The 288358-nt window shown below is 37.9% G+C and overlaps 4 protein-coding genes across 4 annotated transcripts; 3 read left to right on the forward strand and 1 right to left on the reverse strand.

The window, feature by feature from the left end:
- Positions 1-15567: 15567 nt before the first annotated feature.
- On the forward strand, positions 15568-77173 carry pclob (piccolo presynaptic cytomatrix protein b). Its single transcript, XM_088006297.1, has 37 exons — positions 15568-16625; positions 16831-17670; positions 19138-19953; positions 20153-21004; positions 21134-22042; positions 23421-24410; positions 24587-25408; positions 25628-26452; positions 26602-27705; positions 28090-29031; positions 29113-29919; positions 37291-37737; positions 37865-38017; positions 39662-46430; positions 46917-48478; positions 48574-48839; positions 49196-50018; positions 51082-52123; positions 55434-55460; positions 56637-56725; positions 56837-56912; positions 57000-57125; positions 59418-59526; positions 59745-59815; positions 59904-60139; positions 60616-60663; positions 60771-60901; positions 63194-63220; positions 63669-63762; positions 64503-64574; positions 65529-65835; positions 65991-66185; positions 74909-75050; positions 75157-75215; positions 75781-75918; positions 76658-76803; positions 76992-77173. Exons 1-37 carry the CDS (start codon positions 15780-15782, stop codon positions 77133-77135), a joined length of 23052 nt encoding a protein of 7683 aa, XP_087862423.1. The 5' UTR covers positions 15568-15779; the 3' UTR covers positions 77136-77173.
- Positions 77174-82247: 5074 nt separating this feature from the next.
- Positions 82248-156950, forward strand: cacna2d1 (calcium voltage-gated channel auxiliary subunit alpha2delta 1). The gene is made up of 39 exons (XM_088006728.1): positions 82248-83682; positions 92658-92739; positions 92955-93071; positions 108560-108619; positions 109738-109773; positions 110658-110787; positions 116633-116764; positions 117950-118019; positions 118862-118912; positions 119132-119231; positions 125486-125644; positions 126146-126250; positions 128643-128721; positions 129049-129098; positions 129199-129288; positions 129383-129457; positions 129547-129627; positions 130433-130507; positions 131679-131738; positions 134371-134427; positions 134593-134664; positions 136286-136347; positions 136521-136597; positions 141077-141182; positions 141277-141368; positions 142418-142499; positions 143062-143124; positions 144448-144551; positions 145051-145140; positions 145239-145306; positions 145413-145451; positions 145556-145627; positions 146547-146699; positions 146794-146846; positions 147217-147272; positions 150491-150620; positions 151690-151802; positions 152327-152409; positions 154906-156950. The coding sequence occupies exons 1-39, from the start codon at positions 83594-83596 to the stop codon at positions 155011-155013; spliced, it is 3321 nt and encodes a 1106-aa protein (XP_087862854.1). The 5' UTR covers positions 82248-83593; the 3' UTR covers positions 155014-156950.
- Positions 156951-167094: 10144 nt separating this feature from the next.
- Positions 167095-190901, forward strand: hgfb (hepatocyte growth factor b). Its single transcript, XM_014969454.2, has 18 exons — positions 167095-167306; positions 168438-168597; positions 168863-168975; positions 169553-169667; positions 171785-171933; positions 174723-174843; positions 175593-175711; positions 178976-179141; positions 179255-179388; positions 181225-181318; positions 183426-183556; positions 184339-184368; positions 184820-184934; positions 185532-185606; positions 185687-185836; positions 185932-186038; positions 186842-186984; positions 187496-190901. The coding sequence occupies exons 1-18, from the start codon at positions 167249-167251 to the stop codon at positions 187673-187675; spliced, it is 2160 nt and encodes a 719-aa protein (XP_014824940.2). The 5' UTR covers positions 167095-167248; the 3' UTR covers positions 187676-190901.
- Positions 190902-221167: 30266 nt separating this feature from the next.
- On the reverse strand, positions 221168-226248 carry lrrc4.2 (leucine rich repeat containing 4.2). The gene has a single exon (XM_088006298.1). The coding sequence runs from the start codon at positions 225985-225987 to the stop codon at positions 223987-223989; it is 2001 nt and encodes a 666-aa protein (XP_087862424.1). The 5' UTR covers positions 225988-226248; the 3' UTR covers positions 221168-223986.
- Positions 226249-288358: the final 62110 nt, after the last annotated feature.

Consider the following 288358-nt stretch of genomic DNA (forward strand, 5'->3'; position numbering starts at 1 on the left):
AACCTTTTAACCAACCTACACAGAGATTAAGACATCAAAGGTCATTCCATTACCAGGCTTTATCATGTTTCGGCGGCTGTGTAAAGATCACTCCTTTTAACTCAGCTCTAAATAAACACCCCTCTCAGATCTGTTTATGTCAGCAGCTTTTGCACCAGAACAGTTTATTATAAGAGAAAATGACACAGAAGGAAGGTGAAGTTAGAGGTGGTGGAAGAAGAACGAAAAGAAACTGATCTCTAAAAGCTTGCAGCAGTTCATACTCGACTGTAACATCACTGCATATTTCATTGCAACAAAGTAAGAATAGTGATTTAGTATAGATAATCATCTAACTAACTCATTCTCCTATGATTTAATTTCTTTCCTGGATTGCTTTGCACCTTAATCCGCTCAATAGAACTTAATCAATAGGCTTGTTGCACTTTGTTGTGCTCAGTTAAGCATGTGAAACAGCAAGGTCTAACAGGAGGACGCTGCAACCCACAACACAACTGTCAGGATTCTGGCGTGATTTTGAATGAGTCTCACACTCAGAAAGGATCACCTGGAGGGCATTTCTGACTCTAAGCAGCCTGCACACCTGTCAGTAATCACCTCATCAAGACTTTGGGGGCTTAAAGGAGTGTAGGACTCTTTGCTGGATAATTAACCTCACCAGTATTTTCTAGCATTCTAGTGTTTTGAGTTTAGCTTTTTTTTATTTCTATGTGAACATACACAACTACTTGTGCAAGCATTTATATTTCAACTTTTTTTTGAAAAAGATTGATCCTTACATACCTTGAATCATTTGATCCTCGTTTGTTGTGCTTCCAATTTCTTCCAAGCAGTTCCAGCGCCCTAAGTCCTTCAAAAGCTGATATCAGTGATCTAGTATTTTCTCCTAAGATTAAGAATTTCAACACCTATTTTTCTTTAGTTTGCTTTTGTAAAAATGTCCATGCCATACTGAATAAGCTACCTATTTTTTTTTTTTTTTTTACATTTTATGTGAGGCTGCTCTGAGGTAGCATCTCTTCCTTAACCCACAGTGGAGGAGCACTTGACTCATTTCAAGATCCCCCTCATATTAACAATTTTTTCCATTGTCATCAAAAATTGGGACAAGCCAGACATCCAACTCCTACGACAGAAAGAACAGCACTCTCGTCCATCCTTGGAGTGACCTAAAACTAACTGAACAGCTACCTTGCTAAAACTCGGCCATCATCCAAGCCTGGATATGGGGGCTTTGACCACACATCCAGGGAAATCTGCTGAAACTGGACCTTGAGTAAAATCCTATGTTTTTTTTTTTTTACAACAGCCGCTGTCTAAATCGACAAGTCGTAATGTGGCACTGAAATGTTATGTACAAATGGTCTGGATATGTCCTCACATTCAGACAAATGGAAGAGTTGATTGTCATAACGTAGGATAAGTATTAGAAAAAACAAAGAGAAGGCAAAATGTGGTTTCTAATGCTAACCATATTCAAGGGGTAAAGGGTTTTCTTCAAGGTGCTACAGAGATTATGGTAAATTAGGATGGCATTGATACAAAACAGGGTATGTTTGGGTTTTCTGAAACAACATGAACATCGAAACACAGCAGACAAGCAGCTGTGTGTCAACATGTGCAGTGAGCTATCTTGCTGACACAGCTGTCTCGGAGGTACAATATTTTCCCTTGGCACCCTCCATGTTAGATAATCAGCAGCAGGGGAGGTGACAGTGACCCCCTATGTACGTGTCTGTTTAATCAGCTGTTGTCCATGATAAATGTTTCTTCTTTTTTCTTAACAACTGACACACTACTCCTTTATGAGAGAGCGGAAAAAAAAACAAAAAACAACTCATTCATGCTCAATAATTCACTGAAATGTATGCATATTTGCATCTTTGCCATTCCTAAGAGAACCTGTGCATGTATAAAAGATGCCTACCCCTCATCCTGTGATGTTTTCCACAGCTCTTATGCCTCACAAGGCACAAAAGGCTTTAGAGAGAGGACATGGGCGGAAGAGTGAGATAGATGGGAGGTGTAGATCATCTGGCTTTTTCCTACCACTGAGAGCCAAGGGAAAACAGGAAACCAAGAATAAGCCAGTGAGAAGGAAAAAGTGTGAAGTGCATGAAGAAGTGAAGAAAGAGGAGAGGAACAGGGCTGTGAGAAAAGAGGAACATGCTCGCAGGAAGGTGTCTGATGAGGAGCATTGTGTCTTATCACCTTGGGGCTTTGCTTAGCCTTTCTAGGGACTTGTAAATTTAGAATTACATTTCTGCCCATCTAAATTATGTGATCTCAAAATCTGTCAAAGAAAAGAATGTGTCTTGAAATGGGATAAATAATAAAGACTGCTTAACATCTTTCGTGTTTGCATGCTTTAATTATTTAACATTTTTAACATTTTTTTTTTAAAACAAACATGCCATAGTACAAAAGAAATACAACAAGTGTGTCTATTTGCACACACTAAAGCATTTTATGATCAGTGACAGTGATACTTGGGTCATTAATCTGTACGCATGAGTGTGACAAGGTAGATGAAGCATCATTAACTCGGATGTAATCACTAGTGCATCTGCAGGGGTTGTCCATTGCTCTAATCCCTCCCTTTATCCCTTATGGTTGTTACATCACACTAACCCTTGCACTCTCTCAGCCCTGACAGCTGGCCAGCGTTGTTTAGCAACCAACAGGACATGTTTAAAAAAACACTTACTCTATGATTTAGTAAAAAGCAGGGAATCTAGAAATATACCAGCGGTATACTAATATAATTTGCAAGGATCACAGGATTAAAAATTAGGACTCTGTGTTCTGTTTTTTTTTTTTTTTTCATACCTATACATATTTATATCACTTTGACATTTTTATCAATATGTCTACACAAACCTCAGCATATTTCATTAAACTTTTATATAATAGATAAACAAAATGAACCATCTACTGCCTGTTTGTATTTGGCCCCATTTACTCTGATACTCCAAAATAACAAAATCCAATGCAACCAACTGTCTTCAAAAATGGGGAGATATTTATCATAGGTTAAAGTCACGAAATTATATCCGAAGCTGTAAACATTGTATGGAGCACTGTCCATCATCTGAAACATTTAAGACTATAGCACAACAGCAAACATATCAAGATATTGCCATGCACCTAAACTGACAGGCTGGGCAAGGAGAACATCAATCCGGTCTGAGGCTGCAAAAATCAAAGTCAAATCAAACGCAAAGCAACAAGAAAACTAGACTGAGTCAAGCTGACTGAGCATTTTTTCTTACAGTGTATCTACAGTCCTTACAACTTCCTGATTTTCTATCATATAAAATCCCAATGAAATCCTTTGGAGTTCATGGTTGTAATATGACAAAAACAAAATTCAAACAGTATCAATACTAAAGCAAGTAAGTGCATAAGCTTTTTTAAAACCTGTTGAAGTGTAACAACAAAAACCTCTTGCTATCCAAACCAGGAGACCCCAAACAATGTGCACAAACATACTTAAGTTTATTACATCAAAGCAGCATTTTATCTGAATATGCAATGGAATTTTTTAGATATTTTTTGTCAGCAAATGGGGAAGGAAATAGCGTAATGAACAAAACAAATACGGTTATTAGCCAAGTACAAGAATGTCCTTTGGAAAGACTTGTTTTAAAAATCAAGGACACAAAAACCCAAAACAGATCATAGACTGAGAATCTATTAATTAACCTTTCTAGCATTAACCTCTTACAAAAGAGAATGCTAATTTTTAGGAAATTAAACATTACTGAAGACAAAACACTGCAAATTTCCAACTGCAACACAGAGATAATAAATGAAGAAAAGAAGAGGGAGCTAAAGAATTTCCCCAATATGGAATTAGGCATGCGACTGAAAACCGAGAGATACTGCTGAAGGTTGCGCAGTGCCAACACATGTTGAAACTGAAGACAGAATTATGCGCAGAGAAAGCAAGGATTTAAATGAGTGATCTCATTAAAAGTCTTAAGCAGATTGCTCACCCTTTGTGGGATTTGTAAAAAGATTGGAAATGTCCTCTAGGTTTAACACAGCATAAGTGAATAAAGTGTATGTGTCTCAAATATATGCAACTCACTGTATCATTATATTATTGCCAATCATCAGTGTCATTACAAATTCACTCTAACTAGTGAACATGTATCAGTGGTTCGCAGGCACGTTGCTTACTAATGTTTCCATATTTGCAAGTTGAACGTGTGTATTTGGTTATTTATTTGATTTTTTTTTCTGCTGCTGTGTCTCGACAACTTCAGCTTCATTTGCTGCACTTGACTTAAATCACAAAAGACATTACTGAATCCCTTTGTAATAATACTATCATGAATCTAGTTTGGCAAAAAGAAAACATTGGCCACATGAAAGGGTGTGCTCTACTACATCCAGATGTTGTAGCCAGTACACAGAGCAAGAGATTGTCTAACTGCCAAAAGAAGGTAATGCAGCTCAAGTAATAAAAAACACACATTACACTGACTAAGACTTGGAAACCTGCCAGAGAGACTGACACATAATGTTTTTAAAGCAGACATAAAAAGTGTTCTTGCACAAGTGTTGCTTAGCCATTTTTACTTAGAATTCACACAAACAGAAGTCAGGAGCTGCAAAAACTTGACAGATGAATCACAACATAGACTGTTCCACAATTTTACAAGACCTATTTTTTTCTTGTTGAAGACATCAGTGAGCCATAACACAGCGCTGTGTGTGTGCATTACAGCAGCAGCCAGCTAGGTCCCTGTGCTTGTTGGTGAATATTTGATGAGAGAATGGATCCTCTCCTAGAGCAGGTTGAGTACAGTGTGCATACTCAATTGCACACATGATCACTCCCAGGTACAGACATGCAGCTCTGTGCAGGTGTGCCCATAAGCAGACCAGACAGTTTCCTTTGCTGTTGAACTGAGACACCAGGAAGATGCCAGTGAAGGTGATATTGGAGTATACGACATTACTCCCTGATGAAAAGCACACCAGAAAGAGATGCTTGTCATTATTCTGTGAGCCCCATCTTGGAAATCTCACACTCACACGCACACACACACACACACACACACACACACACACACACACACAAGAGTTTATGTCCCTATGGAGGTCATTTTTCACTATTTTAAAAGCAGCTTTCCAGAGGCGGAACAAGAGAGTCAAAGACAAAGTTGTTCTAAAATAAACTGGTTTCATTACACATTTTCTTTGTTTAGGAAACAGACATATTTCTCAGTCTGCTTCCTATTTCCAATAATTAGAAGAAATATTTTATGAGACGCTGAAAAAAAAAACATGTTTAAAGGCTTTAATAAATGTTTCTCTCTTTTTTAGCAGTCAAAACAATCTGATGAAGTTCATAGGATTGCTAAATGTTAATTTAACTCATACATTTTTATGAAAAGCATTTAAATCAACCTTAATTTAATCTCAGGCTACAATTTGTTCAATACCAAAATAATTCAATAATTAATTGGTTAGTTAATGCATTTTCAAAAGGTTGAACCTGTACATCTAGAAAGACTTGCACCTCCATGTATTCTGACCATAAGTTATATCTGACACTGTAAACCCCTGCGGCTTTTGGGAATGCAAGACCCAGTCTTCTTTTACACCTCTTCAATTATATACACCCTGCTGTCTAGACATTATCACTGCACCACAAACATTCCTATGTCAAATTAGCATGCATTATGCTAATTTGCATAATGCATGCAAATTAGCATAATTTGCATGCTAATTATGCATGCATAATTCAATGGCAATTGGTAAGCCATTGAATTGGCTTACCAATTCAATGGTAAGCCAATGAATTGGCTTACCATTCATTGGCTAGGTAAGCCAATGAATGCATTTGGGATGTTTCAGTTTTCCTACTTATGTGTGGCTGAAATTTGCACTTGTTTTTATGTGGTTTTGGGAACACCAATTCTGCAAATAAGTAAGTTACAGTGGTCTCAGTACACGTCCCTTTTATCGGAAAATACAAAATAAATGAAGGACCAAAAGAGATAGTAGAAACTAAGTTCTCAGTCCAAGCATTTGTCAATAATAAAGGTTTCTATCAGTATTAAAGAGGATACATTTTTGGTCTTTCAACATACAGGAGGCATAAATGAATCAGTTGTTCTTGCCTGTGTGATTATAACTGCCCTTCAGTTACTTCCCTCAATCGTTCTAAAATTTAATTGTTAAGTGTCATCACTCCTAGTCAGACTAGATGTGTTTATGTATTACACCATCTCATTTTCATTCCCTCTCATCCTTTTTTTCCCTCTTTGCCACGGTCTCTGATCTGCTGCGATATCCAGTTCACTGATTTGAAGGATTTGTGGGCATGAACGCTGTTATCCTCTGAGTTTTTCTCATGGCAAGTGGTGGGGGAGGGACCAGTGGGGAGAAAAAACGAGATAAAAACTGAAAGAGGAGCTGATAATGCTCTTGTTGATGCTGTTTCTTTAAGAGTATTTTTAGCATGGGAGATAGCAGCGGTCACTCATCAGCCAAAAAAGGACTGGGTGGCTTCAGAGACTTGTGCAGTGCTCCAGAATGATGCTCAGTGAGGAAGAGACACCACGTTTCTCCTGAAAACGTTGTACAGTTCACTGACGGTTATCCATGAAGAAACCTTGCAAACAGATTTCTAAAAGGTAGACTGGAAAAACTTAAATGTATTTCTACTTTGAATTTTTCTGTAAATAATTAGACTTCACAAAAAAAAAAGCAAACCTTAAATAGTTAATCCTTTTGGGATTATGTACATATATAATGTTAATGTGATCTTACTGTAAAGTGCTTTGACTGGTCAAAATGATTGGAGAAGCACTATGTAAGTTCAGTCCATTTAAACTTCCACCTCAATTGCAACTCTTCTGCAGCTTCCTGCAGGAATTCGTTCACTACTCCATCTACGCTTTGGTTCCACCTAGAGTATTGTTAGACCATAGTTTCCCTTCTTGCGGTACATATGTAAAATTAATGACACCGACAAAGCATGAGTGATCAGGTTACTGTATAGATTACCTGGTAGCCCTGCAAAAACTCAAGCACTAAAACCTAGAGGGGACAGTGAAACATCTCCATGCAGGCTGTGTCCCCAAATCGTTCTGGTTCTTCTCCCGAGAAAACCATGCCGGGGAAAAACTGCTTTGCCTTCCTCAAGGGTCAACGTCAGAGGTGTGTGTGTGTGTGTGTGTGTTTTAATGCTTTTGTGAGTAATTTGTTGTTGTTTTTAAATTCAATCTTATCCAACAGTTGAAGCCTTTTTATCTCTGCTGATTCCCCAGAATGTCTGTGTAATTAAAATGAGAGTGAGATAAATACTACTCTTCAGTTTTCTTCATTTCAGTTTGCTTACTTTAGAGAGAGCCAGGTGGAGAAATGGAAAAAGAGACACAGAAAGGTTCAGGCGTGCAAGTTTCATACGGAGTCCAGCTTTGCAAAGAGTATTAAAATGTTTCATAGTACATCCTTTAATGACATACAATTGAATGAACCTGGTGGGTATATTGTCATCCTGTTATGGAGAAATGTGAGTTTTGGTCCCTCCTTTAACTAGGTTTAGATGAACATCCAACATGAATGTAAAATGTGATTTACAAACAGAGTTCTTGCAGAAGCATAAGATAGATTACTCTTCTGAACCGTGGAAAAGAAAGTTTAGTTCTACATGAGCCAAAAGACTTTGGGGTTAACTCCACCTCAGACTTCCCCACTGTGTGAATGCGTTTGCATGGCTCCATCACCTTTCTGCCCTCTGTCACTCTCTATGAGTGTCAAGCTTCAATCACTTATCTGGTAAGGTTTCTCTACATGGTGATCAGCTTCAGTGTAACTTTGTCTTTTTTTTGTTGTTGTTGTTGTTTTTTTTTGGGGGGGTAAGGGAGGGGGGGAGACCAAAGAGAACTGGGATTTGCTTCATTTTAAAATAATAAGGGACAATACTATTTGTGCAGAGTCGTCATGCTTCTGGTAACATTCTTATACAGTTGGGATTAACACCTTAATCCCAAATGTAAATTCAGAGTTGGTGCAGTTTATTTATATAGTTCCAATTTACAACCCCAATTCCAGTGAAGTTGGGACGTTGTGTAAAACATAAATAAAACACAACACGATGATTTGCAAATCCTTTTTAACCTATATTTCATGGAATTCACGACAGACAATATATGTAGTGCTTAAATGGATAAATATTAATGTTTTATTTTCCAAATATTAACTTAGTTGGATTTTGATGCCTGTAACACATGGCAAAAATTTTGGAAAGACCCATATTTACCACTGTGTTACATCACATGTCATATTAACAACACTTTAAAGGCATTTGAGAACTGAGGACAATAATTGCTGAAGATTTGTATTGGAATTACTTTCCATTCTTGCTTGATGTACAACTTCAGATGCTCAACAGTCCAGGGTTACCCTTGTTATATTTTGCACTTCATAATGTTCTACACATTTTCAGTGGAAAACAGGTCTGGACAATGGGCGGGCAAGTCTAATATCTGCACACTTTCACCACAAAGCCACACTTGTTGTAACAGTGTCAGCATTAATAATCCCTTCACAGATCTGTGAGTTACCTGCCATGAGAACTAACACATCCCCATACCATCACAGATTTTGGCTTTTGAACTTTGCGTTCATAAAAATCCAGAGTCCTTTTCATCTTTGATACAGAGGGCACGACGTCCATGATTTCCAAAAATAAATTGAAATGTGGACTCAACTGATCACAGGACATTTTTGCCCTTTACATCAGTCCATTTCAGATGAGATCAGGTCCACAAAAGCTGATGATATTTGTAGGTGTTGCTGATATACAGTATGACTTTTGCTTTGTATGGTAGAGTTTTTACTCCATTGTCAATGTAGTAATGAACTGTGTTCACTGACACAGTTTTCTGAAGTGCTCCTGAGCCCAAGTAGTAATATCCATTAAGGAATGATGTTGGTTTTAATAATGAGGGATTGGAGGCCCCTCATTATTACTAACTTGCGCTTACTTCCAAATATTTCTCCAGATTCCCTGCAATTGTACCTTGACAAACAATCCTAAACTGTTGGAATATTTGCTCACACAGCTGTTCACAAAGTGGTGAACTTCACTCGTCCTTGCTAGTGAGCGTCCCGAGGCTTTTCAAGGGTGCTTCCTTTATATCCAGTCATGACACTTATCTGTTTCCAATAAACCTGTTCACCTGTAGAATGTTCTAAACAAGTGTTTTTGAGCATTCCTCAACTTTCCTAGTCTTTGGTTGATGCTGTTTCAACTTTTTTGCAACCTGTTGCAGGCATCAAATTCCAAATGATTGAATATTTGCAAAATCACAATAAGGTTTTCCTTTTGGACATAAAATATCTAGTCTTTGTAGTGTATTCAGTTGAATACAGGTTGAAATGGATTTGCAAATCGTCGTATTATGTTCTTTATTTAAAACACAACATCCTAACCATTGGAATTTGGGTTCTTCAAAAGCATACCATTCTAAGCAACATTCTACTACAATCCAATATTTTAGTCAGATTCAGATTACATTACATCAAATCCAGTTCACCTTGATTTGATGTAATCAAATGTAATATTCGGATGATCATTTACTGCCACTTGGTAAAAAAAAAATAGCAAAGCAAAGCAGATGACTTACAGTAATTCTTCATGCTATAAGGATGTGGAGACAAGAAAATAAAAGTGCCAATTAAACTAGATAAAAGCAGTCTGAGTGTGAGGAAAAAGCTGCTGCAATTGGTTCAAGGTTGAGAGGGCAAAAAAGAAACATGAAATAAAACACAGAATTAAAGATCCGAATACTTTTAATAGAGAAAGAGGGAAGTTACGTATATAGATAGAAGCCATAGTTTTTATCATTGGCTCTGTTAACAAGATGAAGAATCACTGAGCCAGAAGTGCTTTCAATATAAAAAAAGAACAAATAGGGTACACAGTTAGTTATTAGCATAGTAGCTGTGTTATTGGTTCTGTCCATAAAAGACACACAGTCAAAAAATGTAGCATTTATTCAAGGGTACTTTATAGCGATTTATCTTCAAGTTAATAGCAGCAATAATTATAAATAATACAGACTTAGCAATAATAAAGAGAGCAGAATAAGCAAAAATGGTCAGCAAAACCTGGAGCTTACTAGATATACAGCAGCACAATAGCGAAGACAATATTATTCAAGCCTCTCTGACTATAAATTTTATTAAAAAAGCCTTTTTTTAAACTGAGACCTGAAAGTAGAGAGCGTATCTTTCTCACAGAGAAAAAAATGGGAAACTTTATCACAGGGAAAGGGCTTAATATCTAAAACTCAGCATCACATTCAATGTTTGCAAAACTTCAAGAACTACAAGTAAACTTGTAACATCAGAGCTAAAATTACAGTTGGGCGTATATAAGACAATAGATTTCTTTACAAAATAATCTATTTTGTAAGAAGAATTTAAATTGTATTTTGCCTTTAACTTGGACCACATACAGCTTTTGTGTTATATTACAGGCTTATTGTTATGTTGCCCCTACATCAATGCAAATTAAAAGAAATATTTTTCAGCTCTGGACGTTTCTGCTGTCTCTAAACATATCAGTTTCTTAAAGTAACTGATATCTGAAAGTTTTTTTACCAAGATTTTTATTTTAATGATATTATTTTTCTGCTTTACATTGTATACGTATTGTAAAGTGAGCTAAAATTAATGTTTTGCTCCACTCATGCACAAATAGCTAAAGTAAAATGTGTATCAACAGTTTTAGTAAAGATATTTGCTATCAAACGGCATGCACAATCAGAAGGAAGATTACAGACGGTAAATATTATATTTATTTGAAAAGAACCTGGTGACCTGTTTTGTGCTGTAAGATTCTAACCAATAAATTGCTGACTGAAACAATTTCTCATTCGAAAGCTTATGAATGAGCTTATGAACAATGTATTTGTTGACAAGTTTGCCTAAGCATTATATCTCACCAGAACTTGGCTCAGTCGTGACAAGAAAATCATGAGAAATAAAAAGATTATTATTCCTTGGCATATTAAAAAACAACTATATTTGTTGAATGAAGTACGGTAGTCAGAAATAACGTAAAATTAGTTGTTTGGTAAATTTAGAGACCGTGTTTGAGCCCATAGAAAATATGCTTAGATGGAGACTGTACTGATGAATGTTTCCTGTTTGTGTGCGTGAATGTGCATGTGTTGCAGTAAAGCCAAATCTGGTACTTTCCAAAGAGAGACCGTAGCGTTTCTGCTGCTCACGCATCACTGATGACGTAACTCTTCCACACGCCCACACAACACTTGTTCTGTATTATACCCACACATCTCACTCATGCTTTTCACAGACTGACATGGTATTCAGCTCTCTGTTCCACGCTGTTGAATATACTGAATAACACTGAATTGTCTTCTGTTATTACAATCCAGTCGATTCTGTGGATTGATTTTTTTATTGCTTAAGCATGGTCAGTTTTATAACGGACATTTAGAACTCCTTCTAACCTTATTGTGAAAATTATTAACAAAGACATTGATGACAACCCAAAAGGATAAACACTGCATGGCATGGACCTTGAAATAATGCTGTGGACATTCATTGCAATAATCTAATACAGTATAGAAACTCATATTATACTTTTGAAATTACTGTAGAACATAGAACTTTTTTTTAAAGGTCTTGTCAGCTCTAGTGGTCTAATGAACAGTTGTTAGACAGCAAAGCAGGTTGTGAGAAAGGAGGAAGACATGCAGTAAAGGTCAATATGCAGGAACTCGAACGCTGCGTCGAGGACTAAGGCCTCTACACATGGTTTGCACTGTAACCCATTAAATTTGGTTCTACAAACAAAATGGTAAAACTTAAGAATTAAATTAGTTACAAATGCAAATGTTTGCTTGGGAACTGGAAGAGACATGAATGCATACTAGTTTTTGGTATTAGTATGATATAAATGGAGGAAACTATTGACTGCTGTAAAATGACATGAATCAAAAGACAAACAGAGATAATGTGGAGGTGCAAGCTTCTATGGATTATGTGTCTTATTGATGGACTGAAAGAGAAAGACAATCTTCTTGCACCTGAAAAACTACTTGTTTCATACCACAAATTGCCAAGTGTTTTGAGTGCATTACAAAAATCTTGGCCAGTTCATCCGTTAGTGATTTGCAGTTTTGCACAGATGCTTTCCTCTAACAGGAAAAATGTATACAAAGGAAAACAGGTGGTCTGCAATCAGTGCATAATTATAAAGTATATGCACATTAAAAAAAAGGAATATCCAAGGACAAACAAAGATGATAGACTGAATACTAGATTATGATAGGTGGTCTGCAATCAGTGCATAATTAAAAAGTACATGCACATTTAAATAAATTGGAAAACTTTGAAAAAGTGCCATATTTTTCTCATTTCAGAAAGTGAAACTGAAATATTAGATTCATTAAAAGGAGAAACATATTTCAAGTCCTTACTTCTTATAATTTTGAAGTAAGAGCTGATGAAACCAACAATTCGGTTTCTCAGAAAATTTGAATATTATTATGATCAATAAAATAAGATATTTTAAACAGAAATATCAGTCTATTTATATACTCAATACTATTCTGAAATTAATGACCACATATACATATATATATATATATATATATATATATATATATATATATATATATATATATATATATATATATATAACAAGAAGTTCTCATTTAACCATTCTTGACTAGACTATATGTGGATTGTATTGTACTCGCTCACTGAGTGAGTACAAGATCGCTACAAACATGGCTTTGAAAACTACTCTGGAAAACAGTGCATCATATCTTTTAGTTTTAACCTCCTGATTAAAACAGGACCAAATCTACCCTTTAATAAACCACAAAAAACGGGTTTCAAAATGACTTTAATGTTTCTGATGTTGCTCTCATGGCTCGACATTATCCCTCAAAGACTCACGAACACCATGATATTTTAAAATGTGTCCACAGCCACAAAAAAAAAAAAAAAAAAATAAGTAAATAAATCCGAACCACATCACCTTCAGCTTTTCACTATTGATCAAACGTGACTCTGCGGGAATAAATCGCCTGTCCCTTTTAATTCTGATTTCCGTGCGTGATATATATTGTGATCACCTGTCAGATGCGGCGCCTGCGCACTAGAGCGGGAGGCGGAGTGGGGCTCTGTTTGCTCTCAATCTGCTGCTGCCCTGTGCCCTCCATCCCTCTTGCTTAGACGGGCTGACACTGAGCGGGAGTTATCCGACGAGGACTGAGGAGGATGGCGAAGCAGATCCGCTACCGATGAAGGTACGCCTTCACTGGGCCAGGCTCAGAACGGCACCGCGTTTTAGTATTTGACATTGTGACCGTGGAAGGTGAAGGATGCTTGGCTGCAGGATGGGAGGGAATGAGAGGGTGATGGTGGACGGGGTAGGGGAGAGGGGGAGGGCTGGGGGGGACACGGCGCGGATACCAGATGGTGTGTTGTGAAATTAAAACGATGACAAGGGATTCGCTTGGTTGTTTTAAACTGGCTTAAAATGTCCCCACATAGTAGGACCATTTAGATTATTTGTCGATTTGAACAGGTGTCTGATCGTTGACATAAATAAACATTACGTGGTAACGTGTTTTTCTCACTCTTGGACCTGTCGTGGATGTATTCTCGTTCAGAAAGGTCTTGTGTCAGTCATGCTGTGTTCTCCACACAGATCATCTGCTGTGATAACATCAGATCCGACTATGGGTGCTCGTGGGCAGAGCAAAGCAGTCATAACGTTATGCTAAAAGCAGATATAATCACTCACTTAGAGAGGTCGTTTCCCCGCACGGACCTGCACCCCCTTTAAGCTTTGCATTTTTAGTGAAGTGGGTGTTTAGAAAGAAGAATTTACTAAGATGCATGATTTGGTGGCTCCCTACCCGGATGTGCCTGCAGTTTCTTCATAGAGAGAGAGAGAGAGAGAGAGAGAGAGAGAGAGAGAGAGAGAGAGTCTCTTAGATTTCCCCGTATTTACCTGTGTTGTTGCTATAAAACATATCCTGCAAAAGATTTCTCTCTCTTGGACTAACATCACTGGGGTGATGCGATTCTTTCATTGTGGACGGGGATTAACAGCCCAATCTGAATATGTGCTGGCTGCAGCAGCAGAGCCAGTTGTAGCGGGTTGAGGATCTCCTTCGTCGCTGCACGTTGGACTGCTTTATTACATTGCAGGAAAGAGATCACGCGTGATCATCGGAGCGGCTCGAACACTGTCCGTGGTGCTGAAAGCAGCAGAAGATAGAGTGAATCGAGAGGATCAAAGTGGACATTTATTAGGAATGGTTTTATTTTATTTTTTTTTTCTTTTTCTTTTTATGAAGAAATCCTATTTGAAGCATGGAAAGCACATTTTGTTCATTTGATATAATTGTATTTATATCAAAAAGGAGAAAATATTTATTCAGTTCAAATGTTCTTTTTCAAGGCGTCAAACACATTATGACCATTGACAAGCCACTGATTTTCTCATCACAATGGCACCTGTTAGTAGGTGGAATACAGTCAGTCAGTAAAAAGAATCTAGAAGCAGGACATTTGGTTTATCCTTAAAAAAATTAAACCAACTTCACAAGAACCCAATTGTGATGATAAAATGACTGGGGTAAAGCATCTTCAAAACTGCACCTCTATTGGGATTTTCCTTGTCTGCAGGGGTCGGTACTTATTAAAAATCAGCTCACTGACGCATATGGGAAGTGCAGGCTGGCCCATGTGGTCTGATCCAGTAGATATTGCTGAGGGAGTGAAGTATGCTGATAGAAAAGTGATACATTTAAGTACCTGTAGGGTATTTGGGTAAACCAGGCCTGGCAGATAAGGGCAGTCATAATGTTTTGTCTGAATGATGTAGCGCACTGTTTATTGTGATTGCCCAAGAAAACAAAAATCCACAATATTTAAGTAATTTGTTAATTATATGTTCCAATCACATATAGTTTGGCTATATGTCCCAGCCTTCCAGATCACTCAGGCCTTATGGTCCTGACATTCTCTGTGTCCCCAGAGCCAGAATCAAACATGGAGAAGCAGCATTCTGCTTTTGTGCACCACCAATCTGGAACAAATTTCCAGAAAACTGCAAAACAGCCGAAACACAAAGTTCCTTTAAATCAGGGCTAAAAACCCACCTGTTGAGCTTTGCTATCAACCCATAATCACTGGAGCATTGATCAGCATATTTGATGTCTTTTGACGATTTTAACGATGGTACTTGACAAAACGCAATGTTTGTCATTGGTTCTTCAACTGGTGACTGTTTTATGTTTTTATGAGCTTTTACTTTTGTAATTTTATGATGCAAAGCACTTTGAACTGTCTTGTTGCTGAAATGCATTGTACAAAAAATAGATTGTCATACTGAATTTAAATTGGCTCAAAAAGCATCAGATGTGTGCGCGGTTCAAAATTCCGTAAGCTCTTTGTAATCTCTCCCCCTATCTTGCTCGTTGTTATTTCACACTTCATTTCTCCTTTTCTGTTGTGCATTTAGGAAGTCTGATGTAGACGCTGAGCCAGAGGAGAGCCCTGGAAGCAGCAGCAGCAGCAGTAGCAGCAGCAGCAGAAGGGCTGTAGATGCCCTCTCCTCAGGTGCGGCTCCAGCCCAGGCCTCTGCTGGAGAGCCGGGTGAAAGAGGGGACAGCTCCTGCTCTGACTCTGACAGCCTTATAGACTCTAGTTCCAGTGAGGAGGAGGAGGAGGACAAAGTAGAAGAAGCAGACCCAGCCATGTTCTCCTCCAAATTTCTCAGTGGGGCGAATCCCCTGAATGCTATGTCTTCTGCTGTGAATAAGTTTGGCTTGTTCGGAGATGATGGGGAAGGGGATAAAAAGTCACCTCCTCAACAGGGGAGGAAAGCTTCAGGAGAACCACAACCCGGACCTGGCCCTGGAAAGAACACGCAACAAGAACAGGCACCCCAAAAATCCAACCAGGGTCCTCTTATGCAAAAATCCCAGCCTCTCCCTAAACAGGGATCACCACAGCTACGTGGCAATGGACAGACAGCTCCACCAACAAACAAACCTGCAGGACAACAAACTAAAGATCCACCCCAGCAGAGTTCACCAAAGCCTGGAGTTCAACATCAGGTTCCAGAAAAGGATGGAGCACAACCAGTATCTTCAAAACAGGTTCCACCCAAGTTGAAAGAACAACAGGACCCTGCTAAGACTAGTGTACAAAATCAAGAACTTTTAAAGGCTGGGGTACAGGGTCCCACAAAGACTGGGCCAGAGATAGTAAGCCAACAACAGCAGTCATCACCAAAAACTAGACAACAACAGCACTCACCTAAGGTAGGACAACAGCAGAAAGGGGGCAAAAATCAGATATCCGATAGACAACATGACATTAAGTGCCCAGGCACACCTGAAGTGACACCTGTTGGATCTCCGTCATTGGGAGCAACGAAAGCCAAACCTCAGTCAAAAGCAGTTTCTAAACCTCTTTGCCCAGTGTGTAACACAACAGAACTTAATATCCATACCAAGGAATCACCTAACTACAAAACCTGCACACAGTGTAAAACTGAGGTGTGCAGCTTATGTGGCTTCAGTCCTCCAGACACTGATGTAAGTAGTGGCTTCATTATACACACACACACACACACACACACACACACACACCCACACACACACACACACATATATATATATATATATATATATATATATATATATATATATATATATATATATATATTTTTTTTTTTTTTTTTTTTTTTTTACGTTCAAGTACTAATGTAGCTGTATCTTTATGTTTTTAACTATTATGTAGGGGCATGAGTGGCTTTGCCTAAACTGCCAAATACAAAGAGCTCAAGGAACTTCAGAGCCACCAGGACCTCCTAAGAAAAGGCTGTCTGCTCCTCAAAACCAGAAACCACCACCTGGTGAACCTACAAAAAAGGACATTTCAGCACCAGGTTCATCACCGAAACTACAGTCTAAACCAACAAAAGTGCCAGCTAGCGATGAACCTCCTAAAGGACCAGAAAATCCAAAACCAGGTGCCAGTTTAGGTCAAGCTCAGAGAATGACACCAGAGACTCAGCGAGCATCAGGATCTCCAAAAATGCATCCGAGTGGTCAACCTGGCCAAACGCAAGGCAGGGTCTCTCCAGCTCCACAGCAGGCATCTGGAGGTTTATTTGGCTTTAGTAGTGGTGCAAAAAGTGAATCTGCAAAACCAGATGAGTCCGTAACTGGGAAGATGTTTGGTTTTGGTTCCTCTCTTTTTAGTTCTGCATCTACCTTAATTGGCTCAGCTGTTCAGGATGAACCCAAAATCACACCACCAGTTTCTCCAAAAATGCAGCTCACAAAGGACAGTAAGGCAGCTTCTGGCCAAAAGTTAGAAATAGAAAAAAAGCAGCAACAACCTCAGGAGAAAAAGACTCAGTCAGCAGTCCAGAAAGCAGGAAAATCCTCTGCAGAGGCTCCAAAGGCAGCGACAGCCTCCCTCAATCCTATCGACAAGGGCCAATCCATTTGTCCGATTTGTAAGATGGTGCTTAATGTTGGCTCAAAGGATCCTCCCAACTTCAACAGCTGCACAGAATGCAAAAGCACTGTCTGCAATCAGTGTGGATTCAACCCCATGCCAAATATAAAAGAGGTAAGACTTGTAATATTCATTGGATAAATCTGGAAAGAAAAATAATTGATAGTATAACAAATAATTAACATTTTCACGTAGGCTCTTTTCTAGACAACTTCATCGCTTCGTGGGCAAAGTTATTTCTTACAGAGATAAAGCAGTTTTTCAATCAAGAAGTATCGCTTATTCTTATACAACCCTGTGTCTTGTAGAAAATATTTTGTCTGTGCTGCATTTGTTTTTGGAGAGAGACTAAAGCTAATACATACAGAATTCAGAGAATATTTTACCATAATTTAAAACAACAGGTGATTGTCCTTGCCAATAAACAATGTTGACTGCAAATTAGCTTACCTTTCCATGTCAAAGCACACTCTGCATATATGCAAACAGACAGATTTTGGGAATACAGAATGGATAAACAGAATGGCAAGTTTGGTGCTACCTGAAGCACATAGAACCCGACACTGGACGCTGTAACTCAATGCACAGTAACTATCTAGCTTACCAAGGACAATCCAGGGCTACATGATCTTATTGTTTAAGAGCATGGATAAAGTAGTTCTTGAATAGAACTGAAATAAAAAATGATATGAAAAAAAAATGCAACCCTTGAGCAATATACACAATTAACATTTTTAGTACCAGTTGTAAAGGTTTGTAGGGGGATTTGTTGTTTGTATTTATTAATTTAAAATAAATAATTATTTTCTAATGTAGCAAAACCTCACACAAAAATATTTTGTAAAATCCAAACATTGGTTTCAGTGCATTTATTCGTGGTTGAGACACACAGAGAGAGGGAAATTTGAATTTTGTTCTTTGTACTTCTCTCCTCATCTTTAAGAGTCCATCTCCTAGGTTATTTTCTCTTTACCTCACCCAATAGGTTTTCAGTAGAGTTTAGTTTTAGAGGCTGTGATTGCCATTAAAGAAGGCAGATGTTGTTTCTACTGAAACATTGCTGTATTCATTTGGAAAGACTAGAAAAAATTTCATTTTTTTCTATTAGAGATCACCAGACTTTTATTTAAAATCCCACGGCATTACAAAAACGTCATGATTCCATTGCGTGTAACAAGGTTCCCAATGTATTTGCTAAGGTTTTACACATCCTTACCATGGTTCTCAACCATCATAAATCATATCATGTTGAACAAGAGTTAAAACTGATGAAGTTTCACTTTATGAAGCAAATTGATTATTGTGTTATTTTAACCTGTTTTAATCCACTTTTACAATAAAGTATTTTTTCTGAAATGAAATACATTTCAAAAGGTAACTTCTACCACATAGTTTATTTCTTAATTATCTTTGTATGAGAAAGTGATCATAAATTCAGTGTTATCGTTGTTTATGTCATTACAGTCCTTTCATTCAATAATATTGGGATTTCTGTGTGGAATTTTGTTTAAAATGTAATAGCCTAAACTTATGCTAGATGCAGTTCATTCATATCTGACTTTCTTTCTTGTTTTCTTAAAGGAAAAGGAGTGGCTTTGTCTGAATTGCCAGGTGAAACGAGCTGCTGCAGGAACTGAACCACAGAAAGAAACGCTCTTGGCTGATTCATTTAAAAAGACAACTGCAACATCACCTGGACCTGAAAGGACTTCTGCTCCCGGTTCTCCTCAGAAAAAAGAATCAACAGTAGCAGCAAAACAAGTCAAGACTGAAGGACCAGTAAGCCAAAGGCAAGATGTACAAGCTCCTGGACAAAAGACACCTCAGCAGAGCCAAAGGATAGATCCTCAGAAACAAACCGGCCAGACCATCAAGCCTCCACAAAAAACTGGAAGTGCCACAACGCAAGAGTCTGGAGGCCTCTTTGGTTTTAGTGCTCCTAAAAGTCAAAGTGATGCAGCAAAACCTGCGGAATCAGTGACTGGGAAAATGTTTGGTTTTGGTACCTCCATCTTTAGCTCTGCTTCAACTTTGATTACTTCAGCTGTCCAAGATGATCCCAAAACTACAGCACCTGTTTCTCCGAAGTTGTCCCCTGCAAAGGATCCCAAATCTCTCACAGTCAAAAAGCAAGAGCAGGAGAAAAAGCCACAGCAGGTACAACAAACCCCAGGTCCCACACCAGTGCAGCCAAAAGCAGATAAACTTCCCTCAGAACTGCCAAAGAAAGAATCAGCCTCACCACTTATTTCCAGAATATCTGATTCCACCTGTCCTCTCTGTAAAGTAAAACTGAATGTGGGCACCAAGGACCCTCCAAACTACAGCACCTGCACAGAGTGCAAAATCGTTGTCTGTAACCAATGCGGATTTAATCCCACACCAAATGTAAAGGAGGTAAGATCTGGAGTTTAAGAAGCAAGAAAACATTTGCTAAAAAAAATATTTTTGTTTTTTTAGCTCTACCTGTTTTTTAATAAATATTTATTAAAAGAGGATTCTAAGCTATATAAACATATAATTACAAACTACAATCCTTTGCTCTGTTTTCTAGAAAAATCGATCTGAATATCTAATTATGTTTGTTCTATTGTAGATCAAAGAGTGGTTATGTCTCAACTGCCAGGTGCAAAGAGCACTTGGAGCATCTGAGCCTCCAGGAACACCTGTGATGAAATTACGAGCCTCTCCAAACAAAACACCTGCATCTGCTGATGCTATGAGGAAAGAAACACCCTTACAAGAGAAAGAAATTTCACTACCTGCTAATTCTAAGGAATTAGGCTCCCCGCAGCACAAATCACAAAAATCAGTTGAGCAATCAGCAAAAGCCGAAGTCAAGAAAGGACCCGAATTAAGAAAACAGGTCATACCAGAAGCCAGTCAAAAAATTCTGGAACAAGACCAAAAGACAGGTTACAATAAGCCATCAGACCAGACAAGTCAAACTGAACAAAAAAAGAGTGGTATTACATCAACAAAAGAGGAAGATGGGAGGTCCTTAAAATCTGGTGGTTCCAAGCCTCAACCAGAAGCTGGAAAACCTACTGAGTCACTTGGAGGAAAAATGTTTGGCTTTGGTTCTTCAATGTTGAGTTCTGCTTCCAATTTTATAACCTCTGCAGTACAAGATGAATCAAAAACACCACCAGTTTCTCCCAAACTTCCAGCAGCAAAGGGAACCAAATCAATTCCAGTTCAGAAATCTGACTCAGAGAAGAAACCAGAGCAAGTTCAGCAAACTAGTCACTCTCCATTGCTGCAAGCCAAAGTAAATAAAGATGTAATATCTTCAGATAGTCAAAAGACTGACCACTCTACCTGTCCTCTATGTAAGACTGAACTCAATATTGCTTCCAAAGATCCTCCCAACTACAAAAAATGCACAGATTGCAAGACCACTGTGTGCAACCAGTGTGGATTTAACCCAATGCCAAATGTGTCAGAGGTAAGAAAAGTAATATTTTGTAAATGTGTTTATGTCTTAAAAACAAATGTGGTCTGGGATTCACTCAACATCTTGTATATATATAACATCTTACTTAAGTCCTTTTGGTTTATGTTTTTCTCCCTCCAGGTCAAAGAATGGCTATGTTTGAACTGCCAGATGCAAAGAGCTCTCAGTGCCTCTGATGTCACCGGACCTTCCATAAAACCAGAGACTGAAACAAACAAAGGTTCATCATTAACTGTACGTCAGAAAATCCCACCTCCTAAACAAGAGGAAAGTCTAAAGAAGGAATTGTCTGACAAAAAGATAGAAGCCCCACTAACTGATTCATCTAAAAAGGAGAGGAGCTCCACACCTGCTTCTCCTCAGAGAACACAGCATGCAGTTGTACCACCTGCTGCTAAAGAACCAGAAGTGAAAATACAGCCTAGCCCAAGCACTGGTCAATCACCTCCGACTGACCAAAGAGTAACAAGTACCCAGAGACAGACTGGCCAGGAAAGTGAGTGTGACCCAAAATACATGAAGGTGAAACCAGAGGAATCAGAAAAAACAACGCTCTCAAAAGATACTAAAACAGTATCTGAGGCCTCAAAAACAACCGAATCCTTGGGTGGAAAGATGTTTGGATTTGGTTCATCTATTTTCAGCTCGGCATCAAATCTGATATCGGCTGCTGAATCACGAACTACACCACCTGGTTCTCGTAAGATGTCTGCACCACCCCAACTCTCTGGCAAGATGTCTGTCTCACCAAAGATTTCACCAAAAAGTACACCTACAGTTTCTCCCAAAATGTCACCAGCTAGAGAGCCAAAGGTTCTTTCTGCAAAACCAGGGGAATCTCAGCTGAAGAAAGAAGACAAAGCTCTATCAGTCTCTCCAAGATGTTCAGATGGAGGGCCAACTATCTGTCCACTGTGTAAGGGTGAGATGAACATCGGCTCCAAGCAGACTCCAAATTACAATACCTGCACTGAATGCAAGACCACAGTTTGTAACCAATGTGGATTTAACCCCATGCCCATGGGTGAGGTAAGTACTGAAGCAAAGCTTCTCCTGTGAGAAATAAAGTTAATCAGGTCAATTTGTTTTATGTACTTCAGATCTTTTCACTTGTACTCTTATTTTTCTTCATTATGTAGACAAACTGGCTTTTATTAGAATTTTAATAGAGATGTGTCGATCAGGTTTTTTCCTGCGGATTCCGATCACCCATGAGGGCCGATCACCAATACCGATCACATAATTATCATTTTTTAATCATAAGCACTACCGGTTACATTATGTGGAAAAAGGAACCATGAATTCACCTTAATTTAGAGACAAAAGCTTGTTTTTAATAACTTTTTCCAAGAAAAAACAAAACAGGCATTGTGCAAGTTGTACTGCTATCGGTAATACTATCTTTAACAGACTGAAAACATATGAAGGCTCTGAAGAGGCTAAATAATGCAGAGTCAAAATAAAACCTCTCAACATTGCCAAAAAATTCAAGCATAAAACTTTACATTCAAAGGCAAATACAGGTTCAATTACAATAAACAATCCTGAGTTACTGAATGAAAACGTCCTGTTAGCATGGCGGCTAGCTGATTACTGCTAGCTCTGAGTGGCTGTTTCTGACTGAGCGGAGTAATTATGCAGATCAGGGAGGAGATTGATTATTTTTTCAGAGATCATCTGTCTCATGTTAGGTCAGCGAAAGTTTTAATATGTATGTAAAATTTATTTTTTTAAGTTAGATGTTGCAGCTTTAAGCAAAGGTTCGGTGTGAGTCACTACCAGGTGGAGCAGAAGCGGCGCTCCGTCTGTGAAATATTGTAGCGTAGCAGCGGTTCAACAGCGAGAGCAGAACCAGCGTCTTACATCGCAGCTCGAAGACTTAAATCATTTTGCAGGTTATTTGTTTATCTTTCTGACCGTCATGCTAATCCGGGTGAGTGTTTGTAGCTGTGCGCTGCTTTACCTGCTATCTGGTCGCTCCATATGTCTTTTTTTTTTTACTGCAGTGAGCCTCGATATAACCAAACTCCATCAACTATGGCATTGTTTTTATGCCATATTAGATTCGTCGTGTTGATGCATTTTGACATGCTTCACCCCACGTGCTTCAATTTTCCGCGCATCATGCAAACTTCTCCATTCTCTCAGAGCGTTATAGTTCCACATCGCTTAGGATTTGTTGCTGCGCGTTTGCGCAGTGTGAAGGAAAGAGAAGACCAGCTGCACAGGCAGGCTGCGAAATGAGATGCAGGTGATCGGTTTGTGTGATCGGCAATCGGCGATCACCGATCATACATTTTTCACGGAAATCGGCCGATTATGATCGGTGGCCGATCGATCGGCACACCTCTAAATTTTTATGTTTGTTCTTAAATCAACACCTAATTTTGTTTTTACTGTATTTCAGGTAAAAGAATGGCTGTGTCTTACATGTCAGGTGAAGAGAACAGTTGGACCAAATGAACCTCCAGGCCCTCCTGCTTTAAAGTCCCAAACCTCACCCAGTAAATTTCCTCCATCCACTGATGTTCAGATGAAAGATGCCTCCAAACTCACTTCTTCTCCAAAAAAGGATGGTCTCGATGTTGTGGAGCAATCTAGAGAACCTTCAGGGAGAGTTTCACCACAGAGAAAACAGTCAGTGCCATTAAGCAAACCTCCATCTAGTGATGCTTCTCTAAAACAAGTTAGCCCAGCACTAGATCAGAAAACACCTCAAGAAAAACTAAAAGCTGAAGAAAAGAAACCATCAGATCTGGCAAACCAACACGAACACAGACGGAGTAGCACTACTCCAGCAAAACAGCAAGAGTCTGGAGGCTTCTTTGGCTTTGTTGAATCTAAACCTCAGCCAGAAGGAGCAAAGGCTGCTGAGTCAGTGGGTGGGAAGATGTTAGGCTTCAGTTCATCCATCTTTAGTTCTGCTTCTACCTTAATAACCTCAGCGGTGAAGGACCAGCTCAATACAACACCACCAGTTTCTCCCAAGATGTCTCCTTCAAAAGAAGCAAAATCACCTACAGCTCCAAAAGTAGAACAGGAGAAAATGTCACAACAGCAACAGCAGTCAGAGAATCAGCCAACTGCAGAACCAAAATCAAATGAGATCAAGCCTTCTGCTTCCCAAAAGCTTGAGCAGCAGAAGAAAGCAGAGACATCATTGCAGACAAAGACCCTTCCATCAGTACAGGCTAAAGTGGAGAAAACCCCATCAGAGGTTTTGAAATCTGAAGCAGGTACCCATGCAAGTGTCAAACTGGAACAGTCCACCTGTCCACTGTGTAAGATCAAACTCAACATAGGCTCTAAGGATCCACCCAATTATAATACATGCACACAGTGCAAGAACACAGTGTGTAACCAGTGTGGATTTCACCCAATGCCAAGCAAAACTGCGGTAAGAGAATAGGAAAAAATAAAGTATATCACATTGTTATTCTGTATAGACTGTTAAAGACCAACCTATTTTAGAAGTGTAATTTTCTTGATTTGATGTTTCAAAAATCGATAAATATATAAACAACTCACAACCTAAGAGTTGTTCTTATTAACTTGATTTCTTTCTGATTTTAGGTTGAGTGGTTGTGTCTCACCTGTCAGATGGAACGGGCCCTGGAAGTGACAGACCCTCCAGGAGTTACTTCTCTCAAGCCTCAGGCAAAATCCCAAGCAGGCATCACCAGCCCAGCTGAGCCTGAAAAGAAACTCTCCTCTGCACCACAGTCACCTCAGAGGAAATTATCTTCACCCGCACAGCCCCCTGAGACAGCTGACAAGCAAGTGGTTAATAAACAGGCTAGCCCAGTTCCTTCTAAGAAAACCCTACAAGAACAGCAGCAAACATCAGGCCCAAGCAAATCACCAGGCCAGACAAGGCAAGCTGAACAGAAGCAGAGCAATGTGACAGGGGTGCCACAGAAAGATTCAGGTAGCTTCTTTGGATTAGGCAAGGGTAAAACTCAGCCTAATGTGGACAAACCAGTGGAGTCCGTCTCTGGAAAAATGCTTGGCTTTGGTTCATCCATTTTCAGCTCTGCATCTACCTTAATAACTTCAGCTGTTCAAGATCAACCTAAGACCACTCCACCAGTGTCTCCCAAGTTATCCCCTGCAAAAGAAGTCAAATCCCATGCTGCCCAAAAGAAGGAGCAGCCAGAACCACAGCAGCCTAAGGGACCTGCTCTGGTGCAAGTCAAAGATGACAAGGCTCAGCCAGAAACTTCTAAGATTATAGAAGCTTCCAAAGGTGCCATCAAACCAAACATTAACTGTGTGCTCTGTAAGGCTGAACTTAACACCGGGTCCAAGGATCCACCTAACTACAATACCTGCACCGAATGCAAGAACACAGTTTGTAATCAGTGCGGATTTGACCCCATGCCAAACCAGTTAGAGGTAAGAGATCTTGCTTTCCCATTGTTGCAACCCTTGATACTGACTCTTCGAAGAACACTGAATAATAAATGTCTCTAGGACATAGAACTTTCCTAGAGAAATGCTGGTAATACTGAATTGTATTGACATATTTGAACATGTATTTATTGATACTATGTGTTACTTAATAGATACAAGCATTTTTTTCTTTAACATAATGTAACATTGTTTTTCTGACAGGTGAAAGAATGGTTGTGTTTGACTTGCCAGATGCAAAGAGCTCTGGCAGCAGCCGACTCAGTACAGCCTCCTCTGAAGAAAGTTCAGGGATCACCGAGCCAAGTTTCCTCACCTGGTACTGTCAAAAAAGATGTGACCAATGAAAGGAAACACAGTATTCCTAAAGAAGGAGCTGACGTTATTGACAAAACACAAGGTGCGCCTCAAAAGAAAGACATATTGCAAACTTCTGCCTCATTGGCATCAAAAGATGAAACAGCTTCAGCCTCAGATCTAGCAAAAGATGAGAAAACCAATTTACTTTCTACTGAGGGTACTCTAAAGTATTTGGTTCCTCAAAGTGAAGAGGTAGGGACTGTTGTTTCTGATGTCAAACAACCAATGCCTACACAAGGTCCTCCTGTTGCCGCAGACAAGAAGACAACTCCACTACCTCAAGACACATTTGAAAATGAGGAGAAATGTGAAACTATAAAGACAACAGCTGGACAACTTTTCAAATCCATGGAGGATGTAAAACAATACCAAGCCAAAGAACCTCAAAGAAAAGGTTCAGTAGTAGAGGTCAAAGAAGATGATGAGCAGAAAACACATGTCAAAAAGATAATAGACAAACCTCACGAGGCTAAAGTTACTCCAACAGGGCAGAAAGAAGATGGTAAAGGCCAGATGGAATTGACAAAACAGGCTCAAGTTGCTTGTCCACTCTGCAAAGTGGAGCTTAACATTGACTCCAAGAACCCCCCCAACTTCAACACCTGCACTGACTGCAAAACCACTGTTTGCAACAAATGTGGATTTAGTCCAATGCCAAATATCTCTAAGGTAAATGAATACTAACTCACTCAAGTTTTTTTTTTAATTGACGATCTGTTCAACTATTTATGTGAAACAGTTTTTATTTGTTCAAAGCAACATAACACATATCAGATTTTCCTTACAAATAACTCTTGGTTCTACTTTTGCGTTTGCAGGCAAAGGAATGGTTGTGTCTCAACTGCCAGATGCAGAGAGCTCTTGGAGCTTCTGAACCCCCAGGCCTCCCAATGATGAAAACACAACCTTCACCAAGCAAAGATATTCCTGCCCATAAACAGAAGAAAGAAACCCCAACTGCTAATATTTCCAAGCAAGAGATTTCTGAGCCAGTCACAGACACTGCTAACATTATTAAGGCCAGAGAAACAGAACTCCTTCCTGTTAGTGAACCAACAAAGGAGGTCTCTTGTGCATCTGCTTCAGTCCCTGATGAAAGTGGTCCACCAACTGCCACAAATGTAGATGTTTTACCACCCTCACAAAAGCCATGTTCAGATGTGCCGAAAGTACAAGCAGACACACCACAGCAACAAACTCAGAAAGTTCCTTCTTCTACTAAGCCTGCTATTCCAACAGATCAAGCAAAAGGAGGTCCACCTACAGACAAGCCTACTTCTACACCACAGCAGAAGGGAGCAAAACAACCCACAACACATCCTAAGAAACCTGAGAGCTCTCCTCCTAAGACTGCATCGCCATCAGTTCAGGCTGCAAAACCAGAGTCAGGTAGCTTCTTTGGCTTTGGAGGCCCTAAAACACAGCCTTCAACAGAAAAACCTGCAGACTCAGTTACTGGAAAGATGTTTGGCTTTGGCTCGTCTTTCTTAAGTTCTGCGTCCAATCTGATTACTTCAGCTGTTCAAGATGAACCTAAAACTACGCCGCCTTCTCCTCGTAAGATGTCCGCCACAGATAGAGTCTCTCCAAAGCCTACACCACCCGCTTCTCCTAAAACATTACCAGTAAGGGATGCTAAGGTAACTTCTGTGCAGAAGACTGAGGACAAGAATTCTGAGAAACCACAGCAGACTAAAATTATTGCAACAGAACCAGCCAAAGTGACAAAATCACCATCAGATAACTCTAAAGTACCACTAAATGGGCAAGATGCTTCTAAGACTGATCTGTCAGTGTGCCCACTTTGTAAGATCAAGCTAAATTTTGACTCCAAAGATCTTAAAAACTACAACACTTGCACAGAGTGCAAGACTACAGTGTGCAACCAGTGTGGATTTGATGCAGTCTCAAATATATCAGAGGTAAGCATCGTCTTCACAAACGTCACATTTGCAATTATTTGCTTCAGCATAGAGACATATTACATTTGTATCCTAGCAGTGGAAATGATTAGCTTAATCAAGCATTTGACTGTTATCAGTTCTGTCATAGTTTGGATTTGAAAATACTTACGGGTAAAACAAGTCATAAAACAAAAAAGTGATTCTCAAATATTTTGTTTCTATAGGAGATGCTAGGACCTCATGTGAACTGTCTGAATTAACTATTTTAATAACAAACACATAATACCTATTTTCCATTCTCTGGATTATTGTCTTATAAAGAAATTCTGTGACTAAATGACGGTCACCCTTTGTTGTATGTTGAGTTTACAACATTTCTTTGTTTGATTTAATTTGTTTCAGACAAAGGAATGGCTTTGTCTAAATTGCCAGATGCAGAGGGCATTGAAAGCCTCGGAGTCAACTGTAGCTCCCGTGGCAAAACAGACACCAAGCGAAATTCCACGGTCTTCTCCTGTTGTACAGAAGGAAACAGTTACACCAATCAAACATATCCAAAAAGATTCCATGGAAGCTGCAACCCCATTGCCAACTGCTGCTCCACCTCAGCAAGATTCTGTGAAAAAGGTGCCAGTGGTTTCAGGTTCTGACCAGCAAAAACCAAATGAAAAGCTACAACAAATGAAGATTACTCAAAGTACCAAACCAGAAGTAAAGAAAGATGTTGGAAAACAAGATATTGGAAAAGTACAGCAACAGCCTGCAAAGCTACCCACACAGCCAACCAAAATGGCTCCACCAGTTCAGCCTACTAAACAAGAATCTGGGGGGTTCTTTGGATTTGGTGCACCTAAAGCACCTAAGGCACCAGTGGCAGCAGCGAAATCTGCTGAATCAGTGACTGGGAAGATGTTTGGCTTTGGTTCATCTTTTCTTAGTTCTGCATCTACACTAATACAATCAGCTGTTCAAGATGAACCTAAAACCACACCACCTACTCCAAGGAAGATGTCCACTACTGCTCCTACCTCACCTAAAGTCACACCACCAGTTTCTCCAAAGATACCCCCTGTCAAAGATACAAAAATGCCTGCTATACAGAAATCAGAGCCAGTTCAGCAAGACAAGCCTACTCCACCAATTTTGCAAGACAAGCCGGCTTCACCACCACACCTGGACAAGACTACTCCACCACCTCAGCAAGACAAGCCTGCTCCCCCACTACAACAGGACAAGCCTGCTCCACCACCTTTGCAAGACAAGCCTGCTCCACCCCCTCAAAAAGACAAGCCTGCTCCACCCCCTCAACAGGACAAGCCTGTTCCACCCCCTCAAAAAGACAAGGCTGCTACACTCCCTCAAAAAGACAAGCCTGCTCCACCACCTTTGCAAGACAAGCCGGCTCCACCACCACACCTGGACAAGACTACTCCACCACCTCAGCAAGACAAGCCTGCTCCCCCACTACAACAGGACAAGCCTGCTCCACCACCTTTGCAAGACAAGCCTGCTCCACCCCCTCAAAAAGACAAGCCTGCTCCACCCCCTCAACAGGACAAGCCTGTTCCACCCCCTCAAAAAGACAAGCCTGCTCCACCACCTTTGCAAGACAGGCCTGCTCCACCACCTTTGCAAGACAAGCCTGCTCCACCCCCTCAAAAAGACAAGGCTGCTCCACTCCCTCAAAAAGACAAGCCTGCTCCACCACCTTTGCAAGACAAGCCTGCTCCACCCCCTCAACAGGACAAGCCTGTTCCACCCCCTCAAAAAGACAAGGCTGCTCCACTCCCCCAAAAAGACAAGCCTGCTCCACCACCTTTGCAAGACAAGCCTGTTCCACCCCCTCAAAAAGACAAGGCTGCTCCACCACCTTTGCAAGAGAAGCCTGCTCCACCACCTTTGCAAGACAAGCCTGCTCCACCCCCTCAAAAAGACAAGCCTGCTCCACCCCCTCAAAAAGACAAGCCTACGCCACCATCTTTGCAAGACCAGCCTGCTCCATCTCCTCCACATACCAGACATACTCCATCACTTCAAGAAAAAATAGAAGATTCACCACTGTCCACAGAGGTGAACAAGGTTCTTCCTACACCAACTGTGTCCACCTGTCCTCTTTGTAAGGCTGAACTGAATGTGGGATCAACAGATAGTCCAAATTACAACACCTGCACTGAATGCAAAAACACTGTCTGCAATTTCTGTGGATTTAATCCTATGCCCCATACTGCAAATGTAAGTCAAAATAATGTCATTTTTGCATGCCAATTTTTTCTCTTGATGATACAAAAGTTTTCGTTTTCACTTTCTTTCATTCAAATAACCTTAAATCATTTTTTGTATGACCAGAGTTCCAGGTTATTTACATCTTGATCAAATAATTATTAAATTAATTTAAGCAATGGCAAACAATGCCATCAGAATTAAATTCAGCATCCAGTATACTGAGCAGTGACAATCTTGCAGTCTAAAATATGCATTTTAGACTGCAAGATTAAGTAATTTTGTTATAGGGTCAGTGCTGCCATATGTGTTGTAGATACATAAGTTATGTAGCAGTATTGATAAATGTGACATATGCGAGCTGCTGCACTTACGATTTTCATAAGGCTTTGACTTTAATCGGAATCCTAGTTGGATGTATGATATTCTCTCCTCGACTTTGAATTAAGGATCTCATTTAACAAAAAAAAAAGAACACAATCAAGACAACATGCTGCATGTAGGCTGTTTTGGTGCTTTCTCTCTTGACTGGACAGGTCAGATTTGTTGCGTAACTGGCTTGTCAACAGACTGGCAGTACTGAAAAGTATTAAAGTGATGATTGATGGTTGCGCAACAGCATTAGTGAGATGGGATCTGGTGTAATAGGAAACCAGGGACGAGGGAAACTCCAAACTCTGTCAGAGATTTGAAATAGCAAATCCCTGTGATATGCAAATAAGTGGGTATGAAATGGATTAAGCTCATCACAATACAATACGTCATAGAATCTGATGTTTCTTGTCAGTCAGTCTGCCCCCTCTGATGTCAATGGCTTCTGGTAATTCAGCTGTTTCTTCTTCATTGTTTGTGGGTGGCAATGACACAAGTGTGCTGGCTTTTACACCTTAATCACAGGCGGGTTAAGGTTGATGGATTCACGAGTGTCAATGCCTTCTACTTATTCTTATGGAATATTTTTTTGAATGCCATCTTGAATAGTTAATCCCTTAAGATGTCACTAAGTCATCTCCCACACCCTAAGAGACAGAATTCAAGAAACTAGGTAATACAAGGTTTGTATGCTGCTCTCTGTTTTTTTCTGTATGGAGCTTGCCTGTTCTCCCTGTATAGTTGTGGAATCTCTCCGGGTACTAAGGCCTCCGCCCTCAGTCCAATGTTAGGTTGTTCATTTCCTCTAAATTGTCCTTGGATAAGCATGCATGTATGCAGGCATGGTTGTTTGTTCAGGGTGTAACCTGCCTCTCACCCAATCACTGCTGGAGATAAGAATCAGCCCCTTTGAAAAATAAATGGGAGGATGTTGCCTTGTTTTTATGGAGTTAGATAACATATGCAAGCAGATGTTTACCTTCATCACAGGTTGTTGTAAAGAAAACATATAGAACTTGCAGATGTGTATCTCAACAGAGGAGGCACTAAAAATAGAAACTGATCTTCTAAGGGCAGGAGAGAATTTCCTGTTTCTTGCATTTGTACAGTGCAGATGCATCCCTTTTAGCGAAGCAGAATTAGCCTAACCCCATGACAGCTGGACAGAAAGAATAAGCATACTCTCTTCTACTGGCCTTTTTTATTCTTGTCAGTTTTCTGTCATAACATTTTTTTTGTGGGCTACTTCAATTTGAAAAGGACTTATAACATTTGAAAGAGGAGGAGTCTGCTTCTGGCATCTTGAGTGCAAAGAGAAAGTCTGTCCATTTCTCCATGTTGCCTGTGTTGCTTCAGCTGATGTCATTAAAAGCCTTAGAGTGACTGTTGTCTGATAAGTAGGACACACGTGTATCATGGTTTGTCAACTAAAGCTTTTTACGTGACAGATGAGACAGTTTGAATGGCAGTTTGCTTGTCTATGCATGTTGAGTTTAGATGGATTTTTTTGGTTGATATATATATTTTTTTTTGCAACACTACTGGGCTGGGAAAAAAAGGCAGAAAATATTATTGCATGGTGGTTTGATGGTTTATCTTTGTAAAAAGATAAGAAATAAAAAGCTGAAGTATCTTTTTATATCATATTTACTTAGATTCTCAAAGTTACAGAAAGAATATTATCAGGGTTATAAGTTGAGAGGACTGATATACCAACATTTATATAAATGTGTAACAAGTAAGAAAAGGAGCGCATATATTTTTTGGCATTGCTGTCTACAGCTAAGGATTTGGCCTGGCATATTTTAATTATAGAATGGCTTGAAATGAAATGTCATTTTAGCTGCCAGTTTTACTTGTGCAAAGATCATGTGGGAAAAGCTTTGGGTTTATCTCAAGCTACTGTGTTCAAACATAACAGCAGTTGCAAAGGATCTCTAAGGACATTTTTAATCTCTTCAGCAACTGGACAAAGCATGGCATAACCTGTACATGTAGTCCACCAATGAAAAAAAAAAAACATAACAAAGATACAAGTAAAAACAAGAGCATGTCTTCCATTATATATAGCAGATCAGCATTAAGAAGAGATAGGAAAGAAAACAAAATCTTAAAACGGACTTTGAAATGTAATGATTCATGTGATGATTGTAAATTACCAACAAATTACCATTCACCATGCCAAATTACTATGCATGTTGGTAATTTGTAGTTATTATTAACGGCAAACTATGAAAAAAAAAAACACATGGAACAAAAAGTTATTTGGTTTTAACCTTAAAGTGGAAAATATTACATATAAATATTTTTTATGGTTAAGAACCAACATGAAAATATAAATGTGTTAAAATAACAGTAAAAATACTTTTTAAAGATACTTCTGTACTTCTTGAAGGTCTATATATTTTATCACCAGAACATATAAACATTAACTATAAATGGAAATGAAACAAAAAAAATAACTAATTATGGAAAAATTAGGGAAAAAGGCCAATTTTTTATTGCATTTAAGCTCAATGTCAAATACATTCATTCAAATTGTTTGAATGGATATGCTTAGATGCTGAACCCTGTGAACATCCTGCTTCTTTCTCATGATCATTTGTGGCTTTCCCTCCTTGTTGACAGTGTCTATGACATTTGTCAGGTCAGCGGTCTTTCCCATGATTGTGCAACTTATAGCGACAATTCAGAAATAGTTTAGAGGAGCAGGAAAACTTTGCAGGTGTTTTGAGTAAATTAGCTGATTAGGGTATGACACAGATTTTTTTTTTATACTTAACTTTCCCCAATATTCTAATCTTAATCAAAACTTTTGTTTTTATATTGGTTTATGGTTAAACTAACCCCACTAATAAGTTTTCCTAGCACTAAGTTTTGTTTTTCAGTAACAGAGTTGATTCAGTACAGGTGCATGTCGTGTAATGTGTGAAAAATTATCAAGCATAATTTACTTGCAATGCTGTTACAGTTTTAGCATAGTCTCCATAAACAGTACACCAATGCTATTCTAAAGTTGTAATTTCTTTGTGTTGCAAAAATATATAATTTAAATTTTAACGCATCATATTCAATATTCTCACTTTCTTTAGAGTGTTTTTATTTCAAAGGTAGTTTTTGTTATTATATTGTTCATCCCTCAAGCTGCAGTCACTCACCTAAGCAAAATCAGTGTTGCTATTTTGAAAGATGTTGTGGCTTTAAGCTAAGTTTGCTGATGCACCAGTTGTCAGAGTGGAAAAATGCAGTGGATGCATTTCCTTGTTTGCAAAATGAAGCTCTCTGCTTATTACAGATTAGTAGGTCAACATTCTTTGTTATCCCAGGGCTTAATATATAAAGAGTGAAGCCCTGTGGGGCTGCTGAAAGCCCAACATATTTGCAGCCTTTCCTCTACCCAAAGGTATGTGCCAGAAAATCAATAGGAACCTCTCTGGCTCAATTAAAAACAACATGACAACAATGGAGACTAAGAAATTATGCCATTAGATGGAAATGACAAAAAACACTTTTTTGTGTGTGATTCTAGTTAAATCTTGTTTTGCTTTGAAAAATACGAAGTTTAAAGCTAGCTTAGACCGATATGTCATTGTTTTACTTAACATTCTGATTAACTATTTATTAGACTTGATCCAAATAATATGATAATATAATGATATTGGTAACATTTTCTTTATATACAAACAGAAGCTGATGCCTACAAATTGTGTTTCAGAAGATTTCCTAACCTCGATCTTTGTGATGGTCAGACAATTCACCTAAAAGGCATATCACACTGCAGCTTGTGAGAGCAGCGGTTCCCATGGCTCTCTGCAAGGAGCTCCTGCTCTCTCTCTCCTCATAAAACAGATTTAATCAGACAAAAGGGCAATGGTAAGTTTCCAATAACCATATTTGTGATTCATGTCTCTTAAAACAAGTGGCTAATTGGCAGGCACTGTGGCAGGAAAGATTAAGTTAACAATAATAATAATAATAATAATAATAATAATAATAATAATAATTAAGAATAATGATAAAAGGAGTATATTTTGCAATTGGCCAAAAAACATAGTTTTCAGTATTGGTATTTTCTATAAAATGAAGTTAAAAAAAAAAAAAACAATGCAATTTTACTTCCTAGGACATGGTAATGGAAGAAAGAAATCAGAGTGTTGCAGCAATGTTGACCTGTTTTAGTTTGTTGAGCTTTTACCCAATTCAAGGTTTGATTCCTGACCTTAGAATGTTTGCAGCATATCTCCAACCTCCCTTTCTGTCGGGTTAGTCTAAATAAAGGCACCCAGTGCAAAAGAATCTTTAAGTTATGCTTTAGTTTACTTAAGTTTACTTTAGTTTTCATGCCATACAATTAATATTTTTCGAAGCACATGGTTTAGTTTCAGCAGTATTCTCAAGATTATACCTGCCATCAGTATATTTACATGTAAGCACAAGTTGCCACTACTGATTTGACACAGTAGTTCTTGTTTTCAGAAGTAAAATTAATCTCAACTTGCTTGCTGATTTGCATACTTAGGCGAAAGCTAGTTTTTACTTGCTCGCTATAACTGCACCACGTATGCATGACAGAGCAGGTGAAAGAGAAACTGAAATGTGTGAAGATTTTACTGAAAATAGACGTGATGGGGTACATGTCGTTGACTTACAAAGACAGTGTTTCTGTGTAGTAATTTAACTTGCTCTGTAATGTATTTATGCAATTTAAGCTGATGTGCTCTGTATAAACCACATGAATAGCAGTTTAAAAAATGTAAATGAAAAGAAGCAGTCTTAAAAGTAATGTATGTAAAATCACGTTTCACTGACAAGACAGCCAAACATCTTGGAGACTAAGCATGCATGAGTTCATAATCAAATTGAAATCATTTACTAGTTTACTGAGTTATAAGCACCATACACTGTCCTGATGATGTACTCCTCCTGCCATAGTAAACATAATTATCATACTGCTGAGTGAACCGCAAGTGACTGGGCAACAGCATATTTGTTTCAATCAACCTGAATGCATCAACGTCGGCTTTCCTCCAAGTCAAACTGTGTTCTGCATTAGATTAGTTCAGACTTTATTTATCAAAGACTGAAGAGAAAATTATCTTCAATGTAACTGAAAATAATTCTTAGTGAATTTGATTTGTAGCCTTGCATGTAATCATGCTTTTCTTGTGTTACAAAATATCTGAGGTGACAGTACTGAGTATGACAAACAGAATGTGAAACATTAGTGTCATTTCTGTTACTACAGCATCATCATTCAAACTCCTAAAGACACATGTTCAAATTCACATTTCTCTACAGTGTTAAACAGAATATGTGTGTATTGTAATCTCCCCCCTTCCTGTATCAGAACAACTCTTGCCGGCTCTGCAGAGGCAGGCGCATTGCTGTGATTTGATCTGCTAGGTTGCCAGTACAGACGTTTTGCTTTGCCTGTTGACAGCTTTTATGTTCATTATTTGCTGATTGATAACACACAGAGGGACCAAAAACATGTCATTATGCCAAATGTAATTTATCTGAAAATGCGATTAGCTCTTCTGCAAGGTAAGCATTCCTGTTGCTGTGCTACTTGTTATGTGCAGTCCCATCTCATAGCAGTTATCTTACCACCACAGGCTGCTAGTGGAAGTGATAGTTTGATGAGAATACACTGGATTTTCGACTATGATTGTGTGAACTGACAACTGATGATTAGCTTCAATGCAATATGATTAATCAGTATAACATGCTGTAATTTATCTAAGATTTCCAAAAACAGAAAATAAATCCATAGTCATAAGACAAGAATAAATTATTTTCTGTTTCTAGAGCAAGACAGTTTGATTTAAAATCCAGCTATGGCATGACATAGTGTTGTTTATATATATATATATATATATATATATATATATATATATATATATATATATATATATATATATATATATATATATATATATATATATATATATTTTCTGAGGCAATTTTAACTTTTGTAACTGATTCTTTGATCTTCACGGTGTGAATGTACATATAAATGGGTGAATGACTGAAAGTAGTGTGAAGTGCTTTGGAGTCCTCTAGCTTGATAAAGCTTTGTGTAGCACATTTTCCAAAATGTAATGAAATACTTAATTTTTTTATTGTGACTTAAACATTTAACTGGTAAGATGTTACAAATGTGTCTGCTACAGAAGAACTTTTGCTTGCTGACAGGTTTTTTTTTTTATCATTATTTCATCCATCCATTCATTATCTCTACCCGCTTAGCCATGTACGGTCATTGGGGTGGGGCTGGAGGCTGGAGGTGGGGGAGTTATAAAGATTTTTCCAGTGATTACCTAGAAGTATTTCAATAACTTTTGACATATTATTCTGAAATACAGTTGAATCATTTGTATTTTTAATGTGTTTTACTTTGTTCATTTTTATTACATATATTTCAAAATTTATGCTCCATTTAAATTGTTTTATCGTACGAGAGATGCTTGCCTTATTTCTAACCTGAAACAAACCTCTAAGCTGACTGAACATATTTTCAAATATAAATCACAGGTGTGTAAATAATTTTGTCTTAACTGTAAGGTTTTTGAACATTATCTGTGGCACAACAACCTAATTTTATTAGACTTAATTTCATGGCAAAATTATTTTGAAAACACTTGGTGGAAGAAATTGAATGTGTGCATAGGTTAAAAGCATAATAGGTTTAAATCCACATGTGTAATAGTTTTATACAGGTAAATTCCATGGAATTGTCATAGTATGAATTAGTTTGGTATGTTAGCTTGTATTCAACATTGTGTCTATGCTCTTGTATTTCTCAAAGTAAAATGTTTATTGATGCATTTGGCTATTGCTTTGTCTTTGAAAATATTCCAAATACAATCTTTAAATCAAATTCTTCAGTTACTGCTAACGTCTTTAATTGTAATACATTTCTCTTGTGTTTTATTTGCTTCTCAATATTTCTAAAGTGTGTTGTAACAGTTCTGTGTGGTCTGTTTTTTTTTTTTTTTGTTTTTTTTACAGAAGGAATGGTTGTGCTTGAGCTGCCAAACTCAAAGAGCTTTGTCGGGACAACTCGGAGATTCAGAACAAATGTCTCAACCTACATATGGGCCTCCAAAACCAGAAATCCAGGCAACATCAACTTCTGACATGGCAGCGTCCAAAACCTCACCCGTCAAAATTGAGCTCACAACTGAAGTCACGGCACCAAAACCTGTACCTGCCCCTACTGAGGGAGTACAAATAGTTTCAGTTACAACACTGAAGGAAGAACCTGCCAAGATAAAAAACTTAGCTCCTGTTCCTTCCATAGAAAAAGAACTGGAGAGAAAACAGTTAGTAACCATGACAGATGTTTCATCTGTTGCCTCAGATAAACAGTCTTTTGAAGATTCCATTCAAGAACCTGTCGTAGCAAAGCCTGATGTGTCAAGCACCAAAACTTCTGACATGGAAACTGTTAAAGAGGTAACAATGTTTGAAGTTGTTCCAGAGAAAAAATCCTAAGCCAGAGCTCCCTGTATCAGGGAGTCTAATTACAGAGGTGCAGACCAATGATCATATGAATCTGATGGACACAACTTCTTCTTTGCAGGAGAAACTGCAACCATGTTTACAAGAACAGGAAAAGGCAGTGGAATCTGGACAAATGATAGCAGCTTACAGCAAGGAACCGGAAGATAAGATGATTGAAAAGATTATTGACATCTCAACTCAAGTTTCACAGCCACTCCCTACAGCGAGACTGGTAAGAACAGTAATCAAATATATATTTTTTAAAATATTTCCGTTATTTATACCAAGAAGATTAATTTAATTGAGATCTTCCTCAGCACTTTCTCCTTTTTACATCACCCTTACAAACAAGGTTTGAAATTGAGGAACTACTTGAAGACACCATATTTTTTAGATGAATACATGTTTCCGGACAAAACTGACACTGGCCGCTTTCAGTTGTATTTTCTCTAAAAAGAGCTAATGAAAAAAAAAATTCATTTGTCCTTACATGTTAATTTTGTTTGTGTGAGTTGTGAAAACAATCACAGTTCAAAGTTTTAAGTAAGGCCTCAAGTGGTGCTGACATACAGTCCTGTGGTCAATAGTTTTCTTTGATATTTGGCAAATATATAGAATAATTTTGTTGGAATATCAAGTCAGAGAAAAATCAAGGAAAATCTCAAAGAACCTTAGCTTTTTTAAACAATATACATAAAAGCTGTCAACAATATATATATATATATATATATATATATATATCATAAACTTTTAAAGTTTTGCTTTATTTGAGATGATTACTTTTTGTTGTCATTATTGAGTTTTGGAATAGAAAAGGCATCAGAATTTGTGTGTTTATGTTTGCCTGTTAATTTACTGAGACTATAAATCCACATTGCACAATCAGTGATGAAAAACTTCGTACTGGTATTATGATGACGTGTAAGAAATTTGGACTAACAGCAAGCAGCTTATTCAAATTATAAAAGTGAATTTAAAAATGTCACTAAAAATTTTTTAGGCCATAAATAGTGCAACCCCAATAGCAATGAAGTTGGAATTGTGTGGAAAACATAAATAAAAACGGAATATAATGATTTGCAAATTGAATTCACTACAAAGACACAATATTTAATGTTCAAAGGATACAATATGTTGTTTTTTTGCAAATATTCATTTTGAATTTGATGTCTGCAATACGTTTCAAAAAAGTTAGGACACGGTCAACCAAAGACGGAAAGTAGATGAAAATGTTGTTTATAACATTCCACAGGTGAACAAATTAACTTGAAATAGGTTTATTGAAAAGCTCAGCTTTTCACAAGCAAGAATGGGGCAAGGTTCACCACTTTGTGAACAACTACATGCACAAATAGTCCAACAGATTAAGAACAATATTTTTTCAACGTACGATTGCAATAAATTTAGGGATTTTGTCATCTACAGTTCAAAATATCAAAAATTTCTGAAAATCTGGAGAAATCTCTGCAATCTAAAGTTGAAAACCAACATTGCATGCCTGTGACCTTTGATCTCTCTGGTGTACCACTGCATTAAAAACTGACATCATTATGGAACAGACTACCACATGAAAACCATGGCCAGTGAACATAGTTCATCAGTACATCTACAAGAAGTTAAAAGTCTTATGCAAAGGCAAAGCCTATATATCAACAACACTCAGAAACACCAAAGGGTTTTCTGGACCTGAGCTCATCTAAGATGGACTGTGTGTGTCCATGTGTGTTCGTGCATTTGCGTGTACCTACCTACATGTGTATTTGTGTATGTACGAACAAGTATTATTCACTTTTTGTTCAACGATAGACCATTTTTTTATTTTAGTATTACTTAGACATCGATTAATATTAATTGAACATTTCTTTTGTCATTTTAGGCCTCAGCTGAAACCAAAGAGGAGTCAGAAGAAAAGAGAAGAGATCTCCCTCAAACCAAGCAAGCAGCAAATACACTCAGTTTTGGAAAAGAAGAGTATGATGATGATCAACCCCAGATTTTACCTGTCCTTCAAGAACAGCCAGAGACAAAGATTTATGATACAGCGAAGAATGATTCAAGTATAGATCACTCTATGCCAGAAAAAGAGGAAGTTAAACCAGAGAGAAGGCGTTTAAGTTTCCAACCAATAGAGAGCAGTGAAAGTGAAGTTACACCTTCCTCATCCCCTAAAATTGGAAGGAGGATCTTAAAGGTTAGCACTGTTTCATCTAGCAGTGAGGACAAAACTGAAGGTGCTGATTCTTCCGTAGAAGATGATGAGTTCATCCGCAATCAGATTTTGGGTATGGGAGATGAGAAAGACATGTCCATATCAGAAGATGAGAAAGAAAGTAACTTAGAAAATGTGGAAGCTTTCCAGAATAGTACACTTGACAATGCTTCTATCAAAGATACATCTGTATTTAACAAGGGTGAATCAGATATCAATACCCAGACTGAATTACCCATTAAAAATGATGCTGCAATTTCTCAAAATATTCCCGAATCATTTCCAAAGACTCAGTTCAAGAAAGCTATTCCTGTATTGAGGCAGAGGCAAAGCACTGATGAAGAAATAGAGAGCATCACAGAATCCTTGTCAAAGGGTTCATCCAGTATTCAAGCATCAAGCATGACTCCAGGGTCTTCACCTACATCAGTTTCATCTTTGGAAGAGGACAGTGATAGCAGTCCAAGCCACAAGAAAGGTAGTGGGCAACGACACCATCGGAAAAGTAGACAGAGGCACCCCACTCAGCCTCTTCCTACTATTGAAAACTCCTCTGATGAAGAAAAGGCAAAGACACATGACAAACCATTGTCTTCACCCAGTGATGTGTCCTCTACAGAAGATTTAAGGCAGGTCACTGTCATCAACGAAGGCCATAAAACATTTGCCTCAGAGTACTCTGCCAGTAAAGAATCTGAACCAGAGATTAAGAGAGCTGTACAAAGAGGACGTAAACCTTCACCAACAGTAATACCTTACACCCCTTCTGATCAATTTGAAGAAAAAGACACAGCAGCAAAATCATTAAAGAGTGCTGAAGAAGCATATGAGGAAATTATTCAGAAAACAAAAACTATTCCAGGAGAAAGTCCCCCTGATATTGAACCCCTTTATGGAGGACTGGCAATAGAGGACTATCTTTATGAATCTTTAGTAGAGGAACCAGAAATTAAGATAAGTGAAACTCAAGAAGAACCTCAATTTGACACTGCGTCTCAATCTCTTAAAAAGCTCAGGTCCCCTGAAGAAGTTTATGAGGAGATGATGCAAAAAAAAAGGGAACTGATGATGATAGAGCAAGAATTTCAACAAGCCTGGACAGCAATGGATTCTTCCTCATTGGAGGCTTTGGTCCATGAGCTTCCTGCAGAGGCTGAAACCTGTGTGGTGACTATATCTGCTGAAGATGACATACCCACTGAAGATACTCAGATCACTGAACAAAAATATACACCTCCCTCAGATCTCGATACTTTAAGTGAACTACCAGTAAAGAGGAAAAAACGTCCAGCACCCCCACGCCCATCTGAGCCCCCTAGGCGCACTGAGGTAACAGTTGTTGCCAGTACTCCCAGTGGATCCATAACTTTTGTCAGGCCTATGGTTCCTCAAGATCCTGCACTCAGAAAGGCACTGTTTCCAATACCAGACCTTAAGATTACTCAGTGCTCATCTGGTGAAGAAGAGGATGATAGTCTTGCAGATGAGTATGCCATAGGTATTTCATCTGACATTACCCCCAGTGATGACTCTGAAACAAAAGAAGATCAGTCCATAAGTCCACCTTTGTCCGAAACCAACGACATGGAGCCTATATGTGTTGTTTGTGAAATTCCAGAGCCAAAGCCCATTCCAACTCCAATATCTGCCCCAGAACTAACAACTACACCTTCTCCTGTTTCACCAGTTTCACCCCCAACTTCACCAGCTTCTCCAGATTCTAGTTTGGCCTCAAATGTGTCATCATCATCTTCATTTCAGGCTCGAACACCACTTTCATCTGACTCAACTCCACTGTCCACACCAACCCCTCCAACTTCAATAAAAGACCATTCAGTTGAAGAAACCTTATTGCCATTGTCTACCACATTTGAAGAAGCACCATCAAGTGAAACATTAATTCCTTATTCTGATTTAGCCACTGTTGTAGTTACAATTCCAGATTTGGTATCTGATCCATCCAAAATTCAAGCAACACAGGCCGTTCAAAGAAAGCCTTCTACAACTAAGACCCCAGCTCCACCCTCGTTTGAGACTTCATCTGCAGTAACTTCTAAGGTCCAAATGCCAGACTTAGTTTCCGCTCCATCACAAGTACCAGTTAAAGTTCCACCTGTTCTACAAGTTTCAGCACCAAGTCCAGCACCTATTGTTGTCTCAGCTCAGCCTTTAGCCCAAATCACAGCTGCACCTATTGCTACCACAACTTCAGCTTCAACAAGTGATCTCTCATCATCAATCTCCGTGGTATCATGCCTCGAGCCCGTCATAGTCCAGATGCCAGATTTGGTTTCAACTAATGCTCCAATTATTTTACAAACACCACAACCAATCTCAGCTCTCGTAACTACCCCAGCTCAAGCTCAAGCCAAAGTAGTACATTCAGTCCCAGTACAATCATCTGTACCATTAATGAAAACAGTGGTAGTCCCAGCAAAGGTTCAGCCTGAGCAGGGAACTATATCATCTCCAGCATTAACTACTGTTGTCAAAAAGAAAGTTCCTCCTCCTCCCCCTCCTCGATCTACATCAGTTTCATTACCTGATACCACCTCTGAGATGCCCCTTATAAAGACAGCCATGTCATCTGCATCAGCTATTGCCCCCACAGTCACTGCCCAACCAATGCAATCTGTAGTTGTAGATATACAGCCAAGAATGGACATTGCACAATCAGGTAATGCACCTGTTCCTCAAGTAGTGACTCCAACTAGACAAGGGCATGTAGTTATCATTGTACCAAGCATGGAAAAAATATCTCTACTTGAACAAACCAAACAGGATAGAGATGATGCAGAGTCAAATGTTGCTTCTCGTGCATATGGTAGTCAACAAACTACAAATGATACACTGTGTACAGACACTTCAACTGTGAAAGTGCTTTCAGCTCCACTACTTCAACCTAAACCTACACATGGAGCAAAAGTGGTATCAAGTGGAGAAGTAACTCCTGTAACAGACCCAACCTCGTCACATCCAGCCCTTTTACCCAAATCACTTGGAAGCTCTGTTCCCACTTTAGTCACAAGCACTATAGCAACAGTTGCCCCTGTTTCTGTAACAGTGTCCAGTCCTTGTCATCTCTCTAAGCCTCCCCCACCCATACCACCCAAGCCTATATCAATTCCAGCTGGACTAGTTTTTACCCACAAGCCAGGAGAGAATATCAGACCTCCTCCTGTGGCACCCAAAGCAGCAACGCTGCCTAGAATGAAGGAACCTCCAAAAGCCCTGTCTCTTAGCCTTGCAAGACCTTCGGAGTCTAAACTGGGTACAACATCTCCCAAGTCACCTGTGTCCCCTAGGCATGCGAAATGTTTACAGACATATGTGGTGATCACTCTACCATCCGAGCCTGGCTCTCCAACTGATACAATAACAGTTCAAGCACCTGTTAGGCGAAGATCCATCCCATCTTCTGCAGTGTCAGACATTCAAACAACAGTACCAGAGAAGAAGACACCCACTGAAATTATTTCAGCACAGGCTACAGTTAGGAGGGCATCTGTGCCCACTATTAAGCATCCACCTCCAATTATTAAAGCAGTCAATGTGGAAGCAGAGCAAATAGAAACCTTTGAGGTGGTGACTGGCAAAGTACAAGCAGGGGAATTCTCTGCGCCCCCTGCTGTGCACCCAATTTTTTCTGTTGCTGATGTGATTACAGTGTCATCAGATCAGAAATCCTGCATCATGGCACATGCTGTAGCACCTACAATCAAGAAGCCATATATGTCACAACAAGACTCAATGACTCAACCCCATGTAACTTCTGAACCAACATCAGAATTATTTCCAAGACGTTATCTGAGAGATCAATCTATAGTAAATGAGCAATCTGAACCATATGTGTCTCAGTATCCATGTGCAGTTACAGAAGTGGGAACAGTATTTGCAGCAAGTTTATCTGAAGAGCCAATTATTCAATCAACCAAACCAATTGCAACTGTGCAACCAGGGTGTCTTGGGGAAGCTGTTTTTGTGCCAGAGCCATTGAAAACACATGTAGAAGTAGTTGTCCATGGGACACCGCCTACAGTACACTCTATAAATTATGATCAGCAAGTTTTATCTCAAATAGATGTGCAAAGTATAGAGCATATGGAACAAGACATGGATAAATGTGCCACAGAGGCAGTTCTGATTAGATCAGCAATACAAGATGAGAGTTATGAATTTGTAGCTGAAGAACCAGATACAGCGATTGAAGTTGTTGTTCACTATAAAGATGAAAACATACCTGGGGTTTTTGAAGAAGCATTCTCCTTATCGGAGCTCTCATCAACTCAACAAACTGATCAATCTTCAGAAAATATGGTTGTGGTGAGAGATCAGCTATTTACACACCAGCTAAATCTTGATGCTAAAGAAACTACAAAGTTTGAATACCCCACAGAAGTTGTCACAACTGACCCTGGTTTTAGGTTGCCTGAGGTTGCTGTAGTATCTCCTGTACCTCATCCTCTCACTGTTGCCACTGTTGTGACACCAACATCTAAAGTGTCTGAGTTAATGCAACCTACAGTTGCTGAAACTGTAGCTATTACAAGCATGGGGTCAACAGTGTCACATCATATGAAAGGAATTCAACAAGTTTCAACACAGAGAGATATTAGTCATACTCCCCAGCAGAGTGAAACAAGTCCAGCCACAATTATGTCATATCCTGTGGCATCAATGGAAGAAATGCCATTGCAATCTAGACATGAAAGACAAACAAGATTCCCACCAAAACATAAAGATGAAATGATTTGTTACATGCCTTCATCGGAGATACAACACCATGTACTTGAAGAATTCCCAGTCATAACAAATGATGAGACTACTTACAGAAGGAGATCATCTATCTCATCCATAGTACAACCACCATACACCACTAGTGATTCATTTACTTATCCTGCAGAGCTTGAAATGCCTGCTCAAGTAGCTAAAGCAGAGTCACTTGCTGCTGCTAGACAAGAATCCATAACCATGCAACAACCACATCAGTTTGCACAAATAATTACCATGCCAGCTGAAAAGGACTTTCCAGTGGTTGGCTATGAAGCTCAAGTATCTTACAGGAGGGAATCAATTCCATTATCAGAACAGCAACCAGAAGTCTCGACTCATCCATGTGAATATGATCGTTTACTGGACACAATTACTCAAGATGTACACACGCATATAAGCCCAGTATCCTCTGTACCAGAGATTCCACTAAGTGTATCTGTGGCTCCAGTCACCATCACCAAAATTCAACAGGAGTCAATTGAGAGCCAAGAGATAAGAGGACCAGAAAAGGTAGTCTCCAGTATGAGTCACATGTATTCCTCTTCAATTTCCACCTCAGGTCAGCCTCCTGAAAGCCTGTCTAGTCGGGTCACCCAAGTGGTCACCACTGAAGTGCAACGGACTACTGTTTCTGTTGTCCATGAAAGACTTCAACAAGTTCCTCCACAAAGCATAGCCATCACTATACAACCAGACATAGCGAAAGTCCAACCTCTCCCTAAACAAAATGGCAGGATTATTTATCCTGGTGATGTTATTGATTTACGCTCTATCAGGACAGGCATAAAAATGACAGAGCAAGGCATGGATCTGACGCCACCCGAGTCTTGCCGACAGTCTGTTTCAAGTGACTCAAGTGGACGTCATAGTACGGCAGTGCAGCCTGAGATTGTAAATCTTAGTGCTGAGCTTATCCCTGCAACAACACTGTCTGTTGTCACTGACAGCATCACAATAGTCACATGCACAGCAACCATTGCCTCATACAATACCACTCCAGCAGAGAAACCCCTTGATTTACAGGGTCGTGTTGCATCACTGCCGTTACCACTCACCACATCCACATACAAGCCATTTGAACCACTTGCACAAATTGTCTACAAACCTGTAAAGACCCCACCTGTATTCACTGATGTAGTGTCTATGACTCAAGACATACCCATGAATCTTTCCATTGAAGCTCTTGTCTCCTCTGGAGGAAAACAGTCATTGACTTCAGCACCAACAATTATCAGCAATGTAGGTCCTATTGTATCTCTTGAGGCTACGGGAGCCATGGACTTGTCAAACTATAAACCAGTGAGGGCAATGGTGGCATTGTCTGATACAGACCAAGGAGTGGTGACCTCTATTGTAGAGGATGATGGGGTTCCAATGGACCTTACTGCTGGCAGGAGGAGCATCTGCTGTGATGTAATTTACAAGCTGCCATTTACCGGAAGCTGCAGAACACAAGCTCCTGTAACAACTCAACCTGACAACCATGCTGGCTTCAAAGATCACGCAGGACTGTATAGCATTAAAGGTACTAATGGGATAAAAGCATCATTATCTGAGACTAATCTAACAAGCACACGACTGTCCTTCTATGATCTCAAAAATGACTACTTCAATGGCTCTTCTGACACAGCTGTTGACCTAACTGCTGCTAAGCTTTCAGCTGGTAAGCAAATCTTTCTATATATATATTTTTTGTATTCTATTAACTTGGCTTGCATGCATTTAGGACTGCACTCTTATTCTTCTTATAGGCAATACATTTTTATTTAAAGCCTTAATTTTCTCTTTAACATACAGCATACTGCACTCACTTTATGCTTCCAGTTTTGTGATGTTTAGCACTTAAGTTAATAAATAATGTTTTAATTGCCTGATTTGTTTTCTAACATGCATGGCATTTTCAAATAATCCCAACAATTTGTTTTGTTTTTCTTTTCTTCACACAGATGCATGTGTTTGCCTGCGTGTACTCCCTCAATACTTTGGTTTTGCATCCTGCTAACCAAACTATCTCCATAAATGCATGTGTTCTTTTTGGAACTCTTTCTAATTCTAATTGCATGGTCCTTAGAAAATAAGTTAGTTTTTTACTCGTAAAATTTCTAATGCTGTTTACTGAAAGAAATTTATATATTTTGAATTGTGACAGGCGAGGCACTAGACTTCACAAGCAAAGCAACCAGTGTCTACTCTGCGATGATTACTTCACCATACTCCCAGGTTCCTGCTGCTGGGTTTGGTGTAAATAGTGCTTTAAGAACCTCAGATGGAATAGTTTATTCCTCCGTTGCAGCACCAGTTCCATCCACATATGCAATTACAACTCAACCAGGTTCCATCTTCAGCACTACTTTTACCCCTATATCAACCGTGCAGGATCAGTCCTTACTGCATTCCTATGGATTTGTTCCAACAGAGTCAGGGCAGTTTGTTCCCTTTGAGGCAGAGCTATCTAAAGAGTTCTTCCCTACAGCCTTGGCTGACATAATAACCGGCTACCCCGAAATGTACTCAGACACCACCCTGGAAGCAATTGCTGCTTCTTTAGATGCTCTAGCTTCTTCACCAATATTCCCTGGCTTAGACAACACCAAAATGGCCCAGTATCAGATGGAGAGGGAGTTTCTAGAGTTAGAGAAGCTTAAGCAGCTATGTCTTGCTGAGGAGCTGGAATGGGAAAGACAAGAAATCCAGCGTTACAGAGAACAGGAGCAACTTATGGTGCAAAGAGAACTTGAAGAACTTCAAGCACTGAAACAGCAGCTTCTTCTTCAGCAAGAAGAGGAACATCATGCACACATGGTGGCCCAACAGGAGACCTATGCTCAACAGAAAGAACAGTTGCAGCAAATCCAACAACTCCAACTCCAACTCCAGAGGCAACTTGATGAGCACTACAGCAGTACTGGTATGACAGGAAACCTTTTAGAAGCTAAATATGCAGGGGTAGGGGACAGTGGTCAGTACTGGCCTGTAAAAGACGAGTCTACGCTTCCATCTACATTAACACAAACAGAACAACACCATGAGCAGCTTAACATAGTAAAACTTCCAGCTGACCAGGATCTAGGGAAAAAAATCCTTGACAGCGGTGTACAAACAGATGATGAAGACTCTGCAGAAAAGCAACAAATGGGAAGAAAAAAGAAAACAAAGAGAAACATTGATAGCTCAGCTCAGTCTGATGATGACGATCAAGATGAGTGGGATGCCCCCACCAAAGTTCGACGTCGTTCTCGAAAGCATAGCAGTGAAGGGAAACATGGCTCTAAGGTGTCTAGCATTGCCATCCAGACAGTAGCGGAAATTTCTGTGCAGACTGACCACTCTGGAACCATCAAGAAACCCAATGTCCAAATGGACACTAAGGTAGAAATCATCAAGCACATATCAGCTCCAGAAAACTTTCACAGAGGTGGCAGTCTGAGCTGTCAGACAGACACAGACAGAAGGAACTCACCTGTTGAGGTTGGATATAGCACACAACTAACGGCAGATGTCCCCTCTAAAGCTAAAGTTCTCTACAGCCAAGTCTCTCCATTATCTCCAGAAAAGTCCTATGGAGGACAAAGAATGCTAACTGCTGACCCAACTAGATTTTCCTCTGGCCCTCGAAGTTTAAAGGCTGGCCAGAAGTCTCTGTCAGATCCTAAATCTCTTAGTCCTTCAACAGAAGACAGAATTGGAGGATACTATACAGAAGGCTATTCTGTAAGTCTATTAAAGTTGTTTTGCAAATAAGTGGGAAAACTATTCAAAATAGATATTTTCTTATATACTATATATTATCTATTTCTGTGTTGTAGGTCAGAGGTTCTTCTTCTAGCAGTGGTAAGAAAGTAAAGCGAACCCTACCAGACCCCCCTCCTGAGGACGACACGTTGGCGGGAAGATCTGGATATAGCACCAACTCTGCTCGTCGCCGTCTTGCTCGCAGCACAACAATGGCCCGAGCAAAGATTCTGCAAGATATAGACAAGGAACTTGATCTGGTGGAGAGGGAATCCTCTAAACTACGCAAGAAACAAGCTGAGCTTGATGAAGAGGAAAAGGAGATTGATGCCAAGTTGCGGTGAGTTGCTGCACGTGTATACACTGAAACAAATAACCAAGTTCTACAGACTGGGTAGTTTCAGATTTTGTTAGAAAAATAATTAAAGCAACAATCAGCAGATAAATAATTACAGAGATACCATTTAGTTAATCTGTATTAAGTTATTTGTCTTATGTTCATGTGCATGATTCCTTTTTTACCTTAATAGCTTATGGGCTAAAAGACTACCTTGACAACACTCAATGAGACCTCTCCACTCTTACACATAGTAACAGGTACAAATGTGTGAGAAAATGGAACATTGTTTGGCTATTTAAAGTGTGCTCTGATAACTGTTGGTGTTTGGAATCTCAAACATTTTTCCATTGATCTAGGTATCTGGAGATGGGTATAAACCGTCGAAAGGAGGCCTTGTTAAAGGAAAGAGAAAAGAGAGAAAGGGCATATCTCCAGGGGGTGGCGGAGGAAAGAGACTACATGTCAGACAGTGAGGTTGGCAACATAAGAGAAACTCGAGGGGAAGGCCTGGAGAGACCACGGACCGCTCCTCAGTCAGAATTTGATCAATTCATCCCCCCCCAAACTGAGGCTGATTCCCAATACAACACCCTTACAAGTCCCTATTCTCAATATGGTCAGTACGTTCCTCAGACCCAAACCACAAGCCATTACACCCAGCAGAATTTGTATCAGCAGCAGTCCCTATACCATCAACAGGTGTCTCCTTACCAAACACTAACGCTCTCCCATGCTCAAGCTCAGCCTAGCAGCTACCAACATGCTTTGCTTTTGCAACAAGGAAAGCAGCGTCAGACCACCTTGTCTGAGTTAGAGCCCAAAATTACCACCAACTATGAGGTGATACGCAACCAACCTCTGCTCATTGTTCCATCTTCTACAGAAAGTGGCTATGGGGTTGCTCACATAGGTGGCAAGTATGGCAACTTAGATTTGAGGTTAGAGGAAAGAAGTATGGCCTCTAGTCCCATGTCAAGTATTTCTGCTGATTCCTTCTATGCTGATATTGACCATCACAATGCCCGGAACTATGTGCTTATAGAGGACATAGGAGAGCTTACCAAGGCTTCAACAGGACTTGGCAGTTCTGCCATGGGTTCTGGATTTAGCCTGCCTGATAAAGAGCTATCAAAAGCAGACAGACTACTCAGGGCAGCTGAAGCCAGGCGTACAGCAGAGGTAAATATTTTATTATTGTGTCATTTCGTGTTACATCCCATCTTTATCTTTTTAGATGTTTATGTTTGATTATTTAGCTTTTTTGATCATTTGGATTTGCATTTCAACATTGACGATTGCAAATTAACTATGTGTGACAAGATTTCCCGTATTACATCTTCAGTTATTTTTCTTATTTTATCATCATCTTATTATTGTAAAAGTGAACTCAAATTATTATTTAAATGTAGGTAAAATGTATTTGACCTTCTAACTTTACCAGAAATTTTACTCCACCTTGTAAATATATTAAAAATACTTTAACTGACCCACTGTGTGTTATGTTAGGAAAAGAACATTTAGTAAGACAAGCCTACAAAAAGCATTACCTAATTGTAAAGTGGAAATGAAACAACAAAAGGTTAACATTTTTTACAACAACTTTTGTCAGGTCCCTACTAGACCAGCTGTAGAAATATATATAGTGTTTTTTGTTTTTTTTTAACCAAGGACTTCAAACTTGTCAGGTTGAAAGGCAATCAACTTGAATCAAAATCAAATTTTAAGTCATTAGATCTAAACCTTTTTTGTTGATTTGGCTGTTTGTTTAGGCATGCTGTACAGTCTCTAAATGGTTGTCTTCCAGAAGAGCTCTGTATTTATCTATATCCATCTTAACTCTCACCAGCTTTCTTTACAAGAAAAGCAACCTCGCCATTCCACTGCCAAATGTTACATACTGCCCCACTTTTTTTTTAAAAATTTTTCCAAAAAGTGAAAAACTGTCATTTTCCAACCACTTCATGGCTTATCAAATAACATTCCTCATGGAATGCATTAAAATTTATGGTTGTGACATGACAACATGTGGAAAAAGTACAAGGGGTAACAGAGATTTGCAAGGCACTATATGGTTATGGCAACATTATAAGAACTTTTGACGTAATTGAAGAAACTTCATTGATAAATGTTTTATTTGTACTTAACATTTGTCAATTCATTGACAGATCATATGTAATATATATATAAAAAGTGGTTGAAATATGTTCACACTAATATTCATTTCCTTATTTCTATACATCAGGTAGCTGAATTTTTGGGCTCATCGCGCTATGGAAAAGGAGAAGATGACTCTATGGAGGAGCCCTATGAACTGAAGTTGCTGAAGCAGCAAATCAAGCAAGAGTTTAGACGGGGAACTGAAGGGCTAGAACATTTAACAGGCCTTGGTCTTTCCCAGTATCTCTCGAGTGATAGCAGTTTTCGCCACTTCCCTAAAGGAGAGAAATATAGCATTGGAAGACTCACTCTTGAAAAGCAGGCTGCAAAGAACCTTCCCGCAGCTATGCTTTACCAGAAACAGATGAAGAACAAAAAGGCATTGCTCGACTCAAAGGCCATCACAAAATTTTCCCCAATTCAGGAGAGTAGGGACCTTGAGCCTGAATTTGGTAGCTACATGGGATCTGGAACTTCTTCTGTGTCCAGTCTAGCAGCTAGGGCTAGGTTACTTCAGGATGAAATTACGTTTGGGTTAAGGAAAAATTTGTCTGAGCAGCAAAAATATTTGGGGTCTTCTTTAGGAGCCAACCTTTCAGGTTCTCTTAACCTTGGCCAGTCCCTTAGCTTAGGGTCCACTATCAGAGGCAACATTCAGGAGGATGGCACATATCCAAGTGGCACTCGATCCCGTCCCTCTTCTCGACCCTCTTCCCGACCATCGTCTATATATGGCTTAGATCTGTCTATCAAAAGGGATCTCTCTAGTTCCTCACTCAGACTAAAGACAGAGGGGGAGGTCCTGGACGCAGCATTTGCTCCTGGAGTCTCCAGAGCAAAACCTACTAGTTTGCCTATCAGCCAAAGCCGGGGCCGTATCCCCATTGTGGCTCAGAACTCTGAGGAAGAAAGTCCTCTGAGCCCAGTGGGGCAGCCTATGGGTATGGCTAGAGCTTCTGCTGGTCCTCTGCCTCCCATTTCTGCTGACTCTAGGGATCAATTTGGGTCTAGCCATTCCTTGCCAGAAGTACAACAGCATATGAGGGAGGAATCTCGGACACGTGGCTACGATAGAGATATCGCATTCATCATGGATGATCTGCAAGGTGCCATGTCTGACAGTGAAGGTAAATGGAGTCTGAGACTGTTGCAGCAGTTCAACTGTGCGGACCTGCTTGTAATGCATGCTAATGCCGAGTGGTTTTACTGACTTTATGCGTAAACCGTCTCTTTTACAACTATCAGTGCTTCAATTAATTGTTTGTGATACTTTCCTATATTTTTCTTTGACTTGGTAAATTTAAAGTTTGCATGTTTTTTCTTTGTTTTTGTTTCTTTTATATAACTAACTCAAAAGTACATTAAACTCTCAACCTGAGTTTATGTATGTTACCATTCAATTCTGTCCAGTTTTGGTGTGATTTCATTTGCATGTTTTAAGTTCTTCACTGGTAAATTTTCCCCCAAACTCTCAAAACACAGAAATTTTAATAACTATACATGTTTTCTGTGTTAAAACCATCTTGTTTTTATGAGAGCTTAAGACTTATGAATAGTACTACAAATACATACTATACAAAATATGTTTTGAATGTTTGGTAAACAAGTCAGGTCACTACCACTTTAATGTTAAATGTAGCAGAGCAACATTTATAGTACTTTTGAATCTTAAACAATAAGTTAAGATGGAAAGTCAAACTGTTTTAACACAAATTTAGTTTAGCAGTTTCTAGTATTATTCTGTATAAATGTGATATATGCTGCAGCATATGTTAAATATTGCAAATAAATAGCACAAATATTATATTATCCATGACATATGCATGTACAATCTAACATGTAATTGCCGTGTTGTATGCAATTTGCCTCACCTATAAATCATGAATGCCTACAATATTTAAGCAGAAATTCTAGTCTGAGTTTACTTTAGTCATGGAGCTGCTTCCACAATAATCTGGAATATATCTGCAACAAATTAGTCTTCAGAACAAAATGGTCTGAACTTGGTCATCACTTCTTAGTAACTATTACATAAGTCTTCAGTGTGGCAAAATCATTTTGATATTTATATAATCTTGCCATTTTTAATGTGGTAAAATAACTCTGGCTAGTAATGTTTAATACTTCCTTCTCATTCAATGACAGAAACAGTGCAAAGTAATCTGATACACAGACTGGCTTGTACATTTGTAATAATAACTGCCTCTATGGAAAAAGCAGTAACTATTTTTACTATAGATTTTTGTGTGATTTAGTCATGTGTGTCTCATTTGTGTTGGTGTGTATATAATCTTGGATTATTTTTTTTCTGTATTTTGCATCCTTGCATGTTGTGTATTGCGTGTTTTCCATTTCCATGTTAATAAAATTTATATTTTTGGCTTGTTGTTTGTTGTGGATGTCTCGTTGAGGTGTGAGATGTCCATTTACTCTAGTGATTGAAAGCAAATATTGAAATGGACTATTCATTTCAATAAATGTGTAATTGGTAGTGTTCAAATTTATCTTATTAAAACAACTGACAAGAAGCATTATAAATAATAGTGAGTTTAGATAACTTTCTGTATTATGTAAAGTCATGAGTATTTACATTCATACACAAATGTTACAGAAACCTAAGTGGTTCACCATAAACACTTTTTAAAGACGGTAGTACTTACCATGGAATTATATTAAAGTGTATATCTGCCTTTATTACAGTGCTAAGTGAGTCCATGCTGGTTTTAAGCAGAGGTGATGCCAGAATCTTTCATGAAAGTGGTAGAGTATCCTACAGCAACTGAGAGACCAGTTATTATATTTTTAAATAACAATAAATATTACAAAAGCTCTTTGTTTGAATGCCCAAAAAATATATTTTGTACATGTTTCTGCCTGGAATCATCCTTCAGGCAAGCAATATCACGTAGTGTCTTGGAAAAGTATTTTTTTACATTTTGTCATGATTTTATCATAGAATTCACCACAGAGTAGCACAATAGTTGAGAAAGAATTGAAGTGTGGGAGAAATGACCGTTTTCAATATTTATTTTATTTTTTTACAAAGAAACATCTGAAAAGTGTGGCACACATTTATATTCAACTGCCTTTAGTCTAATACGACAAAATAAAACACCACCAAGGCCATTTTTAGGTAGATCATGAGCAGTATAGTCTGATGCTGGTTAGAAAGGGGAGACAGAGAGACTTATGCAGAGTGTCAATTATGCCAGAACTGCCACTGACTGCAAACCTACCAAAACATGTATGTCCACCTAAACATATTGTGGCTGCTTCCTTCCTCCCAGCAGCTGTAAGTCTATAACCACCACTCCTCCCAACAAACTCAGTAAGTTCTTTACATGGTTGCTGTTATTTTCAGTTTAAAATATTCTTGTAAGTAATCTGTAATTGTTGCACACAAGTACACAAAGCAGTTTGTATTTATTTATTTATTTATTATCTTTTTTACCCTGTTGCACATTTCTTAGTATCTAAATGTGATATATTTGTAACTGAGTAATTTAAAAAAGAATGGCAATTATACAAGAAGTCAACTCTGAAGGAACTGAAAAGAAACACTGTGGAAGGACAAACTGTTGTCTAAAAGTTAGGAACTCCACAAATCTGCCCTTACTAAAGAGTGTCAAGGAAAAATCTTTTGTTGAGAAAAAGTCACAACAAATCCAGCTTAAGATTTTCAACAGTTCGATATACAAGGGTATTTCAGGAGGGTTTGCTTTACTTGCTTATCACTCTGATCAGATGAGACCAAAATTGAAAGTTTTGGCTATATATGCCAGAAAACAAACACTGCACATCACCCTGAACATACCATGCCCGAAGTGAAAGATGTTGGTAGCATCACGTTGTGGGAATGTTTTTTTTTTTTTTTTTTTTTTTTTCACCAGAATAGTAAAGTCAGATTAGATGGATGGAGCAAAACTGGGCAATCCAGGAAAAAATAATTAAATCTACGGGCTTTAGAAGACCTGGGAAATTGCAGAAATTCAAATTCCAACAACACAACAACCCTAAGCAAAGATTTTTAATATGCACAACGTAAGACATACAGCTGACTTACCTTTGGTATTACATCTTAACTCCATGGACTAAATACAAGTACAAATGCATGCCACACTTTCTATTTTTATTTATTTCTTTTTTTTTAGTGACAATTGTTCTTTTCACTTAAGACTCATTTAAAATCCCTTCTTCCTAGAATACAATGAAATTTGTGGATGAAACATGACAAAATGTAGAGAATTTCAAGGGGCTTCAATACTTTGACAAGACACTGTAGTAGGAGAAATTTCAAGCATGTGTCTTCCTGGTTAATGCTTTCAGTGTATGTGATTCCCTATACTCTCAGTATAAAACCTTAGCAAACATTTGTGAGATAAGAAAGCATATTTTGAGAAAAAATTCTGAAAAAAAACATATAACTTTGTACCCCAGCCGGAGGCCCAAACTGGAATATAGAAGGTGAGACAGCATTTTAATTTCATGTAGTTGCATAGAGAATTGTGACTTCATGCTGCACATCATAACTCTGAATGGTCCACTTCTCTGGCTGATTCTGTAAACATACCAGACTCATGCTGGAATGAACCACCCTCTCACTAGTATATAGTGCATATCATTTAGCATACCCGTAGTATCTGACATGTTAGTTTTATTTTGGAATGAACCATGGTGAATTAAGATTTTTTTTCAGGAATGTCTGCTCTGTGGTTCTGTAACCATTCTGACTCATTTCTAGTATTCATGCTCATGCACAAAAAAAGGCAAAATCATGCGTATATATGTTCACCAGTGTCCACAAGAACTATGTTGAAAGTGCTACCCACTGCTTTTTTCTCCAAGACATACAGCAGTTCATTTGCAGTCATCATTATTGGTGCACCTTATTTGTAGAATTGAATCTATGATCATATCCTGTTTAACCAACCTATATTTATTTTTCTACACATATAATTAAGATTTTTCTGAATTGCAAAATCTTGATTGTAAAACCTGCAAAATCTCCCAATAATTCCTTAAGCTTAAGATGTATTAGGCTTCTGTTGGATGGGTTTTGGGGAGATTTAGAGAGAATTCCCCTCAGAGAGTTTGTCAGGATTATGTCAACATAGTACTGAAATGTCATAGTTACACGGATTTACATTCTAAACCCAGCACTTTGAATAAAATGTATCAAATCATCAAATGCTTCCATTAGAAACGGTTTGTGTTTTAGAAAATATTCATCTATTAATTGATTTAAAAAAAATCAGTCTTGGACAAGCTATTGATTGAAATATCAGTTTTCAAAAATAAGAATATTGAGATCAGAGGTATTGCAAGGCATAATAAACGTGTTGTTAAAAACAGATTTCCCTTATATATTGTTTGATGAACATTTTGTATTGAATAAGAGAGTTTTTACAGTTACTTTCCTTTTACTTATCTAGAGGATACATATCTGAGATCTTAATGCATTTTAGCAAATGAGGCGTTCAAACAATTTATTTAAAATTGGAAAAAAGAAAAGAAAAAAAAAGATTGCTGGGTTAAGATTCATCCAGCTATAGGGGAATTTGTCATCAGCTGTGAAGTTGATTGCCATTAGCTGTGAATTTGATTGTGTAATATTTTGAACAATTTTCTCTCCTTGTTCAGCCTACCACTTGAGGAGAGAGGACACAGATTGGTTTGATAAGCCAAGAGAAGGGCAGCCTCAGAGTGGATACATGTCAGACAGGAGACAGGTGCGGCCTCAGCATCAGTTTCCTATGTAAAATTCTCCAGAATTGTTTGAGAAGTCTTGTAATACTTTTTTTTTCTTTTTTTTCAATAAAATTCTTAAATTATTTCTTTAGATGAAATTGGTTCCTTACACCTTCCCTCACACTCGTGTGAAGCTTAAGAGAGACATGACAGACACCAGCGTCTCAGGTAAAGCACAAACACATGGACACTGTGAAATGGTCAATGGGTTTTATGCTTCAGATTTTTATGATTACAATCTATTTTCTGCCTCAGGCAATGGACTTGGGGTCCGAGTCGTGGGTGGCAAGGAGATTCCAGGCAGTCGTGGTGAGATTGGAACCTACATTGCTAAGGTTATTCCTGGAGGCATGGCGGAACAAACAGGGAAAATTGTAGAGGGTAAGTGGATAATGAAAAGGAATCTTAAGGCAAGAGTAGGTCAACATTAAGATAAGGGAAATTATAGAGCTTACCAATGCATGACAACGTCATCGGAGTCAAGTATTGCCCAAGTTATGCATGCAAACTGTAGGAAGTTACCTAAACCCTCCAAAGAAGCGTAAATAATGTTTAACTGTTTCAGTTTAACAGTTTGCCTTAACATTCATTAACTGTACATATTTATTTAGTTTAGAGTTGTGAATGCATTTCTCTGAAATCTGATGATTATATTTTTCAGCAGGCAAAGTAGAGTAAAAGAGTTAGTACATGTGTAAGACAATTATCCTTAATGTATGTGGTGCACTTTGTAAAATTGCATATTCATAACTTAAATGTTCTAATTTGAATTATTTAGCCTGCCATGAGAGAAAAAAATGGGGGTTCAATTTTTATAATCATCACTCTGTCACAGTTTTAAAAGAAATAGTGAATTAGCAAGCTAAACATTTAGCGTATAAGCTACGTATTTATTTTACAAATTAAATATTTAGATTGGTGCTAAATATTTAACATACAAATTCACTGCTGTCATAGGAGAGGCACATAAAGATTATGTGTCTTTCTGTGGCAGGCTGTGCATTGGGAGCTGGGCCTTCAGAGGGACTTTACCAATGTACAATGTAGTAAAGCTACTCTTATATCTATTTTTCCAAAAATTTTATTAAAGTCAACATTACCAGTACTGTCCCTGAACACAGAAAACAACAAAATTAACCCACACTTTTTTCACAACAATGGCAGACCTATGTGTTCTGTCTGTGCAGCTCCACCTCTTCAGATTATCTGGTGTCTTAAAGTATCATCTTAGTAAATAAGCATAATTTGCATGTGCCAGATCATATGTGCACCTCTGTGCTTATTATATAAATTATGAACTTATAAAAACACTTAAGGAGTGGTAATCAGGATATATATATTGTTAATGGAAAATTATTCCTTATTTTCAAAGATCTTTAATGTCAGGAGGTAAAACAACTGCTATGTAACCTGGTTCTATTGTGGATAATTGATATTTGCCTTATCTAACACATATTGTCTGAAATGTAAGATGTAACTCTTTTTGTAATGGAAATTAGTTTTTATTTTTCGTTTTGTTTATTATTATAATATTACCATTTAAATTTAAAACACCATTTCTACTGTGGACTCGATTCTGTTTCCATTAGGCATACTTCTTGGGTTGACTTGATAGATATTTTCACTCATCTCTAGCTTTGTTGTTGCTCGGTTTGTCATGAGAAAGTCTGCCATGTCTAATTAAAATGTGGAAAACTCCTCCCCCACATTAGTGGGCTGTGTTAGTCATTAAACTATATTTAGCTTCAGAAATACACAAAGGGCAGCACTGAGAAATACTCACACTGTAAATGAACCTGTAAATTGCTACTTCATTTGTTCTTAAAATCCCTATACATTACAATAATTGATTTTCTGAAGATGACAAATCAAACAGGGGTAACAGTGAAGATTAACTGCCATGTAAAGTGAGTAACAATGTCATATAGGTCCAGTGCCAAATTTTGGAGAGAAAACCTGGCTATTAGTATTGGTGGGAATAGTGACAATGCTATGATTCATTAACATATTTTTTCATACAGATAAAATGACAATAGCATATTTCCTCTCAACAGGACAGAGTAATTGTGTTTCTTTTAAACTGGCTATGTTACTTACAGTTAGTGATGTGATTCACATGGATTTTATTATCTTGGTCTCTTTTAGGTTCAAATGTGTATTGTTTCTAAATACTAATTTCATAACGGTAAATGGACTGAATTTATATAGCGCTTTTCCAATTATTTTGAGTCATATTCACCCATTTGCACTCACACCATTTATACATGTATAGGCAGTTTGGGGTTAAGTGTCATCGACGTGTGGCAGGAGGAAGCTGGAATCAAACCAACAATCTTCCGATCACAAGACGATTACTCTACCCTGAGAGCCACAGTCGCTCTGTAATTCCACTGCATGTAACTGTAATTTATTTTTTAAATAAAAATTAAATGATAAAAAAAAAAAAAAAAAAGTAAGACTACTAAACTTTATTTTTTCACATCTGTCCTCTGATTCTAAAATGTTGCATAAAGGACACAAATGTCAATTTTTTTGGTAGATTGCAGTGAAAACGGAACTTTCTGGACCAAAATATTGTTAATTTATACATTGGGAAATAAAGCCTGAATGAATAAAAAGTCTGGAAAGTGAAAAGCATGCTTTTGTTTTTAACCTGACTTCATCTTGTTGCAGGGATGCAGGTGTTGGAATGGAATGGAGTTCCGCTAACAGGGAAGACTTATGAAGAAGTGCAGTGCATTATGGGCAAGGCTGGTGCAGAGGCGGAGCTCTGTGTGAGACTGTGAGTAACATCTGTCAATGTTTATCTCCCAGTCTCTCAGGTACTCTCACATATTTTGTTGCAATAAGGCAACATAGCACCTTTGATCAGAATCCCTCCACCCCTCTGTTCATCTTATTTATTCATCACCTCTTCATCTGTCAGATTTTTAATGTGTGACTTATTGCTTCTAAGGCACGCAATTTATAATTCCATAATTTATTCTCTCTGAATCCAAGCAGTGACCTTAATATGCTGTCTGACCCTGAGCACCCACAGGCCCTGGATCACCATATCCAACTCAAGGCTGGTACGCATTAAAGATTTATTGATATGTCTGAATATGTTCACCTAAGCTACATGAATACAGCATGGAGTATGGTGCATATTTCTCTCAGCAGGAGGTCAGCGATCTCCTGGTGTGGATCCTAAACAGTTAGCTGCAGAGCTCCAAAAGGTATCCCAACAGCAAACTCCTGACATAGCAGGAACAGGGCCTGGGGGCTTCGGAGTCCTGTCTGCGTTGGAACGCTCGGCCCTCCTCCACTCGGGCCCTGGGTCAGCAGCCTCCAGTGGGGTTCCAAGCCCTGGGCAACCGGGATCCCCTGCCATCAACAAGAAACAACGCCACAAGGTAGCTCACAACCTAAAAGGCTGCTCATAGCAGCAGTTAAATAACCGAAAGTGGCACACACCAAAGAACTGCCACCTTTGGCTGAAATGACTGCCAATGAGTGCAAGCCTGATGTTCGCTATATCTGGAAATGTGTCTTTCACATTCTTTAGAGAGCTGCTTTATAAAGCCTCATTCGAAGGTTTGTGAGCATGAACAGACAGCTTAAGGTCACACCACAGGCATCTCAATCAGATTTAAGTTCAGACTAACGCCAATACCTCTCTTACAGCTTTTTAGGTCAAATATGAGGCAAGCCGATTTGTTTTGGTATGGTTAACATTGGTTGCTGCTTTTAAATATTTCTTATTGTTGAGCATTGAGTCTGGTGAGGTGGTGATGACTTTCCTTTATAGGCCAAGTCAAAATGTGTGTGTTTGTTTACTAAATCACAAGCAAGTAACCTTATTATTCCCTATTTCTTTTGTGTTTTTTAGCCAACAGAGGTGATGAAAGCACCTCATCCCATTACTGGAGAAATTCAGGTAGGAAATTTAGATTTTTATTTAGGTCAGCAATCTAAGATCAAACAAACAAAGGAATACTGATCCGCCAGTGTGATCCACTCATTTCCCTCTGCTTTGCCCAACAGCTCCAGATTAACTATGACAGAAATCTGGGAAACTTGATCGTACATGTTCTGCAGGCAAGAAACTTGGCCCCCCGAGACAATGACGGTTACTCTGACCCTTTTGTGAAGGTCTACCTTTTACCAGGGAGAGGGTGAGCTCTAAAAAGGGCTTCAGTTTGGACTGAGGTCTTGTCTGTGTTTGCCTATTTGATTTCAAGTCTGTCTTATTTTCTCTTCCCCCAGTTTTTTATGACTTTGTAAGTGTTCTGTATAACACTGACTAACCCCTTGAGTTTGTCTGGGAGAAGGACATGATGATATGAGGCAGTCTTTTGCCCTGCATTATTGATTATTTGGATTTTATATTTTACAGAATTACCCAAAATATTATATTTAGATCTTTGCCAGAACAGCTATTATAGGTGCTTGCATCAGCATTTGTATCCCTTGAACTTTTTAACATTTTGTCTTTTTACAACCACAAACATCTCAATGTATTTTATTAGGAATTTATGTAATAGAGCTTTGCAAAGTTGCAAATAATTATGGATTTAAAGAAAAATATATAGTGACAATGCCACTTTAAAGATTCTGATGAAAATTAAGCTGTACAATCATATGGGATTTTAATGTGTAATATTTAATATCAGGATAAATCTTCTATGTTCATTCAAAACAATACTGAAGAAATGGCTAAGGGGGTAAGTCTACAGAAATCTAAAGGTCAGGTGGGATACTGGCCTCCTGACTTAAACTCATGGGTGTCTCAATGTCCTGTGTTGCATTGTGTTTAAGATTCAAAGGATTGTGCCATGTAGGTTGTTGTATGCTGACATGACGTCATTATTCTGGTGAGAAAAGTCATACAGACATAGCTGTATAGAAACTTGAAGTTGCTGGTTTTGGATCTGCCTGCAGTTTTACCAATAGCACATTAAGTGAACAAAGTAATTCAGTCCGTGTTGGCTACTCCTCCAAATATTGAATTAACATTAACAGTTTGGCACTTTTCTCTTCCCAGTGTAAGGTGGTTGCTTACAAAGAGCAATTTCCGGAAAGTGTCATAGTCCAACTGGCATCAAAGGCACATGTTAGCAATTGGGTAAAACTTAATATCTCAACTCAGTGCACCCCTCCAGGAAGCAAATGTGTTCACAATAGCTGAAAGCCCAGACCATAGGCCCAGACCCTCTGTATGAATAAATAAATATGTCTGGAAAAGTGGCTAGCTTTTACTAGGCTAGTCTGAAACTAATATCGCTGCAGGCACACGCGCAGTGCTGTTCTAAATTTAGCATTTTGACGTAATTTAAGATCAGCGCCATTATGTGTGACAGGGACGTGTCATGATTGAAAAGAAAAAAAAAATAAATAAATAAATTTTCTGCCCACATTAACAATAACATATTACTGCTTCCGTTGTTTCTAATGCTTCACGAAATAATCCATTCCACTTGACTGTTAGGAAAATACTCATCACTAAAACAGCACTCTGGATTTTCCTGGTTACCTACAGCGCCTCACTGCACTGCAAGTCCAGTGCCAACAAGGTTATCGCTTGTGCAGGCGGCTGAAAACTGGAAAAGGTGAAGTCAGTCACATATACAATTCAGTCACAATGTCTAGCCTCTGTCATGAGGTAATAGAAATTTCTGGTTTATTTGTGCTAGTGGTTCAGTTGAAGGAGCTGCGATTGAACTGCAGACGTGACTAAGGCATATTTTTTATCTTTGCTGGAAAGAAATTGAACATTTATGTGTTAGTTACTATTGTGTGTTGATCTGTCACATAAAATCTTAATACAATGCATCATTTCTAACTGTTACATGGCTTGTTGAAAAGTTCAAAGGTGCCAAAACTGTCTCTCCTAATTAATCTAATTTGACTTAGTCATTACTTTTTTTCTACTTTTTTTTTTTTTTTACATTAATATTTCCACAGTTTCTATCTTACATCTGTTCCTCTCTCTTCCCAGGAGAGTGTGAATAACAAGAAAGAATCAATAAGGCTTTTAGCTGCTGTCTAACAATATCTGTTCTTAGATAATGGCCCCATCAGGTCTGTTTATGAGTTTAAGCTCTCTCTTGACCTACAGGCAACATAAGTTAAAAAGGAGAGCTCATTTAAAACACTTTTGCTCCTCGACCTCTTTGGGTTGAGGAGCATTTTAAAATCCATTTGTCTGACATAAGCAGAACAGAGCACATTCAGGGTACTTCACTGGCAATATTCATTCATCGTCAGGGTTTTTCGACTCTTTTCTAACATATATCATTTGGACACAAAACAAGTGATGCATAATGCAGCAAATATTGATTGCCTCAGCTCTCTATCCTTTACTGCTTTTTCTTTGTGCACTCTGGGCTTCTCTGACTGTTATTCGTATTTTTTGCCTTTCTTGTTTGTGATATCTGCCCTCCTCTTCCTCTTCTGGACTCCCTCAGCCAAGTCATGGTTGTCCAGAATGCAAGGTAGTGTGGTGCTGATCTTTTCTTTTCAGTTGATATATTTTGTTCTTTTGGGAATGTTTTCTAGTGGTTTTCCATCCTTCTGTTGTGGCCTCTGTTGTTTGTCCAGTTATATTCTTTATTTCACTCTGTTTGACAACACTCATACCACTGCATTCTCCGTCAACTTCATGCTTCTAGCTTTCAAAACTCCTAAATTCTTATCTTTGACATTTTTCTTCCATAAAAGCATCTCAGTCTAAATAAACAACGCTTAAATAACAACTCTGTTTGTTTATGAAGTCACACTGAGTATTGACCATTGCACCAGCATTTACAAATCTAATTCATAATTCAAGTATATTGGTTCTAGTAAATATATGCCAGGGACCGAGCTGGGAAATGTATTAGCTCGTTATTCATTTTAACTGAATTCTGATTACTTTTATTGCTGTATATCATGAATCATCAGTGCTGATAACAAGAGAAGGACCAAGTATGCACAGAAAACAACAAATCCAGAATGGAACCAGACTGTCATCTACAAGAACATCCATTTGGAGCAGGTACTCTGCACACTTACATATAATTTGTTAAGTGTACACTCATGAACATCCTATGAGACTTTGCTGTTAGACTGTCGTCCACTGTGAGCAAAGGTGATGTCTAAGCCTATTATAAATCAAATGATTCAGTACATGTGGCTTTGCTTCGGGGATGCTTTCAGTATCCCAATAAAGCCTCTTGCTAGTACCCTTAGAAGATTAGTTGAGTACAGAAATGTCAGCTACACAATTTCAACAGCCCAGCAATGTTCATCAAGGAATAATGTTCTCCCTGGGGGAGAACAGGGATCCCTGGGCCCAGGGATTGTAGCCTGGGCCCAGATTGCCCAGGCTACAATCTGGGCAAGATTGTAGCCCAGGAGAGCTGTGGCTACAATCCAGGAGCTTGATATTCTCACCATGTGAATATGTGTGAATGGAAATGACTGATTTCATTGTAAAGATTCTTTGAGAACCATTTTAGGGTTGAAAAGTGCTATATAAGCCAGATGTCATTTCCTTGTTTGCACATAATGCATGTTGGAAGATATGCAACGTGACACCCACCTTCTTTGCTGAATAAATTTACTTCTGTCGAGTTTGCAATACCTGACGGTTTTGACAAGATTTCTTAAAAAGACAAAGAAATATAAATACCATATAAATACCATTATAAACACATGTTTTTTCATGTCACCTAATTGCATAATAAGCACATCTCAGTCTGTGACCATCTGTTCTCTTTTCTTCTCCCTATCTAGTTAAAGAAAAAGACATTGGAAGTAACAGTGTGGGACTATGACAGATCCTCCTCCAATGACTTTCTTGGAGAAGTAAGTGCTGCTTCACATTTAATGTTTCTCTCACACAAGGTTTCTGTTTTCCAGATTTCTTTTCTTGATAGATTTTCTTTTCATATATCGTTAGTATATCTGTTAGTATCTCTCTTTCTAGATAGATAGATAGATAGATAGATAGATAGATAGATAGATAGATAGATAGATAGATAGATAGATAGATAGATAGATAGATAGATAGATAGATAGATAGATAGATAGATAGATAGATAGATAGATAGATAGATAGATAGATAGATAGATAGTGAAGATTTGTTCCAAGCAGAGACTAAGTCTGAGTGCAAGGAGAAAGGAGAAGTTTTAAGTACAAGCAATACAATTCTTGAGAAGAGAGACATGAAGTCCTCCTTTCAAAATAAAAATGTAAGCAAAAGTATTAAACATTTTGACAACAAGAGACATGAAATCTTGCTTTTGGACTGGAAATGTGTGCTCTTTGATTATGGCACAAAAATTCCTCCACAAGGAAATTGTCAGAAAACATTAGGGAGCAGACAGGATCATGTACTGTAGATCAAAACACACCAGAGAGTGTAGGGGAAAGCTAAGGGATTAAGTAATAAAACAAAATCCAAAGTTAGGACATCTCACTGAGCACTGAATCCATTATCCGGAAATGAGAAATGTGGACATTTTTTTTCCTCATTTTTTTAATGTCTCCAGATGTTGTAAAATGGGGACAAGAAAAATGCCTTTACATTTTGGAAGCCATGTGCCATGTTCCTTTAATTTCACAATGATGTGCCATTTTGTGTTGATCTGTCAAATAACACCCCAATGAAAACATTGACATTTACGGGAAAATACGAAAAGATTTAGGTATGCATATTTCACAAAGAACTGTGTTGTAGTATTATTTTGGCATCTAGTGTACATGTCTATCTGTTCTTTTTAATTGTAATATTGTGTGTGGACTTGACTGCGTTTCAGGTTCTGATTGACTTGTCAAACACAGCTCAACTGGACAACACTCCCCGCTGGCTGCCTTTGAAAGAGCAGAGTGAAAGCATCGAACAGAGCAGAAGTCACCATGCTTCCCAAGCTCCACCAGGGTCTGGGTCAGCACAGGGTCATGGTCAGGGACATTTCACAGGTCAGGGTCATATGTCAGGATCTGGACAGGGACATGGAATGGGACAAAGTCAAGGACCAGGACAGGGAGATCTGAGTCATGATTCACCTAAGAACTCTGTGATCAAGAGCAGAAGCCATGGAATCTTCCCCGACCCAGCCAAAGGTAAAATACATCAATTTCACATATGCATTTTAAATATCTAAATGATTTGCATAAAACACTGAAATATGTATCACTGCCTTGATTAGACTTTATTTGGTTTAAAAACGGTGGCATGGTACAAGCAGATCTGCCAAAGTAAAATTTTCATCCTCCAGACATGCAAATGTTACCTTTGGAAAAGTCCCACAGCAGCCCAGGCAGCTCCAAGTCTTCCTCTGATGGCCAACTGCGCTCGCATGGCCCATCCCGAAGTCAAAGCAAGAGTAGTGTCACTCAAGCCCACCTTGAGGATGCTGGGATAGCCATTGCTGCCGCAGAGGCTGCCGTGCAGCAGTCCCGTCTGCAACCAAGTAAATCCTTCCCTTCCCCATGACACAACTCCCATGACATGCTTCCTTTTTATCCATGCATGCAAGTTCTGTTGAGACTGTTTAATTAAACCTGAATTGTTCTGCATTAACCTCCTTAACATTTACCTTTGGACTCTGGTTGGGTCATATTTTCTTTCTGGGCACAAATTGTTTGATTGGTGATGGTAGTCAAAAATGAATTTCTGTCAGAAAATAAATCTTTTAAAAGTAACTAATATACTATGAGAATAAACAAAATCAGGAGCTATTTTAAAGCAGAAAAATTAAGTACAACATTAATATCAAAAACAAGACAGATAGGACACCTTATATTTTGATAGTAATTTTTAGAATAATGTAAAAAAGTCACTTACAAGATCACAATTGATTACAGAGGACACATTGCAGTAAAGACACATTTAATTGTAATATGGGCCTCAAATTATCTCAAAGAATACCTCCCCCCTAACTACTCAGTGTTTGGAAGTAGTGTGCATGTGTTAATCCCAAGATTATGGTTTCTCATTACCACACTTGTTTGGAGATATTCTGAATGTAGAAACCAAATTGGGATGGCATCCCCTAATATTTCTTTTTTTTTTTCATATCTTAAAGTAAGTAAAACTACTTCTATAATGAACTCAATGTTTTTAATCTGTGGGATTTCCTGAACTCAACCTAAACTTCAATTCCTTTCTAAGATAAGTCTGCCTATTTTTGGAGCTTTTTAAGCATGCAGCTACAGACTCCCTTGCAACTCTTTTGTGGCTACTAAATACTTTGTTGTGTCACAATACTGCTCTATATGTGCATGTCTGACATGAATGAACCCCAGAAAAAAAAGAAAAAAAAAAAAAAGAAATCACAAAAGACACGCACACAAACACACGCACGAATGGAACACCATCTTCCAACCCCATCCAGTCCTATCCTATTCCCGCACTTTAAACAAACGGGACACAAATGTGAGACTGACCCAAGTCATACCAAGAAACACCGAGAGGTTTCAAAAGCCGTCTGGAGTCTCACTCTACACTCACCGGCCAGTGAGAGTAAAGCTTTCGGCTAACCCATGAGAGCAGCTGAACTATCGAGGGAAGGTGAGGCAACATGAAATAAATGTACTGTCTAAATACTCTGATAAACATAACCAACCATAAAGTCATAAAGTAAATCTGTTAAAGTAAAACTAAAATGGGGAGAAGTAAAATATATTTACCAAAAAATCAAACTATGGGAATGACGCACTAGTTTTAAAAATAATCTTTTAACGACCATTAAAATGTGCTTTCAGATTAAGATTTATCTGCTTTGTTTTGGTGAAAATACATGTGTTCAAAATAATAGCAGCTCAATATCACTAACCACGTAAGTTTTGAAATAAATTATGTTTCTACATTGAAAATAGTTTACATGTGGATGTAGTAGCACAGTAGAAAAACAACAGGCCCAGCACTCATTACAGTGACACTGCTCATCCTGTGTGACTGGATTATAGTGAAATAAACATGTGTAGGCAACAGGCTTAGCCAGACATCCCTTATACTGGGGGATCACAGTGTGATCTTAGGTCAGAAGTAATATATATATATATAGTCCCTCCAGTGCAATCTGGCTCTGCCCTGCTGTCTCCTCTAGGTGGAACATTAATTTCTCTTGCTACCTAACAGATATGTTAAGGACATTTCCTGTTTAGATGCCTGAACCACCTCAAATGACTCTTTTCAATGTAAGGAAGCAGTGCCTTTAGTCTAAGCGCCCACCTGGATGACAGAGCTCCTCATCCTATGTGTCAGGATGAGGAGCTCCACAGAGGAAGCTAATTCCAGCCGAGAAAGTCTGAAGTAGATGGACGAGTAAATCAAGAGCTTCGCTTTATGGCTCCTTCTGCACCACAACAGACCAGAGCTATCCAGCCACTGCTCCTTCTTACCGTCTCTCAGGAGCAAGACACCAAGATAATTAACTTTCTCTGCTTAAGGTAAAGACTGAAGCCTCCTGTGACGTCCGTCAGTTATTGTGTTTTGTCCTGAGGCGGAGCAGAAGGGGCGGGACCAGGATTCGCCAGGCCCAGCGCGTCCTCGGGATATAAGCAGCCTGCTTCAGCGCGTGAGAGAGAGAGGACAGGAGCTGAAGCTGGCTTGGAGCTGAGCCGGCTTCTCCACCCAGCTTGATTCTACAGAGGGCTTATCCGTGGAGCAATGCCACCGACCACAGGGGGGGAGCACCCGCTTGTCTATGCTGGTCCTGTTTATTTGCTTGGATTGTACAATAAAGACTGTATTCTTTTATTGAAGGCCGTGTCTCTCTGGCTTTTTGTTGCGGCTCACGAGCCGGGTCGTAACAAAATGGGGGCTTGTCGTTAGTTGAACCTGGTTGCGTTTGGATAATTTGTTGTTTTTGGTTAAGATTTGGTTTCTGGATTTTTATTTATTTATTTATTTTTTTTTGTGGTTGTTGGATGGCGTAGTTTGTTTTGTTTGTTTTCTCCGGGTGTGGCGTTTCGTTTATTTTTTTTCTGTAATCAGTGGGTTGAGTGTTCATCGTGTACACCTGTTTGCAGCTTTGGTCCCCTGATAGGCGATAGAGGTGTAGCTCCTTTGGGCTTCATCTGGTCGTTGTCTTTGTAGTGTCGCTTCTAGGTGGTTAGTGTTAACTGTTTACAGTTATCTCGGGAGCACGTCCGTGGGATTCTAGGCAGGGAATCTGTATAGATTTCCTTTCTGGCCCGCTGGTTTAAGGTGCGTAACAACCCGCCGCCGAAAAGCGTGAAGACTAGGGATCAGCTGTTAGGTAAGTTTTTGTATATAGGCAAGAATAGTGGGGTTCTCAGTCTGCCTTTTGGGTACACGACTTGGCACTTTTCCCTGGTTACTGTTTGCGTTTCGTTATAAATGATCATGACTTCTCTCTCTGAATTTTTTGATTCTCCCTCAGAGGAGTTTTTGGAAGGTTGCTCAAAAGAGCAATTATTTGAGATTGGAAAACATTACGGGGTGGAAATTGATGGCCGACGGTCTAAAGAGAATGTGAAGTCCATTTTGGTCGCAAATTTAGTTGAAAAGGACATTTTGCACAGCTCAGTTGGTGAGATTACAGCTAAACCTACTGTTTTACCTCCTGGTTTGACATTTGAGCAGCATAGGGAATTGCTGTTGTTACAGTTTGAACACGATAAGTTCAAAATGAAAGTACAACTGGAAGCAGAGCACACTAGATTGGAGATCGAACGGACACGGCTAGATTTGGCTAAACAGAGTGTTGCGTCTGGAGTCTCTCGTTCTTCTTCCGTTGCTTCTGAGGCAGTTGATATGGAGTTTGATGTCATTGGGAATTTACGTTTATTGCCTAAATTTAATGAACTTGATCCAGATTCTTTTTTCGTCATTTTTGAGCGTGTGGCTGAGGCGCGCAGCTGGTCTGATTCTGCACGTGTGCTGTTGTTGCAGTGTGTGCTTGTGGGGCGTGCTCAAGAAGTTTTTTCTACGTTGTCTGACTCTGATTGCCATGACTATGCTAAGGTGAAAGCTGCTGTTTTAAAAACTTATGAGTTGGTGCCTGAGGCATATAGGCAGAGGTTTCGGAGTTGCAGAAAAAACTCTGAGCAGAGTTACCTGGAATTTGCCAGAGATATTAAAATGCATTTTATGCGGTGGTGCGCGGCAGCAGAAGTTAAAACCTTTGAGCAGCTATGTGAACTTGTTGTTTTGGAACAACTTAAAAACTCAGTTCCTGAGGTGGTTGCTACTTATATTTGTGAACAGAAAGCTCAGACGGCAGCTGCAGCCGCGGCGCTCGCGGATGATTACGTTTTGACCCATAAATCCCAGTTTCCGACAGCAAGTGGTTTCAGGGGGGACATTGGGCGAAGCGATAGTTCTCGCCGTCCTGCTGGTTTGCGTAAGGTGGAAGTTAAACCTCCTGGTTCTTTTGACAGTAATGATCGTTGTAACTACTGCCATAAGCGTGGTCATTGGAAGGCGGATTGCCATCTATTTAAGTCTAGAACTCCAACATTTCAGTCTAGACCAGAGGGGGCGGGTTTAGCGGCGCCTGTGTTTACAGGTGTAGAGAAACGAAAGGAATCGCCGCTCGTAGAGCCTGTGGAATCATATTTACCATTTATAAGAGATGGTTATGTATCATTGGCAAAAGGTGAAAAGAAAATACCTGTGAAAGTACTTAGAGACACTGGTGCGTTTAATTCTTTTATTCAGGCGGATGTATTGCCTCTCCCTGAGCACACAGAGACGGACAACTGTATTCCGGTGAGGGATATGGGTTTGAATATTTTGTTGGTTCCTCTCCACAGGGTGTTTTTGGAGTGCCAGCTTTTTTGTGGAGAGGCTTTGTTGGCGGTGCGACCTGCGTTACCTATTGACGGGGTCTCGGTCATTTTGGGTAATGATCTAGCGGGTTCCAGCATGTGGACAGATGAATCACCCACACCCTCAGTCGGCAGTGAGCCGGAGTCTCAGAAGTTGGATCGACAAGAGGAGAATGAGCGTGAATTGTCGAACGTTTTCACTGCTTGTGCTGTGACTCGAGCTATGTCGCGCTCTCAAGTGAACGGTGACAAGGACGCACAAGAGGAAAATAAAGATTACAAGTTCTTTTTGCCTCTTGCTGATTTTCCATTTCCTGTCACTAGTACTGATTTGATAACTGACCAACGTGCAGATTCCTCATTAAAAGAATTATTTCAACAGGTTCGTCCGGAGGGGGCTGTGTCAGACCACGAAGGTGCGTATTTTCTTCGAAACTCTGTGCTAATGAGAAGATGGGTGCCACATTTTGGTTCTGTGGAACATGCGGTGTTTCAAGTGGTAGTTCCCTCTAAATATCGTGAGGCACTGTTGAAAGTAGCACATGATGATTCTGGACATGCTGGTGTAAAAAAAACATATGACCGAGTCCTTAGACATTTTTTTGGCCTCGTTTGAAGAGGGATATTTCCTCCTATGTTAGGACATGTCATGTCTGTCAGCTAACTGCAAAGCCTAACCAACCTTTGAAACCCACGCCTTTATTACCCATCCCTGTTGCAACAGAACCGTTTGAGCACCTAATCATTGATTGTGTGGGTCCCTTGCCAAGGTCACGATCTGGGGCTTGCTATTTGTTAACTGTTATGTGCCAAAGTACTCGATATCCGGCTGCTTACCCGTTACGCACAATAACAGCAAAATCTGTGGTGCGTGCTCTTTCTCAGTTCATCTCTGTATTTGGCATTCCTCAGACTATTCAGTCGGATCAAGGCACAAATTTCTCTTCACGTCTTTTTGGCCAGGTGCTAAAACAGCTTCGTGTTAAACACAACAGATCTACGGCTTACCATGCAGAAAGTCAAGGAGCGTTGGAGCGTTTTCATCAAACTTTAAAGTCATTGCTCCGTGCTTATTGTATAGAACTGGGGAAGGATTGGGAGGATGGGTTACCATGGTTGATGTTGGCTGCTCGGGAGGTTACTCAGGAGAGCATAGGCTTTAGCCCAAATGAGTTGGTGTTTGGACACACCGTTAAGGGTCCCTTAGCAGCTGTGGCAGCGGAGTGGAAAGAACCAGAACCACCCCAAAATCTCATTGACTATGTGAACGGCTTTAGGCATAGACTGTATGCAGCGCGGAATTTGGCTAAAGAAAAGTTGTCTGCTAGCCAACATAAAATGAAATCTTTGTTTGATCGTCGAGCAGTGGAACGCTCGTTTTTGCCCGGGGATCAGGTTTTGGCACTGTGTCCCATTATTTCATCTCCTTTTCAAGCTAAGTTTTCCGGCCCGTATACAGTGTTAAAGCGGCTCTCTGATCAGAACTACCTCATTGCAACGCCTGAGCGCAGAAAAACCACGCAGTTGTGCCACGTGAATTTGCTAAAACCATACTATGCGCGAGATCAGGTAAAAAAATCTCCCGAGGACATACACCCAGTTTGTGCGGTTAATGAGGTTTGTATGGCCACTTGTTCTAACGAGGAGACTGGTACCTTGGACAGCGCCATGACGCACGGGCGTCTTTCCAACTCGGAGTCGCTGCAGAAATTGGATGTGTTGTTATCACATCTTTCTGAACATCATTCAAAACAGTTGAGTGAGCTAATTTATAGCTTCCCGGGTTTGTTTTCTGATACTCCTGGGCGTACAACTTGGTTGGAACATGATATTGATGTGGGTCAGGCGAGTCCCATAAAACAACATTTTTATCGGGTAAACATGGAGAAACGAAAATGTCTTGATGCAGAAGTGAAATATATGTTGGATAATGGGATAGCTGAGCCATCTTCGTCTAGTTGGGCATCTCCTTGCATTTTGGTTCCTAAGCCAGATAATACATTCCGTTTTTGTTCAGACTATAGAAAATTAAATGCTGTCACAAAGCCCGATTCATTTCCACTTCCTAGAATGGATGATTGTGTGGATCAAGTTGGTTCGGCTAAATTCGTTAGCAGATTTGACTTGCTTAAAGGTTACTGGCAAGTTCCTCTGACAAAACGTGCACAGGAGTTAGCTGCGTTTGTTACTCCTTCTGGGTTGTATTCATACACAGTTATGCCGTTTGGACTTCGGAATGCACCCGCTACTTTTCAACGATTAATGAATTATGTGGTGGGAGATATGCCAGGTTGCGCGGTGTATTTAGATGACGTAGTGGTTTATTCTGATACTTGGGAACAACACATGGAGCGCATTCACGACTTGTTTACTCGCTTGTCGGTGGCAGGACTTACAATTAATCTTGCTAAGTGTGAGTTTGCGAAAGCAACCGTGACATACCTCGGCCATGTAGTTGGGCAGGGTCAAGTGCGCCCAGTCGCAGCCAAGGTGCAAGCAGTACAGAACTTTCCTGTTCCTGTTACAAAAAAGGATCTCATGCGTTTTCTTGGTCTGGTTGGTTATTATCGTTGTTTCTGTAAAGACTTTTCTTCGGTAGTAGCCCCATTAACCAGCTTGCTTTCTAAGGATGCCAAGTTTGACTGGTCTCCTTCTTGTCAGCATGCGTTTGAGCAGGTAAAGCAGCTTCTCTGTTGTGCTCCGGTTTTGGCTGCCCCACGCTTGAATGCTCCTTTTCAGCTCCATGTGGATGCCAGTTATGTGGGTGCAGGTGCAGTTTTGACACAAATGGATGACCAGGGCAATTGCAAGCCAGTCAGTTATTTTTCAAAAAAATTTAACAAACATCAATTAAATTACTCTGTGATCGAAAAGGAGACACTTGCTTTAATCCTGGCTTTGCAGCACTTTGATGTTTACTTGGGGGGTGGTGCTCCTATTGTTGTATATACGGATCATAATCCGCTTACATTTTTGACGACGCTAAAATGTCCTAATCAACGTTTGGTTCGTTGGTTGCTCTTTTTGCAGTCTTTTTCTTTGGATATACGGTACATAAAAGGACGAGATAATGTAGTTGCTGATGCGCTTTCTCGTGCCCCTGTATTGTAAACGACAATGCATCTTAGATCTGGATGATTTTTATTTATTTATTTATTTTTTTTTTTTACTTGGGATTCCCTTGTGGGAACCCATGTTTTGTGGGTGGGGGTGTGACGTCCGTCAGTTATTGTGTTTTGTCCTGAGGCGGAGCAGAAGGGGCGGGACCAGGATTCGCCAGGCCCAGCGCGTCCTCGGGATATAAGCAGCCTGCTTCAGCGCGTGAGAGAGAGAGGACAGGAGCTGAAGCTGGCTTGGAGCTGAGCCGGCTTCTCCACCCAGCTTGATTCTACAGAGGGCTTATCCGTGGAGCAATGCCACCGACCACAGGGGGGGAGCACCCGCTTGTCTATGCTGGTCCTGTTTATTTGCTTGGATTGTACAATAAAGACTGTATTCTTTTATTGAAGGCCGTGTCTCTCTGGCTTTTTGTTGCGGCTCACGAGCCGGGTCGTAACACCTCCTCCAATAGAGAACAATCCTTTCTGTTTCCTCACACAGCTCCCCGACTCACCTCTTCCTGTTTAATTTCGGGGTAGGAAAAACTCAAGTCCTTCTCAGGTTTCAGAGCTGAAACCGCATGTGGAGGTGTCTCCAACTCTAGTTGGCAACACTCAACTTCAAAGTCCAGTTCTAGTTTCTTTACTGTGAGTGAAATGACATTCAACATCCCAGCGGCCAGTTTGCCATAGGATACCCTACCAATGCCAGAGCCCACGACAACTTAGCTCCCAGATTCACAGGCCAGTAAACACATGACCACATATTAGTTCAGCGAGTCACAGGAAATCTAAATCTTTAACTTTTTCACTTTGCACAAAAAAGGTTAAAAGATTGTAAAGACTGAGACACTGCTAACTTCTGTAACAACCCATTATTCAGTGCTGTTCTCTTTCTGTAAGGTGATTACAAATTTGATAGCTTTTTTCATATTTTAGTTTGTAATAGCTTGCGTTGTGATCATTATTAATCTGTATATTTGGAAAAAAAAAACATGCAATTTTGAGGTATACTCATTTTTAAACACACTGCTATTATTTTCAACACAATTGTATTTGCTTTCTGTAAACTGGCCTCACTTAACAATCCAGTCATTTAAACTGCTCTTCAGCGTAAAGATGGGGAGTGTAAGTTAGTGGTTATGGTATTACATGTGGTGTTTCATCTTTCTGACATGCTTGCAAATGTGAAGCTTTGTGTAGATATACAGGCAGAGTGACAAACAAATCCACTGACTGACTATTGGATAGACTGATGGGTTGAATCTCATTGTCACATTGTATTTTGTCACTCACAGGACCGGGACACCGACTAGGTGACGTCTCAGGGTCAGTGGTGCTGTCTGCCCCAAGCCTTGTTGGAGATGCCTACGGTGGTATGGATGGGGATGAAGGGGTGGGCATTGGAGTGGACAGTGCCATTTTTCAAGTCCCACGGATGTAAGATCTTTTTTGTATTGCATTTTTAGCATTCTATGCATCCAGCAATAATTTTCACAGCCTAACAAATGCTGCTTTTGGGTAAAATTGTGTTCTTTCTCTGCAGTGGTAAGACTATTCCTAACGGTACCGACAAAAACCAACAAATCACTCCAGAAAATGAAGGCAAGCTTATTTTTTTAAATTTTTTGGTTGTAGGTCTCCCCCTGCTGGGTAATTTTATATGACCACTTTCAAAGTCTTATTAAACCCTGTTTGAACAGTGTTTTGGTAACATGTTCTGTTAAGTGGTCATTGTTTGTTTACTGCATTAATTCTACATAATGACTAAATGCATGTCTTGAAATAGTGGAAGGGGAGTGGATGTCACACTATCCTGTCCATTATCATAACTATATCTACTCTTCATGTAGCTCATATGTCACAATAGTCCCCTCCCCCATCTCCAGTTTCCTCTTGTAACAAAAGCCTAGGGTCATGTAAGGCTGTAAGCTGGTTATTGTTACACAGATGAGGGTCAAGAAGTCATTACGATGGAGTCTGGCAAGCTCATGTCTCTAAATTCCATTTATCATGTTTTCTAAAGCCAGACCAAAACTAAAATCTGATATTAAAATGTGTAAATAAAATTCTGTCTCTGGAATTCCAATTGTATCAACCTGCTCTCAGGTAGTAAATGAAGGTATCAAAATGCGCAAATTGCAAACATTTATTTTTCTTTTATTGTCAGGTGGTAAAACTCAAGTAATTGGGGAAATTAAGGTTGCTCTTAAGAAGGAGGTGAAGACGGAGGGAGACCAGCTGGTCCTAGAAATCCTTCAATGCAGAAATATCACTTATAAGTTCAAAAGCCCGGACCATCTGCCAGGTTGGAAAAATATATGTATATATATTTTATTTTATTTTTGCCATCTAAAATAATGCACGTATGTACCTGTATGTTTATGTGATTACATAGGGGTGTATGTATAATGCCTTGTAAAAATATGAATGCCTTTTTCACATTTTGTTTTGTCCTCCATCCACAAATTATTTTCTATGAGGATGTTCAAGTTTGGACCAATGGAAAATCTGTGGGAACACTTAAAAACCAATCAGTACAGAAGCTCTTAGTTCAATCACTCTGATCTCAAACTATTTTGTAAAGACAGTTGGGCAGACGTTTTAGTTTCTAGAAAACAGAGCCTCCAAAAAAAAAAAAAGAAAAGAAAAAGAAAGAAAATACTGCAATGTATTCAGTGCATTGTGCAGTTCACATTTTCAGTTGAGCAAGACTTTGAAAATACATTTTGTGTTCCTTTCACATCACAGTTATGCACTGCTTTGTGTTGATTAATCGCATAAAATCCCAATCAAATTTGTCTCCTAACTTGACAAAATCTGAAAAGTTGAAAAGGTAGGAATGATTTTGCAAGGCACGTTAAGTATCTATGACTTTATGTGTGTTTTGCTGTGCTACACTGCATTACATTTCAGTGTTAAATTATGCTACATTTAGTGACATTGTCTTACATTTTGCATGCCATATTATGTGATGTTCTTTTAAGGTTGAGTTGAATTCACGCTTATTTATATTGTATTAACATTTATTTTAAACCTCCCTCCAGACCTATATGTCAAGTTGTATGTGGTGAATGTAGCCACTCAGAAAAGGATCATCAAGAAAAAGACCAGAGTTTGTCGACATGACCGAGAGCCTTCCTTTAATGAGACCTTCAGATTTCCCCTCAACCCAACGGGACATTCAATACAGGTAGCAAGGACAAACTGTGAATCCTAAAAATGGCATGTGAAGAAAAATCTTTTAAATTTTTGTGCACAGTTTAAGTTGACGTTTTTGCCTACAACATGCTATGTCCAGTTTAATATACAATCAAACACATGCAACTTTATTGTGCCCAATAAGATGAGAAATGTGTTTTATTTTTAATGTACTTTCAGCTTTTCTTGGTGTCCAACGGTGGGAAGTTTGTGAAGAAGACTCTGATAGGAGAAGCCTACATCTGGCTTGATAAGGTGGACATGAGGAAGAGAGTGGTCAGCTGGCACAAACTGTTCGTCAGCTCTAACCTGACCAACCCTTGAGTGCAAAACAGTAGTTTGAAAGAAATAACAAGCAAAAAGGAAGGAAGAAGGCAAAAGAGTACGATAACAGAAACATTAAATAAATGATGTAATGAGTTTATAGATCTTTAGATGAAGGGAACTATGTGACGATAACATTGCATGTCTTGTCAGTCCAACACTGCCAGCGCACGTTTCCCTCTTCTAATATCAGTTTTCTTTAGACTTTCCTTGGATGCAAACATGCAAAGGCAGTTACTGATTGATATTTCCCTGCAATATGGCTTAAAGACAGTTATGTTTTTGATAACATAGTTCAGCTGTGTGATCCATAATAATAATTTTGATATTGCACGAGAGGACTTCACCAACTAACTTAAGAAAAAGTTTGAAAATTTAAATTAATTTAAAAAAAAAATGTATGTAATTGTTATGAAACTTTACAGACAACAGTGGTGTGGGACGCATAATTATTTTTTAATGACAGAACTTCTAATCTATGTCGGAAAAAAATATGAGACTGTTGAACTTTTGCTGTGGGATAAAGATTAATTGTACAGCACTTCTAACATTTCTGTTATCCCACATGCAGACCACAGAGCATATCAAAGAATTGTACAGTGTGATATATATTAAAACCTTAAAATTAGCATATACAGAATATAACTAAATGCAACACAGAGTATAAGAGTTATTCTCTTGTTGTCAGATTATATTATCAGACAATATCAAGAAAAGTTCTCGGTTGAGGCAGTGGGTGGTGCACTGACAATCCAGTAATCTAATGTAAAAGCAGTCCTCATAACATTTAGGTGAATATGGACCTTTGTGAGCTCAAGGTAGGCCATATTGTCACACTGATGCACCTCTGTGTTGAACAGGCCTCCAATCATGGGTCAAGTCAACATCAACGGATAAATTACTATACCACAAGCATCATATTTAGGGGGGAGACTATAAGAAAGAATAGCATCTTGCACATGCTGTGTTGAATGTAACAAATGTTACAACTGTTCGGAATGACAGACGTTTACACATCTGTGTCATTTGTGCAACATTTTACTCTTAGTTTGCTGCAGTTTTCTTTCCTCTACGTAGGTCTCTTCATGTTATCACTGTTGCTATGGACATGTAAATTATCGAAAATGTGTCAAATCCACATGTAAATCTAAAAGCTCTCTGTGTGTCTGCGTGTTAGCAAAGCCCTTCTATTTTAGCTTTATCTGGAAATAATTTCAAAATGTAGATACAAAAAAATGTCAAATACTCCTCTGTGTCTCTGGCTATAAAACACACAAAAAACGTTTTGTCTCAGTGACTACTGTTAAACACAGTGGACCAGCATCTTTCACTGCCTGTGATCAGATTATTTTCTCAGGCATGATCAGGGTCAGAGGAACACGTAGAGCCAAGTCTCAGTACTCATGTGTATGCAGGGGACCCATGTATGTACGTTCTTGTTCATATTTTAATATTTTGCAACCGCATCAATAAAATCAGAAAAGAAGATAAAGAAAAAAATGTGAGAAAAAAATTAAAAGAGAAGTACTGTCAGTGTGCTTAATTGTAAAGCAGGGCTGATACAACTTTCCACCAAGAAACACACAAAGAGCAAGATGTCAAGATGTCACTCATACATTAAGGTATAGTGCAGAAGATACCATACTCAAAATGGTAAAATATTTGTTGTGCCATCCACTACTTATTTCCTTTATATGTATTAAAGGGGGGGTATTATGTAAAATAATTTTTTAGTTTTATATAATGTTATGTTATTCCCTCATCAAAACATCCTTGGAGTGTTGCTTTGATTCTTTCACGCATGTTTGAGAAATCCTTGAATGTACCGTGGCAGCCATTCGGGGGTAACTATATACTTGCTCATACAAAATGTCGCTTATTTACCCAAAGCTCCACCTTGAAGCTGCAACCACATTATGCTGTTAGCAGCATGATGAAAGACCCCTGAACCCACGCACCTTTGCAACTCTGCTCCACCAGACTAGCAGCAGCAGCAATTAGAAAACCCTTGGCAGAACTGCACATCTGCTGAGCTCATCATACAAACTATTTCTCAACCCAGCGCTCCTAAGACTGCTTGGCTTCCATGATGATGAAAACAGCATCATGGAAGAGCATTGTTAAGTTGACATGCTGAAGGTGGAGTGTTGGAAAGAGTACCAGAAGACACAATGACCAATTGCGAGGCGTCAAATTGAAAAGTCAAAATTCTTATTTTTGATATCATTTTCACCACTGACTGTAACATAGTTACTTGATTGTGCTATAAAATGGCACTACGTGCCTGAAAAATACATAATACCGCCCCTTTAAATATATTTCTATAATTACTGATTTTTGTATTTTTTATTTTTTTTGTTACATTTTTCCAAGAACCATTAGTTCTTTTAAGGTAATTCTATGCAACATGTATTTGAATGCATTTGTGTTAAATTCTGTGAACATATCGTCTATAAATGTCTTGTAGAAAAGTAACTATGATTTGTACATTTGGTGAGAGAAAAATACTAAATATCTTTATTTTGTACTTATTTTAGTATATATCGATGCTAACTACAGTTAACATCTACATGGAGCTTGTGCACTTTATTACAATGTTTGTTTGTTTGTTTTTTTTGTCTCGTTTTAATTGTCAGGACATTCCGAATTACATGGTTTGTGTCTCTGCACTAACAATTAAATGAGTCACAGTGTATGTGGTGGCAGGAACTATTGTTGTGTACATTTTGTATCTATGTGGCAAAAGATAAACATATAAACATGTAGAGGTTTCCCAAAAGGGATGCACAATCTCCAGTGAAATCAACTACTCCATCCTCATAGTGTACTGAGCAGTCTGTGTACACAGTGCAGTATATAAGATCTCATCTTATTGCCCAGTCATGGCTGTCAAACCTCTTGTGTTTCATTAGACTTCATTCTAAATACTGTTTGTTAAGATCAACCGTTGCCTGTAATTGTGAACCCATTCATTTGTTGTTGTCTTGAGGGGTGTGAATGTGCTCAAGTTGTTTGACATGTGTACATAAAGTGTTTATTTTCTACAATGACTGAATGTTTATATGTCTGAGGTTTGAGCATGTGAGTGTTAAAAAAAAAATACAAAGCAATTCTAAATCACAGAACACTTGTAATTGTACAGCAGTGGGTGTCGAGTCCTATAAGGGGAGTGGAGATTTCATCAAAATGGGCTGTCCACTGATGATTATTAATGAGATTATGTCCTCGAACCTGCAAAAACAACTTACAAGGTGGTAAAAAAAAAAAAAAAAAAAAGAATCTGTTTAACTTAAGTAGTTGTCTGGAACTTTTAGTTTTGGATGTTGCATGTTTTGTTGATGGTTTGTCTGTATATTTTGACCACAGATTATGTTTCAAAAGAGAGAAAATATGTATAGATTTATCTGTATGCTGAGTGTAAAGAGATATGCTTGTAAAATTGTCTTGTTTTTCACTCAGTGTAAAAACAAAGCATATAATGTTATGGTTTTGTGGTTGTACACGGGGTGTGTTGAGATATGCAAATTGTGCTGTAAAAAAAACAAAAAAACATTTCCCTTGAGTCAAAAGAATAAATATTAAGAGCTATATTGCAAATCCAATGTTTGACTTTTTTTATTCTGTTTTATTTTAAACTACTTTCTATCACAAGGGGAAAACTTGTATAATCAGACATTATGCATGCTGTTCCACATACCGAAAAATCTTTTTTCTTTACAAATAGGAGCTCACATTAAGTACTGCTTTTACAAAAAAAAGTCAGATTTGCAGCAACTTCTTAAAACTGACTATACCCTTTCAATATGTTATATTTTTTGTGGAGATTCCACTTTTTATTGCTATTTAAGAAGTGAAACTTTTAAATACAAAAAAAACAAATTCACCAAACTGGAATATGCCACTAGTGGATACAACTTTAAAAAGTACAGGTATATGATAGTTGCTGTCAGTTATGGTAAAATTAAATCTAAACAATAACATTGGTCCAGATAAGAATATTTCTATTTTGACTGATCAGTCATAACATGACTCAGAATTTTATTTTTCATACAAAAAATATTGAGGTAATAATATATATATATATATATATATATATATATATATATATATATATATATATATATATATATATATATATATATATATATATATATATATAATTTCATTTCATTTTTGAGGGACTGTGTGCATGGTGGCTAAACTGGTAGCACTGCTACGTTGTCGCAAGAGGGCTCTTGTGTCTTTCTACATTTTTATCACTGTTCCAATCTTGTAATGGTACGGATTCCCTGTAGGTGGCAGCATTTTATGTGGAACAAAAAAGCAGTCGGTAAACATGACTGTGGTTATTAAATAGTGCATGTCTTTGTATGTACTTTATGAAATTATTATGATTACTATGTTTTTTTTCAAAAATCATTCGGAATTTCCTGAGCTCTCTACATAGAAATATCTATGTACAATGTCTATACATAAAAAAATGTTGAACAAAAGGCAACTGGATTTTTTTTTTTTTTTTTACAATTGGATTCTATTGAGAGAATTCTTTGAATTAGGTGAAATGTATTGTATTATTTCAGTAACAGAATATTAGGAATGCACAGGGCTAATATTCAGACATGGATACAATGTCTTCCAGGGTCTGTCACACAGAGAAATTCAATGAAATACCAATTAAATCCAATTAGATTCAGAATATTAATTTAGCTCCTATTCACAAAAAAACAGTACTCTGAAGGTGCTTTACAAACTAAATAAAAACAAATTTGTATACTGTATTGCTCATTCAATCTGACACGGATTCAAAGTAAATTACATGTTTCAAAAGATTGGATAAATCTTTTGAAACAATGCAATTAATTTAACAAAAAAGTTTTTGTTTTGTTTTTTCCTTTATTCCAATTGGTATAAAAAGAATATATCCAAGGAAACCCAGCTGGTTGAAATATTGCATCAAAGTAGAGACTAAAAAGTAACATTTTCTGGTGAAAGGTTGTAGTTTGTAGTGTTTCCAACATATTAAATAAATAATACATACAACGAAGGAAGATGTCTGAAGAGGCTCACTCTGCTCAGTTCTCTCCAGTTGGATCTTTCCTATTTCAGTTTGTTCCTCTCCAGTGCTCACTATTCCTTTATTTCCCCCCTCCCATCCCATTAACCACTGGCTTCTCTCTAGGCTGTCAGGGAAATGTGCAGCAGGTGATGTGATCAGGATCGAGAGGATTAGACCTGGGGAGTAACTGAGGAAGATTCTGTAGTGTATACTTGGAGCGATGGATAGGTGGCAGGGGAGAGACAAAGCAAGAATAGAGAGAAAAGGAGTGGGGGGGGGGGGGGAGTAGTGAGAGGCCATGAGAGGATGGTGTGTGGTTGCCAAGCAACGATTGATAACCAAATCCCCAAGCATCTTGCTTCTGCTGCCCTGCCCTCCCTCCAGGTCGGAATAAGACACATAAACCCCTGAGCACACAACTACAACACCCATGGAGTAAACTTGCTCCTTATAAAAATATTTGTATTACTTGAACTGTTAGCAGCATAATGAAAGAAAAAAAAAAACTTTCTTCTTTTCAGGAGACTAGACAAAAGGAAGTGCGAGAATATGCAGCAAATATTCCAAATCTAATTTCCTAAAGCAGCTATGATGGATGACTCTGAGACTCACTAAGCTGTTATCATATTTTTCTCATATTGTTTTCACAAAATCTGTCAAATCGATACATCTTGTCCCTCAATCTGATGTTTTCGACTGAAGGCTTTGCAATCAACCTCTGTAAAGTCTCATCTGTCTCTGCCTGTTGCAAATGCTGAAATGTTGCATAGCATTTTAAAAAGCAAAGCCCTGATTCTGTATTCAGAATGCGTTTGCCAGTGTGGGTGGTAGTCAGGTGTTTCTTTATAGGGAAGCAAAAAAAATAATAAAATAAAATAAAAAAACATACAAACAAAAGAAAGAAAAAGCAATTTGTTAGTGACAATATGGGATGCTGTAGAACACACCAGGAGGGCAAGGTAAGGTATTACATACGTTTCTGAAGTTTCCTTGGAAACATATTATACAGTTAATTCAACATTTCCCCCCCCCCAAAAAAAAAAAATAATAATAAAATAAAATAAAAAGAAATGTTAAAATGCATTTAGTTAAACTAAAGAATAACATGACAAGATTTGCTTTATTTCTCCCTCCTCTCGCCGATCAGAGCGGGCAGAAGGAGGGAGGGTGAGACAGAAGCAGCCTGAGATCTCCGGCTCAGGTACCTGTTAGAGCGCAGGATGGCCGAGTCATCAGATTAAAGGTGTCAGGGTTTGTTAATCTGTGAGGGAGGAACAGGCTGCGCCGCTTGCGCAAGTCGCTCCATTCATCGGCGGCAGCGGCGGCGGCGGCGGGGAAGCGAAGCAGATTGGATACTGACGCACATCGGGGAATTTCCCCTTCTTTTTCTCTCCCCTTTACAATGGATACCTGCAGGGTACGAACCTGGCTGTTCCTGCTCCTGCTGTGGCAGGAGGGCTGTTTGCCATCCCAGTTCCCCACACAGCTCATGTAAGTATAGCCCCCATGTAATCCTGTTTCGAGCTTTAAGGTTTTTGCCAGACTGCTTGTTGCAAGCGCTCATTCTTTCAGCATCACAGTAGGTTTAAGGGCTGCGATTTTTATTTATATTTTTAATGAGCCACTCTGACTGCGTGGGCGTGAGAGCGGGGACCGATGTCCGGCTGCCCGGTCCATTCATGCGCCGATGGTCATCTTTAGAGAGACACATTGATGGCAGAAAGTATTTCATCTCAGCCCTGTCTGCTCGCATCCTGACGTTGATAAATGTTAGTCACCAAAATCGGCAGATTGTCGCCGGTGGCCACGCTCAGCCGTGACAGCTCCTCAATGAAGTTGTAGAGGAGTTACAATCGCTGCCCTCCAGCCTAATGTTGTATTTAAAATTGACAGAGGAAAAATCCTTACATGTCTCCAGTGAGCTATGTCTCCTGTAGGTTTGTTTCTACGTGTTCACAATTTCAATAAATACTTTGAACTGAAGATATATCCCATTCACTAATTTTCACAATCAGAACAATTGGGGATATTTGCTTCTTGAAATTCATACCAAGTGCTGGAGGGAAAAAATGCAAACGGGAGTGAAATTTTTCATTGGATTTTACAGATCCAGCAAGAAGTCACAGCCCATAGGCTTCAGTAGTAATTCACAGTTAGAAAACCAACACTTCCTTTGCACAAGCAGTGGTACAAACAAAGCTTTATCATCACAAGGACATATTTAACTTCGATCTCAGGCAGGTCTTACTATGAACAGCGTGTTGATATCCTGAGAATATTTGGTGAGGCTGCATATTCAGCTAAACCAGCGAAGCCAGGAATTAAAGAAGTCCTTTAAAGGGACTTATTACAATTGAATATCTGGCCAAATTGGAATATTTTCATCTATTCATAGTAACTACTGCTTTTGTTTACCGCTCTTACTCATATGTCTATCGATGATAGACCAATTACTACTACGATTTATGATGCCTATAGAGTTGCAAATTCCTGGGGAAATTTGATCATTTCAACAGAACAAAGTTCATGGCCTTGATATCCATGTCAATGCATACAAAGGATCCAAAAAAATACAGTTTCAAAAATACTAAATCTTTAGTGAGGTGCGAGAGAAAGTGCTAGAGTGAGTGAAATTATTTAAAGCTGCATGGAACAGAGAAATTGCACACTCCACATCTGTCACCTGTTGCTGAGCACTGCAAGTAAGCTGGCTGAAAATGGCTCCTACATGCTTACCTGATTTACAAGAAAGAAAAATTCAGCTGTGGTACTGACAATCAGTTGGTGAATGCAAAGAAACTAAAGGAATATCATGGATGATATTTAGCCCTTGTGCGTGCGAGGCAAACGTAGAGGACTATGACAAATGACACAAGTTTTACGTGTGTGGGGTTGGTTGGACCCCATTTCTACATACAAGAAATGGGGTCCAATTTACAAACTATACACACTGTCTATAAATAGTCAACTACTCCAATGGAGCAGACAGCCTGACTAGTTAGCCAATTAGTATCAGCTTGTTGTTTAAATGGTATTTTGCAAATTGAAGAACAACTAAAATTTATAATATTGTGCCCCTCCATGAAAATTCATTTGAAAAAAAAAAAAAAAAAAAAAAAAAGCTAGCACAATATATGTGTGCAAAAATAACACAAACTATATCAGATGGGCATAATAAAGTGACACTGTTTTATTTTAACTATGGATTATCAAAATTTTAATGACGCCATAAAATCCATTTTATTTGCATGCTGACAAATTGTTTTGATTTCAAATTTAGGTAAAAATAATCTCCATTTTAAAATGATAGAGATTATTTAAAAAAACTTTTGCCTGTTCTTGTTATAGCAAAACTAAATAATCTCAAAGCCCTTTTTGCTGCCAAAGCAGGTATGGCCTATTGAGATATGGACTCCACTCGACCTCTGAAAGTGTGCTAATATCTGATACCAAGATGTTACTGCAGCTCCAAATCCTTTAAGTCCACTTCTGAAGAAGTGACTTCATGGGTCTAGTTTGTGCAGCACATTCCACAGAGAGTCCTTGGATAGAAATTTAGGGATTGTGGAGGCCAAGTCAACATCTGAAAACCCACTGTTGTGATTCTCAAACTATTCCTGAAGTATTTTTGCTTTGTGACAGGACCCACTATTCTGTTCTTAGGCTAAATAAAATCACAAGTCATAAGAGATTACATGAAATGTACATCTTCTGGAATAATACTTAGGTATGGGGCAGCTATGGTAACACCAATGGTGACATCATTTTAGATTGGAAAATTAACTGCTACTACTAATAAGGATGATCTAAATTATGAAGACTAAATAAAAAAAATGAAATACTGCATCAGTCCTTTATGTTTGTTTTATAGTTAACCCTTTATATATATATATATATATATATATATATATATATATATATATATATATATATATATATATATATATATAATAGATAGATAGATAGATAGATAGATAGATAGATAGATAGATAGATAGATAGATAGATAGATAGATAGATAGATAGATATACAATTATGAAAACAACTGGTAAAAATGTTGAAAAAGAAAAGGTAATGAAGTTTGAAATGTTCAATTTTCAAAAGTATGTTCATACACAAACAGAATAACTAAAAAGAAACTCAGCAAACTTCAAAAATGCACCCTACTGAATTATTCTGTTTAAGCAGTAAAAGACTGGGAAGAAACTTGGCAGCTGCTTGTCTATCAAGTGAAAGAATCTGATATTTTGCAAATTTCAAATACCATTAAGTTCCTCAGCTCTGGATATGAAACATATTACAATATCTTACAGACCTGGAGCAACATTTTAGAGGATATTTTCAAATGAGAAAGTAAGCTTAGTGTTAACAGCAATGATTAGTGGTGGCTATATTTATGAATCACTATAAATCCAAATTGATAACTGTTGTGAAAAGTTATTGGGACATACAGGGAGGTCAGTGGATTTAAGTCCAAACATATCTTTTCTAGGCACTGTTTTGTATGTGGGTCACTTAAAAAAAAATGAATGTGAAATCTGGGTAGTTAGTTAAGAGCTGGACCAGAGAAGCTCAAATTGTTGTCGGGCATTAGTTGGTGTTTTTATGCCACATTCTGTTTTGCTGTCTGGACTGAACAGCCTCTGTCTTTGCTTCTTTAATGACGTGTAATTAGACTGTAGTTTGGTACAGCCACCCACTGAGATCCACACTACAGACCAGCTCATTACCCCCCGCCCCCCCCTCCCGGCTCTAGTGTGACTGTATCACAAACATCTGTCTCTCTGTGTCTTGCATTGGGTTTCTGCCCCTCGTTCTGTTTTCACACTCATTTGCTCTTCCTGCGTCTGTAAAAACAATGTAGGGCAATGTCTGACCCAGTTGCCATATGGATGTGTTTATGTGTGTGTGTGCGTGTGTGTGTTTAATTATCCAGCATTGTACCACAGGCTGCAGTAATCAAAGCTCAGCAACCGGAGCAGAAAAATCTCGCTACCTCAGCTCAGCCACACCAACTTTATTACATTTTATTAGCTTTCAGCATCACTGTGTTATGATAGCCATTGTACGTGCAATCAGTCATAAGTTGCTAAACACGAGTCATCCTAAGCAATAAAGAAGTGATTGTACGTATTACCTCATAATATTTATAGTAATATAAAAATGTATGGAATTTTGCTATTAGTGTTGTTGGGACACTAAATAAACATAATCCAATAATTTTTTTGACATAATAGACAAAATAGTAAATTTATGTGCATAAAGTTTTTTATTACTCTGAAAAATCTGAAGCAGTGCACCACATATCATATTTAAATATAATGTGCCCCTTCAAATACCTGCATTAAATTGATGCCTTTTAAAAAAAGGAAATGTCTTACTTGCTCGCACATCAAATATAAATTTAGGATAATACATTTGGATTGCAATATTTACTCTGGTCCACTGTGATTTGAGAAAAAAAACAAAGAGTGTAAAAGAAGAGATTTACCCAAATTTACTGATTTAATATGCCTATAAACAATGAATACAAATTAAGCAGTAAAACAGAAAAAATAACTCCAGCATAATCTGAGGATAAACCGACACAAACAGTCTTTTGGAAAGCTCAATGTTGATACGGCGCAGAAAAAACACGGAGCTCTTTACTACAGAGCTCTAATGGAATATACTTGAATATCACTAGCTGCATTCAAGGCACACTTTGGGAGTACCAGGTTGAATCCAATTTTGCCTTCAGAGCTGCCTTCTTTATGGCACAGATTTAAAAAAAATGTCAGAATCATTCGTAAGGAATATTTTAGTTAGATGGACATCACTCAATTGCTGCAGTTTTAACATCCAAGCTATTGAATGTCCTGTTCCACCGCATCCTTAAGGTACTCCACTGGACTTAGAGCTGGTGACTGTGGAGGCCAATGAAAAACAGGGAACCGATTGCCATGTTAAAGAAATTAATTTGAGATACTCTGGGATATGGTATACTTTTGGCAGCAGCCATGAGAGGAAGGGTACAATGTGACTGTAAAGGGAAGGATGTGGTGGTGCATCAAAATTCAGGTAGGCTGGAGTGTTTTGACAATCCTCACTTGGGGCAAAAAAGTGCCCAAAAAATGCACATTATTACACCACCACTAGCCTGATCTGATGATTCCAGGTAGAGTGGATCCATGCTTTCATGGTGTTTGTACCACATTTCAACAACATCATAGTCTTTGCATCTTAAATCAAGACTCATTAGATAAGGAGAACATTTTTCTAAGCTGGTATTGTCCAAACTTGATGAGTTTATGTGACTTAAAGCCTCAGTTTCCTGTTTGTAGCTGACAGGTATAGCAACACTGTTATTTTTTGCAAATACATACCTTGGTTGTAATGAGTGGCTAATGAGCTACTTACGTATATCAAAGCAGTCTGCCCAGTCTCCTCTGACATCTCTCATCAAGCCAGTTCTGTCATCACAACTGATGCTCACTGGGCATTTCTCTTCTTCAGATAATTCTCTGTTAAACCCAACAGATGGTTGTGTGTGAAAATCCCAGTAGATTGGTGGTTTCTGAAATAGTCAGACGGGCCTGTCTGGCACCAACAACCCTGTCATGTTCAAAGTCAATTAAATATCTTTTATACCCTATTATGACACTCCGCTTGAACTGCACCAAGTTGTCTTCACTGTGTCTGGATGCATGAATGCATTTAGTTGCCGTTGCATGTTTGGCTGATTCACTGTTTGTGTTACGAAGCATTAAACAAATGCGTCTAAAAAGTGTCTGGTGAGTTTGTAGCACAAAAATATCTGCAAAAATCAACTGCCATCTTTATGTTCTTAATATGTTAAAAGTACATAATATAATTTATTATTAGATAATATCTGTAATCTTCAGCCAGATGGTGCTTATATTTCAGGTGTCAGTTATATTTATGATTTTTTTTTTTTTTTTTTTGCCACACACTCTCCTCACCACTGTTTATTGACTGAGGGGATGGACTAACTTGACTGTTCCGTCTTTCCCCTCTGGTTTTTCACATAATGGTATGATCCCATACTCTCAAACGTGATTGGCTACAGAGCTGCCATGCTAATCAAAACAAAATTCTGTCGTAAGTAGAGCACTTGCACTGAGAGTGAGAACTGAGCAGCAGAAAAGAAAAAGTGATGAAACGCCTCCCTCTCTCGTTTTTCTCTCGTGTGCCGCTTATTGCGCTGCTGTTTTTGTAGCCCCTCCCGTTACAATGAAGAACGGCTCTCAGTAATGTGAGTAACGTCGTTAGAGCTTTTCAGTTTGAGCCGGAGCGCGTTGTAATTGATGGGAATGTAGAAATCAGAAGAGAGAAAGATTAGGAGGACCAAACGGAGGAAGAAGCTGGTGTTTCTGCTGTTGTTGTCACCTTCAGCTTCAGAAATGATACAATGAATGACCCATACCTCTAGTCTGGACTGTGTGTAAGTAGCTCTATGTCCGGTCTGTTTAGGGTCTGGTCTTCGGTCCGGTGTTGGGTCCTTGGTTTCACATTCAGTATGTTAGAACAGGTGTAGCTCCGTTATCGTTTAAAAGACTTTCAAACGTTTGCTCAAGTTGTCTGGATGCTTCTTCCAGCGGCCTTCACTCACTAGCGGTTAGCAGGGGTTTTGGCGCTTGGTGGATAAAAACAGTTGGCGCCACACTGCATTAGCTTGGAAAGGTACGACCACTTGTTAGTTTTGGTCCTCCAGACGTTGTGTTCGGCTCTCTCCAACGCTTTTTCTTTCTTCTTTTTTTTTTTTCTTGTAGGAAGTGTTCCATTCTTATTTCACTTTTTCCGCGGTCATAGACCTTGGTGTTGTCTAAATGTACACCAGTCAAACAGACCCAATCGCGCCATCAACCCAGCATGCATTGCGCAAATGAAAAAATGGCGACCTCCATGGGTAAAAAAATATAACAAAAGACATACTATTTTTAAAGTAGTTATGAGTTTTCATGTATCAAAAACAGCATTTCTTAGGTAATAGGAAAATTACAACATGTTTAGGGCAACATGGTGAGCTAATCGTGGGTTAGGGTTAGGGTTTAACATTAAATACACCCTTCTCAACAGGCGAGGGCACACTTTCTCTGTCTATGATCACATATTTCTATGACTTGAAACCATTCCGCCCTCCCTAGCATCTCCAGGCCCGGCCCCCCATCCAGCCCGGTTTGGGGGGGCAGCAGCCCCCCCAGCCCCCCTATTACTCCGCGCCTGCATCTTGCTTCTGAATGTAAATTCATAGTGTCAAGTGACATGTTAGTCTTAGGACTTCTTAATGGATATATATCAATGGACATAGGAAAAAATGTTAAGGGTAAGAATAATGAATGGTTGGAAGTGTGGAAATAAGATGGCCTTTGATCATTTGCAATTTTGTGTAAAATTTTATAGACATCTTGCAGCAAATAAGAATGCAGAGTATAAACAAACATTGAAGCAATACAGTAAAAGATACATTCAGGAGAGAAATGCCAAGGTGAGGGCCTGCTGAATGGGGATTTCACATGAAAAAAATCTAGTAGACAACCAGGGAAATGCATCTGCAAAGGAAGCTAATTTATTTAGTGTTTTTTTGTTTGTTTGTTTGTTTGTTTTTTTTGCCTTTTTGCAGACTCTACTCCATATGAACATAATATGTGCCGGAAAAAAGAATAATAATTTATTTTTCTAAAATTATTAAATTGAGCATCACATTTAATTTAGATAGTGCCCAGTCACTGCTGGGGAGGCATTTTTGTTATTTGTGAAATGGTGAAAATAAAGGATCTCGTTTTCCTACTGGATCTCCTCCTTCCACTATTTCCAACAGAAACCTTCTTTGGCCTTTAACTCAGGGATGCCACCTATTAGACACGATCTAATAGATCTTATTGATCTTCCACAAGGTCTCAACAGTTTATCAAGGTAGTACTGAAATAAAAAAATAAAAAAACCTCTGCAATTTCTGAACTTCAACAATGTAGAAAAACAACATTTTAATTAAAATAAGATTGCAGAGCAATAGACGCCCCCAGCAGAATTAAATCCACATTTGACTGCTTCATATGTACAAATTAACATCAACACATTTTCCACGTTTTACTACTTTTAAGGCTTAGGTTTAACATTCCTTCAGTTATGTTAAATCCCCCACAGGATTTCCTAGTTTGTAAGTCAAATATCAAAATATCTTGACTTTTATTGTTTCTCTGCTCAGCTTTTTCACATTGTGTTATTCCCTCTGGTATCACTTTGCAAAGTGTTTCATCTTTCTCCTTTAGTGTACTTTGTCTGAACTTTCCACATCCACTGCATATTTTTTGTCTCTTGTTTCTTCTTGATTTTATTTATATTATGGATCACTTTTTTTGATGCGTTTACTCACAAATAAACTTATTCTGTAAACGCACTGTCAAAAAATAAATAATTACACAGGCATGGATAGACCAATTTGCCATTGCAGCTGTAGTAGAATGTGCAGAGTATTGTGTGATATTTTTACTTTTGGAACATCACTGAAAAGCTAATCAGATGTTACTTAAAAAAGTGAAACTAGAGTATTACATGGATTCATGTAATCTGTCGCTTTATGTCAAAAGTGATTATATTAAATTAGTTCATTATTTCCAGTGTTTACTTCTGGTAATTTTTATGATTAAGTCTTGGGCTCTTCTAAACCAGGTGCTGATACTTTTAGCATGGACTTGTGGCCAGTCCAGTTGCAACATGAATCCATAAAGTTGTCAGCATAGGAAAGAACCAAGAACTCAAACTTCCTCCTATATGGCTGAACTGACAATAGACTTAATAAAAAAAAACAGTGGACCAACACCAGATGACTTAGCTTCTGAAATCATCTAATACTGTGGAAGCTTCACACTACACCTTGTGCAACCTGGATTCTCTGTAATCTCTTTCTTCAGCTCCTCGGACCTTGATTTCCAAATGAAATGCAAAATTTGCTTTCATCTGAAAAGAGGACTTTACACCACCTACCAACGGTCCAGTCCTTTTTTCTCCTTCTGAATTGATGAAAAGTAATTTGTATTTTGATTTAGCTGAGCTGCACCTGTGTTGTGGTAATATTGTATTTCGATAACATTGCTATAACAGAGCATGGCCTCACACAACTTTCCCCTGATGGCTGACCATTACCTGATTGTTTGACTTTATGTTTGAACTCTTTGATAGAAAATACAACAGCTGGCAGCAGGTGACGCGTGTTTTATCAAATGACTTTGTATTTGTTCCTGGTCAGTCATGCTAGATTAAATGACACTCTGCTTGACCTGCAGGAGGGAATGTTGTTGCTCCTGTTTATTTCCTTGCAATGTGACTGAACGTTTCAGCCACTTGATGGGTATAGAATGGCATGAATGACAGTTTAATTGTGCCTTGAAAGCTTTTGATGTCTCTTCTACACTTGTAACATTTTAGTTACAAGATTGATTCTGTGCTTCGCTTTGTCCCACAGGATTAAGGAATGGGTTGATCAAATGCAGAAAGAGCTCGTCACCTTGGCAGACACAGCCACAGCAGGGCAGAGCCTCACTCAGGTAAAATGTGTGAAAACCACATTCTTATAAAGGCGATATTCTGTCACTGAGTAACATTTAGACAGTGAAACTACTCTCTGTCTTCAAATTCAATTATGTTTTATTAATTTAATTCATTTTTAAGCACATTTACACATAATTCTAAATATGATGTATTGACTAGCATAAAGACAATTCCAATTACTAATAGTTTTGTTTGCTGTCTTTTCATCTAGATTTTTCTGAAAAATCAGCATCTCTATACTGTGGAGCAAAATGATGCAGAAGAGCTGGTGGCCAGAGCGGCCAGGAACATAGAACAGCTGCTGCGGAAGAGGTCTGCTGCCTTGGAGGTAGGACGCACTGCAAGCAGGGGAACCAACTGTCAGTTTGCAAATTTATGTAGATGTTGATGCTGTGCAGGACAAACTTTTTCTCCACAAGGGCTGGAACGGAAAACATTTTTCAATTTGTTCCTTTTCTTTCCCAAAACTGTGCATAGATTTGGATATGTAAGACGGTGACAGTTGTTATTCCAATATTTTTTATTTATTGTTGCGTAAAATAGAAGTAATGATGATGCTTTTAAGTGACATAAATTTGGTGGTTTATGCACTCATTTGCTTAGCTGAATTGATTGGTCTGTTTCAAATCAATGTTAAAGCTGAAATTTCTCACTCAGAAAGGCCAAATACAGATTTGATTAGCAAAACTACATGAACTTTCATAGTTTTCAAAGGGTCGTCTAAAAAATGTTTCTCTTTTACTGTGTTGCTGGTTTCAAAATCCAAATTAGTTCATGTTTGTATTTGAGATATGCACTTGGTGCAGACTTGAACTTAAAAAAAAACAAAAAAACAATTGTCCTGTTCATCAAAATACCTTAATATAGTGTTATTCAACCACTGTGCCGCGGCACACTAGTGTACCGTGAGTGATTGTCAGGTGTGCTGTGGAAATTATCCAATTTCACCTACCGTATTTTCCGGACTATAAGCTGCTACTTTTTTCCTACACTTTGAACATGCGGCTTTTCTGTGGATTTTTCTTCAACCACCAGGGGGCTCTTTAGCAGGAAGTGAATCATTGGAAGTCAAAAAAATTGAAGGTACGGTTTATAGTATGGTGCGCTCATAGTCTGGAAAATACGGTAATTGGTCTTAAAAGATTTTTTGAAAATTAATTATCTGCGAATAATGCCATCTTTGAGTGTCTCTGCTGTAGTAGTGACAAGAGGCGTAATCATGGCAGTAGGTACAGAGCATTTTACATTAAAACAAGAGAATTAGTGATGCATGAATAGTAACATTCATGCATCACTAATGTTAGTGATGTTACTATTCATACATCACACACGACAGTGTTGTGGCACTGTTCAGGTGTATTTTTGAAGTGGACATGTTAAGTGCAATTTGAAATAAGAAATGTAAAATATGATAAAAAGTAAATGTTTGTGTTTATATGATTCCTTTTCAAGATGCTTTGATAAGAATGACTATATATGTAATATAGGCGGCTACAGAGTATCTTTGTTTACATTTTTGGTTGGTGGTGTGCCTCGAGATTTTTTCAACTAGAAAAATGTACCTTGGCTCAAAAAAGGTTGAAAAACACGGCCTTAATATACCTAAATACCTTTTAAAGCTAGTCTTAAAACCCATCTATTTTACTTGGCTTTCAACTCCAGCGGGATCTAGTTTTAAATTGTATGTTGGTTGGTTTGTTTTTAAACTGTAAGAGTTTTTATTTGTTTATGTTTATTTGTTTTTTATTGTTGCGTTTTAATGTACAGCACTTTGTATCAGCTGTGGTTGTTTTAAAGTGCTTTATAAATAAAGTTGGTATGGTATGGTAATATTTAAATCACTCCTCTTTGTTGATATCTGGTGCTAAGACATTTGAACTATTTATTCTTAGAACTCTAAAACATCTTTTAATTTCTAATGAGGTGAACATTACGCTGTAACAATATTTAAACTAATTCATGAGTCTTATGCCTCATGCTCATGTGTTAAATTAGGCCAAGGAGAAATCAGTACATCATTAAATTCAGAAGCTATGGCAAACTAGTGTTGTAGGTAGAATAGTGTGCATCCACTTAAAGAGGGTTTAGTTCAGTAACAACAGACAAGAGTTCTGGTACCTTTAACCAGGTAATATAGCCTTAAAAAAGTATATCAGAAGATAGTAAGGATAATTCAAATACAAAGACAAGTACGTATCCATCTGACCAATAATCAGACCACACAGATGCTAAACAATCACTAAATCTCAAAATGTTCTGTTGTAGGGCTGTTGTAAACGAATATTTTAGTAATCGAGTAATCTATCGATTATTCTTACGATTAATCGAGTAATCGGATAAAAAAAAAAGTAAAATGAAATATTGGTAAATCTGGCATAATACCGGTGTTACTATCAGATATCAATATCAGTCCAATTTTTCATATTTGAGCATCCCTAACAGTTGCTTTTTTGTAGTTTAGAAAACTAACCTGTAACAATAATAGCTCACTTTCTAAGTTAACCAGAAGAAAAGTTATAGAAAAATCTGAAATTATATTGAATTTAATAACAAAGAGGCAGGCTCACAAATATGCTTATAAAAAATGTCTACAATCCAGCTTTTAGTTTATGTATTCATCTTCAGTGAGTTTAATAGATTAATTAAACTCACCTTGCCACCTAACCTGTCACGCTTTGGGTTTGAAAATACGGGAAATGCCGCCTGGAGTGGGAGGAGAGGGCGAATGAACAAACGTAAGATGGGATGGAGGGGAGGAAATAGACCAGCGGACTGACGACCGTTAGACCGGGGGACGAACACGGGGGGAAGCAATACGGGATATTTACGACACCTTCACTGGTCACACTCAGAAACTCATCTACCAGCCATGTACGATGCGCTCCGCCACCCGTTTCTTCAGACCGGGATATGAAATTTATTGTGCGGTTCGTCGGTAAAGCTACATTTACACGGTAAGCATCAGCTACTCAGCCGCCCGCCCTGTTCAGTCTATCCGCTCACCTCAGCGCTCTTCCCGCCGTTCGCTTTCAACCAGCAGCCCCGGAGGAGAAATGCTGCCGTACTCCAGGCATTCCCCCAGTCATTTTAAGGATGCTTATTGGTTCCCCAAAAACGATAAAAAGTCGGGCATTATCATCAATCAATAAAATTCCCACGGGCCAATCTTGAAGATTGGACTTTATGCCGCTGAGACTTAGCTTTTGTCAACAACTCAGAGGCGGAAGTGAGAGCTCCGCGCAACGCAAATGAAGTCCCGGCCGGAACACGGTGCGCTAACTAATAAAACATAAATTAACGAAGCTTCGAGGCAGGTAAATTTTCCTCGAGGAATTTTAGTAATCGAGGTACTCGAATCATTCGAGGAATCGTTTCAGCCCTATTCTGTTGACAGAATGTTGTCAAACAAACAAAACACTCTGTGTTTAGGATATTATTTTTCATAATATCCTAAGACTAGGATATTATGGACAGTTGACAGGATGCCAGTACAGATATAAGCTGTATGGGCACCAAAACATCAGAGCAATGTTCCAAGACCGGCTCCTGGAAGAAGAGTTTTTAAAGCTGCAGTGCTTCATAGTACTTGCTGTAGGCTAGTTTTTCCAGCCTAATGTATTTTCAATACACTAGAATGTAGCTGAAAAATATGTTAAATATTTAGAGCATGATCAGTCACACAGTGACTGTTCTCAATAATTATTGAGTGAGAATAAAAGCTGTTTTAAGAAATGCTGCCGAATACAAAGAAAAAAAAAATCACAACTGACACATTTATTATAACTTGGATAGAAGCTGAACACTGACACATTTAAAACAAAACGGTGCGAGCAGAACAGCAGCCTAGATGTTAAAGAATCTGACAGGGAACTTGGAGCAACATAAATTTTACAACATATGTTTCAAATTCTAGTTTCAAACATCGGGTGAAAAACAGCAGCACAAAGAGCAGAATAAAAGTAGTATGTTTGATAACAGCTGAACAAATTACTCGCCCTTTAATAAAGGCAGTAATAAACATTCATTTTCCTTCTGTCAGTTTATCAGACCACAACTCATTCTTATCACCACCTTTTGATTCAGAGTTGTTTTGTTTTTCCACGAAGTTATATTGAGACTGTTAATCCAAAAATCTGTGACATTGAAAACAGATTTACTGTTACTGAGATGTTTACATTTCTGGTGAAATATATGCATCTGTGATATTTCACTTAATCCTACTTGATTTTAAATGGGTGACTTGTGAACATGTTCAGTTAATAATTTGGGTAACACTTTATTTGAAGGGGGTTGAATAAGACTGCCATGACACTGTCATAAACATGACATAACACATGTCATGAACATGAATAAGGCTTCATGAATATTTATGACTGTTGTCATAAAGCGTCATTCGGTAAATTATGACACTTTTAATACAAAGTTGACATTATTCAAATGTCTTTGTTATGACAACTTGACATTAACCAGGAAATCATTACTGTTTAAACGTTACCTTTAATAACATAAAGATACCTAATTTTTAAAGTGCAATCAATAATACTTTTATAACAAATTTATGTCAGTAATGATTTCCTGGTTAATGTCAAGTTGTCATAACAAAGACATTTTGAATAATGTCAACTTTGTATTAAAAGTGTCATAATTTACCGAATGACGCTTTATGACAACAGTCATAAATATTCATGAAGGCTTATTCATGTTCATGACATGTGTTTATGACAGTGTCATGACAGTCTTATTCAACCGCCTTCAAATAAAGTGTTACCATAATTTGGAAGGAGCAGGTCAATAAAAAAAATATTAAAACTATGCAACAGCTTTCACATTTAAGTGTTAGGTTCATTTTAGAAAACACACAACTTTTCTGATTGTTCGCTTTATTTTATGTGAATAATTTTATATAGTAATCGCCAACTATTTATGTACGGATCTGACCAGTAGCTTATATATGGATGTACAGACTGAAGGGCAGGTGAGACATATTAAATAGCAGAATTCAGAAACTGAGGTTCATCTTATTATTCCTTCAGCAGTATGGGATGCAATAATGAAAACCTTGACCCTGGGGAGCTTCTTTTTTTTCCTCCCCGCCCCCTTTCTTTCCTCAGAAGTAGGTCAGCAATGCAAATCTTTATCATGAATTAAAACAATTTTAATGCACCCAGAGGGAGTTCTCAAGACTGCATACCTTGGCTTTATAAGGTCTCTTGGTAAATGTCTGATTAGAGATAGAACAAAAGTGTTTATGACGGTTCGTATACACATATTCTGCCAAGACTCTGGCTTTCTGGTAAGTACTCTAGTGTTTTTAATATTTTTTTCACAGAACTAGTGACAAAACATTCATAAGATAAAGAGAACATATGTTTGCATAAGTGTTGGAAAACAATAGCTGTAAGAATGAAGTTGTTGTGGGTTTTAATATGACAAGAAAATAGGAATTCATGGTTAGTTGGGCGTGATTACTAATGTTAAGTCTAGCCCTCATACATTGATCAAAGTTATGGTTCCACGGGATGGTTAAAAAAGAGCAACATAGAATAAAGGAGGTTTTCAGATTCTTTTATGCAAAAGTTTCCTCATTGGTCTTTGTAACGAAAATCATAAATACCAGCCAACCTTTAAGATTAAAGTGATGTTTTTCATAGGACTTTGGTTTTATTGAGAAGTAACTTTTGCTGACTGATCTCTATGTAGCGGTTTAGACTCTAAAGTTTATCTTCTAAGCACTTGAAGAGAATTTATATTAGAGCTGAGACTTGCTTTGGTGTTCAGAAGATTTGAAACAAGGTCAGGTAGGACTAGCAATGTCAAAATAATTTCAGGTCGCCTAAGGCGCTCAAACAACTTCCTCTTTGCTTTGAAGTGTTTTCAAACTTTCTTTCTCCTTTTTTTTGTTCTTATCTCTTCTAAAATCCTTCTGTCTTTGGCTGGTCCCAGTATATGTGGAGTGAAGAACTTTTAGAGGCCACAGTTTATGTAGCACAGGTGTGTAACAACAAGTGTTTGGCATGGCATGTCTACTCATGCTTCCATAAATAAGCATGTGGCAGAATGTAACATGCATTATTAATGCCTACTTGGCTGCACAATGTTGAGGGAGGTTGCCTTATCAAATGTTTCTCAATGAAAACTGTGACTTGACCTACACAGGCAACATTCAGATTGCACATTTTGTTTGATTTTGACATTTTCGTTGATATGCTAAAATTGTTGCTGCCAAATAAGTTAAAGCGTAATGCAGAACACAACAAAGATGCTCATTACAATGACTTTATCCTAACCTGGCCATTGTTGTCTTGTGCAATTCCGCTTGAATTAAATTTAGCTTACATCACAATTTGGACTTTCTCCCCTTCAATGGGATCCTCACCGGTAGATTTTCTACCAGGCCATAAATTACTATTAACGGACCGAACCTCGTACGGCTCAGCACTTCTCTCTTTGAAATAGTTGTTTAAAGCGCAGGCAATTTTGCGAAAGCTTCATAGCGTCAGCCTGGCACATGACATATGTTGCAGTTGGGTACAATTTAAAACATCACAGTCCCTGACTCCAGGAAGCAATAGTTTCTCCATAGCTGAGAGCCCAGACCCTCTGGGAAGCAAATAGTGTAGGACATTGGTCTGGTTTTTACCAGTCTAACTTTATCCCCACAAAATACATTGAATCAGTTTGCCCGTTTCTTGTGCGATGAATTGATTTCTTCGTGACACATGAAATAAAAAGCTATATGTCAGGTTTTTTTCCCCAAAAAGTAAATACTTAAATAAATGGTTTTGTTGTTTTTGTTGCAGAACTGCTGCCTGCATCTTAGCTGAAGTAAAGAATTTTAGCTAAAACAAATGCAGTGAAAGACTTATTTTTAGCAAATGCGATGTTTTTATACTTAATCACTTTTGCATGTTAGGATTTTCCCTTTTTCTTCAGTCCACCATGGTCCATGTTGCTATGGACGACTACATGGGCAAAAGCTGTTGACATATTCTGTCACAGATCAGCTGCATTTACAGATTTTTACCTATGATTGCATCCTTCTAAACAGGAATTTTGTCACTTATGTAGTAAAGGTGATTTTTTATTTTTTATCTTTTGCCCAAAAATATTATCTTGGTGTTCGTTGGTTGTTCCTGCACGAGTGTTCCTCTCCCCGTCACTGCTCCCGGCTCCGCTTACTCACACTCTTCCCCTTGCTCAGTGGGGATGAGTTGGTGATTTCTGTAAGATTAGAGTGAGTCAGGAATATCTGTCCATAAAGGCTATAAGGCATTTTGATCATTAAGCTGATGTGGACATGCTATGAGCAACGAGTACTTAAATGGTCGGTCTTAAATGTTAAACTTTTCTTAAATAGGGTTAGATTTATCTCTGTCTACCCAGAGAAGTTTTTGATATTGTATTCCACTGTTGCTAATGGTAGTTTAACGATTTTAACCATATTCGAGAAGATTTGTAACATGCTTTTTCAAAGATAGTACACATACGTTTCTCTTTATTATAATTGCATGATGAAAAAAAACACTGATCTAATTCATGTGTAATATACTGAAAGTTCAGAACATTTCCATAAGGTTTAAGTGTCATCTATACAGAGCAGTGTGTTTTTTTTTTTGTCTGAAATCAGCTTATTGCCCCCGTTATGTATGAGCAGGGTTAGTAGAAGACTGACACCTTTTTAGTGAAAAGAAAAAGCCCAATCAAAATGTTTGTGTTGTGCAAGTAAAGTGCTGTTGCATTTCCCTCGTATAATGTCAAGTTAGATCTACTTTGCCATTTGTTTGCATACATTATAGCCAGTATTTGGCTCACTCGTCTTCTTTTTAGCAGGCTGCAAAGTTTAGAGGTGAAAACCTGCTGTGAAGGTCAACGTGGGGTGAATCCAGAAGGAAACGGCTGTTACAGTTCATCTCTAAGGTTTCCAGCCTCTCCTCAGTATCTTGTCAGCCTTATATTTACTTATTTTTTTCTAGCATCAAAACTCTAAGGCTTATTTACTGCTTATTTGCATCCCTTGTAACTGGAGTTATGCAATAATTAGTTATATCTACTCATTCACATTTACTTCAGTAACTTTATGAAAAAGAAAAATACTTCTAATGGGTAGTTATATTTCACATACCTTCTACTTTTACTTGAATAATATTATTTTGAAGCAACGCTCTTACTTGAGCACAAAATGTAGCTACTCCAACTTTTCACTGAGTGAAAACAAGCACATTTCAACCAGACATTCACAGACAGACACCCACACAATTTATGATAAAGTGAGACTTCTCATATATAATACACAAGCTGGCCTGTTCAAGTGTTGTTTACTGTCCTGAGCATGGTGTGCCATTTGGAGGGCAAGAGAATATCCAGTATACAGAACATCTAGCATAAATCTGCACTGTTCAAATATCCGTTTTTGAAAATACCAGAATTTGCACTACATTTTATATTTCTATTTGTTTGATAACAACAGCTGTAAAAAAGCAGTCCACACATCGCAAGAAATTACTCAGTACATCATTAATGAGTAGCTGTTTGTTTTATATACTTTTGTTTTACTCTTAGTTGAGTAGATGGTTTGACATTCGTTTTCTTGCTTATTAAAGTGGCACTATTATGTAGATTTTTTTTTTTCCATCTTTACATCAGATTCCACTGTTATTCCCTCATCAAAAACGTACCATACATGATTATTTCATGCATGTTTGAGAAATCCTTTGATCTTCCCTGGTAGCCATTCTGGGTGTTGAAATGCATGGTGTCACTGTGCTTGTTTGTTGACTAGGCTTTATCACGCATCAATATAACAAAATGTCATTAAGTGGGATTTTACAGTTAAAGTTAATATTAGCATGGCTGCTTAGATTGGAAAGCAATTTGTAAATTATCATCCAAAGGAAGCTTTATCAGCTTTTATTAGAAATTTTGTGCCAGCATTATGAGGATACCGTAATTATAACACAAGTAACAAATGGAAACATATTAGCATAGGCACAGGCTGATCATTCAATCACCCTGAGGCAGCTGTATTAAAAATAGCTTACTATTTTAAAGCATCTAATTAAGTCTGGTGATTAAGTATTTTAATTATAGTTTGATGAGATTGTGATAAAGCTCTTGCATGAAAACGGTGCCTACTTCTTACATTGTGCCTAATTTGTTACGCATAATAAACTGTTATCAAATATAGTTTGGAATTTTATTTAACTTTTATAAGGTACAAATAATTAAAAAAAAGGATCACACTAACATAAGTGTATTTATGTTTTAAATTAAGATTTTTGTTACATGGAATTCTGTCTCTCACATCCTATTTGATTTAGTTATGTTTGAAAATGTGACCACATTAAGAGCATTGCATAATACATTGATTGTATGAAGTGGAGGATTGCCAGCTCTATCTACCATCTTTTTTTTTTTTTTTTTTTTTTTGCTTAGAGGTACAAGCAAGCTACTGGTTATTTTACTATCATTAATTAAAGACATTAAAAACACATAAAAGAAAAACAAATTTCTGATAACAACTGCTGTGCAGCTTCTAGGTCTCTACTTAATTGGCTTATTAGATGCCAATGCAAGTTCATTTGTGCAGCACGTTTCAGCAACAAGGCAGTTCAAAGTGTTTTGCATGACAAAAACTTGGCACAGCAAACAAACAATAAAAACATAACATTACAGTGGCAAAATTAAGAGAAGTAAATTAAAGTTTCAATTCATACTAGAATTGATCTACGTCCACTTATAATTATTATTCAGTGGTTTTTAGCCATGATTTAAGGAAACTGGGTGTCTCAGGACACACTTTAACCAGTAATAGTTGAGGCCACGTTTCTTTGCTTCTCTTACATTAGAAGTTAGAAGCCAAACATTTCATTTCCTGTCTCTTAGTATGACGTAATTACCACAGCCCAGCTGGGTGTTATTGCGGACAAGCCCATCCATTTATGACTGCAGTGTAAATGGATGTTGATCATGATATAAATGTCTTTTTGTCTATGACTTTTAGATTCTATAAACCAACACAGCTTTTTTTTTTTTCCCCAATGCAATTTTGTGTAAAGAATTATTTTATGTAATTTTGGTGTCTGCAGTGATACAATGTTAAAGATTCCCAGTGTAATGCTAAGTCATTCAGTTATCTACCTCCATTCATCTAGAGGTATGCTTCAGGTGTTTCAATTATTATATGTTTCAATTTGTATTTGAGACTTAAGTTCCATCATATTTTATTATGCTTCCCATTGACATCAGTGTGTGAATGTATGTGTATGGGCGAATGACTGAATGTGGTTTGAAGCACTTTTGGGTGCTTTGGACTTGATAAAATACCATAGTAGTACAGGTCATCCATGCTTATGTTTAAATTTGTATTTGAGACTTTAGTTCCATCATGTTTTATTAAAATGTTCCCCATTGACACTCTTATATTATTCTGTACAAGATGTTACATTGGGATAATTTTGTGTGCGTGTGCATGTGTATGTGAATCACAAATGTCTGTATGTGTAGGGGTGCGGGTGTGTGTGTCTGCAGATGAAACACACTAATGAGCAGAGGCTATGATATGATCAGAGAAATGCCAGTCTCAAGAGCAGATGTTGCCCAACCTCCCATCTCTGCTCTGTGCTGATCATATTAAGCAGACAAGAGGTTTCTGCATATGTCTCTATCTTTCCATTCCCATTCTTGCTTATGTGTGATGAGAGAGAGAGAGCAGTGGGAAGCAGTAGAGATGAAAAATCCTTCCTAGACTTATGGGAGGCCAGGGAAAAGTGTGTACAATGCAAAAAGATGAAATCCAACTGGGATGGGATATCTTCAGATGAAGCCAAAACATGACTGTTTTCTTCTCTACAATAGACTTATTCTGCTCTTAGAGTAATTTAGTCTTAAGAATATAAGTTTTTTGTGTTTTTATAAACACATAGTCTTTTATAAACACATAGTCTTTAAATGTGCACAATTATGTTCAAGACAACAGTTGTCGATTTGCTCAAAGAAGTACATCCATCCATCCATTTTCTTTACACTCTTGTCCCTTAGTGGGGTCGGGAGGGTTGCTGGTGCCTATCTCCAGCTAACGTTCCGGGCAAGAGGCAGGGTACACCCTGGACAGGTCGCCAGTATGTCACAGGCCAACACAGAGACAGACAGGATACACAACCATGCACACACACATTCACACCTAGTGACAATTTGGAGAGGCCAATTGACCTGACAGCCATGTTTTTGGACTGTAGGAGGAAACCAGAGTACCCGGAGAAAAAACTCATGCATGCACAGGGAGAACATGCAAACTCCATGCAGAAAGACCAGGGCCAGGAATCAAACCCAGAACCTTCTTGCTGCAAGCCAACAGCTCTACTAACCGCGCCACTGTGCAGCCTCAAAAAAGTACATTATTAGTGAAAACATTATCAAAGATATATTTATTGTTTATCTACATGTGTAGTGACTACCTTATGCATACATCCAAAAAGGTCTTTCATGTATAGCAAGGATATACTGTCACTTTAAAAAAAAGTAGTTTAATTTCAATGTGCAATGCAGTCAATGCAAAGAAATTCAAACCCTGTTGGTCCACAGTTATGACTGCAGGTGTACTGATCAGAGAATTTGTAGGTAATTTCATAGTAATTATCTATGTCCTTCTACAGAGCGAGTTGAACTCTTCAAAAGGAACAGAGGAACTTTGCTGTAATACTGTCGTCTTCCTTTTATTTGCTAAAGTCTAATTTAAGGTGTGGCCAGCTGGGTTAAAACCAACATTCCTACATTGAAAATAAATTTATAACTAGAAGCTTCTTGCACCTTTTTTTCCCCCCTCTAACTTCATCTTCACCACCTTTAGGTATGTAATTATTTAACTTTTAAAGTATTTGTCAGTTCAACCCAGTAGACTTTATTTGGTTCCTGATTGGTAAATATCAGACTTTTATAGGTGCAGTGCACCAAAGAGCAAGAGGGAGGAAGTGAGCAGCGTATACAAGCATGATTGACAGTGCTAACGTGTTTCTCCTTACTCTGATTGGTTGTTTCTGACTGGGAGGCAGTGCACTTCTGCAGATGGCAGTAGGACCACATAATCTCTTTTCACAGATTATCTATCACATATTGTTAGAACATAGCGACAGTTTAAACAAATATTAAAACATATATTTCTTTATAAAAGTTACCTACTGCAACTGTAGAAAAAGTTGCGATATAGCAGTGGCTCATATTTTGTTTTCCTGTTCCGTCTTTTGACTTTTGATTGTGCTTTTATTTTTGTTACACGTACTGCTTTTCAAATAGTTTGCTGGTTTGTTTGGATATATTCTGCTCGAACAATTACCGCTGTAAAATGTTGCCTGCTTACCTCTCCACCCCCAAGACAGTTCAAAGTGCAGGCATCACAGATGTTTAAGCAGCAGGAAAATACGATTGCATATTTCAATAAAATATACAAATATGTAATATAAAGCATATTCTAAACCCGATTTACCCAGCTGCCTGGTGTTATAGAATGGACTAAGCAGTGATAGTAAAAGAAATAGTAAATCATTGTGTCTTTAGGTGGCGTAATCCCCAGCATGTCACTGAATAAGAATTTCGGTTCCCTGGGTATAAAACTGTTTTCTGGGACTTTCCATCTATATTATCATCTGGAAGAGCTTTCTTGTGTATTTTTTTCCCACAGTTAGTGTTTGCCTGAAAGGCTTTATATAACCTCATTCACTTTGTTGTTTATGTGCCAGTTAAATGCACTAACTAAAAGGAAACAAGAAAAAAAAAAAAAAACAGCTAATGGATTTTGCCGAGGATCCATCAGCTTTTAAATTGTTAGCAACATTGCATAATGGCAAAATGACCATGGTCCTTTTATGTTCCACATGTTTATGTCAGTGAGTTGTTATCAAAATGACCCTTTCCTTTTCCATTAATTTGTTGTTTTCTGCTAATGCTAAATCTGGTTATTCATATTTAGCTATGAACATTATTATTATTATTATTATTATTATTTTATTTTATTTTAAATATGATAAGGTGTTATACTTTCCAAAATGGCATGATATGAAAGCAACTCATGCATGCATCCACTTTGTACATACACTTGAGAGTAAAAAGACAGTGAGTTCGATGTAAAATAGCAGTAGACTATTCCCATCAGATAGTCTGGTGCCCTTAGAGAGAATGTGCAGCAGCAGGGTATTCCCCTGGGTTCCAACAGCTGCAGAAGCTCAACTCCTCCTCTGTGGCTTAACCTCTTTCTTTTTAAATTATATCACCCATCTCTCTTTGAATCAATGCTCTTTTTACATATTTCCTATTGCTCTGCTCCTACAGTGCAATATAAATAAAATGTGTATGACCGGTATTAGGTTTGTAATACATCATTCTCAGGCAAGATTTAAAATCTTTGCTCACCTTTCTGTTTTGTAAGATGAGTTTTCAGTAGTTGTTTTTATAAGCCGCATAACCAATGCCTCGCATTTTCATCTTTCTTAACTTACTCTTTATTGATAACTGTGATTACGACTTTGTGGGGACGTTTTCACTCTTTCTTTTGTTTCCTTCTTTTTTAAATTTTCCACACTGAATCCTGAAGGATTCAGGAATAATGACATTCTGGATTGGACAATTTGGAATCGGGAACGGAACGATATGAGTGTGGGTGTAATGATCTTTCAGACCTTTGTGAGCATCGCTTTGTTGTCTAGGAGTGGGGTGGGCTGCTTCGAATTGGCCATTGATTTTAGGCGTGCAGAGACTTGGCACACACACAAACACACACGCACGCACACGCACACACAAACACAGGGAGCCTGAGACGCTCGGTGAGGTTTAGCAGAGCTTGTCTCATCTTCCCTGTCTATCCTTTAAGCTGTGAACTGCTTTCTCACTAAATGCATGGTGGGCTGCTGGGCTGCCCTGGCAGCATGACAATAAGACTTGCAAGAGTCTTGCAGCAATATCTCTCTGTGGGGTTTTTACCTCTCCAATACTTCCACTCAGGCAAACTTTGGTTTCTGCATTCTGTGGTTACAGCCTAATGGTCTCACAATACATAACCGTGGACAGTGCAATGATGCTATCAACTACACACCGTTCTTGATTCATGCACGGTTTGCGTACCTTTTATGTTCAGCCTGAATGAAAATTCGTCTTGGCGATGTTTTCTGTGAATGTTATTCAAGATTATTCTCAGGTTGATCCCGTTATTATTTCAAATGTATTCATCCCTATGATACCTGTTTCCACACTTTGCTTTTAAACATCTCTGTCTCTCAACTGCCACAAGCCAAATGGCCAGTGTCCATGTACAATTCCAGCTTTATAAAGCTGAAACATTGAATATTTTGAAAGAGTGAACTCATTATTGCGTAGACCTTCACAAAAATTGAAAGAGAATTTAATGAGCAATTAGATCAAACATGCTTCAGAAGCTGTTATGCACTCCCATTAAGTAAAACACCGGAGTGTTGAATTTATTTTCAGCTGATGTCTAATCAATTGGTCCAAGCAGCAACTAGCAGTTGCTCTGTAATGAGGTAAAGGTTTACCCTAGTTTAGAGAGATTGATTTGGGTGTTTTCACCAGTCTGGACACTGAGAAGTTTTGAGATTCTGCTCTCCATTTTTATATGTTTGCATGTTTAGAGATGTTGATACAGGAATAGAGAAAAATGGAGGGAAATTTAGTTTTTCTTTTTTTTTTTTCTTCTTCTTCCCACACCTAATCTCCCCCTCCTCCATATACCCCGGAGGGGAAAGGAGCCTCGTCAAGGCTCTGTCATGAATTTTTAACAAGCCAGTCAGCCTGCCCTCTTGAGGAGTGTATATATTCTTGCAGATTTGCATGTGCATTTTCATACACTGTCACTGAGAGGAAAGGGGAATTTTATAAACATTATCTCCCAATGTTTTCTGTTATTGTCATACAAAGTCTGCAAACATTATGTATGAAGTGCTAAATGGGTATAGACAACTTTTTTTATTTATGCTCAACTAAACAGCAGCGTGTCAATGTTTCTGACTGCACTGGTGGCATTTTTAATTCATTACCTACTTATTTTTAAATATTTACACACACACACACATATATATATATATATATATATATATATATATATATATATATATATATATATATATATATATATATATATATATATATATATATATATATATATCTATCTCACACAGGACTTCCTTTGATTTCTTAACATAATATTTTGCTCAAGTCCTTAAAGCATGTAATGCTACACATCACATACAGATGTATCATCAAGCATACAATCTTGAGGGTTATATGAAATTCTTCAAAACTTTTTATATAGCTCTTCTGTCACATGTACACAACCAGATGAAACTACTGAAATGATCTAAGCAGTATTACGTCTGTTAAATTTCAAGTATGTAACAGACAACAGAAGATGGTCATTGAAACTAAAGTACTGAGAACATAAAGTCATGCATAATAATTTCACCATAGCTACCTTGTGTCGACTCCAAATTGAGTATGTTTGTTTATGACTGGATTAGTCTGTATATTTAGCAGCTGACGGGTCTGGAACAAAGCCCAGGACTGCAGGCCATAGAGATGACACTGTTGATCTGAAATGAAATCAGACTCATGGTCATAGACACACATTGACAGGACTGTAAAAGCCCTGTAGTTTCAGATCTTTTAAATGAGAAAATACGCATTGCTTTGTCTCTGGAATTGTCCCCATCATGCTTTTAAAAGTCTTTTGTGTAAGTGTCTAATATTAGATTGTTGTTGTGAAACATCCTTTGGGCAGTTTCTAATTTGAAGCCCTTTCTCATTTCTGTCCCCTAGAAACTGGCCACAGCTGCAGAGGTATTCCAGAAGGAACATGCATGGAAAGACGAGTTTGAGGTAAACGGGAGAGAAAAATGCACTGATCAGTACACATATTATGTATACACACACAAACACACACACACGCAGACATGCACATTACACACAAGACAACAAGAAACACAGATAACCCTGGAAAAAGTCTGGATTTATATTTACGCCTTTGGTGGATGTTATCGCTGCAGTTATCTGTCATAAAAAGAGATCACAGTCTCCATGCTAAATAGAGCCATAATCACATCTTTATTGCGTAATTATTATGGTTTATTGCACATTATACACCTTGTTGTGACACATTGTGGCCGCTACTTCAAGTGACTGATAGACAGCTTTAAACATGGCTGTAAAATGTTGCTGTCATCATGGTCAGTTTTTTCTAATTGTTAGCATTACAAAAAAAATTATGTTGGTCTGTCACCAGATAAACATACACAGGTAACATAAATGTGGAAAGTAAAAACATTTAAGATGATTTGTGCAGCTTCAATATCCAATGTCATCATTACCATAAAACAGATAAAGCAGCGCATCAGAAAAAAAAAATCTGTTTAAAAATGGTTTGAAGGAAAATATACTTTTTTTACTTTTCAATTTCAGTAGAAATCAGCCTGTTGACTCGCTTCTTGAGGCATCTGTCATAGCCAGGCATAAAGTGTGTTGTATCTCATCTTTCAGTTTGAGTTCATATTCCATTATTCAAATTATTTTATAATTTATAATGTGGATGCATTTTTTGTTTACATACACGGAACATATTCACATTTCTGACAAAGATGACTTTTGTAACAAAACTGTTTAGTTTATCATTTTTCTACACCACAAATCTAATAAAAACATTTCCATTAGAAAACTCTTTTTATGATTACAGGGACAGATTTTCAGATATTGTTACAGTCCAGGTCTTTAACCGTGAATGACTCAAAAGACTTTTTAGTGTAAGAAAAAGTATGCATTTGCTTTGAAAATCAATGAAATGGCGGAACACACGTCATGCACATGTTGTTATTTCAAGATCTTAAGGTTTTCTGGTTCTAAAATATTATGATATTTGGGTTTTAATAAGTTCCCAATTAGTAAATTAGCTTGTTGTGCAACTGTTTGAAAAGCATTCAAAATGTCGCTTTTTTTTTTTACAGGATGATGAAATTGCCTACTACAATTCAAAGGACAATGTAAGTGTGCTTTTCTCCCCCCGACACTTTTCCGTTTTCTTTGAACTCTCACTCCCATGATTTCTTAAAGTTCACAGTTACAGCTAAGACATAGGACAAGAAGATGGATGTGTTAGTCACTGCTCTTTTTAAAGCCTATTTTCCCTTCTGTCTCTAATATTCCTACTATTCACCACTTTTACAATCCCCCCCCCATACTCTATATCATTCCCTCAGCTTTTTATTGCAGTATCAACCTCCTCCTCTTTCCCTACTTCTTGGGCTCTTCTTCCATGCAAGCCTCCTTTCAGTCATCTTTCCTCCCACCCTCGCTCAGGTGAAGAGGTCTCTGCCATGCTTCTCCTCTAATTGACAGATGAGATGTATGAGCTGGCTACGCTGTTGCTTTATTAGGAAGCAAGTGTTCCCCCCCCCCCCCACTCCTCCCTCCTTGCTGACTCTCTTTCCCTCTTCCTCTCTCAACACCTCACCACCTCTCTACTGTGCATCCTTTCATATCTCATCAGTTTTTGCTTTTCACTACATATTGTACTTTCTCTAAAGTCCCCTTTTTATGTAAATTGGGAGGTTGAAAATACACACAGATGCTGTCACTTCCTGGCGCTCCTCTTTCAGGGGAATGATCTACAAAAGAAGAGACAACACATCTTTTATCGGTCAATAATGCTTCATTTTTCATTGGACCACCTGGGGGATGAAATTAACTGTGGTAATGAAATTACATCTGACAGAATTTGTTGGGGATGTACTGCCGGACAGTTGTCTGCTTCTTTGCTTACAGATAAAGCCACAAAGGCAAACGCTAACAACGAAGAGTGTTAAATTTACTGAAAGCTGTGATCAAAACTACTGCATCCATCTTGATTTTCCTTTTTCCCCCACAGCTGGATGCAAATGAGACAGAGGGGAGAAAATACAGGATTCGACCAGACTTTAAAGAGGACCCTTCATTCAAACGGTTGACTGATCACAACCATACAGCTGTCCACATTCCCACTGACATCTATGATGGCTGTGAGTCTGCACACACACACACACACACACACACACACACACACACACCCACGTGCACGCACGCAGAACACATGCACACAAACCCAACTGGTAACCATGGATACAGCTGACACACCAAACCATTATAAAATCTTGTCAACAGATTTAGCTCCCAGCAAACTTGCCCTTGGCTAAATAATGTTTTTAAAAGAAGTGAAATCCTATAATGAGGTCTTCTCAAGGTTTCTGCTCTGTTATTTGCTGCTGGTGAAAAGAGGATCTTCTAATTCAAATGTGTTGATATTGCATTATTAAGTACAACATGTTTATGCCCATTTTCATAAAAAGGAATTATAGAATTATTTTAAAAATGTCTTTAAACTGAAATCATTAATATTGTTCACAAATAAGAACACTTATTTAAATGTAAATTTTACTTGTGGTATGCTCTACTTATTAAATTTGGCCTATGCAAAATAGCAGTTCAGTTTGTTGTGTAGTTTAAAGAATTAAAAAGTAAGTACATAGAATAATCAAAAACCTAGTAATTAAGTGACAGTTCTAAGTATTCTGATCAACCACTGTAGAAAAAGTAATGGTTAATTTAAAAGGATCGATGATGATGTCCGTTCTTTTTGCGGACTTGGACCGTTTCACTATCCAAAGTACTTTGACCTTATAAAAGGCACAGAGTTTCCATTGGAGAGTACAGTCTCTATTATTGAGAAAGGAGGGGATCATTGTGGAGTAGAATCAATGCAAGACATTTATTTAAGAGCTTTGGGTCAGCCTCCTAAACAGAAGAGTATTTCCATAGCTCAAATATAATCCTAAAAAAAACAAACATTTTTGCTGTTTTCTCTATCAACACATCTCTGATCTTATCACACAGTGACGATCATGACACCATGGTCCCTGGAGGCATAACCCTACTGACCAAGTAGGCCAGTGTAACTGACACAAATAAACCAAGAACAATTTCTACACGTCTTTCAGTCTTTTGTAAAGCAGCTTGGTTTGTGCCAAAATGCCCTGTTATCTCTCTTAAAAATTGAATGCATTTAGGTAACACAAATTGTGCTTCTGTAGTATTCTGTAAGAGTAGTCCTGGCTTGCTGCTGTACAAAAAAAGCAACTAATAATATGTCACTTGGAGGTAGTTTAGTCAGATCACCTTGTAAAGGTCAATGTTGTCGGTGTGTTTGTAACAATAATGGCCCTTAACACAAGTTCATTTTTAATATTTTGATGCAAAGCAAGAAAAATGCAGTTTTACCAATTTCCACACCATTTTTATTTTTTTACATTTCTAGACCACCTTTTCTCAAATCCTATATGAGAAATGACTCTGAGTCTTGAGAACCTTGAGGTCTTGTTTGTTAAATCATGACTGAACGATGGCTTGAAGAGTGATCTACAGCTTCTGTTGTGAACCTCCTGGGTTAGATCAGTGCTGTGGAGCGCATTGAAGTGATGGGAGCAGTTCTACTTAATCACACTGTTATATCCATCAATATGTATTACTGGATTGGACAGTGTCTATTGACTGCTCTAGCTAGTGACGTGCACCTGCAGATACCATTACCGTGCACTGAGTCATGTCCAGAAATAACAGTCTGAAAACATAAAGGTAACACTATGTCTAACTGTTGTAGTATTGTATTTCAATAGTTTAACTGTGAGAGACCAAAACTTAAATCTCAGCTCTTACTTTTATCTTCAACACTTCATCCCTCTTGCAAACCTGCCCATTTTTCTGCTGCACTATCCTCTTAATGGCTCAACAATCAATGAATATGAGCAGAGGTCCCGTTGAAATGATCAACTTGGGTAACACAAATTGAAATCATTACAGTCATCGATTTTGTGTGAACTTGAATGCCCACAAAATCTAAAACTGTGAACATACTCCAGATAACAAGCAACATTTTATCAATCTGAAAATCATCAAAGAAAGACAGAAAGAAAGGAGGAAAAATATTTGCTTTAGTATATTTTCACAATTGTTTGTACAATGTAATGAAATGAACTAAAACTGTCAGATTAGACTCTGCTGTGCCAATTCTTGAAGCACAAAGGTCTAAGATTTGGAAACATTAAATAGAGACTTAATGATAACATTACTGACTTAAGTAGTTGTGCAGTTTTTGCAATAGTATGATTTTTGTACAATTGCTTCTGTCTTGTATTCTGCCTTGCATCACTGCAGATGTTCTTGTAATCTCACTTATAAATGTACGTACTTGAATAACCAAAGAATAAAAAAAGACTGCAATTGGAAAACTGTACATTTTAGCATAAACTGTAAAGCAGTTGTGGGCTGCATGTGATAAAAGTCAATTTCTGATCATTTCATCATCATGTGCTGACATTTACCTTAAATAGTCCAGAATAATTGGATTCTCTAGAGTCTCCATGACATTACAACTTCTCAAGCTGAATGTCAATGAGTTAAGGATTGGATGTTGAATGTCTTAGCTATGCACAATTGTCTCTGCACTCGCATGTGTTCTGTCTTCATTTTTTTATTTTATGCTTTGATGTGCTTGTCTGATGTGATGAAAAGGGTTCAGTGCTCGTCTTAAGCATATGATGACCACAGCGGAAGCTCTCAGTGAGCTTAGGTGACATGAGTCTGGTTACCGGGAGGTTTACCCACCGAATCGTAGTGCTGCTTGTTCACTTTTTCTGTTTGTTCTGGACAAACACAGAAACTGGATTTCTGTGTTTGTATGTAGATCAGGAGAAAAAAAGACAACAACAACAAAAAACTTGCACAGCTGAATGAAGTGCGTCAGAACTGACTTAGAGAGACAGCAGGATGGAGTGACTTCCACAGCATGGATTTCAGCCTGCTGGTGAACCGTCTGGCTCCAAGGTTACATGTGTAACACTTCTACTGACATGATAACCCCAGGTATAAATAAGGGACATGGTTGGTGGGTAGATGCAGGTGATTTGGGGATTTTTACTTCATTAAAACTGTTAGTCCTGTTTTTGGCATGTTATCTGGGTTCTGGTAGTAAGTATGCAGAGATACTCTGAGCGTCAGAGACGTATCCAGCTTGGATTTTTTTTTTTTGCCAAACTGTCGATATGTCACTGTAGTGGTGGCAAGTGTTCCCAGGTAGAGGACAAGTGGTGATTGGAGATGTAAGTTAAAGTTACAGGTGGAATAAGAACATGTTCGGTAGGTATTGTGTGGACACAAATGAGAAATGACATATAATAGTGAATTATGCCAAAAAGGTGAGATAGTTATGTTGAAGAGAAAGTATTTTGTCTTTATGTGTCTGTGAAGATTCAGGCCTGAGTCCACATTTACACCTCATCTGTACACCTCACCAGTTTTTAATAGGGGTGCACCGACTTGTGAGCCTTTCTCATGGAGTACTTCAGTGAAATTAAGCAATACCTCAGTACACATTGGAGGCACTATATTTCTCAACTGGCTTGTGCGATGATGCATTATTTATCCACTTGATTTTTTTTTTTGTTGGTTGATTGATCCAAAGGTAAAATAATACAACATTTAAATTCTCAGTATCACCCCCTTTTTTTTCTTTGAAATGTTATAGTTAATGACGAAATACATTACTAATTGCACTCCCACGCACAGCCTGCTTTTTTGCCTCCTTTTCCTAATGACACATGTACTCCTGGCATCCAAGCCTTCATTAATGCTGTCCTCGAGAGACATGCACATAGATAAACATACTACACTCAGTGTGAGCCACTTCACACTCGGTATAGGAGCCCAGTGTGGTCACATATACATATCTAAACAGATAGGAAACATAATCCCTTTACATTATCTTTCAATTACAAATACACATACATATATTAGGGCTGAAACAATTAATCAGATTAATCGTGATTAATTGGTTATCGACACAATCAACCAATTTAGTAATTGATTAATTATTAACTGGAGTGACTCTAAAACATTCAAACTGATGAAGGGATAACACCCTCAGACCAGTAGCTATCCACTGTACAAAACATATACTTCATTTTTGTTGAAAAATCTTCTCTGTCTATAATTTTGTTCTACTGAGAAGAGGCATAGTTTTAGCTTCAAATTATGTGGAAAAAAACCCTTCTTACTAAGCACTTTTTGTTGCATTTGTTGTCAATTAATCCACAAAAGAAATGCACCTACGCTGCATTGATGTAAAGCTGGAAGGGCTGATGTTTACAAAAGTTAATGTTCTAACTTGTATTTTAAAAACTGAGATATTTTTTTTAGCTGTAGATGCATCCTTTGCTACAAATGACCAAGTAAACACTAAAGGAATGTTATGTTATTGCATTTAGGCAAACTATTTTTTTTATTTTATTTTCTTAAGTAAAAAAAAAAAAGGAATTGAATAATTTGTTTACTTTTGTCTTTTAATGTATTTCAAATCTAGCGTTAAAAAGGTTTAAGTGGTTAAATGAAAAATCATCAGAATATGAAGACGTTTGAAAATTGTGTCACTGAACAGCAGTAGTAGCTAGACAAAGAAAATATTGAGTTGCGGTGGCACATGTTGCATCTCCATCAATCATAGTCAGGGTTATGTGGCTCTGAGCTGCCTTGGTCCTGTGCCATTACATCCATAATGCCTGTTGCCTCTCACAACACACACTATCAATCACACGGATGCAGTGATGGAAACGCAGACAGACACACACAGGCAGGCAGCTGGGTGTTTCTGATGATAAGCACTCTTAAAATAAAACAGATTAATTTTCTAACAACATAGCAGTTCCTTCCTGAATACCACCGCTTTTATTGGTGGCTAAACATGGGCATTTGCTGTTGAGCTGGACAAATATTTGCTCATGTGTCCTGCTGAGCAAATGAGCCGACGCTGAGTGAGTCCGTCTGTGAATCTTGATGAATGTGTTAATCTTGGATGCCCACGTGTCTTTGACTATTTTCCACAGCATTCTGAGAGGCTCAGCTGTGTCCTCTAAACTGTATTGACCAGGCAAACACAGACAATTGCGAAACTACTGAATTGTGGAAAAAAAAAAAATCAAATCTGATCTTACAAATAAACTACACTGATAATCTAAATATTTGGGTTGTTAGTTTCATTTTTGACTTAACTCAGGTTGTTTCTTTTTTAAGCATAATGTATCTTGCTGTTCTATAAAAAATCAGCTTAAATTAATGGGACTGTGCATTTACAACAAATTTGCAGCAGTGGTGAATGGTGAGTGGTGAATAAATAAGTACATATTTTTAACCTTTTTTTTTAATCAGGATAAAAACCCCTTGAGATTAAAACTTGGCCAAAGAGTCAGCAACAAATACAATAAAAACATTACAGTTAAAAGAAAATGCCAAGCTATAAAAAATAGGTCCATGTCATTGAATCGGCCTCAAGACCCTTTAGTTTGGATGTAAATGCACTAAACAAGATAGATTATGTCAATTTCAAAGTTTCTTGTAGCAAGTTCCAAGAAGAGGGAGCAGAATGAATGAAAGTCTTCTTACTCAATTCAGTCTGACCAACAGGGACAGAACAAAGTAGCAATTTGTGTGAGTTACAAGCATTAGAGTCGACATTTCTCAGTGCAACTGCAGTACAAACATAGGCTGTCAGGAGGCTTGTAAGTAAAAGTTAACCAATGGGAGTTCCTTTGGGAAGCCTGAAAAAGGCCATCCCACCTGTGAGTACAAATTACAGTGGTGTGTTGATATTTTGCGGTTTGTAATGAACCTTGGAGAAGAGAGGTAGACAAAGTCTAGCATCTTAAGATATCACATAATTTCTGAAAGTAATATACCTTATTCATCTGACACAAGATTGTCTAGTTTGTACTATGTTGACTTTTGACACAAAGTATGGATTTGTGCATCTTTATGTTACAGCTACCATCGTGCTGAATGAGCTGAACTGGACAGAGGCATTGGAGGATGTCTTTAAAAAGAACAGAGAAGATGACCCAACACTTCTTTGGCAGGTGTTTGGCAGTGCTACAGGCCTGGCTCGCTACTACCCAGGTAAATAAATAAATTAATTAATTAATACTTTGGTTACGGCCTCAAAATGCAGCCTGTGGCTACAGAAAACATCAAGTGTTTCTCTTAGTAATCCTATGCGATGATGCACTGTAGAATTGATGCTACACCGATCACAAGTAACATAATGGCTACTAACGGATGAGATGAATCACTGGTTAGGTTTTCATCACACGTCATGTTGTTAGGTGTTATGTGTAAGGCAACAGGTTTATAATAATCAATATCATTAAATTAATGTTAGAAGCGGGAAAAAGTAGTGACTGGCAAGTTTGACAGGAGTAAAAATTATGATGGCTAAACAATTGGGTAGGAGCGTCTCCAAAACCACAATTTTAACAAAGCAGTCCGTCTAACCTATACCATATAAATATCAGATGTTACAAAATTAACATCTGATATTTAGTTGAGTTTTACAACATATGGTGCAGTCCAAATTCACACAAACAGTGCATAATAATGCATGAATATATAACCTTTGTAAAAATGTAAATATTGTTTTTGTGAATAAAAAAAAAAATCTTACTAACTCACCTGGTTAAATAAAGTTTTATAAATAAATCCAAGACTAGTTGCCATGTGTTTGTCACTTGTTGGGACATACATTCAGGGGTCTGGAAGAGTTTCTATATTGCTTTGTCAAACCTTTTTTGGCATTAAAACACGGATCAAAAAGTATTTGGCAACTGGCTACAATATTTACCAACAGAAGCAGATTAACTAATGGGGAGATTAAAATGAGTGAACATGTGTAGCCATTACTGTCATTTTAAAGCTGTTTTCTTAACCCCATAACATGCATGGCAGGCCTGAACATACTCTATGCTCCTGCAGACTTGCATTTGTTGTGGTTCTCTCTAAAGTAGAAAGCCTGCACATCCAATTTTTTCCTCCTGGTATTATTTTAGAACAGCATAAAACGTGCCACAGTGAACATGGTGTGATGAATTTAGGAGTCCATCCAACTGGCCAGCTGTCATTATAAAATGTGTCCTATCATGTTAGACAGTGACTCACTGCTGAGCCATATTTAACGCTGCATATTGCTAGAGTTTAACAGTCTCGCAGTTGAATGTGTCAGAAATTGAACCAAAATAGGAATTAGTGTTAATTCCATTTAATAATAAGCAAGATTATAATAAGCCTACATTTGATCTCCTTTTATAGCCTCTCCGTGGATGGATGCTCGCAAAACTCCCAGCAAAATTGATCTGTATGATGTCCGCAGGAGGCCATGGTAATAAAACTGGGAAGAAATTTGCTCATCTGCCATTTTATTAGGTGTACCTGTTCAATTGCCCATCATCACAAATACAAGTTTAGACAGTGACATTTTAGCAATTTAATGCATTCACACGTCTCGAAAAGTTCATTAGAATGAGACAGGATTCATTCCAGTAGCCTCTGGTCACCAGCTCCAATTCACCTCCTTTAGGATGTGAAGGAACAGGAGACTGACACTCTGGGTTTAAAACTATGGATATAAAACCGACAAATCTGCATAAAAATTTCATCATGTTTATGTCTACACAAATCTCTGGAGCTGCTATGAATCCAAACAGGGGGGCATCCTAGTACTAGCAAGGTGTACCTAATAAAGTGGCCGGTGCATGTACATACAGACAGTTTCACTTTACATTGCTATCCTTATTGACATATGTACAGTTCTTCTTTGGGTTGTGGGTTACTGTTCAGAAAGAGTTGTTGTTGTCTTGCCTGCTGTAAGCAAAATGCATTTCAAATATTTCCAAAAGCAAATTTGTATCTGTTTCCACTTTAAGTGATGAGATACACACATGTTATTAGAATAATCCGTTTTAAAGATCTGACGGCAATTATAAGCGGACGTTCACAGTTTCTATTCCAGGGACATAGTTATTTGCAAACACTTTTCCAACATTAATAGTGCAAAGCCTTTTTATTAACTTTGTAATAATTTCACCTCTAGTCCATAAAAAATGGAACAATTAAATGTGTTACCTTTGGGTAAATCATTATAATGTCAGTTGGCATATTAACTGTGAATCAAAATTTGTAAGTCTTAATCCAGAAATGTTCTTTTTTTTATCATTCATTAAGGTACATTCAAGGGGCTGCCTCACCCAAAGATATGCTAATCCTTGTGGATGCGTGAGTACATGAAATATCCTCACAGATCCATTATCTTTTTTACATTTTCTTCTCTACTCTTAATGTGTTTTTTTTTTTTACCTCCTTCATAATGTCCTGTATTTCTTAAGGCAAATTCAATTTTTTATTATTCAGACTACAGTCTCACAGAAGAAATGAGCTGATACTGAGTGAGAAGCTGTCCAATGTTTCATTTTTTCTTGTTTTTTTTTCTTATAGGAGTGGTAGTGTCTCAGGTCTGACTCTGAAACTAATCAGAACATCCGTCAGTGAGATGCTAGAGACATTGTCTGATGATGATTACGTCAATGTTGTTTATGTAAGTATTATTTCGTTTTTCACATGGTCATCTTTTGCCAGGGGTCTTACAGTACATGTCCAGATTAAACAAAGAGTGAAATGTGCATTTTGAATGTCTAAACGTAAATTATTGTGTATTGTTATTACTATCCACTTTATTCAGAGTATGTTCAAATTATTATCATTTTCATCTACTCATGCCTGCACATATTCAACACATGGCTATGCAGACCTAAATGTTCACTAGGGGCAAAGAGATTGAGACAAGTAATGAAGTATAGATTCATGGACACCATAAAACCGATATGTAATGAAATACCTGCTGCTCTATTTGTTGCTAAAGATTAGAACTCTGCCCTTCAAGCCCCCAAACATCCCCCCCAATCTACAGATGTGGACACAAGTATGGCTGAACAAACCCACTGCTCCTCAAGAAATTAAAGCTGTGCTGTGACAGCATTGAACCCAGGAAGCAGGCATCCATCTCTCTCTCTGCCTTTAAATTGTTAAATTTGTTCCTTTCATCTATATGGGATAAAAGACCTTTCAGGTTTTTATCATATACCTCCATCCGTTGTTTTGTTTTAGCACATGATTTGTTTAGACGCCACATTCTCATCTTTGCACAACACTGCATCTTCCTTCATGTCACTGTTCCCACCTAGTTTTCCTTCATTTTTTGTATTTTTCTCATTCACCAGTCACCCCTAACATTTTTCCCTCTACATCTTTCCATGTACTCAAGACCCACCACGTTTTGTAATTACATTCAGAAAAAAACAACAAAAAAAACAATCTGGAAATTAGTTAATTGGTACCTGTGGAGGGCTTTATTGAGATGGGTCTTTACAGAGATTGGAGCTGTCTGCTTTCTCTCTGCACAAAGACAGACATTCAGGCTCTGTCTCTCCTCCATGGGGACTCTTTTGTCTTTGAAACAATACATTTCGTTCCATTGCAGTCCTGAGACTTTACATAGATTTGCAATCAACAAGCTCAGTTGGGGAGCGTAGTGAGTTAGACTAAAAGATATGAGTTTTTATTTATTTTCCTCCCACTGCATGCTTGTAAAAAGCTCCTAAATGATTTAAGCTGCTTAAAAGCTCAATTAAAAGGATATGGATGGACGGACGGACGGAGCAAACGATGGTGATGGGAAGTTTAAGAATACATTGTGTCAAATGTATTTAATGCAACAAAAGTTTACGCCCATAAATTACTGTAAAAATATTTTTTCCATTTCAATTAAATTAAATTCTCTTCAATCACTGTCACTGAACACTACACCTATTGATGGAAGCAGAAGTTCATTTGAGTGTACTGAATCTCTAGAGTATGTTAAAGTGATCTGTTCACTGGCTAAACCACTTCATTTGTGCAGAGTGAAATAGCGCCTCCTCCAGCACAGTCTGGGTACTGCATGACTCAGGGTACTCACTTCGCTTTTCCAAGGTAACTGATTTTGTTGTGTCAAGCTACACGAAACCAAGCGCATACACAACTCCGTCCCTATTATCTTAATAGACTTGGGTACAGAAAAGGATGAAAATGAGAGGAAGGGGGACAAAAAAGTAAAAGTGATAGGCACACCAGTGCGGGGCACAACACTAGGGACAAATACCATTTACTTATGTGATTTAAATGTGGCTGAAAATGCATCCACATAGTGTTCAGTCTTCAGTCAGAATAAGCATATTGCATCAAGTGAAGCATTATATTGTTTTGCATTTGGCCTACGTAGTTGACTCAAGGATTAGAAAGTGTGAATATCCTGACTCTTGCAGTACAACTCACGCGCAATATGTTTCTGTCCTGCTGCGTCACGGCGTAATCACATCACGTCCACAAACTGTGTTGGAGTGTCTTTGAGTTACAATATGAATGAATCCCCTCCTGATTTTCAGTACAGTTACTGTGCTGGAGTGGTGCTGTGTGCTTGTTGGTGCAATGGTTGCTGAGGAAGTAGGACTTCGTACTGTAAATAGTGTGTTGCAGTGCAAGCCTGTGAGCCCACCTCTTCAGTTTCCGTGTCCTTAGAAAGACACGAAAACTGTCTTTCTAAGGAAGACATACTAAGTGGTTAGTATGTAGATTACAATCGTCAATGTGTGAATGGTTTGAATTACTGAATGCAGTGAATGTAGACGAATTACCTTTTGTCCCCTCCAGGTAATTTGTAGCATGCTGGGTGCTTGTAAGGGCTAACCAGGTCATGTATACCCAAAGCAAGAGCTGTGTCGGCGGCATTCTAGGCACAAAGTCAAGATTGTTCCCAGTGCTGGTTGGACTCTGCCAGAGCTGAACTCTGTCACTGATCTATTTTGTGACGTTCATGGACAGGACTTTTCTCTTAATGCAGATGTCCATATCTGTTTGGTATTGTATTATAAGACACATGTTTAATTTCTCTTCATTAGTCAATTTAAGCTTGGGTCTTTGGGTCACCACCTCTTTTTTCGCCAAAAGATGATTTAGACAAAAAAAAAAAAAAATCACTTCTGGAAAAATGGGAGACAGCTGGGAAAGCCATGGAGTTGAGACACTGAAGGAAGCTAAGATAGATCGAGGAACGCAAAAAACTAGCAAGATATTACAGAAGAAGTAAACACCCACATATATACAAATCTCAGAGTGCTATTTTATAGGAGCCTTTTTGTTCCTGTAGGATTTCGGGATCATCTAATCAGAGGTGGTTGGTCATACCTCAGACTCATTTTAAAACTCATGAAGATCGGGCTTTTCTGGTTGAGGCTCTGGAAATCTTTAAAGACACTGTCAGACGTTTAATTAGACTGATACCATTCATGCCAGTTTTTATATTCTTGTTTTTATGTTTGTCTCTTTGTGAAGCACTTTGTGATTCTGACTATAATAGGTGCTATTTAAATAAATGTAATTACTTTTATGAGGAGTACACAGATATGCAAATACAGATTGCAAAGAGGTGACAAAAAATAGGAAATCAGTTCCAAATATCCATAGAGAGATCAAATGTAACTGAAGCACAATATAAGCTCTTAACCTGTTCGTCTCAGGTTGTCATTCACAATGACAGGGGTGTCAAACTCCAGTCCTCAAGGGCCGCTGTCCTGCAGTGTTTAGATGTGCCACAGGTAAAAAACAGTGGAATGAAATGGCTTAATTACCTCCTCCCTGTGTAGATCGGTTCTCCTGAGCCTTGCTAATGACCTAATTATTCTTTTCAGGTGTGGTGCAGCAGAGGCACATCTAAAAGTTGCAGGACAGAGGCCCTTGAGGACTGGAGTTTGACACCCCTGTCACTAGAGGACCCAAATTTGGGTCCTCTAGTGACAGACAGGTTAAATACTGAAAAACAGAACAAAGACTAATTACCTAAATATGAAAAACAAAAGATGGAAAATCCTGAAAGAAGCTAAATACTATTCAAACTGTCAATACAGTACCAATTTTAATGGAGTGCCTTGATGACATAAAAACTTGGATGGCTCTGAATTTTCTGAATTTTAATGAAAGAAAGACGGAAGTTATTATTTTTGACCCTGGTACTACCTGCAAGTCCACTCCTGTGGATTTGGGTCCGCTATCACATTACGTAAAGCCATTTGTTACAAATTTGGGCTTTGTAATGGACACAAATTTTAAGTTGGATAAACAAATCAGTGCCGTTGTGAAAACGAGCTTTTTCCATTTGAGGCGGCTTGCTAAGATTAGGAATATTGTACCAGTGGATTATTTTGAAATATTAATCCATGCTTTTATCACAACACGACTGGATTACTGTAACTCCTTATATGTGGGTGTTAGCCAGTCTTCCTTGTCCCGTCTTCAGCTGGTCCAGAATGCGGCTGCTCGGCTTTTAACTGGATCGCGGAAGAGAGAACATGTTACCCCGATTTTATATTCTCTGCACTGGCTGCCGGTACATTTCAGAGTGCATTTTAAGATTCTTTTATTTGTATTTAAATCTTTAAATGGCCTTGCTCCCTCCTATCTCTCTGAGCTGCTACATATACACTGTCCTCCTCGAGCTCTTAGATCAGCGAGCCAAATGAACCTGGAGGTGCCGAGGACTTCCAGGAGGCAGAGAGGAGACAGGGCGTTTGCTGTTGCAGCTCCCAAACTTTGGAATTCTTTACCTATGTTGGTAAAACAGGCCCCCTCTTTAGCAATTTTTAAATCTGCTCTTAAGACTTACCTTTTTCGGTTGGCCTTTGATTCAGTTTGAGATGCTGCTTTTCTGTATTAATCTGGGTATGTTTATGTATTATATAGAGTGTTTTACGTCACTGCATTGTTGGTTTTGATGTGTTTTAATTTTGATTTTTATTTGTTTAATCTTGTGATTGTACAGCACTTTGGTCAGTGGTACTGTTTTAAAGTGCTATATAAATAAACTTGCCTTGCCTTGCCTTGCCTTACAAACCAAAAGAGCCCACGATTACAGCACTAGCAGCAATGCTAGTTCCTAAAAGTTTTTTTTAGGATCTTGTTACATTGTAATACAGTCTTACTTACACTTTAAACTTACGGGCAAAGCAATCTAAAACTGTAAATAATACCATAAACATAACTTGTCAGGAACTATTATTAGAATTAAACATGTTAAAAAAAGAGGGAGGAAAAAGAAAAGAGAAAAACTTTTCTTGTTTTATGCACATGTTCACACAGGGATGTGTGTCTGTCCCTGAGGGTGTTGTTACCTGTTACTAAATCATTGGTCTATGATATTATCCATTAATCATTACTCTTATTAACAGTAGCCCAGGGCCTAAACTGGCATTTGATAATGAAAGATCCTCAACACATACCTTAACACCTGGACAGGTCAAAGATTGTTGATAGATGCTTTTCTGTCTTTTCATTTATCTCCTCCACTCTCTTTCTTTTTCTCATTTTTAGACTTATTCTCACTTGCCCTCAACACCGCGCTCCATCTACCCATCTCCACACCCCTCACCTCATTTAACCTCTAAAACTTCCATCCTTGCCTGTTCAGCCATGGCTACCAGTGCCAGTCTAGTGAGCAAGTCACATCGTTCCAAGTCAGAAATGCAGAGAGTCCAACGGGATTAGCGTTTGGAGATTAGCCGTCTTTTCTGAGTCATCACTAATCCATTTCTAAAGCCTGGACAATAGCACACACATACAAGAGTGGTTGTAATAGGATCCCTAGAGAATTGTAAAATTTCAAGTTTCATTCACGTTCACATCATTTTTTCCCCCCTCTTTGGGTATAATGAGCTTTTCCTGGAAAAGAAAAATAGCATCTTTCTTTCTGAGGAGATGATGAATGTGTGATATGAGCTTACTATATAAAATTTTCGAGTTCCTCCCTTTGAATCCACTTTTGAGTCCTGTGTTCACACTCCTGCTGCTGTCTTTTTGTGTCCTTTTTCTCTGATTCTCACCTCCTGCTCTCACCTTCGTCACTTCTTTAAATAGAATATGTGATAGAAAATCTCCGCTCACTTCTTGTTGTCAGTTGTAAGCATAGTTATTGCTCCCCATGTTTATGCCTTGCTTGTGTGTTGTCAACCTCATCCATTAGTGAGAAAATTAATTTAACCCAAAAATACGTATTTATTTTACTATTCAGAGCTGTGAAATACAGTACAGGAACTTTTTGCCTGCCTGTCTGTGTGGATCAGAGTTATCAGCTTTCCTACTGGCCATCTCACAGGGAAATATTGATTAGTTTGGATCAATGAGGGGCATTATTGTTTTAGAACAGTTCTGCCACACAATAGAAGTGCTAGTTACTCTGTTGTCTCATGTGCCTCATATTAATACTTCTTAATTGCTCTTTTCTTTTAATGTTTTTTTCCACTTGAGGCTAGGTCTAATGGTTTAAAATGTATTCTCCAAACACGGACAATCAATTTAAGCCATAGCACAGCTCAGTCTAGATGCTATTTGTCAGGTGATTGGTAAAGAGTTTCTGCATGTATGGAAGTTGTAGAGCGGAGTACTTCTGCATGTTTTCTGTGGGATTGAATATGAGAATGTCTCACCTTTGGAAGAAGTATAGTGCTGTGGCTTATCCTCATTTTTATATAGCAGAATCTTGTTTCCATGGGTACCGAATCGTTGAGCTCCAAGGATGTGAAGCAATTAGTGGGGCTTGATGAATGTGTCTGTTTACCACTGCCTGATAGAGCCAAGGCCAGGTGGGAGTGTTCTCCGTGCCTCCGTGTCTACGATTGTGCGTGCGTTCATATTTGTTCCACATGCACAGACGCTTTAATTGTATGACTAATTTTCAGGTCACAACTTCTTGCTTCTGTTTCCCAGTTTAACACTAGGGTGAAGAACACAGCCTGCTTCGACCATCTGGTTCAGGCCAACGTGAGGAACAAGAAGCTGCTGAAAGATGCTGTGCAGAACATCACAGCCAAAGGGATTACAAATTACACTAAAGGCTTCGAGTTTGCGTTTGAACAGCTTTATTCGGTGAGTAAGACGTGTTTTCTTGTCTGACTTCAGTCCGTATGGGGAACACAGGACCTGATTTAAGTTTTGAATGAACGTTGCCTCTTTTGTCTTCATTGTTCAGCAGCTTTAAATTGTTGTCTTTACTGCCATCTGCTGGTTGAAAGTAGTGCTTCAGTTTTAGTGTTTGGGCATGGACAGGCAAATTGTGTTTCAAAGGAAGGACTGCAGGAGCTATCCAAATGACAACAGTCGTCCCCTGATGTTTCTGCTAAATCTCAAAATAAATCATATTGGTTCAAAACAAATCGTATCACCGCACTTTGATACAGAAAGCACTGCTTTTGTTCATTTTTTAAAAAAATGAAAACATTTTGAAGATGGCTTGAAATGTCAATTTAAAGTGTTACTTGATAAGTATTCAAGTCGGAGGTTAAGACAGTATGAGAAGATGTTTATTTTCAAGGAGAAGAATGAAAGTGTCTCAACTTAATAGTCCTTGTCTGTTTTTGTTTTGAATAGACTAATGTGAGCAGAGCAAACTGCAACAAGATCATCATGCTGTTTACTGATGGAGGAGAGGAACGAGCTCAGTCCATACTGGAAAAATATAATGCGGACAAAAAGGTACTTGTGGATTCATGTTTCGGGGGCGGGAGGTTTATTTGCATTATGACCCAAATGCTGGATGAGGGTAGATGGCAGGTGGAGGAAAAAAAAAAAAAAACATAACAGTTTGATTTATTAAAACAACGTGAAATATACTGCAAAAGTTTAAGTCACAGCACAACGGCCCAAACACCAAGAATGACAAGGTGAGACTTCAGCAGCTCAAAGAGAACAATGACAGCATTTTCACATGATAATAAATTGCGCACTTTCATTTGATTCAATTTGCAAACATTTGGGCATTCACGGAAACATTTACAAACTTGACCATGTCATGAAAATCTTTTTGGTCACATCCAGATCCTTCAGTGGTAAAGCAGCCTCAGTCCACCATGTTTGACTGTGGGTATTATTTTATTTAACTGAAATTGTGTTAGTTTTAAACCAGATGCACACTTCCCAGAAAGTGTGCATCTTTTCTTCCATCAGTCACTAAATCATTTCCCAAAGGTATTTCATGAGATGGATCGTCGTGTTCCTTTTAACTGCGGCTTTCGCCTTGGAATGCTCCCACAATCCTATAAATACCTTTTCTTTCTCGTTGTTTTATCATGTATACAGACTTCAACTGGGAAAAGTTAACTGGTGGTGGTGCTATTAAATGTTGTTCTAGATCCTTTTATGACCCATTTTGTGCTGCTCTTGGAGAAATTTTGGTAGGTCAGCCACTCGTGGGGAGGTTTGCCACTTTTCCATGTTTTTCCGATTTGTGAATAAGGGCTTTCATTGTGGTCCATTGTACCTTAGAAATGGCTTTGTATCCCTTATCAGTGACTTTGCTGCTCATCTGCTTTTGAATTTCTTTAAATCAAGGTATGATGTGTTTCTTTAGAGGTCTTTCAGCCTACTCCATTTTATATCGATCCTATTTAAATTTCTTACTAGAGGTAATTAGTCCTGGGAGTGACTCCTAAAACTGAACCACAAATGTGGTGAGCCACAGCTAATTTATGCTTTACATTTTTTTTTCCACATAGTGGCAGGTTAGTTTAGATAGCTTAAATGAAATTGTTACTTGAAAAACTGTTTGCCATCCATACCTGATATTATTTTTTTTAATAAAATGAATCTGTATAAACAGATGTTGTAGACAGCATAATAAAAAAGCTGAAACATAATTATTTTGCAAGAGGATAAATAGCTTTTTTAGACTCTGATAAGGACTTGTCTTTTGTTTTCAGAAACAAAACACTTAATGTCTCGTTCACTTTGGGAAGCGATGAAGGAAGCATGAATTCTCATTACTTTAACCAACTGATCATTTGAGCAGTTCTCTTACTGGCTCAATGTCATTTCACTTGGACACAAATAATTAACATAAATAAAAGTATTCTTCCACTGAGACCTGCCTGCAAAACAAGTAAATATTGAAAAGGTTAAAAGAGGGCTACAGAATATGATGTGATGCTACCCATACAGAAGGGCAAAATAAAACAGTTTGTGTAAAATAAAAGCATAGAAATATATAAATAGTTGTGGCAATCTGAACTTTGTGACATTATCCTGCTAGAAGCAGCTATCGCAAGATTCAGTTCAATTCAATAAAATTTTATTCATCCCAAAGGGACAATTAAAAAGGTACGGAGACCAGCAGCAGTGTATACAAACACAGACATATATCCCTCATAAATAAACATCTTACAGTTTAATAAGCAGGTGGGTACCATGTGGTCATAAAGGGATGGGCATGCTCAACAATAATGCTCAGGCATGATGTGACATTTAAATAATGTCTGACTGCTTCAAGCCAAGAAAGTATGCTCCAAAATATTATAGCACCAGCAACAGTCTGAACAGCTGATACAGGTAAGGATGGATCTATGTTGTTTACTTTGACGTTGTTTACTCCAAATTCTAAATCTATCATCACTATGTCCAAATTAAACGGAGAATCTTTTGACCAGGTAGCATCTTTCCAATTTGTTTATATCAATTTTTGGTGACCGTGTAGGAATTTTTGCTTCAGTTTCATCTTATTGACTGGCAGGAGTGGTCCCCGGGTTTTTATCTGCAGTAGTTTCCAATCTTCTTTGAGGCTCAGTATGGTGTTTGTTCAGAGATGGTGTTCTTCATGCCTTTGTTGCAACAAATGAATATTGAGCTTCTATTACTTTTCCGTCAACTTGAACCAGTCTCTTAAATCCCCCTTTTATTCCCAATTCTGATGCTCCATTTGAACTTATGTAAGTGGTCTTCACTTATCCCTAAATGCACTGAGTTGTTGCAGTGTGACTGGCTTACTCACCGTTTGAAGAAAGGTGTAAGTTGTCGTTGAGTATGCAGTGTATTTAGTAAATGTGTCTATCAGATCTATTGAGGTGTCATTATTCTTTTTAATATCATTTTCTAGGTCAGAATCTTCACCTTTTCAGTTGGACAACACAACTATGATAAAGGACCCATCCAGTGGATGGCTTGCTCCAACAAAGGTAACACACATTGGTTTCAATTATTTCTCCTCTTCAGAAAGAGCATAGTAAACGTTTACATTGGTCAAAAGGAGAAACCTTTGTGTCATAAGTTATTAATACTTCATTAAAACAACATAATGAAATGCAAGATTATCAGGATCAAATTAGAAATAAGGAAAATCATTTGTAAGTTCAAGTTTTATAGGGGAATAAGAAAAGAACTGTACCATACATTGGCAAAAAACAAACAAAAAAAAAAAAAAAACCCAAACACATTTAGACAATATTTTGCCATTCCACCTTTGTATTTTTTCATTAAATTTGAAAGTGTGATCATTTACCCAGGTTACTTTTACGAGATTCCTTCCATTGGAGCCATCAGAATAAACACACAGGTGATGTCAGAACATTTTATAGTCTCTTTGAGAGTTTGAGGAATGCATGCCATCTATGAAAGAATGAGGGAAAACATTTTTTGTTGTATGTTAAATTCAGGAATATCTGGATGTCTTGGGAAGGCCCATGGTTCTAGCAGACAAACAGGCCAAACAAGTCCAGTGGACTAATGTCTATCTTGATGCTCTGGTAGGACATTACTTTTTTTCTGTTCTGTGACAATTAGCAAAACATATTTTACTATGAAAATATATAACAGTGCTCTCTCCTGATTCTGCACCAGGAACTAGGTCTGGTCATTACTGGAACACTGCCTGTTTTCAACAGAACAAAGACTGTTGATGACAGGAATGGAGAGGTAATGTAAATACATGAATTCATGGTGTTTGAAGTTAACCTGATAAATACAACTCCTCAATTTTCAAATCCTGTCTTTTTCCACCAAAGCATCAAAATCAGTTGATTTTGGGCGTAATGGCGATTGATGTATCTCTTGACGACATCAAGAAACTCACACCACGCTTCACAGTAAGTGTAATTCATCCACATGAGAAAAAAAGCATTTACTTCATAAAAGTCTTCTGGCCAGCTAGAATGTCCAAAATGGGCTTTCTTTCCCTCTGGAGGCAATATGTGATAAAACAAAATTTTGCTGACTGTCTATACAAAACCATTAACAAAACAGGGTATGCAGTTACTAATATACGTTCTTTGTTCCAACTTGCACTGGTGCTTTGGGACCAGTAAATCCTTCCTACAAGTTTTTAATAATCCATTAACTGCCATTATCCCATACATCCATCATGTTTAGAGTCAGTACTCTGAAGCCTATCCCAGCAAACATGAGTTGAGAGGCAAAGTATACTCTGAGTAGGATGTCAGACCATCACTGAGTCAATACAGGAAAACTATAACAAAACACTGAGTCCCGCCCCTGGACATTTGTGATTCACAAAACAAAGACGTCAATTGTAGCCTGAAATATATATATATATATATATATATATATATATATATATATATATATATATATATATATATATATATATATATATATATTATTGTTTTTTTTCTGAAATGACAATGCTACACATCATTGCACCATGATGCTACCCCTCTTTTTTCATGGATAACAGTATAAATGTGGGTTTTAAGGACTGATTAAAACTGTATTTATTTATGTAGTTATCAATGAGAATGCCACTCCAATTTTGTTATGTTCTACAAACAGAATGACCAAAAAAACAAAAAAAAACGTATGTCTTATGTCTTTGAGACAAAAAAAAAAAGATAATAATGTTATTTTCCTCTACTTTGTTCATTTTTACAACAGATTGGTCCTAATGGATACTACTTTGCTATTGATCCCAACGGATATGTCCTGCTGCATCCCAATCTCCAGCCAAAGGTATGACATCTTCATTCTCATATCCTACTGAATTCTAAAATATTCTGGCTCTTCCACACAGCACAGCTTCCACTGTAACATATTGTTAGAAGATATTATGTAGCCCAGCAGATGGCGAAGGTTTTTTATTTTTTATTTTATTTTTATTTTTTTCATGTTTATTCATCTCTTGGCAACAGATCAATCTTCTTGAACAGAATTTATTCCCCAGCTAGAATATAACTGGATGTGATCAGGCCTTAGATGATGACTGGGAGGTCACTTTTGCCATATTGGATTTCATAGATATGGAGACCTGGCAGTGAACTGGTATACATGTTTAGAAATAAGGGATAAAACTAAACTAAGTGGTACATCTTTCAAGGTAATTTTTTCTGGATCTCTAATTAAATTTGTTTTGCTGCTTTTTTTCATATTCCGTTAAAATATTCTAGTTGTTCACATAGTTGTATATATATATTTTTTAAATGCTTAGTATTTAACTAGTAAGTAAACATACAATATGCTGTAAGCTAATGAAATTCTACTCAACGTTAAAACGTTGAGGCCTCCCTAATGCCCTGAGTTTTCTCACAATTTGTCAGATAAATGCAACTGGACTTTCAGCCACTGGCACACATTAAGATACGACCCCGTAAAAATTAGCCTTGACCCCACCAGACTTTCCAGCTTTCTTTTCAACAAATCCCTTTGCAGCTCACTACCTTCAGCCTCAGGCATGCTCGCACTGACAGGTTGTATAAGGGCCATGTGTTGCCCAGAGCTTTAAGCTGGCCTGCTCTGCTCCACGGATCTGACACTGCAGACCACACACACTTCAAGCCAAGCAGCTATGGTTCTAATTATTTTATTTCTTAGCTTAATGCATCTATGGGTGTGGTAATTTTTAGGCTGTCAGTTTGCATTAGTATATACCTGCAACTTGAGGTAACAGAAAATAAAATAAATAAATATATAAACATATAAAAGTCATTTTAGACTTTTACAATCTTTGCTCAAGTCTGGCCTATGGCATGTAAACAAGGAAAAATAAGAACGTGAAGTTATAAGGGAAGTTTTACAATGAGTACAAGTATGTATACCTAGGTCATTGCCAGTTATAGCCCTGCTCCTCATATACTTAAACATAAAAGTTCATCACTGTACATCTTTTTACAATTTTTTTTTCTAGAAGAGGATTCGTAACAGGAAGCTCAGACTCAATAATAAGTATGCTGTAACATTTCATGAGGTGAGACAAAGTAGACTGCTATATAGACTGCTGAAATAGTTTAATGGCAATTTAGAAAGATTGTTTTGCAGTCCCATAGATTGAGCAGCAGTTGCTTTAGTGAACCACCATGTTGAACATGGTGATTTAATTTACGTGTGATGTGCTTTGTAATCCTATCTGAACAATCCCAATTTAAATAGGTAATTCAGTTTGATGTGATTTTTTTGGTTACGGTGAAAGGAATTCTTTGTAAGGAAATTGGGTCGTTTTGGTGTTTTGTTTATGCCATTCTAATTTGATAATTGTTTATTCTTTAGTTTCTTTTTTATTAGATCAGTCCTGTTTTTGATTTACTTTAATTCAGTCCTTTCATAATGATTCTAGTTCATTATGTGTTTCTAATTATTATCCTACTTATTATTCTACTTTAACTGTGCTTCTTAAGTATAGTTATTCTTTAGTGTTAGATTTATTTCCAAGTCCCCTGTGTACTCGCCCTTGCCCCCCTGTGCCACTTTCTCTCTCTCCCCTCACACCTGCAGCCTATTTCTAATCACCCTTCTGTTTCTTACTCAGTAATCAACCTTCCCACTTTAAATACACTCATTCTCAGTTTCTCCTTTCTGGTTCCTCCTAATCAGGCTACTTCCCCATTTGAGTCTATGTTCTCCTCGTGTCTCCTTGCTGTTTCCCCCCCCCAATGAATGTATTGTTTTTGTTCTGCTCCCTGTGTTCCCTGTGGTCTTTGTAAAAAAAAAAAAAAAAAATATATATATATATATATATATATATATATATATATATATCTTTATTTTTGGGTCGTTGAACGTTCTTCACCCGCAAACTGCTGTTGCCTTGTGCATTTGGATCCACCTACTTTGCCATTGAGTTGGGACACTTGCACCTCAGAAATTGTGGACATGTCCAGCAAATCTGTCAATGCTTGGCTCAGCTGTAGATAATCATAAGACAGAAACACAGTGCTGACAAACAATAGTTTTGTGTTAAGAAATGAAGCGATATTGTCAATGCCTTTGTCATGCAGAGACAATTCATCATATTTTTTGTAGCTCTATAGAGGTTTCCCTCTTACTTACTTCTTGTGGCCAACACAGATTTAGAAGTTCAACTAGTCATGGCATTGTTTCAGAAGTGTGATTATTTGTCAGTATTGGAAAATGGGTTCAGGTTTCCGATCATATTACTCCACCGAGCAATGTGACCTTACTTTGTAATAAGGCTCCATCAGAGTGATCTCAGGCGAGCTTATTTCCCATTAGCCCTAAGGCAGATACATTGTCTCACTGAATAAGTCAAACAGCAGATTGAGGAATACTGATTGTGACCTTGAGGCCTGTTTAACATCGTAATATGAAAATGTCATCCGAACTTCCTGCATCGCTGCTGTGTTTTTACTTTCATCTCACTCTCCGGCTCACATCACCACGTTTCTCGCTGGCATACAGCAGTTTCTCTCATGTTCTCTCTCTTTTCCTTTTGCTTCTCAATTATTATTTAAGCCATTTTTTCCCAATTTTTGGTCATTCTACCTGTTTATATTTGTATTTTATTTTAATTTTCTTTCCCTGCTAGATTTATTTATGATGTATATTATTTTGCAGTTGTTGAATCTCTTGATTTGTTTAATCTATCTTTTCTTGCTTTCCATGTTGAAATTCTTCATCTTCATCATCGTCTTTTGGTGCATTATTTTGCTTATCATCACATGTAAGAAACTTACTTTATTTTTTTTGTAGATAAACACTTGATAAATGTTTTTTCTTTGTCCTTTTTGTCTGTCAATGATCTTTATAATAATCCATGTAATGTAAGAATCTATTTCTTACCATTGAAACCATAAAAACAAAACAAAAAAAAAACTGTTTAATGCAACAATCTTAGCATATTTTTCCATTTTTGAAGTGAAAATACTGTGGAATATAGGCTGGTATCAGGTTTCACATACTGCTTTTTTATAGAGAAGAACTAGATTACTGCTACCATTTTATATCACTATAAAGTCGCTCAGACATATAGGGTTTTTAAGAGGGAACATTAATAGAGTTCAGTGTCACTTTGTATCAAGTCTAATTCATGTCTGTGTTCGAAATAATGACAAAATACTGCCATATGGTGCATGTCCTATGGTTCTTGGGTTCTGGATTTGGTTTGGTGTTGGGGGAAATAATTGACATTCGCTCTGCAGAAGAATCTGGTACAGACAACTATAATCTGTGTTATAAATACTTGAATGAAAAACAAGGATTCCTTGTTACCTGAAACGTTTGAAATCTGTGATATTCAGCTACTTTAGGTCACAGTTTTTCTTAAGAGTATGCTTGTCACCGAGTTCATTTTAGGGAAAAAGCCAGTAAATAGCCAGTTACTAAGTTTTGAAAAATAGTGGAATATAGCTGGAGCTTTAGAAATATTTTTTTCTGAGCTTTTTAATTTTATTGTGATTTAAATCTTTGCCGTGGTAAGAGGCTGACGACCAAGGTTTGCAATGTTACTTTAGAAAAACTTGGAGTTAAAGATTTCTTTGTTTTCCGTTAATCTTCTGTTATTAGATTGTTTGTATGTGGCTGCCTGAAACTTCATCATGTTTCAGTTCAAACTATTATCTCTTCTACAGAATCCTAAATTTCAGGAGCCTGTGACCTTGGACTTTCTTGATGCTGAGCTGGAAAATGACATAAAAGTGGAGGTAGTGTGTCCAGACTAATAAATCACAACTGCTTGGGAAGAGCTAGAAAGATAAATACCTGCATAATATAAAAAAAAAACTGTCTTCAAATATATTTTCAAATATACCAGCTATTCTGTCTCTTTTTCACGTTTAACTTGATCACTTCAGATTTCTATTTCACAGATAAGAAGAATGATGATCGAAGGAGAAATAGGAGAAAGTACTATTGATACTTTGGTTAAAACTCAAGATGAGGTAAGAGGTAATGGTAGAAATGCTTAGTTTTAAAAGTCTCAATGAAATATTTGTTGTTTTTTTATATGATCTGTAAATGCACAGCTCACATTGCAGTTGTATTTTCTGTACGACTACAAACAGCAATTTAAAGATGGCTTATTGCTCCTCATGTGGGAATCCTCATTTTATTGCAAGGCAGCCGCAATGCTATTGAACAGTTTATTTCATCACAATGCTCCTACCACGGGTAACAAATCTGCAATAAGATGTTTCCCCACAATCTGTGGAATTTCAGTAAATAGTTCTCCGCTTCTCCAATGCAGCCTTCACAACTTTGATCGGCTTATCAGAAATGGGTGATTTCTAGCAATGTGTTGCACACTGTCGAGCACTCCATTCATGCACACAAAATCCAAATACTGCCTTCATCATTGATCGCCAAGTGAAAACAAGTCACAAAGAAGGTCATCAAGGGCAGATTAAAATTCTGCTGAAATCTCAAAGCATGGTCAGAAAAAAAAAAAAACTTAGTGCAGCGATATGTTCCTTTTTATTTCTGTCTTCTGATTTTTTTTGAGACATCCAGTTATTCATTCGTCTGGAAAAAAGGTTAGCACCTCTGAGTACTGTACCATACCAGCTGTAAAATATCCTGATTGATTCCATGTGTAGGGTTACTTAACAGCCAAGAGAGCTGACTTAGAAATCTTCCAAAGAACACTGCTAAAAAATATATTATGAAAATGTCCTTCAACTACAACATTTGCATAATTTGCTGATTATCTATTTTTTCTTTCTCTGTGGAAAAACCTGTAATCTGTTTTTGAAACAAGGTGATTAAGAAGAGGCTCGGGACCATAACATCAACAGTTGATATCAATCAATCAACAACGCATAAATTTACCAGAAATGTGCCGAGTTGTGAACTAACTACAATAAAAACTAAAAACAAAGTAGGGTGTCGGCCAAATGACTCACTGTTTGATAGCAGCTAAAATGGGCTCACTGCTGTTGCTTTAGAAAATGTGTAACACAGGCTGCTCTGCTAATTACCAGGCAAACAGCAGCGCATCGCTGAAGTTTATTTGGTGATTAGCTATCTTTAATAAACTTTTTCAATCAGAAAATAAGCTTCCACCTGTCCAGAATTCGTTCAAAAATGGCATCTTATCCAGTCGGGACGATCCTACGAGCGAGACAAGTGAGGAGCTGACCAACCTCCAAAAACGAAATTTTTTGCTTCAAATTCTCTTCTGTGGAGGGTCTTCTTTAGTAATAGTGCAACACTTCTAGTAGGAATTTAGAGTATTATATAATATAGCATTTATCAATTCAAATCAAGTTTATTTAATCAAGGGCTATACATGAAACAATGTTATGTTGGAAACAAAGCAACATTTGTTTTGTACATAGATTTTCTAGCCAAAGGCTGATTTCACATTTAGCCTTCGTTGAACTTGAGGACGTTTTTGTTGTTGTAACTTTCTAATGAATAAAACACTTATCAACATTTTTAAGGAATTATAGATATCCATGTTTTGGATGAAAGATCTTGTCCCATGGTTCATTGATTCATTTTTTTGATTGTTTGAAATTATAAATTACTTATAGTGAACTGATGTGTGTATTCTTTTGGCAGAGATATATAGACAGAGGGGTAAGAACCTACACATGGGCTCCAGTCAATGGAACAGACTACAGGTGAGACAAATGATGAAGTTAATGAAGAATCCTGTTTAACAAAGCAGGGACTCATCTCCTGTTTGTATTATCCCACCAATGAGTTAGTTTACACTTAATTATTTTATACACACACACACACACACACACATATATATATATAACAACTAATCCCACTTTGATCTGTTCTGCAGCCTGGCCCTTGTTTTACCTAAATACAGTGAAAACTTCATTCAAGCTAAACTTGGGGACGATATAAAACAAGCCATCTGTGAGTACAAGATTCACATAAACAGATTCATGACATTCAGCCCGGCTGGTTTCTCAAAGATTGTCTTGCGTTTTTGTTTTACTCTTGAGTATCTGTAGTAGTGTTTGCTGCAAACACAACCAAGCTTTTGTATTTTCAGCTCAAATGCCTGAAGCCCCACTGTGCTGTTCTTTTGTAGTTCAACCCACTGGTCAGTGGATCTTTACTTCCACGCAAACTCCTCAACATTTCTTTCCCCTCAAGTACCTGACTGGAGCGTTAAACCTTTTGATCGTTTCTGCTTTGGACACTTCTCTACCTCCTTGCTCCCTTCATCTGGCTCTCATCTGGCTTAGAGTATAGTGAACGTTTCCACATCTTGTCATTGTCTCTGCTACTAAATGGTTTTTCTTTCTCCACGTGTCACAGTTACAGAAGTGTTTCTATAGCCAATAGCAGTTTTGTTTTTGTCTTTAATTAGGAATTTTCTGTCTTATTTTTCACCCAGAAATAATCTACTTCAATCCACCATCTCAGCTTGTTTTGCTTTAGTCTTCCTTCTCCCTTCATTTGGTATTCCTTTTCTTCATCCTTTTATTTATTTATCTTTGCTGTGCCTAAACTTCCAAGGCTTTCTCCAAACTGATGCAGCCAAGCTGTCTTCTCTAAAGGATGACAATATACATAAAATATTGGACAGCTGCATAATGATGTCATGTAAATGTACATACTGCATCATATAGGTGTGTCTCTAACGCTTGTACATTTTATTGAATTTTTTTTTTAACTTTTCCTCTTTATCCTTCTTATCTGCTGGAATTTGAAAGCTTCACCTTGGGGCAAGTACTCCCTATTTTTGTTCTTCTATCTCCCTCCAATGCAATGATCACCGCATGAGCCTTTTTCTTTTTTATTATTTATGTTTGTATGGTTCCATGTTACTGACTCAATTCTCAAGTAGTTTAAGTTGAAATAATTTCTTAAAATACGTAACCTTTAAATTGTTTTCATAGCTGTAATTCCAATTGTTGGTGAAAGAGAGCAGAGTCTGAATCCTGTTTAAAGTCACTTTTTGAAAAATTACCTTGATGTGCATTTGTTTTTCAGTTAACATCGCAACTAGACCTGTCTGTCTCCAATACTTTTCCTTTTTCCTGCTTTTAGTAACAGGAGATTTTAAGTGCTTAGCAACTGGAGGGGTAATTCTGCAGAAATGTTAATTGTAGTTTGAAAAAAAAAATAGGAGGACTGTTACTTTGATGAAGAATATAAGAAAAAAAATCTAAACTGAACATGCCATGTTCTGGTTTAAATGAAACTTTCATAACTTTGACATGACGCCACAAAGTATAAACAACTAATGGTGCAGTAATTCCATCAAATGAGATCTCTGAGAGACGGTTAGTTTCAGCCTCCATTTCACTATTCCTCTGCAGAGTCTGTCACTGTGCCATAAACGCTGTCAGCACATTTACAGGCCTGTTAAAGAAAGCAACACACCATGCCTTACAGCTGCAGACTACTCTGATGGCGATTTGGGACTCTAAAGTTCTCTGTTCAGCCGTATAGGGTTTCACTTTGGAGCCAGACCACCTAAAGCTTCGTCTATCTTATCAGTTTCATGGAGTAGGTGGTTTCTGCAACCACTCACCTAATAGATGCAGTGGTAAGAGTCTCTTGAAAGGGTGTAATGATTGAGCATATTTTTTTCATGACTATGAAAGGAACATTTGTATTTGTAGAGTAAATTACCTTATACACGGGGAGAGCAGACGATGTTGGATGAAGAAAAAGACCGAGAAAAAAGGACAAAATCCATTAAACATAGACGTTCAGACTAGTCTATAGCGACAGAGTGACAATGAATCTGCTTGTTATGTTTTATATGTATGAGGTTGTTTTATCCTACACCAGATTTCCAAGACCCCAAGGAAAGTGAGTGCTCAGTAATTGCTTTCACAGACTGCACCACATGAGTCAATATATCTTAAAGGGATTGTCCAAAAGTCTTCAGTTTAAGAGACCAGAGATTGATGACTATTGATGTCTGTCATGTCATTTATGAGATAAGAATAACAAGATGGTATTTTAAATGAAATACAGAGACGGGGAAAGGAAAGTTTTAGTGAAGAATTCTACCTTGCATTTGTTATGTTTTATATGAACAAGATCTTTGATAAGTTTGGGATTTAGCTTTATCATAACCTACATCACACAGTCATTTTTTTTATTTTTTTATTTTTACCTTTCAGTAACAATGTTCTCTCATTGCAAAGTAGATTGTTCATTACCTGTGGGAAATATCCACACGATTCATCATCTTTATACATGTATGACATAATTTGCCAGATGATAAATGCATTTTGACCACCCTTTGTCTTTTTTTCTTTTGCCGCTGCCTTATTCTTCATCCCTTGGGTCACAACAGGGGAAGGAGGTAAGTATTTCTCAGGCCGTTACTCACTCATACTTTTCTTTCACTCTTTCTCTGGGTCTCTCTGCTGTGGAGAATTATCCGTTCTCCATGCTGAGTTCTTGATGTATGAGGTTAAAGAAGAGTCAGTGAGTTGAATTCATGAATTCCATTTAGTAATACCAAAATACAGCTGGTCCATTTCTCATGCCACCTTTAGGAGTTAGCAAGACAAAATGGCAACCAAGAACAGTTTGTGATCTGCTTTGTTAGCCTCTGTCTAAGCTACGCCCTCAAGGGGACGTTCCCTAGTGTGTCATTCCCTCTAACCCTAGCTCTCATTTGCATTTCCTAACATGTCATTTCCTTTAGGTTTAGCTTAGCAACGAGCTAATAGAGATAGAAGGAAAACACATAATTATTTATTCTCAACCATGGTTGAGAACCATGTAGTGCACTACTTTAATTTATCTTCTCATATCTGTCCAGGATGTTTTATAACTTTGAGGCTTTTGCGATATGTTAATTTCTGTCTCGATGTAAGAACAGTAATCTTTTATAGAAAAAAAAAATCTGTTTTTAAAAATGTATGCGGATCAGTCATCACATTGTGAACACCAACATTTTTGTGGGATTTCAGCAGCTGAATCTGTATCCTCAATGAAATCAGATTTTGTACCCATTACTGATGTTAGATCACAACTGATTCACATCTAATAAGTTTGAAAGAGCTGATTTTGATTATTTGAATGAATACTAACAAAGTTTGATTATTTGTCTAATTCACAAGGCCTTCACAAAAAAAGATGTGCAACTCAAACTGCTGCTACCAAACTAAAGTGTCTGTCTGTATTGTCATAGTTTCACCACATTTGAGAAGATGCATTGAGGAGAAAAGTTGCTGATATCTATGTAAATTTATATAGGTAGAACCAAGGCACATAGTGGCACACAGTTAACATCAACAACTAACCATCTCCAGGAAGGTAGTTGTAGTCAATTAGCTGTGCTTATAGCTTTTCAAAATGTGGTAGAAATGTCATAAAAGGTTTATGTACTCCATGTTCAAAGATCTGGACTGGAAAATGCGCCATATGGTCTCTTTATTATACCAATAAATATTTGCAGCAAGTCTCTAAAATCTTGTTTTTGCTATTATATATTAAATATGTAAGCTTTACTTTAATATTCCAACAAGTATTTTTTTTTCACATCGATAAATTAACATAACTAAAAATATATATATTTCAACTCGTTTAATTTCTCCCTATCTTTCAAATGGTTAATGCTGGTTTTATAGTTTGAATATTGCAAAATAGTCACAAGTTCATTGCTTGAAAACAGAACTGGAGCCATCTGTAAGTTTTAAAGTTGTTTCTCTTATAATGATTAGTTGGCATTTTATTGCTAAACAACATTCCTTTTAATTGTGGAATGGAAGTCTTCCAAACCAAGGATAGGCAGGGTAAATAAAAGTTCATGAAAATTTGCTTTGGTAAAAAACAGCCCATGATTTGTTGTTGAAACATGTTACAATTATTTTTCTGTTACAGAGAATCAATTAAAGCGACAAATTATTTCACCTTCTTTTGGAATGTAATGCTTTAGAAATGATATCCCAAACTTGTTACTTGTAAGTTATTGGCTCAGTCTCTGATTCTTACGATTTTGAATTGATGTGCTTCATCTGCCGTGACCTTGGAGTTTGCTGTGAGGAAGCATTTTTATATTTTTCTGCGTCACCCTTTTGACTGGGAAAAATTGATTTCACCTACTCAAGTCAATGAGCATGTTTGCACGAACATGTCATTTGATCTTTTCAATTTGTGAATAATGAGATGGAGGTTAAAATGGTGCACTTGCTGATTGCTATTGACTACAAATGGGAGATAGACAGCTACTTTGAGGGAGTGCTGATAAGACATGGGAGAGCTTATTAGCCATCAAAACCCCAATGTGGTAACAGTACTCCTTCAAAGTGAAGAATGCGTTGTAGTAAGATGAGCTTTGCTCATTTTATCTTTTCGTGACCATAATGTTATGGTTGATCGGTACACACAAATATACATACATACATGTATAAATAGTGTTACTGCCTATGAGCCTAAAGCAGGGACTTTTTGTTTTCAAAGCCATGGAGACTATTCAGCTGGATAGGTTTGACGAGTTTGGCTATACTTACATTGCTCCAAGGTGAGTAGGCGTTTTATTATTATTACCAGTCATTTAAAAGGAACGACAGCAAAAGACAGGGGAATGTTATTTAAACTGAACAATGTTTCTTCAGGGAATACTGCAAAGAGGTGAAGCTGTCTCTCAACAATACCCAGTTTCTTCTCGACTTCAACCAGTACATTGACAGAAGTACTGCAGATGCATGTGAGTCATGCCCCTCTTTCACTGCAACTTCATTTGGCACATTTGTAGCAGTTCTGTTAGTTTCATGCATTATTTGTTTTCAGTTTCAATTTTAGAGACAATCCCCTGAAGTTTCTCCCTCCCAAAAAAATTGCAGTTTGTTGTCATAAATGGTCCTGAGCAAATTTTTGTCTAAGTATATAAATAGCACATGCATGGTACGCTTTAGTGTTTACTGTGGTGGAGATATCATATCCATTTTAGATATTATGATCTCAGAGCGGTTATGGTATAAACGGGATGACTTCACGGTCATCAACTAGATTTCCTAGACGCACAATGCGGTCATGTTGTGTGACTCACGGTTCTTGATTTGTTGCCCTCTAATGTATCTCAGCATGAATATAATTCAGCATTATCCAGCTAATGGGTTACAGTATCGTTGATCCATTTTCACTCGAGGTCAAATCAAATACTTTGGGATTGATGTTGTTCCTACGTTTGCTATTTTGAATCTTCATTAAAAGATAGTGGCAGCATTTAAAGCAGCACTTGAGGAAACGGTGGTGGAAGCGTGTAGGTATTTTAAAAGCACTGGCGCAGATGATCATTTCAGAAAGAATTTCCCTTGACATGGAGGCTGAAACTCAATCCCTTGTCATCATCTGCCGTCTAACAGCCAGTGCTTCACAAAGTACTGTCTGATCTCTAACATATAATGGCCAGTCAGGTCACCCTGCTGGATGATTTACTGAAAAATGCTATGAAGTCTTTTTTTTTTCCACAGTATATTTAAAAAAAAGAGTAAAAGAAGAGTTGGCTGCTACTTTTTACTGGCTATTACGTTTACATTGTGGATCACTGGTATTCATACAGTTATAAACAGATGTGGGTTGTGGATTTAGTGTACCAGTGGCATATGACCAGTATCCCTCATACATGGGATATCCATTCTCCCTGGCTATATCTATCAACGCTGCCTTTATTTCTTTTAAAATAAATCATTTCCCATGTAATGTGGTGTTGTAACATTATTAATATGTGAAATTTATCTTGTCTTTTATCCACAGGCAACGAGTCCCTCGTGAAACGACTCATCCTGGACGCAGGCCTGACAGCTGAGCTGGTTAAAGTTTGGAAAGAGCAGTCAGTGTGAGTGCCAAGCATTACAGTTTTAAATGATTTAAGTCATTTAAATATGGAGTCTCCTTTGCATTTCTCAACCATGAACAGCCTTGGTGAAATGAAAATAATATCTGCTTATATTTCATTCTATGCTACATTTTCACATTCTTTCTCTGAACTTTGAGAGCTGATGCTTGTTTCATGCTCCATTTGTTGGCAAACAAAGCCAAAGTTTTTAGCTTTTTTTTCCTCTATTACGGGTGATTTGGTCTAATCTTTCTAGTGAAACATGATGAAAGCATATAAAAAAAAGCATATTACACCAAGCACACTGAACTGAGCCATGGCATGCTTTTTTGAGAGGAAAACAAAGTAATTACATCAGTGTGTTGGCTTTTATTGTGTCTCCATATGTTTGAAATCATCTCAGGTTTTCACGTGTTTATCATTAGAACATACAAAACAAAGACCAGTGACCAGGCTTAAATGTAAATGAATATCTTTAGCTTCAAGAGGTAGCACACCACTTGTTTTGCAATTGACTGTCATTAACTTTCAGATGTAATCTGGTGCTATTTTCTCTTCTCAGAGATGGAACAGTAGCAAGGTTTGTTGCAACAGATGGAGGAATCACTAGAGTTTATCCGAGAAGGTATTTTTCCATCATTCTTTTTTTATTTCTGTTCAGGGTGTAGTCCCATATGTACTCATATTGGGATGTCATGACACAGAAAAACGTAAGAGATTCATGCAGTAAGACATCACAAAAGTCACAGGCAAATCACCACACCAGAATAGCATTTTTTTTTCCTCCTGCCCTCTTTATTGATGTTGAGTGATGCAACAGAAAATGAGTGGATTTAGCTGTAGTAGTAGTAAACAGTAAAAAAAAAAGTTATCAGTTGACCTGACTTGTGATTTTTTTAGATTGTACCTCATGTGGCAAATAATTAGATTCAAGTAATAATGACATGTGAAAGACTGAAGTGAGAATTAATGTACTACAGAATATTATCCCAAGACAAAAACATTAAAAAGAAATGTCAAATTAAGTCTGTAACATTATGTTTTAAATTGTAGGGGTTTTTGTTTTTTTTTCCAGTCAGGATCAGGAAGTTAGAACTATCACATGAGTGCAGTAACTTGCACTCAGTTACCGCACCATACAGAGAGACTTAACAAACTGGCACCATACGTTGTGCTTAGCCAAGTCTACTTGTAGCTCATCACAGTTTGACAGTTTGAACAACTGCAGTTTGAAAAACAGGTTCTGGCTGCATTTGTGCTTAATGAAGCCGTGTCTGTTCTGCTTCATTATTACTCTGACTCATCAAGGGCATCAACCCTTGAATTCCTCGGAACATCTGTTAGGAGAAAGCACTTTTATTAGTGAACCATGCAGTGATTATGCAAATTGCACTTCTCTGCACATATTCAGTTCATGTTTTAAGCCCCTTTAAGTTGATATTTATCTTAAAGGGGCAGTGTTATGTATTTACAGGTATAATGCACCAGTTTATTCTGCAGTCGTGTAACTATGTTCCCTCAGTTGTTTTAAAAAGCTTTATATGTCAAATATGACTTCAAATAAATTTGACTTTGTAATTTAACTTCCTAAAATTGGGCCTTTGTCTCTTTTTTAAACTCTTGTTCTTTCTGAAAGTCTGCCTTCAGAAAGTCATCACGACAGTCCATCCAAGAGGTTTTCACACCTGAACGAAAGCCATGGGAGCCTAAAGTATTTCTCAAACATGCGTGAAAGTTTTTTGATGAGGGAGTAACATTATGACATGATATAAAGTTCAAAAAGTTCATTTTATATAATACTGCCCCTTTTTGACCATTTCTCAAACCAACTGACTTAATTCAAACAAACGGTGATAATTATAACCTAAATGTGAATCCACATAAAATACTCTTGTCGTTTATTTGTACTAAATTTGCCAATATTGCTTTAACATAATGATGTTTTTAGTGCTGGAGAAGAATGGACAGAGAATCCTGAGACATATGATTCCAGCTTCTACAAGAGGACGTTGGATAATGAAATATATATATTCACAGCTCCATCTTTTAACAGTAAGTGTGTATGTGTTAAGGTCTTAAATAAGGTCTTGTGTACTGTGGATGTGCTCCACTGCCTTTGGACGTGATCCCAACATTATTGGCAACCATAAGACTTTTTGGCCTGTTTGATATTGCTCACTTCATCCTTGTTCTTCTCCTCCTGGGCTTTTCGGCACACATCCCCACCATCACTCCCCTTTCCTCTGTATACATCCTGTCATCCCCCACTGATCTTTCTAACAGACATCAGCACTGGCAAATGTCAGTGCTACAGCTACAGCACTCTTGACTGAATTAACACATGTTCTGTTTTCATAAACTTTACTCATAAATTACAGGGGGGAGGGAGTGGGGAGATGGATGAAATTATCTACAAAGAAAATCCATTATTTGTTTATTTAATCTTTATGCAGAGTGAAAAATAATCCCAAACACATCCTGTCAAACATTTGTTCAGGTAGTGAAAAATAAAAGTGTTCATCTTTCCCTGTGCAACTGTTTGAAACTGCAGCAGAGGTCAGGGAGCCTGTGTCCGAATCGGGTATCCTGGTGAGCAAAGCAATAGACCTTGTCATCGATAAAGTCATGCTCAAACCAGCAGGTCAGTTTTACCAAAAAAAAAAAAAAAAACAGAGTGATTATTTATTTTTTTCCCCTGCTCATCACGACTGTTTCTGTGTTTTATGATTTGCTCCTTAGTGGTGGGAGTAAAACTCAATGTTTCGTTCTGGATGAGCAGTTTTATCAATGCAACGCTGAAACTTAATGTAAGTACTATAAATAAAATTTACTGTAGGACTATGCTATATTAAAGTCACTTGGGGGATTCCGTATAAAGTAAATGCTAATTGTTGCAAATGTGTCATCTTGTAGTGCAAAGATGAGATTTGTGGCTGTCTCAGGAATGACAAGGTACAACAATTTACACTAAATATTGCTTGTAAAACAGCATACATTAACTGGAGTGTCATGGTACCCTATTATTGTTTTATAATTGATGTACTTATCTTTTGCAGCATGTGGATTGTGTAATATTGGATGATGGAGGATTTCTGCTCATGTCTAATCAAGAAGAGTATATTTCCTTGGTGAATACCCACTAACACTTATGTTACATTAAATTATCTTAGCTCCTCATTTTTTGCTGGGCATGTGTAAGCCTTTAATTTGCTTTTAGTCATGCTTATTTTAATTTAACTTAGTTTTTTCTTAAATTGTTTTATATGACCTTATCATTTAGCTTGTCATAGCTTATCTTGAGCTCTTAGCTTATTTTATTTTATCTCTCTCTCTTTTTTTATTTTACCATATTTTAGCTTGGAATTTAATCTGTGTCTTATTATAAGAGTGTGTTATTCCAGAGTAAGAAAATATCTGATGGAACTTTAAGATACAATTTACTGTTGCTTTTATTTAGTTCTACTTCTCAACACACTTGGTTATGTTTGCTTTTGTCATAATCAGTTCCATATACTGGATACATTAATGTCTTATAGCATCAGTAAGTCATAAGAATGGCCTAACTTCTTTGCTCAGAGCTGTAGTCTAACAGGACAGCAGAGTGTCCTTGTCTGAAGTAGAGCACAAGTCACCGGACAGGGTTCAAAGAGAAGGCAGATGAGTTTTAGTCAGTAATGGAGGCTGCAGTGAAGTTTGTCTCCTGTGAATTTAAGAGGTCTGCTCCACAACGTAAACTCTGGTCCTTTTTGTCTGCCCTGTGCCCCTGCCTGTCAGAGGTAGAATTTATGTTAGAGTGGACTTGAAAGCAGTTCATGTCATTCAAAATAGGGCATATCTTTGATACCCATTTTTAAGAAATGGTTTTATGTTTTGTGGTGCTTCTTATGTTTTGATTTTGCTTATTGTTTTAAAATCACAGACACAATTTTGAATGACAGAAGAAAAATATATAACTGACTTAGACATAATAGGACCGAGCGCCAAACGTATTTATGAGCTGGGATTAGCAATACAGTGTTTTACTTTTCTGTTCCTAAACTCTTCTAGATAGGTCAGTTCTTTGGCGAGGTTGATCCGGTGCTGATGATAAACTTAGTCAACACATCCCTTTACTCCTTCAACAAGACATATGACTATCAGTCTGTGTGTGACCCAGAGAAGGACAACAAGGCAGCAGCAGGACCTCGCTCCATATATGTGGTCAGTTACGTGTTCTATGCATGAACATGCTTTCATTTATTGGTGACCAAGTACTTCTAAGTGTCTGTTCTAATCTTTTTTTTTTTTTCCACAGCCTACTATTGCAGACTTCCTCAGCATAGGCTGGTGGGCTTCCAATGCTGCTTGGTGAGTGCTCAGATTCCGTACTTGTGTTGTTTGTTTATTTATGTTGGCATTTGAGAGTGTGAAAATACTTGTTGAGTAGCCTTCAATGTGTTGGAAGATTATTCTGGCTTAGTCAGTGTGAGAATAGGAAAGTTACACAACATTACGCTTCATTGTTTTCTGCATGGTTGTACGAAAAAAGTATAACCACCTTATAACATGGATTGAATAATATTTCCCATGGCATTTACATCACCAGTGACTCTAACCTCACACAGATGTGTTGCTTCTTCCAAGCAGCTATTGGTTATAAACAAGTGAAAGATATTTGAAACACATGCTAACAAATAATAAGTTGTCTTGGTTCCTTTTCTTTGTTTCCATGTTTTAGGTCAATACTTCAGCAGCTTTTCTTCAGTCTTTTGTTCCCTAACCTTTTAGAAGCAGGTAAGACCAGCTGTTTTTTCAATATTTTTTTTTCTGAATGGCATGAGAAGTAACGTGCAAAAGTGGATCTAATTAATACCACTGGTATCCATTAAATCCCTCTTCACAGTGAATTTAAGATCACGCTAAAGTTTTTATGAGATCCACAATGGTTTGCTGGTGGATAAACCTCTGTTGTTTTTCAGTGTCATTAAAGTAGTTCAGGCAATCATTAAAGTAGTACTTTTTCAGCAACCACTGAAGAGTTTTTTTTCTTGTTGCTTTTGTTGGTAATGCTACCACAATGCCGCTCCACATACTAGGTTGCCGTCTTGACTTTGACATGATCTACATGAATTACTCACAGAGATGTGAGTTTTCTACACATCTACCAGCCTAGCCTCGAATTAGAGGAACAGACATTGCCAGTATTTTAAGCAGTTGTCGGCATCATGGAAAGATGTAGCTGGATGGATTTTCTGGAAAAATGCTGGGCACTGTGAAACACACAACATACAAAATAATCATTTCGACCCACTGCAGTTTACTTTGACACAACAGACAAATGCAGTCAGAAGGAATCAGAAAACAGAGGCTCCTCAATTGTCTTAGTTTTTTTGTTTTGTTTCAATTAGTTATTCTGCAACAATTATAAGATTATATTATCCACCCTATGAGCCATTGAAGATAGACTATTTCCGCCTATCTTCTGATCCTTACCTACAATAGTGGGGCTTTACATTTAATAGGCTCATAGGCATATTTTGCTGCTAGAAAAACACAAGCAGGTGTTGCTGTCTCCCAGCAACCAGCACAACAGTCTTGTCTCTAATTAGAGGTGTGTGTACCCATCTCTTTTTGGGAGCCTTATGCCAGGGGGTGCCCAAGTCCAGTTCTCCAGAGCTACTAAACTGAAACTCCTCCAACACACCTGGATCAAGTGAATGGCTCTTTAGAAGGCCTCTGCAGAGCTGAGTTATTCTAGTGAGGGACGTCAGACTTTTGACTCAGGTGTGTTGGAGCAGGGATGCATGTAAAAGTTGCAGGGTTCTAGATCACAAGGGCTGCATGTGCAAGGGACCTCAGTAAAGTACTGTACTCCTTTTAGTGTGGAGATCATACTTTGTTGATTGCATCTGTATGGTAAGCTTTTTTTTGTTGTTGTTAATATTACTAAAAATAATAACTCTTTATTTGGAGGGGCCTTTCTCAGTACTTAAAGACACTGTACAAAATACACAAAATCCATTAAGAGATTTTGTATGTTCGAAAAGTTTTGAAGACAAATTTGTGGCCATACAGTAAGCACATAGCAGCTCACTGTCAAGAGCATTTTATTTAGAGCAGGTGTGTCAAACTTATTTTTATTTCACACCACATCGAGGTCACTAATGTAATCAAAGGGCCAATGGTGAGATAAAGTGTTGATAAAACTATCTATTAAATTATTAAATAAAAACTGGTAGGAATTAACTGATACAACATTTATGCTACACAACTGTTTTCTCATTTCTACTTCTAGAAATGGCCATAGCAGGCTGGATTTGGCATATGGGCCTTGAGTTTCAAACATGTGACTTAGGGCACTGCAAACTTTAACTTAAGATTTGCTGATTGCAAAACATTGCAGGGGCAATACACAATAATGAACCATCTCCACCTAACCAGCAACAAAATGTATTCACCTGTAACTGACTTTTCCATTCAAGGTTTCTTCAATTGGAATTTAAGTGATGCTAATAATAAGTGATTAAAAAGTGTTGCATTTTTAAGCCTCTTTGCATCTGATTTATTCACCAGGGGCCTCATGCATGAAGCGTGCGCGCGCACATAAAATGTGCGGCGTCATGTTTTACGCATAAGTTGGCATGTATAACAAACAAAGTTTGCGTAAATATACACACGCTTTTTCGCTGGCGTGAAATTGTGCGGCAGCTACGCAAACTTTTTCAGAGGACAATATCAAACTTCAAAGCATCAAAACTCACCTAAATACACTGAAATCTGACTACATTCAGTTATTTAGACCAAGAAGCATCAAACCTGATGTTTTTTTTTCATGAGTTTACTGTTTTATTGTTTAAACTTAAACGATGAAACTGAACCGCATTTTTCCTCGGACAATAACAACACGCACACAAAATAAAGCAAATAAAAACAGAAGGATGTGAAAACTTCACTCGAATGCAAATAGTACTTTTCCTCAGTTTTTGTCTCATAAAGATTAGTCTGTGCGCTTTAGCGCATGAAATGCATCTACGGGGTAACTTCATTCTGACTGAAAAAGAAAACATTGTTGGATCAGCAGATTGACTCCAAACTGGTTTCATTATTTTTAAGGTGATCAAGGTGTGTATAATCACACACATTCACGTAGCTGCGCAAAGGTGAGCCGCGTAAATGTGGAGTGGTTTGGCTCTGATGGAGAACGTCGCCAATGAAAGGATTCAGAGGGAGCGTGTGTTCAGAGATCATATTGATCTGCTGGGAAATGTTGATGATGGTTTGTTAGCGTCTGGATTGCCCGGACTGAACATCCTGGATCTCTGAGCAAAACTTAAAGAGCCGTGCGGTACCGGTACCGTTGCTATTGCAGTCACCCTTCAGTCGAGCTGGCCGCTTTGTGAATGCGCCTTTCTGGACAGAAAGCATCTCTATTCTGTAAATGTACAACTTATGCACACGATTCCACTATTTAGAATAAACGTCCACGTTCCCACTCAAATGACTCTCACACACGCTGTCTGCCCGGATGGACGCACTACTGTTCTAACAGGCATTTGCACAGTCTCTTTATTTATTTATTTATTTTTTTTATGTGGATTTTTTTTCTTTAAAACATTTTTTTTTTTTTTTGTGAGGTTACCGAAAGCACCTTTTAAATAAAATATATAGTTATTATAATAAATTTATACTGGTACAAACAAGGACATTGCCATGGTTATTGCTTCACGTGGTGGCAGACTTCCGGGTATTTATGCTAAATAAATAGCTGCGCTCAATTTCCTACGGAAACTGGGGTGTACAAAGGAAAGGTGCGCAGCCACGTGCGTGCACGGCTTTATACATCCAAATTTTTTTGTGCGTCACACTTTCCTAAATTTTTCCGTACACCAAGTTTTAGTGTGAAAGCTGCGCACTCTTTTATGCATGAGGCCCCAGGTTACTGGTTGTCTCACTACTTGCTCAGTGGTCCAGCTCTGGAACCTCTTTTATTGTTGACATTTTCTTTTTTCCAGTGGAGTCAGCAGATGATGACATACCAGATGCCATGTTCAAAGAAAGCTGCATCACAGAGCAGACTCAGTACTTTTTTGACAATGATGAAAGATCATACTCAGGTGTCCTAGACTGTGGAAACTGCTCCAGGTATGTCTAATGTTTATTTATAGGAGTGTGGTGCATTGGTGTAAATCTGGATTTGCTCATGTATCAGTTATTCTTTCTGCGCATCCTTAAAATGAAATGCACTGTGTGGAACCTTCCACATTTTACAGCTCATCCAACATTGTTCAGTTTAGCAAACTCTGAAGCTGTTAGTTTCTCGTCCTCCCTTCATCTTGCAGCCTGATTTTAAGCAGCCGCTTTGTGATGAGCTTTGATCAGACACAGACCACCTGACGTTTCAGTGACTTAAATGGAAAGAGCAAAGACGTTTTAGTCTGTTCTCCTTTATTCTCACTTTGGCAAGGATTCAGACTCCCTAGTTTTTAGAACACTGCACATCTACTTTGCCATAAACTCTCTTCTGTTTCTTCCAGTGTTGGGTTGGGGAGTTCAACCCAACACTGTATGTTGGGTTGAGTCAATATGGCTATTATTGACTGTTATATGCCTCATGAGTCTAATGCTTTATTCTGCAAAGTTAACACCTGTAGTTTCAAAGACATTTTTATTTCTGATTGCCATAAAATACTACATTTCAAGGGAAAAGCAATGCATGAATGCTTACACCTCGTAGTGATGGGTCGGTTTGAAAGTGGGGAAAGTAAGAAGTTACAGCAGCAGTAGGGACATGCTTAGTCACACAAAGGTAAAAAAAGAAAAACAGAAGAATACAAAGTTTCACGGTAAACATAAATTTACAATATAAGAATAATACTGTGCAGTTAAGAAAATGCCATGCTCAGATTAAAGGTATGTGCGGTGCGGCTGACCAGGTTAATTTAGGGAGGAAAAATATAGAAAAAATATACGAGTGGACATTTGTGCATATATAAATGGATATAGAAAATATATGTGTAAGTATGCAATATAATGTTTACAGACACACTGTTTGGGATAGATTATATATATATATATATATATATATATATATATATATATATATATATATATATATATATATATATATATATATATATATATATATATATATATATATATAATTTTTTTTTTTTTCATATATATATAAATGTGTGGTTTCTGTGCTTTTTAGGATGTATCGTGCTGAGAAGCTTCCCAACACAAACTTGGTGTTTCTGATCACTGATGCCAAGGCAACATGTTTATCATGTGACCCCCGGCCGCTTCGTCAAGCCGAGCAACCCTGTATCCTTTTCTTTTGGCTTGTAAAAACTCACCAGATCTTCGCTTATGTGCTTTCCAGTTCAACATCCATCACCCACAGGATAGTGAGGCTTTAAACTGACAATATAAGGAAGCACACCTAAGGAGTTTGTAGTAGTTCCCCAGTGGCTTTTCAGATGTGGACCGTTAACCAGATGTGCAGCATGAAATATAGCCTCACTCTTTTCTTGAACCAGAGCACTTTGTGCAAATTGCTTTGAGCTACAGGCTACCTTCAGATTAATTTAGAGATAAAAGTTGGAGGTAATTTGTAAACAAGGTTTGTGTTTATATGTTCAGAGTATGTTTTTTGACACTTGCTTTATTTGTCATCTTCTGTTTGCTTTATGTAAATCTGTTATTATAGATACACGTTGGGTTGGAACATGAACCAAACTATAGATAAGATAAGATGGACAGCACTTCAGTTCATCAATGTCGGGGGAGGGAGTGGTAAACGTACAATGTTCACAGCTAATTGTTTTTTTTCCTGAGTGTGTGATCAGCTGAAGGACCAAATCCTTGTGAGCTGGCTCAGAGCCCCAGACATCGCAAAGGGCCTGATATGTGCTTTGACAACAATGAAAATGTAAGGGGCAAACGCTTACTATACATAGGTTTGTGTGGAGAAAAAAATAATTCCAAAAACAGCCATATAAGTGACATTACCCAGTCCAGTCAGCCTTACTTACACACTTTTTTATTTTCACCTCAATGCTCATTGTTTTTTTGTGTGTTTTTTTTGTTGTTGTTATTGTTTTTTTGTCTGCCTTGCATCATCTCATCGCCTTTCATTCTTGTTTTGTGATTTTGCATACCAAGGATGAGCCACTGTGTCCAGACAGTCGGGGTTCCACTCTCATCTCTGCACCTCTTCTATTGTTTCTGTTTCTGACTTCAGGGTCAGTTTCATCACAAAGCTTTATTGCAGACAGTTTAGCCAACCAAGTCAAAAAATCTCATAGTGATCCCTGTAGCTGATTTAATTTTGTCGGATTTACGCCTTTAATTTAAAAATGTTGCTTTTGTTCTGTAACCCTTTAATAGTTTGAAGTCCAAAACTCCAGTAGCTGTTATGCTTCAAAGTAATGACTTTGACTCTAGTATTTAGCTAGTAAGTTAGTTAGCAAGTACTGTTGCATATTCTGTTTGAAGCCACAGGGGTTTTGAGTTTTGGCAGCCATAAACTTAGTTTCTTACTAATTTTACTTCATCATTGTTGTTGGATTTTTTATTTTTTCTGTCAGATGTTTTGGAATGATTTTTCTATTGGTACTAAAGTTTAGTAACTGTTATTGCTCATAATTACATAATTATCTCTAAATAATTTCTTAAGTGTTTTATTGAGAAATACTTGACATCCATGTGAATCGTGAAGTGCAGTGTTTAAATGTCTTTTTCAAGGTTTCTGCTATTTGTCCTGGTTTCCTGATGATCAGGTTTTTAGATCAAATCCAGTTCTCGAAGCATGTTTTTTCTTTGAGTGTTGCCCACTAGCTTATTTAGGATTTACTACACGTTTGCATTGAGTTTGCGATCTGGAAAGTGTCCTGGACATGGACCTGAAATTTCAATATTCTTGAAGCTATTTTGCTTTTACTTTCCCTCCAGTGTGCTGTAAACAGTCCTGACAGTTTTTTCCCCCTGCATGTCCTGTGTAGTCTAAAGCTTCATTAGATAACATAACTGTACCATACTCCTCTGCAATCCAATCTTCATACGTCCTGTTAATGTCAGTCTGTCCTTTATCTTTCTTTTGGGGTGGAAGTGGTTTCTTTGCCGATCTTGACTATAGAGCAGGGATTCGTAGTAAAACTACCCATAATGCCACTAACGGCAAGACAACAGCCCAATTTTTAGGTTTAAGGTATTTGATGTCAAAACATAAACAAATACAAAATGCAAATTATGTATATGTAGTTTATAAGGTCTATTGGGGGATTTTGCATTGCACCATTTAAAAAAGCAATTAAACAAAGGAACAAGGTGGATCAAATCACATTCAGTATAACTGTACCAAAACACAACTTTGAACAATTCATAGGACGTCTAAATATTTGGTAAAAAATGTTTCCCACACCTTTGTGAATCCTGCCTTTCATTGTGTTGCAACAATTATACTCCCAACCGGCCACTGATTCATGTGAGTGCATGTTTATATTATGAAGAGGCCTTCTAGGGAAGCAAAGGGGAGGGGAGGAATGGCAGAGGAAGTAGATGAACAGAGTAAAAGTGGGTTTGCCCTTTTCCATTTTCAAACTGTCTTTTTTATTTTGGCTCAGCACCTCACAGGAAGACGGTTTGTGTCGAGGCCAGTCCATTTTGTCACTGGAGTAAACAGAGGAAGCCTCATATGGCTTTCCTGCTCTTTGAATAAAGAAGACTGCCGTCTCTTTTCCCTATGATTCTGCCCTGTTTGGATATACAGAATACACCCAAAAAGAAACAAGTGTTGAAACAATGTAGTGCTCAAATGCAATAAGGGGTATTAAAAGGAATTCAGCAGAAAAATGAATGTGACATTTTGAACATTTTCAGTATTTGAATTCTCTTAACAGAAATCAATTTTTGTAATTTGTAGATACAAAGTCTATGACTGAAGTAGTTCTGAAATTCATTAGAAAGTGTTAAGACACAAATTGTAACTTCTATGTTTTAGTTTTTTGATTAAATAAACACTTTCTTGCAAAAAGTATTGATGTCCCTCAAGCTACATTATTTTACAATGTTATAACTACAAACATCAATATATTTTACTAGGATAGTATGTGAACAAGAAGTCTCACAAAATTGTGACATCAAAGGAAGACGACACAAGTGTTCACCAAAGAGAGTTTCAGTAAGAGAAGCATCCATAATGACTATAAAGGAACGATACAAAACAAAGAAAAAGGACCCTAATCATACAGCCAGATCACACTTTAACAGTTTAGTTCAGAACATATTTTTGTGTTGGAATGGCCCACTCCTAATATCTTATTTGTAATAAACACAAATAAAAAAATTCCACCATTCCATAAATGTGAAATATGCTGTTTGTTGTATGCTGTGTCTTATTTCTCACACACACTTATTTCTCTGACAGGAGGATGATTCTGATTGTGGAGGAGGGAACCACCTAAGTCCAAGTCTCTGGTCGATGCTTGGGCTCCAATTGCTGTTCTGGCTCACCAAATTTTTACTACAGTCATGACCCCTACACACACTCAAACGCTCACTCATGCACAGATGATCATCACATTGCACGGGAGGCCAGAAGACGTTCCACTTGCGCCATACAGGATGTATGCAGAAACATGTGCAACATTTAAAAAAAAAAAAACTTTAAAAAAAAAACTGTCTCAGCATTTCCATTTTCCTATGCCAAAGGGTGCTCATCCATTTCCTCCTCATCATTTTTAAAAGTGGAAACGTACTGAGATCAGCTGCAATCATTTCTACCATCTACAACTTAACCTTCTCTATGGTGCAAATGTAAGAGCTAACCAAACCCTTTAATTCTGCCTCATTTGTTTTTTTTTTTAATTATTATTATTATTTATAAAGTAAAGATGGAAGATGTATTCCACTATGCCAACTGGAAATCACACAAAGACTACATGTTCACTGACAGCATTGATTTGTGAAGTTGTCATCATTGTTTGTTGCATATGGGCCAATATGCTGTAGAGATGTTTCTCAACCAGTGCAAATATCATAATTATATTTTTCATTTAAAATGATATATATATATATTTTTCCTTTTCCTCTTTATTGATTTTGTTTGTAAAATCAACCAGCACTCAGTGACTTGCTAGGTGTTTCATTGTCGTAGCATGTGCTCAGTAGAGAGCTTAAGATTACATCATCATTTTGACACCAAAGCTCCTAAGCAGTACCAAGGACCACAACCTTCCCAGAGAATGTGCACGTTATTGTTTCTTCTTTGTAAACAACATTCCTTGCTTATAGGAGTACAGTATATCTGTATTTTAGCTACAGCATTAGGTGTGTCGGCCTGCACTCTGTGCAGAGTCTTTTAGGCAAATGACAACTTCAAACCTGGTTGTGCTTGGATGAGCAGTTTGGTCGTCTTCGGCTTGATGCATTGAATTCCCAGTGCCTACATAGTAGCTCTAAACATTCTGATATATTGAATGAAGCAGTGCACCAGAGTTGTATTCTTACCATGTATGCCTCTAGGCTAACGCTTTATTTCACTATAGCAGGGACGGCAACCCTGGCAGTGATAATTTACGAAACGGGCCAAATCTGACTGCTGTTGCTCTAATTCTTGAGATCGACACCACAACCTCAATAAACCACTCGTTTCGATTTTGGGGTGGAAGGGAAAACGAAACCCAATGCAGACCTGTCCATGTGTCCCAGCATCACTCTCTCCCCTTTATAGCCCTGTTTCCGTTCCCTTTCTGGATCAAAAGACTCAGGAGCCAAGATGACTTGTGAATGAGCTCAGCATATCAAAGACTGTTTTATTTGTTTCATTCCTCTTGCCGTCACCTCCCTATGCTTGTTTCCTTTTTTTTGTGTTGCTCTTAAAGTGCTGTGAAGAAAGGCGCTAAAGGTCTGGCGTCAAAATGCTGCATTGTGATGGGATGAGCTTGTCCGTGTTTGAACGCTGTATTTGCCTGTGATCAGCATCAGGGCCTGCTGGAGAGAAACGTTCTGAATACACTACTACTACCACCAGTGGTAATTTTGCATTGCCTTACTTTGTCAATAGTTACAAAGACCACATGTGGGTTTGGATCTGTTTATTTACGAGCTATTTTACCGATAGCTGCTAAATTCTCTCTACCTTGCCTTCATGGTGACATCCTGCTGTTGAGTGATCAGGTTATGCTGTCTTATCAAAGTTGCGTGTTGACTTGTGTTTTATCCCAGGGGTCCCGTGTCAATGTGCAGGCATGTGCGTGTCCCTCTGATTTCTGATTGTGCTTTAATACCATATATGAAAATACTCTTTTGTGGAACTTCACTAGCCTGAATAAGTTTTGTATACATTTGTACACTAAAACTATTTACTGTATAAAAGAAGAAAAAAAAAACATGTAAAAGAAAAATGTTTATAATATGGTGTTGATTATTGTGCAAATATATATTCACAATAAAAGTGTTGTATTGTTATGACTAAGATTCCACCTTTCCCTCCCCCCTCCCACACACACACACACACCCACACACACACACACACACACACACACGTTGTTTTGTTCCAACTGGGAGCAGACCCAAACATCCGTGTTGCTGCAAACGGAAAGAACATCTGGACACGGGTTTCAATAACACTGCATCTGTAAAAGTACCATTATTTCCTGACTGTCTAATAATATACGTTTGTCCTTCAATAATATGCAGCCATGGAAAGTGAAACTACTAACCAAAGAATATTAGTGTTGCTGCACTGCACAGAGTTAAAAACAAATGTCCACTAAAACTAAATACAAACTGGTTTTTTTTTTTGTTTGTTTGTTTATGCATCAGCAGAGAACTCTTTCATTTTTCCAAAATGTCTGTGCCAAACTTATTCAGTTATAATAAACAACATTTTGTGCAGTATCAATTTAGTTTGACAGACTCACTTCTGGGACTAAAGTTCCTGAACAATTAAAATTACAAACTTGGCCTCATTCCAACCAGTGGGCGGTCCTTTATCCCACCATAAAAAAAAACACTAATAATTTACAATAATGATTTATCTGTGTTGTAATTGAAACATGCACAAAGTTGGTCTGCAATTGTAAGAATGGTTTAATTCTCTTACAAAATGATATTTCTACTGAATATACATTTTTGACCTGTCATGTTTTTAAGAAAATGAAAATAAAGGCATTGTAAACTCCCTTTTCAATACTTTACCTTTTGCAAGCCCAAATATTGTAAATAATTTGAAACCCTTCGTTTACTAAATACTTTGAAATCATTATGACGTAGCTAAGATACACGTGTTGGACGGAGGTTCTTATGTTTTGTCAATGGTGGAAATTTTGTTCCAAACAAAGAAAAGCCGTAAGCAAGAATTTTATAAAAGTGATCGGCACTCTGAGATCGAAAGAGAACATCTGTGTTGAAATACATGTAGTGATTGTTAAAATAAACTGCAAAATTATTGATTAAGCTGTGACAGAAATCATGTGTTTTCCTGCTGATCCAAGTAAATGCTCTTAGATCAGAAAGAGGCATGTCAGCACAAATTTTGGACTTTTTATAACGTGTACGCATTTCCTCTTCTTTTAACTACATCAACATCCCTCAGGCATTTTCTCTTTGGTAAATCTGCTTTGGGTAAATTTATCATCCAAAATTTCCTACATTTTACCTACAGCAATTTCTTCAATATATTTAGATTAGTGGATTGAGCATCTATTTTTATTTAATCAGATTCTCAACCTCTACTTGTACATAAGGTTTGTTTGTTTATTCTAATGTTTCTTTTTGTAATACTAAAATCATGTGTCTTAAATATACATTCAACCTAAATAATCCAGATTAATTAGTTTAGCCAGTAGTCCATAATTTTGGACAGTAGAAATAAATTATTGTATTTGGCATTTCAGACTGTTGGGACTGAAAGTGTCAACATCAAGGGATGAATTATAACAAAATCATCCCTTAATTTTGTCATAAATTTAAGGGATGAATTCTTAAAATACCATGGGAGATGTTTTATAATGTTAAACAGATAATGAATAGTACACAAAGGAGTCATTTTAATTGGGTTGATAAATTATTGCTCCCCTCACTCCCCTCATCCCTCAGTCCAGTTGTCAGGTTCTTATTGGAGGAACTTTTTTTTCCAGCGATCTAAAAACTTTGTAAGCCGTCTGACTCAGCAGTGGTTAAGTTGAAGCCTTGCAGTGGCTTTTTGGATTTCTGCCACCAGCTGCAGGAAGTGACACACAAGATCAATGTTGCATTGACAGCATGACCCGTAGCTGGCTCTGCAAGAATCAGCTTGCGATTAGTGAACCCCAGTGAGGTTCAGTAACATGACTGTTATTATAATCGGACACCCTTTTACGTCTACTTACCAGAATACGCTATTTTTGGAGCAGTGTTGCAACCCTGGGACACATTGCAGCGAACTTCTCAGCCTCTAGGCCATGATGTTTTGAGGACACTCACCCCAAGTCTGAATAAACTTCACTTCAAATGTGGTAAACGTAACACAGTAACACCAGCAGCAAAACCATTAATTGGGACCTTTTTTTTTTTTTTTTTTACTATAAAAAAGGGGTTCCTGTAAGGAGTGACAGAGAGGTCACAATTTTTCCGTCATCATAAAATGCAGACACTGGAGTGGGACTAAAATTAAAACTGACATCCTGTAAAGAGGGGGGAAAAAAAGTACAAAAACAGTCTTGAATAATATCAGTGTGTGCTGCCAGAGTTAGTGCATGCATGGTATGCTTTCCAGTAATAGGCACAAACCTTCTATAAATATTTTGCAAAACATTGAGGACAAGGTGCATTTAGTATGACTTAACAAGAAAAACAAGGAGTGTAATTTAAAGCACGTTCCTAGATAACAAAAAAGACCCTAAACCGGTATTAGTTATTGACACATCTTTTAGCACCTGTTCTTCCAAAGCATCACCCATACTGTCACCAGCTTCAATGTGCAAATACATGTGTAGTCACTGAGATAAAGACGGTGTTCTCTCGTACAGAGCAACAAACACACACTTGGCATGTAACATCAGGAAATGCCACAGTGCTTTCCAAACCCATTAACGGTACCACAGAACCTCTCTGTTCTCTCTACCTGTTTTTCTTCCCCTGCTTTCAGTTACATTATGTGTGTGTGAGTTTGTGCTCACTTGTATGCGAGCGACATGAATGAAAATGTGTCCATGCACAGTATTCAGAAAGTATTCACCCGCCTTTGAATTGTTCACTCTTTGCTTCGTTGCAGCCATTTGCTAAAGTCAAACAAGTTCATATTATTTCTCATGAATGTACATTCAGCACCCCATCTTACAAAGATGGGATACTGTATCCATTGTAACTTTGTAAAGTTCCAAAGTTTGCAAGGCAGACTTTGTAACTTCACAAGGTGAAATTGCACATTACACATAATTTTAATACAGTGCCTTGTGCTCTGGCTAGATGAAAAGGTTAGCTCTTAAGGGGGCTATTAATTTTGACCCTGATAGTTTTTGGTCTTTTGGACAAAAAAAAAAAAAAAAATCACATTTTTAATACAAAGGTTTTAACATGGTGAAAGCCCACCTTTTGCTCTGACAACATCTGTAGCTCTTCTGGATTGGCTGTCTGAAAGGTTAACATGCTGGATTTATTCCACGTATAAACAGCCTTTCGCAGCAGAACACCACTTCTGATTGGAGCACGTCGGTTCGATGGCTTTGAGTGGAGCCAATATTTCTGGCAAAATAGTGTGCATGATAATGTCCAAAAAACATAAAGATGATGAATACCTACACAAAGAATAAAGAAACCCTTATCAGAGTGAATTCCTCTTCAGACAAAATCAGGAGGGTGGTTTAACAAACCAATCATGGTAAGCATTCTACAAATGCTTGGAACAGTTTGTCTTCAAAAGCTATGCATGTGTAGCTATGTAAGCGATGTAACCTTAGAGTTTTTCCTTTTTTGAGTGAAGAATGCCGTCACAAGAGCTTAGCTCATTGTTTAGTAGGAATACTAAGGCACGCTGGAGTGAAAATGTTATCTTGGTGGTTATTGTAGATACTTGAGGCACCTTTCCTGTCCTGATCCTGTCTTCAGAGAGCTGAAGGTAGAACTTCACTGGCTGGATCTTACACAGCATGTGCAAACACTTGACTGTGTGTGTTATTGCCTGAGCTTCCCAGCATGAATGTCTGGCAAATCACTCAGGTGGGCTCCAAAAAGGCTGTTTTCAATCCCGCCTGCTGCATGCCATGTTCACCATCAACATGTTAATTACATGTATGAGTTCTGACACAGACACATGTGGGATGAAGTATACCTACAGCCCCACAGCAGCTTTTCCCCTGCATTGACTCTTTGATTTTTTATTTTTTTTACCAAGTACATTCGCTACCCCGGTGCATCAGTGTTTCTGAGTGAATCACGCAAGAGCAAATTGGATGTGAGAAAAACAGACAAGACAAGCTGACTGTTTGCAGATGTGTAAGAAATGAGGAATCATGAGTTTGGGTTCTATTTTAAGATCTACTCTCACGTTTTCGTTATGTGTATAATGTTTGGTTTCCTTTTATTTATGCGACGGCTGTGCAGCGGTTTTACCATTTGTGTTCTTTTAGGCATTTCTGAGAATGCTTCTCGGAGAATGTTGAGGCTCAGATTTTGGAATGGGAACATTTTTGATGTACTGCATTTTTCAGTCGGCGTGCGTATTTATTTTCAATATATCTGTTAGTTGCAAGCTTAACTTCAGAGGCTCCAGTGGAAAATATGCACAGAGTCGCTGTGTTCAAAAAGTTAGTGTCACTGGTAAACAATCCCATCCAAACACAAACATTAAGATGATGGATATATTCAACTTTGTCACTGTGCACTTTTGCGAGACCCAGGTCTACTGTCAAATAGCCGGCACAATAGAGTGCGTGTGGGACACCGATGTGTTTTTGGGACACGCTTTATGTATACCATGCTAGAGGATGTGTCATTTAAACAGTCATGCTTTGTGTTAATATACAAACTCACCATGGCATTTTGTTCATGAATTGTTCAAGTGTTCAGAGACAAATGTTCACATCAACACCCATAAACAAAGGAGGAAGGGAAGACAAAAGGCAACTTTTTTTTTCCTTTACTGTTCTCACAACTAAGGGTGTTTTGCTGTATTAAAATATTTAGTGTAATAAAATTTAATATGTTTCACTACAGGAAGCAAATTAATCAAGTTTTTGTGTTTGAAAAGTTACTGATAAGTGTGTTTCAGGATATTCATTGTTCATTTTTAATGTACATAAACTTCTTCGGATGAAAGCAAAACTGCCTTTACCACTAACAGAGAAAATACTGAATTGAAACAGTCCTGCTGCAGACAAAACAACTTGATCATAGACTGAAAAGTCGGAAAAACTAGTCATCAAATTAAGATTTTGTTCGCTGCTTTCTGTAGTTAAAAAAGTTTAGTCATTTTGTAAAAATGGCACAAGATGTTTTGTAGTAAAATAAATAGCACGCTGGCTAGAGTTTGTAGGATAGAACGAGGTTGTCATGCTTTTTATTCTGGCTTTATTACTCCTGTTTATCATTAAGATGTCCAATAAATAGGGATTCACAATCAGGTTTATTTGCAAATCTTGTGCACACAAACAAGGGATTTGATGTCAGTTCTTTTGACTCTCACTGGAGGATTTTAAAAACCTCTAAAAAAAGAAAAAATAGTTTTTTTTCCTTTGCTTAACAAAAGAGGAAGATGAGGTTGAATTAGTATAAATGTGCATCGTAGGTATGTAACCAAACCATAGCCACGAAGGGGTTAATGTCAGGTCAGTTTGAGATATCTGAGTTTCAAAATTGATGCCATTACTAGTAATATTTTAATATTTTAAACTTATTCAGTTTAATATTTTTGATTGATTAATGTAAGTTAATCATAATAAATTTTATTATGTTTGTGAACTATGCGAAGAAATTACAGCTCTTCTCTTATGTTTTTTGGATGATAGTTTATACTTTGTACCTGTACCCAATTGGACTGTACTGAGATGTACAAGTGTAGAATGGACAACTGTCAGGTTAAATATCATATCAACTGAATTTTACAGATTCTTTGAGCGTGACAGTAAGACATAATGTGCAACCCACCAAGCTTCTACTTGTACGACTTAGAATTTTTTTTTTTTTTTTTCTCATTTTAGTCAACTGTTATGCATGGAAAAATGTACAACATTTTTTCTCTTAGTGCTCTGAACTCCAAAATTCTGTACTCGTAATAACTCAAAAGCAGACCACAGAGATGAAGCTGGGAGGCAGTGTGTGGGGGGGAGGGAGAACGGGGCGCTGGGAGGGTGGGGGGGATATTATGACAAATTTCTCTTGACGAATATGTTTAAAACTGTGCGGGTTTTTTGTTTGTTTTTTTTTTTCTGAAGAAGAAAACTACGTCTCTGCAGAGTTTATTTGTATTGCCTGGAAATGTCAGCAAACCTCCATTAGGAGCAGTGGCCACAATCACGTGTGCTGACAACAGGAAATGTGTGTTTATTTAAAGGAGGATCACTTGACACAGTATCTGTGTTTACAGCATCTTCCCCAAACAGTTCACAACTGCCTCGCTCTGGCGCATCTTCTCCCCTAATTGCACTTACCTACCTGAGCCACCATACCCGCATGTCTGAGTCCTCTATCTCAAACTGCAACAGTTTCTAGCATACTCTCGTCACCTATTTCTAAAACAGATGGTGTCTTGTGGAGAAATCTGTTCTGTTTTCTGACGTCTAGAAGTTGGTTTAATGTGAGGTCACACACAGGTTTAGCTATTTTCAACAGAGGACATAGAACATAGAAGTGTATCTGCATACACCCACTTGTGTGGAAAAGTAAAACTGTCGAACACCAATGCACACAAAGATTCCAAACAAATCTGCAGGAAGTCCATTAATACTCAACACACTCCACAAGTATGCATGCAAATAGAGCCACCACTGCTGCCCTACTATGTTTCTTCACTTCCCTTTCAGACAAAAAACCCATTGTTCCAGACTGTTCTTCATCTGCACTGCCTGTGAAGCCGCTTCTTCACCCTTAATATCATCTCAATCTCCCATTGAACTCTCTCTCCCCCATTACCAGATATGAGGTTTTCTGGCAATAACCAGCCACAGATGTGAGGAGTCTCCAACGGTGACAGGCCGGCACTCGCGTGGAGCGAGGCAGAGGGCTTCTGGGTTTCTCTAATTTCCATCTCCGAGCAGAAGTCTCGCAGACGCAGTGAAAACACCCACTGGATTCTTGCGAGGAGAGTCAGTAATGGGATTGTGGCAGTGAGGAGTTTTTTTGTCGCAATCTCACGCTGGTGAAGGTTATTCACTCATATGCTGCTTGTTATACGTTTGTGAGTGTGTTTATGTGTACTGAAAACGATGAAGAGATGCGTTTCATACACATTTTGTACTTTTTATTCCTTTGGAATAAAAGTAAAAACATGCTAAAAACAGAAAACATGTTTGGCTCCAGTGAAAGTGTCTGACTCATCGATGATTCTTTATTATTGCAAGGAACTCTGCAGTTCCCGCAGGACTTCACAGGACCATTACTCACCAAACCAGACAGAATATAGAGATGGAGTCTGTTTCCTCCTACATATTCATCCGGCTACTTCTATGATTTGTTTCGCACACATGACGTGATTGTTACAAAATAGCCAGATATTTCCACGTTCCTGTAAATCTTTGGACTAACTTGATACCTAATCAATACGCTGCTCTGTGCTAAGGACTGCAGTAAAGCTGGATCAGTGCTACATCAGAGCTGCCTGAAAGCACTGCCATGAAGTTTCATGCTATCTCATGCTGTCATCACTGGAAACAGAGATGGCACTCATCCATCCACGCCCCCCCTTCCTTACCACTGAGTTCATCTTATCTAAGAGGGAACCAGCAGAGCAGTATAAACAACTACCCGGCCTATTGAGTTTCCCGTTGCTGACAAGTGGCTTCCAGACAAGTGAACATGGTAGAGGAAAGATTGACAAAACAGGATGGGTGAGAAAAAAGACTGAGTGAATGGTAACACATTTTAGAAATGCTGTTAAAATGTTAAAATATAGCCAATTTTGGTTGTTTTAATAACACAGGCCCTCAGTCAAATATGGACACACCCTCACAGGAGTTGGTTTAACATAACAAGGTTGAGTGATTGGTTTGATTCACCAATATTTACTACTCAAAAATAATGGTTAGCGTGGCTGATGGTTGACATTAAAGCTTTCACAAAGTGAGTTGAAAACAATTACTGAAACAATGGCTTCATTTTTTAAGTACCTGCTTATCTGATGGGACTCAATCTTCACAGTGACAGGCAGGACACACATTGGACAAATTGCCAGTCCGTCACAAAAACACAAAACACGAAAAAGAATGTACACACTCATACCAGATGCACAATTTAAAAAGAAATGAGAATAAAAATCTTATTGCTGGGAGGTCACAGTGTTAACAACTGTATGAATGATGAAAATAAAATAAAAATCCTATATCTAAGAGGATTTATTGGAAAACAAATAGATATGGATAACTAGATCTGTACCACTATAAAATATTGACATTCTAGATAGACTATTTCCATTTGTTTGGTTTTAGCATAAAATGTTAAGCACAACCAGAATTAGCTTTTGCTAACTACTGAGCACGTACAAGGCTAATATCAGCTTACATAAACAAATGTTTTTATGGTGTGAACTTTAGTAACTAACATTGTTAAATGGCATAAGTTTTAAAACCTCAGTCTATTTAACAGGTTGGTTTCAAAACATGCTGATTTGAATCCTGTACTTGTCTTCTCCTCTGTGGTGAAGGAGCTAAGTCAAAGACAGCGCCACATGCTGGAGTACAAAGTCTTTGTCTTAGTCTTTACCATGAGTATATTTCAAAAGATATAATCTTTTTTGAAGTCTTTTGGCAGGAGAGAATTCATCAAATGCAACAAAACAAGTTTAAAGAGGATTTTATGTGAAATCTGCTTTCTAAAGCATTATGTGATGCCATAATGTTATTCCCTCATCAAAAACATACCTGGTGTGTTGCTTTAATTCTTTCATTCACGTTGGAGAAATCCTTGCTATCTATTTTCACGAAGCTCCTCCTTGGAGCTACAGTCCCCATCTGAGCTTCATTCTCACTGAGCACTCCTCCCCAGTGCTTTCCACTTTCAGCTCCATCAGATTAGTGGCAGCAGCAATTAGCAAACACCTGCAGGTGTCTGCTGAGCTTATCATATCTCAGTCCAACATTCCTAAGAATGCTTGTAAATGGCTTAATGGAGTAGCATTGTTGTGATGATGTACTGATGCAGGAGTGTCTGAAAGAGTAGGAGCTTAGCATGCCTAGGTGGGACCCATGAGGGGAAAAGGAGGGCAGACCATATGGGTCCCATATGGGTTTGTCCTCGGGTTCCACGATGGCCCCACATGGGTTTGCCTGTGTAGGGCCAGAGCCCACATGGGCCCTACATGGGCCCTATATGGTGGTGGCCCACATGGGTTTGTCCATTTAGGTCCCATGTAGGGCCCATGTGGGCTCTGGCCCTACACGGGCAAACCCATGTGGGGCCATCGTGGAACCCGTGGACAAACCCATATGGGACCCATATATCAGCCCTCCTTTCCCCCACATGGGTCCCACCTAGGCATGCTGGCTGGGAGAGGCCCAATTTCAAGATGTCATATTGCCAAGTCAAATTCCATTTTGGTATGGTTAATATATAAATCTATAAAAAAACAATTCAAACAACTGAAAGTAACATAGTTACTTGATTGTACAATATATATGAAATGGCACTGTGTCTGAAAAATACATAAAACCCTTTAAAAAGAAGTTAAATTATTTTAAACTAAACTTTAACAAACAAATTCACGCTTAAAATGTCTTATTTTATAAGCAATATTTCTTGTGTCAGGGTTGGAAAGGTCAAAGAAATCTAATAGCTATTAGAATTTGCACATGAATTAAATCACACATTTATGTTGATACTTTTAATTCCTTTACAAACAACTTTGTGGAAATGGGATTAGTTAAACCTTCCTCTGGGAAGGTTTAAGTAATAGCCTATTACTGTACTCATACCACTAATAGGACTCATTCTGGTCCTACTACTAATAGGACCAGAATGAGTATTAGGGCCACTAGGACTAATTTTAATTTTTATGTCTGGAGACCTGTCCCAATAAAACTCCCGGGTAATTTACTTTTCAGTTTTAGGTAGTGGGGGGAAAAAAAATGTTAAAAGACAAAACTTAAGACAAATGGCGAATTTCCCTCAGCGCTGACGGGATGGAAATAATAGGGTTAAAGTGAAGTCAAAAAATAACACGTGAAATATTTAACCTGCTTAATTTGTTTATTTGAACAGAAGGATGCAACCCCATTCACATCATAAACAAAACACATCCAGCACCACACAGGTCTGAACATTCGCACCCCCCTTTAAATATTGGTAAAGTACGTACTTGCTGGTTGCGGAGGGATAAAGTCGAAAAAAAAAAACGAGATGAAAAATAAATAAAACGTAGAGCAAGAAGAAGATAGATGCGTAACTCTTTCGCGCGCGCGCAAACAGGCAGAGGGGGAGGATGGGGGGGAGAAGGAGGGAGGGAGAGAGGGAGGGAGGTGAATAAGTACTTAGAGGGGAGACGCATCATTTGTGCAGTGGTGGAAGCAAAGTCCCTTGGTATCTGTCAGAGCGCACAGCAGGCAGCGTTTCCATTTGTTTTCTCTGCACGTTGTTGTGTAATGAAGGCGATGTGGATTTACAGGCTCGTTGTTGGACTCGCAGTCGTTTCTTGCTGCGGTAAGTTCTTCTTTTTGTCTTTCCCTCCGTAAACTGTTTAGTAACAGTTTGGAAAACGTGTCTGACTGGCTGCAGTCGCGTTTCACTGCACTGGCTGGCGCTCCACGAATAGCCGATAGCAGTTTTATTCAAATAGCCTACCTTCTTGTTAATTTAATCTGACACAAAATAGTAATAATGAAAAAATAAAGACAGAAATATGTACATTATTTTGTTGTAAAAGCTGTATCTGAAGGTGTATTTTCTATCCATAGCATTTATTTCACCTTGCAAGAACTTTTAAGCGTTCATAAACCCAAGTGATATATGAAACACTATGCAGCTGTTTTCATCCCATACTGCTGTGTCATCCGCAAAAGGACCTCCTAACCTGTTACAAAAAGCTCTAACAAAGTGATCAAATAACGTACTGTCACACAGTGTAACCAGCTAAAACCATTTTAACCTTTCTGTAGTCCACTTTGTTTTTTTTGTTTGTTTTTTTCCAGCAGAATGATTCTCAAAGTTTCATTCAGCAGAGTAGAAGCATAACTTTAATTGACTCACGTCAAACCTCTGATCCTTCATGTCATCCAAACTTAATGCATAGACTGAATCTGAAAGCAGGACTCATCATGCTTGTCGTTTCAAGATCTGCATTGTTAAAAGAAGAAGAAGAAAAAATCAAGTCAATTGAAGTGCTTGCAGACAGACAAACAACACGTGTAGGAAGAAGGGGAAGAGTGATGTGGTTTTGGGATTTGAAACCAGAGTTTTCTTTTCAAGTGGCTCTCTGATTTTTACAGAGATTTTAAAAGACCCAAGGCAAATTGGCACACTTAAAGCAGCCTGACTCATTACTGGTTGATCTAGTGTGAGTGTTTGTATTAACATGTCATCCGCACCACCTTTCTGAATGATGTTGAATAATAATAGGAGATTCATCTTATTTAAAGTGAACGAACAGTGTAACACAATTCTCCTCAGCGGATAGCTAATTGCAGAACAGGTTAGTAAACCAAAAGCAAGTCCTGCATGTTCTTCCTCCTCATTAAAGTTAGTTATACCTTAGTGTCTGTTTTGCCTTAAAAAAGTTTCTTCACACTCTGTATTGCTGCAACTGCATGACCATGTTTTGTGATTGTGCGACAGAGGGCAGGCGAAATGCTCTCCAGGACTATCAGAAATCCGAAGGTACCCGACTGACTGTTGTGTCTCCAGATTCCTCACATTTGACCAAAAGCAGGAAACTGAGCTTAACCAAATGTGCAAAAACATGCAGTCGTGGAAAAAGACTCCCATTCAACTGCAGGTTTGTCAACAATGATTCCCCTATCCTTTTTCTTTTTAAATATGCAAATTGAACTCATGGAAACGGATGTCAGTTGGAAAAAAAAAAAAAAAAAAAAAAAACAACCAAGGGATTGATGATGCGACCTCCTAACCATATAAAATTATTATGAGTGGCATAATTTTAACTACTAAAATACCTGTCAATGCATTTTGCTTCAAGAAATTACAGATTGTATTCAGTCGTCATTTGTCCTCAGCTTTCTCTATCTGTTTTCCTTCCCCAGAGCTTTCCTCTATGATCATCGGAACAGGAAATGCCAGTGGCTTTCATTTGACAGAAATTCACCAGGAGCTCAAAGCCATCAGAACGTCTACTATGACCTCTATCAAAAGAAAGGTGCCCTTTTCTGTTTTCTTTTCCTTTTTGCCAACTGATATTAGGACCAGACGCTGTCTCACCCGATCAGCCTGTCGATCAGGACAGGAAAGTTATCCCCATTAAGGGTGGTTTGTGTTGCATTAATGTATCAATTATATTTGGAATTTGATTTGTCTATTGATTTTAGTGGTCAAAGTGGTTTATTTTTAGTAATCATAGCAGCCCACAGGGGGGAAAACAAGGGAGTGTCAAGGGTAATTGTCTTTTTTTTACAGCCCCACTATATGTCATGCTTTATTCTCTGCTGTTACAAAGTGGTGTTCGTATAAACACTGGAAATCCCTGTCTTCAGTTTAGTCAAGATGACCACAAAAAAAAAAGTGAACATCCAAGCTCTGCAGCCAGTGTGAACCCGCATGGCCCTGATTGGGAAAACAGATTCCTCTTCTGGCAATGTCACATTCTTGTTAAGCCCAGCATTGCAACTCCCTCTCTCTGTTTTCTTCATTAGTTGCTCAGGCTTTGTCTATAAAAATTGTGATCAGGTTGTTAACTCATCACATTTCCCTCTTCTCTCGTTTTTGCCTCACTGCAGACTACATAAGGGAATGCATTGTGGGGACAGGTCAGAGCTACAGGGGTCGGAGGTCAGTGACAGTCAGTGGGATCCTGTGCCAAGCCTGGGCCTCCCCAATACCTCATGAGCACAAGTAAGAAATGCAATGTTCTTTTCACCCCAGTGTCAAACAGCACCGTGTTATAAGCTGCTGTTAATGTTAGTGTTGGCCAGTAAGAGCAGCAATTAGCTGGTAGCTAGAGGCTAGTCTGTGTCCATGTGTGGGTTTGATATATTAGTGGCTGATTATGCTCCAGGGAGCAGTCATTCATCAGAGGTGACCTCATTGTAACACTTCACTGAGTCACACATCATTTCCTGCAATGGACAGTCTGTTTATCGAGATGTGTGTTTATTTTGCATGTGTGTCTCCGTACAGAAATTTGGATCTTATCTAATTTGCGACTAGCTTCTAAGATAAGAGGCTGCATGCGATTTCTTGGGGGGAATGCATCAAAAAACACTAAATGGACAGCAAGAGTAGATCACAATGTCTTAAGAGCAACAAGATTAAAGTGTAAATCCTTTTCCTACTCAGTCTGGACGAGCATGGAAAACGAACATAGTGTGTGGTAAAATATTTCTATATCCAGCCTGTTTTTTGTGTCATTAAGTGTCCTTCCTTCCTTCCTTCCTTCCTTCCTTCCTTCCTTCCTTCCTTCCTTCCTTCCTTCCTTCCTTCCTTCCTTCCTTCCTCCCTTCCTCCCTTCCTTCCTTCCTTCCTTCCTTCCTTCCTTCCTTCCTTCCTTCCTTCCTTTCTTCCTTCCTTCCTTCCTTCCTTCCTTCCATCCATCCATCCATCCATCCATCCATCCATGCACACTGATGGTCTGGAAAAAAGAAATGCCTCAAATTCAACTATTGTTTTTAAGATAAGAAAAAAAAAAACTCAAATAGACTGAGGATGCTGAAAATTTAAGTTAGCAATGTTATGAGCTTTTGACACTAATTTAGACATGCATCAGGTATAAAAGAACTAAATGCTTTTGAAAACAAATACAAAATAACACAATAAGCTTCTTAGCTACGTCCTCTGTGTATATAGTCCACATTCACGTAACTTAAGGCTCTTGAAAGATTTCACTTTAAAGTAGCTCATTTAATCTTTTCCCACAGATGAATTTGCTAGACTAACACAGAGAAAACAGTCATTACCAATAATAAAGTAAGGCAATGTTTACAGTGTTTCTGATGTTACCCAGCAGATCATCATTGTGAGCTCAATACAGGGCTTATCTGCTCAAATTATCCTCCCTTTTCTCCCTTTTTTATTTTGTTTTTACCTAATTTGAATTTTCCGGTTCAATTAATGTATTGCATTTTTTATGAATAAGGTGTAAAAAGAAATACAATTTAAAGAAAAGGTATAAAAAAATACAATTCAGAGAAAAATATAAGTATTTTCAAATGACCAAAGATATGTAAAGTCTCATATCCTTATATATGTTAAGAATACTGAAAGGGCTTTGTTGTGAGCTGCTTAACTTGCATATATCACAGCTGGCAGTGAATGTTTGTACTTTCAATGAACCTCCTATGTCAAACTACATTTAATGCCTCTACAAATTAGGTAATTACAGCAAGGAACTTTGTATGTTTTTATCAGTCAGCTTGTAGGCATAGGGATCTCTGACACACACACGCACCCACACACGCACACACACGCACACACACACAGAGTGAAAAACCAATAGGACTTTTATCAGCTCCAGGTTTTAACTTCCTGCCTCCTCTGTCCTTATCGGGCACCAAAAGATGAACGTTTCATACTTTATCATTTCATCATCGTGGAAAAATACAGCTCGACGTAAAAACTACACTTGCCATGTCCATCATCCCCACTGGTGACCACAGCCATGTGCTCGCCTGATGTAAAAGATATGAGTCACTTGTCAGCATGTTTATTCTACATTAAGAACAGGCCTTGACGGGAAAATATCACCGCTGTTACGCATGAACATGCTTTCTCTAATTACCAATAGCATGGAATGGATAAGTCAGTCCTCCAGCCTTGCAACCGGTGACTTTAAAAGATGTTTATTTTGCCGTCTCGACGCAGGCGATTTACCGCCAAGCAGCAGCTGCCTTGTAAAGGAGAAATTGCTTGTCATTCTGTGATTAGTAAAAGTTGACATTAAGCTTCTGGCTTTTGTTTCTTCACTTTGCTCTGGTTGTGAGCTGTTGTTTTGCATGCTGCTCTTGTTCCAACAGATTCATGTCTAAGCGGTACAGGAAAACGGACCTAATAGAGAATTATTGCCGCAACCCAGACAACTCCACCGTTGGTCCGTGGTGCTTCACCACTGACCCCAGGCCACACCTCCGACACCAGGAGTGTGGCATACCGCAGTGTTCACAAGGTAAATGCACATACGTCTCTGCACGAGGACATTCATGTTGAAGTAATAAGCATACCGCATTGGAAATTACTGCACAATTACAATTATTATTGAAGCTTGACCAACTGAAATGAAGTGTAGCACATTGGGCAATCAGATATTTGGAGAAGGATGTGCTTACTCTGACTGTGGTCTACTTTACCTCTGTTCTTAAATACATGTCAGTCTAGGGGGTTTATTTACCGAGGCAGGCTGCAGCTGTTTCCAGGTGTGGGGTTCACATGTTAATGTCCTCTCTTGTTTCTTCAGGCTCCGATTTTATGAGCGGTTTGAGCCCCAAAGGAACAAGTCATGAAATATTAGAGGAAATTAATGCCTCTGTTGTTTCATCTAGATAAATATCCAGCAATTAAGCCTGTCCTTGTGGCAAACATGTGGTTGTGATGAAAGCAAAACACTCTCAGCCTCAATGTTATATCACAAAATGTTACTGCCGGGTCTTCCTGAAGGAGTGGACGATAATGACAGCTGTTATCTAATCCTAAGGGATGCATGCTGTCAGAGGGCTTGTTCCCTGTGCATCACACTGGATCACTTTAATTAGGGGCCCAGTAGTAGAATGATAAAAAGAGATCAGAAAACCTCATGTTCTTCAACAGACAGATGTTAAGAGCATCAGTCTGGGGGGTGCTGTGGTGGCTCAGGGGCAAAGCGCAACCCACATATTGAGGCCTTGGTCCTCATGCCGGTGGTCGCAGGCTTGATTCCCGACCTGGTGACATTTGCCGCATGTCTCCCTCTTTCCTGTCAAACTACTTTCAAATAAAGGCCAGTAGAGCCAACAAAACCTTAAAAAAGAACATCGGTCTGAAGAACGAAACATGTAATTAAATTCAATTTCGATAGATTTTGGTCTGTGTTGTTGTAAAGAGCGGAAGGGTTCCTCCAAAATGTAACCGCTGCTAATAGAGAGCACACATGCAGATACAAACGTGTCATGCACAAGCAGAAAAATACCAGCAGCCAGAAGTAATAAATGTGCTGTGTCATGTCAGGAGTGGGCTCATAAACATCTGTTTTTAATAGGCATCCTTTTGGTTGTTTACACTGTGCAGTGTATCCCACTCACCATTTAACAAATGGTGGCCTCTCTTCATTAAACTTTGATGTTTTCATTAATCTGACACAGTTTGTGCCAAGGTGCATTTAATGTCTATTAACATAACTATAACAGCATAATTGAGACCTGTTAAACAGATGGTTCTGGTTTTTTGTAGAGTTTTTTTTTTGTGCGTACATGCGTGCGTGTGTGTGTGTGTGTGTGGAATGCGTTTGACTTGTAAACATCTTGCATGACACCAAACAATGCTTACAGTGTGCCTGTTTGGCCATCATTAAGGATTTCTGAGGAGGAAAACAAGCTTTAAGAGGTATCAGCTCTAAAAGTGTCGTCGCAGTTTACATTGTTGCTGTTTTCTCAGCTGAACATCTGTGTCGAGTGAATTTGTTTCACAAAAGGTGTCTTGTCACTAATCATCTACATAAATATATCTGCCAAGTATTGCAGCATCGCTCCAAACAGAGGTTCTTCCTTTTCATTATGACTCATGCAGATTTCCTCTCATTGTCTAGATTCGTCCTTACTTTCACTGAACCTCATTTCCACTGTTTCATGCTTGTTCTTTTGGTCTTGGATGAGCAAAGATATGAGTCATAGGTGAGCGAACCAACGAGGGCAATATTTAGTTGAGTAAATACTGGAAAAATTAAAAACAGTTTGGGGTTTTTCCCCACCGACTTGGTTCCAGGGCTCAACCCGCAGGGCTGTTTGAGCCAGTTCTTCACGGCTTCTGTGTAAGAACCAGTCTGGTTTGCTAAAACCATAGAGCGAACTCTACGCCATGTGATCACATCACCGTTTCATCCAGTGGATAGTTTAACCACACAAATCACATTGCTTAATGGCATCCCATCGTTTTGTTAACAACAGTTTAAAGAACATGCCGTGCTTGTGAACTTAACGTCACATACCAACCGCATGACTTACATGGGGGACATTTTGCACGCACTTTGACAACTTGCTATTTCAAGCATTATTTTAACATTCTGCTTGTAAACGGTTGCAAGGACATGGTTATGTGACTACAGTTAATAATATTGTACCAGTAGAAACACAGTAAAACCTCTCTGTTGTTTTAACCTGTCATATTTCCTAAGAATGAACTGGCTAAACAGGGATGAAAACCAAATTCAATGGCAATAGTGTAATGTGTGATAATTACGCACAACTGAATCAACATGTTCCCTTGTGCATACATTCAAACATTTCAAACATTCATACTTTTCTTTCTGTAACTCATAAATATACCAAGATACAATGACAGACATTCTTATGGTAATTAGTTGCAAGATGATTTGATCACAGGTGAGAAATTCATGTAAGAAGATAAAAAAAAATGGTGCAAAACTGATGTATGAAAGTGGTCACTTTTCTGCCAAAGAGGCAAAATGACCTGAGGCCATTTATTGTTGTCAGTTTCAGAACATATTCAGGATGTATTTTCTTTCTAAAGCAGGTGTTAGCTTGACTTCCCCAGTTTCTTAGTCGTCACTAAAGTTAAAATATTTCAGCTGCTTAGTGTTGGAAAGATCCTGACTACAAATATCCCATAATCAGCCTCATTCAAACTGACTATCCAAAATCTCCTTTGGAAGCAATGATTCTTTAAAACAAACAAACAAACAAGCAAAAAAGCCTTGTTACCTCGAAGTTAGACCTTATGCTATATTTGTCTTCCTTTACTGTACAGTTGAGTGCATTACCTGTAATGGGGAAGATTACAGAGGACCAATGGACTACACAGAAAGTGGGAAAGAATGTCAACGATGGGACCTGAATGAACCTCACAAGCATTCATACCATCCCTCAAGGTAAAACTTTCACACTTAAAATCGCATGAAGTACACCTCACAAACCATATGCTCTGTCGATGTGCATGCGATATTTTTTCATCACACAGTATTTTGCTGCAGCTGATTCATGAGACTCACTCTGGAGATCAGTGATTTTGAGTCAGCCAATGAAAACATTTCCCCTAAGAGAAGTGATGGGAATCTAGTATAGATCTGTGTTTTTTAACTGTGGTATGCAGGGAAATCCCCATTAGGAAAGCTATATATTTCAATTTGTGCAAGTATTCCTTACATCTTTTCAGCTTGTGTTGACATATGTCCCCGTCAGCTTTTGCGAGTTTGTGTCATGGCTCTTCCAGCTAGTTGGGTGGCAGGTGGTCTGGATTAGCTGAGACTCGTTAACACGTCCTTAATCATCAGACTATTTGTACAAACTGGGCCCCAGGCTGCTCATGCCGTTAATGAAACGAGAGGAACCGCAGCCTGGTGCTTCATGCCTGAAGGCGACGGGCCTGAAGGGATGTGGGACTTTGGGATGACTGACTGCTAAACATCTGTAGTGTTGCAACTTATTATCCTCCTCATTTCCCTGAGCTCTAAACACATAAACAGATGGTGTCTGCTCGCAGCTAGTCGCCTATTTGTCAGCTTCATGTAGTACTATATACTCTTTCAAATTGTTCCACTGTGCACGCAGGAGAAATGTGGAACTTTATTGCAAGCTTTGGGCTTTGTGTACACTCTAAGGTGTCTCGTTTTTGTGCTAGATACCCTGACAAAGGCCTACATGACAACTACTGTAGGAACCCTGACGGACGTCACAGACCATGGTGCTTTACCACAGACCCAAACACACACTGGGAGTACTGCAACATCAAAGTTTGTGGTAAGCATGAGTGCGTGTTTGTTTGTGTGTGGTTAAATAGACCCCAGTTATGCATGTCAAGTGAAAATCTGTCTGTGATGTAAACTAGGTGTGTTTGTGTTGAATACTGTTGCTGTCAGTCATGCCTGACTGAATTTTCCACAATGTTCAACTTCCTGTAGCATTTGTTTTACCCCATATTGACATGAATCTTCCTTGATGTTAGGGAACACATGTACACACACAACTATCAGCTGGCCCCCTTTCTTTAGTATCCAAAATGTTTATTTTTCACAGCGCCATCGGCCCGCTGTTTATTTTTCTATGCCAGCTCTTGGTAGTCAGGCTGCACAGAGCTCCACATTAGCAGTCAGCAACACATGTAGACAAAACACAGGAATATACCTGTGTTTTTATTATATAAAAGGTCCGACTGATGTCTTAACAATTAATGCTGTTAAACATTAGTTGTTCGACTAACCGGATGCATCTCTTCAGCAGAGAAGCTGATAAGAGTTTATTCTAATTCGAGTTAAAAACTAATTGCTTAGTTTAAAATGTCTTCGTGCTTAACTTAGAACAACTAAGTCAAAGTCCAGATCTACTGCAAATCCTACACTCAGAGATACTCTCCAATCTGATTGATCTTAAGCTATTTCGCAAAGAAGAATGGGCAGAAATGTAAGTTTACAGATGTACAAAGCTGATAGAAACATAAACCAAAAAGATTTGCAGCTGTAAAAGCAATGAACGATGGTTCTACAAAGTGTATAGGACAGAACCAAAGACATTACATGTTTTCAAACTTCTGTATATTCAGGTGCATGCATACTTTTTAAAAGCTTTGTACTCTCTTTGAGACTGGCCGGCTGGCCTGCAAGAGGCATCCGCAATCCTGGCACCATGGTTGCTTGATGGCAATGATCCATATGGACCCAATAATTCAGTGTTTCCCTTATTTTCTCCCCTCTAAAAACTGTCTTCTACCCCTCGCTCTCTATCTCTCCGGCTTGCTCTTTGATATGGGAGTTTTTTGGTAACCACCCAAGTTTACGACCCAGTTAGTCTTAATCAAAACAAGGCTGTGAGGACAAAGCGAGAGACACAGAAACGGAGAAGTGGTCCACTCACACGGCCCCTTCTTTTGTTTACTGTTAAACTGGCACATATCTATTTTTAGACACAATAAAAAAAATTAAAAAAATTAAGATTCAGTGTTTATAACATGTTTTTTCTGCATGTACTCATGTACAGGCTAATGAACTTCTGACTTGCCTCTGACCTTTCTGTGAACAGATACAAAAACAAGGGATTCCTGCTTTGTTTTTCCAGATCTCCTCTAAAAAGAGGTCCATAGAGGGGGCTGTTCTGCTGAAACCAAGATACTGCTAAATATCCAATGAAACGCTATCACTAACCAAATATTTCTCCTGTTCTAAATCTAGGAACACTGATTGATCTCAGCTTAAAAACATAATTTTTATCTACACAACGCAATTGTTTGCAACCTTCATGTTAACAAAAGATCTGCAGTGATGACAGTTACTGACTCAGAGGACCTGGCTACAGCCAAAGCAAATTGTCTGCTACGTGTGAAATTATGTGCAAAGGTAGTCTTTACTTGACCGAAATAAATGGATGAATATACTTTATGGGGATCAGTTTACTGAAGAGTAATCCTTGTTCAAGTGTAATAATTTTAAAAAGGATATTTTTGCTCTAGTGGCTTTTATTTCACAGCAAATTGACAGAAAACATGTGGCAAAGGACAACAGGCCTGGACTCTCACCCAGAATTGCCTTTCTTGTAAAAGTGTAACTGTTTTCTATAGCTGGCTGTAGAGATAGCTGACCAGCAGTGTGCAGCAACAGATTGGAGAGGTATCACAGCCTTACTTTAAGCTCCGTACAGCAGGTATGGAGATGCTGACTTTATGTCCTACATATTTGAAGCACTTTAAACCATAGGAATGATATGATGGGATTTTTTTTTTGTTTTTTGTTTTGGTTTTCAAAATGTAACTTTTTAAAACGTTAATGTACTTTGATACCGAGCGTAAACACACACATTCTATTTGTATTGTGAAACAGTGGTCAATGTTACCAACTGTGTTTTACTCTGCCCATGTTTGTGTATGCCTAAAAATAAGGAAAATCTATTTGTGATGGAGTAGAATTAAATCATTTTAAGATAATTAAGATTTCCAGTGCAGATGATGACATGATTTTTATTCTGTGCGTCGTCGTTATTTATGCATTTTCTTCCCTTGGTAGTGAAATCTGTTGTCATCAGTCACTTTCTGGCTCCGGATAAATTTACACCGATCTTTCAGTTGTTTTGTAGACTCTTCTCAAAGCTAGAAGGAGACCCGCTACTACGAATCGTGCATTTGTCTCCTTATGGATTTCCTTTTAATTTTTTCCATGTGTTTCCAAGATCATTGAAAGAAACTGCTTTAGGACAGGCGAGCATGGCCAGCAAATGTAAATAAAGACTGATTTTCGGGATGTGATGTCAAAACCAAGCCAAACATTGTGCTGTCACAACCTGGTTTGTGGAGTACCAGTTGAAAGCTGTGGTTTGCATGTTAGCTGTCAACATCTTGATCCTTGGAAAATGGAGCAAGTGGGCGTCTTGTTATGAACCAAAGAAAGACGTAGTAAAGCACAACATTGGACCACTCTTACCCGCTTTTTTATTTTTTATTTTTGCATTCTGAATCAACTTCGGAATCACAAGTGTTGTCCTGCTTGTGAACATAAAATGCATTTTAAAGATGCAATTTTGGTTCATTTATTAGGTCCATCGATTATGCAGACATTTAGGATCCAGAATCTTAGTTGTATACTTGAGCTAGAACCATTAATTTTTCAAAGTAGATAACTTTGCCTGTGTTAAGTATCCACAGAAATACAGCAGCACAAAAATGCAAGCAACCAATATTAGAAAACAATAGAAAACATGAAAGACAATAAAATAGTACAACTGCTAGAACTTGTACTACAGATTTAGAAGCATAAAAAATGGCAAAGAACTGAGGAAGACTGAACATGTTTTTTTATGGTTTTTGTTGTTTTTTTTAGCACAGAAGCATCAGTTACAGAAACAGACTCACACATCAAATGGAATATAGTTTTAAGTGGAATAAGATGAGTTCCCACCAGCCAGTCCAAATAACATCACTCTCTTCTTATTCTTGTTACTGTGTATTTACCAGCATGCATTCCAACAAATCAGCTAGATGTTCCTTAATGAACAGACTTAATATTTTAAACTCTTTTGCAGAAACCCCTCCTAAAAGTCCTGAGGCGGAGACAACTGAGTGTTATGAGGGCAGAGGAGAGGGTTACAGAGGCACAGCGGACACGACGCCCAGCGGACTCGCCTGCCAACGCTGGGATTCTCAGTATCCACATAACCACACATTCCTACCTGAAGCTTACCCTTGCAAGTGAGTGAAAAATTGCACGAGAAAGCCTTCAACGCACTTACCCACCAGTGTGCACTCACGTCTGAGAAGATAACACAATGCCTTTTTTTTTTTTTTCCCTCACTATTTTCCAGGGACCTGAAAGAGAACTACTGTCGAAATCCAGACGGTCAAGAATTCCCCTGGTGTTTCACTACAGACCCAAGAGTACGCACAATGTTCTGCACCCACATCCCTCAGTGTGGCGTCCAGAACAGTCCTGTCAGCGGTGAGAAACTTGACAGCTTTATTTGATGCTGAAAGCAGCAAGGGAAAAGCATGTTTCTTCAGCCTAAAACAGAAGAATATTTGGTGATTTTTACATTTTGTACACTGCAGAATTCGTATGAGACCCTGTACCACACATATTGGTTTGTGACCAAGGTCCTCTGCATCCCTGTGGAAAATTGTAATCGCACAGGACTGTGGGAAGGACTGACCACCACGTCTCACATAAATAAAATCTGACAGCAGTTAGGGATGGTCTGGTCTCACTGGACAGGGAAAAGGATGAAGTTGGGGGATTAGTCTTGGTTCAGATTCTTTCTGCAATACCAAGAGATTCTGAAAGGGAAAGATGTAGATCTATGGCTGATTACACACATTTCAATTTCTCAAGGGATTTTCAGGAATATTTTTTAGTTTCTGTGGCTTTGCATAAAAACTGACTCTGAGGTTGGTTTGTGGTTTACCCTCGAGGTTTGAATACATTCCCATATAGAAATGAAATGTAGGATGACAGGCAGCTTAATAACTTATTTATGTTTGTTTCTCCAAGGAGTCTTAGTGGATGACTTACTTTGTGTTCCCATCTCTGTGTGTTCTAGATCCAGCCATGATAGCTAAAGCAAAGGCGTTTTTATAGTTTAACGTGAAAGTTATATATTTGTGGTTTGTTAGGGTTCAGTTTGTTAGAAACTATTTTCCACATTTTTCCAGTGGTTTGTATAGTCTAGTGATTAAGTGTAAAGTTTCACACCAAATGTGTATTATACTGCAAATACATTGCATTACATCAGTAGCAATTCTAAAACAAAGTGCCTTGAAAACGTAGTCATATCCTCTGAAGTTTTCCACAGTTTGTCGCAGTAAAAAGGAGACAGCACAAAGTGGCACATAAGTTGTAAGGAAACAGTTACAAAGTTTTCAAATTTCCTACATATTCTTATTTACTTATATGGCATGCAACACACCCAACCCACCAAAATCCTACCTGTTAAGTTTCAGATATGAGAACAGGGGAGATTTTCCGCTGTCCTGTGCTTTCGTACGAATGGGCATGTGAGGGCATTGGCGACATAGTTACTCTAATATGAGAAATGTTCGGGAAAACACTTATATGGGGGCACGGTGGGAAAGAGGGGCAAAATATAGTACTTTCCCGGGAGACTTGACAGATATGACCAAAATCAATATTTTTTTGTCCTGCCACAGATTTTGGGTTCATTTCCTGTTGGAATGTGAACCTCTGTCCCGTTCTAAAGCCTCCTGCCTCCTCCAACAGATCTTCTCATTCTGTGTATTTAGCTCCATCCAACTTCGTATGAAGTCTATCTTAAAGAAACACATCTCTACAGGAAGCTGCTTCTTTCACTATGTGCCCCAGTGGGGCGGTAGTTGTTTTCAGGATTTCCTCTACAGAGTTTTATATGTAGGCCAGCAAGTTTAATTTTTATATTCGCTCTGCCCACTTTCATCTGAACTTCTTATGGTATCAAATTAAAATAAGTTATTTGCACGTCTCACCTTTAAAACCATGTATTTCTACCTCCACTTCACATTCATTTAGTGGTTGGAACTTCAAAAAAGGTTAAAAACGATTCAAGAAGTATGAAGGAAGGCATACCATTAGCTGTTTGTTTTCTTTGTTACTGTTTACAATTTTATATCAGTCATTTTTTGCTGCAAATGCGAGACATTAGTTGCAACCCAGAATAGGCAGAAAATAATTAGAGATTTCAGTAAACAAAGGATGTTTCTTAAGCATGCTTTCTATGTTTTACATATAAAATAAATATCTGAATTCCCTTTCTCATTTTTTCCCCACTTTTGCGGTCAAACTCAGACTGCTTCTTAGGCTTTGGAGAGAATTACCAAGGAGAGCAGTCAAGGACTAGATCAAACCTACCCTGCGCTCCCTGGAGAGACCACAGCAACAGGTCAGTCCGCCGAATCGCTGCTCCCTCCCTGCCTAATAACTTTTCCAAACTTTATGATGTAAAACACAGACCTGCTCTGCCAATAAATCACATACATGCACCTTTGCATAAAAACAAAGATGTAGCAAAACTTTTTAAGGACATTAACTGTCAGAAAGCTTTGTAACATTTGTAGGATTTTTAACGGCTCAGTGATATCAAAACTTTGAAAATGACATGCCTTTTTGTTGAAAACATTTTCCGATATTTCCAAGAACCAGCTGTGCAGACCTTAAGCATGTTGGTCTGAGAGAGGAAACTTACGTTGACCTTTACATAAGTCATTCTGTTGTTAGCCCACCATGGTGAGCTTCTTGATTCCAGGAGCAGAACATGGCTACCGTGACTAGCTTCTTCAGCATCCATGAACAACCACTTTTGTTCCCCCCCCCCCCAAAGATGACCTAACTCAACAAGAATGACTCCTAGGGATAACTTGGTGGAGGGATATACACTTCAGTCCTCGCATTTGACCCCAAAGCCCCCTTTGTAGCAACTTCAAAGCTACTCAGATCCACTGCCTGGAATCCTGCCTGTGGGTCAAAAGTCATGGTCAGGAACTCACAGTGAGAGAAATATAACTCATATAAACATAGAATTTGGAACTCATGCTTGCTTTTTTTTTCTAAACCATTATGTTGTGCAGTGTTGTTTTAATGCTGTTGTTAAATTTGGAATAAGAAAGAATTTTGGTTTTGGTTTTAAAATTCTTACAAGAGGACACTCATGAGTTTAATATGTCTTCATAAAATGTAAATGTTGGAGGATTTAGTGAGTATTTATTTATTGAGTATCTTCTTATCTCGTATATACAGAGAAGCCTAACAGAGAAGTTCAACATGAATGCAGCAGCAACCATTTGCCAACCACTTTTTGGCGCCCCAAATGGGGAACCTGTTTTCATAATAAAACAACATTAACAGGCTTTTAACCTGACCTCCATACCCCCATACACAAGCGTACAACATGCTAAACAATGAAAACAAATGAACATGCCTTGTGCTTGGTGTCATTCAGTTCAAACTTTACAATCAAATAACACTAAACAACTAGTTAAATGCATTGGGCCATATTATTGGCAACTCATTTTCTGAATTACCAAAACATTTCAAATAGTTAAAAGAAAAAATGCAAAAGACCCCAAGAATACATCTGAGGTTGTGGTAGTTTAATGTGTGACATTATGCTCGCCCAAGATAAAAGTAGTGATAGCAATGTCTGCAGTATAAACTTGAGGTGATTTATCTGTTGATGAGAAAGTACTCAAGAAAGAAGTAGTAATGAAAAGACAGAAGCCCCTAAAGGGCTTCTGGGCAGAAAAGACCATTCACTACTTTTTTGGGGGTGAAAAAAGTAGGGACTTTTCACCAAATCACTACTGATAACCAAACCTGTAAGTAGAAATCTTTCAATTCTGGTTGTATCAAGATAGACCTTGTTCTGGTTCTGACTGAGCAGTATTGTTAGACTGACATAAACAGGCATATGCCTTTTTTTTTTCCAGACAAGCATCCTACTATGTTAGCCTGCTTTGTATTAGCAGATCCCACTTTTTTTTTTTTTTTCCATGTAGTTTGTCTGTATTTCACTCCAGGGGATTTATGTACTCAGTAATGTAGCAGTCAAAATGTTATACCGACAACACCATCAATCATGCCACTTAAACTTTATCAGCTAAAGTTAATTATCGAAGTTAAAAATGCAGGAGGGTCAATTGGAGAGAGCAGCTCTTGATTTAACATGGTATGGAGACAACCGGTCTCAGATAAAACAAAACAAAACGCTGTAATAACATTATCTTACCTTATATTCTCAGTTATGGTCATTTTGGTGGGCTGACTGTTTACTCTCTGCTTGAGCTATCTGTCCTACACTGTTCACTTCCATGGCGCTTTTACCTGCATTTCTGGCATGCAGGTTTGTTATATAAAAGTGCTCACTGTATTTGGGAACAATTTTTCAATAGGAAGCCACAAATTACAACATATTCTTGTAAAAAAAAAAAAGTTTTCTTTAGAAAAACTGTCCATGTCCAATTTAAACAATGTTTTTCTTTCTCTTTGTTCAGGGGGGAGAGGGGCATGCTGATGGCTGGCCTAGAGGGAAATTTCTGCAGAAATCCTGATAAGGACAAACATGGTCCCTGGTGTTTCACCAACAACTCTGCCATTAGCTGGGATTACTGCAACGTAAAACCTTGTAAGTCCATGAACATGTGCTCACGCAGTACCATCAAAGTTTAACAATGTCTCTTGCACTCACACATAATGAGAAAACTGAGGTTTGTCATTCTTCCAGATGAAGAATTGTAGTTAAAAAAAAAGCTTCTCTCTTAGAGGTTTGTCATCTCACATATATGGTTACAAAAATAACCTTAGTTTGGAGTGGACCCGCTTGTCGACACTCAGAGATTAGTGTTAGAGAATATTCAGAACTCATTACATTTGCTGGAATCAAACTAAAACCTCCAATTTTCTCCCTGTCACACTAAGCCTCAGAGAGAAACCTTAATATTACTGTCAGATTTGACAACATTAGATGAAACAAAGTAAAATAACCAAAGATATAAAATTCTACCCAAATACTGATAATGGGTAGTAGAGACATGTATTAAAATATCTTTAGCTGAAGGAAAATGGGAGAATTAAAAAAAGAAACGGCAAGGAAAGAGGCTATTCAAGTAAATCAGATTTGCCTTATTCTTCATAAATTAGCTACTTACCAAAATTTACAACTGTAACTCTGGTTTCCCTCAAATATCTTAAACTGTTAAGGTGCTTAAGTTTTCTTTAGTGTGGCAAAGTCTCACAACATCCAGTCAACTTTCTAAAGAAGGGTTGTAATTTTATGAGCTTCACAAAGCTCACAAATACTGTCAGGTCAGACCTGACAGCACTTTTTCCTGTCCGTTATCACCTTGTACCTTGTTAATATTTGTAATAAATGTAAGACAACATGTTTCTCTCCTCTCCTGTCTACAGGTGATGCTTTGCAGAACAGCATTCCACCAGGTGAGTGTTTGTGTCTCCTTGAGCAGCCAAGCCAGTGATGGTTGTGTTTCTTCAGCATTTGTCCTTTTTAATACCCTGTCGTCATGGTACAAGATGCAAAACGTTATGTTGTTGTAGTGACAGCTACATGTGCGTTTGTGTCTGCGAGTTGTTTTTATTATACGTGACTTTTTTTTTCAGATTTATGGAAACTACAAAGTATGAATCCCCAGTTCCTGAGACAGATAGAACCGATATATTGGAAAATATATGTAGCAGCAAAAGCATTTAGTTATGTTATTATGAATGAAGAGCCTTTTATAGTCACTGTTTAAGGAACATACGTGACATTGCATTCATATTCATGTTTATAATTTAAGTTAAATGTATTGTAAGTCTATATTCTCTAAAAAGGTTAACAAAGAAACATGTTTTTTTCAAATGTGTGCACGTTTGTGCTCATGTGTTTCAGTCTTTGTAGCTGAGCCAACCCCTGTGAGGTGTTTTGTCCATAAAAGAACCAGGATTGTGGGAGGAGCTCCAGTTGGCATATCAGACGGCAGCTGGATGGTTAGCATACAGAAAGGGTAAAAGCATTTCAGTTTTATATATTTTCCTCCCACAATCAGGAAAAAACTAAACTTCTTTTTTAATGACTGTTTTAGATGGGTTTTATTTTTTTTCTACTTTTCAATCCAGCTTTTGCACGCAAACAATTTAAACTAACTCCGAAAATATGTTTAAAAACAATAACTGTGTGGTGTGTGAACTATTTGCAGTTTGTTTTATCTCCCTTACCACCCTCCTCATAAAGATAAAATCAGCACCTTGCTAAGCCTTTGTTGTCACTTGGCTGAAGTGATTGTTTCCATCTAAGTCCAAACTTATTTTTATTGAACCAAGAAGTTTGTTTCAGGTACAAAATTAACTAGGTGTCTGTCAAAAGATAATAAAATTATCTAAAAAAAAAAAAGGTAAAATTTTTAAAGAAAACAACAAAAAACATAATTTATCTATTTTATTAGTTGAATACCAGTGACACCACATATGTGGAGGGGGTAGAGATTGTTCTTGAGTATTTTATTTTATAATGCAGTTAGTGCTAATCACATAATACATCTAAAAGGCTCCAGATAACTTGGTTTCATCCATCATGTCACATTTGGCTTTTGTGTTATTCCCAGATCGGTGCATTGGTGTGGGGGTTCTCTTGTGCGAGAGGAGTGGGTACTTACTGACAGACAGTGCTTCTCCTCCTGGTAAGTTCTTTGCTCTGTTTTACTTTAAAGTTTGAAATGTTTTTCAACTCGACATTGTTATTTGTCTTGTGTTCCTTCAGTGTTCCAGATCTCAGCGAGTATCGGGTGTGGCTGGGAGTCTCTGATCTTCGAGAAGGATCTCCTGACAGACCTAAGAGACAGGAAGTCAGAATAGCTCAAGTGATATGTGGCCCCAATGGATCTAGCTTAGCCCTCCTGAGACTCTCAAAGTTGGTGCTTGGGGGAAAAAAAAACTATTCCCAGTTTTATTTAAGCATAAATCTCTGTTTGTTGCATCTGAATAATGCACATTAATTATGTCCAGGCCCGCCCGTCCTGCAGACAACGTCCACACAATTCAGCTGCCTGTGGCCGGATGCTCCATCCCAGAGGGAACCATGTGCAAAATGTATGGATGGGGAGAGACAAAAGGTATCCATATGTTAAACCCACCACAGCTGTTGCATGCATGCATACTCCTGTCTCCTGGGATTGTTGCATATGATGTTGCATTTGCAGTGCCCAGGACAACCAAAAAAAAGAGAATAAATTGGATATAAAAAGACACAAGATACTGGGTTAATTTACATCATCCAGTCAAGGGTTCACTTTAAGTGGCCTTAAGTTCAAATGCAAAAAAAAGATCAAATATTTGAATTGTATCTTCATATTCATCAAATGTATTAATACTCCCATAATTTCCTGTTTATTAATGCATCGCCGAATCAACGTACATGTTCTTTTTCATCAGTTAATGGCAATGTGCTTATGCTTTAATGCATTTTTGGGTGTAATCTTGTAATTTCTTCATTTTCTGTTGCATTCAAAAGTAAACACATTTTTTACCCTACCAGTTTTTGAAATTAAAAAGGTAGATTCATTGGATTAAGGAACGTTACAATAACAGACTGGAGTATCATTTTGGTGAGCTGTTCAAATTGTTGAATTGAGATAGTTTGTATAACTTTTTGTTTGAGCTCATGTTGCATTTTTAATCCTCTTGAACCAACCTGACCAATCTCCTCTGATTGGTGTGGACAACTCCTCAGCAAGTTGTCCACACCATGGCTAATGCTTGAATGCATTGAGTCGCTGCTGTGAAGTTTGCTCATTTGTGACTTAAGTTAATAAGCCATTGAATAGATATAATGTTTATAAAAAAATAATTGCAGTCCTGTTATGCTGTTTGAACTGTAAAAAACCCAGCAATAATTAGGATCCTCTCTTTTTTTTAGGCACTGGTCACGATGACGTCCTAAAGGCAGTGGACTTGCCCATTGTTGGAAATGATAGGTGCAGAGAAATGCATAGAGGGAACTTCCACATCACCAACACCAAGATCTGTGCAGGGGGGAAAAGGAACGAGGGAGTGTGTGAGGTACATGAACAGAAACAGTTTTTGTAAATATTTTTTATTGCCTTATTTATCAGCGAGTTATTTAACCATTTTATTTTGAGGTCAGAAAGTGTCATGGCAACCGTGTTGGTAAATGAGAACAGGCATTGAGATCTGGATAAAAAAAAATAAATAAATAAAAATTGCTCCCAATGTGAATCTACAAGAACTTTAGTGCCTTGATCCAACACAATGCTTTCTAAGCCAAGTTTGATCTAAATCTCAAACAAATGTTTCTTGAATCCACTGGCTTAGATTTCAGTCTGCTGTAAACAGAGCAGCTGGAGACTGTTGCTCCAAATTTCATCAGCTTTCCAAAGCTGTCTGAGGTTTCTGACTGTGTAACAGATCCGAATATGATGGTGCCGCCCGTCACTGAGAATGTTAAACACTTTTTTTTTTTCCATTTACCTTTGTTGGAAAGCTTAACAGTGATGACAGCTCAATTGCGGATGACGAATAATAGTCAGTGTATTTTTTTTTTCTTTTTCAGAGAGATTATGGGGGCCCTCTTGTGTGTCAAGATGGTGATCTCAAAGTTATTGTTGGCATCAGTGTCCATGGCAGAGGCTGCGCTCGAGCCAACCAGCCTGGCATTTTCATTAATGTCCCCTTCTACACACAGTGGATTTACAAGGTCTTTCGATATAACCCAAACTCTGACACTGCTTAGAAACAAATCACTACTAGGGGACTAAATTAAAACTAGACCCTCTCTTCTTTAACTCCAGTGGACATCTTTAACTCAGGACATCTGGTTTCTGTGACTCAGATACCTGTGGGGTATGCAGCTGAAGATGAAAGTCTGAGGAAGCATTTGCAGTGATGATGGCTTTAAAATCACTAGCAAATACCATACTGACTTCAGTACAAGGAGTCAGTAACTAGTGGTTTATTGCAAAGATGGAAACGTATTACTTCTCATATCGTAGACATGTAACATCATGTAATTTTTGAACCATCTAGAGGGAGAACAGTTTTGATAAAAGGGAGTTATTACATAAGAAAAGGAGTCAGTCAGAACCAGAGTCAAAAAATACAAACAGGATAACGAAAAAGAATTTGCCCCTTTTACCTTACCTGTTTCGGTTCCTGGAACAATTATTAATATTACATAAGATTAATTCATTAAAGGTCAAAATGCATCCAGACCAACCTGGCCCTGTGTGAAAAAGTTAACACCTGGATAAGACATGAATTAACTTTGATTTATCACAATATTTTGGAAAGTTAAGTTCAGTATCTCTAGCCATGCCCACATGTGATTATTGTCACATGTCTGTAAAAAGAAAAAAAAAATCATTTAAACAGAACCTGGTTTTCAACACAGAGCACAGTAATATATCATACATTGTAACACATGATGCCCAGTCCTACAGCAATAAACAGATGAGGAACTAAAACTTTGATAAGCCACAGTGAAGATAATTACCTACAATTACCAAGACATTGCACAAAGCTGAACCTGACAAGCAGTGGCCAGCCTACCAAAATTACTACAAGTGTATATTCAGGAAGTTACCAAAGAACTTAGAGCAATATATACAGAAGGCTTTAGTTGCTTCAGTGATGAAGCATGATTCAACAATAAGAAAGAAAAAATGGCGTCCATGGTAAAGTTCCAATGTGAAAACCATTTATAATCTAAATGAACATCTCATCTTTGCTAAAAAGGTGTTTGGCATATTTTGTAGACTTCCGAGATAAAAATTTAACCCCTCAAAAGTTGTGCAATTTGCTAAATCTGGTTCAAAGCTGATTTAGAATCACAGAAAAGGAAAATCATACTCAAAGCGCAGAAGCTATTTGAATCCAAAGGGATGTAAAAGACTTGACTGCGTTCATGTTTTCCTCTGAACTGGGAAATTCTGACTTCCCAGTCAGAAAAATCAATTGGAACTCCCTCCGATGTCAGATTTCCCGCTGGGAAACTGGGAGCAACTCTTTATCGGAAGGGATTGCATAAGACCGACACAACACCTGTCATGAACATGAAGGTTTCTTCGTAAATGTCAATGACTGTTGTCATGAAGTGTCATTCGTTAAATGACACTTTTATTCCAAAGTTGACACCTTTAATGTCTTTTTGATGCGAGTTTTAATGCAACTTTGCTTTAAAAATTTCATTATTTACCTTCATGACAACAAGCATTAATGAAGACTCCGTCATGTTCACAACAGTTATGTCATGTTTATGACAGTGTCATGTCGATCACACTTCAAACAAAGTGTTACTGATGTTTATTTTAAAAGACAAACATGCGAGAGCGTGTCTATATTCATTGTAGCACCTGCAACTATAAACTAAACAAATTAAAAGTGATGTTGTTTGTTAGAGGTACTGTTAATGTTTGTGGGTGTCGCCATGTTGAAATTCCAACTGACCTTGGGTGACCTTGGGTCTGACGTGAAACTGAGCTTCAAGTTTCCGATTTCCGATAGAACTGGAAAGCAGCGTTAGTGCCACTAACTTTCAACGTATGACAGCAGTGGCTGCCACCAAACGAAGCCTAACCAATTAGGTTTGTAGGGCAATTATTCTTTCACATAGCGCCATGTTAGCTTGTATAATATATTTATCATTCTTATTGTATCATTCTTTGAAACTTCTTTTTCTCAGGTTTCCATTCTGTATGAGATCTGTCAACCTTTGCAGACTTCCCATGTGTCCACTGTAGATGTGTGTATGTGAATTCTCAAATCCTGGTATTACTTGAATGAACTGAATACCAAATGCAGAGGTTCAAATGTTGGGCCAATTAGAAAACCAACCTGTGGTAGAACATGTTAAGGGCACTCCATCCATTTCTGAGGGGCTTAAGTAAAACAAGTCCTTTATGTAAATATATATTAAATGAGTGTATTTGTGACACTCTTAATGTAATTTAGGTCTTATAGATCTACAAAATGAGAACATGAATGTTGTATCAAGCAGATAGAAGAAAAAATTAAAGTGATTTTTTTTTTTTTACAGTGGAAAATTTCTGTCATCTTTCTGTCTCATAATTGTTAGATTAAAAACAAAATCCTACATTGTAATGGACTGTACATATGTGATCCTTCTGTGTAAAAAAAAAAAATGAAAGAAGTGCCTAACTTTTAAGTTATCATTCATGTATATTCATAGGCTCATTCTGTACAATTTCCAATAGTTCACGTTTTGAACCATTGTGGTTATTCCTGTTTTGTTTTTGTCCTGTTTTGTTCATTTCTGCAGTAGTGATTGAGGAAAAAAAACCCATCTACACAAGGAGATAATGTAGTCATATTTAATGAATTAGAATGCAGTTGACAAGTTTCAGTAACTCAGTTCATTAACACTTGTGCGTGCAAGGACTGAGGCAAATGATGCAAGTGATATGGGTGTGGGGTCGGTTGGACCCCATTTGTAAACACAAGGGTTAAGTGAAACACAGATGTTTTCAAGTCTCTGTCTCTTAATTATCCAGATTTTCTGCTTATAGTTAATGAAAATTAGAAATTTCAGAAAAAAACAAAACATTTTTAATACAGAAATGTGGCCTCAATGAAAAGTATGTTTTATATCTGCTAAATCTTATTTTCAGAAACCAGGACTGATTTATCAGTGCAGGCAAAACTCGACACATCCTTAGTCTCTCCACTCTGAATGTTAATTTCACAAAGTCAGTCGAATTTTATGTACCAGGAGTTTGCCTGTTTTATCAGAATGACACTTAAATTTACAAAACTTGATATTCATCATATCCATATTATGTATGTACAATTGCGATAAAATGGTTTTTCTCATGTGTTTTGGCACTGAAAGCTGCTACAGTCTACATGTTGTACAGTATTGCCTTATGTTTTCTGTATAATGTACATTTTCTGTAAGGTTCCACTTACCCACTATGCTTAAGAATAAACAGTTTACCTAGTGATGGCTTTTCCCATTCATTTTGTTACCCCAGGAGACTAATTTATGTCATTCTCTAAATGTCATGTTCCTTACCGGACCTTCTTCCTTTAGCAATTATGTATTGTCTTAACCATTTTCCTTTTTCACTGTATAATTAATAAGACGTTGCACTCCTTCCCCAGAAGATGGCACCACAGCAGCACACAGTCTTCTGTAGCGTGTAGGAACTCTCTGCTAAACTCATCTCCCTTCCATAGATACACAGAGCAAACAGGCGAGCACATTCATATTCCTACTTATATATGCCAGACACTCATCCACTGACATGCACTGACGCACATAGCGACACACACCAATAGCCGTAGCCTTTTAGCGATCGCTGATCAAATAATAAAACAAAGCAGGAATGTTTTTTCTCACCTGCTCAGCTTAACAGACAAGAAGAGGCAGATTTAAGATACATCAGAGCGTATGCTCAGCTGTGTGTTTCCGAGCAGGTGAGACGCGGCACGAGTAAAGGTCAAAGAGCTGGAACTGTGAGCTCGAGATTACGTGCTGAATCTATTGAAGCTGCACGAAGGACCGTATGGAACAAGCAGGAGACTTCACTGCTAATGTTGACACAATTTACACACAAGCAAAATAATGTACACGCACACAGACACAAAAAGCACTCTCAACAACAAATGCTGTTATTGAAGCTGCGAGGCATCAAAGAGAGGCGATGTCTTAGAAGTTTGCTTTCATCTGTGGGTCAACTGGATGGAAATGTAGACAAGAGTACAGGCAACTCGTGAATTCACAATAAATTTTAGTACTCAGTCAGATGTTGGTAAAAATATTGCAAATACTCCGTACAACAGTGTATTTGACAACTGCTATCATCCGTGTAATCTTAAAGTGGCTACGAAAACAGATCTTGCATTCAAATCTTGTGCTGTTTGGGATAACAAGTAAGTTTTTTGGTCAGTATCGCTTCCTAAAAACAAAGTAAAATATTCTGTTCAATCGGAAATCTGAAAAATAAAAAATATATATATATACTATAGTAATTATGGTGTCAGTGATGACAGTCCAACCCATTTATTTCCTGCAATCAAGTTAAGAGAATTAGGTTGTATTCATGCCTGACACATTTGGGCCTCTTTAAATGGACCAGTTTCCCAGGTCTGTGTTTGGCCCTACGCCCATTATTTCTGTCCAATTAGAGCGATGATTGTCGCCCATGTGGCTTTGTTTACAAATTATAGTGTGCTTGCTAAAAGCACAATGTGAAACCAAACTTTCACATTGTATTTTCAGGTAGAAAATAAAATGTTTAGTCTGCACCCAACAGGCTGACCAAAAGAAATTCCTTATGATACACACACACTTTTAGCATTCATAGCCTGGTCTGAAGGTAGAAAATGTGTCCCAAACCTGAGCTGGTTTCTCAAGAGACAAGTTTGAATCTGAAGGATTTCCATCCATGTCTACTTCTGAATAGCTACACACAAAACACAGATCTCTCAGTCCATCCTTGTCTTTGTGTTAGATGATGTCAGTGAAGCTAAGTGGAACAGTTTTGAGAAAAAGATGGAAAATTATGGAGACTGATTAATCCTGGGAAAGGCTTTTATGTGCCACAGGACTCCTGTAAGAGGAGTCCTGTGTTTCAGACTCAGCTGAGAGTATCTTTCATAATCTAATTGCATTATCTTTGTAATGTCATTTAGACTCTTTTTAGACACGGTCTTGTCTCTCTGTGGTCTCATCAACTTTAAGCTCTGCTGGGCAGGTGGGTGTGTGCCTGTGTGTGAATATTCCTGAGAGTTATGCATAAGGAACTGGGTCAGAGTAGAATGTGTAAGATAATACCAAAGGTTTTAAAAAAGTATCCTTTTACCATCCATGTCCCCAGACACAACTTTTCAATGGTTACTGTATTTGCTAGTCTTTTATGGCTCGATCGATTAAAGAACAAAAGAACAGCATCACAAAGTGTGCATATATGCTGTTATATTTAAAATGAGACAAACGACATACTTGCAACATCATGTACAAAATTTTGACGAGAGCCAAAATAGGCAATTGTATTTCTTTTCCTCAAGTTTCTATGTGGTGAAATGATTTTTATTCATGTATTTTTTTGTATTATTTCTTGTGTGAATCAGAAGATTGGGGAAGGTGCTAGCTTTTCTTTCAAAGTGATGCATTTTGTTTTTATATCAATGACCTTTCCAGCTGGTGCTGGACACAGGGGCTGGTAGCTGCAATGTGACTTTCCGCAGCTAAGCCCCTTTTCCACAGGCGTGGCTTTAACCGGTTCTTTAGTGAGTCCTGGTCAGATTTGTCTCCATTTGCAGATCCTACATCTTCTCCCATCTTTTGGTACCACCTCAGGGGTGGTACAAGTTGGACCTAACCGGGTATTGCGCACAAGCGATTTGATTGGCAGTAGACTGCATTCGTTGATTGGCTTGTGGAAAACGTGACGTGACCGTTGTATGTGGCAAGAAGAGGAGCTGAAAATCGATGATTCCATGGTTAAAGCCAGAGGTCCAAACCTTTTTATCGATTGTGGCAGAAGAGCGGAAGCAGCATCTGTAAAAACCTGCATCTTTCTGAGTTCAAGGGACCTGCTACTGGATGTTTTCAACCAAACGCCACAGAGACAAGGAGTTGAGGATTGGTTATGACCTCATGTCTTTGCTAACCTTGTTTTGGCCTGTTTTTTTTTGTTGTTTTTTTTTTGTATGAATTTATGAAAATCACAGTTAGTAATAACAGATATACACATATAACAGATATGTTTTCAAAAGACTAATGGACTTTCAAAGACCAAAGTAAGGCTACAAACAACTGAATGATAAAGCTGTTAATATGTACATTTTCATGAGCTTTTATAGTCATGTTCACCGTTAATAAGGTAATGTCATGAAAGATTAGGTCAGATAAAACAGGAAGACAGAAGAAATGAAAACAACACGGGAGACTCGATTATATCTTTGAAGATGAAAGGTAAGCAGTAATGGATTTACAACAATAACATGATTGACAAACATTAAGCTTTCATTGCTTTCATCTGAAGAGCTACACTTTGTTACTAAGGTTCTGCTTTTCACTCATATTGAAATCCTTTTTTGTTGACTAACGAATAACTGAATAATGATGCTTTACTTCATAATAGTAAAAGTAAGTTGTTTATATTTTTTTTTATAATACATACAGCATGGAGATAGATTAAGCATTTGCAAAGTTTTACCTTGTACAATACTTTTCCAAGAGTGCATAGAATTTGGATTACTAACATGGAAAACTTTGTTTCACAAAAGCTGTGCATGTTTTAAATCATTTTGAGAGCTAAATCAATGTATGTGATATTTCATTTCCTGTTGCCATGCCTTTACTGATATTACGCAGTTATTGGAAGAGTTCAATCTTTTGAAAAGGGTAAAATTATTTTTATTTAATCTGGTAGGTATAGTATTCCCATACTCTGTTTTATTTTTTTATACACATTTCAGCCTTAAAAATACACAGAGGAAAATGACTTAATGACTAAAATGTCATATTTTAAAATTATTCATTGAGTAAATTAAGTAAATCATAAAAGGTCTTTAAATTGTTTCTAGAAGCAGATAAGCTACTTTAAAACACTTCCTAAGATTAGAAAAAGGCTCTATAGCCTTACCTCTTAAAAATAGAAAGTGAATATTATGACAATATTGTGAGATTTTGAAATGTAGCTTATTATGGAGGAATCTGGATGATGGGACATGGATTATGTTCTTGATGGGAAAAAAAAAACAAACACTTTCAAATGTAATTGTAAAACAACCGAAATCCTGGATGTAAGATAATAAACGATACGCACTTATATGAAGATGAACACAACGCAGTTTATGCAGCAGCAACAAATGACACCTTGAGCGGATCCAAAAGCAAGATCCCCAGAGCGACTGTGTGGTACGTGTTAATATATTAGTCTATTGTGATGACATGTCTGTGCACAGAAGAGGAACAATCCCGATCAGAAGCACAGCAGAAAGTGTGGCTTTAGCCTAAACGATGCCAGAATTTCAGAGTTTTGTCACAACCACTTTTTTGCCTCTGTGAGGAAATAAGTGTTAAATATGTTAAAAATTTTTCCATATGGTGACAGTTGTGAGTTTTTCTTTTTAAGTTGCTGTTATATAATTTCGCTTTTTGGACCTAGATTTAAACTGAAAACTTTAGTGTCATTACATCTGTTCTCAGCAGACATAGAGTAAGGCATCGATGTTCAAGTGTGACGTAATGTCATTACCTCTGCTACTGGTGTGCCGTGTTCTCACATCATTCACTTAAATCACTTTTTTTCCAGACATGTTTTTAATTTTCTGACATAACAGTTGTAGGATACAAACTTGAAAACAGCTAGAGAAGAAAAGCTGTAAAACAAATGATGTACATGCTTTAAATCCTCCACAGACAAATAGATGCTTCCCTGCTATGTAACAAGACTGTCAGCATCATCTTGTTCATTATGTTAAAAGATGTTTCAAAGTGTTGACTCTTGCAGTCATTAGTTTGTCTATCCGTCTTGCAGTCCTTCTTTGTGTCTTCTTCTTTCACCTTGCGACTATCTGCCAGGTTTTTCCATCAGGCTATAGAAGGCTTTATCTGCGTAAAGTACATCACAGTGAGGTAACATCTCCCAAGACAGTCAGGAAGCTGATAGGCATCACTCTACAAACAGGCTGTTTCTCCTAGGACTTTGCACAGAGATAATGTGCTACTTTTTTCTTTTCTCTTTCTGTCTGTCCTCTGTCTTTGACTCTGTCTTTGTTTCCCCTACCCCTCTATTTCTGCCGTCTGCCTTTCCCTTTATGTATGTATCTCTCTGCCTGCCTTCCTATTTCTATCTGTCCCTGTCAGGATGATCTCACGGGGATAGAGGTGCGTTACCTCTCCCAGTTGGAGATCCTGCAGATATTAGCCTTCTGTGTTCTCACCAACCCTGGATGGAATTAGAAACACTACTCCCTGTGTGAGAAAGACATGAGAGCTGTACCCATGCGCAGAGAAATTGTGGTGGAAGTGTACTAAACGTGTTTGTGTTTGCGTTGGGTGCCAGTTGTCCTGCCGTGTAACTGAGTCCAGTGCGTCACCCGGCGTTCTCCAGCCCAGGTTCCCAGTGGTGCTCACCATATGGTAACCATGGCATGCAACCCACAGATAAAGCTATATGCCACCAACAATCCCTTCATGTCAGTCTTTGTCTTCATTTTTAGACAAAAGAGAAAAATAAGGAACACAGTAGTAAACAACCACCCACTGAGGAAGGCATGTATCGGTGATTAATATAATTTAGATGGAAGCAACTTGCAGACCCATACAGTAAATTTAGAAATTATTGAAAAGCCCACATATTTTTATTAACTTTATTTCAAAGTGACACATGGATGGATGTTTGAAAGCCTTTGTTTCTGTTCAATATGATGATTTTCCAGTTACACCAGATGAAAACATGACATTTACAATTAGAATATGACATTGGATGCAGTATAACTGGAACAGTTGTCTCCAGATTATTTTGGTGGCCTAAACAAAGTTTCCGTAATAAATACATTTAACACCACTTGCTGACCAATTGTGATTCCCTCTCACCACTTCTCTCACCAGTGAGGTTTTTATTGATAGACTGATGTAACACTGTTGCGTGGGTGAGTGGATTTCTATTTGATATATAGTTTATTTATTTTTAGCATTTTTGGCACATATTAAACCCACTGTGGTCACCATGTTAAATAAAAGGTTCTACAAAGCATAAAATGTATATATCTGGTATTTCCAGACACTTGCACACAGCATAAGGTTGGAGAAATAAAGTTTTGCAAGCTTGATGTCAGCTGTTTTACTGCAGTGCTGTTTTATTGGCTAAAATCTGTGTGCTGATGCTGAGCTTTAAAAAGCCCCACACTGTACATTCCCCACGCTCTCTTTTTCTATTGTGTCTGTTCAAAACTACACAGAGGAGCTCATATAGAGTTGGTAGCTCGAATAAATTTATAGAAATGAATGACCTTCACAGTGATGTCTCAATAACTGTAAGGATTTAAAGTATGTGATATCACTGCTTTGCAGAAAGAAGGCTCCAGTCTTAGCCTGGGATCTTTGGACATTGACTGGACAGAACACTTTAGGTGTGGCCTTTACTTACACCAAAACCAACTGGACCAGAGTTTGTCCAGAAGCAGATCAACACCACCTTGAGTGTATCCACACCTGGACGACAGGGGAAACTAACTCTGGTCTGTTTAAAGCCGACCAAAAGTTTCAGAATACAATCTCAGTAAGTTATATTCTGCTTACATGCTAAATAGTTGCCCAGAAACCATGTTTCTTATTTTCAGTAAGATTCTTTCTGAAAACGTAACTGTGCTGAAAGACTAAAGTCCCCCCCCCAAAAGGTTTCTGTCAATTGGGCATCATACACAAACAATTAATATATAAAAAAATGCAACTTATGGAAGAGACTGCTCAAAACTAATATGCATGGTGTCTATCAACATAAGTGTGATATAAATGAGTTGAATGATTTTTGACAGCAATTCAATCATCAGTTATTCTTGTGTCAGAGCTAATGGCCAAAACCAACGCAGTAGGAGCACCATGTGAAGCTGAAAGACCAAAGAAATTACTAAAGGAAGCATCATTTTGTTAGACGGGATTTAGCCCCAGGATTTGTGGGAGAGTTCTGTTTTCTTCTCTTCAGGGTCATCTCAGGTAGCAACTATTCTAGTTTTATTAAGGAGCTAAAATTGGCCCATGCGGTTATAGCAACCTCAATTTCAGTGCCAAGAGGCATTTGCCTGTGTGTGTCTATATGTGCAAGTGGATGGCTGGCATGTGTGGGTAAATGACATAATTGTGTCTTTGCTTGCTAATGTGAGAATGCCCTTGGAGATGTGTGTGTGTGTGTGTGTGTGTGTGTGTGTGTGTGTGTGTGCGCGCGTGTACGGCGTGCGCGTGCGTGTGCGCACTGTAAAAGACAGTTGGAGCGAGGATGTATATTGCAGGAAAAAAAAACAAAACAGGGTGAGAAGATCTTAAATGTGCAGAGCTCTGCAGAAAACAACTTTGGCATTTGTGTCAGATTGTTGCAAATAAGCACTTGATAAGTAGGTCTTTTTTGTCATTGCAAATTCTGCAAATATTCCTCTATGTTAAGCAGTATCTTTCAGTGATATTTTGTCTTTTGTGCAGTCAGAAAGTACAATCTGCTCCAAATTTAGTCTGTATTGTCACATCATGTATTATTAAACTATGTCTTTTATCATTTTGTCTTTTTGCCGATGTACTTAACTGACTTCACATTACCTGAGTTTTGTACAACATCTTTGTACTTTAAGTGTATGAATCAGGAGAAACGTCCTGTATTGCACTTCTTTTGAAGGATGGCTTTAAATACTAATTAAAAGGGAGGAAGGGCTAAAGTTTTCAGGTTAATGTTGAAGGAAAGTTCAAGAGAAGAGTGGAGCTAAAACAATTTGAGTCAAACAACAAGATCCTTGAGGTAAAATCTGTGACTTATCCAAAACACCCACACACACACACACACACTCACGCAATGTTTAACACCTAAAGATTCTAAATCTTAAGCAAAACATGTCTGTGAATTTTTTTAATTAGTTTTCTAATATTTGAATACCTCTGACAGCTTTGTGAACATTCTTTGTTATGTCTAGAAAAAGATTTGACATTTCTTAAGCGCCACCAGAAGAAGTATTGTGCTTTGATTCGTGTAATATAAGGTCAAATTTAATGCTAGTCTACAAAGAATTCTCTTATACTGGCACTCGATAGGCCATGTTTTCTGTGTTGATCGATTTATATACCTTATAGGACACATGCTGTCTGTGTTAATCAATTTTATGTATTGGACGTTTGTGGGTTTTACTGTGGCGTAGGAAACTATTTAAAATCATACATACTGTGTGCCTTCATTTACATGTACATTAGCTCAGATGCGACAATAAACCTATAACATACATGTGTTCTACAATTTTGATGCCTTAGATAAAAAAAATAAAATACACACATATACATATATATATATATATATATATATACACAAAATGATCCTGCATGTGAGATAGAAACGATGCGGCTACTTCTGTATCTTTTAAATCTCAGTTTGATTCTCCTGCTTACAGCTGCTGACTGACCCAGAGGCAATGCACTGACTTTGCATGTCATGAGGCAAAGGCATGACCTAACGGTACATGCACAGCCCAAACTGAGAAAAGTTAACCAAATGGCTTAGATTTTTTTTTTTTATGAACTGTTCCATTGTTAAGTACCACAATTGCATTGAATTGAAATTATAGTCCACACAGCTGTCAGCCCACACGCTCTTCACGTGAGCTGACATCTCTTCTTTTGCGTCCTCTGCATTAATCTCTCTCTCATTCAGCCTTCATTTTAATGTCATATAGAATCCATCTTTCTCTATTCTCACTGACCATGCCCTTTCTAAATGTGAAAGAAAAAAAAAATGTTTTATGTGTGCTCATGACTGGCTGTCCTTTAAAGCTGAAGTGCTTTAAAGCGTGGGGAGAACCAGGTCGATCACCACTACTACTCATTATCTTGTCCTGTAAACAGCAGACATCCAGCGACAGAAGATATTTATTGTAACTCTGATGGCAAAGTACATCAAGCCGTTTCACTGTGCTCTGCTGGTGCCTGTATGATTTATTAAGTGTTTCTTCAATAGTCACATCCTTCTGGGTATACATTAAATGCACTTATACAGCAAACAAATAGGCCTTCCATCTGTCTTTTGTATGTGCAAGCGTGGGCAATGTCTGTCTGCGGTATATGACTGAATGAATTGACTGAGGCTTAAGAAATCTGTATTCTTTCAAGAAAACAAGATCAAAAATAATTACTAAAGTCCTGAAATTAGAAAAAAAAGTGAAAGAAAATTCCATCCAACACAGAAATTATGGAAATAGGTTGTATTACTGAAATATTTTAGCTTTACTAACGATGGCTGACGATCGCTTAGCCTCAAAGCAAATTGTAAATAAAGGTCCCTTCACATATTTTTTTTATTGGAATCTTATAAGATACTCAACATGGAGTTTTGTTAACCTTGCATCAGTTTAATAACTTCTGCGTTTGCCTTTGTTAGTGATGTTTTTCCTTGTTCGACATTTAACCACTTTGGTGAAAGGAAAATCGCTCGACTCACCAAAGTGAAACTCAACCCAAGATCTGCTTGTAACAGCTTTGTCTAAATTTCTTGTTTTCATATAAATCAGACACACACGAGCTGCTACGCTTTACTAAAACATTTTATGCTTCAGACTTTTTCCCCCCCTTTTCTGTGTTAAGTGAATCCTGACGTCTTGACAGGGAGTGTTTAGGCTGCACATTGCCGTTAGCAGGTTTGATTTTTTTTTTTTTTTTTTTTCCTATACACCAACTGCCTGAGTTTGCCTTCATTTCTTCGCTGGCCCATTACAGCTTGGTTCACATGAAGTTCACTGCCTCTTTAAAAATGTCATGCCACAGGAAGCTAGAGGCCCTTGAGTGCTTGATTTCTTAACTCTGCATCATTTTCTACACTCCTATCTTAACATCTCATCTGTGTTTCATTGTGATTTACGAGCATCTTTCTGGCTTTTTTTTTTCTTTAGAAATAATTGTAATACAATCTCTTTACATGAAGCATCACAAGAAATTCATATAGATACGACTTGAGAACTGAAATCAATGTGCAAACACTAAGGCTCAAGGGGCATACAGAAAAACTTGTTTTCCTCTCTTGCATCTGGAACGTTTGTAACATTTTACATCTTTATTGGGGAAAAAAACAAAAAAAAAAACAAACACCTGCTTTATGTTTTCCTCTCACTTCTGCGGTGTCAGTCATTCTGCCCACATGTTTTTACTCTCACTCATTATGTGTGGGAGTATAAGAATATTGGAAGTGTTTCAGACCCAGGCGAAAGATTGGATCTAGCACCTCAGTAAATTTTTAAACATACTTGAAACATAAAAGACCTTCCAATGCACAGGTTTTACAGATTGTGAAAGGCTTTTGTTTTGCTGGACCTATCTAGTGTTTTGTTTTTTTTCGTTCTTGCTGGCTTAGAAAAGGGGAAAGAAGACATTTTTCCCTCGATGTAATGGAAATCAAGAAAACGTGGGACACTCCAAATCAATTCATAAACGCATTGGGAAACGACATGGTTTATCTCAGTGATGTACTTTTTTATTAAGTAAAAAATAGTACGTAAAGTAAAACAGGCATAAAACAATATTAGACGACACAAAACAATATATTACTCATGCTCTTTTGAATAGGTAAAAAAAAGATGAACCTTGAATTGAATTCTTAAACTTATGAATTTATTTCAGACATTCCACCAAGGGACAAAAAACAAAAACAAAAAAACATCCATATTCCTCAGTCTAAATGCAACACCCTATTACATACTACACACACACACACACACAATTTCACACAAGTACATCTTGTTCTGTGACTAAATCTGAAAAGAAGTTGAACTTATTCAGTCATACCCCTTTTCCAGCCAGTATAGATCATGACATAATTCTTCCCAATATGCAATCTATATAAAACTGCACTTTCTGGGTCTTAAGTGACTGTTACCTGAGGCAACATGCCCTCCAAAAAAACTCAGTTCCTTGATTTACAGAGGGACTATGTTTAGAACAAACCCCTGGGGCAGGTAGCTAACAATATCTAACAGCAAGGCATTGCACCAACTGTTGTAAAAATAACACATTACCCCTTTTCCAGCTATTCATAAGTTTTTCAAACAAATAGAAATATGACTGTGTAGTAAATTTAGGATACTTATAGTGTAATTATGTGTGGAAAAAACACACAAACAAAAAGGTCAGCTTTTGATGGCAGGGCTGGGATGAAAAGAGAGTTGAATTAAGCAGTTGCCTGGTAACAGTGTCAATCTGTACACATGTGGGTTTTTTTTAGGTTGTGACTAGGACAAACTGGGGTTATGTAGTGTTGTACACCCGGCTGGGTCGGTACTCAGACTTGGCCGGGGGCTAATGTCACCTGATAGTGTGGGGAGCTGGTTTCTTGTTTCGGGTTAGGTGGTCTTGACTGTAATACTACAGTTATGGTCAATGAATGATGACTGTGCTCAATATTGTTTACCCCGAGGCGTATAACTCAGCTCTTGCAAGCCTAATTTTCGTCGTGCTTAACAATGATGTACCAGCTCTGTTACTGAAATTTGAAAAAAGGTTTTGAAGAAATATGTGTTTTATTGTTGTTTCTTAAATGCTCAAGGTTATCAGATAAAAAAATCTGTACATGATCTTTTTATTTTTAGGTATCAGATAGTCTTTTCTCTCTTTGTCGAGAAAATATTCAGGAATGCAAAAGAAATGACAAATAACTCCAGTAATGAGCAGCATTAGCAAATTGATTTAAATGGCACTTTTACTGAAAACCACAATTCTCAATTGTTTTATACAAGTCATAAAACAGGCACTACCCTCAGTGTGTAGCTTTATTTTATTACCTTCATAAACCTAAAGGTCACCGTCACTCAAGCTGCTCGACTGAAAATAAAGAGGAAAAATTCAACTTTGTGGCAGTGTCATTTCAGAGCTTCCAACTGGTTTTCTTGTTCAGTCATGTACATCATTTAATTTTCCTATTTGTTCGTTCCATTCTATATGCTGGATTTAGATGTTAGCATTCTTGAAATAAGAAGACATTTCAAAATGGGGCTAGACACTGTCACTGTTTTTTTTTTCTTATATTCTATTACCTATTGAATATAAGGGTTATATGTGAAGAAAGAAAACAAAATGTTTTTTTTTTATGATGAATGGATATAAACCAGAACCAAGATGCAGACACCCCTGAGCGCCTGCCAAGAGAGATTCAAGGACTCTGCCAACATGCAGGAAAGAGTCAAAGCAACACTCCAGATATGCTTTAGATGACAGAACATGATAACATGATATAAAGCTAAAAAAAAAAAAAAGTCAGTTTAACCGAGTCTGGGGTTCAGGGTGAGGAGACACCATGTCTGGAAAAAGAAGCAGCAGCTGCAGGATCTTCAGAAAAACAGCAGGATATGCTCAGTTTAAATGCAACAATTAATAGCTATAATCCCAATATGGAAAAGAAGGATGCACTCCATTACACGGTTTTAATCGTCTAGGTCTTATAGCATCCCATGATGATTTTACAGAGAAAGATATTCCCATTTGGTGACAATTCAAGAGCTATCCAGCTTTTATCAATGTGCAAAAAAAAAAAAAAAAAAAAATCATGAGCACAGACATTCCCAAGCACACAATGAAGTAATTAAGATTCTTCTGACTGCAAAGAAAGATATTCTTATAATAATGAACACAACCAGCCAGGATAATCAGAATAGGATATTATGTGGCCAAAAAAAACTATTTTCTTTCTGGTTTTTAACTGATTCACTGATTTTTTTAGCAACATTTCTGATGTTTGGAAACCCAATTTCAAGAAGAAAAATAATCTTAGTTTTCATCCAGACATACAAAGAAACAAGTTGCTGTGCTACAGAGCTGCATTTGTGTTCATATAAATCTTCCCTGACATCTACCAAGTCTTCTAAAGGAGTCATTCTCAAACAATGCAAACACTGACCACAATCACAAACACCCATTGTGTTTCCAGTCCGGGGTCTGTGTGTTTATGTTGTGACATTGACAGAGGTCATGCCAGAGAAGTAATCCCTATCAACTTGTGCATCTGCCTGATGGTGTCCAGCAGTCTCTGTTTCTGTGTCGCACGATTGGAGATAGTGTCTGTCAGATCCTAGAAGGACGATGCGGCTGAAACCGCATTTATAGATTAAGGAACAGAGGACACTCAAGATTTGTCAAGATTTAGAAATGTATATGAGCTAATATTTAACCTTGTGAAGTTGGGCATCAAATGACCATAGTCTGGAGCATGAAAACAAAACAAAAAAAAAAAAAAGTTACCCACATAGACGATGCATTACAACAATAAAACATTACAGACAAATCCAGCCTTTCCCCAACTGGCACACAGAAAATAAAACCCATCTCTCTTTTGTTGGGTGCACACGGCTCTGTTGTGTTCGCAAATCCTTATTAGCGGTAATGAAGAGTTATGAGTGTGTGAATAACAATAATGTCTTACCTAAAGAAACTGATGTGCTATTAGACCACTAAACGAAAATGCTTTATATTAACACAAATAGCTATCAGGCCCTAATCAATATTACAGCTGTTTGAAAAGGATGACAGATAGCCCTCTTGCTATTAACTGACTCCTGTCCCTATTGTATTATATTGATATAACCGACAACAAAGGTTAAAAACACATTAATATTGATAAGTGAAGAGAGCAGCTGAGAAAATAAAAGAGTGAAGGAAAATAGCTGTGGTGAGAGATGTGGTGGACAAAAACGTAGAGACGCTTTTTTGATAAATCCTGTAAGCCAGATAGATGCAAACAGAAGATAATTATTATGAATGCAGAACAAAAAGACATCAGTGACAGCGTGGTATTAATCTGCGAGGAAAATATGTCGTGCGCCGTTTGGAAATATAGACAGACTTTTAGCATTGTAAAACATAACTACGCTCTGTGGGTAAAAATCTATTAGAATTCCATTTCCATCCACTTCCATCCAGTGTATTTTGCATGGCATGTAATAAAAATGGTAAAACATTACTTTAATGTATTATTGCACATATCTGCACTTATTCAGAGAGCAGAACATAATTTATTTGATCTTTGCAGTGAATGAGCATGAAAACGGGGGACTTGTTCTACTCTTTCATAAATAATTGTTGGCAGCTTCGTATATGCTATTGAATGTTTTCATTATTTTTCGTATCAGATTGCATTAATACACTCGCTCAGCTGTGGCATAAACAAAAGGATCAAACAAACAGCTTGATTAGAATCGCCATTGCTTAATGTTTCTTTCTGACCCATGAAGCTTGAAGTGTCATGGGTGAGACACACAAAGCTTTTCAAAAACCGTGAAACCTTGTTGACAGTTGAATAAAAGGACATTGGGTTTTACAGATTACCAGGTAAGAACTGGATTAATTCTGTTAATAAATGAATACAAATATATACTTTTAAAAGTGTATTTGAAAGTCATCACATCAAGGAATCGTGCATGTTTTTTTTTTGTCTCTTAGGCTTCAAAAGAGGAACTGCATCACAATATGAGACTAGCAGCAAAAACAACCAAAGAAAGAAAAAAATAAATAAAAAAAATTGCTGAATGTTTTATTACAGCCAGCAGCACAACTTGGCAGAAAAGTCTGTTTGTGTGAGATCAGGTGAAGACTGCAGTCTGCAAGTGCAGCAGGGAAACCAACCAGACCTCAGTGACAGTCAGGTAAACATGCTTACATTTTTTTTTAAGCAGATCTGGATACAGCCGGTTGGTGCAACCCGTTTATCAAATAAAAAATAGAGATTGAGACATGGCAACAGCTCTGAGCCGACTTAAAAAATGTTACTTGTAACTACACAACCTTATCAGCAGAACAGCATGGTGACAATCAGCTAGTGATAAATAAAAACACACAAATGAAAGGGGATATTGCATTTTTAAGACTAACAATACAATACAGTGGACCTCCACCTGTGCTGGTTCAGTATTCACAGCTTCATCTTCACCTGAGTGTCTAAGGACATTTATAAAAATGTTTAAAAAATCATCATTCCACATCTTGCACATACAAATAATGGGATTTTAATTAATTTACATGTACGAATGATATTTTCTGCATCGAATAAACCGATTATAAATTCTTAATATCTGATGCTTCCTAAACGTCACATTATTGTCTACATGCAACACTGACAATCATTACAACCTCAGTTAAATGTTCCCTACTTTCTAAAGGAGCATAAAAAGATAAAACACCTCAATGTGTTAAACTTATTTAAAACTGCATGATTTTTCATTTTATGGCGAATTAATGATGAAAACCCAATAGGTTTAATATTTGAGAATATATTTGTATATTTCCACCTGCAGGTATATTTATTCTTTCTGCCCCACTTGCCAAAGAGATGCCCAAGAGTTTGATGTGCTCAATTGGCTATTGTTTGCCTGAAAAATGCTGTAGTCTGTGATTATAGTCTCATTTATAAAACAAACAACAAAAAAAAAACAGTTTGTCGATATGAACATTGTGCGGTAATATAGCTTGCAATAAACTGGAAATTGATTCAATTGTGAGATCTTCATGAAGCCTAGGTTTGACTCTGTACAGGTGCAGTATCAATTTAAAAAAAAAGTTAGAGGCTGATGAATGTTTATCAAGTTGACTGAAATGGCAATCCGTCAGTAACAAACTGGTCGGAGTTAACTTATAGTCAACTATCTATCCCTCTCTCGCTCCATCCTAGTGATCGTGACTGTACTAACAAAAGCGCTCATCTGGGAAAAATGGTTGCTTTCCATGTGCAGACACCCTGGTTGCCGGGGAAACCAGTCTAAAGTTGTGAGCAAGAGGCAACGTACGCCTCTGCAGTGCAGTAGAAAAACAGCAGCACAAGCCTGAACTCAGAGTGATGGTGCGCACCGTAACAGTCATCACGATACAATCACAGTTCTACTCTGCCTCGGTTTACTTTTTTTTGTCTTTTCTGACAATTGCACATGAAGAAATGAAGCATACACTCAGCTTTGCTTTTCATGTGGGAGGGTTTCACAGCTGCTATGGCTTTTTGCTGCCATCAACAAGTAAAGTCATATCAAAATTGGGGGGGGGAAGAGAGAGAGAAAGTTCTGGAGTAAACACTTGATTCTCAGTGTACAGTCAGTAGCTTAGAGATGGTGCTATTACACAAGAGCAAACCAAAAATTGGAAAACATACAGAACGCTGCATAAAAAATAAATATTGTCTGAAAAGTACTGAGGAGAAGTGATCTAAGAGACGAGCTAAGAGCACACTTGAGTCACACACACACTTTGCAATAGGGTACAATGATAACAGCTGCTCCTGACCCATTTTTCAATATCTAGTACACCTACGAGCCTTCCCCTCTGATTTCTTGCACCTGATGTCAAGTATTACTCCGTCAGTACATGAACCAGTTTGTCAAATTATCTTCACCTGATTTCTTTCAAGAAGAACGTTAGTAAGTCAAAAGTCGAGAAACACTCATTTATTTTTTTGGGTTGAAAAGCAGGGTAACGCTTTAATGTATCATGCATAAGACTAACATGGCACTGACACAAACATGACATAGCACCTGTCATGAACATGGAGTCATATATATTCACGACTGCTGTCAAAGTGTCATTCTGCAAATAATTACATTTTTAATGTAAAGTTCCATTAAAAGTTGCATTAAGTGTCAATTTGGCATTATTACTCAGTAAATAATGACACTTGAGGAAAGTTGCATTAAAGGTTCATTAAACATGTTGACTTTTCATTAAAAGTGTCATGTCATTTACACAATGACACTTCAGGATAACAGTTATAGTCCTAAAGTGCAGACAAAATGAATAAATTGTCATCCTTCTGAAAACATGTCGATCAAACAAATTGATACAGATGGTAGTAATGTACTAATTAGTCAAGTTTATTTGTATAGCACATTTCATCAACAAGATTTCAAAGTGCTGTACATCATAAAAACACAAAGTCATAGAACACAGTCAACAATTGAAAACATAACATTTAGTCAAGTACCAGAACCAAATGCCGTTTCTCCACGTTTGGTTCTGGGGATGCAGAGCAGACCAGAAGACGAGAGAGGTCTGAAAGGTTGATACATTTCCCTGTAAACTGTGATGAGCACAAAGGCTTAATATTCAATCACATTGCACAAGCATAATTCACAATAATTGAATCCAAATGCGACTTACAAGCAAATCAGTTTTTGAACATTTAGAAGTTAGGTAGATAATTATAAGGAACATATTCTAATTCAAAGAATCATAACCTGGTCACATCAGCCAAGTGCACACAGTGAGTGATCACTAGATAAAGAAAAAAAACTGTCAGAATAGTTTGAATCCATTATGTACGACAAAAGACCTTCTTTCCTTTGCTCTCTTCTCCTTTCCATCCAATTTAGCTCATCCTGATAGTCCGTGTCTCTTGTTTGTGCATCAGAGACTTCAGCTAAATGGGGGCATAGGCTGGATCCAAAAATCAGGAACAAAAAGGTAAAAGGGGTGATTTGGAATTAAAATGGTTGGAAACCATGTTTCCAGTTAGTGGATGTCCAAACATTTTTCATTTACCAAAAACAGGCTTGTGGCGTAACCATGTGGAAATTAACCTTGGCACATGTGTGAAAGCATAGAAAGGTTGGGGGAAATTAAAACAAAATTTTAAATCATAATTTGGTACATTTGTCAGCAAATGATAATCACTGGGGCCCCACTGTTAATGCAAGTATATTGTAAATGTATATTCTATTGGAAGCTAATATTTATGATTATTGAAATACATGAGACTTGTTGGTATTGTTTACCACACCATCTCTCTCTCTCTCTTCATTCCTGTCACTTACCACAATCTAATAACCAAGACAAAATGAGTTGGCTCCAACAACCTAGGCGTGTGCTTTGATCAATGGATTGGGAAATGCCGACACATTTTAGAGCAAAACCGTGCACAGCCAAATCGCAATGCTGTTTACGCTGGCTAAAAAAAAAAAAAAAACACAAGCTCTAGTTTTATTCAAGGTGACTAGCTGTTTGTGCATCTGCCAGGGTTTCTTTGTAAAAGTGTCTTACAAAATCTTGCAGGTGCCTCGCTCCTGTTAGCAGCTGTCTTATGGCCTGAACAGGACATTGGTGGCTGTCCTTGACCTTTTCTTTTCTATTAACATCCTCTCCTCCTTCACATTATGGGCAGAGAAACATGATGGGAGAAAGGGCAGCTCCAGAGAAGAGAGGCTAAGGCGTGGGTGGGTAAGACGTTGAAGAAAATGTGTGTGTGGGTGTGTGTGTGGGTGTGTGTGTGTGTGTGTGTGTCCCGCTGATCAGCAGTGTTCACTCTGTAGGAGTCCAGAGTGAACGGTGTTGCCTTCAGGAGCTGGGTAATATATTCAGCTGATGAGCTCTGCTGTGCACTGTAAAGACTTTTTTCAAATTCACTCACTTTTTGCCTTCCCAAGGCGTCACATAGAATAAACAGCCTCAAAGTTTCCATGACCCCTTACTTTCAGAAACTGAATATTTTACTCCAAGAATGTTTTTATTTGTTCTTCCCCTTTCTTTCTTTTTTGAGTGATACGGTATAAACTGGCTAGGTTTCAACACAGTATGCCATTTATAATATTTGGGGGAGTTGGGTATTAGCTGTATAGATTAGTGTGTTTAAGAGCGACAGACAGAGTGGGTACAAAGGGCTGGCTGTGTTTCATGGGCTGGTCCTTATTTCCTGAAAGTGGCAAGCAGCAACTTGGAATATCAATGATGCTTGAGTCCCCACAGCAAAAAGTGCCAGGAGAGTGACTGTGTGTGCATATATGTATATATATATTATACACACACACACACAGATACATGTGTTTGCATGCGAGCGTGTGTATGCCACCATGTACATTGCTTAGCTTTTGCCTGTAGACTCTTTCTAGATGCCCGCTATTGGCCACAACACTACACTGTATTTTAACAAAATGACACACATGCACACTCTTGCTTTGGGGCAAGCTCCTAAATTGAACTGAGACTACAAACTGATCAAAGCAGTTTCTAGCAGGATTGATGCTACTCAGAGTTTTAACCTGCTTATATCAAAGCTTCCCAACACACCTACTCTATCCCTTTCTCCCTAAACACACACAAAACACACACCGCATTGTTTGCTTGAATCTCCTTCAGAGGCCTGTGCCACTGTGAGTGAATTACACACACTTTGACAAACACAGACTCATGGCTAAGCAAAACACTAACAAGAGTGACTGCAGCCTACATGAGGGCTTGATCATGAAGATGCTTGATAATCACAGTTGAGAAAACAAATTAAGATAATGTCTCACACTTTGATTTTGTGTAGGCTTCCGTCTTCCTACAATATTTTTTTTCTGTAGTTTTCCGGTGTATCTAATTTGGTAAGTTAATAAATGCTGGTAATTTTGTTTATTCTATAACAAAATCAGTGCCACCTTCACTATGACTGTGGTGCAAATAGTTCTGTTTTCATTTCAGCTGTGTTTGTTCTCTATTATACGATTTACACAACAGTTTGTAAGATTATGTTTTCATTTAGTTAAAAAAATAATTTCCAAACAAAGTAACCCTCATACAAAGAAAATTCTAGTAAAAAGAAAAAAAAAAAAAGGCGGGTTATTTCTGCTTCCTTTCCATTTTCACTTCATCCCTTTCAATTCTAGTTAGGTTCATTTCTTGCGTCTGATCCTTTCTTAGTTACTCAAGTTTATTTGCTTTTTTGTCTAGTTATTTTTCTTAGTCCCCATTGTACTTTCCCTCACCCCCTGTGTCACTTTTCCCCCCCCTCTCTTCTCACTAAATCTCCATGCCTATGTGGAAAGGGAAGGAACTTTGCAGACATTCAAATAGAATTCATTTGTAGTTCAATTGTAAGGAAATTGTTTCAACCTTTTGGGAATGTGGATGCAATACTGCTGTAATAATTTTCTTGTTCCTTCATCTATTCATAGTATTTTACTTTCTTGCATTTTATTTTAATACACTGATAATCTAGTGCACATCACATAATCACAGTGCAATATTGTTTGGGTGCTGCAAGGTCCCAGTTGTATCCATTTTTAATGTGAGCATACAGATCCAGTTTTCATTAACATGATTTCATAACATGTTTTTGCAGACTACATGCTGTTAACTTGCAGTTTACACCACTGCAACCTTTTCAGATCCAAGCTTCAGCAGAATATGCTGGATATTTACTGCTCAATCGAAATTATTTTTTAACACTTGATAAGTGTATTTGTTGGCTCAATTATATCAAAGAGGATGGTCATGTGTAGTTTTTTTTTTGTTTGTTTGTTTTGGTTCTAGGGCCAGAAAAAAAAAAAAAAAAAAAAAAAAAAAAACGCAGTGAAAACACAAAGTACTGGTGCCTATGAAGTGCTAGCAACAGTTGAGCACTGGAACTGATTTTTGTGGAAAAGGCCCCTCAAGTGAGAAACTGTGGGGTGGAGACCTCATGGCATAACCAGGAAGCTTTCCAGGCACTATACAAGTGCATCTAAAAAAAATTAGAGCATTCTGAAAATAATATTTCTTGCAATATGGTTCAGGAGATGGAGCACATATATCATAATTCATTACTCAAAGGTTTTAAGCTTTTTTTTTTATGTGATCTTATGGCTTTCAGATAAGGAAAGCCCAAATTTCAGTGTCTCAGAAAATTATAATGTTATACAAGATCAATAAAACATTTAGAATGTCAGGTTTCTTAAAAATATGCCAATTTCTAGCTTGGTTTGGCCTCCTTTTGCATGAATTACTGCATTAATGTGACAGATTGAAAGCGATCAGCCTGTGGCACTGCTGAGGTGTAATGGAAACTCGGGTTGCTTTGATGGCAGCTTCCATGTCTTCTACTTCTTTGCAGTCCCCTGCAGTTTCTTTATGGGGTTCAGGTCAGTCAAGGACAGCAAAACCATAGCTGTTGTAAAAACTTTTGGCATCTTTGGCAATGCGGTCCTGTTGGAAATGAAATCACCTACTCCAGAAAACTTGTCAGCAGAAAAAAAAAAAAATCATGATATGCTCTAAAATATTCTACTGGATGGCTGTGTTGACTAGGGGCTATTTGATCAAAAAACCAAACTTATTAAGAGCCACTGAAGAAACTAGAGCCACATGTGGCCCACACTCTGAAGACCTCCTCAAGCTGACATGAGTCTTCTATGATCTACATCACACAGTTATTACGGATTGCTTGCATCTTCATTTTAATTGCAAATTACATTCAGTGCGCTTACCATCTCTATTACAGTGCGTTTCTGACAGTTTTCAGAGAGATGGCTGGGCACCAGACAGCCTGATCTATAAATGTGCACACCATGCCATCAGTAGAGCTAAGTGTGTTATATATGAAGCCGGTAGTAATATGTGTAGTTAATTTGATGTACTCAGCACATGCCACTCAGAGACTTTATCTCCTTCAGCAGTTGGAGCACTCCACACCAGCTATACCCAGGACTATTTAAATCTGACAAAATTTAATACTCATTATGCTATGAAAATGTCTAAAATAAATATTCCAAGGTTTGCCATCTAAGCTGTGAGAAAAAAAAAAAAAAAAAAAACCAAGACCTGCAAGACTGTTCTGTCAGTTAAAGCTTGTGCCCATCCAACCTCACCCACATATACCCGTACACAGTCATACATCATTTCACCCAGATGATTTTCCTTCTTTCCCTGCTGGATGGATGCAACAGTGGGACAATAATGGAGAGCAGAGGCATGAGTGAGTCCTGAGATGACAGAGAGCCCTGTGTCCCAAAATCCCCCTTTACTGCACCATGTCGTCTTGTCACAGAATAATCCTTCCTCACTTGCAGAGAGGCACGGGAAGATATTCAAAGAGAGAGAGGAAGTAGTGAGATTAAACCAAGTCACACAAAATGTCCTTTACTTATCTAAAGACAGAGCAAACCAACAAAAGAAAACGGAAGACAGACTAGAAGTCACATAAGTTAGGGTCCACACATATGTAGTTAGGAGTACATGCAATTCTTAGACAAAATTAGAATTATAGAGAAATATTTTGAGCAATATTAAGAGCAATGGAAAGGAAAGGGACAGCATAAACAGAGAGCTGGTGGCCGTTGTGTGTGGGTAGAGGAGTGAAAGAAGCAGACGGAGTGAGCCAAAATGAAAATAAGTGAGAGTGGAAGACTAAAGAAATTAGCTCATTTGAGTTGACAGAGCCGAGCCAGAGTGTTTGGAAGTGATAAGGTGGAGAATGTGCAGCACAGGCAGAAGTTGAAACAGCTGCATCTTCTCATCCTTATTAATACCACTGACACATCATTAAACACTCCTGTTTGCAACCTGGCTATTTCTAAGCTAATACATGCATGTAAACATTAGCCCAGAGAACATTTGCCGTTGCTAATGGCCTGCATAATTTAAACAACAGAATTAGCTAAAATAAAAACACATTTGTTCCCCAGCCAGTGCTTATCAGAATGTTTCCAAACTGATAGTTGAGATTTTCAAGTGGGATATGAAGAAGCCTCTTTGGAGGGAGATAAATGCTTCTATTTTATAAGTTTGACCCCAATTGAAATTATTACAACCATTAATAAACTTTTTTTCCCCCCATATATTCTCAACAACCCGAGTCTGAATGTTTTTTTTATACATAATTTCTATCCATCTTTGTCTTACCTGCCCCTGCTTTCCCATTTCTCCCGTTCCGTCATGAATTGTGGTTTGTGGCGGTGAGAACGAACGCTGAGACCCAGATGATGATTTAATAAAGAGAGCTCAAGCACAGTCCAACACAGGCAGCACTGCAGAGAGTTAGCACATAGCTAATTACCGATAGCAACTGACAAACTGAGGACTGGATAAGTGAGCTAAACCAACACAGGACTTTACAGTTCAACTGTGATGGCAGGCAGACAAATGACATACAACAAGGATCCGACAAGAGACAGAGACAACAGGTGAACTTAAATACACACGGGGGTAATCAAGGGAACGAGACACACCTGGGAACAATCAACAGGGAGGACAGGACATCACATAGACTCACGGGGAACAAGGACACAGAAAAAAACAAGAAATAAATACACAAAAACACAGATCGTCACACGTTCCAGTTCCTCTGCTGCTTCTCTGGAGGAACTGGTTGTTTTGTTCACAAGTCCTGACCTCATCTCCGTCAGCCGCAGATGTGGCAAATCATCCGTCGACTTATTTTTGGCCAGGTACTGTATTTCAAACACTGTTTTTTTGTGTCATGTTTATCATTATGGTTTATAGATAGTGTCTCGAGGTACAAAACATTTGAAGTCAATATGTCGGATTCATCCATGCATAGTGACCCTTGAATTTCTTGAATGTATTTTAATTGACATTTTGTCTGATGACTGTGGATATTTCAGCTGTCAGTTTTCAGACACTTTGTTTTCCCACTCAGTTTTTTAATAATATTCCATACCAATTTCACAATATACTAGTTATCAGAGACACTCAATTTGGGGTTTTCATTGTCTGATAATTGCCACTGTATATTGACAGGATTGGTTTGTTTATGTGAATTAGGTAACTTTGAGAAAAAAAAAACATTACATTATGAAAGACTTTCAAGTCTGGGTAGAAAAAATAAGCAATTCATCTTATGTAGGTAGACAGTCCGTATCGGCAGCCAACAATAGGAACTGTACCTTTAAACTTGCTGCAGATATGTGCCATGTTCTGTGTATTTTAAAATACAAATTTGCAGCCTAAGAGGAAAAAAAAAATACCATTGCTTTTTGGTACTAAAATACATCCACTGGAAAAAAAAACAAAACAAAAAAAAAAAACAAGTACACTCACACGTATTTTAAGAATACCAGTTAACCTTAGACATCATGTTTTGAACTGTAGGAAAAACCTGGAGGACCTGAAGAAAACCTACGCAGGCAAAAGGAGAATAGAAAAACTACACTAACATTAGGCCATTGCCAAAATATAAACAGGGAATCTTCTTGCTGTGAGGCATCAATAACAACTAGCACAGCACCAGCTAACAATAGTTTAGTCTATTTCATTTGCCAACACCTAAGGTTACTAAAGGTACATTTTTTTGTTTGTATTATTTTGCATCTTCTTTCAAGCTCCCTGTTTCCACAGTTTAGGATGGAGTCATATTTTCTCTGTTATCTCTACCAGATCATTTGAAATAATTTCTTCAGTTTAGAAGACATGATGACAATCTAGGCTCTCAGGTGTATTTTTATTCAACAACCATGGATATGCACTCACTGGTTATATTATGAGGTACACTTTGACTTGCTGGATCCCCTTTAACCCTCTGAACGGTCTCAGTACTTTGTGGCACAGATTCAGCGAGGTACTGGAAACATTTGGTGGATATGATACCAAATTGATGCAGAAGTGAGAAAAACATTCAGGTACATACATTATACTGACTTAGTGACTTGTGATTTGTTTGTACACATTGAAGAAAATTAACACCAGCTCTGCATTATTACTATTTTTGCTGTACAATAAGGCACCAAAGTACAGTGACAGTTAAAGTAAATTTATTATATATGTGTATAAGTTTTTAGCTAAATTTATGGTCTTAATAATTACTTTTTTTCCTGTAGCAACAAATCCTTGAAAGAAATAATCTTTATGTTACTTATAAACAAGGTGAACTTTGTACTTTTTCCATTTTCCAATTACCATCTTCTCGCTGCCGCAGCATGAATTCAGCACATACCAGTCAGTGAATAGTACCACTGAGGCTTACTTAGAGGTCCTTAAAGTAAATATGAATACAGTGCATTCTGTCAGGGTCACAGTAAGCTCTCTATTCACACTTCATGGCAACCATAATAACAGCCAATCACCATCGTACTGGAATTCAGGGAAACCATAGCAACTTTGAGGCCTTGAATGTAATTGGCAAAACCAATGGAATAAAAGAGAAAAGAGACGGAAGTGAATTAGGAAAGAAAAAAAAAATCCACGCCATTGCCAAAACTGTTGCATAGCTGAGGAATGAGTCAGTTGATAAACCAATAAGTTAAAATAGATGTGTTTAAGTGGCTCTTTTCTTTCTTGACACAATTTACTCAGTGATGTTAAACAATCTCTTTTGTTCACTCAGATGGACATTATTGCATGCACTTCCTCAATATTGCAACAGCTGAACAATGGGATTATTTATTTTACTCATTCTTATCTGATAGATTTTTGATTTTGTTGAAATGAAGATGTCAGTGTCATTGTAATATCAATGCAAATAAATTTAAACTATGTAATCCAACAGAATTTTATGCGCAGCATAGGTAGCAATACAAACTCACTTTAATCAAAAATAAATAAATAAAAATATTAAATTATGGAAATAAATGATGTCAATGCAGGTTGTAAGCATTTTGGTTCAAATTATTAATTAAAAATTGTAATATTTGATAATAGCACCTTTGAACTTTACAGAACACAAGGCTGTACATATTTTTTAAAGTTTTATATTTTTGTCACGCTTCACAGTTTTAAATAGTTAGAGTTCAAGGGTTAAAACCATTGCTTACCAAGAAAGGACAAGAGACATGCCTCATCCATCCATCCATCCATCCATCCATCCATAACCACTTATCTTGCAGGATGGTGCCTATCTCCAGCAGTCATTGGGCGACAGGCAGGGCACACCCTGGACAGGTCACCAGTCCATCCCAGGGCAACACTGAGCATTCAGGACAAGCAACCACAAGGAGGACAATTTAGAGAGACCAATTAAATATTTTGGAAGGCATGCAATGTATTATAGCTAGTGGAAAACTATCACAACATCACAAAACGAAAACACTATTACAGTGTTTCAAAGCACACCACAATGTGCTTTAAAAGCATAAGGGCTTGCAAAATTACATATTCTTGTTTTGAAGTGCCGTGCTTAAAGTCAGGACTCGAGATGCTATTATATGTCCTGAAACTGGCTGCTCATTCTCAAAATGCCATCCAGATTGGCGAAATTAAAATAATTCTGCACAGAAGAGTGATCCAGAACTGATTAAAACAACTCATCACTAGTTATTGCAAAATCTCAGTCACAGTCATCGCTGCTAACTGTGGAACAAAACAGTATAAGGGTAGGAGGCAACTGCTTTGTGTCATTGAACCAGATCAGTTGATGGAGTTTTTTTTTTTATCCCTCTGATTTATAAATTAATTCTTGGAAAACTCACGGTATCTTTGTCTGGTATTAAAATCAGAAACATAAAAAATAAAAACAAGTCTATGGTGCAAATATTTATTCACAACACTTCATACATTTTGCCTTAAAAGAAGAAGGATAACTCTATTACAGACATTAATATACATTTTTAAAATTTTAATAAAAATGTAACTAAAGCTACATTTAAGTAATTCTCCATGTTTGGTGTCTGGAGTTTAAGGTAGACAATTTTTACTTTTCATCTTCATTACTGTGTCTCGATGTATCAATTATGTATTCATTATCTGTATTCATTCATAAATGTGATTTCCTTTTGCTTCTACAGTCCTGAGTTGATGAGCTGGAAACAATAAAAGCAGTGGCTACAGTGCTGCAGAGCAAGTGCATACACAGACAAGCTCCAGAAAAGACAGACAGACTGACATAGAAGTAAACCTGCAGGAACATCCTATGGTAGCTGTCTGCTCTAGAGCTGCAGTGTATGAAAGCAAGCAGTGTGGCCTAAATTACAATGACACTGACATATATTGTACAGTAAACATGGTGGTGTCTATGCTCTGCAAGGTAGTTGAGTGGCATGTTTTATATTATCAGTCAAGTAGCGTGGACAATGGTTCACGTCATGTGTTTTTGTATGGAAAACAACACAGATAAATCTAGATATTTTACTCTATAAAAATTATGCGTCAATGTCCGGTCAAGACAGAATAATTGTCTTTTAATATTTTCTGTGGTAATTAACCGGAATGAGAAAAAGAATTGAATAAAAACAAAACACAAACATATCGTTATAAAGTTGTGACTCAAATTTATTTTTATGCTAAAACTGCTTTAATTTCTGTTACTTGTTCTGTTGTTGCAGCCTTCATTAAAGGGATCATTTGATCTTTTCAAAGTGAAGCTTTGCAAATTTTTTTTATTTTATTTTATTAGTATTAGGTAATCAGACTCGACTCCTGTTTTAGTTGATCTTGCAGTGAACTGAATTTTAAACAACTCAAACTGAAAGTGTTGATAACAATGGGAAACACCTACACTTTATTGTGTAGGTGTTTCATATCAGTTTCATATCAACTGAAGTATTGTGTCTGAAGGAAACATTCACACCTTAAGTTATTCCGAATGAACCCATATGACTACCTGGTGGCTTTGCACCATTCTTAGAGTTTCTTCACTTTCCTATAAACTTCAGTTTGTCACCTTTTTCCAGCAGGCATTTTTTTTTCTGAACCTCCTTTTAAAAAAACCAAACTGCCGTTTAAGATATTAAACTATGCAGAGATCTCAGAGTCAGAATAGTTATAGCACAGTGATGCCCAGTGTAAAAATGATTAATCAAGCTTTATTGGGGTAATGAGAATGCAGTCTTGGCCACTGTTCACTATAAAGAATACCATGGGTCATTTCTTTCAGTAACCTTGTAGGCATAGAAATGTACCTCTTCCTGCAGAAACTTCATTAGCAGATACAGATCCAGAAGCTCTGGGCATAGCTTTATCTCATAGTATGCCAGCAATAGAACTTTATCTCAAAACTTTATTTTTTGTTTTTGTTTCTCTGCAAGTGTGACTGCCACTCAAAAAGTAATTCTTTTTACCATTTTTTATAGGAAAAGCATGCACTATTGGTTCTTGGAAGATGCATCTTTCACAACAGGTTGCTCAAGTCTTATCAGTAACACCCACTAGCTGAGTATCAAAAAAAGGAGGAGTAAAACATGAAAACAAATTAGTGGGAATTTGTGTGCATACTGCAAAACCTAATACCAATCTTTTTTGCAGAGCAGATAACAAACTGGGTGCCATTTCTTTGAGGTGTTGAGGCAATAATATTAATATAAGTGAGTGAATGAAGGAGGAGGGGGAGACAGAAGATGGCAGTAAGGATGGTTCCTTTGTAACAATCCAAGATCCAGTACAATTCAAAGAGAAAACTGTGACTCAGCTGTTGGACTTCAGTCAGCAGCTACTCGAGAGAAAAAAAAAAAGGATCATATTAACCCTACTGTTGTCAAGGGAGGGCTTTCTATGTGCTTGTTTTTAATAGTGAACATGACTTATTTCAGCATATCATGCCTGACAGTGGTGGAGGAAAGTCAGATCAGCAAATGGACAGTATTATGGTATTCCCAGACTTTACTCTCTTTTAGCTGTTACACAGAAGAAGAGGAGTAAAAAAAAAAACATTTGAAGAAAATAAATAGTTATCAATTTTTCCATGTATATCTGGTAATAAAACACATGGAAGGCCTCATAAACAGATAGAAGCCTCTTGTGGGATTCCTAGCAGAGACAGAGCCACGTTGTGCTGGGAAAAAAAAAATAATAATAATCTGAGTCTGCTGTTTTTGTCAACCCACACACATTGAGACATCCAAGAACATCAAATTTGGCCAAAGCAAAGAGCTGCATGGCTAGTGACTGAGTTCAAAGAGATATTAATGAAAACGAGGAAACGCTTGAGTCTTGACTGCATGTAGTGGTTCACCTGCTCCAGATGAAAACACTAGCTCATTTTTTCCCTTCTATTTAGACCAAAGCAAAGCTTGAGAATCGCTTGCCAATAGTTTATTTGTTTTGAACATATGTGCAAAACACACCCCTTTTTGCAAAATGATGCTGGAGAAAGCTGCTAATTACTGGGCATGGTTGTTCTGCTGTACCAGCATATAAGATATTTTTTAAAAACAAAACACAAGTTGTATACAGAGGGGCACATTCACATTTGCTGCCAGTCCATGTAACTATATAATACGTTTTAAAAAAAACTGTATGTTATTGTAGCAGGAAAAATTATAACATTTCAATCTTTAACTTAAGTACATTCATGAAGTGGTGGTGTTGGCATTGTGGGGTTAGATGGCTCACCTACATCTGTATAACTAAAAGATATAATAATATTTTAATTTTATAATTTAGTCAGAAGTTAAAATGTTGTTATATAGATTCATAACAGATAGAGAAATTTTTCATGACTTTATTTCTTGTAAACCCAAATCTGAGTGTCATAAATAATTTCAATAGGTATTGTTACCTGTAGCAACGCCGTGGAAACAGATGAAATGTAAACATCTTTCTTACTTTATGCTTCAGTTTTGATTAAGTTAATGAGATAGGAACTCTTAACCAGCAGCTTAAACTTCTGCTTCCATGGGGTATTAATACGACATGACACAAAGGTCACTTTTCTCTGGCCACCCAAAACCGTGAAAACAAAATCACTTTTTTGAGAGAGCTGTGGCACAGAGTGACATCTTGAGGTAACTAAATCTGTATCACAACCATCTGATTGAATTTGCATGCCAACACATTTTTTCAGAAGAATTCTTCAGAGATTTGATCATATTTTTTTAAACTCTCCACCATAGAAACATAATTTTGTTGTATAGTGTACAATGACAAAAAATGAATTGACTGAATATTAACAATATTTTGGGGTAGATCTAAGAATTCTCTTTTTATATTTATGAAGACAGCAAAGGTTCACAAATCAAATCACAGATTGCCCAGATTTGTACATAAGTCCAGATTTGTCAAATGCATATCAGTTTTTATGCCTGTATCATTTTAAAGTGAGTCTAATCATTACTAAGCAAAAATCACTACTATTTTTTTTTTCCTTTTCTATTCACAGAAATAAAATAAGGATTTGGTAATTACCTATTTGTTTTAAGGAGTCAGTTACATATAGAATTGTCAAGTTCACATCTCATTAGTCTAGGGGTCTTAGTTTTTAAAGGTTTGTGGGTGTAACCCCCCCCCAAAAAAAACACGTACAAACTTGACATCATGCACAAACCTGATCTACAAACAACACACAAACAGGATTGCAAAATGAGGAGAATCGCCAGTACAATTGATCTAGTGTGTGTCCGCCTTCATGAATATGCAAAGCATACATTGCGCTTTCTGATCATCAGAAATATCAATGCATGTTTTGCATACTGGGAAGAGGATATGCAAATGTAATGACTTACCATCCGTGATGCCATTAACTAAACCTAAACAAGTTTGCTAGATGCTGTTTTTGCATCTTTATTTGACCCACAAAGATATGTGCGGTGACAATGCACTTGCTCTTTTTTCTTCTTGATGCAATTCATTGTGGAATCTTTGTAAATCAACTACTTAGCATTTCAATTTTTGAACAAAAGACAAATGAATTTAAGACTCATTAAAACTGAAAAGCAGCCTTTTGGTTCAGCACAACTTGAAAGCTTTGAAGCAAACAGCTTTGGCATTGTTACTGGGATAATAGTAAAGCAGTTGCAGTATCCCTATAGTATATACAAATCATACACATCTTGCCTGTTAGTCTAATTTTTTAATACTCTGATTACCCAAAATGCTTCTGGAAAAAACAATTTAATTAGGTTTAGGAATTCACCAACACTCCAAGCGTGATTGGCAGTTTATGAGCAGACTCTGTCAACTTAATTTTATTATTTCAAAATAAAAATCTCAAACTTAGTCATAACAAGTGGTCAGGCGAAAGGCACCAACCTTCATATTCAGAGCTAACAATAAAAGCTAACACTCCAGTTTGACATCACATACCTGGGCAGCGCTTCACAAGAACGACTTCACTGTCAGGAAAAATATTGTGTTTTTTTAATTCCACAAGATCTCCTGTTATGGTATCTTATTACACTCCAAATATGAAACAAAATACGAATGTGTAAAAAAAAAAAAAGCACATTATGACCAGGGTTTAGCAGATGATCTGTGATCCTGTGGGCTCGTTTCTCTTTAAAACAACTTTCAGATTTAAACATTAAATATAAATGAAGCAGATTCTACCAGAAAACTGAAAATTGGCCACAATATGATCTGTTGGCAGGAAAATTATCCATAACATTTGGTCAAATCGAGCCAGAAATACTTCAGACACAAATCATCTTTCTCCCATGAACATTAGGGGTACAAATAATGGTGCAATGAGTGAGTTTGTCTCAAAACAATTATTTTTTAAGATGTTTTTTTGTCACTGCATAAATGTATTCAAATTGAATGTTACTTTTTTTAAAATTAAATTTGAGATTATTACAGAAAAAGGACGTTTTTAAAAATGATTTCCCCAAATATTTGTCAGGGGTGCCAACAACTCTGCTTGATGTACGATAATAGTCACGTGCAGTGCTGAAAATGTAAATGAGATATTGGTGGCGCTTTCAATTCACAATGCTTTAATATTTTCACAAGTGTCGTATTTTAATTTCCTCTTCATATCAAGTTTCTTCAGCATTAGAAAAATTGCACTGAAATATAAAACTTTCAAATGACCATTGACCTACACCTTTGAATAGCATGTGTCAAATCATTACAATATATGGAACTGGGTGACTGTAGAAATGGCAACAATTTAACATCATAGAAGAGGCATTTAAATGATCACAGAAAGAAGCCACAGTTATGGTAGCTGGCTTTGTAGCTGCATGACATCAAGATCATTGCTCAGAAATTCACTGGCACAAACAGCATCTGATGAAAGAAAAAAAAAAGCTATCATTTAAAACAAATTGCTTTCTTGTTATTAGGTGTCCTTGCAAATTGCTTAAGTTGCCTTGCACTGCAATTTATATTATTTCCATTTTTTCATGTTAACACGTCTTTTTTTTTTTCTTTTCGCAATTAATATCAGATTCAAAACATAATTAGGTCTGAGGATGAGAATGTAAGAAAAGGAATGCACAATCTGTGTATAACTGTGTCAGACATGTATTTTTCCCCTTCACAGTCACTGAGAAATCAATGTTAAGAACTAAGCTGAGGCATCAAAGACCAACAGCTTATCTGACCTGCATAGAGCCCCACTGTGGGGTATAATGCAGCATTGTACACCAATTACTTAAAGACCCATTCATGCAGACACGAAGTAAATGCATAGGACCGTACGATAAGGGTGTGGGGTAAGATACCATTTACATTACTGCCTTCAGCCTTTAAGACTAAACAACTTACACAAATATAAAGATACTGACAGAAGGAGAGAAAAAAACATCAGATGAAAGTCTTTCAGATTAGAGAAATGCAAACCAAATGATGTTTTTTATTACCTCCATTGCCTCCTTTGTTGCTCCATAAAAATAGTGTTGCCAAAAATAAAAGGTAAAATAATTTATTAGTTTGGTCCAAGGAAAAACTCCAGTGTCAGACATTCATTTGTTTGACTTCAATACTCTTGTGTTTTGTAATTCCATAAGTAGAATCATCAGCAAAGCCCCATTTTAATGCACAACATGTCTTTTCTTTTGAAAAATTAGCATTGGAATGAGCCCTTGCAGAGACGAGTCAGGCAACTGCTGTAATGCATTACTAAATTAGCCCTAAACACTACACAAGCCATTAAGAAGCATGTCAAAAACCTACAGGGAGAATACAAAATGCAACCAATGACAGAAAATAAAATTTTAGCAACAGTTGTTATTAGACTGCATGTCACCTTTGCCAGTTGAACCAGTGGATAATCATGTACACATTAAATAAACATGTTCAGATGCGCTACAAAAAAAAAAAAGCACCGGCACTGTCTAAAGAAATACAACGTTGCGCCAGCAAACACAGAGTTAATCCTTAGCTGCAGAAATTCACTGCAGTCCAAAAGCATTTGGCTGATAGCTACCAAACACCATGATTTATCCTGGCTATTTTGCTGCTATAGGACAAATGTTTATGTCTATCATTATTTAACTAATGCTTTTTTTGTTGTTGTTGTTCCTTAGTTAGGGAATTCCATTTTATTGCATATTATATTTGGCACAGTAAAAACAGGAGTTTGCATGTTGAATTGCAATTATAAACTGGTGCCTTTATGAAGAGTTTTACTTTTCCCTAAGTGGGGTGAAAAAAAAACAAACTAAATGCCTCTTTACTTACATTAGACAGTACCACTCTCTACTTTCAGTCAGAAAAGCAAATTATTTTATTTTTTTTTTTTTAAATAGAAGTCATCAGATATTAGAAAATAGTTTCAAATTATTTTTCTTTCTTGATATATTCTGCTTTTTTTTTAAACCAATGTCTGGCTGGAGTTTCAGTCATATATATTTTTCATATTTATATATTTATGTATAGGCATATACAAGAAAAAAAGTCTGTTTTGCACTTCTGTACAAAAGAAAGTTGACATTTTGCTCTTTGTGCATTATATTGCATGGACTGGTGAGCAGATTTGAGAACAGAGGATTGGACCGAGTCATAAATAGATCCACAGGGAGTGTAATTCAGATTTGGGTCTCTTGAACTTTCTCCTTGCCGTGAGAGGTCATTATGACATAGGGATCAGCAATGATGCTGATGTGGCTGTGGTGCTGTCTGACTGAGCGATGGAGAGAGTTGTTCTGGGTCCAGTGAGCCCCATAGCTCCCTTGTCGGGATGACGAGGAAGAAGACACATATCCAGGTTTAAATGTGTTGCTGTTGTGTTCCACTAAAGTCGGCAGTACCAAACCTGTTTCGTCAGAGCCACTAGATCCGGATGTAGGTGGTGGAACAGGTGGAACCTCTTCCTCCATTTGTATGATTTCTATGGTCCTGGCTGCAGCCACAGTACTTCTCTGCTGATGCCTCTTACGCAGTTTATAGAATGCTATCAACATGGCGGCTGCCAGCAATGTAACAGCTACAAAACAGCCAATGATGATTTTTGTGGTTTTCATCATCTCATCCAGACTGGCAGGTGGCCCACTAGGGACTCTGGCTGTAGGAATTGACACCTGCCTTGGAGTTTGGGTATTTTGGAACAGCACAGTTGGTGTGGAGATGAAAACAGGTTGAAAAACAGAGGGTGAAGCGGGTAAAGTGGGCTTGGGCTTAGGTGTCTCCTCCACTGTGGGCTCTAACACTTCCACTGTGACAGTTGTAAAATAGGATAGGTTAGAAGTGTTAAGTTCAGCATTGCTGACATTGAGATAGGCAGAAGCATTGGAATTGCCTGCCATGTTGCTCACCATGCAAGTGTATACTCCCGTGTCTGAAGGGAGAACATTGGAAAAGTTGAGTGTCCCATCATTTAGAACAGATATCCTTGGATGAGCTGAGCTATGGGTTAACACAGTCCCATTGGGGAGAAGCCATCGGACAGAGCTCATTGCTGCTGTACGACACTTCATTTCCGCCACCCTTGCAGCAGAAATGTTTAGATCTCTTGGAGCATCGAGTATGACTGGCGCTGAACACTGAAACGTTGTTTGATCAACTTCCACTAAGTATCTTCCTCTCATCTGGACTGGAGTGTGGCAGCGTCCACAACAGGTGGAGTTTGTGGGAATATTTTCTCTGAGCCACCAGGAAAGCCAAACTACATCACAATCACAGCGCCAAGGGTTATGGTGTAGATGTAGCTCCACCAGGTACTGTAGAGGGGTGAACAGGTTATGGGGAAGGGACGATAAATTATTATGGGCCAGATTCAACTCCACCAAAGCAGTGATGTCATCGAATGCATTCCTCTCAATGATGGTAATGGCAGAGTTCATAATCCAAAGTTTACGCAAATTCTTCAGCCCACGGAAGGCCCCGGGCTTTAGCTCTGGGAAAACATTTTCAGAAATCTCCAACTCCTCCAGTCCCAAGAGAGGTGACAAATTTGGAAACTCCCTCAAACTGCACATCCCTAAATTCAGGTACTTGAGGTTATGAAGACCCTCAAAAGCCCCTTCAGAGATGTACTCCAACTTCCTCAACTCTCCCAGGTCTAGTCTCATGAGTGAGGGAACTCGGTTAAAGGCATAAGAGGGAATGCTCTCAATTGGATTGTTTCTGAGCCAAAGCTCTCTCAGTTTTGAAAGATACTCAAAAGCTCCACTTGGTATGACTGTTAGTCTGTTGTCAAACAACTCCAGGGTATTGAGGCTAGTCAAACCATTAAAAGCCCCCACTTCAATCTGCCTGATTGCATTTCTGCCCAACTGCAACACCTCCAGATGATGCAAATGTCTGAAGGTATCTGCTTGTATGGTCTCTATGCTGTTCTCCATCAGATTCAGGTACCTGGTGTTGGCTGGGATGTTCGGAGGAACCCTGATCAGGCCTCTGCGGGTGCACACCACCTTGCTGAGCTGGTTAGTGCAGGAGCAAACACCTGGACAGTTCTGTGGGATTGTGGAACCCAACTCCGGCCCTGTGGACTGGCACATACTGAGAGCAGGCACCATGAGGGAAACCACGGCTAGCAGGGCTGTGTTCCAGGTAGACTGCACATTAACCTGGGCCAACGGACTCATGGTGTGGAGGGCTCATTATTCTGCATGGTGGGGGGAGACGGGACACACCGAAGGACAGACCACCCTAGCCTGGCTGGAGCAGCTCAAGGCTCCCAAGTTCCATCGACAGTGCAGGAAGATGCTGCATCGACATTTTTGTGTGAAGGAATGGAGGGGGAAACAGGCAGAAAAAGAATGAGAAAGGTTATTCTAAGAAAAGCAGCCGAGAAAAAGCAGATCAGCAATGAAACAAAAAGGCTGAGCAACAACAATACTAACTTACCTCATTAGTTTAAAGGTGCTCCATTTTCCCAAAAGTTAAAAGCAACAGCCATGAGTCATATTAACTGAGAAGTCCTTTCCATCAAATGACAGAAGATAAATTCTCTCTTGTCCTCGTCTTTTGAAAAAGTGATGCAACTCTTTTTGTTGTTGTTTTTTTAGCCAAGGATATAAAATGTCTTCTTAAATTTAAAAACAAAAACCAGCTAAGAAAACACTGAGAGCAAAAGGTAAGGCCATGAAATCTTAGCAGGTGCTTAGATCCTTTCTTCCTCCACTGACTCCCCTCCTGCCAGGCTGCAGATTCCAAAATGCTGCTCCACCATGGATAAATCACAATGATCCATTACGTAGCTGATTGCCACAGAGGAGCAGGAAAGATGGGACTAACTGAAATTAAAGAAAAAAATCCCCCTCTCTGTCATCTCCTGGTACATGTGTTGGCTCGTTGGTTGGTTGCCTGTTTGGGTGAGAGACCTCCCTTACTGTGACTTTGCCAAGGGCTTGTCGGTCGCTGATTAGCCCTGTTGTGACAGAGAGTGGGAGACAAAAAAAGACTAAAGAACTCCCGGCACAGTCATCACCCTTTTCGCTCATCCTCTGCTTTCCTCTTGCTTCCTCCCAATGTTGGGCTGGCCCCGGTCAGAGCAGCTGCATGCTGCCGTGTGCACAGTTAGCAGTAATCCGTCTATTCCTCCTGGGGGGAAGGGGGTAGAGGGTGGTGGGAGAGATGGTGGCGGTGTGTGGAGGGGCGGTGGGGGGGATACGCTGCACTGTCGGAGCTTTGCAAAAGGCTGACGGAAGAGAGAGGGAAAAAGAGAGAGAGAACACACTTGTCCTCTCCTGCAACAAGAGAGAAGCGAAAAGATGACGCTGGGAGGACAACAGTGGAAGTGGGTTCCGTGTCTGTATCCATAAACAAGGGGAAAAAAATGTTGGGAATTATCTTCTTCGCTTTTTGTTTTGTCCCATGGACTGTCTCCTGCAGTGTCCTTCTGCTGGCGTTTTTTTGTTATTTCTTTCTGCGGGGCTGAGGTAGTAAGTTGTGGCTGTTAGCCATGTGTGTGTGGATGTCAGACTTGACGCTGGCTGGTGGACTGCTGCAGTAGTCGGAGTAGCACAGAGAGAGAGAGAGAGAGAGAGAGAGAGAGAGAGAGAGAGAGAGAGAGAGCGCATGTGGAGCTTAAAAGAAAAGGAGAGGAAGAATCGCTGATAGATTAAGAGCAAAAGAAAGATAGAGTGTGCAAAGCAGAGTTTGCGAGGGAGAGATGGAAAGCCACGCGAGCACTCTCATAGCCAGCCCACCGTCACAGAAACAGCAGGAGCAGCATTCTTATCCTCATCTCTTTTTCTTGTTTATTCTCTCCAATCTCTCTCTTTTCTCTGCCCCCCCCCCTTTCCCCCCCAGTCCAATGTGTGTCGGTGTTGCAGGCAGCTAAGATGCTCGCTCTGCCCCCTCCCTTTGTCCTTCAGTGGGAACGTGAATGTACTGCTGACGCACTCCTCTCAGCTGCTCAGCCAGCCTAAGAGCAGTGCATTGGTTTGATGCAGTGTTCCTGTGTATTAACACATTCAGCCTCCCCATCTCTTCCTCTCCCTCCCTTCACTGTAAGTATCTTCACCTCTCTTTCTCTTCCCCCCCTCAATTTCTCACATGTTCAGCCCCCTTACCTTCTTTCGTCACTCAAACTCTCCCCTGCTCATTCCTCGCCACTCTAACTTGCGGTCTGTCTGGAAGCTCCCTCTCTTCAGCCAATTATTTAAATTGTTGCTCCCAATTCCTATACGTAAAAAAAAGTCAGACTTTGAACACCAGGTCCATATATGTTTCACATTTCCTGTGTTTTTTTTTGTTTTGTTTTTTTCTCAAACTTGAGTTCACCAGTTAACCAGAGTTTTCTACAGTGGCGTTGCTGCTTTTCTGCACCTCCTGAAAGTCAGGCTGCTGTGAATGCGCCTGATGCAGAAGAATCAAAATGAAAAGAAGAAGAAAAAATTAACATAGTTGTTCCTTAATTTCTCAGGTGTCTAGAATTTATTATGTGAGTGAGGGGGTCAGAGGGTCTGTGACATCAGAGGATGCTGAAAATGCTGACTCTGCTTCTCCGCTGGGCAGTCTTCTCTGTAGGGAGGAGAAAGATGAAAGGGCTTGCACAGTGTTATCTTTTGGAAAGATGAGAAAAAGACAGAAGAGGAGAGACTTGCCAAATGAAAGTGTGTTTGAGAGGGCGGGGGGTTGGGCAGAAGACGACACATCCACGTCCTTGGTGGATTGGCAAAAAGAGAAAAAGGAGAAAAGAGAAAAATAGTAAAAGAGAAAGAGTATAAGGGAGAAGGAATGAGAGAAGACAAACTGAATTTCTGCCACAGTAATATGGCACTGAGGGAAAAAAATGAAAGGAAATGATGATTAAAGATGAGTAGTTGGACAATAGTGTTGATATTGCTGTGTTAGGCATCATTTAAGTGTAGTAGAAAACGCCTCCTATTCTTAACTCAGTTAATGATGAGGTGCAGCCAAAGGTGGACCAACAACGTATTAAGTAAAGGCTGTATACTTGCATAAATGTGATTTCTCGGTTTTCAATTTTTAATAAATTTGCAAAACACTCCAAGCTTTTTTAACATATTTGTCTGTAGAATTTTGAGGAAAGAGATTAATTTAGAACTATTTGAAAGAACGGTGTACCATATCAAAATGTGCAAAAAAATAAAATAAAATTAAGCGCTGCGAATACGTTTTGAATGCATCGTGCCTGAGGACAGGAAACCTCACAAACATGCTTTTTACTGTGAGAGGAATTTGAAGTGCCTGAAGTTCTCCCTGTACATGCCTAGAGAGAACCCAGGCACGTACAGGGAGAACATGCAAATTCATTGCCCATGTCAGGGGCCCAGGGCCTTCTTGCTACAAGAAAACATCTGAAATGTAAATAAAACAACTTTTCCCCCCCAAAAATTGATACGTCTTTTACATTGAGAGATGATTGTTTTAAACTTATTTGTTCAAAATTTTCTGGCCCCTGGTAAATTTTGAGTTCAATTCTATTTGTCAGTTTGGATTTAAAACAGTTTTAAATTATTTATTTTATTCTTCCCCCTCCACCCCCATCTTAAAAACCCAGGATTTTAACTGGAGTGTTTCGACTTTTTATATCGAATGTATATTAATATTATTTGCATCTGCCAACATGGAACAGCATGATACTGATAATATGTTTTTCCAGCAATATTTAAGAGGAGAGGTTGGAGATGCTCCATCATAAATAAGCAAGTCTGTCTATCTTTGAACTTTTGTTGTTTGGAGCTAAATCATAGTTCAAACAACAAAGAGAATAAGTGGAACTTGATTCTGTTTGTTTTGTGCAACAAAGGATGAAGTTGAGAGGGTCAGTAGAAAAGAAAAGACAAGGATGAGTGTTATTGACAAACTTTGAGGTGAAATACTTGAATAGAGGTAAAATTTGAGAGGAACAAGTTAACTGGAGTGATTGTCCCACTTTTGTCAGTTTTAGTTATAGGTTAAATATTGAAAACAAAAAACAGAAAGAGATGGAAAATGAGTTGGAGTCTGTTGAGAGAGACCAGTAGAGCAGGAGGGAAATAAAACGATTAGCTAAGGCGGGTAGACAGGGTTGGTAAAATAATTGATGGCCATGGTTGTAGCTGCTACGGTAATAATATTACAGATGCAAGAGCATGCAAAGGTCACTTAGCATATTGAATATGTAATTATTTCTTTTGCTGTCTTTATGCCAGCCATCGTTTTCCATTTTTTACTTATTGTCTTGGTCTGTTTATGTGCTCCAATTTTCAGGATCGGGGTGAGTATTTGGGCTTTTGTGTTCCTGTTTGAACACAAAACCATGAGAAGAGGGTCTCTGCTGGAGGGCACGACTCTCCTGTTTACCACACACCAGGTTACTATCAGGTCAGCTGGATGCTGGTGATAAAATGAGTAGTTGAAGGACCTCTCTTTCTCTGATGGTAAACCTTTCTGGGTATTGTTAAACCTCTGTCATTACTATCCTTTTGTGTACTCAAGTGAACGTAATTTAGATTCTGAAGTTTACTTTGCTTGTTTCTCCCGGCTATTCCGGTACCTTCCAGGTTGAAGCTGTCACAGGTGACCTCGTTTTTGTCAAAGACTCACCCTTCCAACGCGATCCTCCTCCTTTGGTTTCTCAGTTCGTGGATGCTTTGGTTGCTTCATCACTTTTCACCTGTGTCTGCCTGCCCCATTCTCAGACGTCCTCTGCTCAGACCCTGCTGGACTTCTCACTCAGGTTCCAATGGCAAATAAAGGATTCCCTTCTGACAAGCTCCATTTCCAGACACCAACATCTTTCACCCACCGCCTGGATCTCCAAGCCTCTCTGGCATCTGTTTTTCATCCTGGAACTGTAAGATCTCCTCTCAACATCTTGCATGATTCAACCAACTTGTGCTCCCCCTTCTAACCATTGCCTCTCCTTTCTGGACACCGTAGAAACTTGAAATCCTGACCCAATTTGTGTGTGTCTTGCCATTTATAAAACATACATTTTCTAATTCTGTTGACCCACCTGATTCTCCACAAGGGTCAGAAAACTTTAACATCAACAGCTCAATAGAGAGAGAAAAAACACTCTCAGCTTCTGAGAATGATTTTTTTTAAAGAACTATAAAAAGTGGGTCAGGGCAAGGATTTATTGTCATCTGAGAATTTATTTTTATGGAGCTGTACATTAAAATGAATGTTATGACACTGTTTTATGGTTGGATATCACTTTTTTTCTTCTTTATTTTTGCAAATTATATAGCTGGAATAAAATAAGGAAAAACACTATGTTTAAAGTATAATTTTCAGGATTATGAATGACATGAATTACAGTTGAGCCCTTTTGTGTGTTTTGTCTGACTTATGCCTGACAGAAAAGGTTTTATTAAGTTTCTAATGGACTCATTCATCATCCAGTGTATTTGTATAGCTGATTTCAGCGATAAGGTTGAATGCTGCTTCTCCATGTTTGGTTTTCTTTCTGGGAATGCAGAATTGCCTAACTGTAATTTCCCTATTATTTCTGTATCTATGTTATATTAGCATGCCTAACACTGGGTCTTTGAAAGTTCCACAAGCCATAGCAGGTTTCTAGAATTAATCCATGGAGTAGCATTTACTTTAGATTCAGAATAAGTTTTTTAGGATATAAAACAAAGTGATCTTCCAGTCTAATTTAGTGCAACTCTGGATCATAATGTTCTGCTTTAAAAAAATAAATTAAAAATAAAGTCAGAACATGCTGTCCCTCCTCAATAGAAAATGGGATGCAGACTTTATCACTTGTTCTTCACACCACCCCACTTTAAAAATCAGAAATCATCTTGTGCAGACAAATATTGATATATAGTAAGATGACTATTGTCCATTTTAAATTGGCTGTCTGGGACTGAGGTGTCTAAAATGATTTCCCCGTAACTTCCTCTCCTTAGAAACACTCGCCAAATTTTACTGAGAGACAGAAAAGCATTGCTAAGCCTGCCAAAAGATTTGCCCAGAAGCCTCCTTCCATTCTGACATTTTCAAAACACTTCCCCTGAGACAGTTTCCTGGCATCCCAACCAAAAGCTCAAATTACCTAAGCTGTGTTCTGCTTATTTCAAAAGAGCAGCAACTTCACTTTCCCTGTTAATCTTAGATGCTTTGAATTATTCCTCAAACCCTACTGATTACCTCTGTTAGAGTCATGTTTCTTCAAGACTGACTATCAGTTAAAAGAGGTAGTTTATAAATATATTCCAATATAAATGTTAACATGTTTTTAATATATGTAAATTTAGGCACACCTGTATCATTACACAAACCCCCGTTGTGATATTTAAATTATGTTTCCATATAAATGTTATGCTGGTGATGAGGCCAGGCTGCATTAATTTAACTTCTAGCCACACATTTTGGCATTTCTCAAATTCTCAAAGGAATGCAACGCTTAAGTCTAAACAAGATCTAATAAAGTGCATTTTGTAAAATATAATTTTTTTTTGTGACATAAATTACATATGTATATTGCTAAGGTATAAGATGGATACCTTATTTTGTGGTAAGAGTGCAGTCAATGCTCATTACAAACCATAATAAAATTAAGAGGTTCTATATTTGAAAATGGCAAACCCTAATGCACAAAAACATGAAAATAAAACAAGGTACCGCTATTTAAACTTCAGAATCAGAATCGGCTTTATTTGCCAAGTTCAAACAAGGAGTTTGACTTTGGCTTCTGTCGCCACCATCATAACAGTCTCAAAGAGCAAACTATACTAAATAACAAGAACACTTAAATGAGAACAAGAGCAGTATTTATGAGTTAGTGTGTGTTCTGTTATGTGATCTATTTTAAATCTTTCATCCTGTAAAGTGTTGCCAGCTCGTCGTGTGGCGCAGAGGTTGAGTTGTCGCCCCGTGTACAGAGGCTACAGACCTCCATGCGGCCGCCTCGACCTTGAGTCCTGTTCTCGGTTCCTTTTCCGCATGTCTTTCCTCCCTTCTCTCTTTCCCTTTCCTATTGCAGTACTGTCAAACAAAGGCAACAAAGTTGCCAAAAATGTGGTTTTGAAAAGAAAAGACAATACAATATGCACATTCATGATCAGTGCTTTATTTTTATATTTTGTACGACATAAAAAAAAGGGGAAATATATCCTTTGAAAATCAAGGGCTAAATGTAGAGGTGCTTAAAGAAAGGGGATCAACTGAGAAGGAAACTTTTACTTTTGAAAATTTGCATTATTATAACTGCAAAATATGGAATCATTTATTTTGATCAATATGTTTTTATTTAGAATCTCTCCTCCCTCCAGTAGAAGGCAGAATTAACTATCATAGATTTGGAGTGCCATTCCCTGATATGTTCTATCAAAGTCAAGTATCTCTGAAGCCGTGTTTTAGTTTTCCGTCTTTTATATTGTACTAGTCCACATTTTTAGTGCAACATTGTTCATAAGTTAGAAGGGGTAAAACTTAGCATTCAGGGACAAACAGTATTTCACAGAGGTTAAACACATGGCACACTATCTGGAAAGTTGGAGTCAATACATCACTGAGATGTTGGCAGTTGTGGCAGATGGTTAAATATTGCTGGTAAATATTTGTAGGGTTAAGGTCACATGTTGCAAACCTCATTGACATCCTACCCTACAAAACTGGGAGAGGGTGAAATGGACCATTCCAAGTTTTAAAAAGCTAAATCAACATAACCCTAAAAGACAAACATTTGTGTCTGCAGCAATGTCTTCTTGCGTGTGTGTGTGTGCGTGTGTGTGTTTGGGGCAAATCTTTAGCTCCTCTGAGGGTTTTATGTTTTGACATTAGATGTCTCGATGGCAGCACCAGTCAGCAGTTGTGGGGCTGTCAGTTAATGAGTTTCACTTGAGACTTGCATGTTTCTCTCTGGCGCTGCTCTTTTTTTATGCTAACTGTCCTGAAACATGGCCAGTAGCCATAGCTCCTTTCACAACTGTTGAAGGCTGGAGACTGGCAATCTGTGCTGACAGAGCAATCACAGGCGTAAACACATATGTCATAAAAGTGAAGAGCATGGTAGGCCAAGACTGATGGTGCTTCTTACATCTCCTTTAGCTGCCACCAACTGTCAAATTAACACTGCGTAGTCTCAGTACTGCTGAAAGCAGTAGATCAACTTCCACTTTGCATACAACTAGATTTTACAAAATAATTATTCCTTGAACTATTCCAAATTTTCTCAAGTTATAGCCTCAAACTTCAATGATGTTTTTGGGCAATTTTGAAGTGGTAGCCCAAGACAAAGTGGAATACAATCTTTTTCTATGATTATAAAGTGTTATTAACACTTTCACTCGAAATAAAATCTGACCAGCTTTCTACAGATGTCACCTGAGTAGTAAGCTGACCTGGCCAGTGTATAGTGTGAATAATTGAATACATCTGTTCTGTGAAGGCCTCATAGGTATTTTGGAGAACATTAGTGAACAAACCACATCAAGTTTAAGGAACACAGCCTGGTAGCAGATCAGGGTCAAAGTTGTAGAGACCTTCAAATCAGAATGAGTTAATAAAACAATGTTGTATCCTAAATGTGGATGTATCAAAGAGAAGGGACACAGTGCATCATCTCAAAATTCTGAGAGTACAGCATGACTCTAAACCTACCATCAAAAGTCTCAAAAGGACAGCATTAAAGAATGCAGCCGGAGCCACACATTGTTTGCTGTAATTTGGAGCAATTACAGAAAACTATTTATTGTACAATCTGCAAGTTTGATCTTCATAAAAGATCAAACTTGAAATCCATCATTGACAGAAAACCATGAAAGATATGGTTTAAAGTTTGTTTCAAACCACATAGGTTACTCTAAGCACGTCATTCCAACATTAAAGCACGGTAGTGCCAGCATTATGATATGGGGATGCCTTCTTCAGTAAAGACAGGGACGTTATTCAGAGTTGATAGAAGGATGGACAGAACTAAATAAGGGTAAATCCTAGAACACTGGAGACCGGGATGGCGGCCCACCTTCCAACAGCACAACAACCTTCAACATATAAGCAAATTTGTTTCAGAAGAACTAAATCCAGTTAAGAAGCTTTGACAGGACATGAGAAGTTTCCAGATGTTCCCCATCGAACCTGAAATGGTTTTAGATATTTTGCTGAAAAGAGTCAGCAGCAGCAGCTTCGTTCTCCAAATGTAGAAATAAAGCCAACAGACTTGGCTTTATAATGTTGTGTTGGGGTGGCGAGGGCTGTTGTTTGGAGCTTCTGAATGTAACTAATAAAGTAACTTGTAATCTAACTTGGCTACTTTTGAAATCAAGTAATCAGCAAAGTAACAAAGTTACTTTTTTAATCAATCTGAAATCAAGTTATTTTTTCACGGTAACTTTGTCATCACTGTGACAGTGTGGAGGAAAGTTGAACACATTTTGATGAATTACGTCTCGTAATCTCTCTCTGACACAATCTCATATTCTGAGATTTAAAATCTGACAACATCGGTAAATATGTGACTGTATGTGACTGCTGACCTGGGCACTTTCAAGTCATTAACAAGTTAAAACTGTCATTACATTGCCTCAGCTACTGCCTTGTGTCTCTGTGGATCTCTCGCAACTCAGCCTGTGCTTAGTATGAGGGGTCTGCAAAATGCTGGAGCAGCATTTGGCCTGAGAACAGAAGAGTGGATGGTGTGAGAGAGCAGACCGGTGGAAGCAGATCAATGTGGCCTGTATTCATTAACCCTCACTCACAGCTCCTATCCCTCCCCAATCACCACTCCACCATTTTAGGACAGCAGGAGGTTATTTATTAGCTGTCCTGCCCCAGTCAGCAACATCGACCAACAATGTGAAGAGGGTTGACTCACAACAGGATGTACCGATTCCCACACTGTGGGCTAAACTTGGTGATCTATGAGTGGATGCATCCTAAAGAAATCGGGATCATGCATTTCTATTTAAAGACTGTCAGAGGCAGGAGGAGGAACTCAGACTAACTCTGTTTGCGATTTATTTAAACTGTTACATAAGAGCAAAATATGAGGTATCTGCAGAATAAGACCAGACGACATTATTTAGTTGACTGTATAAGCTTTCAGGTGGATTTGTTAAACAGCCACAAGCTACAATGAAAAACTCCTCTTGATTATTAAAATGAAGAAACTTTGACAAACCTTTCACTAAATATGTTTATGCTGTTTATGTTTATAAATGTGTATATATATATATATATATATATATATATATATATATATATATATATATATATATATATATATATATATATGTAAATGTATGTAAATATATATAGCTGCCTCTCTCTCTCTATAAATATATATATAAATCTATATTTAGATATGTATGTATATCTATATATCGATGTCAATCTATAAATATATACCTCTTTCCTTCTCTCTCTGTCTCTCTCCCTATATATATATATATATATATATATATATATATATATATATATATATATATATATATATATATATATATATATATATATATATATATATATATATACACTGCTCAAATAAAATAAAGGGAACATTTCACTATAATTTTGTGTGTGGCTCCAAATCCAGGCCTCCATTGGTTAATAAATTTGATTTCCATTGATGATTTTTGTGTGATTTTGTTGTCAGCACATTCAACTTTGTACAGAACAAAGTATTCAATGAGAATATTTCATTCATTCTGATCTAGGATGTGTTATTTTTGAGCAGTATATATACATATAAATGGGTGATTGGCGGTAATTGGAAAAAGAGCTACTGTTGTTGTTAATAGATGTGGGTTCACTCCGGGTGTTCCGGCTTCCTCCACGTTCATCAACATCAGTACTCATCTTCATCCATTGTAAGATTCTTATTTCTAATTCGAAACAAAAAACCAGGAAACCACATTTATTAATTAAATCAAGATTTATAGAAAGAAATGTAAACAGTATGGAGCAAAAATACTTCTGTGTCTAACAAAGACATCTAAACCTATAAGAATTGGGAAACATTTTGAAATGTATTTGTCTCTCTCTCTGTATGTCTGTCTGTCTGTCTGTCTATCTTATTTCATCATTATCATTTTATCATTATGCTACAGTTGTTTGTAATTTACACAAGATGAATATGGAGATGGAATGAGTTGGTTTCCTATCAAGCTATAAGAATGATAATAAACTTGCTAACAAAAATCCTCAGACCTTCAGCCCATAGGTGTTTCTAGACACAGGCCAACAGAAGTGACTTTTTGACTCACTTATATATTAAATGATGAAATATTGCCCTGTTTTCTGTTTCATTCTTCTTAATTGCCCTGTAGCCAGCAATTCATTCACATATATCTACATTTATTATTATTGATACTTTAATTAAAGATGAATTGTACAAGTTTATGTCATTGGGGCTGGGGGCGCCGATGACATGTTCGCATACACCTCAGAAAGTGTGTAGTTGCGCCCCTGTTGAACATGCTTCGTGGTTATCAAAATGACAAATTGTGTTGTCTAGTCAGGTGACATTAATAACATAAATGTTTGTTTGGTTTTGGTTTTGTGTGCTTTTATTTAGGAGTGGTCAAGCAGGAAAGTGGGTTGTGTGTGAGATAGAGAGAAGACATGGTACAGGTCATCAGGCCGGGACTCTAACCTGTGACTAAGGCCTCCATACGTGGGCCATTCTTCACCCCTGTGCCACCACCGTGCCCCTTAACTGCATGAATATTAACACTGCTTGGTCAGATGAAAAACTTTGCAGTACAATACAAGAAATAAGATGAAATGTAATCTCTTTATTTGGTAAAGGAGCAGTGAATCTGATTGCCATCTCTGCAGCCAATTTAGCCTGGAAGCTCAGAAATATATGAATAGGTAACCCTTCAATTCTTATAATGTGATACCAACTATATTATTGCTTTCTCTGACACCTGCAATTCTGTTGAGTTATTTTTATGAGCCTTATGGATCTGTGAATAGGGAACACCTAAAAACTGTACCGCAGGGAGGTCCTCGGTTTTCATATTGGGCACTACTTATACTACTGTCTACTATGTGCCTCTCTAAAAAACCCTGCTTTAAAATTAAATTGAAATAAAACTGAACTTTTTGTACGCAATGAAAAAAACAGAATGAATTCTCAACTACCAGGGATCAAATTGTGCACCATATAACAAAGGCATCCATCGCTTTTCAAACGTAGGGAATTTGAATTCAACACACTTTTGCAATTGACCCGTAGATTATGATCATCCTGATGGGCACCTCTACTGTGCAGTAACAGTTTAAATCCGACATTAGCATTTCAACATGCTGCCGGTATAAAAACGAAGTTCAGTACAAAAATGTTTTACCTCTTTGTGTCACATGAGCATAAAATGGACAGGCTGAAATTGTATTTATTTATTAACGGTAACAGATAAAGACATTGTTTCTAGATGTCTTATCTGAAAAACACGGGACATCCAGTAAAGGTTTTATCACCCTTTCTGAAGTAGATTTTTGCAGAGTATTTACTTTCCAACTTGTCCAAGCTTCTCTGAGACATTCTTTGTGCCAAGTCTCAGCCGACCTGTAAAGCAGTCAACGAGTTTGTTCAAACAAAGCCTGTTACCAACCATCTATCTAGTGACATATTGTAAACTGCATAGTTGAGCCCAAAGTATTCATGTCCTTGATAGGGACATGGGAATATCAATCTGAAAATTATTTATAACTTCTGAATAATCCATAGAAACGTTTATTTTGTGGATTACTCTGAGTGCCTGGGAACTACACTGAGATGGTCCACACATACAGACACTGGTCAGAAGAATATCTGGCAAAAACTGTACTTTTTTTTTTGTTGCAACAGAAGTACATCCATCTGCAGGAGCTGTCATTCATCTGCCACACTGCCATTATTGTCTGTCCAATGTTCGTTCATCACTTGTGACAGCTGTTCCTGCTGTCACAAGTGGCTGAATGGTAATTCTGTTTTATTTACTGTTTATTTTTTTATCTTTTGTTTTACACATATTTAATCACTGGGCAGTTTAGATTTTCATTTTCAATTAAAATCTTTGTTATTTTTATTATCCTCACTCTTTAGTTGACTATTTGCAGTGCACGCATCTAGTTTAACTTTATTTGTCAGATTGCTACACTTTGTTTGGTGGATAATATACAACAGATTTAGTTTTGTTGTGAGTCACCAGTTACCTTGGAGTTGTTCCGGGAATTCCACAAAGAAAAGAGTCCCAGCTGCTTCAATTCTCCTAAAATGGAATAACCTTTGTTCTGGCTGGAGGAAGTGAGCGCCGCTAGCATCTTGCAAACACCATCTACCCAGGATGCATTGTAAATAACATTGCAACATTTGTGTGACAATATTTGATTTAAATTTATAAAAACTAAACAGCACATGACATTTTTACTGTATTGTTTTTACATTTGAAATAAATGTCTCAAATGAATAATATTGTTACAACTAATTGTGAATACCTTTAACATAGGATAAATCTGAAGAAAATAAATATGGCAAAAAATTATTTAAGTGGCTTTTTGTGATTTCATTTATTTAGATGAAAACATTTATGGAAGTCTTGCTGACCACTGGATTGAATTCTGTCCGCCCTCAAAAAAGAAAAAAAGGTGCATCTTTCAGTCAAAGCCTTTACTACTGTTTTCCCAATTTCCTTGGCCAATCTCCTGCACACAGCTGACCATTTTATTTTAGCAATCTATCTTACAAAGTCATATCTTGTCAGACAAACAGCTCTTAACAGAAATACTGCAACTCGATGGATTTTATTGATTTTACTGTGCTGAGAACACGCTAGGTGTTTGGTAGTTGTCGAAAACAAACAACCAGTAAATTGGGTAATATCCTAATCCCTTGTCTCCCACTCAGAGGGAATCTGCACATCAGGTGAAAAAAAAATGGAGAGACAGTAAAAGAGAGAGAGAGAGAGAGTGATGAATGAAATGATGATCAGTGAACCAGTCACTGTGAGGAATAGCACTTGCTCTGATCACACTCCTGTTAAAACCCTGCACAACACGTTAACAGCTTTTAATAAATTCTGTCAACAATGCAGGCTGCTTGACGATTCTTTACCAGGAGTTTGAGGCAATGTTTGGTTGTTATGAACACTATGAGGATTGTGATGGTAATCTCAATAATTCATAGCAGCATGCCTCTGTGATGTTAAATAGTACCTGCACCTTCCACCCTCCATGAAATTAATATTCACCATGTTGCATTTATTTATAACAAATCCACTTTTTTTTTTCTTTTTCTGGATCCCATTAATGTTTTAATGAATTTAAAACAAAAAGGTCTACATTGATTGTCTTAAGTGCAAAGACAGCAATCTTGGCAGAAGTTAGATCATTTGCTACAGGTTAGTCTACAGGTTTTACATTATGATAGTAAAGCGATCACAGAGACTTTAAACCCATTAAACTGTACATGTAAGAATGACATTTAGTCATCAAGATTGTGCCAGCAAGTGTGGTATGCATTTGTATTCAGCTCCCCTAAGATGAGGTAAATTCTTGAGCATCATTTAGTAAATAAACATCTGCAATCCTAGCAAGAATAAAACCTACCACATCAAATTTAACTATTATGCTCCTGTTAGTCAATTGGCAATATTTCTACTAGAATTTGTCCTTTCATTTTCTATTACATATAATATTCCTAGAAAATAAATAAATAAATCACCTGGTGCAGTTCTGAGACATTGAACTCAACATGACTCTGACCTATTTATTGGTAATAGGTCAGAGTTTCGCCTTTGTTGTCAAACCTTTCATAAAAGTATTCAATAAGAACAAAAAAAAAACAAACAAACATCTGTATAAATCAATCCACTAATCACTTTCAAAATAAGTCAGAGTACCATCACCTTTCTTTTTTTGGACAATCATCCTAAGCACTACAGTTGTGATGTATGAAGGCAGTGTGCTGGATGGACTCCCTCTCCTCTCATATGCAAATAACATTCCCCCATGCAGCTCTGTGATTGGCTTGCTGTTATTAATATTCTGCTAGCGTGTGACTTCCTTTGCCTGGAGTTACAGTGCCAACAGGCAGCACTAAAAAGGGACTTTGTCAATGTTTGATGTCTCATGAAGTGATGCAGTGTGTACGTGCGCGTACGTGCTCGAGTGTTTGTGTGCGTGTGTATGTCTGTTTTCTAAGAAGATTCAAATTTGTGCAGCAGGAGACACTATTTCTCTCTGGCATCAGATTGAGTGGGAAGTGACCATCTTCTTCTAAATGTGATAGCAATAAAAACACCTCGATAAAATCCCTGTCTCAACTGTCTGTGTAGAATAATCAAACTTGCTGAAAGCTGCGGTCTCCACTTCACTCAGAGTGTTTGCCTGGCAAAAGCAGGAATCCTCCGTTTTTTCAGTTAGCATATGTTATAGGGATTTCATGAAACAGACCAACATGTGCATAACTGCGAAGTGGAAACAAAATGACGCATGATCTGTAAAGTGCATATGTAAGCAGCTCACCTGAGTCAATGTGCTTGACAAAAACACCTTTGACTACCATTAAAAAGGCAAAACCTATTTGCCCATTGTTATTTTCAAACTATGACATACTTAGTTAGAGTGGAGGAAGAAAATTTGTAGACATAAATTGTCAAAATATCTCAGTTAAGCTTGTGGAAATTCTGGGGTTTGATTGGTTATAACAGTCATGGTCTTGACTGATGTTAAAGGTTTGGGTCTACATGATGTAATGTATTCCCTAATGTTCTCCAAAAAAGCTGTTTAGTCTTCAGTAATTATACTGAGATCAGGCTGTTATAGACGATTAACTAAAGTGACCTCTAAAGGCCACACTGGATTTCATTTAGGGGTACCACATTAAAGAGGGGGCGACTATATACATGCCATACTTTTTTAGATTTTTTTTTTTTCAGTTGTAAAAACATTTTTTTTAATAATGTATTATTCTCCAAGTTTGGCATCACTATGTGTCAGAATGTCAGAAAGATTCCCAGCAATATCAACCTGTTCCTTTTTATCCATTTACACCAGGCCCTCTTTCAAGTCTGTTTCTTGTCATAAACAAGCTGCATCTTTTGTTGAGTCATTCATGCCATGCTAAACCATGTACAGGACTGTGATGTGAAGACTAAACTAGCTGTGACATATTTGCCTGTGGCCAGCCTTCAGTCAACCGTTGTCACACTAAACCGCTCTGTCACTGCTACGTTTCAACAATGGCAGCAGGAGCAGAACATTTTCAACACAGATCATAGGGTTTGTCATGACAAGAACCTCAGCTTTAACAAGTATGTAGGTGTGTGGGGAGACCCAGTAAAACCCCCTGAACTGGAGCTTAACCTTCCATTAATACATTCATTTACCATAGTCAGTCTGTGGTTCCCTCCAGGTCCCCCTGGGTTTTACCCCAAGAAAGCGTTCAGGCATGGTCAAGCAGAACTTTCTCAATTGAAGTCAGGAGGTTCAAATAAAAGAAAGAAAGTAGCAGTTGGTCATTTGTCTATAACCACACCAACAATAAGTGCAAAATGCAAATGTGTGCTCAAATTACACTCACATGCACTTCACACACATGGATCTCATATTTATTTTAGTCAGAATAATGTGTACATAGGAGCCAATTATTTTAGAATGAAACTGACTTTCTTAATCATAGCTCTTTCAAACATCGCCAAGTACCTGAAAAAGAACTCAGTTGAAAATGAGCTTGTTTGGATCAAACCGATAGGGTCATGTTTTTTTTAGAATGGAGGTTGTTTCTTAGGAATGAAGAAGATTCAACATCAGAGAGACTCCATAGAAGGTCAGATTACACGCAGCATCAATCAGCTTCCATACATGTACAGAACATGCAACCTGAAGATACTGACTCATCCTGAAGGAGCTCTCTTTTACTCTGTGTGAGAGCATGAATATGTCTTATTTGAAAAGCTGTAATTAGATTTGACACTGATGGTCTGCTTTCTATAGTTATATTCATAAAAAAATAAAATAAAAAAAACGGCAGTTCATTTTTTTGTGCATTGCATTGAAATTAAGGAATGGACATTGGTTTAGAACAACAAATGTATTTAATTTGAATATTTACCATGCTTCATTAAGTTTCATTTTAATGGCGCATGTGGCTACAAATATCTACATTGGAGTGTTCATATAAAGGCCAACTCTAAGGTTGGATGCACCAGACGTCTTTGAACTTTTTTGAAAGTTTGACTTTGGTTTCTTTTATAATTCCAAGATGAAGAACCTCAACTTCAATGGGTACATAATTTATAGGTCGCAGCTGATTGGTGTATACTTTGCTTTTACAGTGGAGTTTTTATTAAACATTTTGAACTTCATTCTACAGAGTTTTGGCTGCTGTTTGAGGTTTTATGCATTGAACAGCACAACTGCCATTGAACACCTTCTCTCTGTATTTGTCATTAGTGACAAGGGGTTTGACAATCTTTATATGATTATTTTCTTATGTTTTGTACTACAGGCAACAACATGACATCATGAAACCAAAGTCAATAAATACCCACTTAAATATATATCTATGCATGCATTTCTTCCCGTAGGCTGTTGGCTCAGTTTCTGCTTGATGTTCACCCTTATGAATAATAACACAGATGGCCTGCCAATGGAACCAGTGAAGGGAAATATCCCCCAAAGTTTCTGGTGATAAACACGTAATGTAGAACATAAAAAGCATGTAATTATAGTCACTTGGGAATTTAAGTTAAACCTCTTGTAAATAGTTTTCTAAAAAGCTTTTTTTTTTACTTTGTTCATTAAAAAGCTGACTTACTGGACACATGCCAGTGTTTAACCAGGAAGCTCTGCAGAAATGCTTTTGTTCTTCTAAAGAGCGTTTCTATATTTGGTATGCGTTCTGTTTTTCCTGCTGTGATCTATATCCAGGGCCTTAACCTCAAACCTTGAGATAGGGATTGTGTGCTCTGGAGACTGGATAATTTGATATTCATTGATTGAGTCAAAAGCCAATCTGAAACAGAGGAATTGTAGTTATTGCTATTGATTTTAATAACTAGACTGTTACAGTTCATTCAGCTCAGCTCAAGTCAATACAGAAAAAGAACTGTTTCCTTTTCCACAAAAGGAGAAATGTTTGGTCCTATAGCTTTGAATGTTATTGCAAAATGTAGTGTGACAGGTGTTACTCTCTGCAACTTGAAAAGCTCAGAGAGAGAGAAAAAATATCTCAGAAGCTGATAGTAAAGTAGTTGCAACATGGTGAAAACATGTGCGGTATATCACTACGCATCTAGAATTGCTGTGTATTACCCTCAGTATATTCAAGTGGCCCTGTATATTTTTAGTTTCAATCTCTACGATAAGTGAATAAAGGCTGGTCATGTCTTTATTCAGTGAGATCTTCCCTCTACTGATCAATTAGTCAGTTATTAGTTTTTGTACTCTCTGTGATGCTTCAAAAAAGCTTTTGAGAAAAAAAACAAAACAAACTAAAACATTCTATTTAATGCTGAAGGTTATGTTTATTAACTTACATTTATTACATAATTCTGGGAGTGTACAATATTGACAAGATACAAGCTATTAAAGTCATGAAGATATGTTTACATATACTACATTTACATTTCCTGCAATTTGGGAGTCCATACATTTGCCTTGTGAGCACTCACAAAGTCAGCAATTAAACTTTTTGTGCCTCTCCAAACATTTCTGAACAATTTTTAGAGGCTCCTTCTACTATTAGTCTAAATTCCCCCCAATTGTCACACCTCCACGTTATCCACCGTGTCCATGAGGATACCGATGTTCTCATGACAGCTAAGAAATTACAAAAACAAATTAAACTTAAGATGAACTAATAAAAATGAAATAACCAGTTGAACAGAAGAAGAAGAAGAAAATAACATCCATCTAATTAACTTAATCTTTACAATTTACATTGAGGTGTCCATTAGTGTTTCTGATTTGGGTTTATTTAGTAACTAAGTCTCATTCTAGTAGCCCACTGGGAATCCAGACCCACTTTGTACAAGTTTAGTCTTAGGAAAATCCATAGAGGTCCACATACACATGCTGCCTGGGGAAGTAAACTGACTAGTGGTGAACCTGCAACATTATAGGCCCACAATGTATCAAGTCATGACCAAAGTTTCTCTTGTTGTTTTATTGGAAAATATTCTGTCTTAAACAACTGATAACCCCACGGTTTAAACCAGTTTTAGGTGAAAATAAATAACGGATCCATCTCACCCAGTTAAGAGTCCGCTGAATCTGTGAAAGCACCACTGGTATGATGGAGAATAATATAATACATACCAGGCTATTGTCTGATACAGAATGTATAATTCAGTGTCTCATCGCAAGTTGTGTGGAAAAGAAGTGTTTTGTTGAAATAACCGGCTTAGGTTAATGTTCCATGGCATTATTGTTCCTAAACCATGAAGAGCTCTGAATCTTTCTACCGTTAGCACACACATGCGCAATCACAGTGTGTGTGTGCATGTGTGTGTGTTCTCCTCTTCCACTCTCTCTCCCTTTCAGGGACACATTCACACCCACACACACCTGTCACCGAGGCCCATTAGCACCCCTGTGGAGCTTCTGTTTGGCTTTTAGACTGACGCACAGTGGAGCCCCGCATGAATGCAGGACTGGCACTGTCCCACTCTGTTTCCCGTCCTACCCCGTAGTGGTGAGTGGAACAAAGTTCAAAAGAAAATCCTGCTTCGCCACACTCACGTGCATGCGCACGCACTCAAACAGCTTCCACCAGCCCTGCAGCAGTGACATCACCACATCGGATGGGACTAGAGCAGGTTGATCTTAATTGAATTTCTATCAAGCAAACACATACATAAAGACTAAGTGTTTAGGACATTAGAGTTGAAGCTATAAGTGTGTGTGTAGGTGTGTGTGTGTGTGTGTGTGTGTGTAGGTGTGTGTGTGTGTGTGTGTGTGTGTGTGCGTGTGCGCATGGGTGTGTGTGTGTGTGTGGGGGTGTGTGTGTGTGTGTGTGTGTGTGTGTGTGTTCACATGCATTTTGGGAAGTATAAGCTACCGCATGCATGTTTATTTGGGTCTGCAGTTTTATGAGATTTATGGTGTAGGTGTTTTTGGAGAGGAAAAAACATCAATATGTTACAGGATTGTTTTTTTTTTTTTTCACCAGTGTTATCTTTTCTTTCCCACCTACATTACACCCCCATCATCCTGGGATGGATTAAATCAGCAATAAAGACCTCCATCCATGTCTCTGTAAAAGACATGAGACAAATTATCATCACAAAACAATGAGCAGCCCTGTAACCCTATTTTACAGCACTTGTATTTGTTCTGCTCTGCTCATCTGTTGTAGCTTCTTCTTCTTCATGTTATCATGTGTACATATACATCTCTGTTAGTTAAAAAAAAGACCAGAGATGCAGCAGGAAAAAGACAAGAGAAATTTATTAGTCACAGCACCTTAGGCGCTGCATTTTCAGATGGCCAGCAAATGATTAGAAATGGCTTTTATTGACACTGTAAATGTGCTTCACCCAGGCAATAGGCTGCCAAGGGATAAAAGACTCTTACTATCAAAGCCACGTGTGGCAGGCCTCCCACAATGCAGCCCTGTGCATGTGTGCCAGTGTGCCTATATTTAAGAGCTTTTCCATCGGTTCTCATTTAATTACCCCCCCTGCGAATTAGCCACGGAATGGGAGACTAGCTATGGAATGTTAAGTATCTTTGGTAGGGAATTATCTGTTTCGGCTTCCCCCCGCCACTTTTTGATCTTCGAGAAAAGTCATTAGTTTGCAAGTAATCTGCTCCATCTCCATCATTCTCATTTACATATTTTTACATCCCCAGTGTGATGTCTTTACTTAGGTAGTTTTGTAATCGCAAATAAAATTGTCCCCTTATGTACCGAGGAGGGGTTAATCCTCTGAAGGATTTGTTATAAGGCAAACATCGCAAGGGAATGTCACTTATAAAAAGATGTAAGAAAAAACAAAAGCTGAAGCCATTTCTTATAAGGGCAATGGGCAGACACAAAGATTAAAAGCATAGACACTTGTGGTTTTTGGGGTCGTGCTTCTAAGACTGACAAGAAGATGTTAACACTGGATGAAGAGCAACCATTAGATTGTAATTGGATGACCAGATGCTCCTTATGCTGCATACAAATTATAGTCTTTAACTTTGCCGTGCCACTGGCGTTCTCTGTACTATTACTGCTCAGCAATACATATAATTGAACCCTTCAGTCAAGAGAAAGAAATGCAATGCTAAATTTCAAGCTCCAGGAATCTTCCGCAGCACCCCTTTCTATTTAGATGTGACACTGCAATGTCCGTCTCCTGGTGCATACCTCTTTCATTTAGGTTGTCACAGATTGCTTGCAAGTGATATTTAGGTGAAAATGTAAAACTCTGAGCCACTTCAGGATTGCTGAAATCACTTTCCAGTCTTTTTAGACAGAAGGGAAAGCTGTGTCAATGCCAAGAGAAGCATTAGCGGACCCTGCACTTTCCCTCCCTACCCCCAAATGGATATTAATAAACCCTGCTCTGTGTAGCATCTACTCTTCTACGGAACCCATTTCTTCCTCTCCCTCCTTTTTAATCCCCTCCTATCTTGCACTCCTTCCCCTTTTGGTTTTCTGCATTCAGTTCTTTTCCCCTTAAGTGTCAATAACTCTCGCTTGCAAGATACACAAACACACACACACACACACACACCCCCCCACACACACACACACACACACAGACACACACACACACATAATCGTAGTTGCAGTGTCAGGCTTTCCATGGGGGCTGGTATGGTTATACAGTAGACTCTGTGGGTTTAGTAAAATCCTCATTAGGACATAGTGTAGGTGTGAGCATCCCTGCGGCTGCCTCCAAACAAAATGCTTACCTAAACAGGATACTCTGTAACACACAGCTGCACTGACCAGGCGAAGAACAAAAAGAAACAGAGACAAGCATTATTAAAAGGCAGGAAACATCCACTTCTCAACAGACACACTAGGCCCTACATGCTTTACATGATCTCAAACGCTAAACTAACAGATACAATTGTTGTGCTTTTCTGTGGTGACAGGTCCTCGCCTTATTAATGCCAGTCAAAACTGCAGAGTAGTCAACAGCATCTTTCTGAATAAAATCAAATACCAACCATCAAAATATTCAGGATGAAACGATTCTGACTAGTTTGAACATTGAACAATAAATTGAACCTGAGTGCAATGTCTAATAACTAGGATCAACTGAAATGTATGTAATTAAAATTTGGACTGAACTGACTTTGGTTTTTGTAGTGCTGCGAAATAGCACTATAAAAATAAACTAAATGGAACTGAAGTGAATTTGAAAAGCAGGGCTGCCATTTCCCGAATACACAATCTTGTTCCCTTGCTGTTGATTATCTTACAGGCTGTGGGAAAGTGAAGTTAGTGTTGACTTATAGACTGTAAAGGAAGAAACAGATTTTATTCCTTCACAATTTGTACCACAATAAGAACAGGGTTTGACTGTAAAGACTTGATGCTGAAATTATGACTGGAGAGCATATTTTTTATCTGTCCTTAAAGCTGCAGTGAGCAACTTTTATTAAAAATATGCAATATGTGAATAAAACAAGTCCATCCGTCTCCTTCCTGTGGTCCTACTGCCACCTGTAGAAAACACAGATCACGAGCAGAAACAACCAATCAGAGCCAGAAGGAATGTCTTACCTACAGCTCCTTCCCCACAATAGAGCCTGCCATGAATGTGCAGCCTTGTTAGCATGGCCACCAATGCCTGCAGATAAACAGTTTTCCATTAACAGTAATGTGTCTCTCTGTCATTAGCAAAACTGTAGCAAAGTAGCAGGATGTACATAAGTCAATTCAAGGAATTTCAAGGTTTCAGATAAAAATCTGGTAAGTTTATGGTAAAACAATGTCTTCATTTTAGTCTTAATCCTCCAATTAATTTTGATTTGTGTCAAAGAATAAATTAATTTATTTAACCACTGCATATTAATGAGTTTAAAGAAGGTTAGTTTTTTTAGGAATCCCAACTAACCCTATTGAACCCCAGTGTGTCTGCATTTCATTAATGTGCTGTAAATAACATTAAAGCATCATATTTCTATGCGTCTGATATTATAGGAAATGTAGCATTATGTATAGGTTAGCCAGGTTGTCACAGATTTGCCATTTGTGCTGCACATATGATTGATGGTGACAAAATCAACAGAAATGTTATGGAGGAAGCATTTCCCTACATTTGAAGTAATTCATCAAAACAATTTATGAACCCACTCTTTTTGGGGGTTGGGAAGAGAATTAAGACATGCCTATTTTAGTTTCCTTCAGATCTGTTGTTCTGTGTCAACCCAGATAATCATGCACATGTTGTTTTTCAGTTTTACAGTGCATAGGTTTTAATTTTAACGAGGATGATTTCTCACTTTGCAGAATGAGAATCTAGTTGCCATTTTCAAAAGTTTCTAAAGTGACACAATGTGCTTTGCCAGCTTCAGCAATAGGCTCTTATTTTTTTTAAAAATAAAAAAAAGTCTGCTGACTTCATAATTTAAACATATCAGCATCAGAATGATACCAATTTTTAAATTATGCCAAATATAATTTCCCTTACTGGATACTACCAGAATTACAGGTGATGGCTTTAAATGTAAGCACACTTCCGACATGTCAGTGAAGCGCTGTGACTAATGATGGCTCTATCCATTCAAGAGAGAAACGCCAGATGTTTAGTTACTCTTCACATGGTAGGGCTGTCGGGTTTCTGAGAGTGGCTGTGAGGAGCACCTGTGCAGGCTCCACATCGAGAAAGGCAACGACATGACAAGCATTGGCTCGATAAAATTAGCATTCATTTAAATGCACTTGTTCGAGCGCCTTCCTCTGTGACTCCTCATTTCCACTCACACATGCACTTACACTTGAAGGGCTGCTCATTTGGCTAACAGACCTCATTACACGGGTGGATGGACCATCGACCCCATAGTGACGGAATTAAAGAAATCTCCTTTTTCTTCTCTTTCCCCCAATGTGTGTGACATGATGTCTAGGAGTTATTTACCTGCTCCCTGTACCATGACAGCTAATCTCACCTTGAGCTCTAAGACTTTGTGAATAACAACAAAATGTCTGCTGTAAAATTAAATATTAGTTGTTGTTTTTTTTTTTTTTTGCCTGGGAGGAAAGCTTCTTGGCATTTATTGTCTTTCTAAACAACAACAACAACAACAACAAAAACAAACAAAACAAGGCCTTATTTTTAAAGATCAATAACACCAAAAGCTGGAACAAGATGAACAATATGCTAATTTATAACCAATTACCAGTTTAGACAGAAAGCTTGTTAGTAAAAGCTTTGTGTTTTTGTAGCAGAGGAAATAAAAAGATGTAGGAGGTTTAGATGAGATGGAGGAGGGCTGAGGGTGAAACAATAGATGCTTTAGAGCTGTGATATGAAATGTGTAAGGTCTACTGTGACTTAAAGTCCCCAGTTTTGGAGAGGTGCGTTTATGTTATTTTTCTCAAATATGAGTGAGGTTTGTTTTTTTCACCAAACGCAATTTACAGCAAGCAACCGTCTTAAAACATCCAAGAATTATGCTATTTTAAATGAAAGATTTAGATACACTTTGGTCACTTAGCTCAAACCCTGATTCTTGGCGAGTTCTCTTTACAAGTCCCAGTGGTGGTACTTTGTCTTTAGTGATCTTTAGTGGTATTCAGAAATAGAATACCATAACTCTGGTCAAAGCAGTTATGCTTTGGCCATTGCTTGATCTTTGACTTAGTGGATGGTGGTGAACCTGGAACTGTCATGAGTGTTTGGTTGTTTATGTTTTGGTGTTTCTTCCATGTTTGTATTTTGACTTTTTCTTTGTTTATTTTATGTTCAGCCTAGATCTCACTCACAATAGATCTTTCTTAGTATTCATCTCGCTTAGTTTTGCTCCTCCTTTGATCAATGATTCACCTTGGTTATTGTTTATTTTCACCTCAGAGGCTCTCATTCAGCTGTATTTTCAAAGAAATGAAATTACACACAGGTGAGTTCTATTTACTGATTGACGTCTGAAGGTAAATGGTTCCACTCTTTGACTTAGGAATATCAGAGAGAAGGGGACTGAATACATCCATTCAGTGTCTTACACCCTTGTCTCTAATGGGGATGGGAGGGTTGCTGGCGCCCATCTCCTGTAAGACGTTTCGGGTGAGAGGCGGGGTCACCCTGGACAGGTCGCCAGTCTGTCACAGGGCAACACAGAGACAGACAGGACAAACAACCATGCATGTTCTCACACCTAGGGAGAATTTAGAGAGACCAATTAACCTAACAGGCATGTTTTTGGGCTGTGGGAGGAAGCTGGAGTACCCGGAGAGAGGGCTGAATACATATAAATGCTATAATCACATGCATTTTTTCATCAATACCTCAGGATGTTTTCATGCTTCCCCAGTCTACCAAGCTCTGCCTCTGCTCTTCAGCTTTGTTGGACCCACCTGCGTCTTGGCTGATGGTCTACCTGGGTGCTGCAGTACTGAAGCTCCTTTAAGTTTCTGCCTCCCTGCCAAATTACTGACCACCTTCTCCTAGTAGAAGTTCAGTCCTTTTCTTTGTCCTTGTTCCGGCTCCAAGTTCCTGACCTAGTTCGTGTCCCTGGATTTTCCCTGTCTTGACTAGCCCACGATGGATTTCTACAGCCTTTCTCATATCTAGAATTCACAGTAAGAACTAAGACTGCTGCACTTTGAATGTCCCCTTGAAAGAGTGTGCAGAGTTATGCTTTGACCATTGCTTGATTTCTGACTTCCCCTACTGGATTTTGGACTGTGGTCTTTAAACTCAGAAGTACTTCCCACAGACTGAAGAGGACAGCAGCAAATTTTGCCAGCTTCCCCCCACCCCCGCTCCATGTGATTAAACTGAAGCTCTGAACTCCCAAACATCAACCCCCCCGACGTCAGTGCAGCTGTGGCTTCTCTGCTCATTCTTCAGAGCTGCTGGTTTGTCAAGCGGATACTTTTTCTTGCACATTTCCACAGAGCTGCATGCAGTCTTGTATGTTGGACCATTTTACTAAATGCATCCTTTTACTCTTTGCTCCCATGGCTGAATTTTTGGCTCCCGATGTCAAATCTAATTCAAATTTAGATCTGTAAAAACTCTTGCATAATTTAAATACACCAAAATTTGATTTTACAGCTTGACAAAAAGTATGAATACATTTTCACAAAGTGAAAGGAAGGTGGCTTCTGTTGTAGAATAATTTCCTGAGAAAACTGCAAAACCCATGGGGCCTTTCCACAAAGGCTTGCTGTGGCTCTTGCGATCCCTTCATGTACACATCAGTGAAAGTTTGGGGACTCACACAAATGAATGGTGAGCATGTAAAAGCTTTAGGAAGTAACAGCAGACAAAAGTTCCCAAAACCAAGACCTGAAAGACACGCTTTTGGAAAAAGGGTATTTATAAAAGCTTGCCAATATCTAATTCCTACTGGTGGCCTTTAATTGATGTTTTATTGTGTATGAAGTATAGATGACAGAAACGTTTATGAAAATGGGGAAATATTGAACTGTTAGTGAGAATCCAGACCCTCTGTACAAAGCAAAGCATAGAACAAAGGCCTGGTTTTCACCAGGCTAATAAAGATCTAAATAATCATGACAGCTTTAATTGACATGAGAACAACCAGTTCAAATCTCCTCCAAGGCTGGTGTCTGGACAGTATGGTGAAGTTTTACAGACAAGTCTTTATAATTGCAGATTATTGGGCAAAGCGTTGCCCAAAAACAGCCTGTCTCACAGATGCCCACACAAGCACAAACACACTGCTCATTGCACAGCACAAAAGCATGAACAAAGATATTCTGCAGGAAGACATTATTAACCCTGAGAGGTTTAAATATATGAGTTGATTTTTATAACAGCTTGGAGTCATGTTTCATTTCTGAGACCTCACAGCCAGTGCAGAAACAACTGATCAGACAATAAAGCTTGGTGAGGCAGCCGAGTTTGTGCTAATGTGTATGCATGTATCACAGCTGACCATCGAATACCTTGGGGGAGGGATACATTGGGTTAGCCTCATGACTCACAGTCCCTCTCTTCAGTAATCCTCTCAGCTTCATTGAGAAATCTTCAGGACTTTTAGGTCACTTCTGGTCACTGGCATTTCTCATCTCCTCCGCCTCCTCCTATTCTACTTCCATTTACTTCTGCTCATATATTGTCTCCCGAAACCACCTACCCTGAAGCTTCCAGATCCACTAAAGATGTCAGACAGTGGTTTCACATTGATCAAATGAGACACTGTGTCCGTTCCATCACAGGCCACAGGGAACAGTGGGAGCGAATGAAAATGCTTGCAAGTGTCCGCAAGAATGAAACATGTTTAATTCGGTGTGTGCATCATCATATGAAATGGCAAAGGTTCAAATAGGTGTGGATTTGTTTGTCTGAAATATTGTGACGTCAAGACATTGTCTGAGAGAGCACACAGGGGGAAAAGGCGGAGCTGGGAAAAGCAGGGGATGTAAATCAAGCAGAACAAAACCTGATTCTGCCACAGTATGAATGTCATTACAAATGGGTAAGGAGCGACTGTGATCTATTTATAAAGAAGTTTTACAAAGTCACCTACAAATGATCCAACACATGGACTTCAATGTTTTTCTAACAACCCTTTCACACATCTGCACATCTGCTTTGAATATATTAAGTGGAATGGGAAGATATGGAGCTGTAAGAAAATAATACTTCAACAGTGCTGTTCTACACATGGCGGTACACCAAACTCAATTTGATCACTTACTAGGGGATGTACATTGCACACAGGGGATGTAGCATTGATACAGAATTGCCACTGGTCTATTCAAATGTCACAACAATGGCTCAACAGTAATGTTGCTTAAAGTTTCACAATGCAATGCCCGCTTCCTCTCAATTTCAGCTGCAACTTTCAAATAGAGTCAGAATTTGGTGTAAGCAATATAAAAACACAGATCCAACCTACCTCATTTCAACAGTGGCAAGTGGATGTGGTATGCTAGTGTGGAAGTATTGTCTGGCACACTTTGAAACTGCTAGCTTCACATGTAAAAGGCTTAAATAGACACATAAAAATGTTTTCTCACTATCTGGAATTGAAAATAGAAGTAATTATGGTAATTCCAACTGATCTACAATGGAAAGTTTGGTATAATTTAACTTCAGAATTTTTTTATTTTATTTTTATTCGGTGTATGTAAACTTCTGGTTTCAGTTGTGTGTCAAGAGAGGATAAAGACATCAGTAAGAAACAGTAGTTATTATGTCCTCTAATAGCAAGATAGTGATTTTTTTCTATTTTATTATTTATTTTCTAATGTATTTTGCATATTTAATTTTTATATTCTTTTATTTTGGTGGACATTTGCTTTTTTTGGTGGTTAAACTGCCATTTTCATGAACTGAAGGCAGTCTGTTTTTTTTTTTGTTGTTATAAAAGCAACCGTGCAGGATCAGCCTTCCTTCTAGTTATTGCTGCTTGGTCTAACAGTGAAAACCTGGTATTATGTTGCAAGGTGAGGATTAAGACTGTATGTTTTTATATATGCACATATTCTTGCCGCCACACACACATCTAACCACTGTGAACAGGCCTTGAGCAGATGGATCAAGTAAGAAAGATTGGGCCAGAGGACTGATGCATGACAGGGGCAGCTGTGCTAAGCTCATTTCATTCAAAATATACACCCTCAGTCAGGGGCAAAGTGTCAAAGTGAGACACAAGTGTAAGCACACAGTGGCAAAAAGGAGTGCTTTTTAAAGCAAATGTGTTTTCATCAAATAAATGGCAACATATAACAAATAGTGGATCTTGCAAGATGCATTTAATCTGCATTTTCGAAGGAAACCTTAGAAAAACGGCTTTCAATATAATATTTTTTCAGTATCCAAGCAGATAGTGCTTAATATCCTTTTGTGTCATGCATTGTGCACACAGGATTATCTTTCAAAAACAGCCCAAAGATGGGAGTGCTGAATATTTGCTGTACTTTATATTGAGAAAATGATCAAAACTTCAATTTTATAGTTTATTTCATTACTTATGCTGTTGCCTTTTAGGTTAATCCTACTGAATTTATGTGGGGACGGAAAAAATAACTGCCTTATTTAGTGATCATAATGGATAATGGCAGTCATAATATCTGTCTCTGCAAAATATTTGCAAGAATATAAATTATTGTGACAGTTGTTCAGTTTTTAAAGAGCAGCAATAATTGCATTGGCTAAATTCACATTGATTAAAATCCTTACAATACTTACATAGTCATAAAAACTCAACTAATTTCTTTCCACGTATTTAAAAAAAAAAATTCCACTTCATGTGAGGCTCATCATCATTCATGTGCATGCAAGTAATGAGCTGTACACTGTGTGTCATTTAGAAATGCTAACAGTTTTTTTCATTTTGCTTAATGTAGATTACCTCGCCTGGAGAAGGAGAGAAAAATGTAAAAACACATTTTCTTTTCTTTGAGATGTGATGGTCTAATGTGACAGTCTGCAAATAGAACTGCTTTCTAATTACAACATACGCCTCAAAATCAAAATTGTAATATAGAACTTGTATTACTTTTGAATCCATATCAAGCACCCTGAACAGAGATTTACTGCTGTAATAAGTACAAATCCTGACTGAGTTAAAGACCACAGAACCATCTTTCTTTTCTGAATATTTCATACAGAACAACAGCGGAACAGGGGAGTTTTTCATTTTTAATGATCTAAGTGGAGGTAGCCTACTGAACTGTGAACGAGTATAGTACAACAAAGTTTTTCATACCATGACTATTTATGTCGTTGCCTTTGAGTTGATTTAGAGAACTATATCCATTTTATGGCTACCTAGGAGAAACAGGAAATTGAGATCCACCTTGTTACGATATGCATCATGTGTTATAGGTTGAGAGATGTTTAAACACCAACAAAGAACCATGAAATACTGTGTATATTTTCTTTACTTGCTTAATCCTACGTTGGGTCTCAGAAGACTGAGTGTGTAATGATTTGTGCTCACATCATGTTTCTAATTCAATTTCATATTGGGATTTTTAAAACATACTGAATACTTTTCAGACATTTTTTTTTTTTTATCCAACGTTAATGTGACATCCTGAATACAATTTCACTGTACAAAATGCAACCCTCTGAGGGAGGAAAATCCATTCATCATTTTTCTTCTAGACCATGTCATGCAGGTAACAGGTCCAGTGTGGAAACCCAGACAACCAAAGTCTTTCCATCTCATTCTGTGGGACGCCAAGGTGTTCCTGAGCCAGATGGGACATAAACTCCCTCTGGTCTGTGAGAAAATATAAAAAAACAGCAATATCTAGATTGCCTGAGTGTTATTAAACTAATACGTTATTGAAACATGCTTTGATTTAACTTCAACATTTATGTTTTGTAGGTTCTCACTTCCCTGAAATTGAATGAAAAAGTACATAAAGACATAAGTCATTTTAGGCTATGTGTATGTACTGTATGCAGCCGGTTGTTGCAGCTTTATTTTTTGAGGGAATGCACTACTTTGAAAATTTGGGCTGATAATCTAATTCGATTTGAAGGTTGCTGTTAAGGCCTATAACTGTTGTGTACCAATGTCATACATATTATGAGCATGCCATTGACATTCTTCTCTGCTTAAGCTAAACAACCCACAATCCTACACTGCACCAGTATTACTGTCACATGCCCAAACAAAAACTACATGACTAATCCTCCCCCTTTGAAAATCACAAACAAGTATAAACATTATTTATTGGATCAACAATGATTTGTTGGAGAATATTTAACATTGGTTAACACCAATAGATCTGTTAGATAATATGTGCTAAAAGATCAACTAATTGTGACTATTTGTTGAAGGATAAGGACATGTTCTCTGTTCATATGATGTTTCCTTAGGAACTGGGAGGATCTATGCTGATGTAGTAAGGGGAAAAAAGTGACAGTGTTGTAAATCAACACCTTTAAAATGCCTAATATTTTATGTTGGGCAAAAAGCATCTTCCCTGAGGTATCTGTAGCATAACAATTGAAGACCATTCGCAGTGTGCTGTCATCATCCGCCAAGCTGAAACTAAGAGTCAATAAAGGGTAAAAAGGTTTCATTGTGTTCAAATGGTTCCCAGAGGAATAAGGAAGAGTTCACAAACAACCCACAGTTGGATGATTGCTGTGTCTTTGTGTTTCAGTCGAAAGAAAGACCAGACAATTTTCAGGAACCAGCAGTCCACAATGCACAGCGAATAGCTCTCATGATCAAAGCCATGTGACGAAGAGGCTCAGCATCCCCACAGATGTTAAAAGGAAACTCACATGCCCAGGGTAAAATTCAACAATATTGCTATTAAAGATACAGTTACTCTAGCTTTTACATTGGAAGCTCAGATTGTGATTACATTTTCAATAAAAAAAGACAAATATAGCCTGCATTTAAATTTACTTATTTATCTATTTTTCATTTAATCTAAAAGCTACATTTTGAGCATTCTCCTGGGAGCTGGAGGCGACTGTAGAAAACGAAGCGGGGCAGAGTATGGAATTGATCGGCTGCTCTGTCTAGATAAAAATCAGACCACTAAAGTTTTGACTTTTGCATCTGAGGTTAGGAGGCAAATGCAGTTGTTTTGCTTGTTACCTGGATGGTTGTCACCCGGGCAAGGCTCTATCCGACAGCGGAGAGCAGAGAAGAGGTGCCCATGAGCATGTTTACCCTGAGAGGGACGTGAGCTGAGGCATGTTATGTGTGTGTTTGGAATTTTAAAAATTACAAAAATGTGGGGCACTTGAACACTTTTAAATGCAGAAATGATACACTTTTTTCCACAGTGGGACAAGGGTAAGTGCTCTAGCATCACCTAGTGTATATCTGTGTATGTCCCTGTAAGGCCAGTGAGAGTGCAAAAGAATTTAGAGAAGTGCCACTACCTCCCTAGTTGTCAACTGCAGTGGTAGCACTATGGATTTATACCACAAAACAGTGTATTTATACTGTTTTTGCATGATATGTCTGAAAAGGGAGTGCCACTCTTTTGGATCTTGGATTAGAAAATAGCTGGCAAGTTGGAAAACCATAGAGATGTGAAAGACTATGTTCAGAAATAAGAGAAGAGCAAAAAGTGCAGAAATAGTTAATGGAGGGCCAAACAAACAAGCATAGTAATATTGTCACTCTAAAATGGTTAGATGTAAGGTCTAAATAGAATAAAGTGCACAAAGAAAAAGCTTTCAAAGACTTCCAGGAGCCCAAAAGCTCTCTCCAAATTGTTTTACATGAATGTACGGCTCAAGGGAAGCAAAATAAATAAATAAATAAATAAAATGAAGAAATAAAGACTTACTAAAATCTTTTGCACAGTGCTTTTTATAACCAGCTGCACAGTGAAAGGCAACACACTCTACAGTAGATATTAATTAAATCATGATTGATTACTCTTACATACAGAAAGCTGTCTGATGTATCACAAGTGTTTCTGCATTACTTATTGATATAAATGAGGCTCATATACCTGCATAGATGTTACAATAACACCAAGGTGCTTGACTGCTTGCCAGCTAAATAATTAATTCATCATCCATTGCTTGAGTTCTAGAAACAGCTGTTGGTGTTGTCCTTTTCTTGTTCTGCGTATGTGTCCTGTGTTGTCTGTCCTTCACAAGCAAAGCTACTTTTGTTTCAACTTCTTCTCAAGGTCTACCCTGAAATGAGCGCTGCAATTTAGAACTGATGAGTTAAGCTTTACAATTGTGAATGCATTGGGTGATAGTTTACAGATCTGCATAAAGTCAATTAAGGAGCGAAAATATTGCATAGTAAAACAAAAGGGGGGTATAAAAATAAAATTACAGCCTATATAAAGACCCAGTTACTACCTCATGATTGGTTTGGATGGGGTTTACATTGAATGGCAACACTTTTTAAGATCCACCTAGTCCCCAGTCATCTTTAAAGCAGAGGCTGATTGATGAAAGAAGTTTCAGGGTTCGATTCCACATGAACAGGCGGGCTCTCTTTGTGTGCTCCTGCTTCCTCCCACTGTCCAAAATGATTAAATGATGTCTCCGATTGGTTGCTCTCTCTAATTAATTGATCTCTCTAATTAACTGATGACTCCAGTGTGAACCTATGTGTGCGTGGTTATTTTGTCCTGTGAGTTTCTGTGTTGCTCTGTAATGGACTGCCAACACGTACAGGGTTTGCCCTGCCTTGATCGAAAAGGATTTGTCTTGCTCAGTGTTTGCTAGTGATATGAAATAGAAATAACCATAGATATAAATGTTTTTTTTACGCACAAGTGAGAAGAGAACATTTTAGCTGTCTCAGAGAGGATGAGAAAGCTTGAAATTATGTGTAACTGCAAGTTCCCTCAATATAAATCTATAATCTTCCCTTCCTTAAAAAAAAAATAAAAAATAAAAAATTGGGCCTCTTGAGACTTCCTAATCATGGGTGGGAAAACCTGCCATGCAGAATGAATGTATAAAAATCTTTGGTTGCTCCTCAGAAGGTCACCCTTTTTTTCCTCCCCCCAAACTCTTGTGGGTGGTCATTTACCATACTCATTATAAGCTTTTTCTTCTTAACCTTGGGCTAATGTGTGAGCATTGCAAAGATTTAGAAGGTCATATAGAGCTGTCATGTTCATACAAACTGACCAAAACTTACAGGGAGAGACAAAAGCATGAGTAAATATGAGCTGCCTGCATGCATCCTGTCTAGATACACCATAAATCCTTCATCTTCCATTGGAGCCACATCAATCATTACACTTGGAAATAGCCAACATTACCAGCTATTGGACTGGGAAAAATAAATAAATAATAAAGTCTAATATTTTTCTGGGTTTTCCAAGTGATTTCTTGAATTCAAAGCAGAACAAGAGTCTCTTTCCAAGCATTTGCTATATTTCACACAGTGTATCCATCACTGTGCTGCGAATGGGAGGGGTTGACTGCTTGTCACTGTAAAGGAACAGACAAGGAGATGAAGTTAGAGGCAGTCACATAGAAGCCGGAAAAAAAAAAAAACCCTGCAAAGACAGTAGTTGAGGGACAGGACTGGAGAGGGATGACTGGAAGGACTGTCATCGTAAGCTGGCAGTCACTCTAAAAATAGGCTGGGGGGTATAACTCTGAGAGCGTTGAAATAAGAGCATGTGTATGTGTGGACAAGAGGGGAAACAAGTGACTGCTGTAAACAACAGGCAGAGTAATTTATCACAATTTATTTATAAAAGTGCAGAGTCTCAAGTTCTTAAAGCTGAGTAAATGTAGTCCAGAGTGAGTGATCAATAAGAAAGACTGACTTTAAAGCTCACGGAGAGGACAGTCTTTGGTGTAGATTTATTTTATTTTATTTTATTTTATAAGAATAAACATCACAGTACATTTTCCTGTCTCCTGTATCTGAATTCATTCATATGTTTTCTCATTTTATGTGAGCTGTCTGTCAGAGCAGCATCACCCATAACATCAGAGTGAGTAAATGAGCAGGGTGACATGCAGAGACGTTATCTTCGCTGACAGGTCGTGTGTGTCAGTGACATGATAAGGGTTTTCTCAGGTGGCACTTTAAATTCAGTTGACGCACATCATAGATTGAAAGATGTTCGAAAGGTTGGGCTAAGAAAGAAAATCCTGGGCAGGAAAGTCTGAAGAAACAGAAGGTTAGAGAGGGTAGCAATGCTTTCTACCAGTAATGTATATATGGAGACTGAAACTTTTGCTGATTTTTTTTTTTTTTTTTTTTAAATACCTCAAGCTCTGTCAGATTTCCTGGCGAGTGAGAAGTCAAATTCTCAGTTGTGTTTAAGTCTAGACTTTGACTGGGTCAGATTTAATCAAATACATCTGCTTCAATCAAAACCATACTATTTCACTTTTTGCAATAGGTTTGGATTTTTCTTTAACCTCTGCTAGCATCTTTCACAGACTCTTGAAGATTCCCTTCAAGGACTGCACTGGATTTAACTCCATCCACATTCCTATAAATTTTTATGAGCTTTCACTTTTCATACAGAAGAACACATTTCTAAGCCATTTGTGACTGTGTGGATGGCATGTTCAGGGTGATTTGCAAAAACAGTCCTATCACACATTACATTTTGCATGCAATTTTATTTATTTTTTACATGTTTGCTGACTCTAAACAGTCCTTTTTGTCGTTTTATCACCAGTGGTTTTTCCTTGTTACTCTTCCATTAAGCCAGATTTTTGGAGAACATGACTAATAGATTATACTTGAGCTGTGGAACTCTACGGCTTTTGCAGAGGAACAGTGGGCTCTTTGTTGCTTTTGTGTTTAGAAAATAGCTGGTGGGTGGCCAATTCCTGGCAGGCTTTGCCATACCCTTCCCATTTTCAGATAATAAATTGAAGAGGTGATATATTGAAGAGTTTCCAATGCCAAGTTTCTTATAACTTACCATTGCTATGTTGTAACTGCTCCCCTATCTGATTCTTCTTTCTTGGAGCCCACAACATGTTTTGTGACCATGTTTTGGTGAAACATTTAAAGCTAAATGCCTGATATTCCAATGTTGTCCTTGTCAGCCTTTGTAGATATTCTGTTTTATCTGCTATGGGTCTCACATCTCCTATAACTTTCATAAATAATTTAACTTAAGGGTACCTAACAATAGTCTCTGTGATGTACTGTCCTGCAGGTTGTAGATGGAAACCTTCTCCAAAACACCTGAGTCAAATAATGCCTCTTCAGCTTGCCATCAAGGTTGGCAAAGACTTGATGACGAGCCATTCATCTCAGTCAGGTGTGTTACAACAAAGGCTGTGCTAAACCCTGCAGGACAAAACATCTTGGGGAGTAGAGTTGGCGAGCCCTGGTTTAAACTTTGTACTTTTTGCAGTTTTCCTTCTGCCCATCATCATATCCACATCTTGAATTTATGTATAGTATGACCCACTATCTAGATCTTTGTCAGTTTTAGTCTATTTGTATTGCTCAAGTTCGCATGTGTTTGAAGTACCTTACTAGGTACCCTTACTATGGTAAAATAAAATAAAAAGTCATGGAGGATAGAGTCAATTGTCTTTCTGCATTTTGTTGGCTTTGTGACAAGAGTGACATCCGAAAAAAAAAAGACAACAAAAAGGAAGGAAATAACACATTAAGTCCTGCTTACTGGGGTGTAATACACCAACTGAGTGTTTTTCAATAAGAGAGCAAACTGTGTTTGGGACACATCCTGAAAGTTGAGGTCAGAGTTGTATGTTAGTGCTATAGTAAGCAGACAAGACACACATGTCCTATCGTCCGCCAACACTGGTTAACACTGTGTGGTCCTTTGGACAGCAGTGTTTAGCATTCTATAATGAGTTTCCCTCCAGAGTAGCAGGCTTGAATGTCACTCACAGTCAAATGCAATTTATGTTGGGAGGTGGTGATGTGTGTGGGTGGTGCAATGGGCATCACATCTGTTTTCTGATGACAGAAGACAAGGTGAAGTGACTTTAAATGGTTCCTATTAAAATAGGTGGAAGCATGGCAGGATAAGGTGGAAACAAAAACAGACCGTTTAAAGAGCTTTCCAGTTCTGCCTTGATGAAAATGTTTTAGCTGGTATTTAGGAAAACCCTTGTCCCAAAAAGTACTACAAACTGTATCTTTAATTTAGATGTGAGCTTGAGATCCATAATGGCCTTAATAAAATAATCTCAGGTTGTTTGTCATGTGTTGTGCAACAAGCTCTTTATTTTTGTTTTAAAAGTCTATTCAGTTCATTCCTCTGTGATCATCATTGTTAATACATTCTTGCCATATCGGATCATTATTTGTGTTTCTTTCTTTTTTCTTTTGTTTATTTCATTTCATGTGGTTTGCTTTAACATTGTGCTCTTTTGTAAGACAATTATAATTTGTAACGGAATCTACACTGGTGATGACCACTGCCCCCACTGGACAGAAATGAAAAGGGTGGGACAGATAACACACTTGGAATAAAAATAAACACAAGTCCTGCTTGCTACATTTGAGATGTTATTAGAACTGCAATACCATTTTGAATGTCAAGAGCAGCTCATTAAATGCAGGTTTCATCATGTGATATTTCTAATTTTGAAACGGGGTCAGCAAATTTGCTCTGCAAGCTGAATGAGACGAAATGCGCTTCCTTTTCAGGCATGCTGGCAGCAGCATCACTAAGCAGAAAACTGCGAATCAGGTACGATTTCAAAGCAATCAATACATGCAGTAGTAGAAGTAGCAACACTGAAGGGCTCGGTTTTTACAATAACTCCCAGCATCGATGACTCGTGAAGTCCAAAAAGATGTACGTTACCTGTGGTTAGTTTGTATTGAGGCTGGTCTGTATTCATACGTGAGTCTTAACTTCACCAGAGTCTGAGACCATATCATAGCACAGCCTTTTTGTACTGCTTTTCTCTCAGTTCTGTAAGTTTTCCGGATTCAAGGCTAAAACATTCACCAAGCTCATTCCAAGTTTGTGTCTTCATTTTGGTCTTACCCTAAACCCACAAGTCATTACACTTGTTTATGTACATTTTAGTAAAAACAATATTTTGAAATTGTTGATACCTTTTTCAGTAATCAATAAAAAACTAATTTTCGGAATGGTAAAAGTCTTATAATTGCTGAGCAGCTTTTTGCATGTTTAAAAACGCTGGTTTGCAATGTGTCTTTGGTGATGATTGCCTAATCATTAAGGCTGGAAGACCTCCTTACCAGCCTCCTAATCTTTAGGTCTCTCCATAGTTTTTCTTTGTCATTTTGAAGTTGGCGCTCTGGCTGGGCTCTTTTGAGACAATAATAGTGCATCCGTTCAAAAGAAACACATAAGTAAAATTAGAACATTACTTTAAACCTACATTTTCAAAATGTCTGAATAATTGTGATCTTAACTCTATGTTCCCTACAGATAAATCACGTCCAAATATGTAGCAATGATTTAAAAATATTATTTAATCTCCAGCCAATATATGCAAACACTCTGAAGATTCATTCTCCTTACCATGCTGGATGCTTGGACTGGGTGAAATGGGAAGGGGCCTCTTTTCTGAATAAGGGGACCAAAAGTGAAGCTAGCTTTGCTGCCCTCTGAAACCAACTCATGTGCATTACATGTGTTGTACCCAAAGCAATACTTCTGCACTTTGCTGAGTCAAGTGCAAGCGGACAGCTGAGCCCAGCTCTGAATGCACACGTCAGTACAGGCTGCTCTCCGCTTCACTCAAAGTCTGAACTTGTTGATCTTTGATTGAGTGCACTGTGATAGAGATGGGAAATTCATCAGACTGTTGGAGACCAAGCAGAAAGCTCTCTGTCAAACTGGATAAAAAGAGCTTCCTCATATGCCCTACACTGATCTCTGGATCATAACTCCTCATCATAATCTTCTCTCCTTTTTGTTTTTTTTACTCTCTCTTCATCTCACTTTGGCAGTTTTATTTCTATTGTTGGTTTTAGAAAAAGAGAATGCATCATCGTGTCGGACAACATTGCACATTCAAACACAAAACATAATATTTTGAAAACTCTGTGTTATGATATGGGTAAAGAAATTGCTTCACTATCTGAGGTGTCTTTGTTCTGGACCAACACAGAAGTGATCACATCCTTTAGCTAAAGAGATACAGAGTGGCGAGTTAAGAAATTCTGCAGATGCTGATTGACAGGGATGGACTAAAAAAAATTAGTTTTATTGAACCAAAACATCTGAAATTCATAAAACCAAAATATTTACATAATTGGGAGTTTCTGGGATGGATGGGTGGATGTTTTCCCGTCATACCAGTCAAGTTTAAAACTATCCCTGAGAGAAACATTTAATGGGAATCTAAGTTTCACTTTTTGTTGAGTGGGTTATGGACAAATATAATTTCAGGGATCTGGTGTAACCCCCTTGATAACAACAGTAAAAAAGATACATTTTGTACCTTTAACCTAAAAAATGTTTTACAGTTCTGCTCTGAGTGAGAAGTTTATGAATCAGAATAGTAAAACCAGACAAGCGGTTTAAAGATGCATTGCCCATGTCCATGTATACTTACATGTCACCGTGTGTTTGTTAGCCTTCGAGACAATATTGCAAGCATGTATAAAGGATTTTATTTGCTCTTCATTTGCTTATGTCTGTGTACCTGTAGAACATAAAGTGCGGTCAGGAGTGTGTGACTGTTTTCTCGTTAGTGCATGTGGTCAAGCGTGGTTTAATTAGCAGTGAAGTAATTCACACTGTCACCTCTCATTACTTTCAGAGTGCACAATCTCCACCTTTGCTTTCTTTTCACTCTTACACTTTCACTTTTTGCTACCTGCCTTTGGTCCTTTCTTTCTTGCCCTCATCGTGATTTTTTCATTTTAGTCTTTACCACTGATTTTGCTTCCTTCTTTCACAACTTTCCAAGCGGCCTTCATTTTGCCCTAACTGTGCTTCTCCTTTAACAATGTTTTTCAGTCCTTCCCTCATTTGTTTTCCTTACTTTTCCTCAGTTTATTTTATAGTCTTAATCACTACTTTCTACTTTTATCACACTTTCTTTTTTTGCATCTTTCTTTCTTTGACTAACTGCCCAATTACCTCTCGGTACAAGTAGCTGGACCTTTCTCCATCTATGTGATTGATGTTTTCAGTTCTCCTCATGTTACTCAAACACCCAAACAGTTCCAACAACAACAAAAAAAGAAGTTTTCAAATTTACAGCAGCAGCATTTGGCTTCATTCCTGCAATGACACAAAACTCATTCAACATACAGCTTCTTGTGCTGTACAACGTCGGCTCTGCGTGACAAAGTTTATGAGCTGAAGAGAAAATACAGAAAGGAAGATGAACATGAGGGAGAGAGCAGAGTGAAAGACATTTCAAGGTCGAGTAAAGACAATCTGCTTTTCGTTGGTGTTCAAAAAAGAGTTACTTAACAGATGAATAATGAATAATGTATACAGAGTTTTATTTGATCAAACATTTGTCACATATAGACATCAAATAGTTTGCAGAAAGTGAGTGGAAATTTGTTTTCTGTTTGTATAAGTTATTCATGTTTTGTCCCAAACCTTTGTTGCATCTCTGTCTGGTTGGATTCTAAAAAAGTCTCATTTTGTTTCAAAGAAAATTGCAACTGGCTCAAGTGAAATTTTCTTTTCAGGTGCAAGGGCATCCATGAAATAGGACAGATACAAAGGGGAAAAAAATATCTCTTGTCTCTTGTCTTTTAATATTACATAATGTGATACAGAGAAGAAGAAAAAAAAACAATCTCCTGCATTATTTCGCCTTCATTAAGATGTTAAGAAGAGAGTGGTTTCAACCCAGTGAGACACAAGGGACAAGGATAAATTAGTGTCTCAGAAAAACAGATCTAAAAGATGGTGAAAATTAGGAGTGACACACTGGGCTTTTTTCTTGTCTATCTGATGTCTGATTTCACTCCAAGGCAAAAAATACTTAAAAGGGGGATTCAGAAAAACAATAGCTTCTGAAGTGTTCACCAGACTGATGGATGGCTTGCCAAATATCATCCACAGCTTTTGTTTTTTTGGCACAGTGTGTTTGTCCTTCCTCTTGGCTGAGGTAGACTCAGGACATCCACGTTGAAGACACTGTAAATGCAACTCCAACAATAAGTCATGATTGATTTTGTCCACAGTCATTTTGAGGAAAAGACAAACACAATCCCCACAGGGCCTGGTGAGATAGATTGTGTATCAAGAATGCCATTGTTACAGAAAAGCACATTTTCCCTTACAAGGCAGGGTTACTTCTCCTCCCACTCCTCTCTTCTCTCACCACGGGTAACACTCTTAGCCTGACAGACGATATTGTTTCCAATCACAGATTTCTCTCTCTATCCCTTTTATTTTTATCTTGACCACACAAAAACACACAAATAAATTAAGAACGTCCTAGAAATTACTCATTGTGTCTGAAATTATTTTTACCAACGTTCGTAGGTATAAAATCCAACCTCAGAATACAGAAATGCATTCATTTAAAGTCAGGTAAAAGTTTTAAGTACTATGCTTACATTATGGGTTGATGAAAAATAGGTGGGGGCATTTAGATAAGAAAAACAGAAGAACAATTAAACAGGACAAAAGATGGTTGTGAAAAAGGATTTATTCAAAATCTCGATTTTTATAAACACAATTGTAAAATGTACATTGTCTTAAGATAGTTGCTACGGCAAATAAAAACCACGGTGCCTTACAAAAGTTTTTAAAATTTTTTATTTCACGTGGACTGGTTATACAAAATGAAGTGATCGAGGAGCCTTTAGGTTGCCGTTCTTGAAGAGATTAGTTCAGAGGGTTATTACAGAAGGAGGGTTGAATAGAAAGTCCTGCAGACATCACAGAGCAGGTAACTCGGGAGGTAACCTTGGGAGCAGGCACATGGAGAAAGGTTAGCATTAGCCAGGAAAACACAGGGACCAAATGATAGGCAGCCAGCTCCTTTTCTCTTCATGTGGATGGCTGATTAGAACCAGGTGTGTCGGAGCCCACTGCCTGGCCCCGCCCAGCTCCAAGGACAGAGGAAACACCAGACAAACACAACAACCCCAGACTGCTGACCAAAGAAACTGAAGCCATAAGTGGTCACAGTAAACCTGAAAGGAGGTGCTTTGGTCAGATGAGACCAAACCTCAACCTTTTTTGCCTGCATGCTATTTGTAGTGGGATATTAATACTGGATGTTACTGTAATCACACAGTTACAGAAACACATCATCCCTGTGGTGAAATGTGGAAATTGCACATTTGCATTGTGCAAAACATCTTTAAAATGATTTTTACAAATTGTCCCTCTTAAATAAACAACTAAACTAGTAAAAGGACAGCTAATCAGAGTTGACAGAATAATGACATAAAGGTCGACTGAAAAACGAGACAGACGTACAAACGTAGTTCCAGGAAAGGTGGCTCTTCAAACGCCTTGACCCAGTGGCCTTATGTACAAATGAACCCAACACTATTCAGTTTAGTATTTCTCATAAAAATTGAACCAATGTCATATTTTAAAAACCCACTACTATGTGATCTATTACCTCAAACACATGCAATTCAAGTGAGATGTGTGGTCATAACATGTTATATTGTGAGAAAGTCCAAGGGTGTAAATACGTTACACCCTTAGTGGGGTCAGGAGGGTTGCTGGTGCCTATCTCCAGCAAACATTTAGGGCAAGAGGCAGGGTACACCCTGGACAGGTCGCCAGTCTGTCACAGGGCAACACAGAGACACACAACCATGCACACACACTCACACCTAGGGAGAATTTAGACCAATCTACCTGACAGTCATGTTTTTGGACTGTGGGAGGAAGCCAGAGTTCCCACACATATACACAGGGAGAACATGCAAACTCCATGTAGAAAAACCCTGCGCCGGGAATCAAACCCAGAACCTTCTTGCTACAAGGCAACAGCGCTACCAACTGTGCCACTGTACAGCCCTGATGGTTAGTTAGTATTTAGTTAATAACCACTTTCATGAGAAGAAATAGTAAAACATGAAATCCAGCAGTGAACTGAAAACATTTCATATTCCCCAGTTTTTAGTCTGAATTTGAACCAAAGCTATGCAGGCTGATGAAGGAACATTGTCACTATCCAGGACACTTGCTGTGTTTTCTCATCTGCCAGTTTGCTCCTGTTGATTACAGCTGGCTGCCAGGAAGGGGAAAATTAATCAGTGGTGTCAGATCACGATGCAGATCTGATCGGGCGCATGAACACACTTAGTGACACACAATTTATGTAGAATATGCATAGAACAGTCATCTGTTACATTAACAAACATGTCACTATCTTGCAAATGCTGGAAAAGTTTACTTCTATTGGAAAATGTGTCTTTACCGATGCTTAAATTGAAGCCAAGTACATGAAGATCTTGTACTATTGCGAATAAAGTACACAATGTTTTCAACAGAGACTATGTGAGAAATTGTTAGTGTTGCTTAAAATGTGGTAAGTAAAAATAGAAGTTCAACAGTGAAAAACCACAAGCCCCTGTCACACTACAGGATATTTGACTTATGTTTAAAAGCCATGGGAATATATAACACTTTAATAATTAATGCTCCTACATTATTGTCCAATACATTTAACACTGTAGCATACATGAATTAAGTAACATATAAACCAAGCAGCCATGGAATGCGTTTCTGATATATTTAAAATAAGCATGAATACCAAACCCCTAACACAATATCTAAACTTACATGTTCACCACAACTACAGCATATATGCAACTGCTACTAAAACATCACAGTATGTGCTATTATTTGGTAGCCACCAAATGATGGCACATATTTTCCTTCAACTCTATGTAAACGCTTTGTGCTAATGAAAATGTACTTATCTTGGGATGTGTGCTTCAAACTGAAAGTGAAATTTTCTTGATGATAAATTTGGCCAAGAAATGTGTGACCACTTGCTTTCGTGAAACATTAAAATTTAATTCGGAGATGGTCAAATGCTTTCTGAATCTAAATAGAAGAGCAGAAAACAAGATGATCACACATCCTGATGCATTTCTATATTAGTTATCCCACACCCTAAATCAATCACACATACAGAAGAATCAAAAATAACCCACACACTGAAGACGTAGCAGAACTTCATGTTCTGCTTCACTACCTGCTTTTTATATCCGTATAACATAGGTTTTTAAATTTGCCGTCGTATAAGGCAAGATAGGGAAAAAAAGCATAAAAAGTGTTCCAACTCACATTTTGCTTCATCAAAAATGAACTGTCCAGACAGTGAATACTGCTTGATAGAGATATATTTATGTTGGGTAGCGCAGTGTCTGAAAAATATCTCATGGAGAGTAAAATATAAGATGCATCTATTCAATCAATCTGCAAAATTCTTCATCTCCTACAACTGATGGCGGTTGATCATCGAGTATAATGAAGTAGAGTAATTTTCAGTGTCCATTGGAAGTTTATCTTGCTTTTGGAAAGAGTCCAACAGCAAGATAATGACTCCAGAGTGATTCCTACCGACTCCTTTCTTTCTCCCGCATGGCTAAACAATCCTCATGCCCTTTAATATGGTACATTTTGAAATGTTTGATTAGGTTTATTTTATCGAGCTTCCATCTCTCTATACCTTGGGTTTGCAAACATTGCACCTTGCTATCCTGCTCTGTGGTGTATCTAATGTAAAATCTTGCCACATATCTGATATGTTGTGATGAAAAGTTGGTCAGCAGTTAGCCCCTGAGCTCATCTCAGAAAGACGGTGTTGTAGTGATTGTGACCTATTTATTTACCTATTTATTTATTTATTTATTTACTATTTATTTATTTAAATCATTTACTAAGGATTTACTTACATTTAGACCCTTACTAAATGCCTAAATCAAAAGTACTTTCTTTTTCAGACCAACAATGTGCCAGTTTTACTCTTTGCCTTCGGTACCACATTTAGGCAGGATTTCAAAGTGCTTTTAAAGAGAGGAAAAACAGAGTGGTAATCACTATTCAGAATGTTATGGATTGGAGATGAACAACCTCAACTACTTTTTTACCAGTTTTATTCCCCCCTTGAGGACTCATGACTAAATAAGTAAAACATGTACGCTCTGATATGTATTTAGGTATTGGCCTGCTCAGTGATCTGTCTAACTTATTATGAGGCTGCTGGCTGGCTGTGTAATCTCTCAAAGAGATGCGTAGCAAATTTTTTGGGCACGTGTTTTCTCACATGCAGCACCCCCAACAGCATCAGATTTCTGGGCTATAGAGCACGTGACAAAATGGCTCCTCTTTTTACCATCTGGAGCACTGAGTGTTGTGTGGGAGAGTTATGGACTGGAGTGAAGGACAGACGGACATGGAGAAGGCAATCTTGCATACGTGGGAATAACAAGTTACTGCTGCAGTACCAGCTTCTTCCTTTAACTAAAACTACAGCCAAATGGGGTTTGACAGCAAACTGGAAAAAAGTGATGCTATTCTGTTCAGTCTGTAAGTTGTTTGTAAAGGTTCAGTTGAGTTTTTGTTAAAAATCTAAGGCTTAAAAATGGGTTAAAATTATCTCAATCTCTTGATAGATCTTGTAGGCAATTTAATTGCAAGTCAATCCCTTCTGAAACATAAAACGGCATAAAATGCTTTGAAGTCTATGGACATACGCTGAAGAAGAGGTGGAAACTGAATAAATAAAATTGCCAGTGAACATTTTTCACTCTTGCCTAAATCCCTGCATGACTTAAATATCAATGTGGAATTAAGGCTATTATACACAGTCTCACAGTATTCTACAAAAGCATTTTTTATAATGTTTAAGCTGTTGACGCATTTTTATAACAACATAATTTAATAATCTTTAGCAGGCTGGTAGTTGTGTATAAATGCAAACAAAATAAGAAAATCAACCAGACTATTTGCAAGCTTTGCAGTTCTCACTTTCTCTACACGGGGGCTGAGGTCTAATTGCTGCTGCAGCATGTTTTAATAACACACAGGCAAACTAGATGAATGCAAACTTGAAAATCTTGTTAAGCTTAAATCTTGAATGTAGATCAGCAGTTTTTGCTAACTGGTAACCTTTTGCTTTCTCAGTATTTTGTCGAATTTTAGAATAATACTTGTTAATTGCCCTGGCCAGGCAAACACTGAGTCTCTTCACAACAAATACTTGTCAAGAGACTGAATAAAAAAATAGAAACCTGGTGTACGTTTTCAACAAGAATACAAGAAAATGTAAACAATGCGCTGTCTTGGCTTATATTAGCATAACCTTTTTTTATTTTTATTTATTTATTTTATTCAACTCTAGAAACTGCCTGCGAACTGAATGTTAAGCGTTCTGCTGAGAAAATATGTGACTATACCTTCGCTTGAGTTTTTTTTTTTTACTGAGATGGATTTATTTATATTATTTATTTATATTCTCCAACTTAATCAGAAATTAAGTTGGATAAATATGAGCTTTTATCAAACAAACAAAAAAAATATGTAGAAATAAAGGGATAGTTTCAGATCCTGAAAATCTTAAAATTTCCGCACATTTGGTACTAGAAGTCAGGGTACGGTTAACCGAGAAACCTTCAGTGATTCCACTGTGTTCAGGAAGATAATAATTTAAGCTTTAGGGTATCATCAGGGAAAACAGTGAATCTGTTCACAGCTGGAGCCATTCTGTGAACTCTGGCACTGGGAAAGTGTCAGAAATGGTGTGTTCTTTGTAGGTAATCCTGTAAATGTTGCAATGCTAATCCTCCACAGAAATCTGCATCACGAACAGTGATCAGATGATGATTATATGTTTTATCATTTCCGGATGAATATATTTCGAGCTCTACCGTTATCCGCCACAGTCGGTAAATTATAGTACATCACTCATGACACAAGAAGGACAAATTCTTCGTGCTGCACTTCACTTTTATGCAAACTCCATGCTTTCAGAAATGTCATGCACTTAGTCTGTTACTCTATGGCAGAGGTGCCATCAGGATCAAGTTAGATCTTCCTTGTTAGCTTGTTAGCAGAGTGGTGAGTGTCTCTGCCTGTCATGTAGGGTATAGGATTGCTACGGGGTTCTGCGAAATAATTCTTCCTCAAGTCGCTTTATGCTGATACACCAAAATTATCCCATGCAATCAGAACTCTGCTGGTTGCAGAACTTTTCTAGTTGGAGGTAATAAAGCAATTTGTGTTGACTTTAATTCTTCAGCAAGATTACAGTGAGAGTTGATGGGAAGAGGGGTGGAGCTGAACGTAATAGAGCACAACTTGTTAGAAACTGCAAAAGAAGTCCCCCTTCCAGCAAGAAAACAACATTAAACATACAGCCAGAGCTACAATGGAATGCTAACGATCAAAGCACACTCATGTGTTAGAATGGCCTAATCAAAGTCCTGAAATGCGACAGCAAATCCGCAGCAAGATTTCAGAAACAAACCATGTATGTTCTCTATCCAGACTGGATTGAACTATGTTAAAACTACCAGAAAATACTACAAAACACAGGTTGAACTAGTGCAAAAATAAATAAATAATAATTATAATAATTAAAGAAAAATAAATAATTGTCTAGGTGTTAAACGCTAGTAGAGACACATCCTAGACGACTTGAAGCTTTACCTATTATGAAAGGTGGTTCCACAAAGAACTGACTGAGGCTGGCTCAATGCAAATACACACCACACTTGCATAGATTAAAAAACATATACAATCTATCACATAAAATCTTAACAAAATATATTCGAGTGTTTTGCTTCATTTTGACAAAAAAAAAATAAAATAAAAGCCAAAGGTACAAATATTTCCACCAGGCACTGTAAATGGTCTGTCCTGCCAATGTGAATATTTTTGCCCTTTTTCTTGAGTATGATGACAAAGTTGTCAGAGGATTATTATTCAGACCATGCTGTCATGTGCATATTTTTATTTTTTATTTTTTTGCAAATCATATAATTTATCTGTAGTTGGGTAAATAATTAACATTGTTGTGCCCTTTGATTTGGCAGACATTTTTCTTTATTCATCATCGTAGTCACACAAAATAAAATGTGGTATTCATTAGATGCTAACACGAGGGCTTCAGCCTCTTCAAACCATCATATCCATTATTCTGGCACATTTCTCCAAAGCCCAGCTAAATATGGAATACCATTTTTCTTGCTGGAGAAATGTCAAGGGAGCATGCCTCTCCCATTCTCTGAAAACCCTCCTTTAATTAGAGTTCTGTAATTACTGGCCCTGTAATTTCTGGGTTGAGGAGATGGGATGCGTACCGTGTTTTGCAGAGGAAATCCTAAGAGCTTTAGTGCAAAGCAATGCTAGATACTTTCTCTCCAATGCAATCGTGTAGAGAGGCATGCTACTGTCTTATATTTAGGTGAAGATAAATTGGAATTGGTTTCCCCTATTATCCGGGATTAGTTTACAATAATAATAAATAATAATAAAAAAAACAAAAAAAACATTGATTGATAATCCTCCCGACATTTAAAAGGAAACAGATTGACCAATAGTCCACCTCCAGATTCTGGAGACACCTCATTACCTTCCAGAAAAGCTGGAGCTGGGCTTGATTCCAACCAGGTGGGAGCAGAAAGGACCATTTTTAATATGTTTTCAATTACCTTAAAAAGAGCGGGCCTTAGCTCTGGGAAGATAAGCCGTGCATCACGCTGTAGGGCTGACAATGATGCAATCTCAGCTGCCAAACTCTCCCTCTGTTTCTTAATTTCCCTAAAGCATCTGTTTCTAAATGGAGTTTTATCCATTCAGGCCCAAGCGCACTGTAACCCTTAGCTGCTTTATTCTTTTCTAAGCACTAAGCAGGACAGCCAAAGGGAACAAATCGCTGCCAGGACACTGTACACTCCTCAACGTGGGTAATTACCACTACAATCAGTTAAAACCATTACTAACTCTATGCTTAGGGAAATGGAGAAGCTTCAGTGGAACCAATGGATTCACTGAGCGAAGCTTCATCCATAAAAAAAGGAGCACAAAAATACTGTACATGCATTACTGTACATTTGCATGCATAGTTTATCATAATTACTACGTGCTCATCTTTTTCAGTTTAAATTATTCCAGTGCATCCCTTTTTTCTTATGAACTCTACAAATTCCCTCACTAAGCTCCTTCCCCTGAACCTTTCTGCTTATTTAGATTTTAAAACCCTTGTCAATTTCTTTGTCAGATGCTTAAGCTTACTCTCTCCCTCCCTGCATCAGCCGCTCTCTTACAGGGTTTCATATTTCTGAGCTATACTAGAGGCAGCTCAACTCATTTGTGCACTGACAAAATAATATGTATTATATATGCGTATTATTTTCAAATAGAGCACAGTGACCTGAACAGAGTTTTGCAATACCCACTATTGCACTATTTTTATCAAGTGAAATAATACAAAATGTGTTAAATATATTAGTTCACAGCTGGCAGGACAATGCATCACAGACAGAGTCCTAATATCAGGCAATTTGAAACTCCACTGTGTGGGGGAAATGGCAAAGCCTCTTCTCAACACAACTCCATTGCATTCAGAAGAAAGGAGAGCGCTGTTGCTGTTTATCCATTTGGCAAGCTGCCTATGGCAATGTCTTCAAACGCCTCTCTGAAGTGTTTAACAAAGGTAATCTGACTTGGTTCACCTCACTTCAAAGCTCCACAGGGATGTTTAAGTGATCTTTCAGCATAGTTCAAAATGTGGTTAATTTGGTCTTGATCAAAATCTTGATACCAGTTGAAAGATGGCGACAATTCAAATTTTACACTGCTGGATATGAAGAAGGCTCTAACTAATGTTTCACAATGCACAAAGAAGAAATGGGAGTGAGACCTAAAAAAAACATAAATAAATTACAAGCAAACAACCACTAAATATTAAGCAAAACTCTTTATTTAATAGCCCATTTCGACCATCAATTATGGATCATAACCAAATATTGACATACATATACATATATACACACACACATATATATATATATATATATATATATATATATATATATATATATATATATATATATATATATATATATATATATATATATATATATATATATATATATATAAAACTAATAAACCTGAAATCTGAAGAAAAGCTATAGAAATGCTTTATTCTGCCTACTCTACACACTAAAAGTGTTCATGTAACTACTGTAAGTGGACATATATTCCTAAAACTGCTTTGACTGTACTTTTGTGTTACTTTCAGTAAAGAATTTCTATCTTCTGAATCTAAAAATGCCTGTTACCAACTACAAAACCCCCCCCACAATCTATTGTAGAAAGTTTTACAGATATGCTAAAATGTTCATGTAATATTCTCTGTACACTCTACAATGAAGCAAGAGCTGCCGAATAAATCTGAGGGTTGCTACCAATAATAAATGAGCGTAGGGTGAAAGAGCTATTAAAAGGTCCTTTGGTTTTCCATTTAGGGAAAAATTGTCTTCTGACCTGCTCGAGAAATTGGTTATGTCAGAGGACACTTGTACAAATTGATATAGATTTCATTTAGGAAATTATTTGTCAGAATGAGGTAGCAGTTATTATAATCACTGTAATTTACGATAAATTCAGAAGATGGATAGATGTGTCTGTCCGCAATGAAGATACAGTCAAAGGCTTGTAAATGTTAAATTCCCTTAAGCCAAAAGAAATGCAAGCTGAGAAAAGTGATAACCTCTTTTCCTGCTACATGGATGCTTTTTTGTTTAGCTTCTTACTGACTTAGTTTCATACTTACTAATTATTTATTCATTGTTTTGTTTCTCCTACCAATCTGAAAAGGCAGCCAACAACAAACAGAAAAAAGAGGATGGGAAGAAAGGGTTTGAAAAATCAAACTAATTAACTTTTAAAACTTTTTTTGGGGTGGGTGGGTTTGTCTTTAAACTCGTAGCAAAAGTGTCAGGTTTTGCATATTTACTTGAATTACTACTATTAATAAGTTTATTAAAATGTAAGGATCTGTAAGAGAGTACTTTCTCCATGTTGTCTTCTTCCATTTCTGATGTACGTTGGGATTATTTTGTGTGTAGAGACCCCCACGGAGGCTGACAAAGAGAGGACAATTGTCCTGGAGGGTTGAGGACTTAGGGTGATGGGGGACCTTGAACTAGAAGCTCTGGCTATCAAATTATGGTCAAGAATATGGGCAAAATTGGCCTGTTGGTGAAGTAAAATAGAACTCTGATGTCTAAGATTTCTTTACCCCTCATTACACTTGCAGTAGTGTGAAATAACCCCAACCTCGCCACTTTGAGTTCATTAAGCTGATCTAGGGAAGTTTAAAAAGCTACAGGCAGAGAGGGAAACATGTTGTTTTAATAATTGTCCGGCAGCCTCTTTCAATTTTGTATAAAGAAATGGTGCTACCACCTCAGGAACATGGTAGATGCACCTTCCTCAAGTCTGCAGGTGCATCTACCTTCGGTTTGCCCTCCGATCCGCAGACCACAGCTGTGAATGTCTCTCGTCTCTGTCTCCTCTGCTCTAATGGCGAGCAAACTCAGCAGTTTCTGTGAGAGCCATGTTGTGTGTCTCTGCTAGTGGCAGTTTGAACAAGAACAAGTTCAAGTGAGAATATTTAGAGTAAATGTTAGCGAAGCCACTGTTAGAGGTGAGCGACTGTAAATGAAATCAAGATACTCTTGTAGATCTTCAATTTTTAAGGGAGTGTTTAGGCCCATGAAATTTAAAACTGAAATCCAAACATAAGGAAAACATAAATGGAAGGATAAATTTGGACCACAAGTGCGAAAAGCAAAATGTTCCAAAAATGTATATTTATGCATGTGAAAATTGTAATATATCTGGAGACGCAATTAATCTATCTTCATTTTAAATAGATAAAAAAAGATATATTACTCTTTTATTACTTTTTTTTATTTCTCCACAATACTGGAGACTCTGTCACTCAGCAAGGCAAGAATTATTACTATTAGCTTTCAGTCGCATGAAGTTAATTTAGTATCTGTCTTAAATGGGGGGAAATAAAAACCAACATATCGAGCAGACAGGAGGAGGGTGGAGTGGAAGAGAAGAATAAGGGAAGAGATTAATCACGTCTTTAAATGGCAATTATTAATATTTTTTTTTACTAGTCACAGAATGTTGTGGATGGGGTGGGTCATCCAAGATTATCTCGTCCTGGGCCCAGGCAAAGCTGGTGTTAGCCCAGGAAGGAGCATTTTAAGAACAGCAACTTTGCCCTGTTGATGCAAAAACCCATTGAATGTGCAAGTATGTTCTGAACTTCAACTGTTCATCCAACATAATAACAAAATGTAACATGTAGTGCAAAAAGGCTGGAGATTGCTGACCAATGTTTGACTTTTGTTGTAGAAACTCAACATAGACTTAATGGGATGTGTGTATTCCTCTACATAATCTAAGGAAAAGTGATGATAAGAGTGTGGGAAGAGATGTTCTCTTAATTGGAAAGAGAAAAGCATTTGTTGGTGGAAGAAGGAAAGAGACTGAATTGTTATTACATCAGTAATTACTGATAACATAAATGTCAAATAACAAATTGTGAACTTGTCATATTTTATTCACATTTGATATGTTCATTTACTTTATTCCATGTCATGAATAGATTTTTAAAGCACAGCTATGTTTAAATCACAGTGCAAACATATTGGTCAGATTAAAGAAGTACTTCACCAAAGTGTTCACTGCTCACTGCCCCAAAATCTAAGTTTTACATGATCTTAGTCAACAATTTGACAACAACTTTTAATTTAGAAAATAGGATCTGATAAACATTAAGGGACATTAAATAATTATTGGATAGAAAAACCAAATTCCTAAATTAAAAAAAAAAAAAGTGCATTTCTTATGCTCAGCAGCAGCTGCTCTTCTTAAAGTGCAGAAGGTTCTGATGGCTAAAATCATTTCAAAAAGTATTATTAGACAGTCTCTTAAAGTTTCACTATCTAACTTTTATTTAAAAAAAAAAAAAATATATATATACATATATATATATATATATATATATATATATATATATATATATATATATATATATATATATATATATATATATATATATATTTGTCTAATCAATGTATTGTGACAGTATGATATGAGAGATAATCTGTGGGAAAAAGCTGAGCTCCTGTGGTCTTGCTGTCTTCTGCAGAAAAACACAATCATCTTTTCTGTTGCTTATTTGCTTGCCCACTACACTGAATATAAGCCCTACAAAGTTGATATCTTATTCACAGCTTAGATACATTTTTTGCCATTTTGACCATAGGCAGGTCAATTTTGTGCTTAAATCTTCAGCAGTCTATTTCTTTGGGAATAAGCCAAGATGTTCAGTTTATAGGGACAGAATAGAAGGCGTTTCCTCAGGATTCTGTCCATGCAGTACCCACCACTGTCTAACAGAAATGTTAAAATGTATTAGAAGCTTTTATGTCCTAAATGACAAGCACTAATTCAAAATTACAACTTCTCCTTGCTAGATGTCAATTCTTTAAGCACAAACTTTTCACAAATGAGTCATCCTATCAAAAATTTTTGTTTTCCTTAATTGTAATCTTTAATTTAAAAATATTGTAAACAATTCTTGATGTGTTCACAACGTTTAGGGCTATACCTGTGTGTGTGTGTGTGCGTGTGTGTGTGTGTGTGTGTGTGTGTGTGTGTGTGTGTGTGTATGTGTGGGTGTGTGTGTGTGTGTGTGTGTGTATGCTCATGTGTACATTTCTAAGTTAACTATTGTGCCCCTCCTAAAAGACCTGCACACCTTAAGGACCTTTCCAGCTAATCTGCCCCATCTGTTATCAAGACAGGCATGGGCTACTCCTGGGAAGAAATCCTGCTTTTTCTCCTTTCTGTGTCTCTCATTCTGTCTCTCTTGTCTATTTTTCAGAGTCACAGAAACAGACAACACATATGCTCACACACCACTGTGTCAGAATATAGAGCACTTGTTAAGGAGACATCTGCCACAGTGTAGACAGACTGACACAGTCATCAAGCAGTAACAGATCATGATGAGCAACAATGTCAGCGTTGTCCTTTCTCACTGTGGAAGGCCTTTTACACCACTTGTTGCCATCCTGCCCTCTAGACCGGGACAAGCTTTAAATGCTCACTACGTGTACTGTGCTTCATTTAATGTCTAGATCATGAAATTTACACAGGCCTTCAGGGTAAATAGAGAGCAAGTTTAAAAAAAAACTGTGACTTTTTCAGAAAGTGATAAGGTTTAACATTAAGCATTAGGGTTAGAGTCACGGGAAATTATTTAATTTGATGCTTTACATTTTACCCAGGTAGATCTGTCTTTCAATTAAATTATACAGAACATTGATTTTTTTTTTTTAAATGACTTGTATTTGTATCAAATTTTGCACAAAATTACTCCTGGTAATGGGAAACAGCCCCCCCCCCCCCAGATCTAATGTAAACATAGTAATAGCTATTTTAACCATTTAATAAGATGATTTATTGTTTATGAGGCCATAGATTTAGTTGCTTATAAATCTGAATGTTACATAGAACCAATAAAAGACAACATTTAATGGAAAGGACGACTGAAAAGTATATCCAGTATATCCATTTAGTACTTGGTTGAAGCTACGGTGCAATAATTACTGCATCAGTGTGGCTGGCATGGAGACTCAGCCTGTGGCAATTGTAAAACTCAGGTTTGCTGGTCAGTTAAGCACAGTGAAATAGTCATGGAAACATATTTTGGTAGTGGAGGAAAGTATCCTGCTGGAAAATTAGATCAGCAAGCCCATCAAGATTGTTAGCTCATCTACAGTGGAAGAACAAGGATTGTGGAAGCATCCTACTAGCCCACCAGCTTCAACTCCTTATCTCTTTATGCGTCTTCTAAACTCTGGAACTTTGATTTTCCAAATTAAATGTAAATGCAGAATTTACTTCCATCACAAAAGTAAGTAAGTAAGTAAGTAAGTAAGTAAGTAAGTAAGTAAGTAAACTTTATTTCTATAGCGCTTTTCACAGACCAGGGTCACAAAGTGCTGCACAAAATGTAAAAAATAAATAAATTAAAAACAACATACAAAACAATAAAACACAGTATTACGCTAAAAAGCAAGTTTAAAAAAGTGGGTCTTAAGTTGTTTTCTAAGTGTCTATACAATCCAGAGATCGAATGGTACAAGGTAGCTCATTCCAGAGGCGAGGCGCCACAGCTTTAAAAGATCTGTCTCCTCGAGTCTTAAAAAGGGTCCGAGGAACCATCAGCAAGTTCAGATTGGACGACCTGAGGCTCCTAGTCGAAACATAAGGCTGGATGAGGTTCTTAATATAGTCTGGCGCCTGTCCATGAAGAGCTCTAAAAGTCAGTACCAGGATTTTGTAGTGCATCCTGTAAGATGATAAAGAAAACATTGGACTAATCTCACCTTAGTTCTAGTAAAACGCTTCTTGTATTTTCTCAAGAGGGGCTTATAAGTACTCAAACCATAACTTATGAAATAGACCAACACCTATTTAAACGTCACATTTTAACACAAAAAAACTGAAACACAGTTTGATGTTATTGTAATTTATTCCTCATAGTCCTTACAGATATTGAGTGTAGGCAAATTAACATATCTTAATTTGCCTACCTTAGAAATACAATGAGCAGGAAAACAATTATTAAAACAAAAAAACAAACAAACAAAAAAAACTACTCTGCTGTGGGAAGACAGTTTAAGTGGTTAACTCCATATTGCAAGAAATGCATCCAACAAGCAAAAAGTCTAGGCAGCATCATGGTGCCATATAAACGGAGTTGCCAGAGACCCAGGATGATGCCACCACAGTCCCTTTGTAGATCACTGCTGGCAGCTGATTGGCTTGAAGCCCATGAAGGCAGAAACCAATAGCAAAGGGAGGAGCAGATCCAAAGTATAGTGTACAACACCTCAGCTTCAATGTATAATCAGTGTTGTCTTCCTTTGGGAAATGTAACACTCACTGATGAGTTCATCACATATTTAATATCACGTTGCAACAGAGTCCTTCCCATGTGTTTGTGTGCCATGGACATTACATAGGTAATTGTAGCTCCAAAGGCCTTTCTAAGAATGAAGTTATTCTAGAGTTGAAACAATATTTATTCTGAAAACGTCTTTTAGTATTGAATTATACTAGTATTGAATTAGTTTTACTGTGAATTTAGTATCATTGCATCTTCAGAATATTACCATTTTATCTCAACTACAGCTACGTTCTCAAAAGTCAATGCAGTCTTAATACTCAATCAACTGTGCTTGAAAGGTGCCATACTTTAAATGAATGATGTGTGTGTTGTCACTAAAATGAAATTAATTGTAAGTAAAACTTGTATATTTTGAAGTTGCTTTTTGCATGTAGAGACACTTTTTAGTCATCTTTGCTGTTGAAGCTAGCAGTTTTATGAAAATATAATTAATGTGAAAATGTCAAGGTATCTCTTAAGATTGAATAATTCTCTCCCATCACGTGTACGCTGCCATAAAGCAGCGAGGTACAAGGATTAAAGAAAGGTGCCTAGAGCAGCAAAACAACTTTTATCATCCGCTAGATTAAGTTAAGCATTGTTAAGGCAACAATTTAAGCATTCAACAAGTGTCTGTACATCTAGTCTTCCCTGCCTCTTTCTCTCTCCATCTCTCCATTTCTACCAAGGACACCATCCCTGGTGTTGTTACCATGGCGACAAGCCCAGAAGGGCTGTGGGCGAAACATGTGAGGGACTGTGGCTGAATGTGTGTGTGTTCAGCAGGATGCGTGCACAACTCTTTGCCCTTGTTTATTTTCTCATAAATTTTGTCATGCTTTGTTAGTCTTATATATATTTATATAATATGATAATAAAAAGATTCCCAGAATTTGAACAACTGAAGTACCGCAAGTCTGAAAAGATGTCTGGGTCAAGGCTGAACCCTTTAACTCCATAGTGGTAATGTGAATGGACAGCAAAGTTCTGTCTTATTAAAGTTTCTTTTTGTTCCTGTCCTTGGTATACGGACAAAATCTCTACATTGACAATATACGCCTTTGAAAGACTTGACATCAATTTGATTTATTTCCTCCAAACAGACTGAGTTGGCAAGGATATATTTTGGTATGTGTGTGTATGTGTGTGTGAGATATTTTGTAAAGTGGGTGGTAAAGCTTGTTTTGACAGCAATAATTCATTCCGTTTAATGAATGAAAGAGTTGAGGAAGGTTTTTTTATTTTTTATTCTAGCTATTCTGATTTAAGATAAAGCAATGTCAAACATATTTTCCCAAACATTTTAAACTCTATTTTGCTGAAGGCTAACAGTAATGATGACATGTAACAACTGATTTATAGCTTATTTTCGGTTTATTGCCCATAAAATAACTGAACTGACTAGATGTATTATGTTATAGCGTAACATAATATATTATATTATAGATATTATGAATCAATTTTCTATGTTGCTAAAGTTACATTCGGTGTGTGGAACTGTTTTTGTAATAAATGTGTTTTTTTTTTTTTAATGATGTAGACCCCAGGAAGATCTAGCTGATCTAGGTATTGTCATGGCAATGTATAATGGGGATCCAAATAATAAAGCAACCAAATAAGCTGAAATGTACCATTTTAATAGTTTATATATATAAAAATTTAATTTCTTCAAAGATATTTAGGGGTAAAACTCTTAAAGAAGAATATTTTACACATGTTCCAATACAAAAGTTCTAGTAAAGTAATAGTGGTAAAAATGGTGATTTATACAGATGCACTGTGTAACATATTTTGCTCAGCTTAGTGGCAACATACCTGATCTGGTGGATACAAAGAAACATCGCCCCAGTGTCAGCTGAAAACAAGTAGAAAAGAGTCTAGTTGGAAAACAAGTTCAGTCCATGAATTCCTCTAATTTCTGGAAAGGTTCCGAAATGGGAAGAATGGCACATATTTCCAAGCTGTACTCCTTTGCTACTGTGTTTCTCCATTTATGTCATTTTGACTGATCTTGTGAATATTTTTCACGTTTCTGTCTTCCACGTGCATGCATCTCAGTTTTGCATTATGACGTCTTTTTCTTTGTACTTTGTTTAATCATCTTCCAACCTAAAAAAAAATAAAATAAAATTATGTCTCATAGGAGCCCATGTTTTTTATTGTTGGATACTGTTATCATCATATGATTTCGGTTTAGAACAAAAAGACACGAATAAACAAATGGAAGATAATAGGAGTGATATTCTGTGGCGAATTACATTCATTACACAATCCCATATTTGAACAGCAGAGAGATCATTTTTATTGTCTGCGTATATTTTTATATGTATTCTTATTGCTTTGGCAATGGCACTCTGGCATTGATGGAGCATCGTCACTATCACCTTGGCCGATGGTGAAGTGACTCTTTGTCTAGACTGTGTTGAAAGGCACTGGCAGGTGTCACACTGTGGGTGCTTATATGGGAGAAGTTGTGTATTTGTCTATGTGCACAAAGGCTTGTAAAAGAAATATTATGCTATTGTGGTTTCAGTGATTCAGTAGCCACACTAACATGCCTTAACTGGCAGGTCCCTTATGTAAACAAATGGCTGCAGCTTTCAGGTTCAGCGAAGGGTGACAGTTGGATCTGGTTGCATCACGTTGTAGAGCGGTATGCACAGACGATTCAGGAGAAATGTTTTTCCATTTCTAATGCCCATCTACCACATGGCTCAAAATGCTGCAGCTGTGTGCCGTTTCGGCTTTGGACCCTGTTTTGATGATTAGTTGGTTTAATTGCTTTGCACTTTAAGTCATTGAATAATAATGGCAAATTTCTATTGATTTTGGCTCTGAACACTCATTTCATTTTTTTTTTTTTTTTAGTTTGAAGGTCAGTTAAATAACACGTCTTCTGTATCTAGGCAACAGTTCAGCAATGATAAAACCATAATTGACTGCTAACACGAAAATAGATTTTGAAAAGTTATGTTAAGTGATTTGTTTCAAATTTATTTTCAATACTTCAGTCAAATTTTTCCTCATTTATCCTTTTTTTGTTGGGGGTGCTGCTGTAGTATGGGGAACCAATGATACTTGTAATGGCTTTCCAAGTAAGCGCTAACCAAAATAACTGTTATTTTTACATTCGTGGCAAGTCAGTCCTGTTCCCTATGCATCGTGAACCCAGCCAAGGCTGTCGCTTGTCTTCATACTTGTTTGTGGAGCTCATGGCCAGGATCAAAAGTTGTAGTCATGGAGAAGTAACCAGAGAGACCTTTTTGAAAGATTCAGGATCTCATCTCATATGATTTGGTTTCTTTGATATATTTAGGCCAAGACTTTCAGCACGAACTGGAAGTTGTCTTTAAGTCTGAGGCCCAGGCTTTCTATTTATTAAGGATTACTCTCTTGGTCAGAGGTTAGTATCTGCTTCAAGCACAGAGTTAAATTATTTTGTGTCCCATAGCAGAATGAGGCGAGAAATGGATGTATGGATTAAAGCCTTGCCTGTAGTAATGTGGGTGTTGCTGTAATCTGCGATGCAGAAGGGTTGAGACAAAAAAAAAAAAAAAACAGGGTTTCAATCCTGGACCTCTTACACCACCGATCCTAAATATGTGGAAGAAGATGGATTGATTTTATGTATACATAATGAGGTGTGGCATTTGTATAACACTGCTGTAGAAGAAATCATATATTTGTCCTATTGAAAGACATTTAGATGTTCTAAATTATTTTCTTAGTGTAATGGTCCATGAAAATACAAGCTGCATGTGGAGAGGAAATGCAGAACTTCTAAGCAAAAATTGCGTATTTTTTAACAAGTTATTTTTGGTCAAGATCCTTCTTTTCAACAGTTGCACAAGACCTATGATTACAAGGCACAGCTAAACCTACTCTGGTTCATTATGAATCACAACATGTACCAGAACAAATTGACTGTGTATTTGTATTGTCCCTACATGATAAGTCTTCTTAATCTTTCATCAAGCTAGCAGTTTTTTGAGGGCATAATTTGATTGCTTCATCTTGTTTTGTTAAAACTACACTTCAGAAACCACATAGCAGACACCCACACATAAATACAAATGAAGCGAACCAAGCATGTATTCATGCGCTAAAACACAGTTGGATCCGTACACGCCGCGAGCAACAGGTGTGACAACAGTCTGCCTAAACTCTGCAATTCGCAGCATGGAATCAGCAGTAGGCGTTTGTGTTTTGATGCTTTCTTGGTGATGAATCGATGCCAACACACTGGGCGTCATGCAGCCAAAACACACAGACACATAAAGTTTTGCCAATGTCCTAAAATGTGCTTAGCAACTTCTCACTGACACCCACTGCCTGAAAACTAATTGCCTGAATAAGAGTTATCAACTTACCTCTGTTGCACGAGGAGGGTTAGGTGACCTCTTTTAGAACATTGGCACCAAATAGAAATTTTCAGCGACAGTGGAAAGATTTTTGTTGTTCAAACCAAAGCTGAAGTTGTCTTCTAAAATATTTGAATACAAACTGAAAACACGGCGTGGATAAAGCAGGGGTTAAAAACAGCAAACATTAACCTCTTCTTTGAATAGATAAATTCCATTTTTGCAGTAAAATGAAAAGGTAAACAAGTCAGAGACAGCCATTGATTAAATAAATAAAATACTGAACACAGGGAGCCATTGGCTGTGGATTAATATCTGATTTCTCTGAAACTGAAGTTTCTAGAACTTTCTTGTTTCAACATGATGTTCTGCCATCTAAAACACCATTTGCATTGAATCATATACAGTCCAGCAGTTGACAGAGAAAGAACTACACTTTGACCTTTATAGGCAGATGACACTTGGAAGCTAGTATTGAGCCGGACTGAGAGAAAAGCAGAGATTCATCAAAACACAAAAGCAGACCTACACAACCTAATCACAAACATTGTGTAGACTGTTGTGTTTTATGATTTTTAGCATTGTAAAGTTTTCCAAAAAGCCTTTTGGAAAAAAAGGAAAAGGCCTTCCTTTTGGTCATGATAATTTACAGCAGCATGACCATTGATGAAGGATAGTCCAAATGTGTTGTCATATCTGATGTTTTCTGGAATGTATTTAAATAATGAGAAAACAAGACAAACTTAATAAAGAATAGGTTATTATATAACTCAGTGCAGACATGAGACTGGAAAGATCATTGAAATGTTGGGATTTAATGGGAAACCAGTAAGTGAACAACAGTAGAAGAGTCAGCTTTTGCCTCACAGACAGCGACCTTCTTTGCCAAACAATGCATATGGCTTTGCTGTGAAACTACCGAGTTAATTTCAGACTAACTCAGCATCACCATTTCACAAAAAAATAAGCTCTGTGACACAGCATGTATAATGTATACTGCCTGCTGTGAAAAAGGAAGTGAGAAAGACAAACCCTGACAGCCCCAGGGAGTCAAATGAGTAAAGGCGAAAACTTGATTATAATGCTCTTAACGACTCCGCTAATTACCACAGATGCTAATTAACTGAAGCTTCAAGTTAACTGCACAGAGGGTAATAAGAGCCTGGAACGGAGACAGAAGTTGCAGTCAAAGTATCATCTCTCAGGCCTTCGTGGTATATGGTAAGATGTTACACATAGTGTTGCCATGTCCCAGAAATTCCAGCATGTCCTCAGTGTCGATGTGCCAAGAAGAGAACAGGGAAGGTTTGACTGTATGTTGGTTTTAGCAACACAATGGAAACACCTTACACTTTAGAAAATTGCAATACTTTTTTGTGACATTTGACCTTCCTACCTTCCCTGTATGCAAAAGGTATCATAATTGTGATTTTTTTTAAGAAGATGCAGTTGCAATACAAAAACAAAAACAAAGACATTCTTCGTTTGGCTTGACTCATTTGGACTGTGACTTTTTTTGTTCGGTAAATCCAGATTTCTCCTGATGCTGAGACACTTTATCTTCTCCCAGGCTGTTGACACAACAACTGCTGCCATTGATTTACTGCGGTGAGCTTCAATTACCAACCCTGAGAGCTAAAGGTATTTCTCAAAGTTCAGATGGCCATACGTTTCAAGGACAATTATTCTTAATGAGAGTGCCTCAGTCTATCTGCATCCGGGTCAGGGGATGCCTGACAAATCTGTCCTTCAGCAAGTCCCATCCTTACTCTGATCTATGGTTCCACTTCATTTCCTCTGACTGTCATGCTGTGCTCAGAGCTTCTATTGCTATGTTTTACCTACAACATCTCATTGTAGATGATAGGATGTCTGATTCAAAAGGCACTATGGTATTTGTAGTTCTAAGCATTCAATCTCTCTTTAGTATATGGAGTGGATAAAATGCATATATGGTAGTGTTACACATCAGAGTACATTACATCAAGTGATCATCCTCTACAACAGGACTGATTATTACAGGTGTTAAGTATCTCTTTTACAATCAACATGGCCTTTAGTTGAAAGTGTCCAACAGGCATTAAGGTCCGCTGACATAGCCATTTTCAAGCACACAACACAATTTTACCTTAACCACACCTGAAGATCTTGCAGTACATTTTTCACACTGTCTAAGTAAAATAGGAGGTCAAGGTAATCTTTTTGAGTATTCATCTCAGTTTACAGTTCACATAATTTCATAATGGTATATTTTCATCAAAAACATTCCTGGAACTGTACTCATACTCGATCTTGAAAAAAACTGGTATCGGGACACCCCTGGTCAGCTGATTTGCATGCATTTTGTGCACGACTTCTACTACCCCAGAAGACAGTTTGAAAAATGACAGAGTCGTGCAGGATCTGCTAATGGGGATGACTCTGGCTGGGGCGGACTTGGGCTGAACTAGTGAATGTCACGCTAGTGGAGAAGCGGCTTTAGATTTTTGTAACTGCAAAAAAAAAAAAAAAAAGGGAGTTAGTCATGCTGATAAACATCCTCGTCTCTGACCTGAAGAAACAGCTTGATTTCATTAATCTGATCTATTTTTGTCTTTAGGCTTTGATCCTCCCGTGCTGCTGAGTCTACATCTCTGAAACAACAAAGCACTCGCGGGAGCACAATTGACTCGGCAGCATGCCGGTTGTCCAGGGCTTTCATGTCTCTAGGGAACTCGTGTCTATTGGGATGGCTGTTTGATTCACCGGCTTGACCTTGCTACTGTGGGCGT

This window comes from Poecilia mexicana, unplaced genomic scaffold (assembly GCF_051168715.1).
Source record: "Poecilia mexicana isolate PSO_F unplaced genomic scaffold, ASM5116871v1 scaffold_6, whole genome shotgun sequence".
In the NCBI taxonomy this organism is placed as follows: Eukaryota; Metazoa; Chordata; class Actinopteri; order Cyprinodontiformes; family Poeciliidae; genus Poecilia; species Poecilia mexicana.

What these genes read in the sequence shown, in the direction of transcription:
- hgfb (XM_014969454.2), top strand. Translation starts at nt 167,249, where the DNA reads ATGAAGGCGATGTGGATTTACAGGCTCGTTGTTGGACTCGCAGTCGTT. An exon ending in CCAATACCTCATGAGCACAA is followed by an intron (nt 169,668 to 171,784) that starts GTAAGAAATGCA and finishes TTGTTCCAACAG; the next exon opens with ATTCATGTCTAAGCGGTACA. An exon ending in CATACCGCAGTGTTCACAAG is followed by an intron (nt 171,934 to 174,722) that starts GTAAATGCACAT and finishes TTTACTGTACAG; the next exon opens with TTGAGTGCATTACCTGTAAT.
- cacna2d1 (XM_088006728.1), top strand. Translation starts at nt 83,594, where the DNA reads ATGGATACCTGCAGGGTACGAACCTGGCTGTTCCTGCTCCTGCTGTGG. An exon ending in CGTTTGAACAGCTTTATTCG is followed by an intron (nt 125,645 to 126,145) that starts GTGAGTAAGACG and finishes TGTTTTGAATAG; the next exon opens with ACTAATGTGAGCAGAGCAAA. An exon ending in AGTCATGCTCAAACCAGCAG is followed by an intron (nt 145,141 to 145,238) that starts GTCAGTTTTACC and finishes TTTGCTCCTTAG; the next exon opens with TGGTGGGAGTAAAACTCAAT.
- pclob (XM_088006297.1), top strand. Translation starts at nt 15,780, where the DNA reads ATGTTCTCCTCCAAATTTCTCAGTGGGGCGAATCCCCTGAATGCTATG. An exon ending in CAGTCTCAAATATATCAGAG is followed by an intron (nt 27,706 to 28,089) that starts GTAAGCATCGTC and finishes AATTTGTTTCAG; the next exon opens with ACAAAGGAATGGCTTTGTCT. An exon ending in CTTCCCCGACCCAGCCAAAG is followed by an intron (nt 65,836 to 65,990) that starts GTAAAATACATC and finishes TTCATCCTCCAG; the next exon opens with ACATGCAAATGTTACCTTTG.
- lrrc4.2 (XM_088006298.1), bottom strand. Translation starts at nt 225,987, where the DNA reads ATGAGTCCGTTGGCCCAGGTTAATGTGCAGTCTACCTGGAACACAGCC.